Source organism: Acipenser ruthenus, chromosome 31 (assembly GCF_902713425.1).
Source record: "Acipenser ruthenus chromosome 31, fAciRut3.2 maternal haplotype, whole genome shotgun sequence".
NCBI classification, from domain to species: Eukaryota; Metazoa; Chordata; class Actinopteri; order Acipenseriformes; family Acipenseridae; genus Acipenser; species Acipenser ruthenus.
This window is the reverse complement of record NC_081219.1, coordinates 2,316,197-2,604,554: the sequence shown is the minus strand read 5'-3', so window position 1 is coordinate 2,604,554 and position 288,358 is coordinate 2,316,197. Positions and strand designations below refer to the sequence as shown.

The 288,358-nt window shown below is 39.1% G+C and overlaps 1 protein-coding gene across 2 annotated transcripts; it reads left to right on the top strand.

Moving 5' to 3' along the window:
• Window positions 1–58,801: 58,801 nt before the first annotated feature.
• On the top strand, window positions 58,802–197,097 carry LOC117964677 (BMP/retinoic acid-inducible neural-specific protein 1). Of its 2 annotated transcripts, none has more exons than XM_059005454.1 (8): window positions 58,802–59,184; window positions 96,638–96,905; window positions 119,819–120,009; window positions 127,787–127,956; window positions 141,252–141,357; window positions 171,315–171,551; window positions 172,955–173,177; window positions 194,448–197,097. In XM_059005454.1, exons 2-8 carry the CDS (start codon window positions 96,688–96,690, stop codon window positions 195,586–195,588), a joined length of 2,286 nt encoding a protein of 761 aa, XP_058861437.1. In that variant the 5' UTR covers window positions 58,802–59,184; window positions 96,638–96,687; the 3' UTR covers window positions 195,589–197,097. The 2 variants fall into 2 exon arrangements, with proteins under 2 accessions (XP_058861437.1, XP_058861438.1); XM_059005455.1 differs by lacking the exon at window positions 58,802–59,184 and adding an exon at window positions 81,371–81,391.
• Window positions 197,098–288,358: the final 91,261 nt, after the last annotated feature.

The window sequence follows — 288,358 nt, the reverse complement described above, 5'->3', positions numbered from 1 at the left end:
AAGGCTAGCGTACAGTGTATTCCACCTTAGTGCTAAAGGACAGAACAATCTCAGTAAAGAAATCGGCTATCCAAACACCAACAACCAATATAACAAATGTGTAAAAGGATGAACAAAAATATCTGTGTTTGCAAAGGGCTTCATTATTTATTTAATTATTTGTTTATGTACTGCACCAGCAACTCTCTGATAATAAAGGATTGCTTGGTGGTACTATAAAGATGTGCGACGCAGGACCAGCACTAGGGCCTATGTGGGCCCTGGGCAATGGACCTCCAGTACTCCCCAGCCCTATTAAAAAGGCTTTCATTATCAGTAGTCCCTCACTAAAGCAGACATGTCTGGAGTTAGGACATGGTCCGATTTAATAAAAGAAAAAAATAATAATAATTAGGACAGTTCAGGCTTTTCAACTCGCATTGCAATGCATTCTAGTACATTTTACCTGTCTCAGGTACCTTTCACAGCAAGACTACACTTACCAGAATGCATTGCGATGTGAGTTGAAAAGCCTGAACGGTTCCAAACTGTCCTAGTGTACAAGAAGTCATATGGTAACCCTGTGTATGACATTAGGTTAAAAAGGTTCTGAAAGAATACCCTTATTCTTAGGCATATGTTACACTTGCACCTCCATGGTCATTCCACCTCAGCTATGTCTTCTGGGTGAAAAGGCCAGAAAGTGCAACATTATCTGAAAGCATAGCTCACAAACAGATTTCTTAAACCAACTGTAGTCAGTTTTGGCCAATAGGATCAACTGCTAGCATAATATAGTATAGAAAAAAACAGAACTAACAACCTAGATTCAATATGCCCTTGCTCTAAACTAGTATTTTAATTGCAAAGGAGATGGGCCACCTCAATGGAGACTCTAAGGGTGTCTCGGTGTATGTAGATCCTTTTTTTTTTTTGTAAGTCTGCACAGTCAACTCCACCAGCCATTACTGTGTTCTATTTTTAGCAGAAAACATTAATCTTGCATGTCTCCTAATTTGCCATAAGTGCACCATTGAAAAAATTACTTCAGACTTCTGAGACAACTAACAATTCTATAAATTCTCAATCACTGCAGTGAATGATTATGACTAGGCCATGTCACTGTTTTTAAAAGACACAAAGGCAATTAATTACTCACAAATTAAATACAATGGCTTTGTTCAAGGCTCAGTCCTGGGACCCCTCCTGTTTTCTCTCCACACCGGCTCCCTGGGTCCCCTTATCTCCTCCCATGGCTTCTCGAATCACCTCTATGCTGATGATGCCCAGATCTTCCTCTCCTCTCCCCCCTCTGACCCTGACATTTCCTCCCGTATCTCTAGCTGCCTCTCAGCCATCTCCTACTGGATGCACTCGCATCATCTCAAACTCAGGACTGCACAGTCCCTGACCACCTTCCAGTGCCTCCTCAAGACACATTAGAACTTGACTTGCACTGAACTGCTCCATACCTTGCCGTATTCTACTACTGCTCTTAATTATAACTACTTCCTGTATCTTGTATTTGTCTTTACGCTTATAGGTATCCGTATTCACGTTTTTTTTGTAATTGCTCTTATTGAAATCATTGCCATCCATTCATCGTACTTAGTACGTGATCATACTGGACTTTAGTCATGTAAGCAAATATTTGTAATATAAGTTAACTGCTCTTAGTCGAACCTGCTCTTACATGTAATTATTTACTGTGTTCTCTATTTTTTGCTCTTATTTGAATTTGATCTTTTGCTACTGAATTTATTTTACTTTACAACTGCTCTTATCTGTAATGTGATATTTTGTACCAATTGTAAGTCGTCCTGGATAAGGGAGTCTGCTAAGAAATAAATAAATAATTAATAATAATAATAATAATAATAATAATAATAATAATAATAATAATAATAATAATAGAAAGAACAGATGGCTGTCATATATTGAGCTGAAATTAGATTTGATTGTGTTATTTCAAGACACAACTACTCTTTTCTCTTAAAAGTTGGTAAGAGTGCAGTTTTAATTATACTAGACGTCACACTTGCACCACTGTATGCAGGACTGTGAGGTGGTGCCTGAAAAATGCCCTGCAGAGTATAAAGTCTAAACGTATTATTACATTGTTACTTTACTATAACTGGTTTCTTTTATAGGGAATATCAGTTTGGATTGAAACTGATATAAAGAGCTAAGGAAAATAAAAATGAAAACTGACATTTGCTGCTGGATGTAAGGTCTTGCCTTAACTAAAGAGAAAAACTGCCAATGTTACTCCCGGTACCTAAACTGTGAAAACCTTGGTTAGAGCATGTGTGACCTGCCTTCAGGGAACTTCAGCTCAATTTTGTCATTCATGCTCATGTCAATTGGCACAATGTCAGGGTTGCTGTTACTATACCTGGGCTAGCTAGTGGTGTTGGGCCAGTTGTTCCTCAAACATTCTGCCTGGAACTTGTCACTGACAGAGATTGTTCCAGCCTCACTGATGACAGCAGAGAGCAGGCTTTCAGCTTTATAGAATTGTGTGATAGTGTTAAACTACACTACCAAGTGTTACAGGAACCACTGACTGCCCAATTGAATAGTCCAGTGCTGAACATGAATGTGTGGAAACCTTGCACAAATAGGATGAACAGTTTAACCCTAATAAGATAGCACAATGGTGTCCAGTGGCAATGGCTGTGCCATGGTTCTGTATTAAGTGCTAATGGCATCTACAATGCTTTGTGCCATTGATAGAGGGAATATTTTTGTATTTTGACAGTGGTATGTACTAATGTATACACACTGGTAATTCTTTGGGTGTCATGGTATTGTTTCAGTACTCCATTCTGTTGCCATTACTGGTAATGCTGTCTGTTCATGGTTCTTTTATGGTTCCTTCAGGCTAATACAGTGGTTATAATGGAATTGAAACAGTAGAGGCCTGTGCATGTAACAAAGAAATGCATTGTCCACAAACCAGATTTAAACCAAACTGCATCTTTTTTAGCAAGCAGACAAAAGTTGAACTTCAGTAATCAAAAAAAAAAAAAAAAGTAGCCTAACACAGGCTTATAAAATATAATCAGGATTTATGAATAAATGTAAACCAAAATTGGCTTCTGTGCTCAAGCTTTTTTCAGCACTAATGAGGATCAATTAGGAATCCTGTACGCAATACTCAGCCAGTTCAGCACCACGGAGAGCAGCTGAGGAGGACACTTGCTTGCACAGCTTCAGCACCACTTAACATCTTGGTGGAGTGCACAGCATGTTGGTCTGTATCACACTGCCTGCTTGTTGAAAGAAAAGAGCTTAAACATGGCGCCCCGAAACCACCTGTAAGAATCTAGCTTCTAACAGGGTTCTTACTCTTCTGTATCACTCCTGTAGAGTAAAAATTAGTCCTACATGAGGCTTTAAGAAGGACAGATTTATAGACTGCTATATCTCAAGCCATTGCCAGGAGACAGCTTGGTACAGAAAACCAATAGCAAAACTGACTGCTCTTCCTTTTTTCTAAACAGAAGTTATCCAATCATATCTTAGTATCACTCACATACTGTATTTTAGTAATCTTAATGTCACTCACTAATGACTGATTATGATTACATTGGTAGAATAGTGATTCTTACTGAAGAAAACACAGTGGAATGTGGTGAACTAGCTGCAAGGACACCCCGATGAAACAGACAGCATAACACCATGAGACAGCTGCATAACAGGCATTCATTCTTTTCAAACTGTATCTGTAAGAGAATCACTGAAATGGTTGTTTGAGGTTTAAATTAAATGAGTTTAGGACAGAGGCCCGCATATCTGTAGTCACTGTTAATAGAATTGTGTCTTCAATTCTAGTTTGTTCTGTTTCCCCGGTGAAGTAAAAACACAAGGAGGGATTTTTAAAAGATACACCAAGACCTTAACAAATTAACCATTAACGCATTCTGGAACAGCACATCAGACAGTCTCCCTCTGCATACAGTTGAAAGAAATGTGCCAAAAAAAAAACCCTGAGGCTGTTAAACACATATTAATGCTGCAGATTTTCATTTTAATTGTTAATGCTTTTTACATGAACAGATAGCCTTCCAACTGTGAGACCAAAAATACACCTTTTAACATATTCACTTTCTCATCAAGATGTAATTAGTACCGTACTATGCAAGTTGATGCATATTTAACTCCGTTCTGCAGTATCAGGTGATAACTCAGCAGTGTGGAGTAGTGGTTAGGGCTCTAGACACTTGACCGGAGGGTCGCGGGTTCAATCCCTGGTGGGGACACTGCTGCTGTACCCTTGAGCAAGGTACTTTATCTAGATTGCTCCAGTAAAAACCCAACTGTATAAATGGGTAATTGTACGTAAAAATAGTGTGATATCTTTAACAATTGTAAGTCGCCCTGGATAAGGGCGTCAGCTAAGAAATAAATAATAATAATAATAACTCACAGAGCATGATCTATGTGTTTGAATAAATGACTACAAGCAAAGAAATTCAATTTTTTTAAAGTGTTTCTTATCTTTTCTAAGAATAACATCCTTACTTATTATCACCCACTGGGGATACAAATACTTGGTGACATCATCTGTATGCATGAACCACTTGTCCAATTGCGATTCGTAAAGGACCTTCTTCAGCACAGTGTGGAGTAGTGGTTAGGGCTCTGGACTCTTGACCGGAGGGTTGTGGGTTCAATCCCAGGTGGGGGACATTGCAGCTGTACCCTTGAGCAAGGTACTTTACCAAGATTGCGCCAGTAAAAACCCAACTGTATAAATGGGTAATCGTATGTAAAAATAATGTGATATCTTGTAACAATTGTAAGTCGCCCTGGATAAGGGCATCTGTTAATAAATAAATAATAATAATAACTGGGCCTATCATAATATGTGGTATATGAAGGGTGCCTGTGTGTAATGTCAAAGCAATTTGTATCATGCTGACAAGGTGGGTTAACACTAGAAGCCCCGCATTTTGGTGGTTTTTGGTTTTAAAATGTAATTTTCTCCAGTCGTATAACACATATGGGGCTGTGCATTCATGTACCTTTCTGTCCGTATGTATTAAATATTCTCACAAAGTATGAAACACGGGAGTGCAGAAATAAAGGAGATATATTACATTATACCTAAAAGCCCCGGGAGCAGTCACATTGATGGCCACACATAAAACAATTGTATTTTCACTATACTGAACGGTATTCTATGTTATTATTTTTATTTAGCAGTCCGCAATGTGTTTAGCTGTAATTAGATTAGTCTCTTCTCTCTGCCTGAGTGAATGACTGACAGTCTATTGTTTTCAATCAGCCTTTTGAAAGACTGGTGCTTGCTTGCCAGCTGCGCTGCTTTGGTCAGTCAATTAGCATTGGGACTAGTAAAAATAAATACCAGAGACCGTGGAGTTTTACAACACAACAAAATATGAAATTGATGTTTGGATCAGATGGCACGGAAGTATTCCGTGAAAGCTGGCTCCTGACGATGGCCTGTTCAGGTGTTTTACAATGTATTGGACCTAGCAGCCATCAACTCCTGGGTACTTTACAAAGAATGCATGGAGCAGGCTTTACCAAGGAGAGAATATATTTTACAGTTGGCACAGGAACTTCACAAGAAGCATTTGGAACAGAGAGAAACTGCCAAGCGTGTACCCAAAGCTGAAGCTGGCAACCCCGCTGAGATCCGCACGAGATGGCAAGACCAGGTTGGCAAGTGCAATAAAAATAAAACTTCGAACAACTGTGCCCTGTGCAGAAAGGCGGAGTGGAGAAGCGCATTATCTGTGTTGATTGTGAACAGCCTTAGACTCAAGGTAAAGGAATACCATTTTGTTGAAAAAAAGAAAAATAAATTACTTTTTTATAACTTCTTGTGCTGTGCGCTTCTGTAAAACGTTTTCTTCTAAGTTTATTTATCTACTTTGTTCAGTTGCTTTTGCACATCTGATAATAAACCGATTGCTGTTGAAAAGTTAAAAAATGTATTGCTGTTGTTTCAGTTTTATAAATATGTATGTTATAAACTGATGTCTGTTCAGATGTTTATTTACTTACATTTTCTTGTTTTGATTTGTAAAATAAATGTTCATGTGTGTATATATATATATATATATATATATATATATATATATATATATATATATATATATATATATATATATATATACATACAGGTAGTGGACAAAAAATGGAAACACCAATGTAAAGTCACTTACCCATTTGCGGTCCTATGTCAGACCTGGTCCGACATTGCAATTTTCCCTTTCTGGTCCAATGTCAGACCCTGTCCGACATCATCAAAAAGACAGGTCTCTAGTCGCTTTTTCTCCGAAAAAAGCAGAGAAAACCATTGAGTGGTCGAGTGAGACCGATAGGAACCGAGAGAAGCTGAAAAAAAGGGCCGTATCTCATGAATACAGATAGCCCCAGCACCACGTAGATAACACGGACATAAACAAACAAGATAGCTTCTGCATCCAGCGCTCAAAAAATATCACAAACATTTACAGAGCTTTTTTAGATGTTCTAGTAATAAAATAATGACTTGGATCGCATTATTGAGGAGTTTGGTGATAAAACGAGTGCTCAGGAGATGATTTATCGGTATGCACTACTATGAAGAGGTATGTGAAAAAACAGTGAACAAGGGGTGGGGCGGGGCTGGAGATGCAGTACTGAGTGTCCTGTCTATATGCAGTGCTTTTTAAACCTGTTTTACTGTGAAAAAAATACTTTTAAACAGCGCATCTAAAATAAACTGTGCGTGTGAAAATAAATTGGACCTGACGCGCCTGAGACACACTGAATAAATGGACCGCTAAGGGTTAATAGGGCGTTGGGCCACTATGGTATCCCGCTCTGTGGAGTTCTCGGCGGACCATTTTTGATGAAACTGGCTGCTCGCGCCCAAGGTTGAAATTTGCAGTGAATTGATCTGCAGTTGCTCGCCTGTTTTGCCTTGCACTTCGAATTAATGCACAGATATCACGATCCTGGAGTATGCGCTTCCACCCACTGCTGCCCTTTGCTGATGATGTCCTTCCCTCGGAGTTCCATGCCGACATCACCTTAGACACCGTTGCTTGTGAATCATCAGCAAGTTGAGCTGTCTTGGTCACTGAAGCTCCTGCCAAATGTGCCCCAACAATCACCCCTCTTTCAAAGTCACTGAGGTCTCCTCTTGCAGCCATGCTAGCCATAATTATAGGCAACCAGGCCTGTCCAGCATTTTTATACATGATCCTAAGCATTCTGGAATGTTATTTGCCTAATTAACGCATGAGCCACAACTGTGTGGAAGCCCTTGCTTTCAATATACTTGGTGTCCCTCATTTACCCAGGTGTTTCCATTTTTTAGTCCACTACCTGTATATATATTATATACCTGGATATATTAAAAAATAGATTACATCCGACTGTTTCTCCGTTTGTTATACTATTAACAGTGTTTTGAATACAGCCGTCAGAAAAACTGCTTCTATGTATGAGTATATCTCCGGTCCTTCTACTGTTAATTGAAATGTAACACTTCAAAACAGTATGACAACAACTTGCTCTTGTATGTGAACATAGTCACAGTGGTGACTGGAAGAAGCCTGATGTCAAGTGTCCTGGTGTGTATGCACTCCAACGCTGTTTTCTTTACCTGTCAAGGCAGAATTGATGTGAGACTTAGCAGGTGTGGGTCATATATTAGCCAGAAATCCACTAGTCTTAATGTGCTTGTATAATGAGTTAGCACTCTAATACTTTTTCACTGAGGTAAGCTCATATGCTCTGCGGGAGAATTCCCAGTTAATAAAGGTTAGCTCGTGTACATGAAAGGTATCAGGCTGTCTTTTCAAATTTAGTTAACCCTTTGCACTGACACAGAATTTAGTTAACCCAAAAATGCACTGCCGGTCCTACGAGAGTGAGGTTTTTTTTTCTGTCCTCTGCATGAGCTTGATTATTACGAGTACAGTGTACAAACAAGCTGAAAGTTATATGTTTGTATGTATGTAATGAATACTGACGAAATACAGAAAAATAATTTTTACCGTAAATAAATAAAACAAATAAATATATTTTTTAATTTAGTTATAGGGAAAGGTTTTGACTAAAAAATAACAGGTAGACAATAAATAATAAACAACGGGGTGGAACAACCACAACAACACGTTCTAACAAAACAAAGGGCTGAACTAGAGAGAGAGAGACATGAATAAATCATATCCGGGTGAATAGGTTGTGGGTGTAGAGGGAGTGAGAGTGTCTAATGCTTTAGTGTATGATGCTCCTTGAAGCATGGAGCAACGCACAGAGCTTGGAGCCGCCTCTTCGCTGGACGCCTGTCACTTAATGTTGATGGTAAATATTCTTCACTTATGTCTTCATTGACACACTCGCTGACATCCGATTCAGTGAAATGAATTGCATGTATTTGAATTTAAATCGGAATCTAAATTCAGTATTATTTCTAATACTTCTGTCTCATTGAGCAATTTTCACCAATTCTGAGACATTGATGATTTTTTTGTGATGGTTTATTGTATGTAATTTAGTCAATATCTTGCAGAGGGTGCAAGAGACCAATAAAAGGTGTTACAGAAATCTGTTACAATATCTTGTTATCAGGAGTTTTTGTAGGCACAGCAATTTCAAGTTTAAAGTTGCAGAATGTATCGGTATGTCCATACTCCCTGGGGACCGGACAGCAGTGAACGTACCGGTACGTCCGTACTCCCTGGGGACCGGACAGCAGTGAACGTACCGGTACGTCCGTACTCCCTGGGGACCGGACAGCAGTGAACGTACCGGTACGTCCGTACTCCCTGGGGACCGGACAGCAGTGAACGTACCGGTACGTCCGTACTCCCTGGGGACCGGACAGCAGTGAACGTACCGGTACGTCCGTACTCCCTGGGGACCGGACAGCAGTGAACGTACTGGTATGTTAGTACTACTCAAAGGGTTAAGTATGGAGAATATGGTAACACTTTACATATAATTATTATTATTTACACAGTAGTTGCTTGGTAAATACATGCAAACTTACACAAAACTAAAATGTTATTATGCTTAGTTACAATGTACACAATGCGTATTTTTTTGCATGCTATAACCCAAATCCTAACCTTAACTCTAACCCTATCCGTACTCTAAACCTAACCCTTTTCTGATACAATTGTGTACTTACATATATCATGCAATAAGTACATTGTAACTATGCATGATAACATTGTAATTATTTGTAAGTACACATATATATATACTATGTAACTACTATGTACATACACAGTAATCAGAGACACTTAATGTAAAGTGTTACCTAGAATATGTAGTAAATACGAATGGGTAAATTGCTACAAACACTGTTTTAACAGGTTGTACACCTGTACAGATAGCATCAGGAATGAGACTCAGAGTCAGGAATAGCTGCAGTTTAAGCACAGGTGCACACCTTTAATTAAACAAACAGCAAAGACAAACAAACAGGAAGGATTTTCACTTCCTCAATTAACCAATAATCATCCAATTAAGGCTCCAGCTACATTCTCACATGTATTATGGCAGGGATTTTAACCCCCCCTCCCTGCCAGCCCAACACCAAACCCACTGTTATAGAAATCATGAGACAAACTCTTAAAAATCAAGTGCTAAAAGTAACCAATACAACAAGTTGGTTTTAAAACCTAGTTAACAACAGCATGTATTGCGTCTTTTATTACTGCATCTCAAAATGCTTAACTAAAGTACACAATCTGAAAATAATAATGCAAACCTCCTTGTTGCTGCAAACATCATTACTCTCATCCACCATTAAAGTGTCAATGTCCGTTTTGACAAATGTCTTCAGACTAGACAAGACAGAATGCATATTCATCTGAAAGTCTACTTTCAGTTTACTGGAAAGTAACTGCTCCAGTCTGTGTTGTATTTGTACCTGTAATCGTGGCATTTCTTAGGATTATCCGACATAACTATTTCATAAAGATAAAAATCACGAGATCTCACAGTACTGCCACGAGATCGCAAGCAGGACTTCATTTAACTTAAAAACCGTGTTTCTTGCGATGAATTTACGAGAGTTGGCAATACTTCCTATATTTCCAACAGACACAAACACTATTTACATTTAGGACTTTTAAAATTGCTTGGGAACCCTTTAGTTTCACTGATGCAGACCATCGTGGGTCAGCAATGTTATTCCGACATTGTCGGTATTTTAGGATAAGCTGTACAAGTTTGTATGTTATTGACAATGTAAGGAAACACAGGGGTTCCCGAGTGGCACATCCGGTAAAGGCGCTCCGCGTGGAGTGCAGGATGCGCCCTATAGCCTGGAGGTTGCCGGTTCGAGTCCAGATTATTCCACTGTCGACCATGGACGGCAGTTCCCAGGGTGCGGCGACCGGGGAGGGGGGAGGACCTAGGTCGACCAGGATGTCCTCGGCTCACCGCGCACCAGCAACCCCTGTAGACTGACCGGGTGCTTGCAAGCTTGCCTGTAAGCTGCCCAGAGCTGCGTTGTACTCCAATGCTGTAGCTCTGGGTTGGCTGCATGGCAGGCCTGCAGAGTGAAAAGAAGCGGTCGGCACATGTTTCAGAAGACAACGGGTGGTAGCTGTGAGGTGAGTCTAAAAATACAATTGGCTATTTCAAATTGGGAGAAAAACGGGGTAAAATCAATTGCCGACTACTAAATAAAAAATAAAAAAAATAAAACACACACCACTAATGAGTAAAGGTTGCAGCGAGCTCCAGTCTTAGTAGGATGTGCCTGAGCCCCAGACACTAACCCAAACCCAAACCCTAACTAGTTTAATTTTTACATGCATAGCTCTCAGAAATATGCTATTATTAAGCAGATATTTACTGTGAGAATGGAAGACAGGACAGCATGACTCCAGTTGTTTTTGTCCTTGCACAATAAGTTTTCGCCGGTGTTGTGGGTTTCTGTGATATTCTGTGAGATTCTGTCTCTGTTTATCTTATGCCCCTGAAGTAAGCTCAGAATAGACACTGTCAAACCTGCACTCACTCCTGACACACAAGAATAAGAAAAGACAGAAATGGATATAAAAATCCTACATCCCACATTTATATAAACCCTTTATTGTACAGTATACGCTTATTATAAAATAATCTTACAACAGCTGTATCTAGCTCTACTATAATATGTTTTACTGACAAAAGAATAAATACATAAAAACTTTGGCCCCACCTGCATCTGGTGAGATAGAATTATTTGAAATGTTTCTACTATTAATGCAGTTGGTTCCTCAGAAGCTACAATATTCAGGACACTGTACAGTAATACATTTACTGGGCATCTAATATTCTAAATCATCTTTGTTGAAAGAGAGTGCCGTGCTAATCAATGTAACAGTGGTAACACATTTGAAGAGTTGACCCAGTTTATTCGATTAACTTGTTATACTAACACTAGCTCTTCTTCAGGTGAAGGTGGTAACCTGAAGAAACAGATGTTATTGCATATCAGGTCAGATTTTTGTAACAATGCAAAATAACAGTAATATAAACTGTGCTATGTTGTTTAAGATAGGAACATTCAGACAGCTTACATAACATACATGTAGTGGGACAGAAAGCCCTTTAGTCCACAATTAATGGAATCAAATTGGTGGATTAGTTCCTACATTTTGTCTGCCCTAGATAGATCTGAAATTCCTTATCAAGACTGTAAAAGTAGGATACCCTAATCTGATTGTGTAATGTGATCTTTATTGTAACTCAGAGGTTGCTGTCCTCAATAAGCATACCTTATATGCAGAGAGAAAACTTTAACAAATACATGCATGTTTTAGATATTACCAGGACAGCAAAAACAACAGCCAGAGAGTGAGCTTAATGAGAATCTGTGTGTGTAGAAGAATCCACGTTACTGCAGCCCCAAGGCTCATTTAAAAAGAGAAAAGCTATACCAGTCAACATCTTAAATAACATTTTTTTCAGTAAACAGTATCACAAATGCTACACCTGTCACAGGAAATAAATTAGCTGGGAAATAAGTGAGCATTTGCCTTTTTGAGCCTTTCTACGCATGCGCGAATCTTAGACCTTAAAGGCAAGGTTCTCTGTGGAGATTCATTCAAAATTACAGGATGACATTTGTATTTTTTTGAGAAACGAAAACAGTATTGCATTGCAGACAGTCATTTTTGTTCAAATATGTTGTCATCTTATTTATCGAAGTGTATTGCAGACAGTATTTTTTTGTTTAAAAAGGTGACATTTATCGTAATGTATATTTACGTTTATTTTTTATTATAAATACATTTTATCTTCAGGAAATTGCTCGCTGTATTTTAGTTTTTTTTTTTGTTTTTTTTTTAACATACCGTAGATAACTATTTTAAAAACATTATTCTGTCGGTATAATTTATGTATATGCGCAGTTAAAATCACTAATTGCCAAATGTGTATTTCCTTTCAGAAATGTCGTTCGTGGACATGTAGCGTATGCAAATAAGTATTTAATAAGTGTTTATGTAGGCTCACTTTAACAAAGTTATATTATTTTCACAGTAAATTGCTCGGTGACACTGACATTTTTCAATAAATTGAGTGGGAAAGCGGGTACAAACACTTTTCTTCATGTAGAGACTACTGTTTTTGACGTTTTAATCAAGTCTATGTGGGATATCTAAACCTGTTTTAATGAAAACGTACACGTTTTTAGTGTAAGATGGTGTTTTAAGGTGTATATATAATTTGAGAAACGCACAAAACGATTGGCTTCCTATACATACCGTCCTAAAGTGCAGTTAAATTATTTATATGAACATCTGTAATCCTAGTTGACATGGTGGATGTACTCGCACAGCATCAAATTCTGTACTAATAATTCAGATAGCTCTCCAGTTTAATGCAGTACACTGTGCAACTCTCTGAGCCTCACTTCTACAGTAAAAGTCCCCACTCACCAGTCGTTGTATTTCAGGAAAGATAAAACGTCATATCACAGGTTATACTTTTTACTTGTAGATTATTGTGTGAAGCTCCATGTGAGAACTTGCTTTTAACGTTATCTGATTTGTTTTAATTATTATGTTTTACACTAGATTTCATGAATCAAATATAAAGATATCATGAATATACTATAAAGATATCATACAGCATTCATTGCATACAGTAATACTTATGTCTATATACATTTCTCAATAACAAAGATATTTTAAAAATACACTTTTATTAAAGCAAAACAAAATACACAATTGTGGCAGGATGGCTGCAGTGGTGACGTCAGACCCAGAAGAAGACACAAACAAACAGCAGCTGTGGGAAAAACCGAGACGCGAACGTGCTTGGTTTCTTTATTAAATAATAATTCAAATAAAAGAGTTGAACAAAACACACACAAAACAAACGGGCACAAGGGCCAAACAAAACAGTAAACAAACACAAATAGGACGAAACAGACAAACAAGTACTGTGCTGGTTCTCCAGCACGTAGTAGCAATTGTTATTTAGCACACGCTCCTTTCTCTCTCACCAGTTCTCCACTCTCGAACACACCCAACCCCGAGTGGGTGAAAACATGCTGCTTTTATGCAGTTGTACCGAGACTCGATTGCTAATCAATCATTCAATTGGAATCTCGGTACAACTGAACATGAATTAATTAAGTGCAATCCCGTGACACACAGTATACACATTTTATCTGCACGTGAAGTGATGTGCAATCCTCATGCCTAAATACAAATCTACATTTGAAATCACTTGTGTTACACAGACCCATTTATATCCCATGTACCAATGACTATACACCAACATTTAACACACTACATGCAACATATAAACAAACAATACACACAAGGCGGGGTCACACTGCCACAACAATACATCTGCACAATTCAAAATATACACTACAAAACAATATTCATATGGACACCACCCCCCCCCTAAAAAGCCCAACCTGATCATATTTAATTTCGGGGTGCCGAACTGAACCCCCCCCAAACCCCTTACAAAATCCAAAATTACATTGCTCACCCAGTGACGTGCTTTGTTCATTTTTGGAGATGCCTTTACATTTTTCCAAAGACGTCGCTGGGTGATGCATGAGAAAATGATTTATTATTACATTTTAAACACAAATATAATTGCACATATAAATAAATCGCGTGACAAACGATGCTTTCACTGTGATTTATTGCACTTTGCTATACTTTTACTATGGAGAGCTTTTATAAGGGCTTATTACTCTAGAGATCTGAGGAACCGTTACAATTAAACATCGATTGACCACTGCTTACTTTAGGTAACAAGCGTCACATGCAACCACCAGCAGATAATCCTAGCAGTGCTTACACAAGCAGACAGGGTCGTGAGGTGGCTGCAATCAGGAATTACAACTGCAATATCCACATTTTGCCCATACTCAATTAAAAAATGTGATAAAAAATGTGTTTCACAGCTGAAGAGAATAAGAAATCCATATTGACATTTTAATCAAGCCATTTGAAAATGAAACAGGGTTGCCATGAAATAGACAACATCTAAACACATATGGTAATTGCAGTAATTTAGACTTTCATCACAAACAAAGCACACCACAATATCATACAGTATAAAGGCATATTAATAAAACATTTGTAGGGGTATCTAAAAATGCAATTAATTTGTATTTAAATATTTCGGTTCTGCCTTTCATTTCAGAGTCTTTTGGTTGGGATCAAAATCATTCGATTTCACACTAGCAGCATTTTACTTACATAATGACATTTCCATTCTCACAATGTGCATTAACAGTAACACTCATACATTACATTCAGGGTCCGCTATGTTGCTATAAGATCGAACAAGATGATCGTCCAGGAAAGGAATACATGGTTGTAAACCCAAGGGATGTGTTTTGAATAATCTAATAGCAAGCTGTGAGAGATATTACTGATGTTATCTGTCCCTGGCCTGGCACAAGGTTTTGGCTGCTGTTTTGTGTGTCTTTTATTTGCATATAATATCGGAATGACTGGACTGCATTCAGTTTGATGTGTCCTCAGTGTTACCCAGGCCAGATCAACCAAAGAGCCAGTGCAATACAATGCACGGCCGTGTATTGCCAACTATAGAAAACCTAAATTGATCCTTAATACGTGTTCAGTGGCCTGTGTTGGCACGGACTTCCGCCTTGACTGCCCTGGTCTGGGTTACATATGTCTAGGGAAGGACACTAGAACTGGGGAGCAACGGCTAAGCTCAAATATCAAAAAGCACAAAAAAGAAATACATTCAAACCATTGCAACATAAAGCAAGGGAAAGAAAAAACTGGGAAAAAGTGAAGTGATGCTAACTAAAGTAAGATGTAAGATGTAAGAAAATGCACGTGTTACTATTCCTTTCGCATGCACTGTACTATAGTAATCTAAGCAAAAACAAACGTAAATACCTGTTATAGTTTGTAGTATAATGTGTCTGTTTCTGGTCCCATCCTTGTGATGGCCCCCCATTGCAAACACTTGGGAACCACTGCCCAATAGCAACACCTATCCAAAGCATGATTTATTGATGGTCTGTTTCCTTAAGAGCCTCATGGTCACCATTGATTAACCTTGAAATGTTCTGTACCAGCCTCAGTCACACAACAGCTGCATTGATTGCAGTCAAGTCTCTTCAGTTTGAAATGCATTGTGTGTGTGTTTTCAGGGAAAATAAGCAGCTGGTATTACCTATTAAATAAGGTATTTTTAAATGTGTGGCTTATATAATTATTATCCTAACAAGCCTGGAAAAGGAAATATTGAATGCTTTAGTATTACATCATATATTGTCTGTTAATGAATGTGTACCAAGTTGGCCTTGGGGTTCAAGTGTATTCAAATCTTTATTTTTTGCATGGTACCAAACATCAATCTGTTCTAATCTAATCTAACATTAATTAATACAGCTGCAAGCGCCATAGGCTATAGAACAGCAATGAACAGGTTTTTTGTTATTTACAAAAGGTTTGTTTTAAATAGAAATTTGACTTCCATGTGGTTTCAGATTATCAGTATTTCAATGACTTAAAGAGCAAGGAGCCTTGAATGCTATTTTAATTATTTTATTTAACATTTTACTATTTCATAGGTCGCAAGTTTTTAGTGCCCCCAAGTTCAGATCGAGTGCCCTCCCAGTTTAGATCTAGTGCCCCCCCAGTTTAGATCTAGTGCCTCCCAGTTCAGATCTAGTGACCCCCAGTTCAGATCTAGTGCCCCCCAGTTCAGATCTAGTGCCCCCCAGTTTAGATCTAGTGACCCCCCAGTTCAGATCTAGTGACCCCCCAGTTCAGATCTAGTGACCCCCAGTTCAGATCTAGTGCCCCCCAGTTCAGATCTAGTGCCCCCCCAGTTTAGATCTAGTGACCCCCCAGTTCAGATCTAGTGACCCCCCAGTTCAGATCTAGTGCCCCCCAGTTCAGATCTAGGGCCTCATTTATGAAAATGTGGCGTTCACGTGCACGTAAAGCAGTGAGTCTAACAGCAGTCCAGGCGTATCTTTTGGTCAATAGCTTATTGTGAAGGTGGAGGTGGCTTACATTGACTGAAAATGAGGGATCAACAGACACAGCACTCAGCAGGGGACAGGCAGAGGCAACGTAAAATGAAACTGCACTGCTTACCATTTAATTTTAACATGTATTCCTTGTATGATTTAAAAAATATTAAACACATTCCTGTTTCCTTTCTCCTTTAATGCATATACAATAAGTCATATTGTGCAATGGCATGTTTTTCTTTTTGTTCTGCTTATTCTAGAAATATTGTTGATGAGCCGTACCCCCAATTCTCTTCCTTGTTGGCATTGCCACCCTGCAGAGCAGGCTCCATGGATCGGGGTGACCCACTTTCTCGTCCTGTAAACCTGTGAGCTTTAGCAGGGCATATGAGTAGTTACAGCTTTTAATGTCAGGGAGTGTGTGAATCCAACTTACATAGGTGTGCAGTTACAGCAGTGAAAACTGCTATTTTATTTTAACTCCTTTTTGTTTCAATGGATCTTTTTGCGCTCTTTTCTTATCTCTTTCTCTCTCGCTCTCTCATACTATACTCCCAAGGAGAAAGGGAGAGCGACACAACAGCACGCAAACATCACACCAACACAGCAGATTCCCAGCCCCGTCCCCAGTCCATTATTAAGTCCATACTTTCACCGGTTACTTGAGTTGCGGCTGCCCTGCCGTTACAATATGAATACAAGGTAGATAGAAATGGATCGGAACCCTGGAAGCCTCGCTTGCTCCCCGACAGACGCATACAAAAAAATCTTTATGTACTTAATTGCAACTGGCAGAATAAATAACACATATTATTGCTATGTGCGATCCTCTCTGTATAATCCTGTATAAAAAGGAAAGTAAGAAATTGACTATTACTTCTTAATTTCAATATACAGTACTATGGCTGGTACTTTTTGTGGTGTAATTTGCAGGTTACTGTAAGTCACCCTGGATAAGGGTGTCTGCTAAGAAATAAATAATAATAATAACAATTTCTACGTGACCAGACAAAGAGAGGAGGAGGAGACGTCCCCAAATATTTAAATGTCATCTGTCTTTTCTGAGCATGTCTGATACATAATGTATGCAGCAATTTCACCTCAACAGACAAACAATCACTGAGATCTGCCAGCTGCCTCAGACTGACCTGGAAGGAGACATGTGGAGAGCACACTGTTTGTCTGTAGCACTAAGGTATGCACTAACACAGAATAGGCACTTCTACATAAATCATAAGGGGACCTATTCTGTCAAGGTGCAAGTAGTGTGTGATCTGTGATGCCAACAACTACATTAGAAATGTTGTATGCAAACTATTGTTGCTCCGCTCATGACTTGTTTATCCTCGTTAATTCGCAGGTGGTAGCTGCATTCCAGCGGTATGACAGTCTGACAGGCTGGTTGATAGGGGACAGCGGGTATCCTCTGAAGCGGTGGCTACTGACACTGCTGCTCAACCCCACGACCCCTGTGAAACAGAGGTATAACCGTACCTTTAAATGTGCTCGTACTGAACAAACATTTGGAATCCTCTCAATGTCATTCCGATGTCTGGATGTCTGTGGGGGAACACTACAGTACACTCCTCAGAAGGTTAACAATATCATCCTGGCTTGTTGTGTTTTTCACAACATAGCTCTCTGTAATGGATGTTGAACTTACAGAGGAAAGAATACAGGGTTTGAGGGAAGCAGATGCTGAACTTGAAGCCCCAGTGATGGAGGTTGCAGAGTGCCAGGCAGGTTAGACAAAACCTTATAGACAGGGGTTCACATACTGTAACTGGCACGCAGGTACGCATGCGCACCAACAAAAAAAAAATGGTCCGTGATAGCGTCTGTGCACATATTTGCTAAATAGGGCCCATTGTGTCTAAGGGAATCTGAGTTATTTACGAGAAATTATAAATTACATTTATATATGCAAGATTATCCAGTCAGTTGAAAATGTGCATTAAGTGTACATTAGTTATTTTACAGTAGTTTGGTGTGTCGATATTTATTTGTTGCACTCCCATTGGCCCTGCGCACTGTATTCATTTCAACTTGTAGCTCAGAAGTAAGAGTTGATAGTATGTTGATAAGAAAAAATATTCCAGAAACAAACATAGCCATCACTATAGTGTGGCACTTAGGGCCTCATTTACAAAGCTAAACTTTATGGTGCACAATAATTGCAATTACTGTGCACATTAATGATTTCCGTATTTACTACTGCAATTGTATTAATTATCGCGTGAATAGTGGGCATATTATGGTGCACACTCATTTTATTGTGCCTGTAACAGAGCCAGGAGCCCTGTACATGGAAAAGAGGAGGGGCAAAGCCCTGCCTTAAATGTATTGTTTATTTTAGAACGGGGTACCCCTCTGCCCCTGTGCAATTTTGTGTTCGGAGGAGTGAACGAGAGCGAGAGAGAGAGAAGAGGGTAAAAATCAAAGATAAAAAAATAAGCAGATCAGTGAAGGCTACTGCCCAGCCTGATCGTATTATTTTGTGTTCGTGATTTTGTTTTGTTTACATCTTTTGTTTCGCTCTGTGAGCGAGTGTTTTTGTTTAAATATTTTATTTGTTTTTGTTATTTAAATAAACGGCACACTGCGCGTCTTTTGCCCTGCAGTCCTGCCTGTGTTTTTCTTCCTGCTGCTGGCCTGGCCACTACAGCCATCCCTGCCACAGTGCCATACTATGGTAATCATAATGAATATGTGATTTGTATGGTAATGCATGATATTGTAGTTAAATGAGCTACCCGCCCTGAAGATTTCCATCACTCTCCATCCTCGCTGTTCCGCTTCAGCAGGCAGTTGAGTGTACCGAAGTTTCTTCCTTTCATATGCCTCATCCACAGCATCCTCCCCTGGCACTGTTAACTCTACCAGATGAACAAGACATGCTGATCCAGACCACAAGACAATATCAGGTCAAAGGTTAGTGGTGGCAATCTCAGGTGGGAAAATAAGCTGTTGTCCAACATCTGCCAACATTTTCCAGTCTCTAGCAGCTTCCAGTTGTCCTAGACGAGTTTTGGTTTTAATACCTTTCCTTGGGGGTTGCTCCCCTGGACAGAGGAATGTTGTTCTTTGTGTGTCATTGTGGCCGAGCTGTTGCTGCGATGATGTCACGGACCAGGAAGGGGTAACAGTAAACAATGGATGGTGGTGGTGAAACTGCAGCACTACAGCACTCAATGTTTTTATTAAATAATAAATAAACTAAAAGATTTAAACAAACACAAAACCAAAAGGCGCGTTGGCCAAACAAATAAGTATCTTGCTGGTGTAAACCAGCACGCTTAGCAGTTGTATTTAATAGTTGTGCTCGCTCGCTCTCCCATACTCTCCTCTCTACATTCTCCCCTCTAGCATGGACAGCTGGAGGCTTTTATATTCTGGCCGAGGGGTTAACTAGCCATTAATTAATTATTACCCCTCGGCCATAGTCTGCACGAGTTTAGTAAGGATGCGTGACTGTCAGCTAGTTAAATAAATTTCTAGCTGATCAGTCACGCATCCTCACGAGGTTTTTAAACACAAAAACAATAACAAATAAGCGGCGCTTTGCCGTAATATAAGCATAAATCATAATATAAAATAAACAATAAACAAAGGGGCGGGACACTCCGCCACAGTCATATATTGCTGGCATAATGCTAAGGCCAAACATCACAGCATTTGGTCATGACGCCAAGTAAACCATCCTTGGCTAAGAGCCACCTTACATCCTGTCAGTGTAGCTGGCGATTAACACAAAGGACACCACGGATCCTCTCCTATGCATAGAATAAGGTTCTGTGGTGATGAGAGAACATCATGTGTTGACATGAAGAGGAAACTGATCCTGCTCTATTCCACTGTCCATGGATCTCGCCAGCCGATCTTGCATTGTTCCACACTCTCCCATCTTGTCCATCCTCCCTGCTTGGCCTGGGAAACTGCCATTACACACCTCATCCTCGCCTCCTGCTTTTGCACCTCGTTGACTACCAGCTTCCTCCGTTGAGCTGGAGCTGCTTTGTGCCATGTAGGAGGAGCTGAACTGAGACCAAGGCCTCCTCTTCCATGCTGTACTTGCCCCATGATATCACTGATACGAAGGACAGCCTTTGCATCTTCCACAGCTTCCTTTGCCACCCACTTTCTTCCAGTTTTCAACACAGGTGCTGACTCCCTCACGCATTCGTCGTGTGACTCTACCAATGTCATTTCCAATCGAACCTTAGCGCACTTAAATTCCTCGGTCAGAGCTGAGACTGGCAGTTGCAGTATCTCTTTACCATACAGACCTACTATAAATTTAATCATTTCCAATTATTTTTATTTTCTCCCAATCTGATATATCCAATTATTTTTAGGCTCAGCTCACCGCTACCACCCCTGTGCTGACTCGGGAGGGTGAAGACGAACACACACTGTCCTCTGAAGTGTGTGCCATCAGCAGACCGCTTTTTTTCACACTGTGGACTCACCATGCAGCCACCCAAGAGCTACAGCGTCGGAGGACAATGCAGCTTACAGGCAAGCCTGAAGGCGCTGTCTGTCCAGACTACAGAAAACACATGAACTAGAAGCAGCTTTCCTAGAACACTGACAAAAAAACTCAATATCACAAATGTAATATAATGGAGGAAACAGAAGAGTATTTTACTTTCAATGGAAATTACAAACAGTAAAAAAAAAGATGTCAGAGTATATAATGCTAAGTCTCAATAGTTAACTTATATTCCAAAATATAACATTTTTAACAGCACTGATAAAAAGATTCTGACAAGCTGTGAAAATGCGAAATAGTAAACAGTTTGAAATGTACGTTTTTATGACTTCTGTCAGGACACAGGACTTCTTTCTTGGCACATTTGATAACAACGCTCATTAAGTATTCTAATTCTGCTCTTTTCCACATAATGCCTGTTGATGCAGAATCCAGTGTAAGAAAATGGGTACTTCTGCATTTCTTTCTTTCATTTTTTCCAGCACTCAGCTACTAGCCAATCCACTCTTTTGCTCAGTCATATATATAGGCCAAGCAGGGAGAATGGATGAAATGGGTGAGTGTGGAACAACACAAGATTGGCTGGCAAGACTTATGGTCAATGGAACAGAGCAGGATCAGTTTCCTCATCAGGTCAACATATGATGTTCTCCCATCACCACAGAACCTAAACCTCTGGGTAGGAGAGGATCCCTCATGTCCTTTGTGTTCATCACCTGCAACATTAAGGCACATTTTGACAGGATGTAAGGTGGCTCTTAGCCAAGGACGGTTTACTTGGCGCCATGACCAGGTGCTGCAATGTTTGGCCTTAGCATTGGAAGACAAGCGTAACATGACCAACAAGTTGCCACCTGTTCCATCAAAACATTACACACAAAAGACAACATTTCTCTGCCCAGTAGAGCAACCACCAAGAAAAGGTGTTAAAATAAATCCTCGCCCAGGACAACTGGAAGCTGCTAGAGACTGGAAAATGCTGGCAGATGTTGGTCAACGGCTTATTTTTCCACCTGAGATTGCCACCACTAACCTTCGACCAGATATTGTCTTGTGGTCTGGATCAGCACGCCTTGTTCACCTGGTAGAGTTAACAGTGCCATGGGAGGATGCTGTAGATGAGGCATATGAGAGGAAGAAACTGCGGTATGCTCAACTAGCCACTGAAGCAGAACAGCGAGTATGGAGAGTCTGGGTTTACACAGTGGAGGTGGGTTGTCGAGGATTTGTGGCACACACTACAACCCGGTTTCTCAGAGATGTCAGATTCAGTGGCCAAGAGTTGCGTCGCACAGTGAAGAACTTATCTGAAGTAGCAGAGAGGAGCAGCAACTGGCTGTTGTTGAGACGGAAAGATTATGGCTGGGGATCTCAAGCACAATAGAAAGAAACGCTGATGTACGGGTGAGTATGCTGGGCTGAGTTGAGTGGGGGACGGAGGGGGGTGATGCTGGGATGCCAGAATCACCGTCAAGCCCTCTTGAGGTGTTGTGGGCTAGTCGATGAAACACAGAGGATGGAAGGTGCCCACTTGAAGACCCCAGAGATGTACCCTACTTAGCTCAGTCCAGACGGTTGTCATACTGATGCGCTGGGGAGACCGCACTGTGGTTGATCCCTGGAGCCAGCATCGCAGCCGTTGTGTGTACTGATGCACTGGGGAGGCAATAAGCTGATCCCTGGAGCCAGCATTGCACTTCAGCCATCAACACCAGACAGAAGGATATCTACATCATCATATGGAAGGTAGCACAAATGGATGGAGACACAGCTGGATCACATTAGTTTACTGTAAAGCTACGTCTTAGTTGGTGCTTATCTTGGCGAGAGCCGAGTTCAAATCAGCATGAAGTTTTAACATCTACTCTCGTGTAATGGAAATCATGGTGCACCCTCTGTTGTAATCCCACCAGTTAGTTTCTTCCAAGGTAATTCTGCACTTTCCATGGCTTCTTGAAGTTAAAAAAAGTTCCACCTCCACCTTTCTCTTCTGTGATATCTCCAATTACTTTTCCACTACTGATTTTAAATTTTACACAAAGTAAAATAAATAGTTTAAACAAGCCTTTGCTTCGCTATCCTAATCAAAATTATGTGCGTGAGGAAATGGATCCTGTGTGCTATTTGATTGGCTATTTTACTACCTCTGAGAGCTGTGATTGGCTTAATGGGAATGTCACTCATACAATGCAGAATGCACATGTTGTATACGCATGTTATATTAGAGGCGGGTTGTTTTAAAGAATTCCAAAACGATACAGTACATCAGTGCAATTTTATAAAGTAATGGGCAGGCCCCCAAAAATTGACCATTAAGGTTAAAAGTATGAACCATTTATTTGAAACTATGTCATTCAGCTTTAACTGCGACCTATTTAATAAACTGTGATTTACACATATAATTCCCCTCCTGAATCTCACTGGGAATTATATTAAATTTCCCACAGGACAGGTTTACAGGACGTGTGATATTGATTGTACTCGCATAGCAATGAGCAATGTCACCCTGATCCTGTATATGCATTAAAGGATAAAGGAAAATGGCTTTTTTTTATATCAGGCAAGGAATATGTTAGAATTAAAAGCTAAGCAGTGCAGTTTCACTTTATGTTGCCTCTGCCTGTCCCCTGCAGAGTGCTGTGTCTGTTGATCGCTCATTTTCGGTCAATGTAAGCCACCTCCATCTTTCACAATAAGCTACTGACCAAGATATACGCCTGGACTGCTGGGGCTTTTGATATCACGGTGGTCACGGGTAAGTCTCTGAGATTCTTGTGCACATTAAATTACAGGTACATGAAGCATGCACGGTATGGTATGTAAATTAGCCAAATACTGTGCATGTAAATTAATGCGTTCTCTGTTAGTAAATGGGGCACTAAATTTAGATTTGTGGCACACGTTAGGGTCACTACTTTACTCCAAATGTAGTACCCTTTCGTAAATGAGGCTCTTAGAGTAATTAGTGCTGTGTGGGTGTTTCATAGTATGGTGAGGTAATAGTATGTATTTATTTATTTGCAGTCATAGTGAAGTGTAACATGTAATAGTGGTAAATGGGAGTTATTTGACTTGGGTGACCCTTTCCATAATTTGCCCCTCCCCCATAGCACACACTCTTCTGCCCGGCCTGGCTAGGTTTGGCAATGCTGGAACTTACAGATAAAACTTTTTCTTTACTTCTTCAGTATACTGATTGTAAGTTTTGAAGTGAATCACATTTGAAACATAGAATATTTAAACAAATTTAAATAAGCAAGGCATTTTTGTAAATGATTGCCTAGCCCTTTCCTCTACAAATTTTGAAAGCAGTGTAACACCAGTGCAAAATCGGTGTATTACCCTGGAGATACCAGAACCATTTGCAGACCACACATTTCATAGTGGTCCTAATACCCACACAGGCTTTCATTTGGTTGTATTCCTAGTATTGTAATGTTAATCACCCACAACATGCATCTTTCACAGAACTCCAAGAAGTGAGTTATTAATCCAGACTCAGAATAATAGCTCACAATGCTTGATCTTGGGTACTTTTAATTCTGCACTGTACCCAAGAGGGGCAGATGAATGTGAATGATTTCACATCAGATGGTTCGTTGTGCGATTGTCAGGGGTACATCAATATGTGATTTTAAACACTTGTCAGCTCCCATGTATGCAAGTTGTCTTCAGCTACAGTTGAGTGCTGACTGTGCTAGTTGCATTTATAAAGTACCCTCCACTTGAGTGTTATCAGTTGGTGGTAAAACTCAAAGGAAATGCTGATGCTCTTAAACTCCAGGGGTCAAGGTAAGCAGTATATATGTGACGGTCCTCTTTATGTTGTAGAAAGCTATTATTCCAACACGATTACTGATGATACTCAATTGTTTTTGCTTTCGTCCTTCTAAAAGTTGCCCATAGTAAATTTGCACAGTAATTTTGCAGTGTTCCCTTTCATTTTCCTGGGTTATACTGTGCATTTACTACAGTTTGCCATGGTTTGCCATGTTTTTAATGCACTTTACCATACCTTGCCAGGTTTTTCGAGGTCAGAACTGTAGTTTTACTAGTAATTAATTGTATGTGTGTGGGAGCGCTCTTGTAAAGCACAGAAATACAGTCAGTCAGCCAAGACAAATGTTTTTTGGCAAACCCAATGTGGAGTGCCTCACCCTAGATGTCTTTGTTATAATAACTGAACTTCCTCATTCAAATACAATTGACTCAGGAGATCCATTATGTACAGCAATGCCTATCTTAACCAAGGGATGTGTCATCTGTTTATCCAGTGTACATCATACTGTACCTATGACATGAATAAACAACTACAGCTCCAGTCTTGTGCGTTTATCGTGTCACCAGACATGCTTGATAACATGTCAGCCTTATTATACACAGTTGGATTTACATTATTCCTAGTATAATCATTTTAATAATTATTATTAGTAGTAGTAGTTGTAGCACTAATAGTAGTTGAAGTAGTAATAGTTATAGTCATAGTAGTATACATAGTATTATACAGGGGTACACAAAAATCCCTGACGTGTATTTTGCAATAAGTTTGTTATCAGTGTAAATTTCAGGCAATACGGGTAAGGCAGCAGATGTGACAGACGTTGACAGAAAGTTAAACAGCAGGTGCTCGGTTGAACAGACTTATATTTCACAAGGAATGGAGTAAAATGTGATATTCCTGGTCTCCTGTGTGCTAATATACACCCCCGACCAATCAATGGTAATGCAGAAGCGTTGACAGACAAGTGCAGCCATGTGAGGAAACAGCAGAAGATTAGGAGCACTTTAACCTGGCCTTCTCAGGTCGAGTTTAATGGGTCCTTTGGTAGATGCTAGAAATATGACCACTTTCCTGAAGCCAAACAAGTACAAGGACAAGAGCTTTGCAGTAATACAACACAGCGATGCTGAAAGAGCAGTACACACAGCAGTGGACACAGTACAATTAGCAGACAGGTGCAAAGGCTTTTTTAACACTTCAAATATCTCCCTTAATGCTCTGTGTCTCAAATAGTCTCCTCATTAATTAGTGGGCCATTTTTATTTGCAGCTTTCCCTGTGAACTTTCAGTTTTCAAGCGTCCCAAATGGGTTTTTAATTGTGCTGTATTTATAGTGGTGTGCCACATTGGTTTTGAATGTTAAACTGCCGGGTCATTGTGCTGCTTAGAGATTTGTGTCCTGTAATAATCTGAGGGCACACAGCACTGGTCAGGTTCCATCAGTAACTTCGAACCTCAACTCAGCCGACTGGTATTCTCTCTGCCACTCTGTACTCTCTTCTGGCATTATCAGGGGCGACCACATGCCAAAGGGGTGCCGCTTTTCAGAATGTCGGGGGCCTGCACAACAGTGGGTGTTATGTAAAAACATTTTAACATTTACAAATATTAAAAAGGTTTTTACTAAGCCCTCCGTGTTTCTCTTTAATTGGTCATTTTTAGATAAGGCGCTATATAACTATGGGAAAAGCATGGGGGGGAAACTACAAAATGGCTGTGCAAATTTACTGTGGCAAATGTTTATAAGGGAGCACAGGGAAGCAAAACAAAAATGTAAAAACTGGAACCGAAACACTGACATTTTTGGAAGGAAGAGAAGCAACACTGGAGCCCAAACAATAAATACATTGAAGAGAAGCAGAAGGAAACAAAATGGCACAACTAAAATGAAGTGAAGACTCACAGAAAAGAAAGTTAAGTACTCTTTGCATTGGTGAGAATACTGTTTCACAACGGACTGCGAGTATAACTTGTGTTGTTTATGTAAGGGTCCCGTTTGATGAATGCTAGTGTTCTAGTTATTGTTAACTTTTACATGACTCCAGTACATAGGGACTGTGAATGGAACAAGTATACTGTTGGACTGTTGGACAAGTATACTGTTGGACATTATTTTACTAGGAGTGCTGACTCATTGTAGTTCTGCCTTCTCTCAACCTCCATTCCAGAAGAAGGATTGCAGAGAAGATGGACTGCTGTATCACCCGCAGACACCCTGATAAGCGAGGCTCTCACCTACTAGAGTGAAGTATCAGTGGCCGGGTCGTCAGACTAATGCTCTTGTAGGGTGGGGCCGAATGCGGGTGTGAATTAGCCCCGCTCAGAGAGTGAGACGGGGAGAGCGAGTATTAAGGATGGATTGTTTTGGTAAGGAGCCAGTTGGCCTTTTGTGGACAAATTAAAGTGCCTGCATTATGGTGAAGACCACTTTTGAGAAGATTGCTTATTTTGTCCTTTGAGGAATTAAGCACTTTGTGGCCATTTGAAGGTCAGGTAACACTATAATGGTATTGTGGACATAATTAATCTACCTTCTAACAGTGTGGGACATTTTGAAATCCTCTGGTGGGATTGAACTATACTGTTTACTAACTGTGTGGATATTAAATTATAGCATCCCTGGAAAAACCATTGTTATTTTAGGGGGTGTAACTATTTTTGTTATTGACATTTTTTTGTTAAAGCTGTGTTGTGTTGATTTCTTTTGTTGTTGTTTGACATACTGTAGTAAAGATCATCCATTTCACGCAGCTTTCTGTGTGGTTCCTGTGCGCTCCTGGGGTGGGTATAGAAGAGAAGGTTATTATAACAAGTATACTTGTTATAAGAAATGGAAGAGAACCAAACTCCCTGCTGCCCTAGACCTTTACCGCACTCTTCTCTCCTCCTTCTCCTCTACTCTCTCCTCTGCTAAATGTGCTTATTTCCAATCTGTAATCCAAGCCTCCACTAACAACCCACGTAAACTATTCTCTACCTTCTCCTCCCTCCTAAACCCTCCCCCCCCTCCTCCTCCCTCCTCTATCTCCCCTGACGACTTTGCCTCCTTCTTCTCTTCTAAAATCTCAGATATCCGCAAACTCTTTAACACCTCTCCCTCCCCCGCACCCCCTCCTGCTCCAACCCCTACACCCACTACATCCCCTACTAACTCGCCCTCCCTCTCCACCTTCTTGCCCCTCTCAGACTCTGACCTCTCCTCCCTGCTCCAGGGTCACAAACCCACCACGTGTGCCTTGGACCCCCTCCCCACTCACCTCTTTCAAGCTGCTGCTCCTGCTCTACTCCCCTTCATCTCCTCCCTCCTCAACACCTCTCTACTTTCTGGCATCTTCCCCTCTGCCTTCAAAAAAGCCTCGATCACTCCCCTCCTCAAAAAACCTACCCTCGACCCCACCTCCCTCCAGAGCTACCGTCCTGTCTCCCTCCTACCCTTCCTCTCCAAAACCCTCGAGCGGACTGTACACCGCCAGCTCTCTGCTTTCCTGTCCAACCACTCTCTGCTTGACCCTCTCCAATCTGGCTTCCGCTCTGCTCACTCCACTGAAACCGCCCTTCTGTCTGTCACCAACTCACTTAAGTGTGCCCGAGCTGCCTCTCTCTCCTCTGTCCTAATTCTCCTCGACCTCTCTGCTGCCTTTGACACTGTTGATCACTCTATTCTACTATCATCTCTTGCTGACCTGGGGATCTCTGGCACTGCTCTGGCCTGGTTCTCCTCCTACCTCTCCAACCGCACTTACCAGGTAACCTGGCGTGGAGCAACCTCCACACCTCACCCTCTCTTGACTGGAGTCCCCCAAGGGTCAGTCTTGGGTCCTCTCCTGTTCTCTCTCTACACCCGCTCCCTGGGCCCCCTCATCGCATCCTATGGTTTCTCATACCATTTCTATGCTGATGATGCTCAGATTTTCCTCTCCTTCCCCACCTCTGACTCCACCATCTCCTCCCGTATCTCTACCTGTCTGTCTGCTATTTCCTCCTGGATGCACTCGCATCACCTCAAACTCAACCTCTCTAAATCTGACCTCCTTTTCTTTCCCTCCTCCTCCCCCTCCTCTGATCTCTCTATCTCTGTTCCTCTGGAATCTACCACACTCTCTCCCTCTTCCTCAGCTAAGAACCTTGGAGTCACCCTGGACCCCTGCCTCTCTTATTCCCAGCACATCTCCACTCTGGCACGCACTTGCAGATTCTTCCTGAGCAACATCCGAAGAATCCGACCCTTCCTCACCAACTATGCTACCCAGCTCCTGGTCCAGGCCCTGGTACTCTCCCGCCTAGACTACTGCAACTCCCTCCTGGCTGGCCTCCCTGCGTCCGCCACCCGTCCGCTCCAGCTCATCCAGAACTCTGCTGCTCGCCTGGTGTTCTCTCTACCTCGCTTCGCCCACGCTACTCCACTACTCCGCTCGCTCCACTGGCTCCCGATCACCGCTCGCATCCAGTTCAAGACTCTTGTACTAGCCTACAGATGCCTTGATCAGACTGCACCCAGCTACCTCCAGACCCTCATCTCTCCCTACACCCCCACTCGACCTCTCCGCTCCGCCTGCACTAGAAGACTGGCTCTACCTCCGCTACGCTCCCCTGCCTCCCGAGCCCGCTCCTTCTCCACCCTTGCTCCGCAGTGGTGGAACGACCTTCCTACAGATGTCAGGACTGCCCAGTCCCTGACCACATTCCGGCGCCTCCTTAAGACTCACCTCTTCAAACAGCACCTGTAGAACTCCTCTGTTGTATCCTGGGACACTATCACCCTTCATTTAAATATGCTTTATTTTGCTCTTATCTGCCCCCTATTTTACTGCATTTAATCCTGTACCTCAGAATATTGTAATCTGCCAAGTGTTTAATCTGTAGTATTTTGTACTTAATCATATCCTGATGTAACTATCACTACTTAATCATATCCTGATGTAACTTTCACTATTATCTGCTGTATTATTGAATTGTGGTTTGTCACACTTGAGAATTATTGTATTTCTTGTTCTTATTGTATGACTTATATTGTAACACTTGAATGTATTTGTATTTGCTTGCGATTGTAAGTCGCCCTGGATAAGGGCGTCTGCTAAGAAATAAATAATAATAATAATAATACTTACCTGTAAAGTCACGCAAACTTAACATCTGACACTTTCTAAACTGTAAGTTTGTTATACTGATACAAAAATACAGAAAATGTGTGTTTTTTTTAATTTAACAAACTTCTAAATATAAACACCATTTTTGGGACACAAACTAAATGTTTTTAATGTTGACAATTCAGACTTGATTGATGGAAACACGTTGACGGCAACAGTTTTTAACCAGCTAGTGAACTTTCACCTCTGTCTCAGACCTGTCTCAAACTGATAAGGATGTGGGTCCCCACTGTAATGTGTTGCTTGTTAGCTGTGCAAATTCCAGACCCTGTGTGAAATGCCCTCTGAGTCTGACAGAAACAGGTGGTTATTTAACCTGAGTGTCATTGTTAGCTTTAGGGAAAACTACCTTCCACACACAATGCCTGTTAAACAGCGCTCCACAAACATCAATTCCAGTTGAAATTCCCTTGGACAGTTCTGTTATTTAACCAAACGTCTTTATCCATTTCCTAGCGCTTTGAATGTACTCACCACCTTCGCTTTCATCCATGCTTTGTGAATGACAATAGATTCTTAACAGGCTCTATACATTGTTACTGCTTATTTAAATAAGATGCCTGTTCGTCTGAAGCACTTCAGAATTTCAAGAGGGAAATCCTGTGTTATGTTTCTTTACAGATCAGTGGTATACATGTTACTCAAACACACTAGGAATGATGTCATTAAACAACAAGCCTTTATAACAATATGTTAAATAATTATTTTATAATATGTCCTTACATATACATTGCCTGGTCACTTTGTTAGGACCTATATACCCAGTTTGATTTGGCGTCGTTTTCCAGGTATAGCTAGAGTGCCTTGATTACTCTGGAAGGCCGGACTGATGTCATGTCTTGAGCTTCACATTGCACTTGTACCCTGATGGCGATGGCTGTTTTCAAGACAATAATGCACCCATCCACCATGTCACAATTGTGAATGAATGGGTCAAGGAGCAGGACAGGCATCTTTGGGAGGTATATTTATAATTCAACTTTAAGTGACATGGGCAGGTCCAATCAAAACACAGATATGAGTATGTATATTCATTCTTGTATCTTAAAAAGAAAATGACCAAACTTTTACCATTTTAAATAAATTCAATTAAAATACAAAAATTAACTTAATAATTCAATATACCTTTTGTACGAATTCCGATATTTTTTGGAAAACTAATTTCGATATCAAAAGTCATGTAAACACAGTTTTGGAAAATGTATCGGAATATTCTGAAAGTCACTTTTCGGAAAACAGCACCTAGAAGTTTTCAGAATTTAGTCGGAAATTAACTAAATGTATATCATGTAATTAAACACACTTTTCGGAAAACTTATTGAAATCGCACACTGCGCCTGTGCACACTTTGACCCTTTTCTCCTGCATGTGGTTTTAGAAAACAGAGAAAATAATAATAATCTGTAGTGAGTCTGCATGCATCCATTTGTCTAGTTAGGGATAAAGTAATACATTTGTTAAAGTCCGTATGTATTTGTTAATAGCCCATACTGAAGCAGCAAATGTTTTCCAGTTTTAAAATGGCGTGATGATAATTTAAAATGATGTCTGCATAAGAAACTGGTAATATAGAACAGGATGAGCTGTTGGAAAGGCTGATTGCACATTTTGGGGAATCTGAATAGAGGTATAGGATAGTAATCTTTGAATTTAAGACCTGACACTTCGATAAAGCACTTGAGTTATTGGATTGGTCTCCGTTCTGTCACAGAAATGTCCGGTCTGTTCAAATCGTACTTAGTACTACAGCTACTACAGTACTTTGCATGTGAAAATATCCTGCATTTTCCGAAAACTTCAATCCATGTTACTCATGTAAACACAGAAAAGTGACATTTTATGAAAACGTTTTCTGATTCAGTTTTCTGATTCAGTTTTCTGAAAACATTAGTTTTCGGACAACGCTTTGTCATGTTAATGTGCTGAATGATGCCTAGAATGCCTGGCTTATGGGACAAATTGTATATTAAACACACTTGAAGGACGGCGTCTGGCTGTCTGTCCCAGTAAAAACAACAACAACAAAAATAAATGTAGTTAGTTCCTTAATGCATTTATCCAAAAAGAACGCCCACCTGCAAATGTAGCGGTGATGTCTGTACACCTCCAATAGTGTGCCCTTAGTTACCCATTAATTTCTTGATCAGGGTAGTAGAATGTCACAGACTGCAAACCTTCATTACAGATGGACGGGGGTTGTAAAGAGGATATCTTACTAGACAGGGGTTGTAAAGAGGATATCTTACTAGACAGGGGTTGTAAAGAGGATATCTTAGACAGGGGTTGTAAAGAGGATATATTGGACAGGGGTTGTAAGGAGGATATCTTACTAGACAGGGGTTGTAAAGAGGAGATCTTCAACAGGGGTTGTAAAGAGGAGATCTTAGACAGGGGTTGCAAAGAGGAGATCTTAGACAGGGGCTGTAAAGAGGAGATCTTAGACAGGGGTTGCAAAGAGGAGATCTTAGACAGGGGCTGTAAAGAGGAGATCTTAGACAGGGGCTGTAAAGAGGAGATCTTAGACAGGGGCTGTAAAGAGGAGATCTTAGACAGGGGTTGCAAAGAGGAGATCTTAGACAGGGGCTGTAAAGAGGATATATTGGACAGGGGTTGTAAGGAGGATATCTTACTAGACAGGGGTTGTAAAGAGGAGATCTTCGACGGGTTGTAAAGAGGATATCTTACTAGACAGGGGTTGTAAAGAGGAGATCTTAGACAGGGGTTGCAAAGAGGAGATCTTAGACAGGGGCTGTAAAGAGGAGATCTTAGACAGGGGCTGTAAAGAGGAGATCTTAGACAGGGGCTGTAAAGAGGAGATCTTAGACAGGGGTTGCAAAGAGGAGATCTTAGACAGGGGTTGCAAAGAGGAGATCTTAGACAGGGGTTGTAAAGAGGATATATTGGACAGGGGTTGTAAGGAGGATATCTTACTAGACAGGGGTTGTAAAGAGGAGATCTTCAACAGGGGTTGTAAAGAGGAGATCTTCAACAGGGGTTGTAAAGAGGAGATCTTAGACAGGGGTTGCAAAGAGGAGATCTTAGACAGGGGCTGTAAAGAGGAGATCTTAGACAGGGGTTGCAAAGAGGAGATCTTAGACAGGGGTCTTTCAGCTCTAGTCATACAAGCACCAAAACACTCAGAGAACGCTAAAGCCCACCACGCACAGCCAGACTTAAGCCGTCCCGACTCATCTTATCTCAACTGGCCGTACAGAGTCGGGATGAATCATAGAATTGTGCGTGCCTTTAAAACCAAGATTATGCAGATTTCAGTCGGGATGTCTTCAGATTTAAAGATTGAATATGCTGAATCTTTTTCAGACGCAGTTTCGTTCAGATGTGATCAGTCTGTCTGTGTGTGGCGTTTGCCGACCAAGACTGACCAAGACCGATTAGTCATAAGAGTGTCAACCAATGGTGAAGCAGGTTTAAGTGACGTAGCTTGTCATGTAACTTGTCATACAAGATAGCGGAATATTGACAGCTTTAGCTCCACGGGTAAAAATACATTAGTCTTGAATTGCTCCGAGTGTCCCGAATTCAAAAATATCAGATATGTGCACATTTGAATCGTTTTTTAGGTGTTTACTAATCAAAGGTAAATTATCAATTTACCTTTTTCTTATCAATCTACTGGCAGCCTATATTTTCTTACTGCACTAAAACAGAAGTAACCGGAGCGTTGATCTCCAATAGGTCACAAATCACAAGCCCCTAGATCCACACGCTAAGAAAAAAACAGCAAAGTCAAATAAAAATCAACAGCTTGGATTTTATTTACCACAGGCTAAAGTGTAGTAGACAAACTATACAAAAAGTCAAACACTGTCTGAAACGTTTGCACGGTGTAAATGGTCAATAGCTAAATGAATAGGCTAAGCGCTTCTTTTGGTTGCCTCACGGCACTGTCTCTGCCGTCTAATCAGCATACGATGCCATGCATAATATGAGGGTCGCTATGTTGAGCTAAATTAATACAAAAATGTGTACAGGGCAGTATTAATTAAATTTGCATACATAGTAATCACCAGTATCTAGTTGTCGTCAGTAATTCAGTCTTAGCACAGTGTGCTACACCCAGTCAGGAAAAACTCAATTGTGACGTCAAAGCAAAACTGAGCACAACTGTGCAAACTCAGATGAGATGAGTCGGGACGAGTCCATTCCCACATTGTCACCAGCTTTTTGAAGCAACATTGCATTGTGTCCTGACTGACAAAGTTCCAAGCATGCTTTAGCAATCGCACAGCATCTAACAGAGACATTTTATTAACACTGAATTTTCATGCTGATGCTCATCGCTTTTCTCTTTACAGCCATGCTTGCTTGCTGTTGCAGTCAGTGCTGATTTTTCAAACTGTAAATAAAACTGGCACTGCACACAGGGATTAAATAGCCAAAGTACAGTCCAGGGGTAATTGCTCAGTAACGAGGTGCAAACAGCTGATTGATCGATCTGTCAAGCTTTTTTACTACAGTAAAGTGTTGTCTTTTTTATTGAATAATCTTCGGAGCCAGACCAAATCCTTCTGTGCGAACATTCTGCATCCCTGTTCTTGATTTTAACCTCATTTAGAGGTGGATGGAGAACAAAGGCATGACTCGTCATATAAAACGAACACTCAGACACTAGCCAGCAAACCCTTATCCGAGCTTCCCTTCACTGAAAAAATGTTTGCCCGTGTCAGAGTCAATAAACCTGAAACTGTGTGCTTGCAGTTTTACTAGATTAATTAATTTCAACTGATCTGCATTCTAGGGAGCCTTGAGCATTTACCTTTAATTGACTGATAAGATGGATCCAAGCATGTTGTATGTGATGAATTATACATCTTTGGAACAAGACTGAATAGTCAGGCTTGCGCCAAGATGGAGACTGCCTGGAGGTTACTCAAGTGTATATTAACTTTGATCTGCTGCATTCAGAGCTCATAAACTTTCATAATCATCTGCAGTTGCAACATCTTGACTGCTTCAGACAGCATTAAGACAGCACAGTGGAAAATCCCCGTTATTAACACAGTCTGCATGTACAATTACATTGAAAGCTCCCTGTAACATCTCATTCCAGCTGGCACGAATCTTTTCTGTTGAAATTATTCAGAGGGTTCAATGTGGTCCCAGTGGCTATATTTATAATGAATTTTGGCAGAATGGAGCATTCTTTTTTTAGAACAGTCATCATAGTAGATTTTAGATATGCAAGTTTAAAGCATGGTACATGCAGCAGGGGTGGGCCAAAAAGACACTGCAATCTGACTGGCAATCAATAAAGACACTGCAGTCTCACCAGCAATCAATAAAGACACTGCAATCTCACTAGCAATCAATAAAGACACTGTAGTCTCACTAGCAATCAATAAAGACACTGCAGTCTCACTAGCAATCAATAAAGACACTGCAGTCTCACTAGCAATCAATAAAGACACTGCAGTCTCACTAGCATCAGTAAAGACACTGCAATCTCACTATCAATCAATAAAGACACTGCAATCTCACTAGCAATCAATAAAGACACTGCAATCTCACGAGCAATCAATAAAGACACTGCAATCTCACTAGCAATCAATAAAGACACTGCAATCTCACTAGCAATAAGTAAAGACACTGCAATCTCACTAGCAATAAGTAAAGACACTGCAGTCTCACTAGCAATCAATAAAGACACTGCAGTCTCACTAGCAATCAATAAAGACACTGCAGTCTCACTAGCAATCAATAAAGACACTGCAATCTCACTAGCAATCAATAAAGACACCTCAATCTCACTAGCAATCAATAAATACACTGCAATCTCACTAGCAATCAATAAAGACACTGCAAGCTCACTAGCAATCAATAAAGACACTGCAATCTCACTAGCAATCAATAAAGACACTGCAGTCTCACTAGCAATCAATGAAGACACTGCAATCTCACTAGCAATAAGTAAAGACACTGCAATCTCACTAGCAATAAGTAAAGACACTGCAGTCTCACTAGCAATCAATAAAGACACTGCAGTCTCACTAGCAATCAATAAAGACACTGCAGTCTCACTAGCAATCAATAAAGACACTGCAATCTCACTAGCAATCAATAAAGACACCTCAATCTCACTAGCAATCAATAAAGACACTGCAATCTCACTAGCAATCAATAAAGACACTGCAGTCTCACTAGCAATCAATGAAGACACTGCAATCTCACTAGCAATAAGTAAAGACACTGCAATCTCACTAGCAATAAGTAAAGACACTGCAGTCTCACTAGCAATCAATAAAGACACTGCAGTCTCACTAGCAATCAATAAAGACACTGCAGTCTCACTAGCAATCAATAAAGACACTGCAATCTCACTAGCAATCAATAAAGACACCTCAATCTCACTAGCAATCAATAAAGACACTGCAATCTCACTAGCAATCAATAAAGACACTGCAGTCTCACTAGCAATCAATAAAGACACTGCAATCTCACTGGTAATCAATAAATACACTGCAATATCACTGGTAATCAATAAAGACACTGCAATCTCACTAGCAATAAGACACTGCAGTTTCACTAGCAATCAATAAAGACACTGCAGTCTCACTAGCAAACACTAAAGACACTGCAATCTCACTGGAAATTAATAAAGACACTGCAATCTCACTAGCAATCAATAAAGACACTGCAGTCTCACTATCAATCAATCAAGACACTGCAGTCTCACTAGCAATCAATAAAGACACCTCAATCTCACTAGCAATCAATAAAGACACTGCAATCTCACTGGTAATCAATAAATACACTGCAATATCACTGGCAATCAATAAATACACTGCAATCTCACTAGCAATCAATAAAGACACTGCAGTCTCACTAGCAATCAATAAAGACACTGCAATCTCACTGGTAATCAATAAATACACTGCAATATCACTGGTAATCAATAAAGACACTGCAATCTCACTAGCAATAAGACACTGCAGTTTCACTAGCAATCAATAAAGACACTGCAGTCTCACTAGCAAACACTAAAGACACTGCAATCTCACTGGAAATTAATAAAGACACTGCAATCTCACTAGCAATCAATAAAGACACTGCAATCTCACTGGTAATCAATAAATACACTGCAATATCACTGGTAATCAATAAAGACACTGCAATCTCACTAGCAATAAGACACTGCAGTCTCACTATCAATCAATCAAGACACTGCAGTCTCACTAGCAATCAATAAAGACACTGCATTCTCACTAGCAATCAATAAAGACACTGCAATCTCACTAGCAATCAATAAAGACACTGCATTCTCACTAGCAAACACTAAAGACACTGCAATCTCACTGGAAATTAATAAAGACACTGCAATCTCACTAGCAATCAATAAAGACACTGCAGTCTCACTATCAATCAATCAAGACACTGCAGTCTCACTAGCAATCAATAAAGACACCTCAATCTCACTAGCAATCAATAAAGACACTGCAATCTCACTGGTAATCAATAAATACACTGCAATATCACTGGCAATCAATAAATACACTGCAATCTCACTAGCAATCAATAAAGACACTGCAGTCTCACTAGCAATCAATAAAGACACTGCAATCTCACTGGTAATCAATAAATACACTGCAATATCACTGGTAATCAATAAAGACACTGCAATCTCACTAGCAATAAGACACTGCAGTTTCACTAGCAATCAATAAAGACACTGCAGTCTCACTAGCAAACACTAAAGACACTGCAATCTCACTGGAAATTAATAAAGACACTGCAATCTCACTAGCAATCAATAAAGACACTGCAGTCTCACTATCAATCAATCAAGACACTGCAGTCTCACTAGCAATCAATAAAGACACCTCAATCTCACTAGCAATCAATAAAGACACTGCAATCTCACTGGTAATCAATAAATACACTGCAATATCACTGGCAATCAATAAATACACTGCAATCTCACTAGCAATCAATAAAGACACTGCAGTCTCACTAGCAATCAATAAAGACACTGCAATCTCACTGGTAATCAATAAATACACTGCAATATCACTGGTAATCAATAAAGACACTGCAATCTCACTAGCAATAAGACACTGCAGTTTCACTAGCAATCAATAAAGACACTGCAATCTCACTAGCAAACACTAAAGACACTGCAATCTCACTGGAAATTAATAAAGACACTGCAATCTCACTAGCAATCAATAAAGACACTGCAATCTCACTGGTAATCAATAAATACACTGCAATATCACTGGTAATCAATAAAGACACTGCAATCTCACTAGCAATAAGACACTGCAGTCTCACTATCAATCAATCAAGACACTGCAGTCTCACTAGCAATCAATAAAGACACTGCATTCTCACTAGCAATCAATAAAGACACTGCAATCTCACTAGCAATCAATAAAGACACTGCATTCTCACTAGCAATCAATAAAGACACTGCAGTCTCACTGGCAATCAATAAAGACACTGCAGTCTCACTGGCAATCAATAAAGGCACTGCAGTCTCACTGGCAATCAATAAAGACACTGCAGTCTCACTGGCAATCAATAAAGACACTGCAGTCTCACTAGCAATCAATAAAGACACTGCAGTCTCACTAGCAATCAATAAAGACACTGCAGTCTCACTAGCAATCAGTAAAGCTTGCTTATGATTGCTAAGCTGATAACATACAATTATACATATTTAAATACAAAGATTACTTTTTTTACATTACATTACATTACATAGCACTACTGTCATAGCGTGTTACTTCTTTTTTTGTTAATTGTTTCATTTTTGTGGAACCAGACTGAAATATGTTTATTTTTAGAACTGCCATAGAGGGTGAGTGGGTGGCACCAGCAAAGTTGTGAAAGGCCATTTGGTCACATGATTTGAAAGTAATAATAGTAGTCTGTTCAGTCCTAGGTCATTAAAATTAGGCAGACTAGCTCATAAACGGGTAAAAAAAGGAAAAAATGGTTAAACTCAAAATGGATCAACAAAACCACGTCTGTAAAATTGAAAAGAGTTGCAGAGAAAATGCTGAGGAAATTAACACATTAAATGAATCTAAAATTTTAAAATCAGTTAACACTAGTTTCACCGAAGAAAATATTACCCAAATCACTACAAACATTTACAAATACACGTTTCTCCAGCTATACCAGATTATTTGTGTGATTTATAATAAGCTAATACGTTATCTGTATGGTGTCTCTTACTGCCCAAACTGCACAAGATGACAGCTCTTATACAATAAGAGACACCTCATACATGACTATTAACTTATATTACAAATCACATATCAGAAATCAGCCAATCACAGTGAAGGATAGTAGATCATCATAGCTCATAGGATAAAAAGACACACATTAAAATTGAAGTTGAAAAAAATGACCAAACCTTTCAGTCGGTTTTTAGTGTTTACTTGCTTGGATTGTTGAACGAGGTAACATGATTTTTTGTTTTTATGGTACATCATTCTAGGTAATGGTTATTGTATCTTTCACGTGTTTATTTAATGAAGCGGAGACAGATAGAAATTGTTCCTGTTCATGGTCACCATTGTAGATGTGATACCCCATCACTCAGCCTTGCATTAAGCAAAGCTCTTGACCACAGAAACACCACTCAGAGGCCTCTTATCCTGGTGTCCAAGTACTGAAAACCCTAGTATCTGTGACACATAAACAGTACATTTTCAGAAAGGTCTATATCTGATCCTTTTAATATGCTTTTATGCAGTAACAGCACTTTCCCATTCACTCACAATCTGTCGAGTAAATGTCAGTAAATGTCACTTTTAAATGTAATTTATTTATTTACCTTTGTAGTTCAATGAAAGAGTTAACTTTATGAGAGCAGAGAGTGTCCGTGTGAAGTGTTTCATCAGTAAGCAGTGGTTTTAGAACCAGTGTTATTAATTAGTCTTACCACCATTGAAAATGTGAGAGCAGGTTGTTGTTACCTGTAATTATCTCTGTTGCACAGTAATTACTGTTAATAGTTAACCTAGTGTTAGGGTTGAAGCTAGGACTAGGGTAACACAACATTACATTTTATTACAAACCTTGTTCCAGGCAATCAGGCTTTTTAACGGTCATTATCCTACAACAGATCACTAACTAGAATCTCGCTTCAAACAGCGACAGAAATATGAAGCAGCCTAAAGCGATCCAATTCAAAATATAGCTTAAAAACACATTTTAAAAATGTCATTATCTGTAGGCAATTGACCTTGTATTTCCCCTGTCTCGGCGGTCAATTATGTAGCAGGTAATGTCAGCAGCGTTGCACATTAATGCTAGTGCTTAGAATGGAAATTACTGGAGCGTTCAGAGAGGGTTCAGGAAGGACTGCTTCTCTTCATTGTGCTACAGTGGACTCAACTGACCAGATGCCCAGTGAGCTCAAAGCTGACACACAGGGCTGATCTGTGACCTCCAGGGCCTGCAAGATGCTTTTTGGCACACTTCCTGTACTGCAGCCATCCCGCCTCTCTCTGATAGACTCTGATGTTTACATGGGAGTAAGCACAAGCTGGTGGAATTAAGAAAAAACACAAGAAAGCTGTGCTGACTCATGGCATGACACTAGGGATAATTTAAGATCAAAACATTTCAAATGCAATTGTTAGTGATCCTTGCCCTTGAATATAATGCTGTCTTCCAATAAGCTGGAATCTGGAACAATCGCACGTTATTTAAATATGTGGATTAGCTCAGTCCCCAGCGTGCTGGTAAAGTCTGCTCACAGTTGTGTTCAGTTGGCTTTGCATTGCCCCAACAGCCTTGCAGAGACTGCTGTCATCCACAGAGCAATGCAGGACCCCACTGTGCGCAGCTGTGCACTGATTCTGACACAGACCTCAGTTTCACTAAACTGTCACTGCCACTTCGTTCACAGACACTTGTGTCTTCAGTGACAATATTAGTGTCACTGGTCTAAGGATTCTGGGTAGTCCAGCTGACCTACATTGAGAACAGAAAAGCTGTTGATAGAATTATTCCAATCTTAATTGTATGTAATTTCATTTTACTACAATGAGGAAGGCAGAAAGCCAGCATATCTTTCTACTGGACTACATTTAGATTCATTTAGATAGAGATGAATAATCTGTAATTACAATCTAAAAAGCAGCCATTCCCATTATGAAGCAATATGTAAACGTACAGTAGATGAGGTCTACTGTCACTTTAAATATCAACCAAAATGGTTTTCCGCAGATGGGATTAAATGATAATAGTGCAATTACAAGCTTTACAAGTACAGTGAAGAAGGCACTAGCCGTCACGTTTGTCTTTAGCTACTGGAAGATGGCATGTGCTACGTACTGTAATAATCCCATTACAAGCAAAAGTGAACGATAATTACTTTTCTTGTTTTTGTATGTGGCACAGGGTAAAATGAGTTGGAACGAGTGTAAATGAGGTAATGCACACAAAGGAAATATAGCAGGTCTTGCGAGAGCCCTGGCATTTGTTCGAACCTGGTGTTGAAGAGTGAGGGATACTGTGTTAGTGCCTGTGTATTGGGTAGAGAGGTGCTGTGTATTGGGTAGAGAGGTACTGTGTTAGTGCCTGTGTATTGGGTAGAGAGGTGCTGTGTATTGGGTAGAGAGGTGCTGTGTATTGGGTAGAGAGGTACTGTGTATTGGGTTGAGAGGTGCTGTGTATTGGGTAGAGAGGTGCTGTGTATTGGGTAGAGAGGTGCTGTGTATTGGGTAGAGAGGTACTGTGTATTGGGTAGAGAGGTACTGTGTATTGGGTAGAGAGGTGCTGTGTATTGGGTTGAGAGGTGCTGTGTATTGGGTTGAGAGGTACTGTGTATTGGGTAGAGAGGTGCTGTGTATTGGGTAGAGAGGTGCTGTGTATTGGGTAGAGAGGTGCTGTGTATTGGGTAGAGAGGTGCTGTGTATTGGGTAGAGAGGTGCTGTGTTAGTGCCTGTGTATTGGGTAGAGAGGTACTGTGTATTGGGTTGAGAGGTGCTGTGTATTGGGTAGAGAGGTACTGTGTATTGGGTAGAGAGGTGCTGTGTATTGGGTTGAGAGGTGCTATGTATTGGGTAGAGAGGTACTGTGTATTGGGTAGAGAGGTGCTGTGTATTGGGTAGAGAGGTGCTGTGTATTGGGTAGAGAGGTACTGTGTATTGGGTTGAGAGGTGCTGTGTATTGGGTAGAGAGGTGCTGTGTATTGGGTAGAGAGGTGCTGTGTATTGGGTAGAGAGGTGCTGTGTATTGGGTAGAGAGGTGCTGTGTATTGGGTAGAGAGGTGCTGTGTATTGGGTAGAGAGGTGCTGTGTATTGGGTAGAGAGGTGCTGTGTATTGGGTAGAGAGGTACTGTGTATTGGGTAGAGAGGTGCTGTGTATTGGGTAGAGAGGTACTGTGTATTGGGTAGAGAGGTACTGTGTATTCGGTAGAGAGGTGCTGTGTATTCGGTAGAGAGGTGCTGTGTATTGGGTAGAGAGGTGCTGTGTATTGGGTAGAGAGGTGCTGTGTATTGGGTAGAGAGGTGCTGTGTTAGTTCCTGTGTATTGGGTAGAGAGGTACTCTGTATTGGGTTGTGAGCTACTGTGTTTTGGATAGAGAGGTGCTGTGTATTGGGTAGAGAGGTGCTGTGTATTGGGTTGAGAGGTACTGTGTTAGTGTCGACCTGTTCCTATCCAGTTTTAAATAACTTTAGCATAAAAGTGTTAAAGGGTCTAGGAGCTCTTCAAATAAACAAATCCCCTGGGCCAGATGAGATCCTCCCAATAGTACTCAAATAAATGAAGTAAGTTATTTACAAACCACTAACCAAGATCATGCAACAGTCTCTTGACACAGGGGTTGTACCGACAGACTGGAAAATTGCAAACGTAATACCGATCAACAAAAAGGCAGACAAAATCGAACCAGGTAACTACAGACCAATAAGCTTACTGTATGTAAACTTATGGAAACTATAATAATATCCAAAATGGAAAATTACCTATATGGTAACAGTATCATAGGAGACAGTCAGCATGGCTTCAGGAAAGGGAGATCATGTCTAACTAACCTACTTGATTTTTTTGAGAATGCAACATCGACAATGGATAACTGCAAATTACATGGTTTATTTAGATTTCCAGAAAGCTTTTGACAATAAAAGATTAATTCTCAAACTGAACGCAGTAGGGATTCAAGGAAATGCATGCACATGGATTAGGGAGTGGTTAACATGTAGAAAAGAGAAAATACTGATTAATGGAGCGAGGTAACCAGTGGAGTACCACAGGGATCAGTTTTAGGTCCTCTGCTATTCCTAATCTACATTAATGATTTAGATTCCAGTATAGTAAGCAAACTTGTTAAATTTGTAGACAACACAAAAATAGGAGGAGTGGCAAACACCGTTGCAGCAGCAAAGGTCATTCAAAATGATCTAGACAGCATTCAGAACTGGGCAGACACATGGCAAATTACATTTAATAGAGAAAAATGTAAGTTACTGCACACAGACAATAAAAATGTGCTTATCATATGAGAGATAAAAGCCCAACAAGATGCTCAGACACAGCAGTGTGGAGTAGTGGTTAGGGCTCTGGACTCTTGACCGGAGGGTCGTGGGTTCAATCCCAGGTGGGGGACACTGCTGCTGTACCCTTGAGCAAGGTACTTTACCTAGATTGCTCCAGTAAAAACCCAACTGTATAGATGGGTAATTGTATATAAAAATAATGTGTAAAAAAAAAAAAGAAATTGTATGTAAAAATAATGTGATGCTAATTGTGAATTGTAAGTCACCCTGGATAAGGGCGTCCGCTAATAAATAAATAATAATAATATATAGTGAAAAGTGTAAAAATAATGAAATTGTATGTAAAAATAATGTGATGCTAATTGTGAATTGTAAGTTGCCCTGGATAAGGGAGTCTGCTAATAAATAAATAATAATAATATATAGTGAAAAGTGTTGAATTTAAATCAATGGAAGTAATGTTAAAACTTTACAATGCATTAGTGAGACCTCATCTAGAATATTGTGTTCAGTTCTGGTCACCTCACTACAAAAAGGATATTGCTGCTCTAGAAAGAGTGCAAAGAAGAGCAACCAGAATTATTCCGGGATTAAAAGCCATGTCATACAGACAGGCTTAAAGAATTTAATCTATTCGGTCTTGAACAAAGAAGACTACACAACGATCTGACTCAAGCATTCAAAATTCTAAAAGCTATTGACAATGCCGACCCAAGGGACTTTTTTGACCCAAAAAAAGAAACAAGGACCAAGGGTCACAAATGGAGATTAGATAAAGGGGCATTCAGACCAGAAAATAGGAGGCACTTTTTTACACAGAATTGTGAGGGTTTCGAACCAACTCCCCAGTAATTTTGTTGAATAATTTGATCAATAAGCTACTAACAACCAAACGAGCAAGATGGGACGAATGGCCTCCTCTCTTTTGTAAACTTTCTTACGTTCTTATGTGTCATTAACAATTCCGTTGCTGTGTGTGTGTGCCTCCAGTATCCCCAGCAAGGGCTAAAAAGGGATATGACCTTTCTTTTTATAATTTTCTACAGGAGAATTGGGGGTGGAAATCTGTAGAGTCATCTCTTTTCCAGATTAGCCTATGTTCATGTCTATATACCTTACACACATACCTTAACCTGCAACAGGGAGGTGCAGCTTATAAATATTACAGAATACATCACAGATGTCATTGTAAATTATTATAGACTAATCTGGATCTTTCAGCCAATTAGAGCGCACGTTTTGCCTTCTGTTTTCAGTGGTACATCATGGAGAAACCCTATTCATGACATCAGCCGTGCCACTTTCAGTTTTTACGGCGCTGTGTTCTCCATATCAGCACGGTGACATCCCCTGCTTTAAAAACTCATATCTGAGGCAAGTCTCGTAATTGCATTCAGTTGTAGTCCATTCAAAAGAGTGACATCACAACTGGCCACGTACCTCAGCCACTTAATGGTATTCTCTTCAACAACCTTTCCCCTCTTTTCAATGAACTATAGACTAAATGAACAATAGACTAAATAAAGGTTGGTAATAATTAGGAATCAAATATAGCTGACTTTCTAACTTTTCTATGAATAATACAGCAGTATATATAGCAGACGTATAGGTCTATATCGGCACTGGTAAACAGATCTGTCCCTTCACTTCTGCTAGCGCCGATATTACCCACATTCACAGACGTTCTCCCTGCTATAACCCTATCATCAGTCACAGCCTCTGTCCCTTCAGTTCTACCAGCGTTGATATTATCCACATTCACAGACGTTCTCCCTGCTATAACCCTATCATCAGTCACAGCCTCTGTCCCTTCAGTTCTGCCAGCGCCGATATTACCCACATTCACAGACGTTCTCCCTGCTATAACCCTATCATCAGTCACATCCTCTGTCCCTTCACTTCTGCCAGTGCCGATATTACCCACATTCACAGACGTTCTCCCTGCTATAACCCTATCATCAGTCACATCCTCTGTCCCTTCACTTCTGCCAGCGCCGATATTACCCACATACACAGACGTTCTCCCTGCTATAACCCTATCATCAGTCACATCCTCTGTCCCTTCACTTCTGCCAGTGCCGATATTACCCACATTCACAGACGTTCTCCCTGCTATAACCCTATCATCAGTCACATCCTCTGTCCCTTCACTTCTGCCAGCGCCGATATTACCCACATACACAGACGTTCTCCCTGCTATAACCCTATCATCAGTCACATCCTCTGTCCCTTCACTTCTGCCAGCGCCGATATTACCCACATACACAGACGTTCTCCCTGCTATAACCCTATCATCAGTCACAGCCTCTGTCCCTCCAGTTCTACCAGCGTTGATATTACCCACATTCACAGACGTTCTCCCTGCTATAACCCTATCATCAGTCACAGCCTCTGTCCCTCCAGTTCTACCAGCACTGATATTACCCACATTCACAGACGTTCTCCCTGCTATAACCCTAACATCAGTCACAGCCTCTGTCCCTCCAGTTCTACCAGCGCTGATATTACCCACATTCACAGACGTTCTCCCTGCTATAACCCTATCATCAGTCACAGCCTCTGTCCCTTCAGTTCTACCAGCGTTGATATTACCCACATTCACAGACGTTCTCCCTGCTATAACCCTATCATCAGTCACAGCCTCTGTCCCTCCAGTTCTACCAGCGTTGATATTACCCACATTCACAGACGTTCTCCCTGCTATAACCCTATCATCAGTCACAGCCTCTGTCCCTCCAGTTCTACCAGCACTGATATTACCCACATTCACAGACGTTCTCCCTGCTATAACCCTATCATCAGTCACAGCCTCTGTCCCTTCACTTCTGCCAGCGCCGATATTACCCACATTCACAGACGTTCTCCCTGCTATAACCCTATCATCAGTCACAGCCTCTGTCCCTTCAGTTCTACCAGCGCTGATATTACCCACATTCACAGACGTTCTCCCTGCTATAACCCTAACATCAGTCACAGCCTCTGTCCCTCCAGTTCTACCAGCGCTGATATTACCCACATTCACAGACGTTCTCCCTGCTATAACCCTATCATCAGTCACAGCCTCTGTCCCTTCGGTTCTACCAGCGCTGATATTACCCACATTCACAGACGTTCTCCCTGCTATAACCCTATCATCAATCATGTTAGTGAGTATTTACACAAACACTTGTACTACATATTGCAGGTTCAGTCATTCGTTAGTCTTCTGTCTCCTAGAATTGTGTGGTTTATATCTGGATTTGTTCTGCTGTGTTTACTAAAGACTGTTAATTTGATTATTTGTCATGTAGCTGGGAAGTATTCTTTGTTAAGCATTTTCTGTTGAAGTGACAGCTATGCAATCTAGAATTTACAGGGCGTCTCAAATACTGACACTTTTTGGCACAGCTGTTGACATTTTGACCACATCTGTCTGCATTTTCACAAATATCATATGTGGAGACATTCTAATGTTATCTGCAAATTGTTGACATATTCATAATGTCAACAAATGTCAACAACTATCTCCTTCTTGTACTTTGAGTGGTAAGAAGCCACATTTGTATTAATTCTAGTTTCTTTGCCAATGCAGTCATCGGACAGCCACATTCATAGATTTAAATAGAAATAAGTGAGTGTAGTTACCATGACATCAAAAGCCTACAAGTACCTCCACTGTTTTTTTTCAAACACATGTTAAACATACCGAAATGTCAGATCTTTTGAGCAAAAACATATATATATATATATATATATATATATATATATATATATATATATATATATATATTCAAATATTTTATAAGGTTGTGACCATATATTTTCAAACTGCAGTACTGTTCACAGACGGTACACTTAAGTAGTAGTTGGTGTGGCAGGGTAAAGTATTCTCCCGTGTTCAGGGGTGAAGTGTGGCCCCCTCAACCAGGGGCGGCGCTGTGTGAGCTCTCCCACCCTCTCCAAGATGGCACAGGACCTTAAGTGTACTGTCCGGTTGGGGCGGCCATCTCGGGAGAGGTAAAACCGCACATGTGCTTCAAACACCATGTTGATGAGCCATTGTCTTATTAGCTACACCTGTTCTCTAGGGATCGGTGCAGAACTGATTCAATGGGTGAGGTTTGTTGTATATAAGGGGAATGCGTGGTGGGAGGTAGTCGTGCTGGGGAGGTCAGGCTAGGGGAGAGGGGAGGGGAGGAGAGGAGAGGAGATGAGAGGAGCCGAGCCGAGCCAATACGAGACTGATAGCTGTTACGAGGCTACCTGCACCTGGTTTCCTTCTCAAGTACAGGACGGCTCACGCAGATCCTAGAAGGATATCGATAGAGGCTGTATAGAAGATACAGAGACAAGTGAACTTTTTGTTGGTTATATTTGAGTTTGGCCTTTCCCTGTAAATACCCCTGGTTTAAACGGTCACAGATCAGGAATAAAGAAAAGCTGCTCAAACAGCATTTATTCCTGTTTGGACTTCCAGTTTGTGTATGTTGTCTCCATCACCCACAGGTGCTGTCTCCTACACTAGGCATTTGTTTACAGGTGTTAACTGGCCAGTTTGTTTACATTTTCCAAATGTTGTGAAAGCTTTATATGAGCACAAGTCAGTCTGCCTGCCTTGCTTTCACTCTGTGATCTGAATTTAATACTTAAAGCAGTAATAGGTTATACAGAACATTGTCAAACTATGCTATAGCTCATGAAGAATCATTAAAAAGGGGGGGGGGGGGGTTACAGGGACCGCCTACATAGACATTTCAACATGGGCTAACTTCTACTTAAATACATTCTCTGACTACTTTATTAGGACCGCTACCTAAAACCGGGCTGTGTCACTGTTTGCCCTGATCAAGGTGGTGGAAGGTGTCTACAGGGAAGTTAATCCACCAGTCATTAATATTTCATACAATTGGTGAAGAGAGGTAGGCAGGGGATTGTGATGACAAATGCGTTGATCAAATTTATTCCAAACATCTTCAATTGAATTGAGATCTGGGAATTGTGGCGGCAATGTAAGTTGCCAAGTTATTTGCACACAATTCTGGGGGAATAGCAGGAAACAGATCCTAATAAACTGACGGGGGCTCTATATATATATATATATATATACACAGATGTGCTCAAATTTGTTGGTACCCTTACAGCTCATTGAAATAATGCTTCATTCCTCCTGAAAAGTGATGAAATTAAAAGCTATTTTATCATGTATACTTGCATGCCTTTGGTATGTCATAGAATAAAGCAAAGAAGCTGTGAAAAGAGATTAATTATTGCTTATTCTACAAAGATATTCTAAAATGGCCTGGGCACATTTGTTGGTACCCCTTAGAAAAGATAATAAATAATTGGATTATAGTGATATTTCAAACTAATTAGTTTCTTTAATTAGTATCACACATGTCTCCAATCTTGTAATCAGTCATTCAGCCTATTTAAATGGAGAAAAGTAGTCACTGTGCTGTTTGGTATCATTGTGTGCACCACACTGCACATGGACCAGAGAAAGCAAAGGAGAGAGTTGTCTGAGGAGATCAGAAAGAAAATAATAGACAAGCATGGTAAAGGTAAAGGCTACAAGACCATCTCCAAGCAGCTTGATGTTCCTGTGACAACAGTTGCAAATATTATTAAGAAGTTTAAGGTCCATGGAACTGTAGCCAACCTCCCTGGGCACGGCCACAAGAGGAAAATCGACCTCAGATTGAACAGAAGGATAGTGTGAATGGTAGAAAAAGAACCAAGGATAACTGCCAAAGAGATACAAGCTGAACTCCAAGGTGAAGGTATGTCAGTTTCTGATCGCACCATCCGTCGCTTTTTGAGCGAACGTGGGCTCCATGGAAGAAGACCCAGGAGGACTCCACTTTTGACAGAAAAACATAAAAAAGCCAGACTAGAATTTGCTAAAATGCATATTGACAAGCCACAATCCTTCTGGGAGAATGTCCTTTGGACAGATGAGTCAAAACTGGAGCTTTTTGGCAAGTCACATCAGCTCTATGTTCACAGACGAAAAAATGAAGCTTTCAAAGAAAAGAACACCATACCTACAGTGAAACATGGAGGAGGCTTGGTTATGTTTTGGGGCTGCTTTGCTGCGCCTGGCACAGGGTGCCTTGAATCTGTGCAGGGCACAATGAAATCTCAAGACTATCAAGGCATTCTGGAGCGAAACGTACTGCCCAGTGCCAGAAAGCTCTGTCTCCGTCGCAGGTCATGGGTCCTCCAACAGGATAATGACCCAAAACACACAGCTAAAAGCACCCAAGAATGGATAAGAACAAAACATTGGACTATTCTGAAGTGGCCTTCTATGAGTCCTGATCTGAATCCTATCGAACATCTATGGAAAGAGCTGAAACTTGCAGTCTGGAGAAGGCACCCATCAATCCTGAGACAGCTGGAGCAGTTTGCTCAGGAGGAGTGGGCCAAACTACCTGTTAACAGGTGCAGAAGTCTCATTGAGAGCTACAGAAAACGTTTGATTGCAATGATTGCCTCTAAAGGTTGTGCAACAAAATATTAGGTTAGGGGTCCCATCATTTTTGTCCATGCCATTTTCATTTGTTTTATTATTTACAATATTAGTTGAATAAAAAATCAAAAGCAAAGTCTGATTTCTATTAAATATGGAATAAACAATGGTGGATGCCAATTAACTTGAAACTGACAAAAGTATTTCAGAGAAAATTGTGCATTCTTCGTTTTTTGTGGAGGGGTACCAACAAATTTGAGCACGTCTGTATATGTATATATATATATAATATACTGTGCCACTATAGTTAGGGTTGAGTAGGCAGTTTAATGTTAAACCCCAATTTCTGTACTTTAATAACTTTCACCCTATTCAATGGATTTGCATGAAAATTTGGATGTGTGGTACCTTTGTTTAGATCTCTTGGGCCATTTCGTTCTGCTCGAGATCCAGATAGCTGTTTTTTTGCTGTTTCTTTGTCAGTCTCCAGCTCCAGAGACCGAGGGGTTTAACTAGCTCATAATTATTCTATTACCATTCGGCCACAATCTGCACGAGTTTACTAATTACTACTGGCAGAAAACGAGCACCAACCTCGCCTCTGCCAGAACTCATTTTAAATGAAAACAAAACAATAACAAAACAAACACACGGCTACACCGTCATATTTAAATACAATAAATAAATACAAAAACAATACCCACAACGCTTCACCGTCATATAAATATCATAAAACAAACAAATACAAAACAATAACCTGCACAGGGGCGGAGGGGGAGACTCCATTCTAAAAATAAATAAACAAATCCATGTACAGGGCTCCTCGCCCTGTTACACTGCCTGAAAATCATTTATCGTTAGTAAACCATGACATGTCTGTATATAACTGGGACTCTGTAAGATTGACTGTAACATTGTCTTTTCATTTTGTGAGTGGGGAAAAAAGCAGCTGTTCTGGCGAAAATAAAAGTATTCTGTCAAAAATAATTTAGAATTTCATTTATTTTATCTTGAGGGGGATCTTCTTTCGTGAGGTTTTTTCGTTCTCGCGAATAAATAAGTATTCTGGTGAAAAAAGACTGTGGACAGCCATCGCCAACTCCTCGGGAGAGGTTTGCCCGAGACAGACAGCACTTCCTGGGGCAGCAGTGTGAGGTACCTCCCTTACATTTGAAATGATGATATCTCAGCCTCTGTTCGAGTTAGACATACAAGATACCCCTCATTTTGTTCCTCTGATCTCTACTGGAATATTTTCCAATGAAAGCCGAAAGAACAACCATTAACCACCGCCTGGTCATTGGCTAATAATAAGAGGCGGGCCTGAAGCCGGAGCCTGCAGTGTAGAGGTTAGCGCATTTCTGGAGCCTGCAGTGTAGAGGTTAGCACGTTTTTGGAGCCTGCAGTGTAGAGGTTAGAGCGTTTCTGGAGCCTGCAGTGTAGAGGTTAGCGCGTTTCTGGAGCCTGCAGTGTAGAGGTTAGAGCGTTTCTGGAGCCTGCAGTGTAGAGGTTAGCGCGTTTCTGGAGCCTGCAGTGTAGAGGTTAGCGCGTTTCTGGAGCCTGCAGTGTAGAGGTTAGCGCGTTTCTGGAGCCTGCAGTGTAGAGGTTAGCACGTTTGCCTAGCACACCAAAGATCAGTGATCGAAAACTGGTGAAAACTTTTTTTTTATATATTAATTATACTTTTATACTAACATAATTTATTAGTTTTTGTTCATGAGTGCGAACATCCAACATGCTAACACTGTATTACATTTGATATATTAAATATTTTAATGGTTATAGTAAAATCAAACGTCCTCACTTGAAAATTATCAACTATTATGTTTTAACATCATGTAATCAAAGAAACTACAGAACAATATCACAAAAGTCTACCGGAAGCCATAATAGTTGTATTTAAGGCATGTTGGATATTGAAATGTCACATTAAATGTCACAGTTTTTTGTAATTCAGTATGTTAACATAGCATTATTTCACAGGCTTCATTCAACTCTGTGAAGCAAAATGATTTAATTATAAAAAACTTTTGGCCATATCTGTACACTGTATTCTAATAGATAAATTATAACTGTACATGTAATACTGGCAAAACACAATAAACCTGTGCCTTCTGCCAGTTCTGTTGTCAATTCAATTCACTTGTCTTCTTTCTTTTCCTTAAGGATATTATCAAGTATTGCTCATCCTTGTTAGACAGCTTTTTGGGTCTTCCAGTCCTGGGTTTGTCAATTACAGATGATGTTTCTCTGCACTTGTTGATTATGCTTCGGATACCACACCTTGAAAATCGAGTGATGTGAGCTATTTCACTCAATGTTTTTCCTTCTTTATGCAAGTCAAAGTTGTTATAATAATAGAAAACACTAGTGATGGTTTTGAGGAAATTGTTGATGCTCATAATGCACCAGAGTAGAAAAATGCAACATGTCTAAAGCCGGCCGGACACAGCCCGACTCAAGCCGTCCTGACTCATCTCATCTGAGTTTGCACAGGTTCTGCGATCAGTTGTGCTCAGTTTTGGTTTGACGTCACAGCTGAAGTTTTTCCCGACTGGGTGTTGCACACTGCTAAGACTGAATTACTGACCACAACTAGATCCTGACGATTACTATGTATGCAAATTGAATTAATACTGCCCTGTACATATTTTTGTATTAACTTAGCCCAACATAGTGACCCTCATATTATGCATGGCATCGTATGCTGATTAGACGGCGGAGACAGCGCCGCGAGGAAACCAAAAGAAGCGCTTAGCCTATTCATTTAGCTATTGACCATTTACACCGTGCAAACGTTTCAGGCAGTGTTTGACTTTTTGTATAGTTTGTCTACTACACTTTAGCCTGTGGTAAATAAAATCCAAGCTGTTGATTTTTATTTGACTTTGGCGGTTTTTTTCTCAGCGTGTGGATCTAGGGGCTTGTGATTTGTGACCTATTGGAGATCAACGCACCGGTTACTTCTGTTTTGCGCAGTAAGAAAATATAGGCTGCCAGTAGATTGATAATAAAAAGGTAAATTGATAATTTACCTTTGATTAGTAAACACCTAAAAACACTATTCAAATGTGCACATATCTGGTATTTTTGAATTCGGGACACTCAGAGCAATTCAAGACTAATGTATTTTCACCCGTGGAGCTAAAGCTGTCAATATTCCGCCATCTTGTATGACAAGTTACATAACAAGCTACATCACTTAAACCTGCTTCATCATTGGTTGACACTCTTATGACGAATCGGTCTCAGTCAGTCTTGGTCGGCAACCGCCGCACACAGACAGACTGAACAGATCTGAACGAAACTGCATCTGAAAAAGATTCAACATGTTCAATCTTCAAATCTGAAGACATCCCGACTGAAATCTGCATAATCTTGGTTTTAAGGGCACGCATACTGATACGATTCATCCCGACTCTGTACGGCCAGATGAGATGAGTCGGGATGGCTTGAGTCGGGCTGTGTGCGGCAGGCTAAAGACTTTTGCACAGCAGTGTGTGTGTGTGTGTGTGTATACACAGTATATCGCTTGCTTTAAATCAACTCTCAAGACCCACCTCTTCTCTCTTTCTTTCCATGCTCTTTAAGCCTGATATCTGCTATTAGCTGCTGTGTTGCTGCTACTATTTCATGTATTATGTTACTATCATATATTCCACTGTATTTAATGTATTATAGATGGTTACTGCATCTTGTACAGCGCTTTGTGATGGTGGTCCACTATGAAAGGCACTATATAAAATAAAGATTGATATATGCACTCCATTGTTTTATTAAATGCTTAATAATGGATCAGGTGGCTACAGGCCACATCAGATCCTAACTCATAGACAATCTGGGCACTGCAGTGTCTGTACAGGCTAAAAGCCTCAATTTATATAGCAAAATTGGTTACAAATAGATTTTTGAGTTTATAGCACCCACAGCTAAATCCTAAGTCATATTCCTATTATACACTCCAGTATATGAGAGATATAAAAGCAAATACATGCTTACCAAGTGTTTATTAAGTTGAAGTTATCTAAGATCAGTCAGTCAGGTTTCTCAAGACTGTGCTGCAGAAAGTGGATCAGTTTTGAACCGATACCATACTGACATTCTGTCTGCTCTTTTATAGCAATTTTTCCCTGCTGCGTGCGTCATAAGGCTTAATTAAACTTAAAACAGCTGGCTTTTTAGACAGCCCTTATCGCTAAAATTAATAATATAGTTATGCTGTCTGGTTTACTCCTTAAGATTAATATTATATGATCTCATGCTCTCCTGTTTTTCTAATCCCAACATATGTGAGGTAATTAAAACTAATCTTTTTTGTGTATCATGCAGTTCCTTATACTGATTAAGATAAGAGTGTATAAAGACGAGGGGCCCCAGAATTAAAGCACCTGTTCTAAGCAATTAGTTCTTCCTTGGGTTAAAATATACTCCCCTCTTTGCAGATAAACACCAGCAACCATTGCTTTTCAATTTTAAGTAGCTAGGCCTCAGTGAACTTGACCTCGCTAGCCAAAATCCCTCTTCCTAGCATTTTACAGCTACGAATCTGTGAGGCCCTACATTCAAACTGAAGCTACTTCTTCTGTAAGCACATTTCCCAAATCAATTACATTAGATCATAGTTTTGCTAAATTCAAGAGACTGCTCGTATCTCTACAGATAAGAAGGGGACCATTTCTGTCCGACTATTTCCAAGGACTAATATGCATTCTATTAATAGAGGCACACAGACTGGCTTTTTAACATTAGATCATTGCCTGCTCAATATCAACCCACTCTGATGCATTAACTAAGTTTTTTGCATAATTTAGTAAATATGGACGGGAGAGGAGGCTCATAGTGGGAAACTATGGCCCCCAAGGGAAGAACTATAGTTATAGTTACCGACAGGGGAGTATAATGCCAGAAGCCGAGTTCTTCCTGAGGGGTCTTTAGTTTCTCACTATGAGCCGAGGTCTGCAGTCCATATTTGTTTTATGAATTAGTCAAGAAAGTAAGTAAGGCAAGGTTATGTACTAAATATGATTTTATAGATTTTGTTTAAATATAGCTGTTACAGAACAAATAAATAAATAACTGTCTCACTGCGGTGTAGAATTCTCGGAGGAGTGTGCTGAGTTTGTGAACATTGCAGTTACCGTATTCCTTCGAATTTCCCACCCTCAATTTGAGGTTAAAAATCAAAAATCAAATAAAGATGCATTTACAAAGGTGCATTTACTCATATAAGAAAACGACGTATGGAGGCAGTTTGCAGCCGTCTGCTGTCACTCAGCATTACAATGCACTGCTTCATATTTCCAGTCTGCTGTCACACACGGCATTACAGTTATGAGCTGCTTCTCATTACTTGCACATGCTTTTCTCCCATTTTGTGAACCGTGGTATTGCTTGGCAAGTAGAAAAATACATGGTCTGATTAGAACTGAGCCTAATAATGAAACACTGAAATTGTAAATGCTTCTCTTGGAATTCCTCAGGAAGCTAATGATGCTTTGTGACAGGGAGGACCCTGTCGCTGGTTCAGCTGTGCTGCTGCTGTGGTAAACAGGAAGGCTTGCCTGGAGCTCAGCTGATTGGGAGGTCCTGATTGTCGGGATAGATTCCACTATTTCAGACCTTTCCACACAGATCCTGACTGTCTGTGTAGCCTGTTATACAGGCTACCTACAGGGCCGATGTAACGTCAATTGTTGCTACTTCGTCAACATTTGCTACTGGTAGCAAAATATGACATGTATAAGTATCACATGTTGCTACCTTGTCAAAATCTAATACCTGTACCAAAATTTAATCTGTAGCTATAAAAGTCATTTTTTTTGGTCTAGTTAGAACAATCCAACAATTCATCTTGGTGGTTATATAGAGAACAGTTTAAAAAGATTCTAAAAATGACATAACATAACTAAAATAATGTAATATAATTAACATTATACTTATTTTCAAACTAATATTAACAACATCACAGATAGTATTGGAACTCACACCAGGCAAACAGCTGCACTACTACTACGACTACTATGACTACTAATACTACTACTACGACTACTACTACTACTAATAATAATACATCTAAATCAATACAGTTACCATATATACCCAATCCTGCTTGGTTTGAAAATGTAATACAGTATTTTGTAATTGTTCTAGGTCTAAAATATATCAGACTTTGATAATGATAACGTTCTTTATTGAAGGTAGCAAAATTTGATGGGTGCAGATCAGCCGTCAAATGTTCATACCTTGGCAATTCTCTATTGAAGGTAGCAAAATGTTATCGTTGTGTGTGTACTGTCAAAATGTCATACCATGGCAATTCTCTATTGAAGGCAGCAACATTTGATGGCTGCTTCTATGATGTCAAAATATCATACATATCCAAAGACTTGGGTATTGTTTTTTGATGGGCGTCCTCGGTCTGCAAAGAAAAAAAATTTGGGCATGCGCAGTGCAAGGGGAAAACAGTCTGGGCATGCTCAGTAAGGAAAATTTGATAGGTAGTATAAATTTCCGTGACACCAGTGCTCGGCAATTTGCTGCCCTACGCAAAGCCTAGCATGGCACCCTTCTATCAGCCAGGTAATGATTATTTTATCGATTTTTTTTAAATCAGCAGGTTTTTGATTCAGCTGTATCGTGCAATCGCTCGGTGTGCTTATATACCTGGTTTCGGGTTTGTATGGACCATGTAGATTTTATATGGGGTTTTCAATGGGATATGGGTTTTTGAAATGACTGTTTCTTAACTTTAATAATGGCATAATTTAAAACTGTAATATGAAACAAAATGTACTGGTTAAGAATAAGTGTTTTGGCAAAAGCATTAATGTTTCTTTGATATTGCAAATTAGCTTTTTCATGCTTAACATCTATCCTGCAAAAGTACAAATATCCAACCACTTTAAAACGATAGGTTGTGGGGCAAGAAGCATTTTTTTTTTATTTAAAATGTATACGTGACATGACGTTCTGTAGATGGGGCGTGTTGATTCTATGGTAGTATTAAAGCAGGTTGATTCTATGGTAGTGTAACCCCCTCCCAGCAGTGTGTGTATGTATATACTGTATATATATATATATATATATATATATATATATATATATATATATATATATATATATATATATATATATAAATTCAAATGTGATTTTTGTAATGAACTAACACATGAATAGTTCTCTTTATCACAGTTGTAATTAGCTTTCATATGTCTTTATCAGTGTCATAATTTAAATGTAATACTAGGGTATATTCCAAAGTGAACATTTATGCTAAACTCCAAAATATTGAAAGCTTGTTTCACAGACCTTGATTATTCGCACTGATCTTGAACCATACATGTTATCTCAGGTAAGGTAGTCCCAGATTAGTGCTAATCAGGGTCTGTGAAACTAACCCTTACTCATCAGGAACAATGCTTTAAGTGCAACTTTCTGTATATAATGTTTTTACAAGCTAGTTTCAAAAGCCCATAGTTGCATAGTACTGTGTGTATGTCTTATATGCTGTGCCTTGGGCTGGATACGTGCAAACGCTGCCATATTCTCCAAGGGAAAATACAGCTGGATATTACTGGGTTAAGAGTGCAAGAGATGAGTATTTCAGCACAGTCTGGAGCGGCTTACATGTAATAAATAACAATACGCTTATTATTATACTAATATCATATTTACCTCGGTGTAAAAAAACGGGTCTACATCTTTAACAGCTTTTCTGTCTGACTTTAGTAACCCAGATAACGTGTTAAACCCTAACACTATCCCACGTTGAAGTATCAACACCACCATTTGAATGTTGCTTGAATGCATGTATTATTTTGCCGCAGATCGTGTTGTTCGGTGCAGCACGTTTGTGTGCTGGACTGCGTGTCACTGTTGTCCCAAAGGAATCGCATTCTAAAGTCTGCCGAAGAGGCAGGGGGCTGGGCAGGACGCTGTAGCTAGCCAGCTCACAATCAGCAGCACATCTAGCTATGTTCAAGGACGTAGCATCAGCACTGGGCACGACTCAGTTTGCAAAACGGGAAAAATATAAAGAGAAAGACTGCACTGGATTTACTGAACCCATTTTCAGCGTTTGGAGGATTCATCTTTTTCTTTAAAGCAGACCACTATTAATGTAAGAACAATTTGATTGTAGGATACATTCCCGGATTCGGTTAAATATAATAAAACAAGAACGATGAAGATGCTTTAATTGTTGAAATGCTCGAAAATCTCAAAGGTTCGAAGAATGGAAACGAACAATTTGTTATACTGGTACTGAAGGAACTGTTCTTTCACTCTGTCGTGTGCAGCTTCACTGCATGTTCTATCAAGTTGTCCCATTTCTTTTCAGATTCCCCCGTTGGACTGATCCTCTGTATTGGCACCTGGTCACTTTGATGTATTCCCCTATGGAACTGAAGCAGTTTGAACCGCCCCGATCGATTTCTTGACTGAAAGCTTTGCCTAATCAATTGTGCAAGTAGAAACACACTTGAAATCAATCTGACTACCTGCAGACTTTTTTTTGTTCCGTGCTGTGAATGGTTACATTAATCTAACTGCCACTGAGACCCTTTCTCACCTATTATTATTACTTTTTATACAGTGCATTCGTCACAAATCAGTACGTCCAGATATTCCCACACAACACAACTCGCTAATTAAGGTGCACAGATTGGTCCTACCGACCGTGTTCAGTGTTTTGGTGCACTGTTCGGAGCAACACATTCATTCGCCTAGACCTCATTACGCCGTGTTTGTTAACGTTCGCTAGGGAGTTTAATAGAATCCCCATTTTGCAATGCACTTTTAATATAAACGCTGTTCAATACCAAAGCCCCAACGCTATTTTCTTACAAGACAGTCCCTCCTTCCTCGTTTAGTTCCCTATCCTATTCAGTTGTATCAAGTTCTGTGATCGAGTCCCTCCCCCTCGTGTCTGGCACAACCATCCTCTAATAAAACAAAACTGAAGGTTCAGCCCCTCCCCCTTTCTCTATCTCCCCTTTCACGTTGCTTACAATCACTGGCAGTCTGCTACAGTCTACAGATCCTGCCTTCTCCACGCACCTGATCTGTACAGCACTATCCCGCCTCACCTGCGCCTTTGCTCCCGGTCGCATTAAAACAAATAGGATTCTTTTTTCTCCAATCGCTCGCTCTCTTTCTCTCTCGTCTCCCACCCTCTCTCTCTACTGATGTCTGCAACCTGATCAGTCAGAAACGGATTTTTCTCTCCTGAGCATGCGAAGGTCTGCCAAATCATCCGCAATTCAGCATCAAAGCCCCGGCTATCAGCATGAACAGTGGATACACGGGTTTCAGCAGCAGAAGTTTTCCTCTAACAGAATAAAACGCAGGGGACTTTAGATCCCAGCCATAGGGGAGAATCAATTTTAGGTAAGGTATCTATCTGTACATATATAGTATAGATTGCACGCATTGAAAACATAATGTAACAGATAAACTAATAGAATTTAACCGTATAGTCATCTACAAGGTGTTCCCTGCACATTCTGTACGTAAAGGTACATGCTTACAACAACTAAAATAGTTGTTGTGAAGCACGTTCGTTTAATTCAATTTTGTGTCATTATGCTATAAAGCGAGTATATTAATCCTTGTTGATTTCTGAAAACTGAATCAATTCAGAAAATAAATTCTGAACATTAAAATACATATTTGGTGTGTCGCGTCTCACGTGTGTGGGATTACAGTGGACATTGGATTATGTTCATGTGAAACTGCAGGTTTTAAACCTGGTTGACCGCGATGCGCCGGATGATTTGTGCATAGTGAAGCCGGGGAGAGAGATTGGAGCTAGATCTGGTATCAGTCCACGCACTGTTTCAGTTTATTTACCACTCTGAACAGATCTTGCCTAATAGCTAACACAAACTTGCATTTTAACAATGGCACGCATAAGGGGGTATTATCCAAACACGCTTAAATCAAAATGTTAAGTATTTTTGTCATGCATTGTTTCTGTGAACAGGTCTGACTGTTTTAACATTAGCAGTTTTTTTTTTCTTCCCTGAACAAAACCCATTTTTGCATTAAATCAATAGAGATGCCGTCTCTCCTTGCAAACAACACAGGGAAAGGTTGCACAGAATCTGCTGACACAAGTCGAAATCTGTATCCCTGTTCTGATGGAATTATAACAGTAGAACGTCACTGCAATCCGTCCTAATCATTTATCAAGGCGACTGTTAAACAAACGACTCTTCTTATTTTAATGTTGAATAAGGCGGTCTGAATGAGTCTCTCGTTTGTCGGCATCACGGAAAGCTTCTGACAGCTTCTGTAGCCAGCACTTTTTAAAAACTGAACTCGGTCAGGTCTTGACAACTAAATTTGCAAATGTTGTTTTAATCCTGCAGCTATGCAAAGTACATCAGATGTGATTGAGTTGTTTATAATAACACACCAGACGCCAGTGTAGTTTGAGATCTCGTTAGCGCATTTATGTGCATCATTTAAAAACCTATAGCCTAATTCATATGACCCGTGGCAGTTTAAATGGTAGTGTTCAATAGTCGCCACTCTATAAATCAAAGGGATAATTCAGTTGTTAGTATATGTCGTTTATCTGCTTGGGTAGTTTAAGATTTTTTTTTTTTTTTACGGTGTGATGTCATAATTACTGCATATCAGTTCGATTGCATTTCTATTCAGTAGGTTAAGCAATGGAAGGGCTAGCTGCTGCTCGCTGTGCTGTTGCATTAATGTGTGTGAGTCATCGTATTTTGGCTTTATATTGGTTAAAGGTTAACCTTTTCTTGTGCACTGTACCGTACATGACTTGCACAACACCTACACTACAGATGGTATGTGCAACTTGAACAGTTTCTATGTATAGGTTTATTAAATCGCTAAACAATATGCTGTGCATTGTTTTATAACGTCCTTTTGAAATGAACAGTCGGTATCCAGAATTGTGTTGGTTCATTTTCCCCAGAATTGTGTTGGTTCATTTTCTCCAGCAGCAAGCCGCTTTCTGTGGAATTTGTGTCGTGTTCTAAAAGTTTGTCAAGTTATTCTGAAAGCTGCCAGTAGGGGGAGATCTTACTCTTTTATACCACACTCCCACTGCTTTTAACAGGTGCGTTTGAAGGCAAGTTCACCAAGACAGAACAATGTTATTGTTAGATAAGCAGTTTATATGCGTGCAGAATAATTGTTGATTAAACATCAAAGCTACCCGTGAAGATGTAGTTATAATAATTACAATATAATAATTAAAATATAATAATTTTTCCTTTTAAAAAATAAAAACATAATATCAGAAGGAGCTATCAGAAACACCTGTAGTATTATCATACTATATATTCATATTCTGCAATATTTGTATACATTGTTTCATAGGATTTTGTAGAATCTATGTAAAGCTATGTTGTACCTATGTTATAGTAGTTTATATTATAGTGAATCGATGTGATCTCAGTAGGAATCCTGTCTAAATTGTTTAGGAATTATGTATTGTAGGAGTCATCAGGTTTTTTTAGCTTTGCATCTTTTATTGTATACAGTCATAGTTATTTTTGAAGAGTAAGTCGCTTCAAGTTACATTTTCATTTTTTTACTGTTCCCTTAATCATAATCATAGTAGCTCTTATTGCAATTACATGTCCATTGATCCTTTCTCATGTGTTTATTGCTCTTGTTGCCTGCCCCAGACTAATCAGAAGTAGCAAGCAGAACACCTATAATGGGATATTCAACATCTAATATTAGGGAAATGTAGATGAAGTAAAGCCTTCCTTTAAGGACAGGTTTCAGCCAACACCTTTCTGGTGAACAGTGACACTAAAGCCACCACACCATGTGGAAAGATGAGCTCACTCAAAGAGTTTTGGCTCGTTACTAAAGCATTTGAACGTCACAGTAGCACTTCTACTGTCAGCCTTGTTTCAAAGGTTACATTATATTGAAGTTGTGCTGCCAGCATTGGTGTGTTCATCCTGGATCGTTGACAGAGTGCTGTGGCTGGAATTAAGTTTCTTGAGTGATGTGAGGACAGGAGTGCAGCAATCGACACATCTTTATCAGTTTGATGAAACATACCATTGACATTTTCATATTTCATTTCTTACCTATTTATGCACTTGTGTGTGTTTTTATATAATTCTCCTATTGCTATTTTTATCATTCTCAGGCTTACTAACTAATGACTCTTTTCACCCACTGGGCCTGCTTCTGAAAAGACTCCTAAAATACGGTCTGAAAAATGACTCTGTATATATGTAACGGTAGAAGTCAGAATCTGGTCAATCTTAAGTTTCACCGGTAAATGTCAAGATTTACCAAATAAGATGTTAAATGTCCAAAATTCTGAAGACATTTACTGGTTAATCTTATGATTTACCAAACCATATTAGTAAATGCAGGCATGTCATTGAAGAATGAATTTATTCCAGGATATACATTGTCAATTAACAAAATAATCATTAATGTTGAAGAATATATTTTGTTTCTTCATACACATGTTCCATTAACAAAAAACATTGATGTTGAACAATATATTTATTCCTGCATATACATTTTCTATTAACAAAATAATTATTAATGAGCTTGCAGTAATGCACAATTGAGCAATTTAAACTTGTTCAACATGGTACTGAACAATATTGTGATCCATTTATATAGAACAACCAACATTCTGGTAAATTTGCATATAAAACCATTCACAATAGTGTTGAAGGATATTGTACTCCAAATACATAATAGTTTGATGAAAAATAACTTTCTGTAAATGCAAATTAAATTAATGACACTAAAAGCCACAAAGACAGCCAGTGATTAGATATATTTACTAGTTACTTATTGCAGCATGGTAGACTCTTGTGGCACTTGGAGTTACACAGGACTCCTGAAGCCTTACAACGCGAGGACGCGAGTCATTCGGTCATTAGCCAAAGGCACTTGGTTATTCTTGATTTACCGGTAAATGTCTGAAGTTAAGCGTTCTCATGTTTATTTTGCACTAAAATCATCTTTTATTATTTCCACATTGTACAGAATGCAACAGAATCTTTTTACTGCAGATATTCTTTTTTTTTTACCGGTAGCCTATGCTAAAGTGAAGAGAAAGTGCTCTAGCTATTCATTTGATTTTACTACTGTGCTGTGTAGGCTTACTGTAAAGATGCATATTTTTTCATAACGGATTGTGTACAGAGAACACATTGGTGTTATTTCAGCACAATGATTTATACAGTTAGAATAAATGAAGCACTATATAAATGTGTGTGTGTGAGATTTATTTTTTATTATTTATTTATCTTAAACTGGGCACCTCATTATTTCGGACAACCTGTCTGCCTTCGGTTTAGCGAGGGACTGCTGTACAAAGAAGCCAGGTCAATCATTTACCCGCTCCATCCTCCAACTAAACTGTTTCTTGCTAGTTTCATGTGGTTACAATTGTTCCTCTCCTCTCAATAATTGCCTTTGCACTTGCTTCAAACCAGGGCCCGGTCTCTTATTGTTGGATTTCACAGTCAGTGTGTGTGATGGTTCTGTCAAGGGTGAAGGAAGCAGTGAGACTGTCAAATAAGGGTCAGCCTTTTCATAAAAGGATCATTTTTGTTTTGTTTCCTGGTACTAGATCATGATGGCGCTGATAAAACACTTGTTATTTTCAATAACAAGTTCGAGGAGGGTTTGACCCAGTGCAGTGACATTTCTAATGTCTAAAGGTACACACAATTAGTGTGGAGCCATTTAATAAGAGTGACATGTTGGCTACTATGTTGGTTACTGTGTTTGCCCTCCTCACACTGGACGCATGGCCAGCACATGCCTTCGCTTGCAGTACTGGCTCCTGACTGGTCAGTTCCAAAGCGACTGGGCTAAGAGATTGAGGCGAGAGGCTGCACCAGAGCCACTGTTCCTATCCATATCAATATGAGCACCAGGGATCCTAGTTTCCTGCAATATAAAAAACCTAAATTCTCAGATAAAATAAACATGTGCGTTATACCGCAATTAAAATAAAAATCTACAATAGAGTCCCCCTCATTATAAGATGCGCGAACAGTACTATTGAATAACTTAACACAGGAAGTATTTATTGGTACACAAATACTTCTATGTAGTAATAATAAAAAACAAAACATGCCACAGTACTCCGTCACATATCCACCCTAACCGTTTATCCACCATTATCAGCCTCTTCAGCAACGTTATTTTATTATTGAACAGAGAAGATTAGTTCAGCTATTGTAGATCCTACCAAAGTTTTCATACACTGTGTTGTATGTGGTCCATACCCAACCATTGCTGGTAGTGTCACATGAGCTGTGGTGGGGTGACTTGATATGTAAATAAATCCTGTTCGCCCTGCAGGGTGTATCAACTTTAACCTCCGTCTAGATCTCCTGCCTGTCTCTCAGCAACGAATGCACGCACCCACACGACAGACTGCAATATAGAGTTTAAACATTCATAAAAATGTACCAAAATGCACATCCCTGGAGTTTATTTGCCTTTGTGTTAACCACTGATTGTTTGTTTAGTATCTGATGGATGGGACGCAAAATTTTGGGCATGTGCGTTTCAGGAACGCATGAACAGAAAAGCTAGTGTGACCTTAAGGCTGCTACCCACCAGACGTGATGCGGCAAGCGGAACTGTGCAGTGATGCGTCAAAATGAATAGAACCTATATACAGACGTGCTCAAATTTGTTGGTACCCTTACAGCTCATTGAAATAATGCTTCATTCCTCCTGAAAAGTGATGAAATTAAAAGCTATTTTATCATGTATACTTGCATGCCTTTGGTATGTCATAGAATAAAGCAAAGAAGCTGTGAAAAGAGATTGCTTATTCTACAAAGATATTCTAAAATGGCCTGGACACATTTGTTGGTACCCCTTAGAAAAGATAAATAATTGGATTATAGTGATATTTCAAACTAATTAGTTTCTTTAATTAGTATCACACATGTCTCCAATCTTGTAATCAGTCATTCAGCCTATTTAAATGGAGAAAAGTAGTCACTGTGCTGTTTGGTATCATTGTGTGCACCACACTGAACATGAACCAGAGAAAGCAAAGGAGAGAGTTGTCTGAGGAGATCAGACAGAAACTAATAGACAAGCATGGTAAAGGTAAAGGCTACAAGACCATCTCCAAGCAGCTTGATGTTCCTGTGACAACAGTTGCAAATATTATTAAGAAGTTTAAGGTCCATGGAACTGTAACCAACCTCCCTGGGCGCGGCCACAAGAGGAAAATCGACCTCAGATTGAACAGAATGATAGTGCGAATGGTAGAAAAAGAACCAAGGATAACTGCCAAAGAGATGCAAGCTGAACTCCAAGGTGAAGGTATGTTAGTTTCTGATCGCACCATCCGTCGCTTTTTGAGTGAAAGTGGGCTCCATGGAAGAAGACCCAGGAGGACTCCACTTTTGACAGAAAAACATAAAAAAGCCAGACTGGAATTTGTTAAAATGCATATTGACAAGCCACAATCCTTCTGGGAGAATGTCCTTTGGACAGATGAGTCAAAACTGGAGCTTTTTGGCAAGTCACATCAGCTCTATGTTCACAGACGAAAAAATGAAGCTTTCAAAGAAAAGAACACCATACCTACAGTGAAACATGGAGGAGGCTCGGTTATGTTTTGGGGCTGCTTTGCTGCGCCTGGCACAGGGTGCCTTGAATCTGTGCAGGGCACAATGAAATCTCAAGACTATCAAGGCATTCTGGAGCGAAACGTCCTGCCCAGTGTCAGAAAGCTGTGTCTCAGTCGCAGGTCATGGGTCCTCCAACAGGATAATGACCCAAAACACACAGCTAAAAGCACCCAAGAATGGATAAGAACAAAACATTGGACTATTCTGAAGTGGCCTTCTATGAGTCCTGATCTGAATCCTATCGAACATCTATGGAAAGAGCTGAAACTTGCAGTCTGGAGAAGGCACCCATCAAACCTGAGACAGCTGGAGCAGTTTGCTCAGGAAGAGTGGGCCAAACTACCTGTTAACAGGTGCAGAAGTCTCATTGAGAGCTACAGAAAACATTTGATTGCAGTGATTGCCTCTAAAGGTTGTGCAACAAAATATTAGGTTAGCGGTCCCATCATTTTTGTCCATGCCATTTTCATTTGTTTTATTATTTACAATATTATGTTGAATAAAAAATCAAAAGCAAAGTCTGATTTCTATTAAATATGGAATAAACAATGGTGGATGCCAATTACTTTTGTCAGTTTCAAGTTATTTCAGAGAAAATTGTGCATTCTTCGTTTTTTGTGGAGGGGTACCAACAAATTTGAGCACGTCTGTATATATATATTTTTTTATAAATTGAGTCGTTGCCAAATATTTTTTCTTATTTTCTCCCAATTTGGAGTGGCCAGTTATTTTTTTTTTATTATGCTCAGCTCACCGCTACCACTCCTGCGCTGGCTCGGGAGGGCGAAGAAGATCACACGCTGTCCTCCGAAGCGTGTGCCGTCAGCCGACCGCTTTTTTTTCACACTGTGGACTCACCGTGCAGCCACCCAAGAGCTACAGCGTCGGAGGACAACGCAGCTCTCGGGCAGCTTACAGGCAAGCCTGCAGGCACCCGGCCAGACTACAGGGGTCGCTGATGTGCGGTGAGCCGAGGACACCCTGGCCGACCTGGAAGCTCCCGTCCTCGGTTGGCAAATGAATAGCCTGGACTCGAACTCGTGACGCCCAGACTATAGAGTGCATTCTGCACTCCACGTGGAGCGCCTTTACTGGCTGCGCCACTTGGGAGCCCCAGAACCTATACTTTTGATACGTATCTTTCACACCACAGGATTTGCGACAGGCAACGTGGGAGTGGCACCAGGGCGGCACTGGAGTGACGCAAAATAAATAGGATTGAATCCGATTTTTTGTGATTTTTTTCGGGCGTCAACTAGGGCATTGAGCAATCGGAGAACAGCTTCAATGCACGTGGTCCACCAGGGTGAAGCAGTATCCAGAATGACAGAGAAAACAATAATAGTTGTCGTTGAGAAAATACCCAGAACTTATGACAAAGGCCATCACAATTATAAAGATATAGATTTGAAAGACGATATATAGGAGTCTATTTTGAGTGAACTGGATTGTATGATTTATTGTCATATATGTTGAAATACCACCAGAGAAGACACTCATAATTTCCACATCACGTTGACGAATATGTACCAGTCTTGATCATAGTTTTTTTGAACAGTTGTATAGATCTGGCAGTCTTCAAACCTGTTGCATCGCCTCTGTGTCACTTCTGGTGTGTGTGGTCATGTCGCTGCGAAAGTGTCTCGTCGCAATTAAAAAAACGCATGGCATCTGGTCTGTGGAGCCCCTTACTCAGGTCCCACTGCAGTCGGATACAAAGCGGATTACTGTATTCATTTTAGTTTATCTCGAGTTAGTCTTTGTCACCTGGATGGCTATTGCCAAACTCATTGACCCGATCTTTAGGGGTGATTTTTTTTGTTTTGTTTTTTGCATCTTTAAACAGCTTGTTGAGTAGTAATATTGCACTGGATAGTGAAGTAATCCTGTAGCTACATTTCAGCATGAATGTGACACTGACAGTGCTCCTCGCTCAACCTTGACCTCTGTACACCAGAAGCAGTTTTATTGAACAAGTATGTTTACATAAATTTAAAGCAGAATTGCCTGTGTTGATGATTATATGATAAGTGTATTGATTTAGTTATCAAACAAACACAAAAAGCTTGCATGTTTTTTGCCCTGCCCCAAGTGTAAAACTAAAATTTTCAGACAGCATAGAAAATCCGTATTTTTCCACGTTCTTCCGCAGCAAACAAATCAGTAATATCCCTGATTATCACTTATTACATGCTCATGCTGTTGCCGTGCATTTCCTAAAGGTGTTTGTGGAAAAGTTGCTTTTTTCAGAGGAATAACCATATTAAACGTGTGCATTATTCTCAGGGGCGCTTTTTGTTTGTCTTAACTGCAAACTACTAGTTTACAAACCTGTTAACAAATGTTGTGTTAAGTAAACATATTAGTTTGAAATCTAATAAAAAGGTACCATAATATAAAACCCGGTCTCAATTTCTAATCAGATAGAGAGATGTAAAAAGTAAAGCCCTTTTAATACATATTCTGCACCCTGTTTCATACAGACTGTATGGCGGAGGATGTGAATAATTGTGTACATTGGCATGTTGCTCAGACAGAGTGTGTAGTTTCTGTTTGTATCTGTTTCAAAGAGACTGTATGGCGGAGGATGTGAATAATTGTGTACATTGGCATGTTGCTCAGACACATTGTGTAGTTTCTGTTTGTATCTGTTTTTCACACAGAGCTGTCCTGAGACTCAGTAACTCATTAGAATTTGAAAGAAAACCTTGATGCAGTAAGCTACAGTGCATCCAGAAAGATCGATCGTCTTTTCTTGTTGAGTTCCAGATGAACAAAATCAGAAATTCTGATTTAAAAACGTTGCCCCCTTTTCCCCTTGTGGTCGGACAGAGGAACTACTGCAACTAGCTATTTAATAAACATGTCTTTGAAAAACATTATCTTACCTCTTATTAGAATAAACTTTCTTGCACACGCTTCTCATTCTGGCGGAGACCATTTAGTTTTCTCTTGTCTGTTAACCCTGTCACCACTCTTAGTACACCAGTGTTCTGCACTTAGAAATACATCATAAGAGAAATGTGGTATTTCTTACATCCACTGGGGGCAGAGTGTTGCAGGGGAACTGTGGAATAGTCGCACTCTTGTTTACCAGCTGTACTTAGATAAAATATCTATAGAGTAAGATGGTACCCAAATACCAGCTACACAGAGAGTGAAGTGGCAGGAAAAATGGGATTCAGCCAAACCCAGTACATTTTTTAACCCTTTGCAGTCCATTTATTAAGTGCGCGTCAGGTCCAATTTATTTTCACATGCGCAGTTAATTTTAGATGCGCTGTTTAAAATGTATTTTTTTCCACAGTCAAACGGGTTTAAATGGCCCTGCATATCAACAAAGCACTCACTAGGCTTCTCCAGCTCCGCCACACCCTTTCGTTCGCTATCGCTTTTATCTATGTAAGAAATAAATAATAATAAAAATAATAGTCGTACATACCGATCAATCATCTCTGGATCACTCGTTTTATCACCAAACTCCTCAATATTGCGATCAAAGTCATTATTTTATTACTATAACATCTGAAAAAAGCTCTGCAAATGTCCGTGATAGTCTCTGTGCACTGATGCAGTATCAGCCAGCTTGTTTACTATGACCGCTCCGTTATCTGATACCAGGGCCATATGTATGACTAATCATGAGATACGCCTTTTTTTTTTTTTTTTTCCCGACTTGTCTCGGCTCCTGTCGCTACCACTCGGCAATTGAATGGTTTTCTCGGCTTTTTCCGGAGAAAAAACGATAGAAACCCGTTTTTTGCGTTGCTATAATGATGTCGGACCCAGTCCGACAAAGGACCTGAGAGGAATAATTGCAATGTCGGACCCAGTCCGACAATGGACTGCAAAGGGTTAATGACGTTAGCATAATTGCAGGTTATTTGGTATTTGTTTTGATAACTGCCAGGAGGTTATGATTGTTAATTATAGGGTATCTTGCTTTGAAAAATGCATTGCCAAATCACATTAGATAAACGCTGGGAGCTAAGCAGCTCAGCAGCCTAATTCACTAGCCCTTTGAATTCGTCTACTGAAGTCAGAGATGGTCTTGGTCTCTAGGTCATATTTTGAGGTCTTGGTCTTGATCTCGATCTCGGCGAGTCTGGTCTGGTCTTGATCTCAGTCTCGAAGCGTCTGGTCTTGGTCTTGATCTCGGTCTTGGCGCGTCTGGTCTTGCTATTGAAGCGTCTGGTCTTGGTCTTGATCTCGGTCTTGGCGCGTCTGGTCTTGGTCTCGGTCTTGGCGTGTCTGGTCTTGATCTCGGTCTTGGCGCATCTGGTCTTGGCGCATCTGGTATTGGTCTTGACCTCGGTCTTGGTGCGTCTTGTCTTGGTCTTGATTTGGTCTTGGCGCGTCTGGTCTTGCTCTTGAAGCATCTTGTCTCGGTCTTGATTCGGTCTTGGCGCGTCTGGTCTTGCTCTTGAAGCGTCTGGTCTTGGTTTTGATCTCGAAGCATCTGGTCTTGGTCTCGGTCTTGGCGCGTCTTGTCTTGGTCTTGATCTCGGTCTTGGCACGTCTGGCCTTGGTCTTGACTCTCAGTCTTGGCGCGTCTGGTCTTGGTCTTGATCTTGGTCTTGGCGCGTCTGGTCTTGATCTTGAAGCGTCTGGCCTTGGTCTTGGTCTTGGTCTCGAAGCATCTCGTCTTGGTCTTGATCTCGGTCTTGGCGTCTGGTCTTGGTCTTGATCTCGGTCTTGGCGTCTGGTCTTGGTCTTGATCTCGGTCTTGGCGCGTCTGGTCTTGGTCTTGGTCTTGGTCTCTGTCTCGGCGCGTCTAGTCTTGGTCTTGATCTCGGTCTTGGCGTGTCTGATCTTGATCTTGGTCTCGATCTTGATCTTGGTCTCGGCACGTCGGTCTTGACAATAAATACACTTGATTATCTTATCCTCATTTTCACCCAAATTCACACGCACTTATAGACATACAGTTATTAATGGCAAAAATATGGTTTAATTACAAAAAATATGTAAAATACACTCTAGTAGCATTTAACAACCTCTCAACATAGACCACACACTTTACCATGGGTAAAACCATAGCAACGAGCCAGTGATTGGCTAGAGAGATGAGAGAGTAGTAGGGGTGGGTTAGAGTACTCGAGTACTTGAAATAATTATAATTACTCAAGCACTCATTTATTACCCGAGTACTCTAAAAAAATTTAATATATCGCCATGAATGTAAGTTCAGTATATTGTAGCAGTCTTGCTCTCGATCTCAACATATCCGGTATTTCACTGTTACTGTGGCTGCACTGAAAAAATGAGTGGATTTTCTTCTGCAACATTTTAAAGTATTGGCTAACAGTTTTGTTTTTATATTCGCGCGCACAAGTTTACCGCTTTCACTGCGGATGCAAAGGTTTGAGCAGAACTCTCTGTAGTCGTGAAAGCGCAGCAGCAGAAGCTGTCAGATTGCAAAGAATAATGTGAGGCTGAAAGCTACAGCAGCACCGAGCACAGCCTCATAAAGCGATCTGGGTTACCATGGTAACTGACACGCAACATGAAACTGAGGCGCTGAATGGCTGACTGCATTTACGTCACCTACCCCGCCATAAGAATGTTGCAGAGTCAATGAATCGATGAAGCTGTGGCGCTGATCTGATCAGCAGCAGTGACTCTATGGTTTAGCGATCCCTTCTTTTGAAGAACGAGACGTTGTGTGTGACTTTAACAAAAGGGATTTTTTTTCTAGTACAAGCAGCAATGATCATCACTAGTGACGATTCCATATTTATTTATTTTTGTCGTCAATTTAAAAAAACATTCGCAAATTACGAGAGTGACGAGCGACAGCGAAACCCCTGAACATAACCCAACCACCACACACTAACCCTAGCCAATAGAAACCAGTGGTGACGGTATGAAATGACTTGCCTAACTATGTTGTAGCTTGCAAATCATTGGGGTCCTTTTAAGACCCGACTTGACACCCAAATATATATATATTGAGCAAGAAGGACTGAATGTCTGGGGTGATCAGGTCAGGATTGAGGTGCGCTCGCATAGATATAAATAAAAGATTACATTAAACCTACAAAAGAGAAAAAAAGAAGAGCACTTTTTCCTAGTCTTGTTTAGTTTACAGGGGTGATGCAAGTTTGTTATTGGAAGCAGAGCCAGCCCACACTTGCTGTGAAGCTGGTATTTAAAAGCCCAATGAAGTTTTACAAACCTCCCCTGAATACGATGGAACGACAGGTTGTAAAATGACACAGTTGACACAGTAGAGCAGTCTTGTGTAACAACCTCAGTAAAAGGTAGAACTGAAAAGGGATTTGCTGACTCTCCCTCACAGGACTAGTATATGCCCTTTAATTAAGTGGTAAGGTCTTTTTGTCTATGCAGACACATTCAATGACTTTATCAAACACATTTCACAGAAGATAAAAATATCCTTTAAGGAGCCAATAGTAATTCTTATAATCTATTCTACATGAGTTTTATAGGAACATGATTCCAGGGTCCTGACGCAGATACTCTTGTGTTTTAATACATGGCTGCTTAATACAGGCCCTTTTTGGATAATAGTTCAATTGTCAAGACAGACACAGGGACACACAATACCTTTTGACAGGAACGTTTTTCTACTGCAGTCTTTATAACCATAATTCAATCATATGAATGACTCGCATACAGTAGCTATAGCAGCGCAATACAATTAGATTGAATTGCAGGCCCCTCAAGGTGTTATTGGCAGACACATCCAGTAGATAGATCATCTGTGCTGAATATCAATCTCTGATGTGTCCTGTTGCTGAAATAAACAAATCCATACATTTTACAACCAAGTAAAGCAGAAAAACTAGAGAATTACAACTAAGAGGTTTAAATGTTCTATTCTTTGGGCATCTTCTCTGGTTGAATCTTGCATATAATGTGTATAATGGAAGATAAAATAACTAGTTTTCTTAATGAAACACGTGGCATGCACATCACAGTGTTTTCAATACATAAAGGAGTTATTACATTTCAAAGCGGTTTCCTTCATATTAAAAGCAATGATACGTGGCTAAGAGAGTCATCACTGTGCTGGTAAACTTCCAAGGATGGGTTCAAGAGTTCACCCTGGAATTTCAGTGCAGCTTTAGGATTCCTTTAATTATCTATACAGATGTCCAACAACATTCTGACCGCTAGCCCATGGTTTGCAATCAGTCACACTTATATATGACTTAGACACTCTGTTATGTGTGTGTTGCCTAGCAACCCAAGGCTCCATACCATCTGGTTTTGGAGTATCAGTGCTCCCATACTAACTCTTTCCTGCAGCAGAATGTACTGAACTGAATTAAGCATATTACTCTAGAAATAATTCACGACCAAAGCCAGTAATACAAAAAACGAACCACACTATCACAGTGAGGACAAAGCATAGACTCCCATTACATTAGAATCCTAACTCCAACTGCCAAAACCACAAAAGGGTAAAATAACTTTTGGAAGGTTTTTCTTAATCAAAGCATATTTTTTAGGAAATAGTACAAAGTGAGCACTATCATCTTTTCCCTTACTTTACCTATACAAAAACTGATCTCTCGTCTATATAGCACGATAAGGAACATGTGCACACACGTCTGCCCACTCAAATATATTTCCAAGAATGGTTACATTCAGTAGTTCTAAACATCTGTTTACATATCTTGAATTGAATTATCTTGATATTCTATTAAATACCGTATTCCTTACAATTTAAGATGCACTTTTTCAATTTTTTGCTTCTCAAAAATAGCCTGTGTCTTAAATTAGAACAAAAAACACAGTACAGTATAATACAGTAGTACAGTATAGTGATGCGTTTATTAAAATCGCCAACAAAAGACATGACTATCCTAGTACACAAACAGCAATGTGACTTGATGCCGAGAAAAGACGAAGAAAGACGTCACTGCCCGAATACACAAGCAGCAACATGACTGACTGCTGAGAAAAGACAAACCAAAACGTTACTGCCCGGTCTCGAATCACAGGCAGCCATTTTCAAAGAAGAGTCATTCGCTTCATGTGGAATTCAAAGAGAAGCTTTTATAATGTCAGCATTTCTAACAAACAGTACCAGCTTGGACAGATCGGAAATGCTCATCAGACCCCCATATTTTTGGACATAACATGCAATACCACAGTTCACAGTTCACAAATTGGGAGAAAAACAGGTGTGAGTAGGTGTGAGAATGGCCGCAAACTGCCTCCACATGCGCAGTTGAGGTTGTATCTTTGTGAATGCATGTTTATTGGATTTTTTCCTCAAATTAAGGGTGGAAAATTTGGACGGCGTCTTAAATTTGAAGGAATACAGTAGTCAAGCTTGTATTGATAGTAGCATCATCCATCTGTAAAACGAATGGCTGTCAGTTCCTCCAATTATATTTTTCAGGCCTGCAGTTTGATTAGGGATCCGTTCACTGTGGATCTCTAGCCAATAATAAACTAGTTGAAATGAGTTGAAACAATGATTTTTTTAAACGTCGTTCGGATTTTGATTTGAAGTGTTTTATATGACATTATGAAGCCATTTCTATGGTGTGATTCTTTAAGCAATTTGTTGAAATGAGAAAGACCTTAATGAATGCTGGCAAATGGTGCAATCTACTGTTTTGCCCAGTGTAGTGGCTTTCATGGAAATTAACACTATCCATTTTAGTAAATACAATAGTGCTTGTTAATCTAGGGTCCTCGTTCAAAATGTGTCCTGTTGTCACACTGTACATGGTGGTCAGATGCCTTAAATCTTCTCCAGACTTATAAAACACACTCCTAGCCTTACATAGACCTTTGAGATACAGTCTTCTAAGCAGTCTGTTATAGATTTAACGTAGTCCGAGATTATTGGAATCCTCTGTATGTGCGTGTACTTTAACCCAACACACCGAAACAGCAGCCACACAAACATCACTTTTTACCGAAGCTAGACTAATTCTTTTGATTTCAAGTAAAAGGTAGACCTTTAGACAATAACATAGCTTGGTCTCAAGGATTTAGCATAACTATAAATAGATACCCCCCCTGGAAATATTTTAAATATCTTCTGTCTAAAAAAACTATTCTTTTGATTTCATGTAAATCTCATATCAGTCAGCTCCTGGAGTTAAGGTAACCTGGGATCCATTCGGACCCCACGGTGCTTTAGTATCAGTTATTATACGGATCTAGTGACTTGATTTTTGTTTCCTTTTAGGTAGTTGTTAGGCACCCATCCTGTTACACTATGCAAAGGATAATTCTAGACCAGGTAGCCTGGTTGAATTTCTCAAATTGTTTTAGGTTTGGGGTCCGTATGTACCCCAGACGTAGTCTATCGGCAGGCCCGACCTTCTATCTCAGGCACTGTAATAGAACCATTATTCCTGGTTCAATGCTTGTTTGAAAGTACAGAATTAGAGATTTCCAATGATGTATCGTATGTCCTGAACAGACGTTCCTAAGCGAAGCTACAGCAAACCAAAACTAAGGCTTGAGTCATGTGACACGAGTTTCATTTGTTGCCTATTACTCGGTCGCTTCAACAGATAGCGTTCCGGTTTCAACGTCATTTTATAAGCGCAGGCTTTGCACTTTCCATTGATGTCAGGCATGCCCGTATGCATACTTTCTACCACCCATTCAGTGCTCCAGTGCTGTGACGCACAGCAAATCGGCAGGTGTGTTCAAGTGCCTGTAACTCGAGGAGCACAGTCCATATACCAAATGAAAGAGGAGGCTTGGGGCTTTCCAATGATATATCACGTGCCTGTGACATGTTCCTAGAATAAAATACGGTGTCCAGAATACAATGGTGCCTTCAATTGCTAGGAGATAACTGTGTGCATTGGGCGTCTTATCCATTTTGGATAGCATAAACAACACAATAATGGCTAGAAGTAAAGAAAAAGCAAAATAGTGTTCATATACACATTTCCATGCATTCCTTTACTCCAGTTGTTAGTTATATGCTGTTTTATTGTTGGGGTCCAGTTGGACCCTAGGTTACCAGGAAAGTCTGTTTTCCAACGTGGCCTTATGAGGGTTAAATATTGCTTGTCGCCAGAGCTACACAATTCAGAACAGAGCTGAATTTCGAAACGATGGTGCTGCAGTAAGAAAATGCAGCCTTTCATGTGCTGCTGAATTTAAACGTGTGTCTGATCTGAATTGCAATTAGACTCAGGCAGGCCTAGGTTTAAGTTGCTTGGGTGTCTGAACAGCAATTAACAGGCTAAACAGAGCAATCCGTCACTCTTTTCCAGCTGTCTTTTATTAAACTGAACACATTTCTTTAATCTCATCACAACATGATTGTCACAGAGCCCTGTCGGTTTTAACAACGGAATGCAAGATAACTGAATCATTCCTTCAGGGGGAGGGGCGTTGACAGTTCACACTCCAGAGAGGGAGTGGCTTCGTAGCGGCTCCTCTTCCAAGGGGACAGGCCTAAAAGATTTGTAAAAAGCTATTTGTTTGTTCTGTGACAGTGATGACAAAGTTTACCTATAATGAGAAAGCAATTTTATGAGAACAGGTTCAGATATTGGAGTACATTTGCAGTTTTATTGAGGATGGCCATGGTAGGCTTTGTGGATACTGTGAAGTTGCGTCTTAGGACATTGTGTTATCTGTAACGGTCCAGTGATTTTTTTATTGCAAGCCGTTTAAGGTACACAATGTTTCTTTTTTTTTTAACCAGCTATTTGGGACTAGAAGACTGATTCATCATAACAAATTTCTACTAAAAGAAACCTAGTAAATACACTTTTAGACTATACGTAGTCTTCCCCCGTGTATTCAATCTTGGTGTTTTAATTCATATAGTAATATAGTATACCAAGATTTACCAGAAACCTTTACCGCTAATGTTAATACTCCCTAATTCAGAAATAAGGGTTATCCCATGTCATGACTTGATTCTTTTCTTTGTTTTCCTATATTTTTCTACGAAAAACAGTTTCTCTTAATAAGCAACCATTCCAAAGTGTCAATTACATTTATATACCACCCTTCATCTACACACATCCCAGGACACTTAAAAAAAACAAAATCTGCTGTACAGTGCCTACTAAACAAAAGCATGATCAAACAAAGTCACAATTTCACTGGGAATTCTCAAGCCGTGTAGAATGACTGCTGAATGTCCTGCCATCACAGGTCTTTAATCTAGGTACGACTGTGAGGCTGGCATTTCTGATCTCACAAAAGCAGAAAGGGGCTCGCCCGGAAAGTCAGGACGAGAGGACGTGTACATCTTAATCAACAAGGCAAAACCAGTGCAAAACTTAGACAAAACAGTCAATGCAGAGTTCATTCCTGGAGTACATAATCAAGGCTTGCATTTCAGTGTGGGATTGCGGGAACGTGCGTTTTCCAAGTTGCTCCCGCATATCTGCAACTTTCAGTGCAGGAAAATCCTGCAGAGATATTTTAAGACACCAAGCTACTGTATTTTACACCCAATTTAGAATGCCTGAAACACTACAACAATGTATAAGGAAGTGGGTGTCTGTGACGAAAGCACTATAAGCCACATTTTGAGCAGTTCTGGTTAACATAAATAAAAGTAGTGCTAAATATTTTAAATGCCGCGAGACTTTGTTCTCTTGTACGTGACACTCAGCCGCTATCTTTAAGGATTTTAGAAACTCAGTACACTGCAGTAAGTAAACAGTTTTGAAAAAAAGATGATACTAAGTCTTTCTAGGTGTTGTTTTGCAAGCGGTGACTTTCGCTTTAACTCTTAAAACTCTGCCCCATTCATTTTGGGGCGCCAGCGCTCCTAAGATTACACGCATATTACTCAGGCACCGTAAAAGCCACCTACCTGGTTCATGGCTTGTTTAAAAGTACAGACTCGGGGCTTTCCAAAGACGTATTCAGTGTGTGTACTGCTAGCGCCTGAAGTTAAACCTCTTATCATGTGACAGAGTTCACAGCCTAGGTTTCGTTTTGAGTCTCTTGCTCCGTCATTGTAACAGCTAGAATGAAAGGGGGCGGTATCTTTGGGAAGCTTAGAAGCTATAAATAAAAAAAATGGAGCGCTGGTTTAACACTAGAACCGTCATGCAGGTCCATTTGGCCCATTTTGGATTTAAAATTTTAATTACTCTTCCGTTGTAAATCGTATGTGTGTCCGTTTTGGACTTTTCCTAAATATTTGAATTGACTATCCAGACGGCGTTTGATAGCCAGAATCACAAAAATTATAAAGTTATAAACGGTTCTACCTAGAACCGCCACGTGGCTCAATGTGACCCATGTATTACAATACATGTCTTTTTTTTAATATAACGTAAGATATAGTCTTTTTTTGTAAATGCAGCAAACAAGACATGCCCCCTCCTCCTAGCACACGTGTTTTTTTAAAAAAATTTTTTTTTTATTTCAAACCTTTCTTTGTTTGTAGGCTGATTACGAGACAGAGATTGCTATGATTGTGGATTTGTCAAGCTGCAAACTCAGTGAAAGCCTAGTTGCTTATTTTTCAATGTACCTGGAGACAACAATCCTTTGTTTTGTTCCACAAATGCAACTGGGAATATATCAGAAGGAAATATTTAATCTTGAAAGTAGTCATTTTGATTGGAGTACGGCAAGCTGCACTCAGATGCATGCAGTAAACTGAAATGACAGGTAGGATAACAACTTATGTGCCTAATATGAAACATATGTTATATATTCTTTTTTTATATTACCATTAGAAAAATACCTCACCGGGGGCTGCTTGATGCAGTGTTGAGGGTGGAATCTCCTGAATCGAGTAGCCCTGGCACGGTACTGTGAAGTGCCCTGTCACAGGGGGGCTGCTTGATGCAGTGTTGAGGGTGGAATCTCCTGAATCGAGTAGCCCTGTCACGGTACTGTGAAGTGTCCTGTCACAGGGGGGCTGCTTGATGCAGTGTTGAGGGTGGAATCTCCTGAATCGAGTAGCCCTGTCACGGTACTGTGAAGTGCCCTGTCACAGGGGGGCTGCTTGATGCAGTGTTGAGGGTGGAATCTCCTGAATCGAGTAGCCCTGGCACGGTACTGTGAAGTGTCCTGTCACAGGGGGGCTGCTTGATGCAGTGTTGAGGGTGGAATCTCCTGAATCGAGTAGCCCTGGCACGGTACTGTGAAGTGTCCTGTCACAGGGGGCTGCTTGCAGTGTTGAGGGTGGAATCTCCTGAATCGAGTAGCCCTGGCACGGTACTGTGAAGTGTCCTGTCACAGGGGGGCTGCTTGATGCAGTGTTGAGGGTGGAATCTCCTGAATCGAGTAGCCCTGGCACGGTACTGTGAAGTGTCCTGTCACAGGGGGGCTGCTTGATGCAGTGTTGAGGGTGGAATCTCCTGAATCGAGTAGCCCTGGCACGGTACTGTGAAGTGTCCTGTCACAGGGGGGCTGCTTGCAGTGTTGAGGGTGGAATCTCCTGAATCGAGTAGCCCTGGCACGGTACTGTGAAGTGTCCTGTCACAGGGGGGCTGCTTGCAGTGTTGAGGGTGGAATCTCCTGAATCGAGTAGCCCTGGCACGGTACTGTGAAGTGTCCTGTCACAGGGGGCTGCTTGATGCAGTGTTGAGGGTGGAATCTCCTGAATCGAGTTTTCAAAACCCTATCTTTCAAACTTCACTTGTTTCACCACATCAAATGTATTGAAGCCTGGATGGAAATAATTATTTTGTGGATCTGGTGGAAAGAAAAGGAGTAATTTCATAACAGGACTGACCAGGGGGTCGTGTTTGAAGGTGAAAAGCACAGGAGAGTGATAATAACTCATCTGAAGTTTCTTAAGTAAATTACACACAAGAAGGTTTGACTTCTAGAACACTCTGCCTAATTTAGTGTCTATAAATGTAAAGAGCATGTAGGACCTTTTTATGAGTGGTTCTGGGTTCTAAAGCTCCAATACTAAGCCACATGGTCACCCCAACTATAACTTATTTAGCATGTCAAAATGTAACAATATGAAAAATAAAATAAAATAACTGGCGATAACAACCTCAGGGATGTCCCTGAATAAATCCAGAGCCATGGTCAGGGAAGCTGTTTATTAACTGTATTACCAAGAGATGAGAAAGGCCTAGTCCCGACACACTTACACAATCTTATTGTGTAAATGAAACGTATTCGATGGGGAAGGCCAATCCAGCACAATGTACTGTATCTATGGGGTTCCCAAACTGTGAGAGCAATGCTATTCTGTGTCGTTTATTCTATTAATAGCGAAAAGCAGGCTCTGGCGGCAGCTGTAACTGTAGAAAAATAAAGTGTAGCAAGGCAGTATTGGCAAACTGTCAATCAAAGCAAAAATTCACAGATCAGAGCTAAGACTGCCTACCTGTAGGCGGGATGTAGAGCGAGAGCTCTGACAATAGGGCAGTGTTAAGGTCATGTGATTGCTCTGCTGGCTGATGTAAAAAGTGTGTTCAGTATTAATAAAATGTTGAATCCGCTACCGAAGAATACGTTTTGCAAAGCATAAAGAACAAAAAACACAGCTACAGGAGTTTGAATGCATTTGTACCGTGGGCTCAGTTTTGAGGTTCTGGAATGGGTTTTCTCTTTTGTAGAAACGTTTTCATACTAACTTTTGTACTTGATATGAATTTCAATATGAACAAAATCAAGTTATTAGTCAAACTGATAAATCTTGTTACATACCTGTAATTGATTTATTAATGTTTGGATATACTGCTATTTTATTGATCACTGGCTCGTTTACAGTCATCTTAAAATACCACTAGAATATATTTTGTTGGAAAATAATAATAATAATAAAAAAAAGTTTTTTGACTTATTCAAATTTCACTGCAGATGGATTTATTTTCATAAGTTTTCTTTTGGTTAAGTGGCGCAGCTGTGCTCCGATATTTATTTATTTATTTTTTTTTTATTTTTTTGGGGGGTGGAGGGATGTTGCAAGACAACTGAATGTAATTTTGCAAGTTGTATTTGGTTGTACAGAGTATTGGCGAAAAAAGCAACTTATGCAAGGCTCTCATTTCCCTCTGTATTGTGCGCATTTGTCTTTTTTGTGCATGACAGGTCAGCGTAAGAGGTAACGGCTGGACATTTTAGTTAGTATTCAGAAATTAGGATTTAAGATGTTTTTGTGCATATTGTACTGGTTTTACTCAAAAGTGATTCCTGTTCAGGTATTTATGAAAGGGAATAATAAGAGACATGCACTTCTTTCTTGTTTGATGACCAAGAAAAATAACTGCATTTCTAAAATTTTCAATTATACAAAGGTACCTAATTTAAAGGTCTGATAAAAACGTCTGTTTTAGTTTTTGTAATTTTATTTTGTTTACTAAAATTAAAGTGTTTCAATTTTTTTTTTCATTCAGTGCATGTTCTATGTGATTTCCATCTTTCACAATATTTATTCAAATGAATAACGGACAGTTTAGATTAGGTTTATTAGGTTACAGGTTTAAACATATATAATGTTTTTAATTTGTGCTAACAGTGGGCTGCAGTGCCTAATGCAGCTGAACAGGTGGGCCTCAGGTAAAAAAGCTTGGGAACCCCTGCAGTAGACAACACAGATGTCCATCATTTAACAGGGGAAGATTATTACACTGGAGAATCACCAGGTTATAAATCACTTGTGTAATCATGTGTTTAATAACATTGGTCATACAGCTGTGCTGTATTTTTCTTTTATTGAATCTGCACTTTGGTCTCTCCCCCCCGAACTCTTTGAATAGGAAACTTGCCATTATTCTGCTGTTTCATTATAATAATGCAGCTGCTATGGAATACACACATTTCTGAAGACCAAAGTGCTGCCAAAGGTTCATTGCAGAAGATCCCTGTTAATTCCAAAAGAAGCATCTCTGTTTACATTCAAACACATTGATCTTACTTCTGCCTGAGACGTTATTTATCTTCACTCTTGTGGAATCATTTTCATATGTTTCAGGACTTTGTAGTACTTGCTGGAATCAGCACCAAAGAGAGTGAAAATTCTTGATGAGGTGTACAAAACAGATGTCTCCAAACAAATTGCCGTAAGCCTTGTTTTTAATTATGCGTTAAACATCTCTCGTTGTTGTTTCTCCCTGTTGAGTGTGGGCCTAGGGTTTCAAATACTACAGCCATCTTTAACGGGAGAGGCAAGGGAATATTACCCTTGGTCATATTTGCTGCCTACTACTTATTTTATGTGATAATTGAGGGCAAGCGACTCAAAAGACTCTTTGAGGTCTTTTTTATCGATATCATTTCTCTCTGTCGCAGTGAGATTGCTGTGCTTGGATAATTTAAAAGCTTAGTGCTTAAAGAGTCACTGTGCCGGCATTTCTTTATTACATTTACCTTTGGAGCAATTCATTGTGAAGCTTGAATCTTACATTTTTTTTATACACGTCACACTTCTGAGTTTCCATCTCTCCAGTTTTAGTGTGGCGTGATTTTGGGCTTAAGTTGATAAATCGTAGTGATTAATTACACTAATCCCAATGTGCTTGACTATATCCTATGCAGTATGCATGCCCTGGTGTTATCCAGTTGAAAATACATTCCAAAGTGAGTTATTACTCAATTAACTGTGGTAAATGAGGACCTAATCATGGTTGACTATGTTAGCAGTTGATGGTGTATCGTTAGACAGTATGAACGTGTTCTAAGTATAATACACATATTTGGTGGTACTGATACAGTACTATGCAGCTGCAATTCATAACCAGTGTGTATTGGCTTATATCAATGGAATACAATTTTATAATAAGCCAGCAGGCTAATCCCAGGGCTTAAAGGAATGTTATGAAGGTAGGTAGAGGGAACTCTAGTTATTTAGCCTAGAACAAAGAAGGATTAGAGGAGACTTTGATTGAAGTTTTTAAAATCTTAAAAGACAAAGTTAACTCTAGCCAATACTTTAAACACAGCACCGAGACCAGGACCTGAGGGCACAATTTGAAAATCAGTGGAAATAAATTAGGGAGACGCATGTTTGTACAGGGAGTGGTGAAGCTAGGGAATGGGTTCCCAAGCCACATTATCAGTGCTGAATCATTGCAATCCCAACATTCAACACTGTTTTGGGATCAATCGGCTGCTAGAAACTGGACAATATAATTGTATTACCAATGGATTGGAAGACATGTTGCACACTGGTCTTGGTGCTTCAGACCTAACTCTGAAATGTCAATACGTAGGTAAAGTGGACGTTTTAGTACAGGCTGCAGATTTTGAATTAATGTTATCTTGTACCAAATAGTCTGTTTACAGTTGACAAACTTAACACACGTCCTTCTGTAAGTAACCTATTAAATGAGGATGAAAGGCATAATTGCAAGTTGTCAGAGGAGTTGGTTTTTCAGATACCTGTTCAGACACATCAGAGGAAGCATCCTGTCTCTGTTCAGCTAACACGTGGGAGATTCCCTGGGTACTGTGCACGTCTGTTTCTGTCAGATACACATACTAGTCACAAGAACAGGACAGGCTCAACATTCTCAGATGTTTGTGTGGACATCGTGTGTGACCAACTGACTTCACAGACACAAACTAAACTGATTTATATGGAAACATGACATCAAGATTTCTGGCTTTCAAAAATGTTTTCCCATCCATAGTTTTATGTACATATTTTCAGAACATTTACTAAAATATTTCACTCCTATTTTTTGAAAGTAGAAAAATAAATTCACAAAACTGGAACCAAACACCTAAGTGACATAAATCAAGGTTTCTTCATCACCCGAGATTTTTGTTAACACGAATTTGAATTATAAATTATAATGCTTTGAAAACATGACTTTGTTTATTATTATTATTATTATTATTGTATATTTGCTATTCACTTTGCATACACTATAATGTGTTTATCTGTTTGTGTGCAATTAAAAAAATAATGTTTTTCCTGCTGCATCGTCTAGGTTACTTCTATTTTATGGTCTTTTTCTTTAATATAAATGTTGTCTGTACACCAAATGACTTCCCCAATTAATATTTGTTGCAGTAATGCAATAAGTCAATCTCAATAAAGAGTAAATAATATAGAAAGACAGTAATGTGGATTTGTACTCTATTTGTGAGAGGCGCATCCTCCTTTAATCACACCAATTTGTGTTCTGTCAATGATAATTATCCTGTTACAGACGATATATCAAACTTAGGCCCTTGGACTTGAGATCAATCGTGATGCATGGTCTACACGGTCAAGGCCTTTGAAAGGTTAACGCAGACAGCTAATGTCAGCTGCACTCTGTCGATATCCATGTACGGATCAAAGGTTGCATTTAGTAGAGCTCTTATGTTACAGTATGATGTCATTCAGATTGCCATTGGCTTTTTAATTTTTTTTAGAGCATGGCTGTCCTTTGTGTGGCCTGTGCTACAGGCATTCACTCAGCTTCCTATTAAATATTGAGCTTGAGCCCAGCATGGGACCCCAGGAGATCACTTCCTGGATTTAGGCGATTGTGGTGCCTCTTTGAGCGGATAGTATTACTTTATTGAATATTCATACATAAAGTGCTTGCCATTTTATAACTCCAAACACATTTATTTGTTCGCTTTCCCTTGCTTGTCAGCTTCTTGCCATTTTCGCTGCTGCTGTGAGTGGGGGGTATGACCAGCATTCTCGTGAGTGTTGCTGTTTGCTAAATAAAAGAGCTATCTATTTTGGAAGATAAAAGTTGTATGCTTGGATTCTTACTGCCATGACTAATCTATATGTCTCTGTCTGTCTCTATCTATCTATCTATCTATCTATCTATCTATCTATCTATCTATCTATCTATCTATAAGAAGGGAGTCAATCAGTCACGATCTAACTACTGTATTACTTTCTTTGTTTTGTAGTTAATACACAAGGATAGTAAGGCCTTTCTTACTTCTGGGATATTTTTCAACTTTATACAGTGTTACATATAATGGCTTTTGATAACGTTTTTAAAATGAATGAATATCCAAATCTTGGAAATCTTGGAACGAAGATCCAAACGTGAAAATTCCATGCTCATCCCATAATATATATGAGCTTGACTACAGCTTCTGCCATTGCCCCTCACCTTTCTTCAGCTGAGGGAACACGAAGCTCCTTTGTGGCTTGGAACTGGGTTTCAGGTCCCAGCATGGCACACCAGTGGAGACTTGGGTTTTGATACAGCAAAATTGCCTCAAATTAGGTTTCTCGTTCTCCTGGAACCATATTTCAAGTCACTGTTCCTGAAAAAGTGGCTTTGTGTTCACTCAGCTTAAGAACCAAGTGACAAGCACCCCCCCAAAAATAGAAAAGGTGTGATGTATTGGGAATAACCGTAATCAGTTATGGAATGCTAATGCTAGGAATCTAAACGTTTAAGAAGCTTTTGCAATGTTGTATCTAATGCACATCAGAATCGATCACGTCCACATTTTCCACCTGTACGCATGCGCGATTTCCATTGAGTGGATTTCCACTCTGATGTACAGGTGAAGCAGACGTCTGGCGATTGTGTCTGTGGGGAGACGCTCTGTGCTGCTCATGATCTTTGCTGTTTTCAGAAATGTTTCTGCATTTTTTAGAACTACAAATGCTCCGGTAAACATAATTAGTAATCACAATACTCCATACGTTGACGGTTTTTGTTTTATTTTTTACCGCGGCTGCATTTTATTAACAGCAGTATTGTTTGAAATGGATGCATTTCTTGCAAATGAAAAAAAACGAAAGGGGAAGTAAATGGTAACGTGATAAACATTTACAGTGCAGACTATTTTGTGTTATTTATAATGACTTTGCAGAATAGAAACCAAATGTGTGTTTTCAAAGAGATTCCTAAATACTGTCTTTTAATTCTGTGCATCCAGACATGTAATTCAGTTTTAAGAATGAAGCCTGCTGTTTGGTATTTAGTCTTAAACCAGCAGTTTGTCAGTCCCAGACTGTTGTGAAAAATTTGATATTAAATAAACGGGGGAAACAATTATAATACTCTGCCTTTTATTGCTACTGTGTTATCATTCAGTGAGTGAAAATTGTAAAGGGTACTTTAGCTGAAACCTCCAGACAGAAGGGGTACATTTTCAAAAAAAGGTTGAAAACCCCTGAACTAGAAGATACCAAAAAAAATGCTTTGTCACTTTAAAATAATATAGTTTTAGCGGTTTGTAACCGCTACGGGAAAAAAAACAAAAAGACACTTCTGCACATTATCCATCACCCTTGAAAAATGACTGAAATCCGAGATGTCGTTGTATTTATTTTTAATTCTCCCGTCTGTTCTGCTCAAACAGTGTGTCTGCAGTGACAGGGAAAAAAAATAACTTGGTGCCATCTCAACTCCACCCCCTGGTGTATCTTTTCAATGGCAATGTCCACAATATCAAAAATACAAATGCACTTTCTTTTGCATGTTTTAATTAAATTAATTTACTCAGCTTAACTTAGTGTGTAGTTCAAAGTTATAAATGGGACCACTTTATTGGCGTGATGATATTTAATAAAAACACTTTATTGTTTTGCCCTAAACATGATTTATGTGGTTTTTTTTCTTCAAATCCACTGTTTGACCTGGATTATGAATGCAATAAGGCCCTTCAGGACGTCTGTATACGTTGAATATACGGCCTTCCTGAGTCGTCCGTATATTGGAATATATGGACGGCCTGTGGGGCCGTACCAGGTCAAACATCATTAAACAGCTAACACTGCCAGCTGTCTTTGCTTTAGTGGAGCTCAAGCAAAAGCTTTTTCTATGTTAAGATTCCTAGCAATAAGCTTTCCATGATAATCCTTCCGATGACAATCGACAAGGTTATTCCACTTTTGATCTCTTCATTTTGTCTTTGGCTAAGATAGCAATCAGGAGGGATATGGTCATTTCCATCACTGATGTAAAAATTGATGACACTTGTCAAAGGTAGCCCAGACGTACTGAAAAATGAAAAGGATTAAAAAGGTGACGGCCAAGACATTGCAGCTCTCCATCCAGAGACCCTGAATATATATATATTTACTATTTCCTGCTGAGAGAACATGAAGGCAATTTTTCAGGAACAGTGGCTTGAAACCTCATTCCAGCAGACCTAGTTTAAGGCAGCTTTGCTGTATCAAACCCCAAGTCTCTCCTGGAGGTCCATACAGTGACCTGAAGCCTAGACTCCTGAAAACCAGTTCCAAGCCACACAGCGGCTTTGTGTTCCCTCAGCTTATGAAAGGTGAGGGGTAATGGCAGTGGTTGCAGTCATGCTCTTAAGAGCTTCCCTTCACAGTTGTGAAAGCAAGAGCTCCTGACCTGAACACCATCTGCCTGCCATTCAGTCCTGGGCCTCTTTTGAGCACAGGCTCCCAAGCGTGTTGAATTGAGGGGTGGTTTAAGTGTACATTGCAAATATATACATGTACAATCTCAATGGCACTTGTCAATAGGATGTCAATCTTTTTATGGCATTACTGCTTGTTTATAAATTAAGGATGTGTCGAATCATTTGCTGGTCCTTATTTTTGGCCCTATGCCTTGGAAATTAGTGATATATGATTCTCTTAATTATATATTATAATTGGGAAGTGTTTGCCATGGTTTGTCTATTAGTCGAATTACTTTTGAATTGCAACCAGAGCGTTAAATCAGGTCACTTCTAATACAAGTGTTGCTTTAAATAACAATGCTTACACATTTTGTTTCGCAGACGTCTTCAAGCTCGGATTCATTGTGACGAGTTACCATCTCTTAATGATACCTTCAGGGAAGTGAGGGGGTGAAGATCTGCAGCATAGTCTGGTCCGTTGAGTCATCACATTCTATTCTATTCCACATGAAACACCTGCCATCCAGGCAACGATGGCACCAAGTTGCCAAAAAATTGAAGAATGAAAAATGAGGAATTGATTATGCAAACGGCACCCGGGATTATGTCCGTACAACACATGATTCAGTCATATGAGATCACTTGCACAATGTGTGTGCTGCAGAATAAAGTAGTCCAACTTCGGTATGCATTGGAAAAACAAGGTAAATGTGGTCTGTAGTTGATCATAATCCCTTCAGGTTGTTTGTTTTAGCGGTTCTGTCACACTGCAGTTTTATAACCTTAATTTACGAATCGCCTAATGAGGATATTTCCTCTTGTTAATGTCACTGACCATCAACACTTTATTACCATCGGTCAATAGAATAAATCAAAACGCACTGTGCATTCCAAGTCGGTGATTATTTCCAGAGCTAATAGAATACGAGCCTTGCTGATTTCATTGAAGATCTTGAATTGATTCTCTTCCTAACTGATGATGCTCACGAGACATTAAATCAATGCATTCAGGTAAACTGGCATTATAACTCAATCCATTAGTGCACCAGTGTGTATTTTAAACCTTGCATTGATTTAATTCCTGATTGGTACTGTACACAGGATGGCATTTCATCTTGTAATGTAATGACTAGTATGCTGAACTTCACAGAGAATCCTAACACAACAGGGCAATGAAATGAGCAGAGGGTAATTGCTTTATTTCTACTGTCTGCTGTGTCATACCCAGTGCTTGGTTTCAGAATGAGTCTGTATTTAAATTGTCAGGAGCCAGGGTTTGAGCAGTAAGGCCCCTGTTAAACACATAGCTCATGAACAGCTCCTAACACTCATGCATGTGTTTATTATTAGACATAGTAATAGATTATACATTTGATGAAAAAGAAACACTCCATGTTACTGGCTACGTGAGGCTGCAAATAGAACACCATGCCGATTAATCCATTAATGAATGTTTGATTGAGCCTCGCAAAATAAATAAAATCACTAAAGATCATTTGATTAATTGTTGCATCTGCCAACAACTGCTTTGTAAAGATTCTGTACAGGTCTAAACAGATTTGGAACCCCACCAACTTTTGTAACAGCATCAACTGTAGAGTACAAGAAAGCATTGGGTTCTCACTGGAATATCACAATTCAAATATTAGTAGGGTTTGGAAGTCAGCTGTGACACATTGCAAATTGGGCCCAAGGCATTTTCCACTCTGAATGGTCTTTGAATTATACATATGCACTAGTTGTATGTACAGAATACAATTAAAAGATACACATCTCAATATACTAGGAGAAGTAAGGTTCAAAACAACATTGTTCAGTGAAGCATTAGGACTACATATACAGTCCATTAATTAAAATTGATATGCTAACTAGGCTACTGATATCGGGCCCTATTCGTAAGTGTAAAAACTGTTTTAAGGAATGTTTTTTTTCTCTTTGGTTAAACTAAGAACCCTTCTCTAAATCAGTTGTGAATGGTTGTAGTTGATTTATAGGTGATGTATTGTCCCGTGAGTGATGTATTGACCCACTATTAAAACCAATACATGCATATAGCAACTTTTAGCACTAATACCTTTTGGACAGAGGTATTACAATCCCCCATACTGATGATATGAGCTTATGTAGGTATGGTACAGTTGTTAAATTTGCTGGCAGTTCATATTTTGTATCCTGTGTTTACAGCACCTATATACAGTTTGTTGTGTATGTTTGCAGAGTGATTTATAAAAAAGAAGCTAATGAGACATGTAGAATGATAGATGTCTTGTCAACACGTTTGCCTATTCCCTGAGAGAACATTCCAGCAATGACCATCACTGGTGTATTCTGGTCAGAGCTGGTGGTTTGCAGGTTCCCAGCTGGTCGTGCTGGTTCACAAGACATGATGCTGGTTTAGGACCTGGTTAAGATTGCCCAAGATAAGAGAGGTCCAGTCAAAATCCTGTTTCGGTTCTAAAGTCCTAAAGTGTGTGTTGTCTGTAATCCTATATGTATATGCTTGCTGTAAATCTTTATTCAGAGATATAGATATAGTTAACCATATATACTGTATGTAGAACAAAGATTTCTGGTTAAAGCAGTGACTGTCCAGTGATAGCGCAACCACCCACAGAGCAGAGAACTGTGTTCCCAGAATGACCTCTGGGGCTCCAATGCTGATGATATTTATGACAATGGCCCTGTCGTAGTTCTGTGTAGACACTGCTTTTTAACTATTTTGCACATTCTACATTAGCTACATGTAATTTCCCCCCAAGAAATAGTGCAGGAGGGCCAGCTGTGAATGCTGTATAATGATTATATATTGCTCTCCTTTAAGTCCGTACAAAAACACTGATAATAGTCTTTTGCTCCGTTCTTCTTCTAAAACATATTTAGATTCCCAATCTTCTAACAGTAGTGGGTACATTTTAGAATATAATTGTGATCTTCTGAGCAATTTTCAGAGTGATGTATAAATAATTGAGTGTTCCAGACCTCTTATTGCCTAGCCATCTCTCTTTGTGTCCTTCAGAAACTGGAGGGAGGTGTATTCGGAGAACTGAAGATTGCCTGTGGTATTAGTAACTCTTGTTCAGGGAACTTGCATCATCACTTGCCTTATGATTATATTTTTATCCAACAGGCTAGCCTTCTATAGGGAATGTAACATTATTCAGTACTTCTTTACTAGAGCAAACTTCAGTATTAAACTGTAGATATGCACACTAGTTTTGCAGTTAAGCATGCTTTTATAATATTGTACAATACATTTACAGCTTCATTATACTTAACATACAGTCAAGTAAACTCTTAGGCCTTATCAGTGAAACTTCACGAATCACAAACTTCCATGTAAGTTGATACCAAGAGAAGAACATTTGTATTTCACTATCTTTCCAAATTAAACAAGCATACAAGGGAAAGCAAACTTAGACTAAACAGGTTCTATTTTACTGACCTAAACTATTAAAACAGCCCCCTAAAATATTTAAACAGATTTTTTGCTGCCATTTGATTATTTTAATTGTATTAATAATGTTCAGAAGTGAGTCTAGATGGAGTAATAGAGTTCAAGTATTTAGACCCCATTATCTTAATTGTATGTAATACTGTTCAGAAGTGAGTCCTCACCCCTAGGGAAAACACCAGATGGATTAATAAAGAGTTCAAGTGTTTAGACACCATTATTGTTTATTTTACGCACCCCTTGAAACACTTTGAGTTACGCCTGTGCAAATAGAAGCTGTGTCTGGCAGTCTTAAGCCGTTGTCTTTCCTCTTCTGTTAAAACAAGCCATTGCATTCTAGTCACAGGGATTGCAGTTTACGCAGCCCATAGCTGAAATAAAGTGGCAGCGCTTTTAGTCTAAAGGGATAATCATCCTCTTAGAGGCAACATGCTGGTCCCAGTTTATTTCTTCTCTGCCCCATGCTATACTCAATTTGTCAAGGGGCTCTTGACCAATGATGACTAACAATAACATACTGGCTCACTGTCCCGCTGGCTCAAAACTTAGATTAAAAGTAATTACAGTACCAGTATACAGCAGAAGATATAAACAGTCCTTTTTTATGTTTGATTTAATTACAAAATCATTATTATTAAATGTTTCCCTGGTTTGTTTTCTTTAGGCCTCTTTTCTTGACTTGCTATCAATTCCATTGGCTAAATCGTACCCAAACTTACTTTGACTCACCCACGTTGCTGTTGAGGTCTTTCTCCTTCGTCCCCGTCACCTGGAGGCTGAGATCCTGGGAAACATCATTCAGTGCTGCCTAAATATATTCATATTCACCAATGAAATTGTGCCTTGATCCTTGAATGGAGGAATCGAAAGAAAGGACAGTAAATTATTCATGATTATTTACGTAATACAAAACAATCAAAAGAATGATACAATTATGGACTTCAAGTCATACTTCAGCTGCTGTAAACTGGGCCAAATCACAAAGAAGTACAATCTAGGGAGTTCCCCACGAAAGGTGTCCTGTATTTGTTTGTTACTAGAAAAAAGTTAATCATTAGCAAATGTTTTGTTTTACTTAAGATTAAAATGTTCATGTACTTATCAATAGTAACCCATGTGTGGTTTATTGGTAATATATTGTTTATCATGTGATCACTTCTAGTGATCTGCTTTAATTTACTGGGAAGCATTGCGTTAGATTACCAAATACTGCTGGTACAGATTCTGTCGGTGAGATGAGATGAGGTTAAAAGCTCTGTAAGTATGAAATCAGATGAGCCTGGCGCTTTAGCATAGTGGTTAAGATGCTCGCTTGCGTTGTGTGGGGTCATCAGTTCGTACCCAGCCGCCTCCATGTTACACACGCAGGAAACTTGGTTTGGGGGAGATGAAACGTAATTACATTGGGCAGAAAAGGATTTTCATTCAGCCCCCCTCAATTGTGGGAGAGAACAGTGCTAAGACGCTTTTATTTTCAAGCACAAAGGAGAGGAAGTCACATTTAATAGGAGTTGAAACATAATATAAGATAATCAGAATATTGTGAACTTTTTTTTTAGCCTAGAAACACTTTAGCCATTAAAAATAGTCATTACTGTCCAACCCTATACCCTATTAATATAAAGTGACCCCAATGGTATTTTGGTCATTTAGGGAACATCTGTGTTTGTGTATTTACAGCTACCTGCTCTTACCAACAAGAGCAGGTTGTTATTAAATACAAGTGAATGTGTGACATCTAGAATCATTAGAAACCTGCCTTAAAGAGTAAGTAGTGGGGTTCCGAAAAAAAATAGCATTACATGTCCCCATGTGTTGCTACAACTGTTTAAATAATGGAGCTGTTATTTTTCTTTTCATTGTTAACATCCTGACAACTTTTTGCACATAACTTTAAAGTCTGTTTCAAAGCTCTTTTCAAAATGTCCGCTCTAGTGCACTGATAGTGTAAGAATTATTGCCCACACTGTCAAACAGATAACACATCAATAACAATCCATGATGTGGTACGGAACAGAAAAGTCAGAGCACTTATGTTTTTTTTATCGCTCTTCCTGCATGATTTAGAGGACAGATCTCAAACTCCGGTGCACAAGAGCGGCCATTTTAAAGTTTTAAGTGTAAAAAGTTGTCAGGATGTTAACAATAAAAATACAGTTATTTAAACAGTTGTAGCAACACATGAGGACGTGTAATGCTATATTTTTCGGAAACCCACTCTTTTAAGAAACCAGAAAGATTCGGTGTTGTTGGCGAGCACTTAATTAATCAGGTTTCACAGCAATGATAAGCATACACAAGGCACACTGCCACTTCTTTCTTTATAGGTACTGTTCCACATTTTCAGTTCTTATCTTTAAACATTTCCGGGAATTTTATTTTACAAATATTAAAATAGGGATACAATCGGTAAAACTATTGTTTTTAATCTCAGTACACACACTTTACATGTGGAATATGATGCATAGCAGTTCTGGTTTCTGATTAAATGTCCCTGGCATGTATGATGAAGCAGAATCTGTGCAAGTCGAGGCCACATTTTCCCAAGTTACCTGGTACTTTGAGAACGTTTGGGCAATCGCTGTGCTGACAGAACTAGTATCTGCAGAAGGTATGAACATGACATCAGCACAAAACAAGCCAGGTTTATTCACCTTGAAATCATAAAAAGAAAAGAAAATTGACAGAACTGGGTGGTGCAAGCCATCGGGAGACACGTCAAAAATCACACTGGACATTTCCATCAATGAGTTCCATAACTTTACCAACTAAAGCATCACAATTTTCTGTCAAATATTTATGATTAAGATTGTTGGCATTAGGCAGTGTTTTAGCTGATGGTCAGTACTGTCACATGAAGTCATCAATACATATCTCTCTGCAATAAACAGTGGCTGTCCAGCAAAGCACAGCGCTCTGACAAACTCATTAACACAGTCATTCTGCGCTCTCTTTTTATTAAAGCGTCTGTAATAGCTGCATAAATGGATTGCTTGTCTCTCAGTTCACTTTATTGTTTTAGTTTAATGTGTCGCTTATTTTTCAGTAGTACAGTGGAACGTCGCATATCTGACCGTCACATAACCACCCTGATCAATTAACCGCCTCTAAATAAATAAATACACATTAAAATTAGGCTATGAGAGTAATGGTATTGACAACAAGTGCAGCGTCCACGATGGAAACAGAAAGTGTTCTAGCAATGTATTGTAGCCTCATTAATCTTTTTCATGTTTGCTTACTTTTAAAGCAAAGAATTTCCCCGTGTTCAAAGCAGTTTGAGTGTTGTTTTTGTTCACAAACCTATTTATGCATGTGTAAATGTCATTTCTATAGATGTTCGTAAATCCGACTTTTTCACATATCCGCCTATACCCCAGTCCACAGGAGGTCGGATATGCCAAATTGTACTGTGCCTATGTTCTTTTATTGTCAATGCAAACATGTACCTCAATGCAGCAGTGTTTGCAACGCTATGCATCCTCTGCCTCATCTGACCCACTTCTGCTATTTTTGCGTTTTGTATACTTCGAAACATTCGTTTTCTTTTGAATATTCATAAACTGATTTATGTTTTCTCCCCATTCCTCATCCATTAAAAATATTATATTTTCGTGTAAGTATTTCATCGTTTTTGATCAAGCAAGTAGTTACTACGCCCAGAACTTGTCACAATAATCAGACTTTGATTGGCCAACATAATCAGGTGATAATGTGTTTGTGAAGTGACAGAGAACCACGTTTTGAACGTTGTAATATTGAATAATAGCCAAGAATCGGGTATAAATCAGTAAAAACACTACTTCTAGGATATGAAACACTGGAGATGGTAAGTGTGTTCTAGCTCATTAGTGAAATCACTTCACAGCCTGTTATTTCTTGCATATCACTATTTATTTGATCATAGTACTGTCACGGCAACCCATTGATTCCACCTGTGTTTATGTTTGACATATTAAAGGGGCTAAATGCCATTTGAATGTTCATTAACAAAGGCTTGGATCTGCTAGTACTTGCTGTTCCGTGGAAGATCACAGGCGGCATGGTGTGAAATATGGCAAATACATCGTGAATCTGTTAGTACTTGCTGTTCCACGAAAGATCACAGGCAGCATGGTATAAAGATGGCAAATACATCATGCGGATCTGATGGAACTGTACAACTTTGCTGTGTTCAGATCTCTGATTTAATTGTCTAAAACACTAGTGCGATTCATTTGTTCAGTAAATCACAACGATTCTGAAGCGTGCTAACCAATGTTTTTAAAATCACAATCTTACCTTTTATTAACACCAGTGAATATTCGTTTTATATACAGCCTTGTATCTGAAAAACGAGCAAAGAGCATAAAGTTGACAATGTTAATAGGCAAATGTATTATTAGCACCCTTGATTAGCACCCTTGACTTGATTAGCATCCGTATATGTGCCTTTTCTAGTCGCAGTACATCTGGATATTTTACTCTCTGGAATGGTAGAGTACAATGTGACTAACAACAAAACTAACCCCTCAAAAATATGCTAACTTTGAATCTCTAATACAGGAACTTCTAAAGTAAAACCATCATGATTTTAGGTACTCATAATAGGTGTTATTGCATTTGAGAAGGTCTATATAAAGAGAGATTCAAAATTCCCACATCATTATCAGAGCATCACTGAAATTGGAGGGTACGTGGAGGATGATATGCCAGAGACATTTTGTTACGCACGGTTTGGCCACTGGAGGGTTGTTTTTAATAACGTCAGCATTTAAGTAGAATTGAAAACTGCAAAACAACAATGCGGTGCAAATTATGAATCTCCCTGCATAACCATAATCATGCATTGGTTCAGGGCATTTTATTTGATTTGAAATTGTAAAAATATAACTAGAAAGTGTAATAAGCATATGGTATAAAAGACTGCAATTTGTGGGTTGACCCACATTGTTATGTGTTAATTTCTCCTGGCCTGCTGTCCTGAGATTTGTGAGTTTCATACACATTTTATGAACCAATTTATTTTTGAAAACTAATGCAGTTAGACAGCATTAGTAATGTTTCATAACTGCTAATGAAACATGATGCAATTTTGGCATGACACATCCCTCTTTTCAATCTATAAGCGTTGTCCCCGGTGGAGCATGTGATTCTATCCCTGTGTTATTCAGAACTAGTCTATTCCTTTTAACTGATTTCTTGCTCTTTCCAAGATGTGTGACTCCTGATTTAAAGATGCAGGTGAGCATTTCATCCACTGATCAAGCGATCCTCGGGGTGCTTCTGGAGTAGTTTCATTAACAAATGTACGGGAGTATCTGGAATGTCTTCTGTTTTAAATATGTCCTAAACCTAATTTCCTTAACGCAAGGCTGATTTTAAAATACATTTTTTAGATTTCTTCAGCCCAGTTAATCAATAAATCTCGAGCTAAACTAAGAATTTCTTATTTAATTTTAAACTCCGTTTTGCTCAAAAAGTAATTCAAATTGAAAAGCAAAATAAACTGTACAACAGCATATTCCCACAGTGGAAGCTCAGAACCCGCTGGGTTTCATTCACTTTATTTGTGGACACTTCTGGCATTGTGGCAGTTCCTGGAACCTTGGCAATTGGGATAACCTTCAATAAAGACTACAACTCCCATAGTCCTGTTTAGTCTTGTAGTCCTTTTGCCAATTCACATGGTCGGTGCCGCGTCACTTCCGCTTAGCCAACCAGCGGCTGGAGTGGACATAGTGGGTGTTCTTACATTATAGCCTGTGGGAGTTTTGCTGATGTACTGCTATGTCATGTTGCAAAAGAACGATATGCAGCTAAATTATCAGCTGCAAACATCGATTACTGCCCCTACAAGCTCCCAGCCGATGTTTGGATCAACCCCCCCCCCCCCCCCCTCCCCATATACAGTATATTCATCCTGTAAAGATGTAAAGGATGGATTATTATTATTATTATTATTATTATTGCAGACATTTGTCAGTAATAGTCAGTCCATCAGTGTATCTCTGCACACATAAATTATGATGATGATGATGATTATAAGAAATATATGTAAACTTGTCCTGAAAGGCCTACTTAATAATACCTAGTCTAGTTCATACTAGCAAAAGAGTGATTCATCCTATGTTTCCTAGGTAATAAATGATAGCGATAGTGCCAATAGGTATGTATCCTAGATCTATAGAAATTATCATTTTTATAATAGAAATCCTGGATTCTGCAAATGGCTGCCATTTGGACCCGTCTCTCCTGAGCTTCTTTAAGGTATCATCCGCTTTTTCTTTCGTAGTTTGTCCTTTGGAAAACGGTGTAATAAATTGTTTCCCTTCATCAGATTGTGGTTAGTACAACCAACTGCTTCACATTGTTTGGGCAATTTATTGCACAAATATGCTGAACACAGCACAGTTTCCCATTGTAAACATAGCAACAACAGGCGTATTTTCACCCCAGCCTCGGTTTGGAGTGCATATTTCTCGGATGTCCGACCAATGCAAATGTGATTAATTATTAATCATTCCTTGCTTCTAGCAGAATAAGGAGACTCCACTGACTCATGTTTTCCCTTTCCCTTGTGCAGGTCTCCACAGAATGGAGCAAGAATGAACAGAGAGCGGCTGAAAGAAAAGCATGAACTGGAGGTTTATTGAGGTCATCTACTTCCTGTTTATATGGGACCATATAACAGTACAGTGTTCCCGCCAGGACCCATCCACTGCCGAGCACCATGTCTCCAAGCAATTTGATTGGCTCATTTCCGACCGGGGGCCTTTCCACCACTCTCGGGGTTATTTATCCTTTGTGGAAAGATTTCGTCAAGGATTTACGACCAGATATAAAATTTACAGGTAAATGTATTTTATTTGAACATTTTAATGATAAGGGGTCTATTTAGTTTATCTAAATACAGCCACTGTTTAAATGTTAAAATAGGGCTTCCAATGATACAATTTCATGTTGACTACCTTCTTTCATTGTTTTAAACAATGGCAGTGTTTCGGTCCTCCGCTGTTTGGATACTTTTGATCAATCTTATTTAACCAGGTGACACCTAGAAGGTTTAAGATTGAGAAGAAAGTGAAAAAGAAAGAAAAGGGTACCCCCCCAAAAAAGACTATGTGTTCAAGTAAGTTCTTTAAGTGACATGCGAACACTCGCCTTATCACAAAGAAGGTATTGAACTCCCCAATAGGCAACCGTGAAACACACTGCATGAAGGGAAAATTCAGACCCATTCTCACAGGCAAACACTGAGATTCTTAGTCGTCGTGACTACCTGCTGCACTGGCAACTGACAACTGGCAGCTCATTTACATATGTTTGATTGATTTGATCCTCAAGATTTTCAGAGCAGCACTCAGGCTGACGTCATAGTGTGCAAAGAGGATGTGGAGTGTGCCAGGGCTGCTCTAGTTAAGAGACCGGTACCTGTTAGAGCACGTCAATATATACATATACAGCATTGACATCAGTCTACCTTGCTATTTCTAACATGCTATCTGAAGACAGAAAACGTTACAGCTAATTATTAAAATAGTGAGTTATCAGTTCAGATCAATTACTTTTCTTCTTTATCAATCATTAACCAATTTGGGGAATGGCAACATTTCAAACATGTTTTTGCAGGGATGGGATTTTAACTTAAATTTAAATAAACCAAACTATTTATATACTTTAATACTGTGTGTGTGTGTGTGTGTGTGTGTGTGTGTGTGTGTCTGTCTATATATATATATATATATATATATATTGCACACTGTCACAAAGACGGCCGGAGTGGGTGGCGCCAGACCAGAAGCAGGAAATAAACAGACAGAGAGGTGTGGTTTGGTGGAGCTGAGCGAATGCTTTCGCTCAGCATTTAATAAATAAACAGAACAGAAAATAAAAGGTTTTAACACAAAACACGGCACACGGCACTATACGCCAAAATAAAAAGACAAACAAAACGTACTACACTTAAACAGACAGACGAACAAACACGGTGAGTGAAAACACTTCTATCTAATTACGTTACTTTGTTTTATTTTCTCCTTCTCTCTCTCCCGTTCTCCACTCACCGAACACCCAACCCCAAGTGAAAGAAATGTGCATCTATATATACTGTTGTGCTGGGATTCAATTACTAATTAATTATTCACTTGAATCGCAGCATGTGAATTAATTCTGTGCAACCCCGTGCTCACATATTACATTTAACCAGCATGTGAAGTGATTTGTGCCCTCCTCGTGCCTAAATACAAATCTACATTTTAAATCACACGTGAAACACAGACCCGTTTATATCCCGTGTACCAATGACTATACACCGACATTTACACACGCAACACGCAACACACAACACACAAATGCACACAGGGGCGGGGCACATTGCCACATATACCCCCCCTTGTGCGCAGCACACATGGCCTCAACAGCCACCTCCCCCCTTAAAAACCCAGCAGTCCAGGACAAAGTCTCGGGCTGGGAAGGGAGGCTTCAGTGGGCCCATGGCTGGCCATGCTGTCAGCACCCCTGCCGGTAGTGGCACGGCTGACAGCCTGCTGGTCCACGCCTGCAGCGAAATTGCTGCGGGGGATGCTGGTCTCCTGACTTCTCCCCCTTTCTTCGTAGCTGGTAGCTCCCTCCTGTGGGGCTCCGGCCACAAGAACGCCTGCAGCGAAACTGCTGCAGTGGGAGCAGGTCTCCTGACCTCCCCCACGATCTTTATTATTATTATTATTTATTTCTTAGCAGACGCCCTTATCCAGGGCGACTTACAATTGTTACAAGGTATCACATTATACATTATTTCACATTATGCAGATATCACATTATTTTACATACAATTACACATTTATACAGTTGGGTTTATACTGGAGCAATCTAGGTAAAGTACCTTGCTCAAGGGTACAACAGCAGTGTCCACCACTGGGGATTGAACCCACAACCCTCCGGTCACGAGTCCAGAGCCCTAACCACTACTCTACACTGCTGCCCTCCGGCAGCGAAACTGCTGCTGGGGTTGGTGGTCTCCAGACCTCCTCCCCCGTCTTCGTGGCCGGCAGCTCCCCTTGGTGGGGTTCCGGCCACAGTACTTCCTGCTGCGATGCGGAGCAACAGACAGCCCCAGGTGATGCAGAGCAACATGCAGCCCCAGGCGATGCGGAGCACCAGGCAGCCTCAGGCGATGCAAGGCAAGCATCCTTGGGCAAAGCGAGGCTGGCATCCTTGGGCGGTGCGAAACTCAGCTGCAGCTCCTCTTGTGGTGGAGGTGGAAGCAGCAAGCAGTCCTCCCATGTTGGGGAAGGCGGAACCAGCAGGCATTCACCCTCTGCTGGTGGAGGTGGGAGGGGCAAGCAGTCCTCCCACGACAATGAAGGCAGAACCAGCAGGTATTCACCCTCTGCTGGTGGAGGTGACGGAGACAGAGGCAGCTCCTGCTCTTCTGCTCCGGGCGGTGGCGGAGGCAGAGGCAGCTCCTGCTGCTCTGCTCCTGGCGGTGGCTGAGGCAGAGGCAGCTCCTGCTCCTCTGCTCCTGGCAGTGGTGGAGGCAGAGGCAGCCCCTGCTGCTCTGCTCCTAGTGGCGGAAGCGGTGGAGGTGGGAGCAGCGTGTAGTCTCCTGGCGATGGAGGTGGGAGCAGCGTGTAGTCTCCTACTGTTGCAGGGGACTGGTGCAGCTCTGCCTCTCTTGCAGGGGACTGGTGTGGCTCTCCCGCTCTTGCAGGGGACTGTGGTGGAGGCAGTGGCGATGGGGCTGATGCTGGCCACTCAGAGGGAGGCTGTGGCGGTGCTGGCTCCCTCTGCTGTGGCGGCTGGGCTGGTGTGCGCCGTGCTCCCTTCAGCAGCATAAATAGAGGCTGCTGGGGGACACCAGCATCCTGCCCTTCTCCCCCCCAGAAAAATTCAGGGGGTTGAGCCTGTAACTCCTCCCCTTCTGGCTCTTGGGACGGCAGCAGCAGGTGAACCAACAGGCATGCTTCCTCTGCTGGTGGACACTGGGACAGCAGGCCTTGTTCCTCTGCTGGTGTAGATGGGGACAGCAGGCATTGTTCTTCTGCTGGTGGAGGTGGAACCAGCAGGTATTCTCCCTCTGCTGGCAGCTTGGGTCCTAGGGCTGTGGAAGCCCCGACTTCCCTCTCTTCGGGCTGTGGACGCACCGACTCCTCCCTTTTGGGCTGTGGACGCACCGACTCCTCCCTTTTGGGCTGTGGATGCACCGACTCCTCCCTTTTGGGCTGTGGACGCACCGACTCCCCCCGCTCAGGCGTAGGACGCACCGACTCCCCCCACTCAGGCGTAGGACGCTCGGGCTCCTCCCACTCAGGCGTAGGACGTTCGGGCTCCTCCCACTCAGGCGTAGGACGTTCGGGCTCCTCCCACTCAGGCGTAGGACGTTCGGGCTCCTCCCACTCAGGCGTAGGACGTTCGGGCTCCTCCCACTCAGGCGTAGGACGTTCGGGCTCCTCCCACTCAGGCGTAGGACGTTCGGGCTCCTCCCACTCAGGCGTAGGACGTTCGGGCTCCTCCCACTTGGGCTGTGGACGCTCTGGCTCCTCCCACTTGGGCTGTGGAGGCAAAACCAGCAGGCATTCTTCCTCTGCTGGTGGAGACGGGGACAGCAGGCATTCTTCCTCTGCTGGTGGACCTGCTACCTGGGCTGCTGTTGTGGTTACAGCTGCCTCTAGGTAGCTGAGGACCCTCCAAACCTTCCTCCAAGGTGTTTGGGGTGTGTTTCCTCTCATACGCCTCCCATCTCTCCTTGTCCATCAGCCACAGGATCCGGATGGCTATGGGTATAGACTGGCCCTCCAGCCCAGCATTTTCCAGGACCCAGTCCCGCAGTTTGATGGTGTCTTCTGCCATTTTTTTTTTTTTTTTTTTTTTTTAATCCAAAAATGCGGTTCCTGCTCTGGCCTGAGTCCTGGAGGCGCTGTAGATCCCACGCAGGACACCACGTGTCACAAAGACGGCCGGAGTGGGTGGCGTCAGACCAGAAGCAGGAAATAAACAGACAGAGAGGTGTGGTTTGGTGGAGCTGAGCGAATGCTTTCGCTCAGCATTTAATAAATAAACAGAACAGAAAATAAAAGGTTTTAACACAAAACACGGGACACGGCACTATACGCCAAAATAAAAAGACAAACAAAACGTACTACACTTAAACAGACAGACGAACAAACACGGTGAGTGAAAACACTTCTATCTAATTACGTTACTTTGTTTTATTTTCTCCTTCTCTCTCTCCCGTTCTCCACTCTCCGAACACCCAACCCCGATTGAAAGAAATGTGCATCTATATATACTGTTGTGCTGGGATTCAATTACTAATTAATTATTCACTTGAATCCCAGCACGTGAATTAATTCTGTGCAACCCCGTGCTCACATATTACATTTAACCAGCACGTGAAGTGATTTGTGCCTTCCTCGTGCCTAAATACAAATCTACATTTTAAATCACACGTGAAACACAGACCCGTTTTATATCCCGTGTACCAATGACTATACACCGACATTTACACACGCAACACGCAACACATAACACACAAATGCACACAGGGGCGGGGCACATTGCCACAACACTCACACACTGCGTTCTCTGCTTGCTTACTAAATATCTTGGTAATATTTTTAATTTCATAAATAAGCATTTAACTGATATCCAATTCCCCATGTATTGAAGTTCAATTACATTTTAATAAATAGTCAATAAATATGCAATAGTGTAACCATATGAAAATGACAAATAGTGTTTTATTTTAAATATTACCAACATGCATATGGAATAAGGGCATACAATTTAGCAATCATTGGCAGTTTTATTTTCATTTCACACAAATTGGTGCACTTCATTGCATAAAGAAGTTAAGCCTGTAATCATATTATTTGTATTATTATGGTTTTATAACTTAACCGACCAAAGGGTAAAGCAGACGATTCTCTATATCCTTTTTTTGATTTTGCTTCTCATGTTGCTATGAAGTTTAAAAAACAGATTTGGGATGTGAAAACTCACACCTGGTGATTTCTGTACTTGAAGCTAAGCAGCAATTAATCTTCTGGTCATTAATATCCTGGAAGTGCCAAGCTGATAGACTTGAATTGGTTTTGGTCTGTCAGGCTTGGTATGCCACTTTGATATAGACATATTCTAAGGAGCAATTAATTGATTGATAATTAAACATGTCTGCTGATGTTGGTTAAGGTTGTTCAATTGGAGCAAAAGCTGTGAAAGTGTAAATGTAGCAAAGCTTGTGCATTTAATTACGTGGCAGATCAATGGTAACCACAGTAGATTTTTGTAGTGCCAGAGATACATACTAGACTTTAAAGCAAAAGCAGTACAGCGGCATGTCTACTGCTAGTCGGGGCGTTACCCTGTTCTTCTTTTTAAATCGTTTTTTATATGTTAAAGAGAATGTATCATTGCTATGTTTTGACATAGCAATGATAGCACACGAGTGCCCATGTCGTATCAGAACCACTGTGCAGTATTTGTTCCCAATCAGTTGAGTTGCATTGCTGGCAATGCCATGGTCTGCTCATGATTCTACTGGGGTAATACGCTGGGAATATAAACGTATCCAAAGGTATTCCCCTAATCTTTCAGTAAGGTTGTAGTGTGGAGAGCTCAGTGCATTTTGGATACTGCACTGAGTAGTGTAATAATAAAGGTAGCAAGGAAAGAAAAGCAAACCCATTAATCCTCAGTGCCACAGAGATCATCCGAAACAGAGGGATGCTTATGAATATTTTAAATAGCTGGCAAAGCCACCGATTCATCTCCAGGATAACTGTTGGTGAACTGTAATGGCCTGACCTGTATAAGGTACGATTGCCAATGTAATGTTTAGGTAATTGACACAAATGGAAGAATGTTAGATGACTTCTGGCTTGGGGTTTAGTAACCAATGATATTATAACTGCAGTGTTCTATAATTTACATTGCAAATGCTGCATAATTGTTTTAGCTCAGTGCCAGCTGCCATTGTTGAAAATATTTGCTTAGCTTTGTGATAAATTGCACTGTGCATTATAGGGATGTGCTTTTGGTTAAACACTTTGCCAGGGTTCGACATTAACCATGGCCCGGTGGCCTGGGGCTGGTAGAGATCGCAGTGTGGCTGGTAGCACCACAGGCCTGACTGGGCTGGTAACATTTAACTAGTATAATATATATATATATATATACCACCAAATAATGCTGCCTTATTATCCTGTACGGTTTTGAACTGAATACTTTTACTGTTCGTTCAGTTCTCGGACTTCCAGTTCTTCAGTTCATCCCTGTCTTTTTTTATTCTGTTACCATGTATTATATCAAATAATATTCAGTGTATATATAAGACTACCATTTCATTTCAGGGTTCTTGGGACTTATTTCTCACAATTAAATACTATGTTGTTGTTGTTGTTGTTATTAATGATAATACTAATGCCATTATTATTTATACCCAATACTACTAGTATGACTAGTACTATTATTATTATTGTTGTTGTTATTATTATTATTATTATTATTATTATTAACAATTAAATATTATTATTATTATTATTATTATTATTATTATTATTATTATTGTTATTAATATTAATTTATGATTCTTTGATGATAGTTGTTGATTCCTTTTGAAAGGTAGGATTTATAAAAAGGATGCTAGGACCACCAGAAATGTACTGTAGCTGTCCCAGAGAAATCCATCTGCATGCCTGGTTTCTCATCCAAACATCCACAGGGAAGCAGGACAATCTGCTGTGGCAAAAGGAAAAAAAAAACAGCAGAATTTACAGATATGCAAAGGAAATTATGGATTTAAAAAATACAGAACTTTGCACAATCAGCAGGAGCTTCCACCCTGGCAAATAGACATAATTGCATTCCCTTAGGTGTAACATCTGCTGCTACAGTGCTACTGTATGTAACCCATTATGTCCTTACTTAACCTTGCTTGTGATAACATAGTTCTGTCCACATTCCGTTTCCATTGATGATCATTCGTCCTGTTCACAGGACTCGCACACCGTCTGTCTGGAACAGTGGCTCTTCAAGGGTAGTTCTGATAGTGACACAAGCAAATACGGGCATTAGATGCACTTACAGAAATGAATATATATGTGAACAGAATCAAATTAAATCAACCGATCACAAAAACAAAGTCACATCTTTTAAGTTTTATTTAGCTGGCCTCTTAAACAAAGGCCAGGGAAATGGTTATTTTATATTTTAAAGTTTAGTGTGTAGGTGGTGTTTTTTTTCTCCCCTCTTTCAGTCATTGCAGATTGCAATAGCTAATGATTACAAGTGTGAAACCAGCACAAGCAGTAATCTTTAGTGTAATTCAGTTTGTTAGGCTGCTTAGCAAAAGGGAATCATTCTTCATGCAATACCATGGGAAATTGCAAATCAACTGAGCTGTAAAATGTCTTACACCAGATAATACTGGCAATGACTACTCAAAGACAGGTACTATCCCTCAGCGAATACATTTTAATGAAACTGAAACCTTGTTGTCTACATCCTTCAGTGTTATAATGGCCCTCCAGGCCATTTTGACAAAATTAATGAGACCTGCTACCAGAGCGCACTTTCAATCCTCATGCAGATGTACTGCAGTCAACCAGAAACTGATATTTAGTTCACAACACATGAAATATTTGAGTGAACCGAAGCAGTGTGAATCAGCGTCTTTTTCACTCCAGATGTCATCCCGTAGCTTTTTCTAGACACAGACATCTCATTGTTCCACGGGAGAAAAGTAAAAATAGCTGTGCTATCCAAACAAAGTAAGATTCAGTAGAAAGTGTTTTAATAGCTGCTTCCTACTTTGATCTCCTGCCATCAGCTGAAGCGTGACCGGTCCCGACTTGTTATCTCCAGTTGGGAGTTAAAGGGGTTGTTAACACTCCAGACAAAGACTGTGCTTTTGTCCCATGCAGCTGCTTTTGAAGCCTTAATGTGACTGAAATATACTCATCTGCAGTTTTAATAGGAGCGGTGGTGAAGGTTTCTATCCAAACCCGGAGGCTCGAACAATCTGAAAACATTAGAAATGATGTGCCAAAAACGACTTGCCAAAGTAATTCTTTTTACTTCCTGACGCTTGGCAGGTGTCTTAGATGAGCGTTCTGTCTGTCAGTTGTACTTCACACAGGGCATGTTTGTTTGTAGAGAAGTCAGTGGAGAATGACAACAGGAGGACTTTAAGTAACTACACTGTTACCTGGCTCCGCTGCGCAGGTAATACTGCGGAACTGCTTTGTGATGTCAGCTGGTGCAGTGATCGGCACACCTGATGGGCATTCCCTAGGTGGAATTTGTGACTTCTTAAATTGTTACAACAACCCCATATTCTACAGTTCACACAGCTTCATGTAATGCTGGCTATATTCTGATAAACTCTTGATTTTATATGAATATTTAACCTGGATATTTTACCTTCAAGCTGCTGTTGTGACTCATGTGGGATGTCAATCATATTTCACGACCCACCTTAGCAGAGCAATCGTCCAATCAGGACCTACAGCTTTACACTGTTGATCTCAAAGGGTTAGAACAAGCTGACCCATTCTACTTCTTTTTCTTCCTGAACAGTTTAAATACACCACTGTGGCATTTGCGTAGCTGGTTGTAAACACATCTATATTTCCCTTGAAGAAGCATAGCTACTTGGTGAAGAATTGCCTGCTGGTATCTCAGCTGCTTTAGAAGATCCAAACTCCCCGGTGTTCCTTCTTTTGAATGAAGACTCTTGTTTCAAGTGCTTACAGCTGTTTCTTGTGAAATAATTTGTTATTAGTGGTTTAGCGGTTTTGTTTTTTTATGAAAAAAGCGCTATAAAAGTGGAATGTTTTCTGTACATTTTTTTAAAGAAATAGTCAAATGAAGAAGTGTCAATACTAATCCGTGTCACGGGTCCATGGGACAGTACAACTGGAATTGACATATAAAGCCACCATAGTGTGTGTAGCAACAAGTAAGCTTGCTGGTTTGGTAAAGAGAGACACCAATTACAACAATGCTTCAAGAAAATGAGGAACATTGATTTCCTGACAGCGTAGTGCCACAATATTGAATTAATATTTATTTTATTATTTGTTTACAGGGTTCAATGGCTTGCAATCTTCTCAATTCAATTTTCTATGTGCAGGCTTGATTTATGGCTGTACTTTAGCTGTGTGTTGAATACAAATGCGAAGTGTCAATGCATTCCACTAGGATCAGCACTGGAATGCAGTAAGGCTGTGTGTGCACTGCTTGCATAAAATAAGGACAATCAGATGAACCCTAATAATAATACAGGGTGTTTCTGTGTGAATCCTACACTATAATAATATAATAATACAGGGTGTTTGTGTGTGTATCCTACACTATAATGATACAGGGTGTTTCTGTGTGAATCCTACACTATAATGATACAGGGTGTTTGTGTGTGTATCCTACACTATAATGATACAGGGTGTTCCTGTGCGAATCATACACTATATAATAATAAGGGGTGTATGTATGTGTATCCTACACTATAACAATAATATAATAATACAGGGTGTTTCTGTGTGAATCCTACACTATAATAATATAATAATACAGGGTGTTTGTGTGTGTATCCTACACTATAATGATACAGGGTGTTTCTGTGTGAATCCTACACTATAATGATACAGGGTGTTTGTGTGTGTATCCTACACTATAATGATACAGGGTGTTCCTGTGCAAATCATACACTATATAATAATAAGGGGTGTATGTATGTGTATCCTACACTATAACAATAATATAATAATACAGGGTGTTTCTGTGCGAGTTGTACACTATTGTTTGTGTTTAAACCTGGTTTAAAACATGGCATACATTCCTGTGCTTTTGCCATGGCTATACTATGCATTTACCACAGTTCATCATGGTTTACTATGTTTTTTAATATGCTTTTCCATACCTCTCCTGGGCTTTTCAATGCTTGCCTATGCTTTACCAGGCCTCTCTCGGCTTTCCAATGCTTGCCTATGCTTTACCATACTTCTCTGGGCTTTCCAATGTGTGCCTATGCTTTACCAGGCCTCTCTGGGCTTTCCAGTGCTTGCCTATGCTTTACCATGCTTTCCATATGCTTTAATTCATGTTGCTATGCTTTTACTATGGGAGAATAACAGGAGGGTGGTGGCATGAGAGCTTCCCCTCACAGCTCGGCACCTCAATCCTGACCTGAGTACCCCTGCCATTCAATCTAAAACAGCCCGTTTAGAGGTGGTTTTGTGGACTACGTTGAGACCACCAAAATAATTTCACTTGGGACCGGACTGTGAGGCTAGTAAATGATGCTGCTGTGCCACCTAGTCCACTAAATGACCACTATTTATTCAATTCAGAGTATCAAGCCACACTCGGCTCAGCACCAAGATAACATGAGAGAGAGCTGAAGTGTTTTCCTCTAGCAGTTCATTTTAGTTCACTGCTTAGAGGTCTAATTACGTGAATATTGCAGCTGACATTTATGTGAGCTGGGATGCTTGTTAATTGCAGAGCATACATGCAGAATATAGCTTCTGTTATTTGGCGGTTCTGACTGGAATAAGAATGTAAAGAGAATGAAGCTCTGAGGCTTTCTCATTAAGAATGGAATCCCTGGTGTCACAGTCTCGTTCAAACCTGAAGAATTCAGAAGCTGATTGCTCTTTATTATATTACGCTCTGCCTGAGCTTTTTGGGGTTGGACCAATTTAACTGACTAAATCGCTCGAGCTTAGTAAAATCTAGTGCAAGTGTTGCATAATTGCATGTAGAGGTCTACAGGTGTTAAGGGGGAGGGAGGTAGTCTTGTCAGATTAGTACATTGGGGGATATAACAAGCCGAATATAAAGTCACTGAAGCCCTTCTCAACAACCCTTCAGTGCCTGAGTTCTGCATGAATGCCCTAAGGTACTGTAGTATGTTTCATGTCTGAAGTGATCATAATCTTAGTACATGTATTTAAAAGGTCAAATCTGTGAAAGGCGATCCAGCATAATATATATCATTGGTTGAAAATGTGAATAGAAATCATTGAATTAGAAATTGATGAAGTGCGTGGTTGAGTGTGAAATTAAAAATTAACGAGACATCTCTTCAGTTCCACTTTAATGTACTGTGGTACCATTAGTGAGTCAAAATAGGACAATTATAGTACTGTGGTACCATTGGTGTGTCAAAATAGGACAGTTATACTACGGTGGTACCATTCTACCAATGACCTTTACTGTTGTAGCTGACCTTTTGTAGTAGCCTAACATTCTGTACAGAATCATTGTATGTGTCTTTATTGCCAGTGGAATTTCCTTTACTAAGGACATAGTGTATTCCTATAACTTTTATAAAGTTGCCTTAGTTGTTAGACAGTTTTTGAATGGTAAATGAATCTGTGCTGATTTTACTTACTTAATAATTATTCTCCCATCTGCTCCACAAATAAAAATCCATCTCTAAGTTAAGTGCTGCACTAGCATGCTCTACAAACAAGAATACACCAACAGCAGCAGCAAAAATCAACTAGCAAACCACTTCTTCTGTCAGCTTCTGTTAACTGCCTTTGGGCTTTTAGTTAATCTAAAGTACAGTGCCGCTAGTTTGTAACAGGGAAAGAGTGGACAATGTGGACATAGGAGTTTCCTTTACACAGTGTTCTAGCATGAGCCTGTGACGAGACGCATGGAAGAGGAATACAATGCAATATATTTCAGAGCACTACGAATATATTTCAAATATATTGCAATGTATTCTATTCCTTTTCTAAAATATCATTTTACATGACAATGCAGTCAGTAAATATTAGCATATATTTCAGCATCTTTTCACATTATTTGTCAATATATTCCTTCAAGAATACAAAACATATTTGAAATATTTCAGCATGTAAAATATATTTAGGGAATTCATCAAAATATATAGACATATATTTCAATGCAGACTTAAAATACTTTATAATAAATATTTGGAATATATTGTATAAATTATATGTAGGAATATATTGTGTTTTATACATTTCTCCTCCATATGGCCAACCGAAACCAGCACACCAGAGGTTGTGTTTGTCTGACATTGACGACAGCAGGCAATGCGGTGCCTGATATTAGGTGTTTGTTTACATCAGGGATTTATTTCAATAAAAGCTGTCTTGAAACACATGAAGGAAGGGTTGCTGATAAGCTGTGTGTAAGATCAGAGAGTGTGCTTGACAATAGGGTACGTGTTGCTATGATACAGTGTGCAAGACTTCAAGAGGCTAGGCTGCTGTCAGTAATGCCAATATTATATAAATCCCTCCTATGATGGCTTTTCTTAGACCAGGACCCTATTCACAAAGCTTTCAAGCTGTGCTAGCAAGGCTTTTCTACAGTAATCACTAGCCTCCCTTTAATGGATTTGTTTCTTTGATTGTTTTTTAAACAGTACTTTAATTTAGAAATGTTAGAAATAATGTACCGTCATTCAGAAACAGTACCAGTAATCCACTCCTGTGCAGTACAGTCAGTCATCTGATTGCAGCTAGACCATTGGTGGTGCTAATAGGTCTGCTTGTGCTTCATCAGTGTTGGTATTCTAATGCTATTGCAATGATATTCTGCATGGGTAACCAGCGATGATTTAACTGGGGTGGTTGTAAGGTTAGAAAGGAAGACCCACTGAAAAGCAGCACAGTCGAGGCCAAAGCCAGCTTCATATCTTAATATACATGTTGTTTAGTGCCACTGGCATAGGATGTATTGCAGTGCGAGTCCTTCCGCTGACTGACACACTGGAGAAAGGTCACAGTCACCCGGCAGTGGTCAGATTCCTCGAGGTGAGTCACTTAATGTGACTCAGTAAATCAAGCATGGGCTGTATATAGGGCCCTGCGTTTTACATGACCTGCTTTCTTAGGCTGCACTTCATTCCTCCCACCGCAAGGTGGTCGTGTGGTCTGCTTAATTAATCCACTTATTGATTAATAATCTCCTGATTCCTTTAATCATCTCAATTAGTCATTCTATTAACGCACATTTGCGCGTTGATTAGGCAGCAGCAGCAGCTACGGACATTTATTTAGTCATGCATCCCTTTATTACTAATACGTCTTATTCAATATTATTTCTTAATGTGTAAATAAATAATTTAAATCTTTCAGTTTACTAGTAGGAACACATCATTTTTCAACAAAATTAAAAAAAAAAAAAAAAACAGCACTGATTCCCGGAACAATTTATATAAAATACTGAAATCATAACATCAATGCTGTAACATATGTATTACACACATATAACATAATAATAATAATAATAATAATAATAAATAATAATAATAATAATAATAATAATAATAATAATAATAATGCAATGTTCTTCGCAAACAGCACATTAATTGCCACTTACAGTTTCATGAAAGAAAATGTCCCATGCATTAAATGTTGCTATTAAACTTAAGCATTGTCAGTTGGTTAACCCTGCCTTCTTTCATAGATTGACGTTGTTCTGTAAAAACTTACCATAAGAAGAAACACTTCTTTCAGCATCTACAGAATTGATAACAACTGACAAATATATTTTAGCCTCTTGTGTTAAATTGGGAAATAATTCTTCAGCTTTAATCCAAAATTCATTGTCATTCTACTGCAGTTTTCTTTTGCATATGGAGGTATTTGTCCATTTCTGATTTACAGTCGGCATCAAATCCTGGAATAGAATATAATGGGAGGGCTTCCAGATCCAAACTACACGCTTGTTGTGGGTCGAATATCCTTACTGCCATCAAAGTTATGAGCTGGTTGAAAAAAACATGGTTTATTTTTGCATTGATCCGGGTTGTAGTAATTAGTCAGTTTTTCAGAAAAGTCATGGAAGGTTTTTACGCAGTTTATTTTTTGCGGTGTCTGTGCTGTGTACCTCTTGTGCCATTGCTCGGTATGTATTTATTAATTCTGCAACTTTATTATATGTTTGATGGACTCTCACTTAACGGCTTTCAAACCACTGAATCAGATCCACCAGTCCCTTGGCATGTGTCGCAATTAGTGAGAGTTGAGATTTTAAACTTTGCACATCTTTAAGCAATTTCTGGAGGTCCTTTAACACTACAGTGTTTGGTGAAATGTGCATTTCCTTTTCAACAAAGCTTGCATAAAAAGGGATGCATTTGGAATGATATTCAGCAGCAGAATACCCACAAGTTGCCACCTGAGCCATGCATAACACGATGGGGCACTTGGTAAAGTACAGCCTTCTTGTTGGATTGCTTCTGTCAGGTGGTCTTTTTTAAACATAGTTTTCTGCTTGGGCAATGTTTAAACAATTTTTAAAGGTTGCAACCAGATTGTCTGCTTTCGGAAAATTATTTGCCCAGATATTGCTGGCAAGGGCTATGATGTGGGCATTACAAGTCAAATGTACTGAATTTGGCAGTAAACCTCGAAGAATGTCATTTGTATGCCTTGATCATGTAACTGGCATTATCAGAGACAAATCCAGTCACATTGGTAAAATTAACTTCAAATGCGTTTAAACATTTCACAACACCCTGTGCCACCGATGAGTAATTCACAGAGTACAGATTAACTGTATCGGCTAATATTACTTTCAGTTCAAAGGTATTCGATAGTCCTTGGAGAATAAACAAAATGTGCAAAACATACTGATCATTTGCATTTGTAGACTCGTCTCTAACTACAGATACACTGTCAGACATCTTTGCCAGTTGTACAACTTTCATCTTGTGCAACTCGGCAATTTGGGGTAGATATTCCCTTCTCAGTTGACCTGCTGTAGGAATTGCTCCCGCATTTATTACATGTTTGTTCAGAAATGCACGTAGTTTGGGATTATCATTTTTTTCCAGGGGAATATTAGCACAAACAAATGCCTCTGTCAAATCAAAAATAACATCTCGTCGGCGTTCAGAATTTTCGTTCCCCTTACGTTTTTTACTGGAGGACATCGTCTCATAGCTGTCAATAGCCTTTTGTTTTCTGTGTTTTTCTGATGATAAATGTCTGTCTATTGTTGACTTTCAAGTGTAGTCCAAAGATAAATTGCAAGTTGTGCAAAATAAATTATACACATCGGTGTACAGAACACCAGGTGGATATTGATGTGTGCGTTCTCGCAATGAAATGCTTTTTGATTGCAATGTCTTTGACTAAATTTTTAGGTCTCTCGATTTTTTCTTTTAACGCATCAATTTATTCAATTACCATATATACTCATCATAATTAGCTTTTATTTTTCTAATTAGTCAAAGCGTAATGTGTTGATTTCTTAATTGTGAATTCGATTACTATAACTGGAGTGGCTGCAGGGACATCTAGGGGATAGCAGTTGAATTACAATTGAAAAAAACAGGTTTCGTAAAACGCAGGACCCTAGCTGTATAAAATGAGTTGCTCCTTATGACAATATTGCAGTTGGAATTGAGGGGAAGGTGACAATGTGTTTTATGTAAAGTAATATGCACAGTTTATCCCAGTACCAGTGTGCGAGCAAGCTGGTATTATACCATGTGGTTTGAACTAGTTGAGTCAAGTTTTCATTTGTTTTCATTTATTGACCTGCTTAAGGTTATTGATGGTGATCTTCACGTAAGTACAAGTCAAACCCCCTCAAATAAAGAATAAATAATAATGCATTGAGGTTATTCAATATCAAATGTGTAGGCTCTTCACAAATGCTTTCAAGTAGAACAAATACATGTTAAACATATATGTTGTAATATATGCATTGAGAAAATGTTATTATTAAAAATGCAAGAAGTACAATTAATGTCCTCTTCATGAAAACCTTCACATACAACTGACAGCATGCCTGTGCTGGTGGTATACATGCAAGGCTCCAAATAAGGAAGCAGGGTGATTAATCCCATTAATGAATACTTATTCATGGGGGAAGAGATTATTGGTACACGCCCCTAGTGGTCATTTTTATACTGGCCCGATTTACAGAAATTCTACCTTGCTCAGGCTTACTCAGAGACTGACCCACAAGTCAGTGCTTGCCACATGAGACACAGTATGTAGCGGGGTGATGGTCCGAGTTTACCCCCACCCACACTCACATTATTCTCTCAGGAGCACAGAGGTCTTTAAAACGCAGGAAACTTGATACTTAACTCAGATTACAAATGTCTAACAGGTTGTACATACAATGCCTGACATTCACAAGACAAGCTCATGACTGACCACCTATACCATTTCCCCCAAGGAAAGGCACTGCATTCAATAATCCCCAGCCCTGTCTACTCCTACCAGGATTCATTATTCCACAAACTCTTACACCTGGATGATTTTATACACACAAACTCTTATTTAACATTCATCCCATTTACAATAAACATTCATATATTCTACTTTAAACGTGTTTCTTCTCCTTTATACATATTTGTTTAACCTGTATGAAATACCATCTTCATTTACAAAAACAACCTTTAAACCTTTAAACTTCCATTGTTTACTCATTATTATTATCATTGTCATTATTATTGTCTAGTCCCTAACTATTACCAGTAAAGACTTAACATTACCCCTTATCTTGGAAAATTACCAAACATATGGCTATAACAAAACCCTTGTCCCACATGTATAAGGGAAGCGTCCTAATCTAAATACAGAAATACACCGTCGTATATCAAATACAATTGCTCAGCAACATGCACGATACATAATAAACCACGGCTCTATCGCCAGCAGAATAACAAGCACAATCCTAAACACAAGAACATACATTTAAATATTACAGTGATATTAAATATTACCTCACACAGTAATACAGTGATAATTAAAAACACATGCAATGGGATTTTGAACATCTAAAAAAAATATATTATGTAAGATCAGAAGGTATAAACTATTCCTTTAAAACTAATAAACTGTCGCTGAATGGACTATGCATTAGTGAAGTCCCTGTAATAAGAGGAACCAATAAATCACCCTCTAGGGAAAAATGATGATATGAAAAAAGGATAGAATTCTATAGTAATTATCATTAGAAAACGATTGAGTGTGAACAGCCAATCGGCTTCCAGATCTAGCGAGCTTCTATTTTGCATAATCAGGTTTGTAATTACTCAATAAAGAGTCTAGTAGTTTGTGTGTAGTCAGCACAGTTGGAAGAGGATATTGTAATTTGTAGGGTTCTGTATGGATTTGGATTTGTGAGAGCTGGAATTGTGCCTTGTATTTTGCAGTGTTGGTTCCAAGGTTGGCAGTATTGCCCTGAAAGTCTGCACACTACCTTTGCAGGGTCTTTGGATAGCTAAAGGAGGCTTGTTACTGCTGTTGAGTAATTCAAGTGCATTGCTCAGATATCTGCAGCACATGTGCTGGGATTGCATTTTTAATTTGCAGTGCTCTTTATTGTTTTTACACTGCTCTTGTATTTGACTACCTTGCATGGATCGGGTGTACATGCACAGTTATTGGGTTGCTTTTTTTCAGCGCTTATTTTACAGGGGCTTCCAAAATACTGTAAGAAGTCACTTGCATGATGCAACTGGTGTTGCCAATCTCAGTTTGTGACCAGCTGAGCTGACGACACGCAGTGATTGAGTGGGGCGGAGATACTGGCACTCGGAATCAGCAGTAGGAAAGCGGCCAGTATGACTGGCACCTGCTTCATTAGCTTTGAGTTTCCTTAGCTTGAAAGAATCGAAAATAGTGATGTTTTTAAAAGTAACAAAGAAAATGACACTCTGTGCAATAATTACACTTGAACACTCTCTATGACCCTAACATCAGCTAGCTTTATCACTGTAGCTGTTTGGTTTGTTTTATTTTATTTTTTATTTAGTACTATTTCAAAACTTATTTTAAGGATAGAGACAAATTCTCATCTGAAATTTCAAATAAAGAAGGAGCTAAATTGGAGGCATTCATTAGAAGCCAAAAACAGACTTACAGTATTAGTTGGAATTACCTTTTCAAAAAAGATCCTATACGCTTATTGGTCTAGAAGACACTTAGTTGATTAGGACTGAGTTCTGGATGACACAGACAGGTACTGTAGTAGGACTACATCACAGTGCAGTGCAGTATTGGAAACATAGGAAACCTATTGCTAATGTAAGTTAATACGTGTTGTGTAGCGTGTCCTTTATTGTATAAGAGAGGTCGGGCCATGTTTTCAAAGTGTTTCCTCTAGTCTTTAACTCCTATTTTTAGAAAGGAGAGAAAGTAATGCTCATGTTACAAAATGAGAACTTGGCTTATGTTCTTAAGAGAACTTGGATTATGTTACTTTAATTGTTTGGGTCAAGTTTAGTAAAATGAATATCCAGGAAGAAGCGCTTTGAAAATACTTGTGCAGTACTTGGACTTGGACCAGACACACGACATTAACATGTTTTAAATCACAAAAATGAAGACTGTACTCGGACTACCATTCAAAATAAAATATATTTTTTTATATTGATAAATAATTTTAGTGATAACTTTTTTCATTGATCGTGATACTAAAATTCGGTTTGACGCCATGTCTGATGCATTTATAAAGAACGAGAGCATGTACAGTATAATGGGTAGCCCTTTGCTGCACTTCATCCAGTATACTGGACAAGTTCTCCAGACAATGTGTTTTTATTTTAGTCTTTAAAGTGTTAATAGTAAGATGGGCTTCAATACTTTGACGATTTTTGATAAGGTTTGCTGTTTTAGTTTTGAAGTATGCAACCCAGATTATCTTCGCGGTAATATACAGCTATGGTCAAAGGTTTTGCATCATTGTAGGATTGAGACATAATAAAAAAAGAAAAAGCTATATGAACATAATTTTGATCTTTTATTTCCCATCAGGTCATAAAAAGAAACTACAAAATGACATTGCAAAAGTCTGTTTCATGTTAGATTTCGAAATGTCAAATTTTTCAGTGTGTCTTTTGTTAAGTATATGGGAAAACTACAAAGCTCTATGCAATTCAATATGTTAACGTTACATTATTCAGCAGGTTTCATTCGATTTTATGAAGCAAAATTAGTTAATTCTATAGGATGCAAAACGTTTGGCCAGAATGACAGTTTAAAACTTAAAATGAACAGGCCAGGCTTCCATCATTTTACATGTATCTTCACACCACTTAGGCATTGTTATCTAGTCTCTTTACAGCAGCATAATATCATTCGATGTGCTGAACTGACTGGCTGTGTACAGAAAATAAAGGGTTAGGGAATCCATTTCTGCATGCCCACATGGCTTGGTGAATCAGGTCCATTGTTTTTCATGCTGGCTGTTAACAGGCCTTTCTAATGGATGAAACACAGCATCCCCAGTTCATCCGGCTGTGTGGGGAGAACTCAGAACTCAGCCTGCTGCAGCTGCCAAGAAACTGTACAAGCTGTTCCTGTGTTACAGAGGGGTGCTTCATAGACAGATAGATCACTTTGTTTACAATTTAACAGGGACATTGCAATTAAAGTCAGCACATTGGTCAGCAAATTAAAGGATGCTTTATATCATCTAAAGTTCTACACATGCATAGTATTACATCTCTTCCATGTTTAATGTCCTATTATGTGTGTCCTGTATCAGTCTCTTTATTTGCCATTGAGTCTGCCTCTGGGCTGCTTCTGAAAAGACTCCTAACTCCTTATGACAAAGATACTGGCTGACATGCTGTAATGTTTTGATTCAGTTTGCCTGGTGAAACAGGTGAAACTCTGCTGCTGGATAGTTTTTTTTTTTATGTGATTTTTTTCTCACATGCTGTCCATCAATCTGTGGAAAGCTTGTTTTATTATTATTTGGAACAAGCGCAGGATAAAGAAAGTAGGTCAAACAAATTTTCAATCAGCACCAACCAGAGCTTAACATATACCATCAACTGAAAGCGTCAATCATTCTAGAGTGCATTGGCCCCTATAGATTTAGATAGATGGATAGAGAGATATAGACATGGATATTTTCTTATGTTTAGAAGGAAGCAGTGAACAGATTAATATTACAGTGCTGTAAGTGAGAATGCATTCCATTTCTCCCAGGCTCTCATGCTAAACCCTCGAGGATGACAAATGTTGAATTTTATATTCATCCTTGATGACATGCCAAACAAAATCAGAAAGAGTAAGTCAGCAACACAGTGCGTAGTTGGGGAAACACTCTCTGTCTTGATGGCTTGCTGACCAAGAAGATTGGAACCTCAAAGCAATAGGCGAGGTTTGAAGCCCAAAGTGGCAATTTTGCTGTGGCTAACTGATTTTTATGTATAGCATCCCACGCTCACAATCGAATAAAAAGGTTTGAGGCATTCATACTTTGATTTCCATGATTGATACTAGAGCTATTTTATAACCAAAGTGGTTTTTCCTCTTGCATGTTTACAGGACGGTGACATTTAGCTTCCTATATAATGAGTTACCTTTAGGTGGTGAAGCTGGGATTTTTTTTTAAAGGAGTGCTAACCAAGGCAATCAATGCTCCTCTTTTTGTATCTAGCAGCATGTATTTTGATATACAGCAGGGTAGATTCAGTCGTTTTCTGTGCAGTAGGTCAGATTCACTCTAGTGGTCTAACTGCAATCAGGCTACAGGCTTGATTCTGAAGATTATTTTCTCAAAATCGCCATCTTTGTTCTGAATGAAAAAAAAAAAAATACCAATTACAATTTTAAGACTACTTGGTGTACAAGTTCATCTCATTTGGTCACTTTATTGGGTGAACTTTCTGGGGAAAAAAAAAAGTGTGGGTGATGATTTTGATTTAAGAGCTTTGAGAATATGCCCCTGTGTACCCTGCAGCACAGGCAGTGATCCCATACAGTAGTGTAAACTTGTATTCGTTGTATTTTAGATGTCTTATGGCATCATATATTGTTCAGTAACTTCCAATACAGTTGCCGTGTTTTATATAGAAGGTCACAATATCATTTGGCAGTTTTGAATGAGGAAAGGTAGGACCTCCGTTAGCAAGCCTGCAATGAAATGAGCTTAAAGCTTGTTTAGAGTCGACTACAGCATTGAGGTATCAAACCTCAGAAGCACTCCGAATGTGTGGAAACATCAGAAACAGGTAGAGGAAAGGATACAACACCATGCAATTGGCTTTGAAGCAGTTTACTCTCTGAGGAAACTGAATCCAATGTAAAACCTCAGAAGAAAACTGTGAGCCAAGAGAAAAACAAACATTCGTTCCAAATACTGTTGGATAGAGCTACAAAACCATCCACCTGCCACCATGCCTTACTTAATGCTTTTCATGCACAGCCTTGATATGCCTCATTATATGCTGTAGTGTACCTTGAGGTTTGTTGTTAGAAACTAGAACAAAAAGCAATTTGCATAGTGTACATGTGTTCCTGTTCCCTTGAAGTACAATAATTTAGATATACTCAACCCATTTAAAAAAATAAAATAAAAAAAAAATCCATCATCTATGGATGATGGATTCGCCTGTCTTGTATGACTGCTGTACACAGGCTGTACAAAATAAAAACAAGCCAGCCTTTCTGAAGTTCACGTGATAAAGGAACCAGTTGGGGAAGCTTGTTTCTTAAAGGCACTATAGTTTTTATGATTTTGTATATCATTGTAATGAATTGCTTTTTATATGTAAGCTCAGAATTGAGAGCCCACAAGCTAAGGATCTGTTTATTTATTTTTGTATAGAAGGGTGTAGCATTTTTTTGGCTTAGTGTCCAGCCAGGATAAGAACTCATATTAGAAAGAGGCTTTTGATTGTTCTAGGATTACAATTCAAGGATTGTCAGATGTTTTGAATATGTAAGACAGCACTACTCACTTATGGCTCCTTCAAGCCATTCCAGTCTATGACCTTGTTCCAGCCATGTCCTTAATTATTCATTCAAACTGTCCAGAGTCTAACCAGGTGTTCCATTGCTAAATGGAATCTAGGAGTTGTTTGGAACAACTTAATGAACTGAAAGCGCCACAAGTGTGTACTGCTGATGTCGGATTCCATTTGTATTTCTACTTTGCAATGATTCTTTTTTTTGTACAGAAAAGCCTACATATCTTATCTTTAGCTACATACATTTAAGCAACAGGCACAAGAGTGGGGATTTTTATACAATGAATGGACAAAAAATGGAGAATGCATATGTCCCAGTGCATTGTCTAGTGTTGGAGGTTTCAGTGCTTTGTGTCATTTCTGCGTGTCTTCATGTCTTAGTTGGCTTGTATTTGAACCCTGGTTGACCAAGATTGGGTCTGGCATTAATTTCATCATTAAACATCTGGTAGATTACAAGGCATGCATAACTATGTAATAACATCATATTAACTGGGTAACTACAATGTTGCCTATTCTTACATAGTAAGAACCATGGACTGTGGTGTTACCATGCAGTTTATATGAATGGATGCACTGGCTTTTTGCAATTTAAGGGTTTAAAGCTGCTTTACGATCAGTGTTATTTATGTATGCAATGGTGCTTTTCAATCATATTTCTAGCCATAGAAGCACCAACTGGAATTTATTTGATGTTACCAATGCACAGAATTTTTGTTTTTTCATATCCTGGTCTACCCTTTCTCCTATTGACATTTAATTCTTTATTCAATACAGTATCTTGCCACCAGAAATGTTCCCTCGGAATTTGCAGACCAATCTCTCCGTCTACCACCAGTTGTGTAATTGTGTACCTGTCAAAGGCTGGTTTGTAACCATCCATCACTGGGGTTTCATACATCTGGCCATTACCATGTGTCTCTTGAAAGCACAGCTTATCTTAAATCTATCTTCATTAAAGTGTCGCTTTTATTGTGCAGCATCATCAGAAGTGAAACCTGATGGGAGTTCCTCTTCTTATTGCTTTTGGTTTTCCTTATCTCCCTGCAGAGAGTTTGCCCGTTGGAAGGTGAGGAACACTGCCATTGAAAGGAGGGATTTACTCCGCAATCCTGCCCCTTTAATGCCAGAGTTCCAAAAGAGCATCCGGCTGCTGGGAAGGAGACCCTCCACGCAGCAGTTCATCGACACCATCATCAAGAAGTACGGGACCCATATACTGATATCCGCCACACTTGGAGGTAACTATCTCAGTGCACTGAGCTCACTCCCATTTCAGAAACTGAACTGTAAAATACAGTTCTCCAGCGTTATACTCTACCACCAAGCGCAGGCTATACATATTCTAGATCGGCAAGTGGCCACAATACTATGTGTAGTCCATTACTAAACACCACATTGATCTAAAAACGTGTCCTCTACCTTAAAAAGCAACGGAGAGTGTGGGGAACACAGACAATAGGATATTAAACCTAGGAATAAAATATTAGGAAAATGTAGTGCTCTTCTAAACAGTGTAAAAACTGTGCTGGAAAAGCACAATAAATGCATTGTGTAGACCTGTGAAAAGCAGGATAAATTGCAGAAAACACTAAACATGTAAAACAAATTTTCTTCATCACAAATGATGAAGAAAAACGTAAAGGAAAACACAAATGCTTTCTGTATAAAACTCCTATTATAAAAAGTGCCCTCTTCCTCTTGTTAAATACATACTTACAATTAGTAGACACAATATTGTATAATATAACACTTAAACCAAGGTTGATATCGTTGGGAAGCAGAGGGTAAGTTTCAGATAATGCTGTCAAGGAATTATCAACTATGTTGGGGGAAAACAAACAGTGGCAGCTGGCTTCAAATGAGAGGATTATTTAATAAACAGTAACATATACTGCCTGCAAGATGTTTAAACTTAATACACTAATTTATGCTCATGAAATATATACAGGTATTTAAAACAGAAACCTCAACATGTACAGATCTCTGAATTCGGTTTTAAGACGTTATTTGAAAATGGACCAGTTCAAGTAGAAGTACACTGACGTTAAAAACAGCATAAAGATAAGCATGTATTTCCTGACAACAGCATGCAACTCGATCCACTAACTATGGAATAATAGCCACCGCGAAACCCACACAGAGAAGCAGTGATTCTGAGCCCGTCCATTTAAATTAAAAAAAAGAAAAATGGTTCTTCACCTTATTCTGTCCAGTCTAAGCCCCTAAGGATGATACGTTAGAAGAAACTATTTTAAAATGATGTGTCCCATGCTCTGCACTCTGAAGTATGTTGATACTGTGGAACGATCAATCATTTTGGCTGTAAACACCATATGCTGTTCTTATGGCTCTGTTTCTGTTGGTTTTGGACTCAGGGCAATGGACATGTGTAACTGTCCATGGAGTCCAGGGGATGAGGTATGTGGAATTAAGCCAGGATTTTAATGTGCTGTCATAGGCGTGTGTTTGTGTCAGGGGAAGATGAAGGGTATGTATTTGAAGTTCTAGTGTTACATGACTTGGTTTTATTAAACCTGGATCAGATTCATTGTTGTGTCAACCCTTTCTATACCACTATGTATTAAAGGGGTAATTAAACATGAAATAACTATACATCTTGCTTGTCGTGCAGGTTTCACATGTCCAGTTTTGAGAGAAAAGCATGTTCTATTAAACCATGAATTTTCATTTTTAAAAAGGAATCAGAAAATGACTGCATTTGCATTAGAGAAGGTCATTTTAAGGTTTGATTACAGATTGCTTTGTGTGTCTTGGAACTCTTAGCAAAGAGTTTGCAATGCAGTAGAATCTTGAGATCAAGGATTCCAGCCCCACCTATTCCACAGATCACTTTGTCATGTGGTTTGTTCACTCAACACTTAGGATTCTCCTCCAAGCGGCTCAAAGACAGGTAAAGAAAAACGACAACATCTCAGAACCCAGAGCCACTTACAATGATAGCAAACATTGTAAAATAGTAAGTGTTCAATTACATCTGAAGCTATATATAAAATACATGTTCTATAAATGTGGATGTGTCTGATGGAAAGAGAGCATTCCTTGATTTGTTTAAATGCATATTCACTATTGTAGATTTAAGCCTTAAGTGTGAATCTACAATTCTTGCTGGTTCCAAGCAAGCCAGTTGGCATCATTGCACCTTCCCTGAAGTCTTTTTACTGCTATCATTCAGTCTGTCTGTCCGTGTGTTATAGTACTTCAGTGTAGATTGCCTGGTAATTTAATACAAGTTGATAATAATTAAGAGTCATAAATATTCATGTGACTTGGTGTAATCAATGACTCTTGAAGTAATGAACTAGTATACCTATAAAATATGTTGCACACCACCGAGTGATAGATGTATAATTGAAAAAAAGATGAAACCCAGCAGATTACAGTCAGATGGTACAGTAGAGTGGCCGCATGAGCTCACCTGCTTCAAAGAGCCCAGGGGGCTCTGAACACTCCTCACAGCCTTGCCCAATGAGGCTTGCAGGCTTGGGAATGACTTTAGCTTGGGGCAAGAGTGCAGAGTGCACTAAGCAAGTACTGTAAAAAAGCTTGGTTGAGTGATTTAACCCGATTGTTGCACTGTATCCAGCAGGCAGGATTTTAGTGGTTCATTTGTTAAAAGTATAAATTAGAAATACAGCCTGGTTGAAAAGGGCCAGGAAAGAAATGTAAAGACCTAACATAGTTAAGCAGAAGGATCTTATTTACTTAGTCTCCATGTACTGTATCAATAATGTATTATGGAAGACGTGCAAACTTGTGTGAGCAGCGCTACAGATATGCTGCGTACTAGGTGTTTTACATATTGAAAAAAGATGACTTGCGCATTATATTTAAATTCAATGTGTAAAGATACACATAGCAATTTTGCTGCATAGCTTGAGCTAGCATGTTACCAGGCTTCTGGTTCCCAGCGTCTCAGTTGTCAATTGTGAATATATTTGAGGTAGTAGTTAGAGAATGGATCATAGAAATGCTGGGACAGCTACAGGTAATTATAGCCTGCTTGGGAATTGCCAGAAACACGTGACCAATAATCAGATTTTCAATAATAAAAAATAATAATAAATCCATTCACTTACAATGCGTGTTTCTGGCTGGTGAATAAGCAACTGGATTCTTGATCTTCTGTTCTTCTTAAGGCTGCCACACACCAGACGCGATGCGATTTCTTAATGGGGCGACAAAAACGTTTGCTGCAACATGACCATACACACCAGAAGCGACACAAAGGCGATGCGACAGGTCTGAAAACTGCCCTATCTATACAACAACAAAAACTGCTATTGACGAAACTATGATCAAGACTGGTATATATTTGTCAACATGACGTGGAAATTGTGGACGTGGAAATTGTCTTCTCTGACGGTATTTCAACACATATGGCAATAAATCGTACACATCTGGAATAGCCACTTCCTTCGAAATGGACTCCCATATATTGTCTTTCATCTCTGTATCTTTGTAATTGCAATGACCTTCGTCATAAAGCTCTGGGTATTTCTCTACAGCAAGTATGATTTTTTTCTGCCATCATTTTGGAAATTGCTTCACTGACCTGGTGGACCACATGCATTGAAGCTGTTCTCTGATTGCTCAATGCCCTAGTTGACGCCCGACAAATCGCAAAAAATCAGATTCAATTCTATTTATTTTGTGTCACTCCAGTGCAGCCCTGGCGCCGCTCCCACGTCGCCTGTCACATCACCTATAGTGTAAAAGTATAAGTTCTATTCATTTTGTCGCATCGCTGCAGTTTCGCTTGCCACATTGCGTCTGGTGGGAAGCAGCCTTTAGTCCTCCTCAATTTACCTCTGACACCTGAATTCAGTCTATACAATATTCTGTGTTTGGAGAGAGTCGGGATGCTTTACAGTGGCTCTCAAAAGTATTCACCCCCCTTGGACTTTTCCACATTTTATTGTTACAACATGGAATCAAAATTGATTTAATTAGGAGTTTTTGCCACTGATTAACACAAAAATCTCCATAATGTCAAAGTGAAAAATAAAATCTACAAATTGCTCTAAATTAATTACAAATATAAAACAGAAAATAATTGATTGCGTAAATATTCACCCCCTTTGCTATGACACACCTAAAATAAGCTCTGGTGCAACCAGTTGCCTTTAGAAGTCACATAATTAGTTGATTGGAGTCCACCTGTGTGCAATTAAGGTGTTTCACATGATTTCAGGTTAAATACACCTGCCTCTGGGAGGTCCCACAGTTGGTTAGTACATATCCTAACAAAAACTACATCATGAAGACGAAGGAACATTCAAAGCAAATCCGGAATAAGGTTCTTCAAAAGCACCAATCAGGGGTAGGATATAAGAACATTTCCAAGGCATTGACTATCCGCCGGAGCACAGTAAAGTCCATTATTACATTATTAAGAAATGGGGAGAATATGACACAACTGTGAATCTGTCTAGAACAGGCAGTCCTCAAAAACTGAGTATCCGGGCGAGAAGGGCACCAGTCAGGGAGGCCACCAAGAGGCCTATGGCAACTCTAAAGGAGTTACAGTCTTCCACGGCTGAGCTGGGAGACACTGTGCATATGTATGGCAACAATAGCCCGGGTGCTTCACAAAACTGGTCTTTATGGGAGAGTGGCAAAAAGAAAGCCATTGTTGAAAAAAACATCAAATCTTGGCTAGAGTTTGCCAGAAGGCATGTGGGAGACTCTGAGACCAAGTGGAAGAAGATTCTATGGTCTTTTTGGCCTCAACGCTAAGTGCTATGTTTGGTGCAAGCCAAACACCGCACATCATCCTGAGAACACCATCCCTACCGTGAAGCATGGTGGTGGCAGCATCATGCCATGGGGATGCTTCTCTGCGTCAGGGCCTGGAAAGCTTGTGAAGATAGAGGGCAAAATGGATGCAGCAAAGTACGGAGAAATCCTGGAGGAAAACCTGCTGAAGTCTGCAAGAGACCTGGGACTTGGGAGAAGATTCATCTTCCAGCAGGACAATGACCCCAAACATACAGCCAAAGCCACACTGGAGTGGCTAAAAAACAAAAAGGTCAATGTCCTGGAGTGGCCCAGTCAATGCCCGGACCTCAATCCAATTGAGAATATGTGGAAAAAGTTGAAAATTGCTGTTCACCAAAGGTCCCCATCCAACTTGACGGAGCTTGAGCAATTTTGCAAAGAAGAATGGTCAAAAATTGCAGTGTCCAGATGTGCAAAGCAGGTAGAGACTTATCCAAATAGACTCATGGCTGTAATTGCTGCCAAATGTGCCTCTACCAAATATTGACTCAAGGGGGTGAATACTTATGCAATCAATTATTTTCTGTTTTGTATTTGTAATTAATTTAGAACAGTTTGTAGATTTTTTTCACTTTGACATTATGGACTTTTTTGTGTTGATCAGTGGCAAAAACTCCTAATTAAATCCATTTTGATTCCATGTTGTAACACAATAAAATGTGGAAAAGTCCAAGGGGTGTGAATACATTTGAGAGCCACTGTATATTGCTATAGCAAGGCGATCAATAAGGAATGCAGTATTATTGTTTCTTAATAAATATGTACTATGTGCACGTAGGTTTGGAATTAACAAAAAATATGTTGTTTGTGTATTTCCTTCAGTCATATTGTTTGTGGTGAATAAAGCAAATGAGAATAATTGTTGTTTTTATTGTAAGACCAAGTTTTTGTACAGTAGTTCAACGTAACAGTACAGCTGTAGTTAATGTATACCCCATAAGTTATTATTATTATTATTATTATTAGTTTATTTAGCAGATGCCTTTATCCAAGGCGACTTACAGAGACTAGGGTGTGTGAACTATGCATCAGCTGCAGAGTCACTTACAACTACGTCTCACCCGAAAGACGGAGCACAAGGAGGTTAAGTGACTTGCTCAGGATCACACAATGAGTCAGTGGTTGAGGTGGGATTTGAACCAGGGACCTCCTGGTTACAAGCCCTTTTCTTTAACCACTGGACCACACCGCACCAAAGTATGTACAGTATTTATTGAAAGAACTCATGACTTCAAGGTAATGTTGCATTTTACTCACTCAAAACACATTTCACTCACATCGGGCCGTATTTAGCAAATATGCGCGCAGCCGCTATCGCTAGGGCAAAAATGACAGCGTTAGGAAACCGTTGTGATAGCGCACGAAAACATGATTTAGAAGTCAGGTCTCATGCGTGGGCTAACACACATCAAATAGCGAATCATGTGCCCAGCCAATTAAAGCATAGTGGGGGGGGGGGGGGGGGGGGGGGAGTAAGGTTACAACCAATAAGGATTCAACATTCCCTTTAAGAGCACCTGTGCATCTGCGATATTGAAACCAAAAAAGAAGGAAGACAAAAGCGCAATTTTTTTTAATGTCCAGCAGCCCAAGTGAAGAGGATGACCAAGGCCCTCAAGCAAGGCTACACGTTTTATTAGCAGCCTGGAGGGGGAGTGATCTATAAGTAAAATTTACAATTTTGCTTACAAGTTACATAAAAAAAATTCTGTTAGACTTGCTGAGTGAGCGAGTGACGGGGGAGGGGCGAAAAATGTAGAATCAGGAGTTTTCCTTAAGTTAGGCATGTATAGCTCACCTTCGAACGGTGAGCCCCGTCACTACCTTTATTATAAATGCTTTGCTGTTCAAAATATATACTGATTGTACGCATTTTTGTCTTAAATAACAATAACCAAGTCAGTTTTTTTTTTTTTATTGGTCCGCTTGAGTACCTGCGTACCAGTTTTGTGAACCCTTGTCTATAATGCTTTCTCTGACCTGCCTGGCACTTGCAGCATCTGCAACCAACACTGATGCTTCAAGTTCAGCATCAAACCCTGTAATCTTTCCTCTGTAAATTCAACATCCATTATGGAGAGCTATGTTTTGTAAAACGCAAGAAGCCAGGATGATATAGTTAACCTTCTGAGGAGTGTACTGTAGTGTAACCCCCGGAGACAGCCAAACATCGGAATCGCATTTTGAGGATTCCAAATGTTCGTTCAGTACGAGCACATTTAAAGGTACAGTTATACCTCTGTTCGACAGGGGTCGTGGGGTTGAGCAGCAGTGTCAGTAGCCACTGCTTCAGTGGATACCCGTTGTCCCCTATCAACCAGCCTCTCAGACTGTCATCCCACTGAAACGCAGCTGCCACCTGCGAATTAATGAGGATAAACAAGTCTTGAGCGGAGCAACGATAGTTTGCATACACATTTGTGATGTAGTTGTTGGCATCAGAGATAACGCACTACTTGCACATTGACAGAATAGGTCCACTTACGCTGTCTGTTCTGTGTTGGTGTGCATACCTTAGTGCTACAGGCAAACAGTGTGCTCTCCGCATGTCTCCTTCCAGGTCAGCCTGTAGCAGTTGGCAGATGTCGGTGATTGTTTGTCTGAGGTGAAATTGCTGCATACATTGTGTGTCAGCCAGGCTCAGAAAAGACAGATGACATCTAAATATCTGGGAACGTCTCCACCTCCACTCTTTGTCTGCCCACGTAGAAATTATTATTATTATTTATTTATTAGCAGACGCCCTTATCCAGAGTGACTTACAAAAATCACATTACAAAGTATCACATTAATCCAATGCACACTCCATATTTCTTTTATTTCTCTTTTTTCTCTCTTTTCTTGACCTGCTTCCCTGGTAGTTTCAGCTGTATTTATAGTCGACCATGTAATCTGCGCACAGTTTAGACCTGGTTTTCACATATCAATTGAAACGCAAACGCTAACACTGTTGATGGTTTACTAAATGGCTACATATCAGGCCACACGTGCGCCTGATTCTGGTGCGCTAACTGTTCACAAAAGTGTTTTCCGATTGCCTTAGGGGTTTGCAAACGTTGCTAAATAGGGCCCATAGTGTTTATATTTAGTCACATAGTGTCACATTTTACTCGCATAGTGTCTTATCTGTGTGAGGATTCCTCAGTTACTCTTCTGACTGGCTATGGGCTGATAAGTACAAACACAGGGTTATAAATGTGGTTTTACTTTTCCTAGGTGAGGAGGCGCTGACCATGTATATGGACAAGAGCAAACTGGACAGAAAGATGGTGAACGCAACGCAGAGTGTGGAGGCCCTTCACCAGCTGGCATCGTCCTACTTCATAGACCGAGACGGGACGATGAGACGGCTACATGAGATTCAGATTTCATCCAACGCCATCAAGGTTCTTTTTAATGTACTTTCTTAATAATTGTGACTGGCAGATCAGTGCACCATTTTGTCAGATTGAGCTCTCAGTAATGGAAAGTCAAGTGCAATGGAATTAAACCAAAAATGACATGGCTGTTGACTCAGCTCCTCAGAAAGGAAGCCTAGACAGCACATTTGCTCACTGCTTGTTTCTGAAATAATGCACTGTATCTTGTATTGTACAATTGATCTCAGAGTCAACCCATAAAGTACTCAATGCTTTGCTAGTAAAAGACCAAGCAGAATCACTTTAGTAATCATCGTATTTTTACTTCTTAATTTTTCAATGCTCTGCAAGAATTCAAAAGCAGGAGATGCATGGTTAAGTAAAATTAATTCATTTTTTTGTGTGCGCTTTTTTTATTCTATAAAAAACACTTTACATTTCTCGCTCTGTTGGTTGTTGCTAACAGTGCTGTAAATCTGCCCTAAATGCTCTTAGCTCAAAGATCCTCAACATTTCTTGACCACAGGCTTGTATTTGTCACAAGGTCATAAGTATTCACCCCCTTGGACTTTTCCACATTTTGCAGTGTTACAACCTGGAATTAAAATGGATTTAATTGGGATTTTTACCATTTGATTTACACAACATACTTAACACTCTGAAGGTGCAAAATATTTTTTATTGTGACACAAAAGTTAATTAAACAAAAAAAAAAGACATTTGTTGGTTGCATAAGTATTTACCCCCTGAGTCAATACTTGGTAGAAGCACCTTTGGCAGCAATTACAGCGAGTCTTTTTGGGTAAGTCTCTACCAGCTTTGCACATCTGGATCCTGCAATTTTTGCCCATTCTTCTTGGCAAAATTGCTCAAGCTCTGTCAAGTTGGATGGGGCTGTTGGTGAACAGCAATTTTCAAGTCTTGCCACAGATTATCAATCGGATTGAGGTCTGGGCTTTGACTGGGCCATTCTAAGACATTCAAGTTCTTGTTTTTAAACCACTCCAGTGTATCTTTGGCTGTGTGTTTAGGGTCATTGTCCTGCTGGAAGGCGAACCTCCGCCCCAGTCCCAGGTCTCTTGCAGACTGAATCAGGTTTTCCTCTAGAATTTCCCTGTATTTGGCTCCATCCATCTTGCCCTCAATCCTGACCAGTTTCCCAGTCCCTGCCGATGAAAAGCATCCCCATAACATGATGCTGCCACCACCATGCTTCACCGTGGGGATGATGTCCTCAGGGTGATGAGCAGTGTTGGCTTTGCGCCACACATAACGTTTTGCGCTAAGGCCAAAAAGTTCAATTTTGGTCTCATCAGACCAGAGAACCTTTTTCCACATATTTGCTGTGTCTCCCACATGCCTTTTGGCAAAGTCCAAACAGGATTTGATATGGGTTTTTTTCAGCAATGGCTTTCTTCTTGCCACTCTTCCAAAAAGCCCAGGTTTGTGGAGTGTCCGGGTTATAGTTGTCCCATGGACGGTTTCTCCCATCTCAGCTGTGGATCTCTCCAGCTCCTTCAGAGTTACCATTGGCCTCTTGGTTGCTTCTCTGACTAATGCCCTCCTTACCTGGTCACTGAGTTTTGGTGGACAGCCTTCTCTAGGCAGAGTCGCGGTTGTGCCATATTCTTTCCATTTTTTTTAATAATGGATTTAACGGTGCTCCGGGAGATGTTCAAAGTTTAGGATATTTTTTTATAACCCAACCCTGATTGGTGCTTCTCCAGAACTTTATCCTGGACTTGTTTTGATAGCTCCTTGGTCTTCATGATGCTGTTTGTTTAGATATGCTCTTTAACAAACTCTGGGGCCTTCCAGAAACAGGTGTATTTAATCTGAGATCATGTGACACTTTAATTGCACACAGATGGACTCCATTCAACTAATTATGTGACTTCTGAAGGCAATTGGTTGCACCATAACTTATTTAGGGGTGTCACAGCAAAGGGGGTGAATACTTATGCAATCAAGACTTTTCAGTTTTTTATTTGTAAATAATTTTGAAAACATATGTAGATTTTTTTTCCCCACTTCGACATTATGAACTATTTTGTGTAGATCAGTAACAAAAAATCCTAATTAAATCCATTTTAATTCCAGGTTGTAACACTACACTATGGAAAAGTCCAAGGGGGGTGAATACTTATGCAAGGCACTGTAACTAGTACTTATTCCAAAGTCTGAAATAAAAGGACATTTAAATACAGATGGATTTAGCACATACTGTAATGAGTTATGTTCCCCACCCAGAGCATCAGCATAGCAGTGTTCCAGATTATGACCGCTGCTGTCATGAGCACCATACTCTGGTATTGCAAGTACAAATGGGCCCATGGGCACAGCTTTGTGTGGACCACTGGCATAGGGAAAGCAGTTTATACTTATACTTTTTTGTTTGTATTTATTTATTTTTATTTTGTACTGTGTTCAGGTTACCTCATGAAGGATACTAGAAGTAGTGCCTACTAATGTCGTTCTGCATTATTCTGGTGTATAACTTCTGTAGTAAAACATCGTATAATACCATATTACAATGTAAACGTCTCCAATCCAAATGGCTTTAGGATTCACAGATTTACTTTTGAAGTCATACACCAAAACACTATTCAATCCAAAATCAATCAATCAATCAATCAATCAATCAATCAATTTTTATTTTATATAGCGCCTTTCATAGTGAACCACCATCACAAAGCGCTTTACAAGATGCAGTAAGAAAATCCATAATACTTTAAATACAGAGAAATGCATAATACATGCTATACAGTGAAAAAAGCATAATACGTGTTAGTAGCATAATACCTGAAATAGTAGCAGCAACACAGCAGCTAATAGCAGATATCAGGCTTAAAGAGCATGGAAAGCAAGAGAGAACAGGTGGGTCTTGAGAGTTGATTTAAAGCGAGCGACGGTGGGAGCGTCATGCACCAAAGCTGGGAGAGAGTTCCAAAGAATTAGAGTTCCAAAGAGTCCAAAGAATTAGTGGTTTTGTATGGCCTGTGAAAGTTTCTCATATCCCAGCTCTTCTGCTAAGCATGCAATGCCTCCCAAGACACTTGAGCACATTTCGCTTCTAGTCTGAAATAGATTCAAGGAAATGAGCAGCACAAATGTACTAGAACCAATCCCCAGAAGCACTCAATAAATGAATGTAGCACAGACCTGACTATATTTATCAAACTGATTCTCCATTCTCAAACCCCCTAGCATTACGAAGCATAAAAGGTTGCAGCAAACTAATACAGTTAATCACAATAAAGAGATTTTCTTTTTTTGCGGTTACACCCAAGGCAGTAATGATTCTTGTTGCCTGAATCCCTGCAGCAGTTTTTCTTCTTGGTTGACTAAAGTACAGTTTTCAGTGGGCTCAACATCTTTCAGGGATTGGGCGTATGTTTTGCTGCGTTGTCATTCTGGAAGATTAATCCCAGTCTTGGAAACATCATCTTCTTCCCGCACCAGCACTTTTGTCCTGGTATTTATCATGTTTTTGCAGAATATGTTTTTGGTACGATGACATCATTTTTAATTTCTAGGTGCATAAAATGTTATATTACAACTCATGCGTCCAAGGAATCATTCATTACTGCAGGATCTATTTGTCATTTCTGTTACCCAGTATTATAAGTCCCCCAGTATGCTTTTTTTATCTCAACTGTTTTGTTTGGCACCAAACAGGTTGCTTTAAATGCACATGCAACTAATTCCTACAGGCACAAAAGTGTGCACCCAAAAATGTATTTAAAAAATTGTCATTTTCAGGTATGAAATCTCTCAATTATTTGAACTATTCTTCTAGTCATGAATGAATTAGTATATCATTTTCTGTTGCACTCATCACATCCTAGTGACTTTATTTGAAAGCAGCCCTGTGGTCTGAACACAGCTCTCAAACATGATCTCCAAGTACAGCCTCCACACCAGAGTGTAGCCGTTAACCTGTCCCCCTGCAACACGCTCCCCTCAGTGGATGTAGGAAACACCACATTTGGATTTTGTGGTATTTCCTACAGATGTATTTCTTACATTCATTGGGGGGAGTGCTGCAAAGAGAAGATTACTGAGTAAAAAACAGTTTCTTTTAGTATTTCTAAATGCAGCACTATTCAGTGCTTAATAGTAATGGATGGTGGGAACGGTTGATGGTTACACTGTGGTGTACCAGCTGTACAGAGAATAATATACCAAGTGAATCGAAAGAGGAGGAGGAGGAATGCATTAGTTAAGGTAACTGTGGTCTTCAACACGTACCAAGGAAGAGCTTTTTATATGATTTCAAAAGCACTAGCCAAAAAACGAAGAAAAAAAAAACTGGAAAGAAAACTATGTCCTGTTTTTGTCGTAAACCGTCACCCAGGAATCATATTAAGATATAGAACTGAACATGACTGTGGGGCATGGCAGTTTTAAGTTGACTCATCTTTTTTTGCAATGGTTTTCTCCTACTACCATCTTGCAGCTGTGCTATGGTCTCTGTGTTCATTATTCAAGCGAATTCTCAAAATAGACATTTAAATAAAAGCAATCTCTGTGCAGAGGGCCTTCAGCAGCACCGGTATGGGCTCCCAGTCCTTATTTGTGGTGAGACCTCCTTGCTAAATTGAAAACCGCTGAAGCCTTTTTATCTGGACACACTGCAAGAGTCTAAGAGATATGTAATTTATACCATGGGCCGTGTTCAGTTCTATTTTTCTATTTATTTATTCTTTTGATGTATTGAATATTGTTTGATATTCATGAAACCTTTCTAGATGGATCTTGAAGAGTTACATGAATATCAAAATGATTTAATGATTGAAAATGGAATTAAGAAAAAAACACTTTGTAAATAGTCTTTAGCTCTAAAAGTACACTTTTATATCAAAATCTTTATAAATCGCGTATGTGAAATCAACCACTAACCATTAAAGATTTATAAAAAATCAAGTACATCTAATCCTGTGTACAGATGTCAACCCTTGAATATAACATTTAGCAACATTCTACACAACAAAAAAAACAATTGTTAAGATTAATTGAAATCCCTGAGTACAGTCTTGTTTTTGTGATTTTTAGTAAGTTCATACTTTGTGTGTATTGTTTCGAGCACAAACTGCAGTAAGAGACACCCTACACACAACATATTAACTTACATCAAAATCCAATTTGATAATAGACCCCTAGGTATCCTAGATTACAAATGTTATATTCTGTGCATTATCGTCTTTAGCTATTCCAGGTCCACTATTTGACAAATGTCTTTGCAGTCTGATTCCACACCTTCCCATTGACAGGCCCTGTCATCCATCCAATCCCTGAGATAGTCATCTAGTCAGCAGGCCTCACAAGTTCAAGCCTTCAGCTCATGGAACAGAGAGAAGGGGCTGGTTGTTCTCTACAGAGGGCAGCAAGAAACACTTAGATATTCAGTGAAGTTGGTTGTTGGCATAAACCCAACATACAGCAGATGCCTGGTTATGCATTCAGAAAGGGCAGCATCAAAACTGTCAGACTGACTGCAAGTGAAGCTCGGACCTGGCTTCAGTTTCAACAGCTCTTTGAAATGGGAAGACAAATGAAGCATTCAGATTTTAGTGGACTGAAGGGAAGGATTGAGTAAAGCTGAAGGAAATCATTCCAAAGGACTGAAGATGTGGCAGACGACATATTATTTTATAATCCTACCAATCTGACTTCCAAGATCCGGAGTCATTGCCTCACTCCCATAGTCAGGTTGATCTAATTCAGAGGAAGTGTTTCTGGTGCTAATAATGCTAATTAGAGGTGACGAAATGAAACCTAAAACATCTGGTTGATTGCCAGTGTACCAGGTTCACCCAGTTGATTTCTATCATGAAAACACCAGTAACAAGATAACCCACTCAATAGAAATAAAATGAGACCAGACAGTTTTTATTGCAGGCTGCAATTGCAGTCCCAGTGGTCTCCACACTATAAGGTACACACTACCTGAGGGGATGCCGAGATAAGAATCCGTAGCTCCTAGACACCCCGGGCTAAACCTTAATGAAACAGCGTTTCCATATGTGTTCTGCAGATCTGCTTTGCCATGACTGGATCACATCACTGTCATTCCAAATTGCTTTTCCAAATGGTTCTGCTATCGGCTGATCATCGGAAGTTTATCATAGGATCCAATATAAAATATCAAAATCATTAGAGAGAAATGTGAGAATACTGTATTTTGTTAAATGATCTGCCGATGTAGAAATATCTCCAACAGTGCTCAGTGAGCATTGCTATGTTAAGGACCTGTAACTAGCTTCTCAAGTCATCAAGTTTCCATTTGCATTGCAATACTGGGCAGGGAAGGAAGGTCTCGTCTCATTTCAATATCAATCTGCTGGTTCTGCTGTTCCCTGTTATTAGGTGGAAATAAATATATTCTTGGTATTGACAAGGTCATTCATTATTTCTACCATTTTAGGAGAACCACCCCTAATCATTTGTGTATGGACTCTGTAGATGGGTCACTTCTGTGATTTAGAGTCCCAGATTCAATAAACAATATTAATATTTTTCTGCTGCAACCAGGCTGCAGTTTCAGATGGAGTCATTCAAATTGAAAAGCTGCATCTGCATCCTAAAGTAGTCCCAGACCTCCCGGCAGTAATATTACATGTTTCGACATAATTGTATCCCCGGCATACCTGTTGTACTGTTATGTAAAGAGCTGCCCTTAATCTGCCTATCAAATGCCCCTGACACCTATTCTGTAATATATAAAAGCTGTATCTCTCTGTTGTTTTCAGTCACAGTACGTTAAGACTGCAGAACCAACTTTGACAGAGAGCTAGTAATAAGGGCAGGATCTTACTCCTGTTTCACAAGGACTTATTCAGGCCATGGTGACTTCACACTGTTATCATAAGTGATTCATTTTTTGTATTTATTTTTTTTCTTTTGTACCTGAAATTGGCGAGGTGTATTAATCCTCATCTTTAGAAGATGCTGCTGTCCAACAAGGAGTTTCGGAGATCTATTGTTTTTTAATCACTTTCAAGTAGAAAATTAAAAATGACCAGATCCCATTCTGTATCTTCCTGTGCCCAATACATTATTCAAATAAATGAGATTACCATGATGACAAATGACAGACACACTAAGGAAATTATATATTATCACTCCCATAATGTTGGCCCAATGAGGCTATTTATCTGAATAGCACATTCATAGGCAGGCATGAATGTACAAACAGAATAATGTCTCTAAACACTTGTGCAAACCATTAAAGGGATTGCTACCAGAGAAAGACAATTGCTTGTATAATGGCCACTCGAGTTTCTCATTGAAGATCAATGATAAACATGAACCCATTTCAAAGATATTAGCTCCCTTTAATTATGTGCTATGACAGACAGCAAATGAATCCTAGTCAACAATCTCCCTCCTGACCTGTGAGGGCGCTGTTTAACAGAAACAGTACTAGAAGTCAGCGCCTTACTGCGGTAGGCAATGTGTCAGTCATGGATTGGAGGAGACGTGATTGCACTTGCTACCAAAGTGGGCGTGACTGAAGGTATATCAGGGGATGTGGCCGAGCGATCTGTTCCTTTTGTTATGGTTACGAAAGACCTGTAAAGGATGGTAAAAGCCGAAAGTAACTGAGTTTTTGTCGTGTTGTATCTGTTTGTCTATTAACTGTCACCCTTATCATTCATGGTAGACTAAATCTGGGAGCTGTTGCTATTCAGCCAGCATCAACCCCGGACTACACTGCACTACTGTTTTACTGTTACTGTATCTGTATCACTGTCACCACTGGTTGATTATGCACACCTTGCTTTTTTAAATTGGAAGGTTTGTATTTATATATTTACTGTAAAATGTAACATTGTTGTATTTATTGTAGATTTATATTGATATTTAAACAGTTGGCATTGTGGTTTGCAGAACAGATGTTATTTGCCACATTCTGTCTGTAAAAGTTCATCACACAGAAGTTTGCTTACTAGTTTAATAACAGTAGTTTATATGACAGCCAGTTATACATTTTTGGTAAAAACTGTTAACATTTTATGAATGCTTAATAGATTGCATTAAAAAAGGTAGTATAGAGTGAGTTATAATAATAACAGTATTGTAATGTGCCCTTTCTGCCACCCATCTCTTCACCTTAAGAAAAGTAAACTTTCTATATACAAGCTCTTTTGTATGACTGCATGGCTTTTTTGCATAGTGTTTAAACGCTTGCTTGTGGTGTGCGTAGTTGCCAATGCATTCCAACCTCAACCCTGTTACACAAGCAAAAAGAAAATACATGAAATCTCTGTAGTTTTGGGCTGATTTGACCGGTACCTGCTTTGCACTAGTATAATATAATATATATATATATATATATACAGCTCTGGAAAAAATTAAGAGACCACTGCAAAATTATCAGTTTCTCTGGTTTTACTATTTATAGGTATGTGTTTGGGTAAAATTTACATTTTTGTTTTATTCTATAAACTACTGACAACATTTCTTCCAAATTCCAAATAAAAATATTGTCATTTAGAGCATTTATTTGCAGAAAATGACAACTGGTCAAAATAACAAAAAAGATGCAGTGTTGTCAGACCTCGAATAATGCAAAGAAAATAAGTTCATATTCATTTTTAAACAACACAATACTAATGTTTTAACTTAGGAAGAGAAATCAATATTTGGTGGAATAACCCTGATTTTCAAGCACAGCTTTCATGCGTCTTGGCATGCTCTCCACCAGTCTTTCACATTGATGTTGGGTGACTTTATGCCACTCCTGGCGCAAAAATTCAAGCAGCTCGGCTTTGTTTGATGGCTTGTGACCATCCATCTTCCTCTTGATCACATTCCAGAGGTTTTCAATGGGGTTCAGGTCTGGAGATTGGGCTGGCCATGACAGGGTCTTGATCTGGTGGTCCTCCATCCAGACCTTGAGTGACCTGGCTGTGTGGCATGGAGCATTGTCCTGCTGGAAAAAACAATCCTCAGAGTTGGGGAACATTGTCAGAGCAGAAGGAAGCAAGTTTTCTTCCAGGACAACCTTGTACTTGGCTTGATTCATGCGTCCTTCACAAAGACAAATCTGCCCGATTCCAGCCTTGCTGAAGCACCCCCAGATGAGTCCAATTTTCAGCTTTGCCCAACACCTGGTCGTCTAATGGTTAGACGGAGACCTGGAGAGGCCTACAAGCCACAGTGTCTCGCACCCACTGTGAAATGTGGTGGAGGATCGGTGATGATCTGGGAGTGCTTCAGCAAGGCTGGAATCGGGCAGCTTTGGCATGAATCAAGCCAAGTACAAGGTTGTCCTGGAAGAAAACTTGCTTAAAACATTAGTATTGTGTTGTTTAAAAATCAATATGAACTTATTTCCTTTGCATTATTCGAGGTCTGACAACACTGCATCTTTTTTGTTATTTTGACCAGTTGTCATTTTCTGCAAATAAATGCTCTAAATGACAATATTTTTATTTGGAATTTGGGAGAAATGTTGTCAGTAGTTTATAGAATAAAACAAAAATGTTAATTTTACCCAAACACATACCTATAAATAGTAAAACCAGAGGAACTGATAATTTTGCAGTGGTCTCTTAATTTTTTCCAGAGCTGTATATGTATGTGTGTGTATGTGTGTGTGTGTGTGTGTGTATGTATATATATATATATATATATATATATATATATATATATATATATATATATATATATATATATATATAACCTTAACACTAGGCTTCAATGAGGAAAAGACACTGACAGTTGAGACCTTGGAGATTCAGAGATGCTTACTGTTGAATTAATCCAAATCCTTATTTTTTTTCTTTGTACAGAATGAGGAGAGACCTCCCACTGTGCTTTTCTTTCACTTCAAAGTAGATTTTAATAATCTGATATACTAAATCTTTTCCAGCCTGTAATCCTTCATATTAAAACTGGGTTTTGTGTACAGCTTGTTGTGTAGGATATCATTCATTACATGACACTGGACCACTTGGATTACTAAGGGCACATGGCAGATTGCTCTTTTGAAAACCACTGCTTATAAACAGAGCAATCTGTGTATGTTATACAACTGGGTCATGTTTTGAAGTGACATGTTGGTCTAGATTCTCAGTTTTTTTTGTCCAAATGCTCAGCACATTTTTTATTTAGAAAGCCACTTGTAAAAGGGTTGCAGGTTGTGCTGACATTGACAGCAATTGACATTGCTTCTTTTTTTACTGTCCCCTCACTATTGTATTATCATTCCAAGTATGCAATCATTCTGCCAGAACAAAAGTTTCAATCTCCAATGAAATGTCAAAGAGAAAGAATTGGGGAAAAATGATTTGACTAATTAACACACCAGGAAGGAATTGGTCTGTTTAAATTTCTGATTTTTATTTTTACTCTCCAGCATGGGCTGTGTGATTTTATCTGCTTGACTTTATTGTTCTGACAAAATCATTTAGCGTAGGTCAGAACATCAGCTGTTTTACTTGTCATACAGATTGTTGTGAAAGAACAGGCTCCAGTTCTATTGAAGCAGACGAGACAGGGGTTAGAGTTAATGAAGTATGTGGCGCAGATGAGATGATTCAGCTCATCTGATTGAGAAACTAGATTCCGCAAGCTCGCGGCTCTCCTGGATAAGTAAGCCAGATTCACACTTGTCAAAGCCACTGTCCTTGTTATTAAACCCAAACTTTTTGAACTATTTCAGACATTACAGTGGTAATAATCTAAAATAAGTGTAAAAAAAATGCATAATACAATTTTTGAAATACTGAAAGAAACGTTATGAATTCAGTGGGAAACATTTAGACTGGAAAAGCCTTCTAGTCGAAACGTTTGTCATTGAATTTATTAGGGCTGTATTAGATGGCTCGAAGGTTCGATCTTTTGATTTGTATAATGCATATTACAAAAGTTGTTGTATTAAAATCCAAACAAATCATATACGTAGCAACTCTATAGCAGGGTATATTATCCAAAGCACTGGGGGGTACCTATAGTGGTTGTAGTGCTTCAGTAAAATATGTACCGAATACCTAGTGTACAAGACAAGAGAAGTGCCATGGTAGAATATGTTTGAAACATACAAAATATACCCTAACACTAATAATTTTAATTTTGAAAAAAACTGAGCACCGTCCACCCCTGTATCATGTATCATGGAGGCACAAACAATCTCCGCGGTCACTTGACAAGCGTAAGTTCATATTATTATTATTATTATTATTATTATTATTATTATTATTAATAAAATGTGACTGTGACTGATAACCTGCTTGGAACGGTGACTGTTAAATTAAGTTTGTTTTGACTAAGTCCGTTGCAGTTAGTGCTGCTGCAATGCAAGCTTGCTCGCAAGCAGCATCAATTACGTGTAAATAAACAATGTGTATTTTTATTAAAATTATAAAAACATGATTACTGTTCTATATAATTTTTTAAACTACATATGAATGTTTTATTCTATTTATATGGCTTACCTGTAAAATAATAGGATTTTCAATCAAATATAAGCAAGTAGCTATGGTGACGTCACCAGTAAATTATGCAAATTAGTACCATCGAAGGTTCAAACCTTCCTTCGGTAATGTGTTCCGAACCTTCGAAGGTCAAAATGTACCCTTCGTTGCAGCCCTAGAATTTATTACGTTTCTTATAGTATTTCTAAATTCAGCACTATTGAGTATTTAATAGTCATGGATCATTATATCATTTTGACCTACATCGAATTAATGTGGATGCAGTGTATTTATTGTTGAATTTGCTGGAGTTGTTTGTGTGTAATCGGTTATAGGTGATGGAAATTGAAGGAGGAACAAACTATTGTTTTAAATCTTTTGATATAACTTGAATTAAATCAAGCTAAGAATATGTTGGTGGGGAAGTAGAGGGTTAGGGATGGAAGCAGGGAGATGCAACTTTTATACAGGGATTCCATAGGCATACCGTCCCCTGATGTTTATGTGAACAAGTCAGGTGACTTTTATACCTCCTTAGTTATTCTAAACCAGGAGTGCACAGTTCTGCTCCTCAAGGTCTTGCTCAGATCATTACTTAATGATCGCTGTACAACTTGGAAGCAGACCTTGGTCAATTTATAATTATAATCACAGCAGAATTGTTTGCTGAAATTGCAATTACAATTGCAATGCTGTTGTGTTCAATTACATTTAGTTACAATTATGCTGCTGTCATTGCAATTATAAGAACAGTTATATTAAAAAGTAACAGAACTAGCTACACACATTAACATGCTTATTGTACCAAGCAGTAATCACAGGTACAAATACAGAAACATACTATATGTTTAATGGTTTTTATTTTCCATCTCTCTCCCTCCCTTTAAACCTTAATTAATAGTTGTTAAGCCTTAACTGAATGCCAGATTGTTTTAAGTTAGCGATGCACTACTAGAAACTAACGCAGTGGAAATGAATAAGATGAATTCGGCTATAGAGCCAGAATGAAATGCAGGTTCCAATAAGAGGTCAATGCACATCGATTTGTGAACTCAATCAAGATATGAGGGTAAAAAGAAACAACTTCCCTTGGTAATTAGTGTTTGATTTAAGAAAGCGAATCGGCTCAAAATATGTTTAAAGGGACATCACGTGATCAAAAATAAAATCTGGAAACTAGCAGCCCTATTTATAACGTTTTTTCAAACAAATGGAGTCACTAGAAGTGGTTGAAAATACGAGAAGAATGTGCGCTCAATATAAAACACTACGTGGGACTGTGAATGACTAAGCTTGGGAAGATGTGTAATTGAACTTGATCAGTTGTAATTTAGCCCATGTCTGCTTGGAAGACTCTGAACCTCAAGGACCGGGTTTGTGCACTTCGTTCTAAATTGCTGAATCTGTATGCTGGATTTCACACGGCTGCTGCAGACAGTTTCTTTAAAAAAAAAAAATACTCAAACATCCCAGCAGTTATAAAGGCCTGTGTTGAGATGCGTTAGAGTATTTGTATTGCAGTTCACTGTAGTCTGGGTGTACAACATGTCCTGCAGCCTGTATATTAATTGCTTCTTCAGTAGACCTCTTGAGATAGATACGGTACAGCATTGTTTTATAATACTGAGAACAGTTGGCTTGCACTTGTTAAATGTGTTCAAATGAATACTGTCTGTTTACATTTGTCAGAGGCTTCAAACAACTTACCAGTGAGCTATGTTTCATTATGTCCCAATATTTAATACAGTATTTTTTCAGACCCCCCAAACATGGTTGTAAATAGGTTAAACCCTGACGTTGTTCTCATCTCCTCTCATTGATCTATTGATGATTGTAAATAGGTTAAACCCTGGCACTGTTCTCTGGTGTGTCTCATCTTCTCTCATTGATCTATTGCAGGTAACAGAGACTCGGACAGGACCCCTGGGTTGCAGCAGCTATGATAACCTGGACTCGGTGAGTTCAGTGCTCCTGGAAAGCCCTGAGAGCAAGCTTCATTTACAAGGTAAGCACTGAAACACCTTGCATATGCTAGGGGGTTTGAGCACTGTCTTGTGGCAGTCCATTTCGTATTCCATTTACTATTCAAAATAAAGCAGAAACACCTGCCATAACACTGTCACAAAGGCAGCCAGGACTGACTTTTCCTTATTAATTACGTTAATGAAGCTAATTTAAGGTAATGTTCTGGTAAACGTCTGGTAATGTTCCACTAGAAATGGATTTCATGATCTTTTCCAGGCAGATTTGTTAGCTAATGACATCTATAAGAACTGAGACGACGAGTTACATTATCCAGGAAATCCTTGCTTTTTATTCCGCATTAGCTTTCAAAGAATGGTCTGCAGTTCTTATCTGATAACATAAACAAGGCACTATAAAAGTGTTTTCGTGGGAAACATGAACCCGATTCTCTCATTGTGGCCGTTCAGCAGTTAATAATTGGAAAACTTGTTTGAGATTCTCCACCCAGGTAGAGTAGAAGGTATAAGGAGACCATGGCGATGGTGAGAGGGTCAGCACTGTCATACATCATACTGTTCTACTTCTCACTTTCTCTGACAGTCATGTTTGCCTAGTTAAGTATTTTACATCGTTCTAACTGTTTTTGTGATGAACAACCCCTACAAAAAAATTCCAAGCGTCATTGTAAAGACATTGAAAAATATTTCTTGTCAAGACGTTTGTCTAAAGTTTCTTTTTAGTCCTCCTATAGATGGTGTGTTTGAAGAGTACTGCAGTTACTGCATTCCTCACCTTCATCTTCCAGTTCATTCTCATTCTCATTTCCATTCCTCAATTAATGACATGTGGTAAACTGGCACAAGAGATCTACCTTGTAGTCAAAGAAGAACATTTCTTATTCAACCAATTTTAAAGGCAGTCTCTATATTAAAAACTAGAAGACCCTTTAACCTCTGGGTTTGTTTTTTAAATAAGTTGCATTACTTTGCGGAAGCCACTTATTTAAGTCATGATAAGTTGTGAATTGAGTACCTGTCAATGAAGGCATGTACAGGAATAATGAAATAACATTCTTTAGCAAGTTTAGCAGTGTGACAGGGTTGGCTGAGTGCTGACGTGAGGCCAGAGTGCAGGAAGAAAACTAAAAGTACTACAGGGCAAGAGACGCTGCAGCGCCGTTTAATTACCTTAAACAACAAATATAAAATAAACAGTTTTAACAAACAAAAACACAGCAAAATACACAAATATAAACAAATCACGAACACCAAAATGCAGGTCAGGCTGGGCAGATTGCTTTCACTGATCCTATGTTTGTTTTAATCTTCATTTCTTTCTCCTCTCGTTCGCTCTGTTCCTCCTCTCGGACACCCACACAGATTGCAGAGAGCTACAGGTTTTTATGCAACAATTAATCACCTTCTTCACAAGGTTTTTAATTACTATTACTGTTTCAATTACTATTGGCAGAGGAAGAGCTGCCGGCCTCGCCTCTGACAGAACACTAAATAAAAATAACAAAACAAACATGGCTACGTCGTCATTTAAATACACAAATACAATAAATAAATCATAATACAAAATAATAAAATGTACAGGGGCGGAGGGGTACCTGTTCTAAAAATAAACACATACATTAAATAACTAAACTAAACTAAACTAAACCAATACATATATGGCAGGACTTTGCCCTGCCCCCTTTTCATGCACAGGGCTCCTGGCCCTGTTACAAGCATGTGGCAATGTGCCCCGCCCCTGTGTGTATTTTTGTGTTTTATGTTGTATGTCGCGTGTGTTAATGTTGGTGTATTGTAGTTGGTACACGGGATATAATGTGGGTAATGAGCACGAGTGTGTAAAATGTATAATTGTATTTAGGCACGGGGATTGCACTTCACTTCAGGTGCATTTAAAGTATTTAATAATATGTGAGCACGGGGTTGCACAGATTTAGTTCACGTGCTGGGATTCAAGTGAATAATTAATTGGTAATTGAATCCCGGCACAATTGTATATATAGATGCACATTTCACTCACTCGGGGTTGTGTGTTCGGTGAGTGGAGAACGGGTGTGGAGAGGAGGTAAAAGAAACTAAAATAAAAAGTTGTTTAGACTCACCGTGTTTGTTTGTCTGTTTGTCCAGTTTGTTTAGTGTTAATCTGTTTTGTTTGTCTGTTTATTTTGGCCTCAAGTGCCATGTCCTGTTTTCTGTTTAAGCCTTTTATTTTACAATAAAACACTGAGCGCCGCAGCGTCTCAGATTCACTGCAACTACCGTCTGTCTGTGTACTCCTTTCTGTTCTGACGTCATCACTGCAGCTAGCGTGTCACAAAGCACCAACAGACAGCTTTTATTAAACTGCTTGAGAAAGAATCCTCTAACCCAGAGCGCTTTTATAAAGAGTTGAGATTAAAGAGAAAAAAAATACCAGCTTGGACAGACAAACCCTGGAACCTAAAAGAAACAGACCTGCTTTAAATAAATGCAGTTTTTCTCTTAAATAGCAGACCTGTCTTTAAAAACAGGGTGTGAAATAACAGGCCTGCTTTAAATACTGGATGTGAAATAACAGACCTGCTTTAAAAACTGGGTGTGAAATAACACAGTCCAGCTAAGAATGGTATAGGAGCAGTTGCTTATAGTTATTATCATTATCATTACCATTTAACAGTGACATTTAAACTAATTTGCAATTCAAAAAAGGGTTATGATAATGTCTGAATATTTTAAACACAGGTGTCTTGTGATTCAGCAGTGTCTCTTATTCAGAAGCACTACATTTAAGGTCAGTAAAAAACTATAAAACATATTCCGCTTCAGTACTACTCTGTTATAAATCAAAACCTTTTTTTTTTTTTTATTTCTGCTGTCATATTTTCCGAAGATTGAGTTTAAATTTGCTATAGGAATGCAAGCTGTCAGGATGGTATGGTAGGAGGGGAATGCAGAAAGCTCAAATGCTTTTTAAAGCAATTTTATTTTTCAAGTGCTACAAAAACACTGATAATAACAAAAAAAAAAAAGAGGTTGCTTTTAGTCTGGCAGCCGAAGATGCAGCTACTAATGAGAAACGCACAAGTGTCGCAATTGGCGGTCATTATCTTACATTGGACATGCACACAAAGAATGGCTTTCCTACTTGCCTAAGCAGACCTGCCACAAGACACTACTGGGAGAAGACTGGGCACTTGGTTAAACTAAGAATTAACCAGCAAACGACACAGTACATAAACACCGTGTGCAATCCAGGTTTTACTTACTCTGGCTGAGTCGTGTGGAGTCTATATATCCTGGCACATTGGGGGGGGGGGGGGGGGGGGAAGCACTTTAAAATGTCATCTCATCTTAAATAAAGAGTTATTGGGTCACGCATGTTGAAAGTGAACATCTGGTGGGCATAATGAGAATAAATAGAATACATTTTGTCAGACCGTCTTACCAATTGCAGCCTTCTCTTATAACAATCAGGACAAAAAATACAGTTTTGATAGTATTATCAAGTCCTGTAAGATGCAATACCTTCTATTCAATGTTGGTGCGTGCTTCATTGACATAAGCCTCAACTATGCAGATGGCAAATGCTTAATGTACAGATTTTAACTGACCAGCCAATTCCACTCTGTCCATCTAGAAGCTAAAGCACTAGTAAAGAAGGGTGCACAATAATTGCAGTTTTGCTTTTTACGTTAGCCGTCACTTCCCCCAAATGAAGTCACCCTACTACATTGAAATTAGGTTTTCTTTCAGTGAAAGGAAAGAAAAGCTCAAACTGTCTTAACTATACAAAAGGGAGCGTATTATTATAAAAAATGAATACATGTCTGTCACAATCTCATGTCTCTCGCTTAATAAATGCTGTTTTTTTTTATAAAAGTGACATTGAGTGAAATGTTGAATTTGTTAAATACACCACTTTGGTGCTTGACAGTCACTGTACTGTGACACAGAGACATACACTGTAGGCCAGTTAGTTAGTATTGATTTTAACATTTTAAAACGTCTCTATGTATGTGTGGCCTCTTAGGGTGTCGTTCTGTCTGCCCTTGGGGTTGGACTTTATTGGCAATTTTGCTGCAAACTTGATCAAGCATACCGATATCAAATGCACTATGTAAGAAGGAATGAATCTTATAAAAGTGCATTAACAGTAGTCAGTATGTGTTAAAGATTGAGTGTTTTGTTTGATTCATTCACTGAAAGCAAACATCACCTTTTTTTTTTTTTTTTTTGCACTTTGGGCAAATCGTCCGCGTCAAATAGTATATTTACTGTAGAGTGAATCATTTGATGTCAGTTGCCAACAGTGCAAAATTTAGGCCCACTGATAATCAGGCTCATTATAGTTATAATTTTAACACTAGATCTTCCGGACGTACATATATACCTAGAACTACCGGAGCGGTCTTTTAAACCGCTATATTAAAATGTGTGAAAAACTACTGCAGCTTTGCACGCTACGAAACTGTTCTGTGTTAAACAAAATCAGAAGTACAGATAGAAATACCAATTGCAATCATTTCCATGCATCCCGATGTTGTTGTTGTTTTTTTTTTATTTAAATTTTTTTTTTTTTAAATACAGTAAATGCAGATGTAATGTCAGACAGCACAGACAGTTTTACATTATAGTCAAAACAGTGTGTTTATTTTAACATACCAAACATTGTGCTTACCTGGAATTCCGATTTTCACACTTATATATTCCCATAATTTCTTTGTATTCTTTATCAAGATATTTGGAGCGCAAATGAACATGAAGAACCGGGTTGCAAAAAACTTTTTGTTTAAATTATTGTTTGTTTTCATCCTGGATTGTGTTTGCAGCCTGCTTGGTACACGTGATGGACACCAGGCTTGGGGTCCAGTGGTTAAAGAAACGGGCTTGTAACCAGGAGGTCCCCGGTTCAAATCCCACCTCAGCCACTGACTCATTGTGTGACCCTGAGCAAGTCACTTAACCTCCTTGTGCTCCGTCTTTCGGGTGAGATGTATTTGTAAGTGACTCTGCATCTGATGCATAGTTCACACACCCTAGTCTCTGTAAGTCGCCTTGGATAAAGGCGTCTGCTAAATAAACACATAATAATAATAATAATGTTGGAAAGAGAGTTCTGATTGGTTGCATTGTGTAAAATATGGGGGGGGGGGTTAGCAGCTTAGAGATGACTTTTTTGAGATGTAGTTTGAAATTATAGTGCCAACATTTATTTGTTTGTTTTATTTTATACAAGTGTTTCCTGTTTACCCATCTTGTTTTATTTTGTGCCGGAGTTTGACTCTGTTCGCTATTCAATGGTAATTTCTGTCTCAGTCTTGCAATAGCTGGTTTGCTACTCTATTATTCCATAACTTTGTTTTTGTTTTATAATATAATCATGCACAACAAGACTACATTAAAAGAAAAGTGTTCAAAAGCGCAAATGATGGAACTTACAACTCTTCAAAGGATGGAATTTTCAACTGTTCGTCGATCGAATTCTATCAGAGGCCCTTTCCACACTATGCCTTTAAACTGTATTAGTTGCATTTAAACCGGCTTAAAAAGTGCTAAATACGGTTTGCGTCCACACTACGCAGCGTTTAATACCGTACTCGAGAACCGGACTCGAGACCACCACAGGGGTAGTCTTGAGTCTGGATCTCAAGAAGTTTATCAGAAGTGTGGACACTGTAATACCAAACTAATTTTTTTTGTGTATCCTCCAATATCCTAAAATACTTTGTGGTATGTTTGGCGAAATACTCTGCTATTATGTCCTAAACATTACGTTAGTAACAAGTAGAACATATAAAGAGAGAGGCTTCGTCCATCAAAGGCCCTACACATATAAAGGGGGGTTCCGTCATTGAGGAGACCCGACAAACAGGAGGGGGGGTCACCGTCTCTGAGATAACCCGACATACGAAGAAGCTCACGAACCAGAAAGAAAACACATTGATTAGTACTATTAATATGTAAAAGTAGTTATGGCTGTTCATTGGGCTACCATATACAGGAGGGGGGCCACCGTCTTTGAGGTGACCCAACATACAAAGAGGGGGCATCGTCTTTGAGGTTACCCAACATACGAAGAGTCTCGCGAACCAGAAAGAAAACAAAGTTAATAGAAGTTAGAACATATAGAGCAGGGTGTTCCGCCTCTTCAAAAGCCCAACATTATAGAAGGGGGATTCCATCGCTGAGGAGACCCTACAAACAGGAGAGGGACCACCGTCTTTGAGGAGACCCAACAAACAAGAGGGGTTCCACCGCTTGGGGCCCTCACATAAATAGAGGCATCAGAACCTGAAAGAGAAGACAAGGAATCATACATGCTAAAGAAGGGGTTTGGCCAGGGGTCCCCTCTGACTAACGGAGAACCCTCCTCTATGAGGTAAATGAAGCGATGCTTAACAAAGGGTTGGAGAAAGTGCAATCACTAACCCCCCAGAGGAGACCGATGCAAAGTGCAAAGGCGGTTGAGATTCTAGAGGAGGAGGAGGAAACGAAAAAATGCAGGACAACCACTGGAATAATTAAACCGGTTTTGAGTACGGTTCTCGAGTTTGGTAATGTAGAGTGGACAGGCCTTAAGGTAGGTAACTGCTGCCTTCCGGGTAGTGACAAAAATCTAAGTTGAGTATGCAGCTGTGGCTGTGTTTGTCTGTCCCAAAATTTCTGCTACTTCGTTATCACTTTCACTGTTACTATCAGTAACATCATTGTGATCACAGTAAATTTCATCACTGTCTGTTGGTCTGGCGCATTTTTGTGTCCAGATTCGTCTTTCAGTAACTCCTGAAAGGCCTGCAAGATTTGCTGTTTAGTCCTATGTTGTGTTTGTCTATTTTTTTTTTCACTAGTCAATACATATTTTTACAGTTGTTGATAAATAAATCACTTGTCTGAAAAAGTATCCTGTTGTAGCTATTCAAAATAAATGCGAAGCTTTCAAGTTCAGAAGCTCGATCACGCGCACTAAACCAAACCCACTGATTTTACTATGACGGGCAAAATGACAGCTCCAGTAGTTCTAGGTATAAAGTAATATATCTCCATAAGTTTCTGCAACACTGGATCTACTGATGCTTTGAGATGTTTAATACGTACAGTATAGGAAAAGTCAAAAAAGCACAGGCGCCTAGTTGCCAAATCAGTGGAGAAAAAGGCTTTTAAAAACCGCGACCAGTCAAAAAGAGCGCTGCGGTAGTTCTTGTGTTCAGAGATTATTTGAAAATCAAACTCAGGTTTCCAATTAAACACTTTTTACTATAACCATGGTTTCAGAAATAGTAAATAAATGTACCAAATCTATACAAGGGCACATACTGTACATAGAGTTGTGTATAGAAGTTGAGTTTATAAGAGCCAACTCATCTCTAGTGAAATGTGAGCAGTGATCATGCTTGAGATCCTATACCAATGCGTATGGGACTTTAATAGGCTTACAGAGGTGAAGCAATTGTTTTATTCATTAGAGTGGTGGATATGGCATCATTCCAAGGCAACCTAGTGACTTTTACTTTTATTTTTAATTTAATAAAGGTTACTTTGAAGGAGTCTTTTCTGCCAGTAATGCAATGCCGCCAATTATTTCCAGTTTTTGTATATCTGAGGTGATGCAATTAATGAAAGGGTGAAATGTAATAATTTTTTAACTATGAAACAGAACTGAGGCGAATGCATCCCATAAGCACTGTAAGGGCTGCATGATCACATCTTCAAAAGCTGCAAAAGTAGTGAGACAGACCAGAAAGACACTCTGAACTGGATTTGGGTGCAAAATGGGCAGCAAAATTCACAGCTACATCTGATTTTTTTAGTACATTTTCAGTTGTCTTTTTCTAATTTGAAAAGCCTTTCATACTAAATGTTTCCTCTGCACCCACTGCCACCAAGTACTGTATTAACTAATCAACAGTGACAGACCTGCTACTAGTATTAATTCCAACTAGAGTTTCACTATTTAATTAGGCAGCTACATTTAAACTGCTGAATTTTGAAACAATCATTATACCACTTTGGTAGTAAATCTGATGAGGGGTTCTGGCTTGAACGTTCAAAACACTTAAAAAATTAAGCTGTAATAAAAAGCATGCTTACAATGCATCACTAGGTTACACAAACAGTTTTATTGCTGTTGGAAAACTGATGCAGACCTAACCTAACATTACTGCCTTAAATTAAGTGCAAACAACAAATACAACATACTCACTGTAACAATCAAATGCAGTACAATTAACTCAGTAAAGTTACAGTACCTATGAAAATGCATACCGTTGTTCAGAATCAATTCAGAGAGCAAAGCATTCAGCTGTAAACCTCCGTCATCTGACATATCTTCAGCTAGTTTTTGCTTTGCACAGTATTATTGTATTATTCGACAGCGGGATACATTGGATTTTTTGTGCAGCCTCCTTACTTGGCATTATCTTCAATGAAGTCCACACTGAGACGGGTAATAACATCAGCTTCTCACAGATTGAACTGATTCTAGTGTGTTTTATAAAATACAAAAATAAAGTTTTGCCATTTTTTCAATTACAATACGATAAGGCTTACATCTTGATTAGTACCACATATAAACACAGCCACCTGTGGCTGTAACCCACTTATCGATCAATGGGCAAACTCCATAACAGCTGTCTATCCAATCACCACCTCCACCAAACCGTGTAACTGATGTCTTTAAAAAATGGGAAAATGATTTTGATTTTCAAACTCTGTCGTTCTAGCTCTAATTGAACTGACTGGAGAATTAATGGAATAAGGCTCTCAGCTCATTTGTTAATGTTTATGGGGCAATGGCAAAACAAGACTTAATGACACAGTGGTTTTGTACAATTAGCCAAGTGTTTCTCTGTCACCGTATTTCAAAATAACCTTTCTTCATCCCTGAAGGACGCATCTTCAAATATGGCTCAGGGATTCAAGTTTGAAGCCGGGTTGGGAATTGTTAAACACATTTGCTAGTTTGTCACTGGGTACCCATCTGGTTTATAAATCTCTGTACACCAATTAGATTCATTTAAGAGAAGACAACAATCACTTGGATTCCACAGTAAAGTGAACAAGAAAAACAAAACTACAGACTATAGTAGCCTTGTGACAGGGTAGCCGAGCAGTGATGACTTTCCCAGAAAGCTGACAGAGACCCACAGACAGGTACTACAGGTGAAAAGCGCTCTTGTGTGCCATTTTTATTGAAACAAAAATAAAATAAATATTTTAAGACAAACACAGCTCACAGAGCCAAAATAAAAGGTTTAAACAAAAACAGGTCACAAACACCTAAATCGCCTGACATTCAAAACAAGCACCGAGCTTCCTGCATGTGTAGCAATTGTTTTACCTTTTTTACTTTTTTCTCTTTCGTCCTCTTTCTCTCTCTCTCTTGCACACGTTCCTCCTTCCTGAACACACACCCGGAAAAACAAAAGCTGTAAGCTTTTATACCTCTGACATCTCCGAATTAACACTAAATTATTGAATACGGAGATGGTCAGATTCTGCACGAGTTTTAGTTTGCGTGGCCGGCAGTCAATAATCACAGACTGCCGACCATGCATTCACACGAGCTGTCTGTCAGAGACGAGATGCTAACACCACCTCTGCCAGACCTCATTCAAACCAAACAATAACAAAACACTTGTTTGAAATCAACACAAAATATGTTTCCTTTTAAATCATAATACATCGTTTTTAAATAGACAAAATACCTGTTTAAAATAAACAAAACAATACAGTATTTACAATACATTTACAAGCAGGGCTTTGCCCTGCCCCCTCTAATTATGTTCAGGGCTCATCTTCCCTGCCACAAGCCTATATTCTTCTAAACTTTGCAGATGTGCATATAAGCCCCTGCACGCTATTCCCACAGGAGTGACCAATTTGGACTCGCTTGCGCTCCATGTGGAAATTGAAAGATAAGCAGGTGGGTGGTTAATATTCTATACTATACCGATATAACACTCCATTAATAAAGTTGTCTAGTTATGCCTCATTTCCGCTGCGTGCCGGGACTGCTGCTGGCGTTTCTGTGTTTTTTCCTAACGTGGCTAAATTGGGAAGTCCTTGTCCTGCATCATCAGGTCACTGGGGGAGTGTGGGAATGTATTGTGCTGCGTTTTAAAGAAACATTGGCTCAATGCAAATAAAATATTCTAAAAAAGGGAAGAAAGCAGCGAAAACAAACAGCTAGGTTTGTCGTTGTTGCGTTTAGCCTGGGCAAAAAGTTATCATGATCTCTCCTGTAAATCTGTAACAACCCCCAAGACATATTTTACTCTAAAATCACTGTAGTGCTTTTAATGTGCTGTGTCTATTTATTTATTCATAAAAAATAAAAATAAAAAACCAGATGGTTCCCACTCCGTTTGTTGCTGTATTTAATTTCTCTGTAGTCAGCCCTCAGTTTTTTTTGTTTTTATTTGGTCCCTGCGCTGTTGTGGTGTTCGTGTGAATCCGTTATCTGCAAGGATTTTTGCTATTTTTTCATAGACTCTATTCCGCACAGTGCCCATTAGTTGTTTTTGTATTTCCGAGTCAGCCCATACAGACAACAAATATATTGTCTCCTTTTCCCACATGCCACCACAGTTTTGTTCGACGGCAGCCATTGTAAAGGGTTCGATGTGTTTCTGTTCCCCTGCTCTTCCTGTTCAAGGACACGCCTCCCTGTTACATGATGATGTAGTTCCTGTGTCAGCAATCTGGCCACATTGGATACGATAAAGCAAAGCAGGACAGAAAAACCGGCCGCGGCTAGCCAGGGCTGTTGTGGCCAGCAGTGGAAACACCTCTTTTACGGCTGTGGCTGGGTTAGGGTTAGGGTTAGGGTTAGAATGACGCAAGCTTGTTCATATCCTCCATGGTTTTGTATAATCATGTGGCAGCTTGAATATACAAAACACAATGAATCCAGATCAACTTTAAAATGATACCATTTGTGATTTGGCTGGCATTTTAAATCACTGCTTCTATATTTAAAAGATACATATTTTTTGAATAGTTCATTTTCCTCAAATGCAATTCAGCGCATCTCATTAAGTATCTTATTTAATATTGAAAATGTGATTACTGATATGAGGAAAACTGAACAAAAAATGCAATTAAGTCTGCTCATGAATCTTAACTTTCCACTGACAGAGGGATCCGTATTTGTGAAGAGTTTAACAAGTTTCAGAGATTAGATTTAATACCCAGCAGTTTATCTATGTTGGCAATAGTGGCAAATGAATCAAGTTTGATATGCACTGAACATTGAAAGGATTTTGAATGTGAAAGAGGATCAGATGTAGTGCTGCTGACGAGCACATCAGACTTCAAGGTCATACAGCAAGAGGAAACAACAAGGAAACAAAGCTCACTGCTCTGCCCATCTTTCATTCTCCAATAAATGGATATACAGTGCCTATAGAAAGTCTACACCCCCTTGAACTTTTTCACATTTTGTTGTGTCAGTACCTCAGAGTTTCATGCATTTAAATTAGGATTTTTTTCCACTTATCTACACAACATACTCCACACTGTTAAGGGGAAAAACGTTTTTATTGAGAAAAAATTATATATTAAAAATACAAAACTGAAACATCATAATTGGATAAGTCTCTACCCCCCTGAGTTAATACTTGGTGGAAGCACCTTTGGCAGCAGTTACAGCTGTGAGTCTGTTGGGATAGGTCTCTACCAACTTTGCACACCATGATTTGGCAACATTTGACCATTATTTACAAAACTGTTCAACCTCTATCAAGTTCCTTGGGGAGCGTTGATGGACAGCAATCTTCAAGTCATGCCACAAATTTCCGATTGGATTTAGGTCAGGGCTCTGACTGGGCCACTCAAGGACATTTACACTCCAGTGTAGCTTTGGCTGTGTGCTTTGGGTCGTTGTCATGCTGAAAGGTGAACTTCCGTTCCAGTTTCAGCTTTCTTGCAGAGGGCAGCAGGTTTTCCTCAAGGACTTCTCTGTACTTTGCTCCATTCATTTTCCCTTCTATCCTGACAAGTGCCCCGGTCCCTGCCGATGAGAAACATGACCATAACATGATGCTGCTACCACCATGCTTCACAGTAGGGATGGTGTTCTTTGGGTGATGCACTGTGTTGGATTTGGGCTGAATTTATCCTGAAATCACGTGAATCTCTACAATTTAGCACAGGTGGAGGACTCTTAACTTGGTGTGTGATTTTGAAGGCGATTGGTTACACCTGAGCTAACTTAGGATTGCTATTACAAGGGGGGTGGACACTTATCCAACCAAGCTATTTCAGTTTTTATTTTTAATTAATTTTCTACAAATTTCTAGAATATTTTTTTCACTTGGAAGTTGTGGGGTATGATGTGTAGATAAATTAAAAAAATAACTATTTTAATGCATTTTAATTCCAGGCTATAAGGCAACAAAAGGTGAACATTTTGAAAGGGGGTGTAGACTTTCTATAGGCACTGTAGCCACAATACAGTAGTGGAGCACTGTCTGCTTTAGTTTAAACTTACCAGTTTAATCATAAAACCTAGAACCCACGTAGAAGATTTGGTTGTCATTTATCTCTTAAAAAGCACTAAACATTTATTTCTGAGAACATTCCCCTCGTCCTTGTCTTAAGAAAAGCTTTAATGTCTCGTCCCTCTGAAAAACTTTCCCCTCTTGTATTTGATTCCATTTTAAAAGCAATTTAAACTGATTGGAAAGCAATGTCCATGACTGACCCAGTCTTAGTCTACTGCCTGCCCGTGCTATTTACAGTTAAGATAATTGTCTGTAGATGGGTGCACGTGACTGATAATGACTAACCTATGCACCTATAAGCATCGTGTGTTGTAACTGGGTAGAACTCTTGAGAGGGCTGAAATTAAAAAAATCTAAGAGGTTTCATTATTAACAATCTGAAATACCAATGAACAGAAGAGGTTTCATTATTAACAATCTGAAATACCAATGAACAGAAGAGGTTTCATTATTAACAATCTGAAATACCAATGAACAGAAGAGGTTTCATTATTAACAATCTGAAATACCAATGAACAGAAGAGGTTTCATTATTAACAATCTGAAATACCAATGAACAGAAGAGGTTTCATTATTAACAATCTGAAATACCAATGAACAGAAGAGGTTTCATTATTAACTATTTGAAATACCAATGAACAGAAGAGGTTTCATTATTAACTATTTGAAATACCAATGAACAGAAGAGGTTTCATTATTAACAATCTGAAATACCAATGAACAGAAGAGGTTTCATTATTAACTATTTGAAATACCAATGAACAGAAGAGGTTTCATTATTAACAATCTGAAATACCAATGAACAGAAGAGGTTTCATTATTAACAATCTGAAATACCAATGAACAGAAGAGGTTTCATTATTAACTATTTGAAATACCAATGAACAGAAGAGGTTTCATTATTAACTATTTGAAATACCAATGAACAGAAGAGGTTTCATTATTAACAATCTGAAATACCAATGAACAGAAGAGGTTTCATTATTAACAATCTGAAATACCAATGAACAGAAGAGGTTTCATTATTAACAATTTGAAATACCAATGAACAGAAGAGGTTTCATTATTAACAATCTGAAATACCAATGAACAGAAGAGGTTTCATTATTAACAATCTGAAATACCAATGAACAGAAGAGGTTTCATTATTAACAATCTGAAATACCAGTGAACAGAAGAGGTTTCATTATTAACAATCTGAAATACCAATGAACAGAAGAGGTTTCATTATTAACAATCTGAAATACCAATGAACAGAAGAGGTTTCATTATTAACTATTTGAAATACCAATGAACAGAAGAGGTTTCATTATTAACAATCTGAAATACCAATGAACAGAAGAGGTTTCATTATTAACAATCTGAAATACCAATGAACAGAAGAGGTTTCATTATTAACTATTTGAAATACCAATGAACAGAAGAGGTTTCATTATTAACTATCTGAAATACCAATGAACAGAAGAGGTTTCATTATTAACAATTTGAAATACCAATGAACAGAAGAGGTTTCATTATTAACAATCTGAAATACCAATGAACAGAAGAGGTTTCATTATTAACAATTTGAAATACCAATGAACAGAAGAGGTTTCATTATTAACAATCTGAAATACCAATGAACAGAAGAGGTTTCATTATTAACAATCTGAAATACCAATGAACAGAAGAGGTTTCATTATTAACAATCTGAAATACCAATGAACAGAAGAGGTTTCATTATTAACAATCTGAAATACCAATGAACAGAAGAGGTTTCATTATTAACAATCTGAAATACCAGTGAACAGAAGAGGTTTCATTATTAACAATCTGAAATACCAATGAACAGAAGAGGTTTCATTATTTTGAACTTTGGACAAAAGTCCCTTTTAACAATACAATGAAAGAAAATGATTGATATTAAATAGCAAGCAGTAGCAAGGCCTTGTTGTCAATTAGCATTATCCTTTGGGCTGATAGCCTAATTAAAACTGGATTAACATTAAGACCAGTGGGCCATTTACATTTCCTGACAGTTTGCCACATACGTGTTTATGGGTGACTGGTGATACAAAGTGACACAGATAAAATATAGCAAGTAAATTATTTCATACAATTCCATGTAAGAAATAACAAAATGCAAGCAAACACATTCCAGAGTGTGTGCTGATCTGTTAGTCAATAGTTTGAAATGAAAAGTGACTTCTGGTAGCTCATGTGACTAGATTAATGAAAAGCCCTCTCTGTTCTAGCTATTGATGAGCACTTTGAAATGTTAATCAGAAACTCTGTGAGACTTACTAACACAGCACTGATTACAATGACATGGTTTCACCAGAGCCCTGCTGTAGAGACACTGGCACAGGCTGATTAAGATTCAGTTACCTGGTTACACACATCCTATTTCTTCTTATCTCTTTTTATTGAGCCTTTTGTGACATTTTAATAATGCTTAATTTTTCATTTCACTGATGACAGACTGGTAGAGGGTAGACTTTTCCTTTTATCAAGCTGTGGTGCTTTGGTCAGAATCTGTTCTGAACAGCTGGTTTTAGCAGAGTGACTCATATTCCAATGGTTCATATCTCTGGGGTTAGTTTTACAGACTCGGCAAAACATCGTCGTTATTTAGCTGTGTGAACGATGAGGCGAGTACATAACAAAGACAAGTCCAGACAACATTGAATGTGGCAAAACAAAGAAGGTTTATTTAGAAAAATAAAAGGAAACCGTGAAGGGATTTTTACTCTGCCGAAGTGTCAGCATTCGCACAAAAACACAAATTCCTCCTCCTCCTCCTCCTCCTCCTCCTCCTCCTCCTGGCTTGGCATGGCTAGTGGATGGAAAAATCCACGTTTTTATCTACAGTTTGCAGGAAATAAAAAAGATGTTCAACGGCAATCTAAAGTATTTTGTTTAGCAATGTTTAGTTTTAGTGAAAGTGAGTATTTATTTTCAACAGACTACTTGGGTACACGAGCTACATTGTATGAAAAAAAGTTTCAAGAAATTTCATTAATATTTTTTGAAGATGCAAGCCCACTTTTTTTGTTTAAAAAAAAATGAATTAACAAGCGCTGTATGTATGTGAAGGTCACAACCGAGAGTTTACAGTAACATACGCTCTGTTCGCTCAGCTACAAAATACAAATCTCATTCGCTGACCTACATAGCTACACAGAAATGCTGTGTGCATACACAACTGAACAATTTACAGACACTCGCATATTTGTATTTTCAGTGCATGACATACTGCATTTTAAAGGAAATAAAGGCAGTGCCTAACCAAATGCGTTTTTACATCCATTTCCAAGATTTCACTGACTTTTGTTCAAATTTATGATTTTCACGATTTCCGTGGCCTCCGTGACAAAATCGTATCCTTATTCATCGTAAATACCAAATAAGTTAACTGTATTTAATGTGGTTGCATTATGGTGTACTAGCAATCATTTGAATCCCTTTTTCAGAGTTTGTAGCACGCAAAACAACAACAGAAAATATTGGATGTACTATCCTATACTGAAAAAAATAATAATCTTGTAGCACACATAATAATAATAATAATAATAATAATAATAATAATAATAATAATAATAATAATAACGTGTTGGACTAATATACTGTCACTGTATTAAAATTAAAACTTCATCGGTTAACATACTCACAATTTGATTGCATTTGTTCAGCAATTGATACCCACGCATTCTCCTTTTTCATCTGGTCTTTATAATCAGCTCTATCGCCTGCATATACACAGGGATAAACACTGAGCAGCTTCTGCACAAACCAATCGGTTGTAATAACCATAGCAACGAGGTCAGCGACGATGTTAGTGTACAAAAATGAGCGATGTTAGTGTACAAAAATGAGCGATGTTAGTGTACAAAAATGTTCCGGCCACTGTGGCATATAAGTATGTGAAATGAACCCGCCACAGACCAAATTAACATGCATTGTTAATGTCCTCTTTTTAAGGTAGGCGTGTGCTGACGATATAATATAAACGTGAGGAGACAGAGAGGGCACCAGGGTGATTAATCCTAAAATTACTAAAATAGTAAGAATGCAGTTTTCACTAGTTCCAGTTTACATATCCATTATTTGTTTTTCTTAAAATGGCTTCCCTGTATGTGGTGAGATACACACAATAAAGACTTCCCATTCCTTACAGATAATACAATGTTTAAATTAGAGGTCTCAGCCTTGATTGAACAGTACACGTAGCTATACTGGAAAACAGCTAGAAAATACTCAAGATCTTCCTGCTTTGATACCAATACCCAAATGTGTTATAGGAGTTAAACAAAACATTCATTTGATCAAGGCCATTTTTACTAAACTAGTTATTGTGTTGTGTAAATTCTCTCAACAGATACATGCATGGACATTTTTAAATGTGTGTAACCTTCAACTTCTGTCTTTTCTGGTTGGAATACAGGTCATCTCAGTGACAGCACACCTTTCTGACCTCTGCACAATTTCACTGCTAGAAATAATGTTTGTGTCCTAACAAGGCTAAATAACCTGTCAGTCATGATAATTTAGTTTACCACCGACTGCAATAAAAATGTATGGATGACTGGCCCTCGAGTAGAGATAGATGTTTATGGTTCATCAAGGGTGAGGTCATATTCTCCTTGATTTGAGACTATTTGAGATACCGTTGCTGTATAGAGAAATAGAAACAGACTTAAACTCAGTGAAATGAGGCCTTATAGTGATAGTATTGTTTGTTTGTCTGCTAAATAAACAAACAAACAATACTATCACTATAAGACTGGTCTTCAAAAGTGAAATGCATTTCTTTTCTGAGCTTATTTGCTTATGCATTTTCTATCAATGGTTGTGACAGATGCATATAACGAAGTGCTCTTTCTCTACACACACACACACACACACATATATATATATATATATATATATATATATATATATATATATATATATATATACAGTGCCTTGCAAAAATATTCAGACCCCTGACCAATTCTCTCATATTACTGAATTACAAATGGTACATTGAAATTTCGTTCTGTTTGATATTTTATTTTAAAACACTGAAACTCAAAATCAATTATTGTAAGGTGACACTGGTTTTATGTTGGGAAATATTTTTAAGAAAAATAAAAAAACTGAAATATCTTGCTTGCAAAAGTATTCAACCCCTGTGCTGTGGAAGCTCCCAGTTTACACTGATGAAAGAAATTGCCCTAACGAGGACACAATTACCTTACCATTGGCCTCCACCTGTAAACCATTAAAGTTGCTGTCACATTTTCTGGATAAAAACCCCACTGTTGAAGGGTCAGGCTGTGAATCTGAAGGAAAATGAAGACCAAAGACCAAAGAGATAAAGTAATACAAATGCATTGATTAGGGAAAGGGTACAAAATAATATCCAGTGTTTGGATATCCCAGTGATCACAGTTGGATCAATAATCAGGAAGTGGAAGCTGCATCACACCACCCAGGCACTGCCAAGAAAAGGCCATCCCTCAAAACTCGGCGCTCAAACAAGAAGGAGACTTGTGAGAGAAGCCACAGAGAGGCCAACAATCACTTTGAAGGAGCTACAGAGTTCAGTGGCTGGGAGTGGAGTAATGGTGCACCAGTCAGCCATATCAAGAGCTCTGCATAACACTGGCCTGTATGGGAGGGTGGCAAGAAAGAAGCCGTTACTCAAAAAGTACCATCTGAAAGCACGTCTGGAGTTTGCCAGAAAGCATGAGAGTGATCCAGCTGCGATGTGGGAAAAGGTTTTGTGGTCAGATGAGACCAAGATAGAGCTTTTTGGCCAAAAGTCAAAGTGCTATGTGTGGCGCAGACCTAACACTGCCCATGCCTCAAGACACACCATCCCTACAGTGAAGTATGGTGGTGGCAGCATCATGCTGTGGGGATGCTTCTCGTCAGCAGGGACTGGGTATCTTGTTAAAATTGAAGGAAGAATGGGTGGAGCAAAATACAGGGAAATACTGCAAGAGAACCTGCTTCAGTCCACTAAAAAACTGAAGCTTGGGAGGAAATTCACCTTTCAGCAGGACAATGATCCCAAGCACAAGGCCAAAGCAACATTGGAGTGGCTCAAGAACAAAAAGGTGAATGTCCTACAGTGGCCCAGTCAAAGTCCTGATCTCAATCCCATTGAGCATCTGTGGCACTATTTGAAAATTATGGTCCACAAGTGTCATCCAACCAACCTGAACAACCTGGAGCAAATCTGCCAAGAAGAATGGGCCAAAATCACTCCGACACTGTGTGCAAAGCTGGTACATACTTACCCCAAAAGACTTAAAGCTGTTATTGCAGCAAAAGGTGGCTCTACCAAATATTAATGTGTGGGGGTTGAATACTTATGCAAGCAAGATATTTCAGTTTTTTATTTCTTAAAAATACTTCCCAACATAAAACCAATGTCACCTTACAATAATTGATTTTGAGTTTCGGTGTTTTAAAATAAAATATCAAACAGACCAAAATTTCAATGTACCATTTGTAATTCAGTAATATGAGAGAATTGGTCAGGGGTCTGAATACTTTTGCAAGGCAGTATAGATATATATATATATATATATATATATATATATATGTCCAAACCCACACACCCACACAGACATGCATGATTTAGCCCTTGAGCAATCTCTGGCACTGTATTGTCTGATCCCCATATGAAAGGGATGTTTCCACCCTTTGTGACTGAGTGTAATTTAACATGCTAAGGTTTAATAATGAGATAAGCTGCTGCGCTTTTCATGCACTGATAGTGGATCACGCAGACTGAACCTGAGACTTTATTTTCGGTTTTTTGCTTCTTACAGAAATGCTTTCAGAGTAACCAGTAAGGAACCATTTACAGCTTTTTAAGTAGTCTAGAATCTAGTAGACACCTTGCTTTTAATTTAATTTCACTCGCATTTTATTTAGAGAGTGTTTATACCTTTTTTTATCCATGGTTAAAACTCTAACCCTTTTTTTACCCCAGAAAAAGTAGCATTCCCACAGATTACAAAAAGTATTAGATTATATCCTGCACTGGGATTACATATTGGGCTAGATTCTCTAAACTATTTACTCAAAGGACAAATAAAACATTTACAATTCTAAAATGAATAAGAACTTCACAAGAATTAAATGTTGTTGGTTTTCTTTTGAATGCATTTTTACTATCTGACGATTTGGAGTCAATAGCTGATAATATCTTCTCTGACATCCTCGTCCTACCGAAGACACATTGTATGCCTTATAGAACACTAGAACACCAGTGCACTGCCTACCTTCTCTGCAACAGAAACCTTTACACAACACACTGCCATTCTCCAACAATTACAGGAGTGTGTGTTGCACTCTGAGAATTACAGTACTGGGAGAGCTGAGGCTTCCCATACTCTGTTGTTTGTATTGCTTGCCTTAGCTTTACTGCAGCACACCTCCATTGTGCTTTCAGCAACATCTACCATTTCAAACTGAGACTCCACACAGGATTCTGTTTTATTTATTTATTTTATGCTCATGTTAAATATTTACACAGGACAAGGCAGCTGAGAGTCAGATATTTTCTCAGCAGTGGCATCTCATTGCCAGAGCAGCCGTTACTTATGATATACTGGCCTTAAATTAGCCGTGAAACAAAAGCAAAGTAATTTGTTTTCCCCAAGTGCCAGCAGCCCTTCTTAAAGGATTTCTGGAAATGTTTGCGTACCCTGAGCCAATTGGTTTCAAGGCAGGGAAGTGAACATTAATTTGTGTTGGCTCAATTGTAAATATGAGGCTTGATTCTATACAAGTTCCTGTTTGGAATCCTAATGCAACTCAGTAAGATTGGATTTCATATTGGGTTATAAGTATGGCTGATAAAGGGATGTAGTGTAGAAATGAGTTTTCAATTGTCATCAAACTGTAATGACATTCTTTACCACACATTATTATGAGCCTCATAATCTGGGTGTACAAGGAGAGCCTAGTCTAAATGTGTGTGTGTGTGTGTGTGTGTCTGTCACAACATATTAAGAAAGGTTACTGTTTTACGAGGTAGACTGTCAGTGTATTAGTCCTCAGTTAAAATAGTTTGTACCCTTTAGCATTGCCATTTTGTTGTCTGTTTGTTTTTGCTCTTGTCAAGTGCTTGCTGTTGCTCTGCTTTGAAGAGTCATGTACTGTACCTTTGTTTTGAAAGAGTGCCACCCCTTATAAAAGTTTGCCCCAGTAAAAGCATAGCAACATGTAATAAAGTATTTTAAAAGCATGGTAGAGCATTGTAAACGATGGTAAATGCATAGTATAACCATGGGAAACGCATGGGGATACTGCAACATTATTGCACAGATTTACTGTGGTCAACTTGCATTGCAAGGGATTATTTAAACAACCTTTATTTAGATGGTTGGCACTTTCAGTATGATCTACTATTCTTTAATCTGTTTAGTTCTAGTAACAAAGATTGTAAGAAAAAACAAAGGTGCACATAGGGTTTCCACCACACAGTGTATCCGTGGAAGCAGGGTTTTTTTATCCAGAGAATCATTTCTCCAATTGTGAACACTTCCTAAGGTCCTTCCTGTTTGTCTGTCCATGTTTCTGTATGTCATTTTAGAGTTTTGCATATATCTAGAGAAACTCGTGTCCAATTTTGATTAAACTGACTGTCTTTAGGGCATATGGAGCCTTTCTGTCTGTCCTTTCCACTCTCTGTATGCTTACATTTTTACATATTACAGAACCTCTTCCCTGTTTTGATGAGACTTGCAAAGAATGCTCTTTTAGCTTTGGTTATTCAGCTGGTTTCACAGACCCTGACTGGATAAACAGATGTTAACAGGTAAAGCAGTCCAAGAGGTTTGTGACTGAGTGTGCCATAGTCTGGGGGTATGTGGGCTCTGTCTGTCAGTCGGTTTGACTGTCTCTATATGTCACACTTACATTTTTATATACCTAAAGAACTGCTTATCCAATTCTGATGAAACTTGAAAAGGTCTAGTTTAGTTTTGCAACAACAGCAAGGATGCTAAATCATTAAAAAAAAAAAAACCTTAACAAAAGTATATTTAGAAACCTGGTGCCCAGAGTAACTTGTGCAGTTTTTCATCTTATTAAATGATGACAGATGTTCGATATCATTTTCAATATTGATTTAATGCAGACCTCACAAGGTAGCAATGCTAACACATTCCCCCTTCATTATAAGGCTCACTACCTCTGATGAAAGGCTTCACTACCTTGGCTTGCAGCTGCAATGGAGTCCAAGCAAATTACCATTATAAGACACATCTCATTACAAGATGACTTCCAAGGACATTTGAGGTGAAATACAGTACATGACTTGCTTAGTTTCAGAAGAATAACTATCCCATCTACCTTGGCATATTTAGCATGTTAAAGCGATTACCATTTACATCAGAACGTTTCCATAACCCACTTTTTCCTACAAAGGAAAGCCCATCCTGTATAACTAGCAGATGACTTGCTGCCTGTTTGCTCCTCCCATTAAGGATGGCTTTTGTTAATCCGTTGCCTTGGCTCGCCCTCATCATTTTTCTTCTTCCTTGCAATGCCAATCAGTCAGAATCTGTATACAGGATGCGTTTTTTGTAGTAGCTTCTGAGGGCCCTCACGGCACCCTCATGGAAACAGGTCTCCAATTAACCAAGCAACACAACAGATACCTAGAGTCAGTGTCCAAACGTTAGAGACAGCCCTGACAATCCTCCTGGAAAAGTAGTAGCTGACTGCCAGGCAGTGTGTCCAAAATGACTAAGATATTACAGTAGAAACTCAAAGTTATGAACTGACCGGTCAACCAAACACATCATTTAAAAACCAGAAACTCCTGGTTCAGTCAGGAAACTCATGCAACAGACTATTAACGGACTGGACAACACGACTACAATATACAGATTTTACACTGCCTTCTTTGGCCTTTGGCCTTGCCTTTCGAGGTACCCCTGCCCATAAATTAGCTTGCAGATAAGTGGAGAGGCTGGCTGTAGGGAAGCCATGGGCAGGATAGGTGCCCTCCCCGTTAGACAAAGCCAAAAAAAACAGATGGAGGCTGGGGTGAAGGAGATGAACTCTGGCGCACATTGTTTTGTCGAGGGACAAATAAAAAATGGGCTATTCGGTTGACAATTGTCTAATATTAGAAGCGCCTAAAATATGCTTAATATTTACATGATTTGATCTAAGTGGGTTCCCTGCCAGATGGCTTTGAGTTATTTTGGTGCAAAAAAAACTCGAACTAATTTGTCAAAAATATTTTTTTCGTAACTTAAAAATTACTGCATGTATTTTCAAGAAACAATTCTCCATTACACGGACATGGAGCATATGAAATGCCGTCCCTATCCGTTTTGAAACGGCTGATAAAACATACCCCTCTAAAACATACCCGCTCTATACCGACTCACTGTGCATTGTTTGAGTGGGAGCATGTCTTGTCTAGTGATGCAGGTTTCTAGATTTGGGCCTGTAGCACATTTGGTGCTTGTCACAATACGTTGCACGTCTCCAGGTTTGATCAGTCACACACCTCTTGGGACTGCAGTTTCTGTAAATGTAACGAATCCCCAGTGTCAATGCAGCCACAATGCTGAGGGACAAGCCAATTGTACAGGCACCACCTTTTATGCCCCTTGCAAAGTCTATGAGATCTTTATGCCCCTTGAAAAGTCTATGAGATCTTTTATGCTTTCCAATGACTGTTTATGAATAGTTGCACACTCCTCTCAAAGCTTATTCCAGTAGATCTCATGGCACACTGAATGACTGAATCAATTTACATACAGTGTTGACCAGGAGATTTTCTCATTTTACTTAAAATCACTAATTGTTTGGCCAGTCATTGTGTTTCACTGGGGGTATGTGTGGGACTCTGGGTGAAGGTGGGAGGGAGGTGAGTGTAGGGTAAGGAAGGCATACATGGGTTCAAGACTGGTATGACAACTAAGGAGGGGCACTGGTTCTGTGCTAATATGAGAGATATTATTTGCACAAACCAAGGTGCCAAAGCCGCTCTTTCTCTCATTGTTTACACGACACATCACTAAACGTAGCCATTTTGTACATAATAATACTGGCAATACCGGAACCCAGTGTTTGTAACAATACATATACAATGATTTCACACGTTTACATGCATACAATCATCCAGCTACCATTGAAAGAAATACTCTGCATTTCTGAGTGCTTATGCCAGTAGTACTAGCAGATGTATCTATGGCCAGTCATGTTATGCTATCAACATGGTCTCTTTTCTCATCTTGTTTTTGTTTAATTCAAAACACAAAATGTTTTAAGGGATCGTGGTTTGCTGAGATCTTGAGAAACCAATTGAAACGCCTAGTTAGGTAATTTTTTGCATGGATAATTGAAATAATGACTCTGTGATTGCCCCACTTAAGACGTGTGTGTGCTGTTGAGTTAATTGTGCATTAACTGTGTAACCCCTGTGATTATGTATGTTTACTGTAGAGCAGTCCTAGCTGCCATGACGGCAGATTGCTTTTTCACAGTACAATTCTTTTATTTTGCTATATGAGAGGGATTGGGTCCTTGCCGTGATTTAATGCAGCACACAAAAAATGTCTATTTAAGTGCTCTATTGCATCAGTAGGTTAAATAATTAGTCAGTGAATTGTGTGCTTGCAATAGACAGTTAATTGGTAATGGAAGTAAAGCATATCAGCCATGTCCCGGGGGTAGTTGTTGTAAACACATTTAAGGAGGAGAGGACAAAGTTTCACGAGGTTCTAAGAGGCAGACTCATCAGCATCGACAAACTGTAAGCTGCTACGCAAGGTTTTAGTCTGACATTCAGTTCCATTCTTGTTTATGTAACCAGGATAAGAACCCCATGTCATTTTCAAGGGTGTTTTGGACGATAGCATCAGCACACAACCAAACTAAGTCAGCTACAAATAAAGGACAATCACGTTTTTAAAATGACAGAGACAAAAATAATATCACCAGCACTATCTAAAGTTACAATGTAGTTGTAATTACTTAAAACTGGTCTGTATCAGAAACGGTAGAAAGTACTATACATATGTTAATGTATACAACTGACCCTGTCTCTTAGGATCTCAAAGCGAAGCAGAAAGAGACACTTTGTACCAGAGGTGCCAAACTGCAGCTCCGGGCAGTTCAAGAGCAGCTCCCGGTGAAATGCTGTGTGACTCACACTTTTGGGCTCGAATGAACTGAAGAAAGAATATTAAACAAAAATGAAAAGAAAAGAGAGAAAGTTTAAATAAACAAAACGAGTTTATTCTTTTTGTTCTCTGTATTCATTTGTGGTTATTATTCTTTGTTCTCTCCCCTTTGTCTTCAGTTTCTTTGAGCCTGCATGTTCACTGCAAGGACATTTCATCAGTGATGACCTTCGACACCGCTCGCTGGTGCATGAGTATTTCGATCACATCGAGTGAAAGTCGGATGTGCAGTTGAAAGTGAATTTCATAATTTTGAATTAAGTGCTTGTTCGTTTCGTGGAGACAATGGCATTGAGCAAACTCTCCACAAGTAATACACAAATGTATGAGGCTTTAAGCCAGAATGGGAGGAAGAGTTTGCTTTCACTGAAAACAGTGGTAAACCTCTGTGTCTCATCTGCAACAAATTGCTTACACACTTACATGACGTCATGAGCAGGTACTGAAATCACTTTTAAAATAAATTGTGCATTTTTTTTTTAAACCGAGCATTTAGATCTTCAAGGGAAGAACTTGTCATGTCATGTCATGTCATGTCTTTTTATGTGGTGTTTTTGGTGAAATCAGGGCTGTTATTGTATTTCTCTTTACATTAACTGAATACATTTTATTTAAAGTGCATAATACATACAGTTTAAACAAATAATGGAAAAACTCCATAGTGTTACATTTAAAGTTTAATACACTGTAGAGCTACTGTACAATAAAAATGACATAAGCTGCAAGGCTCTGCAATGTTCTTGCTTGTTCTTGTGTATTTTGCTGCCATCAAGCGATAACTACTGTACTGCACAGAGTAAGTGCAAGACTCCGTTATAATGCTTGAGAGAATTCAAAACATGTTTTAAAACAATGCTAGTATTTAAAATGTCTTGCTCGCAGACATTTCATGTTTTACAGTATGTGTCTTGTGGCTCTTCGCCATATGAACATGTTAGTATGCGGCTCCTGCCACCCCTGCTATATACTATAAGTAGTGTTCCGCGTTTGCGGTTTATTCCGAATTTTACCGAAAAATTACAGGATTTTTTTTTTTTAACCGATTTTTGTCTCTTATTCAATATTTTCCCGGTACTATTTCTAGGAAATACACAATACTTTGATTAAAAGTTTTATTTTGACTCTGACATTGTAATAAGCAGCCCCACACTGTATCCTAGGATACAGCAGACGTTTAGACGTCAGGGGATCAAAACAACGTTCAAACGTGGTTCTCTGTCACTTCACAAACACATTATCACCTGATCACATTGGCCAATCAAAGTCTGATTATTTTAGCAATTGCTGGGCATGGTAACTACTGTCTTGATCAAAAACTAAATTAAAATACTTTCACAAAAATATAATATTTTTAGTGGATGAGGAATGGGGAGAAAACAAAAATCAGTTTTATGAATATTAAAAAAAAAAAAATGTTTTCAAGTATACAAAAAGCAAAAATAGCAGAAGTGGGTCAGATGAGGCAGAGGATGCATAGCGCTGCAAATACTGCTGCATTGACGTACATGTTCACGCTGACAATAAAAGAACATACTGAAAAATAAGCGACACAAACTAAAACAATAAAGTGAACTGAGAGACAAGCAATCCATTTATAGAGCTTTTACACATGCTTTAATAAAAGAGAGCGCAGATTGACTGTGTTAATGAGTTTGTCAGAGCGCTGTGCTGGACAGACACTGTTTGTTGCAGAAAGCGATGTATTGCTGACTTCCTGCGACAGTACTGTCTGTCCATCAACTAAAACACTGCCTAAGGCCAACAATCTTAATCGTAATTATTTGACAGAAAATGGTAATGCTTTAGTTGGTAAACTTATATCGACTCTGATACTGTAGTGTCAATCAGATTCTGAATACTGCCAGCATGTTTTCCACAAATGATAACTACATTGTACCAATTAAAACCTACAACAACAAAAGTAGCATCATTCATAGTCACCACTTACTTTACATTTACCTTTGGTTAATTCATAGTCACTGCAGAGTACTTTACATTTACCGTTGGTTAATTCTCATATGTTTTTTGGTTCCAGCTGGGATTCCTAATTAAAACAGAAATAAACCTGTTAATTGCTCAAAGGGACCCTTCTTTCATTTACCCTGTTCACACTACCTAAATATTGGTGTAGTGAATGTCAACCATGTTGTTTCAATGCGTGTTGATTGCACATTATTTAGCTAGTGTGATTCGGGTATGAATGAGTTCCTTTCGAAGTAGTTTGTGACAGGCTGTCTTTGGGATGGAGCTAACTGGAACATATGAGAGGCAGAGAGAGTATGATAATGCAGTTCTGGCAGAGTGATTTAAATTGCTGACAGACCTAATAGCCTGCCATCCACTCTATTCTAGCTAAAGGAGCAATATCCGGCATTTTAAAATATGTTCATCTCCTCTTGCTGGGAATGTATTCATTTCCTGTACTCTGACTGCTGACCCATGGTCTAGCTAAAATCAAACCATGTGACCTTCAGTACAGGAAGTGAATAAATACCAGGAAGTAACAGACATTTTTGATGTGTAAAACCACACCTCCTATGTAACTCACCCTTTTTACACAAGATTTGCATGTTCTATCCTAGTGGGTGGGCAAGGGTTCAAACTTGATAAAAAGTTAGAATGCTAATATAAGGTATTAAACATTATCCTACTTTCAAATATAAGAAAATAGAAAATATTTATAACACAAAAATAGCTATGTTATACTGAATACTGTAAACGTGAATGCAGTGTGTATGAAATAGTTTAAAGGATACTCTTTTCGTGCACTAGATCTTTTTGATCTAATTACATTATGTGTATAAATGTGTATAAATAAAAACAGATACTTATTAGGAGAATAATACATTTCAGAGGAGAAGACATACATTATTATTATTATTATTATTATTATTATTATTATTATTATTAGTTATGCAGTGAAAATGAAAGTGAAAATGGTGGTGCCAGGTCAAATTATGGGAGGCATTAATTAAGTTTCTGAAAATGTAGATCAGGGGTCTCCAACTCTGGTGCTGGAGAGCTACTGTGGCTGCTGGTTTTCGTTTCAACCAATCGCTGTTACTTAATTCAACCAATTATTGGCTTAATTAGTCAAGATTAACAGGTGTTCCAGGTCTTTAGCCACTGATGATGTAAAGACACCTATAAAACCTGCTGGATAGGAGCTCTCCAGGACCAGGGTTGGAGACCCCTGATGCAGATCAACCAACGACAGAAGAGGTTTTTCATGCTTTTAAAAGAAATGTTAATTTTGGATCTCTATAGTTTCAAAGCATTTCAACACTGATTTTAAATCAGATACATCTGTGAGCTTGTGGCATATGAGCTCTAAAAACTAACTTAAAAGTAAAAGTGGGCCTGCCTTTGTGGTTTTGATCAGCATGGACATTAAGAATACAGATGCCCTCGAGAGAGATGCTGAACTTTAAGTATAAGAGCAGCAGTTCCAGGTAGAGTGGGAAATGTATTTCTGGTTAATGACATTTTGAACTTTTCAGCACACAATATTACTGTCAGTGAATTGTGAACTTCCTAGCCTTGCCATCTGGATTGCCTTACATGCTGCATTAAACTTTAATGTTAAGGATTAAATTAAACTCAATGAAGACTGGAAGCAGTGCACTAGACAGTGTGCCGGAATAGTTGTCCTGTAGACTTTTCAAATTCACTTATTTGTCGTCTGACTGCGGCCCAGTGTATTAATTCTATTTCACTTATGAATATATCGTAAATATTTTTTTTAACTTTGTTGACTTGCTTTTTCAAATTTTTCGCATAAAAAGCAGTACACCATTTTAATTCGTACTGCGGAGGGTAATTGCTTCTCATCAGCTTGTCTCCTGCCCTTTCTCAAATACACAAACCCACTGCACTGAAAGAACCCATTCCCAACATAGGAGGCTTGTTGCTAGGGAAGTGACGTCGCTGCCCTGTGACTTTTGCTACATTGCTGCCTGCTACAACTGAATAACTCGTCTGCTTCTATAAAAACCGCTTCAGCAAGTAGATATTTAATTTGCTTTGTATTATTGTGCAATGCGTGTGTATATGGTATAACAGTACGATATTAATGCTTTGTTTAATTGTTTTGTATACTTTTGTTTGTGTGTCGTGCAGTACGAAATAAAATTAACAGTAATCCTAATGGGAAATGTAATCCTATGGGCAGATTACTTTCACACACTTTAAAATTATTATTTGGTAAAACTATTCAGCCCATCTGAGCTTGTCAAGTTCCTAGTACGGTAGCAGATTGATCTCAAAACTTTAAGGTGGGGCTTAAAGGGTCCAAGTGACTCTGCCTCAAGAAAATTACTACAAGGCAACCCATTCCATAACCTCACCACTCACTGTGTGAGCAAATGTCTCCTTCCCTCTAACCTAAGCCTAAATCTCCACTTAATATCCAGTTGGATCCGCTGGTCCTGGTTTCTGTACTACACTTAAAGTTCTGAAGTGTAGGCCAGTGCACAGCAAGGGTCGTTCAAGCCCATATATTTGTTACAGCCATATCCATAATTACTTAACTGAACCAATTACACCTCTGTTAAGGTTTTAATACTTTTATTGTTTTATTTATCATTTTAAAACCGGGGACCAGAGTGTGCACCCCAGGTTCTCGCTTGAGGTTGTATTACTGGTTCTTATTCCTCTGTAACTTAACAAAATAATTGATTTATTTGTTGCCATTATATGGGGCTTTTCATGCATATTCATAAACCTGTTTCCACCCCTCTGAACCTGTGCCGGAGCAAGCAGGTAGAATCCTGACAAAGGTGACCGACAGATGAACCAATGAAAATGCTGAACCTTTTTCGGGAACCAATGAAATGTTTCTTATTAAACATCAGAACATCTTGGATTTAAGCAGCCGATGTTATGAATTAATTTTGATGGAAAGACCAAATGGATAACTGATGTAAGACTAAAATAACTAGTCAAAACTGACCTATGACCAAGGATATGTTAATAAAAAATATCAAAACAATCGCAATTATGTTGAAAAAGGTATTGCAGGAATACGTACAACAAAGCAGCCATCTTGAGAACGTAATGCATTTTGCTTTAAACCCTAAAGCTTGTTCAGTAACCCTTCAAAACAAGAAGCACAGAACCAATCCAGCACAACAAAGGGGGAGCCAGTGAAAACGCTGCTTCTGTAAACACAGAAATGTTTTTGTTTTTTAAACCTTTACAATAACTGTGCTTGACGTCTACCTTTTATAATATTTGTTGATCACAATCAGGCACCCAATAAAATTTGATTAGTATTATTGAACAACTTCTTATGTCTTTCTTCCTCTGCAGGTCTGCAAGTCATTTTCCCTGAATACCTCCAGGAAAAGTTTGTCCAGTCGGCACTCAGTTACATCATGTGCAATGGAGAAGGGGAGTACCTGTGTCGAAACAGCCAGTGCATCTGTCAGTGTGGTGAAGAGTTCCCACAATGCAACTGCCCAGTCACTGACATCCAAATAATGGAGAATACACTGGCAGGCATGACCGAGTCCTGCGCCACAGCCTACAAAGACTTTGAAAATTCAGGTAAAGAACAAATCTATAAGCATTATAAAGGGGCTTGCAGTAATTCACTTGACATTATTGTGATTTTCAAGTCTATTGCCCCTAGTGGATCGCTCACAGTCAACTGCATACCACTGTGCAGAAGAGATCCAAAAGGGAGTAAAAAAAAAAAAGAAATCAATGCATTCCAGTTTCATAATCTCCCCTTTCTATAATTCTTGAAAGAAGCCGGTACAATTGTGCCTTTCATGAGCAAGAACAAAAGTAGTACTAGTACTAAGAGCTAACAAAATAATTCCATACCTGATATGTATTGCCAACATTTCTTATGTTTCATATTTTCCTATGTAAAACACAAACACATTTTGTGATGCGTTGATTTTATTGATCCCTCCATTCTATCTGAGAGGTCGTCTGAAGGAGCACAGCAGAGGGATGAGAGAGCCAAAGTGTGAGGCTTCTGAAAGCTTGTTTTTACTGTTTTATAGGAAACTCGTGATAAACCATTCGGGACACATGTCACATTCTGCAGGTTGGATTTCCAAAACAGCATACAATGGTCAAAATGTGTTATTGATGGCCATTTTCTTTTATCCAGTGAAGTAATGTTTTATCAAAATGGAAGATAGCTTTTACCTCTTTCAACACTGCATTCCTTTGTTAAGGTCTAGGAAAAATAACTTTGCTCAAACTTAACATTTTTACTTGCAAACCAGAATTTTTTTTTTTAATCCTGATAATTAATTATATTTAGTTATCCTAGGGTTATCGTTCTTTAGAGTTAATGAGGACAATAAAAATGAGGACAATAAAAAATAAATCTATATATTGTATCTTCTTATAAAATTGCTTTTTAGAATGATTTATTTTTCTTGGTCTGATCATCTCTATAATAAGGCAGGAGTGCACATGTAGCATTGTAGACTCTAGCACCAGGGTACCACAATTTGCACCCCTGTAAGGTGTTTCAAGTAGGTGAAAGCCATTGAAAATGTAATGTTGCTAGGAAACAAAAAGGAGGCACTAACACTTAATAAACAGACTTGTTGTATTTCTTGCACAATTGCACAATATTACTTTAACCACTTGAATAGGTATTCATATAAATAACTTCCAGTGATTGCATAGTCTAAAGCTAAGAGCTTCGTACTGGCACTGATTGCATAGCCTAAAGCTAAGAGCTTCGTACTGGGAGCTTACAATTTGGTCTTGGGCAGTTACTTTACTTTCTAACATGAAATATCAAGACTCATTGGGGTTTACTCACTTCATCTTAACAATGGCAGATACAACATATAGCCACAAAAGGGCAAAGTATTGAATTGTCTTCCAAACAGAGGCAATGGTATGTTTAGCATTCTCTGAGTGTTTAATCTAAATTGTAATATTCCTGTTCCCCTTGTTGTGGTGTTTTTATTTTCCAGATGAATTTAAATCCTTTCTCAAGAGGCTTCCTTCGACTCACTTCTTGCCCGTCAGCAGTGTTCACCAGCTCTGGGGGAATGACTGGGATCTGCAGGCCCGCTACAGACTCCTGCAAAGCTCCATGGAGGCCCATAAACTGAAAATGCAACGCACAGCTCGGAAACTGTTTGGCCTTAGTATCCGCTGCCATCACAATCCTAACCACCAGATGCCTAGAGAAAGGTAAAGCTCTACATTCCATACAGTGCCCATAAAGGCCTGTATTAGTGCTTGCTTATTTGTGGTACACTATTCTTCATGTGTTGTTTTTAGTATTCTTTTGGTGAATTCCAGTTTTGCATCATGGTTACTCCTTTAGCTCTACGCAGCAGTGTGGTTTGATTAGACTGTTTGTTTGATAACACAAAAAAAACTGCAGGAAGAATTTGATTTTATAAATCTTGTTTTTGATGCATATATCTATAAAGACACAAATGCAATATCACAAAATCATTAATTCAAAACAAACAAGGCAGCTTGTCATGTCGTGGCAAGAAACTGACAGTTGTACGTCCATTAAAAGAGATGAAACTTTGCCTTATTCAGTTGAAAGAAGGAAATATGGCCAACAGTAGTTTGTTCACAGCGCTGCCTGCCATTTTATTGACTCCCTGCCGCGTTAGTTTACCATCCTTCTTCAAAGTTTCCAGTGGCTAGAAACCAGGCTAAACACGTCACACACTGTAACTAGTGTAATACAGGGGCAGGCGCTACGTTCTGCCTTGTGAAATTGGGCTTGCTGGTTTGAGGAATCCATTTTTATTTTGTTTTCCCGCGGACCCCCTACCATCGCTGGGGGTCTGCGGACCACAGGTTGAGAACCACTGCAGTAATACATTTGTTCAATATATTCTGATTTCAGTATGTTGTCAGAATGTTTTGCCAAGGGCACATACTGTTAGTGCCAGCTGTGATATTAAACCATGTATGGTACAGTGCGCCAAAAGATTATTTGTGTGGATGTATTGTTAGCAACACCCCAGTGTTGTTGTTGTTTTACATGGAAAATGCTCATCATATAAATCCAACAAAATTACAGATTTTAAAAAATCCTTCACAGATAATGCCTAAATGTCTTTGCAGCAGTGTTTCTAAGCCAAGATGTTTAGCACAAGCAGTCTATGTAGAAAACAGCATTACACATGCATTTAGTTGTCCTGTGAAATGTATTTGGATAGTAGTAGTCTAAATAACACTGGTGAATTCTTGTTGTTCATATATTTTTTATAAACCTGCACTGTGGTTTGCTGTAAATGCATAGCAAGGTGTAGAAAGGATTAGTACACCACAGGGTAAATCACATACTATACAGGAATAGTAAAGCATGAAAACACTGAGGTCAATTCGGACAAGCTGTGTTTAATGTGTCGTACTGTATAAACATGGGGTAAACTATTATACACATCACAGAAATAAGAACTAGCAGTATATGCTGTTAACACATGCCAGGTAACCCTATTGTTTATTTTGTCACCTCTCGCTCATGGTTAATGAAGCCTGATATCATTTAAAGGATTTCAATTACAGACAATGGACCGTGCTTTCTGTACTGAATACCACTTTCACAGAAAATGTACTGCTCACACCTCATCATAATAATAAACACATTAGAGCCTGACCATTGTACACTGCTGCTCACACCTCATCGTCATAATAAACACATTAGATACAGGAGCCTGACACAAATAAAGTGCTACTTTCTCAAATCTTTTAACTCAAATAAACAATGCAACACAGTTACTTAAGCAGACATGAATAACTCAGGCATGTACTTTAGGATATGTGTCACATTGTTAATTAGTTTATCTTGTTTTGGTGTAAGGAATAACACGATTTAGGTATTTAGCCCATAATGTCTGAGTGTCAGAAATACAGGCTATTTATTATAACAAAGCACCCAGGAGTGATAATTTACAGCAACATTTTAAAAAGTATGCACACATATACGTCTTTAGAAAGTACTGAAACAACTGAAGATAACATTTGCAAGGAATGTGTTAATGAGAGTCATTTAACATAGGTAGGGAAGAAAATTAAACGGCTTCTAAGATGTAGTTCTCCTGCCAGTTTTGCTGTAACGCTGTCCCCGAATAAAAGAAATGAAGACACAGAGGTATATGAGAGCCGTAAGTCCCTGTTACAGAGCCTGATCAAAGATGCGTACAGTGCTGCTGGCCATTCATTGTGCTTGCTTACCCATGAGTACAGGGTCCACCTCTGAGGTGTAAGTAAAAAGAATTGCCTGCTGTGGAAACTGAATGGACCTCTTTCAGCGACACAAAGAAGGTCCACTAATTGGAAAGAGCAGCAGTCTTTTCCCAGAAGAACCCCATGGGGACTGAGAAAGCTGGTGACTGTGGAAGCAACTCACCGCTAACTCCCCAAAGTGCTTGGAATGTCATAGAGCCCCGTGAAATTATTTGGATTTTTTATAATGTTTTGTTTTATTTTTCCAAAAATTTGTTTTATTTTGTTTTATTACAGATACACATTAACAACAACAACTCAAATAGAAATCAATAATAGTATACATCATGTTTTAACTACATACATCATTTTTATTAAACATTTTCTGTTTTTTTTGTTTTTATAACATTATGACATAAACAGACCTCGCACAGAAAAATAATTTAGTTATCATAATTTCTCATTAGTGGCAGTAACGGTAAGGTACAGTCCCCCACTCTAATGAACTGCCTATTTACAGTGAATACTGCCCATGCCCTCTATAAAAATACAAAAAGATCAAATTAAAAAAAAAGATATATATTTACACTGCCCTACTATTGTGGGGCTGTCATAATAATTGCACATACAGCAGTTTACCCATTAAAAAAACAGATATGAATTTGTGACATCAGACCTGGAAGACAGATGACACAGACAGCAGTGCTGGGATATAAATAAATGCGCTGATGCACAGGTTTATTGTAAACTAAAAAGGTTTAAATAAAACAGAACACTTACTAAAAATAAATGGCACATTGGCCAAAACAGACAAACAAAACAAACATGAAACAAAGCCAAAGAAGTATGGTGCTGGTGTATAACCAGCACGCGTAGCAATTGTTTATATACATGTGACCATCTCCAAATGAATAATAAATTAATCAATCAATCTGGAGATGGTCACATTCTGCACAGGGTTAGCATGGATGGGGAAGTTTAACCCCGTCCATGCTGTAAAAACAATAACAACAAAACATTGTGTTTTACCAATTAAACAATAAGTTTTAAATAATAATAGGAATACAAAATAATACAAAACATAATATACACAGGGGCGAGACCCCCCCCCCCCCTTAAAATCATAAAAGTATTGGAGGTAGTCCGGGGCCAGAAACGGAGGCACCAAGGGGCCCCCGGGGTGTTAATGTTGTCAGCGCACATGCTTACATCAGGGCAAGGTACTCCTCCAGTGGCCCCGCTTGCAGAGGAAAGGATGACAGCAGTGTGGCACATTCCAGCAGCGGAAATGCTGCTACCTCCAGATGTGCAGCCTGCAAGAGCAAGGCTGACAGCACATTGCTCCCAGCCTGCAGGGCACTCCAGATATGTGGCCTGCACAGACAAGGCTGGCAGCTTCAAGGCTGATGGTGCCAATGCCACCAGCCCGACAGCGCCAATGCCGCCAGCGACACAGGGCACTCCAGCAGCGGAAAAGCTGCTCCTGGTGAACCGGCATCCCCAGGCGATGGCGAGCAGGCCTCCCTAGGCGATGCAGGCCAGGCTTAGCAGCCCTAGGCATTGCAGGCGTGGCATCCCTAGGCATTGCAGGCGTGGCATCCCTAGGCATTGCAGGCGTGGCATCCCTAGGCATTGCAGGCGTGGCAATCCTAGGCGGTGCAGGCGTGGCATCCCTAGGCGGTACAGGCGTGGTATCCCTAGGCGGTGCAGGCGTGGCATCCCTATGCTTTGTAGGCGTGGCATCCCTAGGCGGTGCAGGCGTGGCATCCCTAGGCGGTGCAGGCGTGGCATCCCTAGGCATTGCAGGCGTGGCATCCCTATGCTTTGCAGGCGTGGCATCCCTATGCTTTGCAGGCGTGGCATCCCTAGGCGGTGCAGGCGTGGCATCCCTAGGCGGTGCAGGCGTGGCATCCCTAGGCGGTGCAGGCGTGGCATCCCTAGGCGGTGCAGGCGTGGCATCCCTAGGCGGTGCAGGCGTGGCATCCCTAGGCGGTGCAGGCGTGGCATCCCTAGGCGGTGCAGGCGTGGCATCCCTAGGCGTTGCAGGCGTGGCATCCCTAGGCATTGCAGGCGTGGCATTCCTAGGCATTGCAGGCGTGGCATTCCTAGGCATTGCAGGCGTGGCATCCCTAGGTGGTGCAGGCGTGGCATCGCTAGGCGGTGCAGGAGTGGCATCGCTAGGCGGTGCAGGAGTGGCATCCGTAGGCATTGCAGGCTTAGCAGCCCTAGGCGGTGCAGGCTCCGTATCCGTAGGCGGTGCAGGCTCGGGCAGGAGTTGGGAGGCGATGAGAGCAACAGGTAGTCTTCCTCTTCCGTTGGAGGTGGGAGCTGCAGGCAGTCTTCCTGCGACGGTGGAGGCGAGAGCAACCATTGGTCTCCCTCTGGTGGTGGAGGCGGGAGCAGCAGGTAGTCTCCTATCTCTGGGAACCGCTGCGGCTCTCCCTCGGTTGCAGGGAAATTGCTGTTGGTGGTGGTGTTGTTGTTGGTCTTGTAACCTCAGTAGCTGATAGAGCTGTGGTCTATGTGTGTGAGAGAAAGGTTGCATTTTGTTTTATTTTGTGCTATTTGTTATTTGCGAATCATTAGCATTGATGGCTAGCTTGCTTGCTTTTCTTTCCATGTTAAAGTGTAGTAAGTGTATTGAGCAGAATGGAATGAATTAGTGACATAAAAAAGCCTGAATAAAATGACTATAATAACTAAAATGCTGTATACTTAAGAGCGTGCATTGCAGTGTTCATTCTTCAGCGCACTACACAGTTACTTAATTTGCACAACCTCACAATTGAGGCCACTTTTCTACACTCCCACTTCGATTGACGGCAATGTACATTCCCCTTCAATATTAAGACCACCCCTGTATTCATTATGAGGCCACCATCTGCAGTCCCAGATTCACCAAACAAACCACTGTTACATTACTTCTCTAGTAAGACCAACAAGCTATAAACTACAAACTGTCTTTAAAAAAAGGCAAACTTTAAATTAGAATAGTTCATAAACAACATCTCTTCAACAAAGTGTTGACCAGGTGAATAAAATGGCTAAACTAAACACTTTTTTGTAAATAAAACTATGGTTTTAATGTGTTATCTTACTTCAACAGTTAGGGTACTCTCATATTAAGACCCCATTTTATTGGCCGCTTGCCATGATAACAAGGTTTCAATGCAGTTTTAAAAAGTAAAACTGCAGAGAACACTGTCAAATAAAGTGAACGCAATATAGATGATTATTAATCACACTTGACAGCATAATGTAATGCCATTTTAATAACAGTGTGATATTAGCACATATTTATTTTCTTTATAGACCAAAAATATCAGTGATAGACAGAAAAGAAAACCTTCGCTACGGTGCATGTAGTCTAGTCCTGTTTCCATAGTTACAGTGCTGCTGACAGGAAGGAATAATGTAAGGAATAGAATTGTTTTAAGTCTAGTAACACATACTGTACACTTCACTTATGGTTGTGCACTGTACTTAAAGAAAAATACAATGTTAAATATTTCTACTAAACCCCGCATGCTAAGCATTCAGGGAATGCTAATCCTACACACAACGTTTCCTCCTGGGTTTATACAGCCACACCAACACTGGTCAGCTGCTGGACACATTCATTTTGTGATGCGTGGCTGGACTCTTAACCATCCCATTGGAAATATACAGTATTGGATGTGCACTCAAACGTTTGGCTCCCAACGGTCTGCAAGGCAGTTTATAGCATTGTCACAAGGTGAGTGGTGTGGGTAAGCAGGTGAATGTCCAAACAAGCGCTTTCAGTATCCAAAACGTCTATTTATCAAATAATAAATCCGCCCCTCTACCAGCAATGGCACCGGGGGATATACCCCGGGTTTTCAGTCTCAAACTAAATAAACACACGGTGCATGAAACTGTGCTCTTCAATCGGGAGGTTTGCTGTGCTGTGCAGCGAGGGTGGTGCTCAGGGGTGTGTTCTGGCACCGTGGCTGCAGCTCCCGTCTCCTAGTCCTCTGCAACACAAGCACAAAAGCAAAACATAGCGCTTTGGTGCGTTAGTAACTCCAGCGTGAGGGGCTGTACTCATGTAACTGCGTCCCCTTGCACTACCAGACTCCTCCCTGTGATCAGCCCGGCACCGCGGTCTATCAAATCACTGCCTGCCCCGCAGCTGATCACAATGGACTTGTTTAGCAAACTCGCAGCTACACGCTTCCTCTAAAATGGCCGACTCCCAGTTCCCACCTGCCATGGAGTCACCCCGTCTATTGGAAAGCATACCACCAACCTTACATAGCACCCTTTCTGGTCAGGAGGGAGATTTGCAGCTCAGATTCCTTCCTTTTCAGGCCATCTAATACTGTACATAACACAAAAAACCATCCCACTGCACCCTGATACATACAGTGACTCAAAGTATTCAACCAACCTAGCTGGTTTGTTTTGTGTTGGGTGGGACTTAGTTGCTGCTTGCTTACAAGCCATCTCACAAGAACAGTGGCTCCAAGATGTTATCCCTTTTGTTAAGTCTGGCATGGGAGAAGTATTTCCCATTTAACCCTTGTTTACTAAATACCTTCTTCAAAAATAGGCAAAATATCTGAATGTGGATGATGTTCCCTAAATGCAACCCACATGTCATCCATGTACAATGCTGAATCATTAGGTGGGTGTGTTTGTTCCTAACTCAGCCTCATCGCTGAAACACATTTTTAGGGGTAAAATGAAGAACAAACTTGTTTTTATAACACTAGCATGAAGTGGCCAAATTGCTTTTTCCTCTGCTTTAGTATGTATGTGATTGTAGCACTTCCTTTCTCTATATTGTTCTCAAATGTGCGGAAATGAAAGAAACATGTATTTATTTTTAAAACATAAAATCTAGTACTACACTAGGTTCAATGTGTGCATGTTATGCTTTGGGATAGTGTTGCATTTCCTTTGTCATTTTACCTGGAGTGTTAAATTGTGTTCACACCTTTAAAGATTCCTTCCTGTCATCAACCACCCAGTTGCTTCCCCTGCAAGTGCAACCCATTTCCTGAGAGTAAGCCACAGAAACAGAGAGCTTTCTTTAAACTAGTGTAGTACCAGATATGTTTTAAACTGAAACTATAGCATGTGTGTTATTCAAAACTGCAATAAAATGTGTTGCAAATAAAAGTACAAAACAGGAAAGAGTTGTGGAATTATTTTGTTAGCTACAACCCCTTTAGAAACTCCCGTAGGATACTTACAGGCACATAGTGCTATTAAATGTAACACAAAGAGTTGTTTATTGCTGGGATGGAAACACTCAAATGTATCTTTAACTCTATCCAAACCATACTCTGACTGGAGCTAAAGCTGCTGCTTTATGTTTTGATTCTTACATATGTTGACCAGTTGCAAGGATCCGGTCACAAGAAAGAAGCTTGCTGTCTGAACACTGCTAGCCCCTTGAGGGGAGGCTGGGGCTGGAATGTCAGCAGGGTTATCATGCCTGCTCCAGCCTGTCTGCTTCTGGTCTGCACACTGCAGTGAACCGTGCAGGATTCGATCATAGAGGCAAACTGCATTCCTGGAACAAACAACAGCAAAGAGCATTGTGCATTCTTAAGGGATACACTGGGCTATTTGTGATGGTTTCTGATGTGTTTTTTTTTTTAATGCCAAGACTTGTGCATTAAAAAAAAGACAAGAACAGACCATCTCTGGACCAAGGAGATACTAGACTGGATCCCAAGAGATAAAGCGACCAAGAAGACCTCCAGGAAGATTGCAAGATGAAATTAGGAAACACGCCGGAGCAACATGGATGAGAGATGCAGCAGACAGGCTTTTGTGGAAGAATCTTCAGCCTTTTTCAATCGTGGGATATATATAATTAGCCCACGGACTGGAAGTTAGGAAATTGAAATATATTGTTTATTTAGCACTCCTGAAGGGGTTATTATTATTTTTGGTTTGATTTGTATTTTATTTGTGTTCTAAAAGACGCAGTGCGCTATTTGTCAAAGTGCCCTGCTGAACAAGCAAACACCCAGGTATCCCCTGTTAAACTCTACGTCTGTTGTCAATGTGACCTATATCCACCACCAGCAATAGCAAGAACCCAGAAATTGAGAGAAGTTGCCCTGTACCAGAAGGAACGAGCCTCACTTTGTCACAATATACACTCAATTCTTATTAAGACAAACTTGAATTAAATGAATTTCCTCATGCTACGGCTGTTCTACTAGGTATGGCCAAATTTTGCAGTTGCTTATTGTAAATTAATACAAATTAACTTTACACAAATGTACTGTTGGTGCTAATTATTTTGCTCCCCCAGGAAAAAAAAAATGAATAAAACAAACTGCCCTAATTCGAACAGCTGAGTGTAAAGAATTATATTAGGAAATGTATTCAATTAAATTGCAACCAGATTTTAGTGCTGTTTTGGGACTGCTGATTTTATGATGCATTTTGAGTTGCCGTAGTGCACCTGCATCAATGCCATTTCCATAATGCAGAGAAATGAGTGACCAGCACAAACAATCTTATATTACCCCTGCAAAAGTGGAGGTGTTGATAATGCACCACCGTACACGAAAAAGAAAGATTTTAACATTCCTGCGAACGCTTTGTCAACCATTCTGAAACACTGGGATACAATAATACAGGCCTGTGAACTGCAGGTGCAGGTCGTCAGCGTTTCCGATTTGCTCAATACCCTGATGTTGAGGAGGCCTTACTTTCGTAGTTTAAAAATGACCCGTGATCAGAACGGGACGTGCAGGTTTCAAGTCACAATGTACACTTTTGAAAAGTTCACTTACAACAGTATTTTCAATAATGTACAGCACTTTTCCATTTACATTACTTTTCATTGTACTGCAATTGAAAATTGATTTCAGTGTTAGTGTAACTTCGATAAAAACTGACAGTATGCATTTGGCTTAGACTCCTGATAAGACCATTTTGGGTCATAGTCTCACAAATACTGTTGCATTTACTTTGAATTGAGTATACCGTTCTAGGATTGGAGAGAGTAATCTCACGGCTTAAAGGAATTCGTTATGAACAGAGGTTGGGGTAACTGAATCTGGTTAGCCTAGTTAGCCTTTTCAGTTTGTTTTTATAAGAAACATGAACTTCACCATTAAAGTTTGAATAATGAATAGAGCCACACCATTCTTGTATTCCCACTGTGTAGCCTCGTCTATTACCTGCTTATAACACACTGACGTGGAAAGGTGACAGAAATCTGTGCTGCATGGGAAATTAAGATGTGTGGTTTCAGTTGAGGGCCTAAGCCTGTAAAGGTTATTCAGCTACACTGTGTATTAATCTAGACAAAAGGAAGCTCACCCTTGCATGTCTTATTCCTCTTGTCAGAATTAGTATGAAGAAATGCCATTCGTGTATTAAGTGTGTCTAATTGGATTACAGAGTAACTGACAGGTATGCTCTGTGCTGGTGGACTTTTCATTTTTTTAATGCAATAAAGGTCAGTATTATCAGACCTGCCATAACACTGTCGATAGGGTGTAGGGCACTGATGTGATGTGACAAGTGAGGTGTTTAAATTGCATTGTAATGAGGGGCAACTACATCTCAAGAGCTCTTCCTGAATTCAAGTCAAAGCACCTTAACACAGACTACATCAAAAAGTGAATTAAATGCAATATTTGAGTAATTGCAATGAAAACTATTCAGAACAATTAAAAAGGTCAAAGGACAGTAACAAACTGAAATGTAATTTTAAACTATCTGATATTTTTTATGACACTGATTGCAGTACCATAGCACCTAAACCAGTGCCAGACACTGCGATAGTGTATCAGGATTTTGCATGACACTGATTGCAGTACCATAGTACCTAAACTGATGTACAATATCTGTTCCGAATCCAGTGTTTTGCCACTGCTGATATTGTTTCTGGTAGGGTTAGAGCACTCTCTGGGATTCTGGGATGGAAATAAGACTCCTATTGCATAGCAGCTTCACCCATTCCAGGTTTAAATACAAGCTTGATTAGGCACAGTGTATAGGTAACAAGTTCAGGGGTGTCCTATTAAACTCAAGTTAATGGTTGCTCTTATTTAAAAAGCACCCTAAAGTATCATGTAATTAACCGCCAAAAGAATTTATGACACAAAAAGCCAAAGGAAATGTTTTAGTAAACAGGTCTTTGAAAACCCAAGGACTTTTCAATTACAGTATGTCTCGTCTATTTCTTTGCTTCGCCTCCCACTTTGTCTAGACAGTGGCGTTTTAGTCATTCATTTACCCAGTAACTTCCACACACTCTCTTTATTAAATGCAGCCTTGGCTTCTATTGTTTATGTGGCGTAGGAAACAAAGTAAATATATGTGTTACGGTCCATGTGTAAAATCAGTAAATCTATAGATTAATCAGTAAATGTGTAGATTTACCAGCTCAGCAGTCAATGTATAAAATAAGGATATGGTAGTGAATTCTCTCTCTTACTTTCATCCATGATCACTTTCTGGCAACAATTCACAATATAAAAGAATGTTTTGCTGGCAAAATGATACTCGCTGAAATGCAAAACCTGCATGCACTTAGGTTATGCTTTTTTCTAAATGAGAAACTGAATAATACTAAATCACATTTAGTAGAGGCATGAGTTTTGCTGAAGAGGTGTCATTATTACCATACCTAATGTGTGCCCTATGGTTATTTTTTATTTGAAATAAAATCGGGAAAGTGATTTTTTTTTTTTTTTTTACATAAAGCGAAAGACAAGGAGGTAAAATCATTAAATATAATACCAGAACTCTGTCTCTAATCATGTATGAATATATTACTACATAGTCTCTGCTAAATGCATACGTTGTTATTATTATTATTATTATTTAATATTATAATAATAATAATAATAATAATAATAATAATAATAATAATAATAATAATAATAATAATAATAATTATTATTATTATTATTATTATTATTATTATTATTATTATTATTATTATTAATAAATAATAATAATATTATTGCAAGAAGGGATGCAGTGAAGTTTAAATTGCCATTAAGCTCCCTGACATTACTTTATTTCAGAATTCAACTCAAATGCTGTAGCATTATAACTATCATCTCCTTAGTTATTTTATACTGAGCTGGTAATTCTACACATATACCAGTTATTTTCTAGAGTGACTTCTATTGCCCGGTGGTGTAAGGATGTTAGGGCAATAGATTAATCTATTTTTGCATCTATGATGAGGTCTTAACCAATCAGAGGTCAGAATTTACAACCACTGATTCATATATTAGGGATGGGTTTATTTGAAATATGTTGTCTACATCTTTTCCCTTGGCTGTATTGAACTGACGTGTCCCTTATACTCAGCTTCAGCACAGTACAATTCAACAGTAAGTTTTCATTAATTTCCTGTGCATGAAGAGATGAGAATTATTTGGCTGAAAAATATTCCATGAGATAAATTCACAGTAACAAAACACACTAAAGTGTGTGTGTGTGTCTATATGTATATATATATATATATATATATATATATATATATATATATATATATATATATATATATATATATATATGTGTGTATATATATAATATTGTAAGAGAATCGCACCACTCCGCAGTTCGTTGCCCCTTTAAAACAGACCCAGGACACAGGAAATTGAGGTTTTCAGCGCTTACACGCTATTTTTAATAACCAAATGAACAAAAACAAAACAAACACCTAGCTCTTTCTTGAGCACTAAACTAAAACACAAACAGGAACCTAAACTATATAACAGGACAGCTAAGCTGTTCACCTGCAAAAACCAAAACCAAACAAAAACAAAACACACCGTTTTTAAACAAACAAACCTTCACTCTCTTGGTACGCCTGCACACACTTGCAAGCGGGCTCTACACACAGCAGCCCTGTGCAGACTGACTGCACTTCTTATATACCCTGCACCTAGTCCTAATTTACAATTATTACCCAGGTGCAGGGGATAATTAACAATAAAACAATTAAACTATTAACAAAAATGTGCCTGCGCACACCTGTTTTACGCAGGGAGGATTTTAACCCCCCTCCCTGCTGTGTTACAATATATATATATATATATATATATATATATATATATATATATATATATATATATATATATATATATATATATAATATCACACACACACACACAAAAGAAAGTACCAGCTATAAAATTAAGAATAGTCGATAATACTTTCCTTGTTAGGATTATACAGAGAGGGGTCGCACATATAGCAATAATAGTGTTATTTATTTTGCCAGTTGCAATTAAGAACATAAAGATTTTTTTGTATGTGTCTATCGCGGGAGCAAACGAGACTTCCAGAGTTCCGATCCATTTCTAACTACCTTGTATTCATATTGTAACGGCAGGGCAGCCGCAACTCAAGCGACCGGTGAAAGTATGGACTTAATAATGGACTGGGGACGGGGCTGGGAATCTGCTGTGTTGGTGTGATGTCTGCGTGCTGTTGTGTCGCTCTCCCTCTTTCCTTGAGCAGCCTGTCTGCCTGTCCGTTTATGTGTGTTTGTCTGTGTGTGAATGCGAGGGGATACCGATGGGCCAATGGGTGATGAGTGGGCGGAGTCTGTGTCCTTCAAAAGGAGTGCTTCGTGTAATAGACTGATGCGTGGGTTAGTGTAGGGAAATAAGTTCACAGAGACCGTGTTACTGAAACATAACTCAACCAGTTTATTCTGTAGCTTACTTTTTAATGCTTCGCCAAAACAGTGCGCACATCCGGTCATAACCTTCACGTTTTTCCACTTGAGGGCGCTACACAGTAAGTTACACTATACAACACTTTGCGCCAATTGAGGAAAGTTGAGTTGGGAGTATAGTATGAGAGAGAGAGAAAGAGATAAGAAAAGTGTGTGAAAAGATCCAGTGAGACAAAAAGGAGTTAAATAAAAATAGCAGTTTTCACTGCTGTAACTGCATACCTATGTAAGTTGGATTCACACGCTCCCTGCCATTAAAAGCTGTAGCTACTCCTATATATAATACAACATGCCCTGCTAAAGCTCACAGGGAATTATATTACATTTCCCACACAGAGGACAGGTTTACAGGACGAGAAAGTGGGCTTCTATCAGGGTGCTACTGATTGTATTCAAATAGCACTGTCACCCCGATCCATGGAGCCTGCTCTGCAGGGTGGCAATGCCGACAAGGAAGAGAATTGGGGGTACGGCTCATCAATCAATATTTCTAGAGTAAGCAGAACAAAAAGAAAAATATGCCATTGCACAACATGACGTTAGGCTCACTACGTTACATGCGCGCTAACTCCAAATGCAGTGCCCTTTAGTAAATGAGGAGAACTTGAACTCTGAACTTTACATGTTACTCTTAAACTATGTGGCTTCTCATTCTTCTTCAAGGATCTCAAACAGCGGCCTTTATGCTGATTTCTGCTTTCACCGTGATTTTATTTAACACTACAAACACATAGCAGAAAATTGGATTAGTTTGGAGAGTACTTTTATAAACTGACTATGCACTAATGTAATTACAATGACACACGAACAGTATATGCTAACTGAAACAGTTCAGTAGAGCAATGCTGAAACTAATTGCACATATTTAAAAACATAAGTACAATTTAAATAAATCAATCGGTAACGTAATAACTCCCCTTCATGTCATGGTCAGGGAGGTAGCTATGTTATTTGCATGCTGCATAAGCACCGTTGCCCATCTGTTTTGAATTTTAAGATATGCACATGCTTCAGCGGTTCATTACTTACACTATTATTTTAAAATGTGAACTTTCAGTATTATAAATGAGATGTACTTTTAAAACATCAAAACATAGCTCAAAATGATGCAAAATTCGGCATGACACCTTACTTAATACTTTTCGAGGTTTACACAAGGTTTACATGCAAAGCAGCTGACGATTCAATTACTGTAAAGTCTGTGCGCAGTGAAGTATAGAAATATTTTGTTTTTGAGGTGGCTGATGATGGAATAGTAAAACAATGTAAAAAGACCTTGCTTTTCTCCATGGATATTGTGAAGCAAAGCACCACTAAGTTAAAGAAAGTTATTGCTTTTCATATGTAAATATCAGTTAACGTCTATATATGTTTGATATTGCAATTGTGTTATTATATTTCTGTGTTTTGGAAGACTTCGATATTATCTATTGAAATATGTGCATGATACAGATATACAATTTTCATATCGTTGCCCACCCCTAGTATATATAATACACCCACCCACCCACCCCTTGTTATATTGCCCCTTGATATAATGCAGGTTCGGATATATCGCGGTCCTGGAGATGGCTGCCCATTTTCACCGTCTAACTGCGTATGCCTAGCTGCAATATACATAGGCACTTAGAATTACTGTTTGTTTTATTTTGTACTGCACATCACAAACCAATTAAAAACAAAGCATTATTATCATACTGTTACCATATACACATGTATTGCACAATAACACAAAGCAAATTAAATATCTACTTGCTGAAGCGGTTTTTATTTTAGCCAACAAGGTGTTTACGTGTGGCAGCAATGCACTAGCAAAAGTCACAAGATAGTGACGTCAACTCCCTAGCAACAAGCCTCCTATGCTGGGAATGGATTCTTTCAATGCAGCGGGTTTGTACATTTGAGAAAGGAGAGGAAGACTCATTAAATTAATTGGAGACTGAAGTTGATGAGAAGCAATTACCCTCCGCAGTACAAATTAAAATGGTGTGCTGCTTTTTAAATGAAAAATGAGAAAAAGCAGGTTGCGTTGAGGATTTATACTGGATATATAGGGGTGGGCAACGATATGAAAATTGTATATCGATATTGTGCGCATATTTCGATATTGATAATATCGAAGTCGTCACATGGAAATTCTCTCTCCAATCTGCATCTGTAAATTTCGTAAGTACAGTTATGTACCACCAATCCCTGCCTCTTTATTTTACCCATACAGTAAGACTGGGCTCACTGAAAGCAACAGCTGTACGTAACAGAATTGGGGTGTAATCGTCAGTATGGCCCTGTCTGTCTTGCTCTAGAGCTAAACGCCGACAATGGAAAAGCATGAGCATTCCAAGGTTCATGTTAATTTTTAATTGCATCTACATCATAAATGTTTTAAATGCACATTAGGAAAAATGTGTAATCGATCTGCATCCTGACTGGAAAGAAGTTCTGAAATAAAATAGAGAGGAGAATAGCTGCAGCCTCGGAGGCTTACCTGTGGCGGCTTGACTGTGGCTCTGCGCCTGCAGCTTCTAAAAAACGCCATCATTATTATTATTAGCAGATGGCATTATCCAGGGCGACTTACAATTGTTACAAGATATCACATTATTTTTTACATACAATTACATTTTTTTTTTTTTACACATTATTTTTTTTTTTATACAATTACCCATTTATACAGTTGGGTTTTTACTGGAGCAATCTAGGTAAAGTACCTTGCTCAAGGGTACAGTGTCCCCACCTGGGATTGAACCCACAACCCTCCGGTCAAGAGTCCAGAGCCCTAACCACTACTCCACACTGCCATCGGTAGCATTTAACCCCTATCAGGTAAGAAAATGAATCAAGAAAATATAGATTTATTTAAGTAATTTATTTTATGTATATAAACAAATATAACAATAGGATGACGTATCTCTAAATTCGGCAATTTGTAAGTAGGGAAATCCGATTACATCAACGCCATGTATACCGAGATAACTATCGCATTGGCTTATCCAACTGCCATGTAAACTCTGTATTCCGAATGCAAAATCCGATTCCGTGGAATCCGACTGCAGAGAAATCTGATTACTTCATGCCATGTAAACATAGTGAATGAGTAGGCTACACAACAAGCTTCAATGTGAAAGCTGAACATTAATTTTAATAAAGAACAACAAGTTTTCAATGAAAAAAAAAAAACATTTCTAAAGTAAAAACGGGATTGTGTTATTTTTCAATACCACTGCTTCAGATTATTACCAGTGCTTAATAAATAGCAGTAACATTTTATTTTGAGTTGCTGTTGAACTTAAACCCATTCATGGCCCAGCAGCAACATTAACCTACTACTAAAAAAAAAAATACATACATAACCGTCTGAATATAATTTAATTAATAGAGAGTAAAACAAATTAAACTAACAATTACAGCCTGTTTAAATAATCATTTTTTGTAGTATCCAAACTGCCCAGCACCTTCTGTTGCAGTCACACCACTGCATTAGCTGTTGTAAACAGTGCAGAGTGGACTAATGTTCATGTAGGGGCTGTTTTAATGTGTGTTTTTATTTATTTATTTATCTTTAGTGTTGGACTTATGGCGTTTTATGAATGACTTTATTTATTTATTTACATTTGAAACCGTTTATAGGCAATAGTGTGTTTACACAGAGAGAAAATATAGTTTGCCTCCCCTGTGCTCAAGGGGTTAGTGCCTATGGACTCAATCAAGTTATAGTTAAACAGGAGAAACATATACTAAAAGGTCAAGTCCTTGGGGGGGTTTAGAATGAAATAGAGTACAGTTGTTTTTTTGTTTTTTTTTTCATTTCAATGATGAATAGTGGTAAGATGTCTCAGGTCTGTTTCCCACACAGTTAAAAAAAGCAGACACATTTTCTTTTTCTTAACAGCTGCCACACTTTTAAAATCCCTCTTTTATTCCCCGACAGAGGGCATATTTTAGGGGCAGGCACACATCACATTTTGGAAAACCACTTGCACACCTGTGATGAAACGTGGTATTAACATTACTTAGCACAGGTTATTGAGAGTATTAAGGGGGATTCAGGGGGGTTATGGAGACGTCTCTCTATCAGTACATCCATCCATCTGGATGCCACACTTACAGTTTTATATGTTTCTTGAAAACACAAGAACTTACTCCACATACTGTAAAGCATCCATTATCACATACTTTACCATCATACTAACAACTGTAAATCATCAATTCTAATATACTTTATCATGATACTAACACCTTGTTTGCTTACCTAATGATATTTAGGTATTAAATAGCACTTATCCAGTTTACAGTACATGCTCCACAGTGGGCGCGTTAAGTAAATGAGCTGCTCAGAGCAGCTCGGTGAGAGAACGCACTTGATGGCATGCTCTGTTCAGCTCCTACTGAGCAGCTCAAAGCGCTGCAGAGCAGATTTCATTTTTAATTCGGGACACAACAGCCAGACTTTCAGACTGTCATTTCACCCCAAGCATATTGCTACCATTGCTTTATTCATATGTAGTTGGTTTATTCCTTTGTCAGTGGCATTTAATATCTGTTCTCGGGTGACTTCTTTAGCTTTTGTCACTTCATGAGTGTTATCTTCTAAAAGGTGTAAAATCCTTATGCATTTAAGAGGGAGTTTTGCAATGAACTATTATTAAAATACCTTTGCCTGAATCAAACCTCACATATCTTTCAAGCTGTATTCTTTCTGTACTGGCTGACTTCAAGCAAATGAAAAAGGAAAATGATACTGAAAATGAATTCGTTCTTGCTCAGTGTTGCAGAATAACGTGAAACTGCAGAAGTGGTTGTTTATCTCACTTACTTAGGGCCTCATTCATTAAATGGCGGTAAATGACCAGAATTACCGCATGGCAGGGGGAAGCCACACGGCACGCAAAAATAAACCAGCGATAGCTCTATTCACTAAGCTAATTATATGCATAAATAAAGCAAGCTAAATGATTAATTTGCAAGTTGTCAGAACGTGCAGAATTATGCATGAGGTTTACACACATTGTATTATAGTGTGTGTGTATATATGTGTGTATAATATATATATATATATAAGGGCGCTCAAAAGAAAAGGTAAGTACGGTTCTATGTCACAGTGACAGCGACCAAGGAGGACAGAGTGAGGAATCTAAAGTTTACATACCAGGAGTTAAAGGTATTAGCAGAAGGAGTGGTGTGGAATTATGAAAGGCTTTTTGGTGCTGTGTCAGCGAGAACATTAACTTCAATGAAACATTAAGGACAAAATAAATGCACTGAGTAGGAGGTCGGGGGTCTAGCCTATTTAAATATCACAAGTACATGGTGACTATATAAATATATTAACATAGCTGAAAGTGTTGCATAAACACCTGCCTCGTAATCTTCATATACCCCTGACTGTGAGGATGTATGAGTACACTGTAACATTGGAACTCAAGTCGCTATTGAAACAATATTTAAAAATGAAACAATATTTAAAAATGAAACAAAATTTTGCTGGAAACAAGAGTCATTTAAAATGGTCTATGGTGGCTGCAAAAAAAAGTTTTTAAGCAGGCAAAACAGATTTTTAAAAAACAGCATTGAATGACATATTCAGCAACATTCTCGAGTTTTGTAAAACGTATGTTGACACAATTACAAACACTGTGTAATTCCCATAGACTATTTTGCTGTATTTAATCCCACAATATTAAACACGGGAGAAACGTTAACTGCAGACCTGAAATGAGAAAACCAAAGCTTTGTGTTTTTCTTTATAAAAACAGAAAATCTTTTTTATGGTGTTTTAAAACCACAAATACCATCAAATTATTAGTAAATTATATAACATACAGTATATGCCACTGGACCCTATCAACCTAATAATAATAATGATAATAATAATAATGATAATGATAATAATAATAATAATAATAATAATAATAATAATAATAATAAGCATGGTATACTACTAAGCATAGACGTAAACAGCTAGTGTTTCTTCCTCTGTTACATTGTCTATTATTACAAAGGCAGACGCACAGTTGAAATCAATGTCATTCTCCACAAGCGTCTTAATGATATCCTGACCTACTACTGTCATGTGGTCAGAGTCAAGATGCAGTGTATCTACTAAGTAAGCAGTAAGTTCCTCTGACTTATCAGTTGTAAAGCTCTGTGGGATGCAAATAATGTACAAAACACAGCTGCCTTGATCATCAGTGTCCTCGTCACATGCAACGCAAACAGACTCGGAATCGTTCATTTTTCCATGTAGATATTCTTGGTGTGCTGGATACACTTTAGGGAAATGCTCTCATCTGAGTGTGTCGCTGTTAGGCACAATTCTGGATTTTTTTTATTAAAAAACTTTTCATTGACCAGCCGTTACATCGGTATGTTCGCTGCACTAAAGGCTTCCACTAATTCAAGCGTGTTGACATTACGAGTCTCTCCTCTTTCTGTGCTCTTTTTAAACAATCCTGTGATTGTGTGCGGCTTGTTCAGTAATTGTTTAGCCTGACCTGCAAGTTTGATTTTCTTGTTTTTGTGTACTGCGCTGTCAAGATGCTTGTCAATAGTACCTTTTCTTAGATGATCCAAAGACACATTACAAGCTGAGCAAAGCAGAATCCCACCATCTGCTTGCAAAGTCTTTTTGTAGCTCTGAACGTGATCTTCTGTTGAAGTGAATTTAGCTTTTTTTTATTTGATCTACATTTTTAATGTTAATCATGCACTGCAACCTAATAAATCAACAATATCTAAACAACCATTTTAAACTTCCCGACTTGCGTGTTACATCATTGTACAGTATGAGGAATTCACCAGTCATGAAGCCGGTATTTGTTTGACCCCCGTTGCCATAGTAACCAACGCCGGCAATGAAACCGGACCGTGTACAGCAACTGTAGTGCTGCTAAAGTGAACAGGGAAGGTGAGGAGTAATGGAAAATACTGTAAGGAAAATGAAATGCATATTTTTCACGGTAGGCAGTCAAATTTAGGCTATTAAGGCTAGTATGATCTGTGTTCAGTCTGTAACAATCTAATAATGTCTGCCTGGTCCGAAATACTCTCTACCTGACTCCTCTTCTTGCTCTCCTGTGCAGCTCATATCAGATACCTCCCTCGTGGTATTTTGTGACATGATTTGCATACATTTCCACACATTAACATTATTCATTTTATTTACATGACTCGAACACGTTACTTTTTCCACATGCCAGGTTGTCTGCCACTGGTTAGTGAGTACAGCAGGTGTACAGAGCACACAGTAAAGGGGCTTACTGCGTGCAGAACACTTTACCGCTGTTTAGGGAATGAGGCCCTTAGAGGGCTGCGCTCCTCTGATGACGTGAAGTGCAGCCAGATTATTTAAACCAGAATGTTTGTGAACAGTTCTGGAACATTATTCCAGTAATAACACTAATATAGATACAAGCTAGAAGATGATGACTGGCCAAATTGGAGTTACCTTCTACCAAAACAAGGAAAAAAAGCTGTATTGTGTCCAGTGCTGAAGGGTTCTGGGGTTTGGGCACCTGCAGTACAACTGTGGCTTGCCACTCTACATTGCACATGTCTGCTGGCTTGATCTGTAATAAACAATGTGGTGATTTTATACATTCTCTGCCATTCCAGCAACCCCCTGGGAGACTGTGTCTTACTGAACATGCTGGTCAGTGCAGCCTCTGATAGTTGCACAAGTTCTCACTAGTATGCCTGTTTGTAAAGACACAAAATCCTTTTACTTTCTAATGATTGTTGCTGAATACATTTCCACCATTGCAAACTAACATTCTGTATTTTTGGGCAGTCAATGTAGCTTGCTATGTATTGTATTTGTTTGGATAGTCAATAGGGATGGGAATTTTAAACGTATAAACCGGTCACATGACAAATTTCACCAAACGCATATTTTTTTATGTATTCATTTTAATAATATAACATCATGTACAGCAGTCCGTCGCGTATCCAAATGCTGTGGAGCCACAGTAAGGGCATGTATATATATATTGCATTTTTAAATTGCTTCTCTAAACAAAGGAACAAGGCAAAGTCACTTTGGATTTATTTTGAGGAACTAGACGAGAAAACCGTGGTATGTAAATTATGCCAAAGAATTGCCGTACCACAAAAACACAAGCTCAATGCTTCAGCATTTGAAATGAAAACACTCAGAAGTACTGTGGATGGAGTTACTAAATGCAGTAAAAAGCAAACATCCATAATAAACTGAAGGCTGTAATGCGACTGTGAATACGTAGAACGCAATTTTAACAGGACGTTTTTAAAACAGAGAAAGCATAAGTGTAAATTTAATTGTTTTCTTGTTTTTTTTGTCAAAAAAATGCCCTTGATATCTATGTAATTTGTCAACAGAAGGGGATATTTAAATACTAACCAGGGCTGTCAGTATACATCAGAATGTAATATGAAGAGTGTGTGTATGTAGATATGGTTTAAACACTGACACCTGTATAGCATTTAAACGTTCATAAAAATGTACCAAAAGCGTATCCCTAATAGGCAATAAGTTGTGTGATATTTTGGTAAATTAATATATCTCTTTTTTTGTTGTTTTGTTTTTGCAGATCTGTAATGCAGTGGCTTAACCGGGTCCAGTCCTTTTTGTACTGCAATGAAAATGGGTTTTGGGGGACCTTCCTGGAAAGCCAGAGGACCTGCGTCTGTCACACAGGGGCCAACCTGTGCCAAAGACCCATCCCCTGCATCATCGGAGGTAACAACAGTTGTGCCATGTGCAGTCTGGCCAACATCTCTCTGTGTGGCTCCTGCAACAAGGGCTTTAAGCTGTACCGGGGCCGCTGCGAGCCCCAGAATGTGGACTCGGAGCGCAGCGAGCAGTTCATCAGCTTCGAGACCGACTTGGATTTCCAGGACCTTGAGCTCAAGTACCTCCTGCAGAAGATGGACTCCCGTCTCTACGTCCACACCACCTTCATCAGCAATGAGATCCGCCTGGACACCTTCTTCGATCCCCGGTGGCGCAAGCGGATGTCGCTCACCCTCAAAAGCAACAAGAACCGGATGGACTACCTCCACATGGTCATCGGGCTCTCCATGAAGATCTGCCAGATGAGGAACAGCAGCATCGAGCCCATGTTTTTTGTTTACATTAACCCTTTCAGCGGCAGCCACTCGGAAGGATGGAACATGCCCTTCGGGGAGCACGGTTACCCCCGTTGGGAGAGGGTCAGGCTCCAGAACACACAGTGCTACAACTGGACACTCTTGCTGGGGAACAGGTGGAAGACCTTTTTCGAGACTGTGCACATTTACTTGCGGAGTCGGGCCAAGCTGCCCACGACGTTACGCAATGAAACGGCTCAAGGGCCCGTGGATCTCTCGGACCCAGCTAAGCGGCAGATCTACATCAAGATCTCAGACGTGCAGGTGTATGGGTACAGCTTGCGTTTCAATGCAGACCTGTTGCGGAGTGCTGTGCAGCAAGTCAACCAGTCCTACACTCAGGGGACGCAGTTCTACTCCTCCTCCTCCGTGATGCTGCTGTTGCTGGACATCAGGGACAGAATTAATCGTCTCGCCCCTCCAGAGGCTCCCGGGAAACCCCAGCTGGACCTCTTTTCCTGTATGCTGAAGCACCGTCTGAAACTCAATAACAGCGAGGTCATTCGGGTCAACCATGCACTGGATATGTACAACACAGAGATCTTAAAACAATCAGACCATCTGACTGCCAAACTGTGTTGAACTGTTTCTTTTGTCTTTTTTCTTTAGCTTTTTTGATGTAAAATTAGAATTTGTAAATGTAATTATAAGATAAAAAGAGAAATCTCCACCATTTAACTAGAAATGGAACCCATTTAACAGACTACCATATTTGTCTGAGCATGTTTGTTGTTTCCTTTAACAGACAAAAAGAAAAGAAAAACGATGGTTATCATGAGGCCTTGAATTTATTCAGAAAAAAACTGAACAAGCTCTCAAATACTGCCATTCTTAAATCGGTTCAAACTTTTTAAGTCTTATTAATAAAATCAATGACAGATGAGAGCAATCAAAAAATTAATCTCTTTAATTTAGCAACACATTTTGTGAAATAACAAAAGGTAATGTTTAATATGAACTCATTAAATGATATTACAAAAGAAAAAACTGTTGCTGCTTAGATGTCAACATTATTTTATCTACATGTACGTTAGTATGAGCAGAAAACCATAGCACACTCTTAAAGGGATACTGCTCTTTGTTACATCTTAAACACAGTACAAACCTGCACTTTTCTTTTTCTGTTTAAAGAGAAGTTTGAATACTATAATACAATGTTGTCCTTTTAATAAAGACAGTCAGGATGAGTGTGATTTTTTTTTTTTTCCCCCCCAAATACAGCACAGGTCTTAAAATGCTCTTGTTTGCGCTGTATGTAACTTGGACACCAAAATATCAGTGTTTTTGTGTGTGTTTGTCTGTGTGCATACATAAACCTGTCAATGTTTGCAAAAAAAAAGAAGAGGGCACCTTATGACCAGATTCACGCAAACATGCTCTACTGTACAATTGAGGAATCAGCATTACAAAGTAGATGACTGTTCCACTAGCAGTCCTAAGGAAGCATTTTCTACATCGTGATATGATTTCCATTGTAGCTGCATGTGTCTCCTGCTTGCAGTTGTGCCAGGAATTAAGGATGTTCTCATAGAGAGGCATAATTGAAGCACTGATTATAGCCCTGGCCACTATTCATCTTACTGCTGTATTAAGAAAGCCTTAACTATGTTGGAGACGGAGAATGTTTGGGCTTCACTAGTTTTCCACTGTCTGGATTGTAGCTGGGTAAATGTCTCTTTTGGGGCTTGATACAGTATAGGAAATATATACTATGGAGTGTCAAAATCTTAATTGTCTAATTGTCCAGTTTTGTTTCTTTGTTACCATGTTTTATTACCTACCTTCAAATGAATGTGACAAAAATTAAATCATATTTATATTAAAAAAAGGTTATATTTAATATTAACGGTGTATGTGTAAAAAAAACAAATGAAGCATTATTATTTTCAGTAGTTCATTTTTGAAATATGTAAAATCTTTGATATAGGTTCCTTTGGCTTCTTAGTAAAAGACCCTATTATTACTGATGTAACATAGTTCGAGATGGGACATGGTTGACCCAAAGGACAAGTCGTACACAAATTGCCCTAAGTATGAAACAGTATCCAAGGTAACTGATTAATAAATGACTGATTGCTTCTACAAAAGCCACCTTGGCAAATGAAAGTGGTGTCCTTTTATATCTGCTCTGCTGGTGGTTTGTGCAGGCCTTGTGAGTACAGCACTCTGTTTCAGACCATGCTGGTCTACACTAGTGGTGCGCAGACTTTTTATAAGCTGCGCCCTTTTCTTCGCATACATGTCCATGGTCGGCAGTGGCATAGCTTGGATTCAAACCGGCGAATTTCTAAACAGAATAAACAGAAACCTTCACGCAGGCGTGGCTGTTTGCTATTTTGTCGGCATACAAACGGCCGTCATGTATTTTGTCTCGCTCAACCCAGGTGAAAGCGTGTCGACCCACAGCCTGAGGTGGGTCACTGGGACCCTGGTTAACCGGGGTATGAACTAGGTACTTCGTTCAACACTACATGGGATTGTGACGTGGGTAGCCAGAACCCGGGTCGGGACCCGGGTAGGAGTAGGGGTGTGTTTTTGGTACATTTTCATGAACGTTTAAATGCTACGCAGGTGTCAGCATTTAAACATTGAAACTATATCTACATACACATAGAATCATTATATTACATTCTGATGTATACTGACAGCCCTGGTTAGTATTTTCTAAGCAAAGAAACCCTAAATAAGCAAATAACATTTTAACATCGTAAAGACTTAACTACAAACAAAAAAAACTAACAAAAAAGGAAATCTGGTCTTTTTCAAAGCATTTGTATTATTATTTTTTATCTTGGTAAATGTCTCTCTTTGTATTTGTACTGCACTATTGAGATGTGCCTGTGCTGGCCGTGTGGGCACAAAGTGAAAAAACAAAACAACACTACTTTTTTTTCCAAAAGACCAAAAGGAAAACCAAAATAGGCTACAGCTTACATGTGTTACAGAATCTCAAACATTGTTATATTAACGCTACTGTTCAGGGATCGGCCCCACAAACAGGAAATCCATTTTTTAAATATCCCCTTCCGTTGACAAAACGATTTACGTAAAAGTGTACTGGTAAATTAAAGCCTATACATACTTTATTTACACTTATGCGTTCTCTGAATTAAAATTGAAAAAAAAAAAAACCTTCCTTTTAAAATTGTGTTATACATATTCACAGGGATTTAAGGGCTAAATAAATGTCAGTCGCCATCTGGAGGGTTCTGTTTATAATGTATGTTTGCCTGTAAGCTGCCCAGAGCTGCGTTGTCCTCCGACGCTGTAGCTCTGAGGTGGCTGCATGGTGAGCCTGCAGTGTGAAAAAAAGCGGTCGGCTGACGGCACACGCTGGATATGCCAAATTGGGAGAAAATAATAAAATAATTGGCGATTTTATTAAATTATGGAAAAAAAGTATGCTAGTACTGTTGAGTTACTGTACATGATGTGCCAGAAAAAATAAAAAACACCCAAGAATTTTGGAAAGTAACAGAAACAATTGTTTTGGTGCCGTATATAAAAAGCGAAAGCCCCCCCAAAAAACAATTTGGGGGTATCTACATAAAACTCAAATAGCTAAAAATAAACACTGAAAATTAAATTAATAAACACAGAAAAAACAAGCCCTAAGAATAATATAATCATAGCACATGTTCTGCCCTTCACATCTCTGCAGTGTGAGATTTAAACCTGCCCTTCACATCTCTGCAGTGTGAGATTTAAACCTGTCCTTCACATCTCTGAAGTCTGATTTAAACCTGCCCTTCACATCTCTGAAGTCTGATTTAAACCTGCCCTTCACATCTCTGCAGTGTGAGATATAAACCTGCCCTTCACATCTCTGCAGTGTGAGATTTAAACCTGCCCTTCATATCTCTACAGGGTGAGATTTAAACCTGCCCTTCACATCTCTGCAGTGTGAGATTTAAACCTGCCCTTCACATCTCTGAAGTCTGATTTAAACCTGCCCTTCACATCTCTGCAGTGTGAGATATAAACCTGTCCTTCACATCTCTGCAATGGACGCTCATTACGTAACCTCCACCATCAGTGGGAGTTGGAGAGAGGGTTCTGCCAGCCCTGCAATCCTATCTGGAGCTGACAGAGTCCCAATTGAAATTAATTCGATATGGATCTACTGCTGATGGAAATGAATGAGTCTGATTTCAAACCAATTTCAAGTCAGATGGAAATATGGTAATACCAGGTCAGTCAGCAAAGGGATTAGCAGTCTAATTTGTATTTATTAATTTACTATTTGAAGGATTAGCCCTTGGGTTGTAAACATCTCATATGCATGTCCTGAGGGACAGCATCTTTACATTCACATGCTCCAAGATTGCACATTGCATTCTTTAAACTAATAGATACATTCACAATTTACATAGTTCCTACAAGTTCTAAGAACCCTATAGAACATATAAACGTAGCATCAGAATAAATGGGTACACTTAGTTGGTTTCATAAAAGCCCTGTCAATGTAGCACAATTAGAAGGAGACAGCTGGAGGTTATGTAATAGACCACCATTATATGACTGAATTCAACTGGTGCAGATTTCATAAAATTATCAGGTATGTTTCACCTTTCAAGAAAATTGAGTAAATTACAGGCTAGAGCGGAATTTAACCCAAGTGTCAGGGAATTCAGGATTGAGAGAGAGAGAGAGAGAGACTGTCAGTGGTTGGAAATTCTGACCAGTGACTGGTTAAAACCTCATCATAGGAAGAAAAATAGATTGAACTATTGCCCTAACATCCTTACACCACCGGGCAATAGTCTCCATTTGTCATGTGATTGGTTCACATCACTGTCAGTCCCACCCCTTTTTAAAAGGAATGCCCTCCATCTCCTAACAACAAGATAAAATGGCTGAATGAAAAAACTGCTGTATGGCGATTCTGTGACTTAACAGAAAATGAATTACAAAACATACTACAAAAGAAAAAAAAAACTTGTGGTCTGAACTTCAAAAACATTTTCTATTATTTATGTTATTTAGTTTTTTTCATATGTGAAAAAAGCATAATAAAAGGCTTGCACATATTTATGTCTTTACAGTATATAAAGTCATCTTTACTATCCAACCTTGCCTCTCTTATTATTTTGACTGATTCATGTATTAAATATGTACTGCAGACTCAGCTCACAGTGGAAAATTAAATGTCCCTCGGGATGACTATTGTTACCTCCAGGGTGCTTCGGGCATTATAGCCCCCTGTAGGTATCAGTAGTCTTCCCTCGGGTCCAGTCCATATTTACTATAGGCTATATATACAGTAGATGCCGGTTATTAGCAACCCTGATAAAGACAACTTTCAGTTATTAACAACATTTTCCCAGGAGCCAATCCCACCCCCATAAACTTTAATGTTTATGGAATTCTGATATTAGCAACTGCACGCTGCTTACTGACAGCTTTATTACTAGTTGCCAGTGCTACAGAGCGCACTTGCATGATTTATGTGCATACTTCATGCAGCTTTTATAACACACTGACTTCACAACTGCGTATTTCTGGAGGAATGAGGCAGAATCGTGGCTTTGAAACTGGCTACGAAGCACCACGCAAAAATAAGATGGATTCACAGCGGGAGGCGGTACATTGTAAAAGCAGACAACATTGGACAATTTCTTATTTTAAAATGGTGTTCTTTAGAATTGATTGTAAGTACAACACATATTTTTTTTTATTTTTGCTTTACTCGTAAGGACAATTGTAGTACATCGTTGTGTAGTACGATTTCAGCCTACTCCCTTTTTTTGTTTTACACACGAGTGAAGTAAGCAGTTCTATGTTTGGGTATTTTGTGTTTGTCATGTTAATTTTTTAACACTAACATTTCAAACACATGTATTTCACTGCCATATTTGTACAACTACAGTATATATCGTTCCATATAAATACACTTGAAAACGGGGGCTTTTCACTTATTCGCAACTTTCGGTTAATGACTTTTTGCTGGGAACCAAGAGGTTGTTGTTAATCTACATATATATATATATATATATATATATATATATATATATATATATATATATTGTGACTGGCCGGCACTCAGTCGTTCGTTTGCCCCTATAGTACACAGACCCAGGACATAGAAATGGATTTTTCAAGCGCTGAAGCTCTATTTTTAATAACAAAAACAAAAACGAAAATGAAAACAAACACCTAGCTCTTACGAGCCCTAACTAAACATGTGCAGGAACCTAGTCTATATAAGCCGGACAGCTGAGCTGTTTACCGGCTGAAAACAAAACACACAGTTTTCTTTATCTACACAAAAGTAACACACAGTACCTCTCTGTGACGGCTCGGCAGCAGGGTACACCCCCTGCTTCCTTCTACTCAGCCATCCTTAAATACCCTGCACCTGGTTCTAATTTACAATTACTTCCAGGTGCAGGGGATAATTAAAAATAAAATAAATTAAACAATTAAACAAAATGTGCATATGCACATGTTTTATGCAGGGAGGATATTAACCCCCTCCCTGCTGTGTTACAATATATATATATAATTTACAAATGTTGTCTGCAAAACATGATTTTAGTTTTGATCTTAGCGGCTTGAATTAGTATACTTAGGAATTAACACTCAACACAGCTGACATTATCAGATACACAGAAAGAGTATTTAGAGCATTTTTTAATTGTTAAAAAATTATAATTTGTTTAATTTTGTACTGGATTGTACGGAGTTGAAAAAAAAGCTTCACAGCATAAAATGTTATAATGTGAAAAAGATCACATAATCACATGTTAGCACCTAACACTAACACTAACAGATCCTCTAATTTCAATTTGAAGATCAGTACTATAAAAACAAAACTTATATTGGGTTGGGTCACCGTCTGCCCCGATTACAACCTTGACACAAATGTGACAGACTCCAAAAAGGGCTTGTGTCTTCAGGGATCCATTCACTCAGTAATACGACCAAGTTCAACCCAAACATGCTCGAGTGCATTGAGAAGCAAGAGGAGATGCTAGCAGACTCACACTCTGCACAGTGCTGGGTGTGTTATGGAGATGCTGGCAGTCTCACACTCTGCACAGTGCTGGGTGCGCGTGATGGAGATGCTGGCAGTCTCACACTGCACAGCGCTGGGTGTGTTATGGAGATGCTGGCAGTCTCACACTCTGCACAGTGCTGGGTGTGCGTGATGGAGATGCTGGCAGTCTCACACTCTGCACAGTGCTGGGTGTGCGTGATGGAGATGCTGGCAGTCTCACACTCTGCACAGTGCTGGGTGTGTGATGGAGATGCTGGCAGTCTCACACTCTGCACAGTGCTGGGTGTGTGTGATGGAGATGCTGGCAGTCTCACACGCTGCACAGTGCTGGGTGTGTTATGGAGATGCTGGCAGTCTCACACGCTGCACAGTGCTGGGTGCGCGTGATGGAGATGCTGGCAGTCTCACACTCTGCACAGTGCTGGGTGCGCGTGATGGAGATGCTGGCAGTCTCACACGCTGCACAGTGCTGGGTGTGTTATGGAGATGCTGGCAGTCTCACACTCTGCACAGTGCTGGGTGTGCGTGATGGAGATGCTGGCAGTCTCACACTCTGCACAGTGCTGGGTGTGCGTGATGGAGATGCTGGCAGTCTCACACTCTGCACAGTGCTGGGTGTGCGTGATGGAGATGCTGGCAGTCTCACACTCTGCACAGTGCTGGGTGCGCGTGATGGAGATGCTGGCAGACTCACACGCTGCACAGTGCTGGGTGCGCGTGATGGAGATGCTGGCAGTCTCACACTCTACACAGTGCTGGGTGTGTGATGGAGATGCTGGCAGTCTCACACTCTGCACAGTGCTGGGTGCGTGTGATGGAGATGCTGGCAGTCTCACACTCTGCACAGTGCTGGGTGTGTGATGGAGATGCTGGCAGTCTCACACTCTGCACAGTGCTGGGTGTGTGATGGAGATGCTGGCAGTCTCACACTCTGCACAGTGCTGGGTGTGTGATGGAGATGCTGGCAGTCTCACACTCTGCACAGTGCTGGGTGTGTGATGGAGATGCTGGCAGTCTCGCACAGTGCTGGGTGTCTTATCATCTTTAAAGTACAGTAGCTATCACTTGATGTGAGACTTGATCTGCAACAATGCTTAAGGAAATTACAACATTATATTTCCGGCATTATATAACAAAATGTTTTTTACATAATTATGTGCTACTAACATGGAAGAATGTGATTTTTTCAGGTATTTAAGTTTCTTCAAACTTTAAGCAATGCACCTCCATGGTATTGCATGGTAAGCTTGGAACCAAATTGCTATTCGTGACAGAACTAAGAATTTAAGCTTAAAGGGCATCTACTGTGGTATATCTATAAACTGCACCCAATGACTGAAAAGATACATTAAATTAAAAGGGACAACGGCAGGGTTGCTGATATACTGGGGAAAAAACAGAATCTTTTCCAGTGAAGACTGCAGAAAGACAACCAGTATATAACAGAAACACTCAATTCTGTTCAACAAGTTACAGACATTCTTTAAGGTCAAACACTTTTTCAGTTTCCATCTGATCTCAACAAGTTGTTAAGAGAGTAATGAGCTCTCCAATGTCTATTTTTAATGAGGCATTTTTGATCTTCATGTATTATTAAGCCTATTATATTTGAGTCAAACCAAACAGATATTAATTAAAAAGGAGCTATCACTTTAAAGAAGGGTTATGAGATTGCAATTATACACTCCCATAAATCTTGACATGGTTTAGGGTTTATTGAGTTCAATCTTAGCTAATTATATAGAGATTGATGGGAAAATGTATTGTTCAGGACTTCAATGATAACCGTAGGACGCAGTGAGTGTAAGAGGAGATAACATTTTTCTGAATGTTTTCTCCAAGTACACTCGATGTATAGTTATGGATATTTTGTTAGTACTATCAACTTTTAACTTTCACGCTTTTATTTTTACATGTCCTGTTTTTATTTTTTTAAATGGATTTAGCAGCCTCGACAGTGAATATATAAAGTTCTCCCTCGCTATAAGGCTCTCTGTTATAACGCGCCTCGGATATAACGCTCCTACAGTATCTGGAGACATGTTTCACCCTGTTTGGGGCTCATCAGTGCTGTGCAACTGTACTTTGACCCATTGTTCTCTATTCATTGCTTTCATTCCTCTTAACTCGAAAGCTACGTGTTTTTACTTACTCTCCTGAGCTTTTCAGAAGTCAAAGTACAGTTGCGCTGCACCGATGAGCCCCAAACAGGGCGAAACATGTCTGCAGATACTGTGCTTTGACTTGTAAAACGCTGTGAATGTAGAAGCTTTTAGGAATTTGCATATTTCCCGATTACCCATTGTTCTCTCTGTCTCTATATATATATTGATAGATAGAAAGATATTCCTCCCAAAGTCCAACTTCCACTGCCTCAAAGTGGCAGGAGGGTGACAACAGGGTCCCCTGGCTCTGGCAGTTTCAACCATGCTGTGAAAGCTTGAGTAACATACTTGGCCAAAGTGGAAGGGGCACTCACCAACCCGTCTGGCCAGCGTGGTGAATTATGGCCAACCCACCCGAGTGGGTGAAGTTCTTTTACACTATAATCTACAAAATGTTTACCAAGATACTCACCAACAGACTTCAAGATCAATTTGACTCTGCACTATCAAATGAGCAAGCAGGATTCAGGAGTAGATTTAGCACAATGGATTATCTTCAAGTTTTATGGCAAGTGATTCAAACCAGCAACGAGTACGAACTAACACTTTGCTTGGGATTCATCCACTATGAAAAACCCTTTGACTCTATTTACACAAGATCTGTATTAAGCTCTCTGAAAAAACAAAGAATTGAGAAAACGTACAGAGACTTGATGAGCACCATATACAAGAATGCAACATCAACAGTAAGACATAAAAACAGCGACAAAATCAAGACTGAAAAAGGAGTTTGTCAAGGAGATACAATTCCCTCAAAGCTCTTCACGGCCACCCTAGAAGACATTTTCAAAACACTGGATTGGGAAAATAAGGGGCTGAAGATCAATGGAGCCTACTTGAATCACCTATTTGCTGATGACATCCTCATATTTACAACGTGCCCAGAAGAATTACAAACAAGAATACAAGAACTACACGATGTTAGCATCAAAACAGGTTTGAAAATGATTCATGTTCAATAAATATACCACTCCACAGGCAATTGAAGTCAATGGGAGACCAATACGTGCTGCCAGTGCTAACACTTAGGGATGCGAAACCTGGACCCTCAATGCAAAAATGACTCAAAAATGACAAATGACTCAATGGAGTATGGAAAGATGCGTGTTGGGAATAAAAAGAAAAAACTGAAATGGCAGTGGGGCGGACATGTAGCAAGAAGATCAGACCATCGCTGGACCAAGGATATACTAGACTGGATTCCAAGAGATATAAAGAAGACCTCCAGGAAGATGGCAAGATGAAATTAGGAAACATGTCGGAGAAACATGGATGAGAGATGCATGTTTCATCCAGCAGTGGATTGAAAAAGGCTGAAGATATATATATATATACAGATGTGCTCAAATTTGTTGGTACCCTTACAGCTCATTGAAATAATGCTTCATTCCTCCTGAAAAGTGATGAAATTAAAAGCTATTTTATCATGTATACTTGCATGCCTTTGGTATGTCATAGAATAAAGCTAAGAAGCTGTGAAAAGAGATGAATTATTGCTTATTCTACAAAGATATTCTAAAATGGCCTGGACACATTTGTTGGTACCCCTTAGAAAAGATAATAAATAATTGGATTATAGTGATATTTCAAACTAATTAGTTTCTATAATTAGTATCACACATATCTCCAATCTTGTAATCAGTCATTCAGCCTATTTAAATGGAGAAAAGTAGTCACTGTGCTGTTTGGTATCATTGTGTGCACCACACTGAACATGGACCAGAGAAAGCAAAGGAGAGAGTTGTCTGAGGAGATCAGAAAGAAAATAATAGACAAGCATGGTAAAGGTAAAGGCTACAAAACCATCTCCAAGCAGCTTGATGTTCCTGTGACAACAGTTGCAAATATTATTAAGAAGTTTAAGGTCCATGGAACTGTAGCCAACCTCCCTGGGCGCGGCCGCAAGAGGAAAATCGACCCCAGATTGAACAGAAGGATAGTGCGAATGGTAGAAAAAGAACCAAGGATAACTGCCAAAGAGATACAAGCTGAACTCCAAGGTGAAGGTACGTCAGTTTCTGATCGCACCATCCGTCGCTTTTTGAGCGAAAGTGGGCGCCATGAAAGAAGACCCAGAGAGAACTCCTCTTTTGACAGAAAAACATTAAAAAGCCAGACTGGAATTTGCTAAAATGCATATTGACAAGCCACAATCCTTCTGGGAGAATGTTCTTTGGACAGATGAGTCAAAACTGGAGCTGTTTGGCAAGTCACATCAGCTCTATGTTCACAGACGAAAAAATGAAGCTTTCAAAGAAAAGAACACCATACCTACAGTGAAACATGGAGGAGGCTCGGTTATGTTTTGGGGCTGCTTTGCTGCGCCTGGCACAGGGTGCCTTGAATCTGTGCAGGGCACAATGAAATCTCAAGACTATCAAGGCATTCTGGAGCAAAACGTACTGCCCAGTGTCAGAAAGCTCTGTCTCAGTCGCAGGTCGTGGGTCCTCCAACAGGATAATGACCCAAAACACACAGCTAAAAGCACCCAAGAATGGATAAGAACAAAACATTGGACTATTCTGAAGTGGCCTTCTATGAGTCCTGATCTGAATCCTATCGAACATCTATGGAAAGAGCTGAAACTTGCAGTCTGGAGAAGGCACCCATCAATCCTGAGATAGCTGGAGCAGTTTGCTCAGGAAGAGTGGGCCAAACTACCTGTTAACAGGTGCAGAAGTCTCATTGAGAGCTACAGAAAACGTTTGATTGCAGTGATTGCCTCTAAAGGTTGTGCAACAAAATATTAGGTTAGCGGTCCCATCATTTTTGTCCATGCCATTTTCATTTGTTTTATTATTTACAATATTATGTTGAATAAAAAATCAAAAGCAAAGTCTGATTTCTATTAAATATGGAATAAACAATGGTGGATGCCAATTACTTTTGTCAGTTTCAAGTTATTTCAGAGAAAATTGTGCATTCTTCGTTTTTTGTGGAGGGGTACCAACAAATTTGAGCACGTCTGTATATATATATATATATATATATATATATATATCTTCAGCCTTTTTCAATATATATGTGTGTGTGTGTATGTATGTATGTATGTATGTATGTATGTATGTATGTACGTATTTATTAGTAAGCCTTTGTGATATATTATTGAGCTTTTGGATTGTCATTGCTGGTAAAACGGTGGCCTGCTAATGGCTTGTCCACAGTTTCTTTTTGATAAAATACTGCAACTATAACAGTATCTATGACAAAACAGCTGAAAGTCAGGCAAATAAATAAATAAATAAATAAATAAATAAATAAATAATCAGGAGTCACACAAACAAATTTAAAATGGAAAACACCTGTACAGCCGAAGCCATATACAGTATACTGGCACTTCCATCAGTGCTCGCACATCTCACAATGCAAACTGTACCTACACCCTACCGGCCATTCTGCAGTCTTTTATATCCACCTGGACTAATTTAATAATTGATTAACTTATTGGCCAACCATTGTGCCCGTTTTCCCCATTCCAGGCACATTCTCACTAGGCTGGAATGAAGGGAATCAGGGACTGATTTACTTGCTGGGATAGGGAATTTAAAACCAGTCCCTACCAAACTACAATAAAATAAAATAAATCAGTAGTAATGCAACCTCACAGGATTCCAATGGGTTATATGGTACTGTGGCAGAGCAAGGCTCTGCCCTTAAAAATCTGGCAGGGAAGGAGTTAAATTCTCCTCCCTGCCCAGATTGATTGTGTCAGGTGGGAGCAATCAACTAATTAATTATTCAATTAAGGACTCAGTCACCTGGCATAAAATGAGGCCTCAGCCTCCCAGTTGAGAGAGAGTTCTAGAGGAGAAGAAGCAATTGTGTTTGTCTGAGTGTGCTGTTTTTGTAAGTTTTTGAAACCAGTGAAGGCAACGCCCAGCCTAGAAGCTTTATTTGTAAGTTTTGTTTTGTGTGTATTTTCTGTTTAAAACCTTTTTGTTTGGCCCTTGTGCCTGTTTATTTTGTATTTTTGTTTATTAAAAAGCTTTATTTTTGAACTTTTCAAACTGTCTCTGAGTCTCAACCTCTGTCAGCCTTGTCACATTTGGTGTCAGTAGTGGGATAGCACCACCTGGAGGCTCAGGGCAGTATTTTTTTTGTTTTTGAGTTTTTGTGAGTTTTTTTTTTTTTTTGAAAAAAATGGGCAGAAGAAGCAGGCAGCGGCAGCAGCGACAGCAGCATCAAAAGCTGCTGCCACCCCAGCTGGAGGACCCAGCCAGCCTTTTCCCCTGGTGCTCCTGGTGTGGGAAGGAGGACCACTGTTGGAGATCCTGCCCAGAAGTGCCACCAGCGGACTGGTGTGGGCACTGTGAGGTCTACGGCCACAACTGGGCAGGATGCCCCTACGCCCTGGCCCAGGAGGAGGCAGATGACGACGGGGAGTTTTTAAAAAGTCTCGCGGCAGAGTTGTGCACTGGCTGTGGGGCATATGGGCACACAGTGGCCATCTGCCCCACCCAAACAGAGGGGAGCAGAAGGAGGCAGAGAAGAAGGAAGACACAGGAGAAGGCAGCAGCAGACAGTTTCCAAGGTTCAGGGCAGCTATATTGAGATTCTTAAGTTGAGTTTTAGATCCTACTAGGAGTAGTTCAGATTTGCTAGTGTTCAGCTGAAGAAAATTGATGTCTTGAATGCAAGCCGAGAGCTGGGCCATGGCAGAGGGGCTTCCAGGGTCGAGTTTTAAGTAGAGCTGGGTGTTGTCAGCATAGGAGTGAAACATGAAGCAGTGTTGGCGGATGCGGTGACCCAAGGGAAGCATGTAGCTATTGAAGAGAAGGGGCCCTAGAACAGTTCCTTGGGGGACACCACAAGTGACTGGGTTTGCAACACCACTGCATCCAACATTAAAAACAGACTGCATGCATCCGGATAGGTAAAAAGACATCCAGAAGAGACTTCCAGCATACTTCTGAAGGCGGTCAAGAAGAATGCCATGATCTATGGTGTCAAAAGCGGTTGCTAGGTCAAGGAGGACAAGCACAGAGGGAGCACCAGCATCAGCATTAAGCAGGAGGTCATTCACAATCCGGAAGAGCAGTTTCAGTACTGTGATGCTGCCGGAAGCCAGAGATTCAAGCAGATTGTTATCTGTGAGATGTTTCATCAGCTTACTGGCTACAGCCCTTTCGAGAAATTGCGGAAATTAGATAGGTCAGCCAGGTCAAGGGAGGGATTTTGGAGTACCGGCATAACGGGCAAGCCTAAGGGCAGCAGGAACCGAGCCAGAGTCCAGGGATAGGTTGAGAGTGTGCACAATGGAGGGAGCAACATCAGAAGCACAGAGATGGACAAGGTTAGTCGGCCAGGGGTCCAGGGGGCACGTGGCATTAGTTGATTTCAACAGTAAGCCGGAAACATCAGCAATGGAGAGAGTAGAGAAGGAGGAGAGGGCAGGAGGGGCAACAGGAGGAGTGTCAAGGTGGTCAAGTAGTAGACTGGGTTTGTGGTGGGAGAGCGTAGAATAGATGTTGTCGATTCTGTTCTGAAAGAAAGAGGAGAAATCATGACAGGTAAGAGAGGAGGATAAACAGGAGATGGATCTGTCGGTGGCTGGATTAAGCATTTGGTCAATGGTCTTAAAGAGAGCATTGGGTTTACCGTGTCCCATAGTTATGATTTCAGAGAAGTACTTCATCCTGGCCGTGGCGAGCGCACACCTGTAGCTCTCGAGATGGTCAGTCCAGATCTCTCTGTGAACCGTTAGTCCAGATGACCTCCACTTGCACTCAAGCTTGCGGCAGGCAGACTTAAGCACTTGAAGTTCGAGGGTGTACCATGGGCAGTTTCGATCTTACTTGGCGGTTCTGATTGTAAATGGGGCAACAGTGTCGATGATATGAGTATGGGTGGCGTTGTAGAGGGTCACCGCATCATCAACTGAGAACAGGAGAGTACCAGTTAGAGGGGATGCAGAGACACATTCCAAGAGTTTCAGAGAGAGAGAAATATCTGAGACTGAGAGATTGGAGATATCAAGGTCCCTGGTGAAGAGCAGATCCAGGGTATGTCCTCGGGTGTAAGTGGGGACGTTGACAGATTCAGAGAGTCCAAGACAGTCCAGAAGCTTGTTGAAGTCGGTCACTAGGGGAGAGGAAGACAAGTCAACATGAATGTTGAAGTCACCTAGGAGTAGGATTGTCAGTAGAAGTGCAGACGAGGGAATTCTGAAAACTCGGCAATAAAAGCAGAGTTGCTCTTAGGTGGACGGTAGATAACAGCAAGGGTGAGGGACATGGGAGAGGGGAGCTTGATGGTGAGATGCTCAAATGAAGAAAAGGCAGGCAAAGAAAGAACTGAGGAAGCAAGCACAGAATTTGCAATAACAGCAGTGCTTCCATGTCGGCCTTTGGGGTGGTTAGATGCAGCGAGTGCATGTCGTTTACAGAGTGCCAGGTTTGAAGGAGTTAGTAAGGGTATGTGCAGCAGGTACTTACCAGTGTTCATTCTGGGATTGGAGAATGAGTGAGCACGCTTTGTCCATGGGATCCAGACATTAGGTATCAAAGTAGGAATGAGGCCTCTGTAGCCATTGGGAGGGATTTGAAAAAGGTCCTCGCTCCACCTGTCCTCGCTCTGACTGCCACAGCTCAGACTGCCACAGCTCTTGGACGTGTGGCCCATAGACTGCCACAGCTCAGACTGCCCTTGGACATGCGGCCCTTAGACTGCCACAGCTCAGACTGCCCTTGGACGTGCGGCCCTTAGACTGCCACAGCTCAGACTGCCCTTGGTCATGTGGTCCTTAGACTGCCACAGCTCAGACTGCCCTTGGATGTGTGGCCCTCATACTGCCACAGCTCAGACTGCCCTTGGATGTGTGGCCCTCAGACTGCCACAGCTCATACTGCCCTTGGACGTGCGGCCCTTAGACGACTGGCGCTTAGAACGGCTGGTGTTCTAAGACACTGATTGCAAATTTATAGTATCCTGTAGTCATATATCCATATATCCTGGAGACTTATACTTAACACACATTTCTAATCACCCTCCCAATTCAATACAGCCCAGCACACAAATTAAATCTAAATTACTATTTTTAAGTGCAGTCTGGTTACCTTAGCCATCAACGATTTAAACTATTAAATTAAATGTAATTCACTTACCTATTTCAATGTTGTTTTCACCAGTGGCTGGAAACACACGCGACTCTGCAGTTACACTCACAAACTGTATAAACAACCAATAAGCATATTTGCAGGAAGGAGCCGTTAGATGCTTTACTGAGTAGTTTCTTAATATATTTGTGCTGTTGAAAGTCTTGTATTCCACTGTAAAAAAATACTTCTCATCTTAGGGCATCTTTACTTAAAACATCCTCAATTCAAGGTTGAATTTATTGTCTGAGTCTCAGAAATCTCTATGGGGAACAATACAATATCACAAACAACAAAGTGGAAGATAAACCCAACAGAAAGGTGGTTAATGTAAAAATAAGTGAGCGTTTGTCTTCCCTAACTTTTGATTATTTTTGTATAACCCATTAAGACATCACATTTTCTGTTTATACCACATGTACCTAACCATTTACTTATGGTGATATATTTAATTAAGTCATTTAGTTTTGTTTTACAGATTAAACTGCCATTGTAATATTAGAAATACTAAAAGAAACGTAATCAATCCAATGACTGTTGACATTGGAAAAGACTTAGTATTATAAAGGATTGTCATTGAATTATTATGTTTCTTTTCTTTATTTTTTTAATAAAACGTCCACTATTGGGTGTTTAATAGTTATGGGTGATCCATCCAAGGCCACTGAAATATGAAAAGTAAATACACTTTGGACCATTCACACGCTCAGTATTACAGTACATTGCTTATCAAACAGAAAACATACAGTGGGAAAAATGTACATTAAAACAAACTTATTTGAACAAAAAACCCTCTTCAGTTTTGTTCACAATTGTCCAAGGTGGTTCTGCTGCTTTTTATATCGGGCAACTACTGTACTGTAAGTTAGATTAACATTTTAAAAATATATTTTTACTTTGTCAGTATGATATGCTTTTGGGTTATTTCTGTGGGTTATCATCTTCAGATATATTGGCATTTCCATATAAAACATAATTAAACAAAAAGGGCAAGATTGCATTTTTAATCTCTCAAAAATTACATTTCAAGCAAAGAAAGTGTAGGTGACCCATAAATAAGCAACATCTTTGGAGTTTAGTATTAATTGATGATTTATACTGTTTACATTGTGCTGAGGCAAGTTCATAAAAGAAATGACTGCATTTGTTCAAAGACACAGCATTCATTGAACGACATAAATCTTCATAAACAGCTCCACCACTATTTGGAAGTGTAAGCCATTGTGCTGAGGCTGGCAAATGCTAAAGGGAAACTATGCAAATGCAGATCTCAAATTGGGACAATAAATCAGTGCTGTGATGTGTGAGCATGCTGTCACAACGGGCAAATGAATGGGGCTACATGGAAAGGTTTAACAATAGCTAGACAAATATTAGTTATTTTCATCAATATAAAACATTTTCCAGTTTTCATCAGTTTTCTGCAAAATATGAGGAATATTTTATTTACAATAACTAGAAATGCTAAAACATTATATAGTCCAAATGCCTTTAATTAATACATTTGTTTTCATAGCCCATATTCAAGAAAAAAAGAAAAAAACATGTTTTACAGGATACCGGAAGTGATAAAGGGCCCTGTTCAAGCATTTACAAAGAATTTTGATCAAAACATTTTTCAACAGTTTTTGTGAGGGTTAGAAGTTTATTTAAACTTATTTAAGAGAATGCTTAGAAACACCTTTTTTCTGACTAAGGCCCAATATATGTATTGTCACAGTGTATATATATATATATATATATATATATATATATATATATATAAATGACAATTTTTAGAAAGTCATTCGTGCACAAAGTTTAACGTGACGAGGTGCTTACCACAAAGGAATAGATAATTAAATATACTTGTCCCCAGTATGGCAGCACACTCCTGTAGAGCCTTTACATCTTGAACAGTTCAATAAGGTACAATACTCGGCATCTCATTAAAACCACTTTATTGATATCCATTTGTTTTAAAAAGCATAGAACAACGTGTTTCAACACATCAGTGTCTTCATCAGGTTACAAACTATCAATGTTAGCAACACCACAATTCATTGTGCTATATATTCTTTGTCAATTAGCAATTGCATTACATCATCGATTGCATGATCATTAATTAGCTAACATTTAAGTTAACAATCAAAAACTTTTTAGTGTCAAACTTTAAAAACATACATCTCAGCTTCTATACAATTCGATATTAAGCACGGAGGCAGGATGGTCCAGTGGTTAAAGTCCAGGGCTTGTAACCAGAAGGTCACTGGTTCAAATCCCACCTCTGCTACTGACTGATATATTATTATTATTTTATTATTATTTATTTCTTAGCAGACGCCCTTATCCAGGGCGACTTACAATTGTTACAAGATATCACATTATACATTATTTCACATTATACAGATATCACATTATTTTACATACAATTACCCATTTATACAGTTGGGTTTTTACTGGAGCAATCTAGGTAAAGTACCTTGCTCAAGGGTACAACAGCAGTGTCCCCCACTGGGGATTGAACCCACAACCCTCCGGTCAAGAGTCCAGAGCCCTAACCACTACTCCACACTGCTGCCCTGATATACTGTGTGACCCTGAGCAAGTCACTTGTGCTCCATCCTCCAGATGAGATGTTAAATCAATATCCTATTGTAAGTGACTCTGCATATAATGCACAGTTCACAGCATACCTGTAAAGGGCTTTGTGATGGTGGTCCACTATGAAAGGCACTACATAAAAATAAAGATATTATTATTATTATTATTATTATTATTATTAATACTCCTAGTTCATAAATAAGATAAATTAGGTTCAACCGTATTTAACGTGTGTATCCAGAAGGCTTCTCTTTTTTAATAACTGGTTAACAATATTACCACCTCTTACTGATACCGTCACCTTTTCCATCCCTATAAACTTCAGGCTCGCTGAAGATCCATGATTGAGTGCTTTATAATGTCTGGCTATTGCATAATCCATATTATTATTCCTTGAAGCCGCTTTATGTTCTGCAATTCTGAATTTAAGATTACGTTTCATTTGTCCCACATAAATAAGACCACAAGGGTATTTCAGCATATAAACAATATGTGTAGAGTTACAATTAATAACATTTTGTATTGGAAACTTACACCCAGAATGCGGATGCGTGAACTATTTAATATTATAAGTGCTAGAATAATGGACACCCACTGACATATATATATATATATATATATATATATATATACACACACACACACACACACACACACACATTATATATATATATATATATATATATATATATATATGTGTGTGTGTGTGTGTAAAGGGAACAGAGTGCTCTGGACTGGATGGACCGACAATTCTCAGGGTTAGGCGGAAGTCGGCCATCTAGAAAGGGGGAGGAGCTACGGTACACTAAATCAGCGGACGTGGAAGGGAATCCATGTGGCAGCCGCGGAATGGAGGAGCGGTTGCAATTGTTAACCAAGTATATACTGTAAGGGGACATAGCGAGATCTGTTCCTTAGTATGGTTACGTTAAACCGGAAGGACTTGTGAAATTGCAAAAGAACAGTGTTTTGTTTGTTTTGTTTGTCTGTCTAAAACCCTGTTATTTGTTCATTAGACTAGATGGCTAACACGATCTGGAGCTGTCGCTTACGGCCAGAACTAAACCCGGACAACAACAACAACAACAGCAGCAGCACTATTGTTGACATATTTAATTGTATTTCACCACTTGCACCGAAACCATGCGCTTGGGACTTGCGACCGTGTGTGTATTTGTGTGTGTAATTGACTGTGTTATTATGTGGGACTGCAACCCATTATTTAGAACAGTGTAATACACATTGCTGTGTGTTGTCTGGGATTATTATTTGTGATCACCAGAACAGGATTATTAATCAACAGCGTTGCACTTTGGATTATCATTGACTGTCTTTCATTGATCACTGCATCACTCCTGCACCTGCGCACTGCAAACCACTTTGGCACAAATACATAAACAAATAAGAAAAAAAATGATACAGTAATTCAGGAAACATTTATACATACATGGAAAACGTCACAGTTAAAATATTTTAAATATGTCAAAAACATAACTATAGAGTGTAACAAAGAATGAACACCTATATGATGCTGCAAAGTAACAACTTCTAATGTATATTGTGGTGGTTTGCTACATTGTACATAGTTAAAACTAATACGATGTTAACACAGTGAAGACTAGCAGCTTCACACAGCCAGGACACTGTCCTGACTGAACGACTCCCCCATCACACAGCCGTGCCTTTACCAGGTGAGACTCACATTGTATTCATTTGAACTCTGTACAGTGTCAAACAGTTCGCAAAGAAACAGGCTCAACTCAAACCTTAATGACTGCTCTGTGGATGCTGAAACTCAAAGAACGTAAAAAAGTAGAAAGAAGCCAGCACTCCTCATAGAATAACTTTTTTTATTTAAAGAAAAATAATAATGGCAGAAACATAGCAAACGCGTTGCACTGATGAAGGCTTGTTTGCTGCAACGCGTTTGCTGTGTTTCTGCCATTATTATTTTTCTTTAAATAAAAAAAGTTATTCTATGAGGAGTGCTGACTTCTTTCTACTTTTTTAAACTCTGTACAATGTAACATGTTTCTGCCACTGTTAAGATCAATTGATACAATCACATTGTGCCATATTGACTAACAATTCCTAACTTACTGTTTTTCAGTGGTCTGTGGTCAAAAGACTGCCAATTGGGCATAAATAAACCACGTCTTTCAGTTGTAAACCTGTAACAAATGTAACAGTGTTATTAATTGCAAATGAGTGAAGGAACAGGGAATGTGATTTTATTTTATAGGATCATTAATTCCACATGTGTTCCTTTCCTGGCTGAGATAGATTAAAGCTCCTATTATATTAAATGCAATGCACAGAATTACAATCAATGCAAAGCCTAAATTGACTACTGAATGCTTACTTCAGTGAAACTGTAGCTTTGACATCTGTATAAAATGTGGAGGCTAAAATCCCATGGCATGACTAAACTGGTTCAAGCACAAACTGTCTTTGCATATGCTCACAAGTTAACTTTCTGATTACAGGTTCTCTGGATTGCTCTCTAAAACGGCTGAAAGGCAAATTGCCGACACAAAGTGGTTTAGCTTGCCTTGTCATGTAAAATGGGGTTGTTTTCTCTCTTTTTTAATTTGTTTTTGCTCTTTTTTAATTTGTTTAATTTGACAACACTGACAATAAGTGTCACATTTCTTAGCAGAAGGACAAATATTTTCTATGATGTTTTGAGTGGTTCTGCGTCAGGGTTTTAATCCTTTTTCTTTATTGCTGTCTCTAACTGACTTTCATTGCCTTATTCTAGGAAAGTAATTTGAGACTGTTATCATTCAATCTGCCCACCTGCTCCATACTCAATGTGATTTAACCAGACATAATAGAATAACACCTCCAATATCTCGGGATCCACATAACCAGCACAGCTCCCCTGTAACAGATGATAGAGCAGGAAAAGTCCAGACTGGATCACAAGGAATAGCGTTAAGACAAGTGACAAGTAAAAACCACGGGCACTCTTAGCAATCCAGTTAGAAGCATAGTGTTGATTGGTTTGCTAAATCATTTAACTGATGTAAATCCACCCTGGATAATGCAAACTTGGTGTCTATGATATTCTGAAAGCATGCTTCAGATGGTAAACATTAGTCCTTTAAATAAGAGATACTTTTGTGTTGTATACTGCAGTATCGTGACAGTCTCTTATTCTTGTCTAGACAGGTTCATTATTGCATTGCATTTTAAGCCTTTTTCAATAGTTACAACACAGTGCTCTGGAGTTTCATACAGCCATATCAAGAAATAATGCTGGAAAAAAACATAACAAATTAAAGGAGCAAATATTAAATATGGCACAATAGCAGCATGAACATACAGTCAAAACTAGACGTCCTGGACAAGGTTGTGCGAGGTCAACCACGCCCTACAATCTGCACAATATGGCACTGATGCATCGCCAGTCCATTGTACATGGGCTAACTATCCACTGGAGTCACCATGTGACCAAACTGTGAGAAACAGCTTGCAAGTCTGGTGTGAGGTCAAGAAGAGCAGCTGTAGTGCCTCAGCTAACCCCCAAACACCAAAGAGACCGCTGATCACTGCCGTGTTCACAGAACAGTCAGCTCTGTCACTGGGCACCTGTTTTGCTCACAGATGATTCAAGATTTTATCTGTCCACTAATTTACATGTTCGAGAATGAAGAGCCCAAGGAGAATGATTTGCTCAATTCAACATCTTCAATATGACCATTTTTGGAGGGGATTTACTTATGGCGTGGGGAGGCATCTGCATTGGAGGTCGCACATTGTGTGTAATTTCAGTGTGTAAAGAGTGCACCCTTGATATACTTAATTAGATTCTTGTTAATAGTTTTGGCAGAAAGGAACAGGCAAGATTTTCGGTAGTTTGGCAAAGTACCAGCCCTTTTACTAACCTAGCTGTTGTTGCCAACATTAAGTGCCATCAGCCTTTCACAATAACAAAATTCAACATAGACAGACTCATTTGGCTATGCTTAAACTGGTAACATTATTAGCGGCTCTGCTTACCATGTCATATATTGATATCTTCCCATGTGTAAGCAAATGAGCAGCATCTTTTTACATCTATTTAAATATTCTGCATTTGTCTTTCCACCTCGCTTCTGGGGGACTGTGATGGGGTGCCCTGCCCCTGTGCGTATTTTTGTGTTTTATGTGGTGTGTTATTGTTGGTGTGTATGTATTGGTGCATGGGGTATAATGTGGGCTATGTAACACAAGTGTTTTAAAATATATATTAGTATGTGGGAGTGCACAAAGTAGTTCACATGCTGAGAATCAACTGAACGATTGATTAGCAATCGAGATTTGGTACAGCTGCATACGAGTCAGTTTTTCACACACACACAGGGTTTGGGTGTCCGCAGTGGAGAACAGGAGACAGACAGACAGACAGAGAATTAAAATCGAAGGAAATGAACAATTGCTTCTTGTGCTGGAAGGACCAGCATGATACTTGTTTGGGGTTTGTCCACTGTTTGTTTGTCTGTTTGTTTTGGCCAGTGTTTTGTTTTGTTTTGGCCAGCGCATTCACTGCACCATTCTGTGTCCATCACTTCTTGGCTTGACGTCACTACACGAGCCATCGTGTCATATATGATGTCAGAGAAGTGGGAATTAGTGCCTTCAATACGCAGGCTAGGAACAGTACTGCAGGTGACATTTTTAAACAAAAATAAAAACATTTTGTGTGTGATTTTTTTTATTTTAAAGAAAGGAGAAGATGGAGAGAAAGAAAAGGGGGCCTGATCACAGTGTGGAAGAGCAGCAGCGCCGGTTGGAGGTAGAAGGGGCTCCGACATGTAAGGAGTGTTGCGACTTTTGGCACATTTATGGAGCGTGCCCATGGGCAGACCCCCTCTTCAAAAACGGCCTACTTTGCACAAGAGGTGGTCATGTGAAGAAGTGCTCTGCCCACAGCCAACAAAGGAGGATTCCCTACCTTCTCAGTGTCTCCTTCATCCGCCTACTTCTGGAGATCCCTGTTCGGGATTAGAGGGAAGTACGATCTGCCCAAAGAAAGAAGACCTTCCTGTCTCGCACCTCCTGGGGTTGCCTGTCCCACACCGCCTGGGGCTGCCTGTCCCGCACCGCCTGGGGCTGCTGAGCCTGTATCGCTTGGGGAGGCCTGTTGACCATTACTTGGGGATGCCTGTTCGCCATCACCAGGAGATCTTTGCCCTGGTTGTTTGCTGCTGACCTCTGGGGATTTGCTGTGGTTGGAGGAGCTAGCCTTGGCGCTACCAGCACGTCTGCTTACACTCTCGCCGTTAGCAGCCTTTCCGCTGCTGGAGTGTGCTACCCCACTGTCAGCCTTTCCACTGCAAGCAGGGCCACAGGAGGAAGCAGCTTTTCTGCTGCCGGAGTACTCTGTGCCGTGCCCTTATGGGCTACACGACTGGAGAGAGAAGCCTTTCCGCTGCCAGGATTACCAGCCATGGATCCTTTGAAGTCCCTGTACTTAGCCCGAGACTTTGTGCAAAACTTTGGGGATTTTAAGGGGGGAGGTGGCCGTTGAGGCCATGTGTGCTGCGCACAAAGTGGGGCGTATGTGGCAGGGTGTCCCGCCCCTTTGTGTATATTTTTGTTTATTATTATTATTGTTATGATTTATGTATATATGAAAAGCCAGTGTTTATTTAGGCTTCCAAGCCGTAGGCTGGGGAAGCCTATTGTTTTTGTTAGAATTATTATTATTATTATTTTTCTGCCAAAACATGCTCAAAAACTCACAAAATTCGGTACACTGGTAGATGCCTATGGGGGATAGTCGGTGATATTCAGCAAATTTGCGCAAGTCACATGGTTCGGCAGCCATATTGGATTTTGCGGAATTTGTTTAAACACCTATGTATCGGAAACCGCTTACTGCAGAGTTCTGAAAATTGCTATACTTGTTGAGGGATAGTCCATGATTAACTGCTGTTAATATGAAGCTGATTGGTTCTGTGGTTTGGCAACCACATTGATTAATGTCATAAATTACCATAAAAATATAAAATCATCAAAATTCAAACATCTTCTTCTGTGAAACCGCTTATCTGTTTGAAACAAAAATTGGAATAAACCATCTCAGTATGGTCATCTGTTACGCTTGTTCAAGGGAAGTTGCTACTGTGAAAATCATGGCGTCCACGTTGCATGACATCATCAACATACGCAACTGGCTATAAAACTGCGTATAACTTCTTATCGGCTGCACCAAAATGCACAAAATTTGACAAGGATGTAGAGCACTATGGGATGTTGTGTCGTGGTCAATATGGCAGCCTTTGGTCACATGGTGTGGCAGCCATCTTGGATTTAATGAAAAGTTTGAACAATATTCAAAAGTCTTCTTCTCGTGAACGGTAAATAGTACAGCTGTGAAAATGTTTGTACATAGTGCGCTCATGTCCACAACTGATTCTACTTCAGGAAAAATGGATTGGTCAGCTGGTGTGGCAGTTATGTTGGATTTTGCGTAAAACGCTTAAACGACAACTCCTCATGAACCCTTTGGCCGATTGACGTGAATCTTGGGTATACGTTACAACTGTGATGATAACGTTTCATCTATAATAACCAATGCGCTTAAATTTCACTATAACAGCTTGGAAGCTGTAAAGTTGCTTGCAACTCTAGTTGTCTTTTATTATTGTGTGGCAGGACGAGCCAGGTGCCGTCTGCCATGTTATTGTTTATATTTTAAATACCTGGTGGGAATGCTTGACTGATCAGCTGCTAAGTATATCATTAGCTGACAGTCATGCATCTATACTAAACCCGTGCAAAAGGTGACCGAGGGATAATACAATAATTGATAGTTAGTTGATCCCTCAGTCACTAAAATAAAAGAGCCGCAGTTTGGCTGCTCGAGGAAGTGTTCAGAGTGGAGAACGAGAGTGGAGACAGGAGGTACTAAATAATAAACAATAACATGGTGGATGGCACCTTGCTCGTCCTCCTGCCACACAATAATAAAACACAAATAAACACTGGCTTTTCATATATACATAAATCATAACAACAATAATAATAATAATAAACAAATATATACACAAAGGGACAGGACACCCTGCCACACATGCTTACAAATCTGTAATAACTAATGGCAAGGTCTCTAATAACTGTGTATTTACGTTATAGTTACTTAGTAAATCCATGTGTACTTACACATACTTACAATGTTATTATGCATAGTTACAGTATTTTCCATGATATATGCAAATACACAATTGTATCAGAAAAAGGTTAGGCTTAGGTACATGGAAAGGGTTTGGTTTACGGATAGGGTTACTTAGGGTTATATCAGTGTGGCGTAGTGGTTAGGGCTCTGGACTCTTGACTGGAGGGTTGTGGGTTCAATTCCTGGTAGGGGACACTGCTGCTGTACCCTTGAGCAAGGTACTTTACCTAAATTGCTCCAGTAAAAAAAAAAAAAAAAAAAAAAAAACCCAACTGTATAAATGGGTAATTGTATGTAAAAATAATGTGATATCTTGTAACAATTGTAAGTCGCCCTGGATAAGGGCGTCTGCTAAGAAATAAATAATAATAATAATAATAATAATAATATATCATGCACAACAATTTACACATTAAGTACATTGTAACTATGCATAATAACATTGTAATTATGTGTAAGTACACACGTATTTACTAAGTAACTACTCTGTAAATTCACAGTAATTAGACTCTTAATATAAAGTGTTACTGTGACAGACAGCGATGGAATTCGAGCTGTAAATCTCCCTCCCAACCAGAAAGGGCGCTGTGTAAGACTGGTTGTATGCTTCCTCCTAGATGGGCAGCCTCGATGGTAGGCAGAAACCGGAAGGTGACCACATTAGGGGGAATGCGTAGCTGCACGTACCCGGAAGGACTCCCTTGCAATCAGCTACGGGGCAGACAGCGATTGGAGAAACCATGGTGCCGGGTTGATTGCAAGGAGGAGTTTTGTGGTACAACTGTGGTTTAGGAGTGTTGTTTGTGGTTGGTATATGGGACACTGAATTATTATTTGCTTGTTTTATTAAATACGGACATTTTTTCATTGGAAATACTGTCTGGACATTCCATTTGTACACCGCACCACTCATATCTTGTTCACAGTTACTTAAGTAACACAGAGAGTGGTACAAGATCTCATCTGCTGTTGTGGAGAATGCCTTCCTTTCTGAAACACACATGCCTCTGCTCTTATAAGCCCTGTATTTCATAGTTTTATGTCTCCTCTAAGAATTCTTCAGGGATATTTGAATTTGAAAAGAAGGATTAAAGGTTACTGTATTCTGTTGTATTTTTCCTCTAGATAACTATTGATCAGAAAGGATGAGAAAAGCAATTAAAGACATTTTATTAATGGCTTGACGGACATTTGATTTATTAAAAAGCACTAGCTCTAGGATGCACAATGAAATGGTAATTAGATCCTGTCTTTTGAAATGTAAATGTCTCAGATGTGATGGAATAAGATGTGGCACAAAGGAATTAGATAATCTAATCCAATACAATAAAAGGTAAGCTTTTTACAATGCAAATGAGGCAAATGTCAACATGTACAAATCTGTTTCACCTTGAGCTCGGATACGGCTTAGGAAATAAAGTCCTCTGATAACACTGATAATACAGCTTGACATCCTGACAACAAAGCAACCAATACAATGATGATTACATTTCCACTGCCACCTTGCAAGCAAACTCCTGTATGGCATATGCTTATTAGCATTGGGGGTGTTTAAGATGCTTGTTCAGCAATCTATACTAGGAAGCGGGCGCTTAGTAAAAAAAAAGAAAAGTGACCATATACAGTGGTTTGCAGAAGTATTCACCCCCTACCAATAATGTCACATTTTGTTGAATTACAAATAACACCGTGTAACAATTTTTTTTTTTTTGGTTCCTGGGTAGTAAGTGTTATTTCCTAATTGCTTATGCCTCAAAAGTATAGAAAATGGCTATTATTCCCCACAAACTTTGCTTTTGTGACCAGGACAGTGATTTTTTGAAATTTACCTATTTCCAATGAGAAAACGGGCGAATTTTTGTCTTTTCGTTCACATAAAGTCAGAAAAAAACAACATATGAATCCAAATTAACATGTATTTATACTAAAGTAATACAAAAATGACTACAAAAGATTTAGAAGTGAGTAGTTTTTCAAGATTTACGATTATACTGTAAATCACTTTCACGAATCAACCCCCAAATGTAGTCTCCCATCATGTTCTCGTTATACTGTCCTTGGTAGCGGCATTCAAAGTCCAGTATATCCTGGTGGAAGCGCTCGCCTTGCTCCTCCGAGTACGCTCCCATGTTCTCCTTGAATTTATCAAGATGAGCATCAAGGATATGGACTTTGAGGGACATCCTACAGCCCATTGTGCCGTAGTCCTTATGAATCTGTTTTTCCCTGTAAATCTTACTTATTTTTATTCTATATGCATTTTTTTTAACTTTGTCAACGTGGAGTAGTTTGTGTAGATTCTACATGTAAAGTCTCATTTGAAAGCGTCGTGGAGTACGCGCAGTTGCCAACAAAATGTGAAAACTTTGCAGGGGGGGTGAGTACTTCTGCAAACCACTGTAACTCCCATGCTGGCTATTCTACACTGGCTTCCAGTATGATTTAGTTGATTATAAGATCCTACTTTTGACTTACAAAACTCTTCATGGCCTGGCACCTGATTATCTAAAATAGTTTTTGTCCCTCTATGTACCTGGTCGTGCTTTAAGTTCGGCTCATTCTGCTCTTCTGTCCCTCCCAAAGATTAAGACAAAAAGGAAAGGAGACAGAGCTTTCAGTTACAAATCTCCCAGATTATGGAATAAACTACCATCGGATATTAGAGATGCAGTCACTTAATATTTTAAAATCAAGACTAGCATTGTATACAAAATGTTAAGTGTTCTTCCTTCTCTTTTTATTTCTCTACTGATATTGATGTTTTTTTTGTTGCTTTGTTTTATTTTACTGTAACTTTTTCATGTTCATGTTTTTTTTTTTTTTAATTTAATTCATTTTATTGTAGTTTGTTTGTATTCACTTGTAAAGCAGTTTTAAATACTGAAAGGTGAAACATGAAACATGAAAAAACACTGCTGGTTCCACGAATTTGTTCAGATAGACAGGCTTAACATTAGTTTGCTGCAAGACATAATGCAGTTGCAGAAAGTCCACTGTCCCTGTGGAATTCGGACTCAGGTATTTATTATTATTATTATTATTATTATTATTATTATTATTATTATTATTATTATTATTATTATTATTATTATTAAGAGTAGGCATAGTAGGATGGGCAAACAGAGCGTGATCAGGTTCATCCCCTATGAGAAGGACAGCGTGTGCGTATAATCAATTCAGCAGTTTTGAAATCGATGTAAGATTATCCCAGTAATCTATAAAAAAAAATATATATATATAAACATACTTCTTACATAATTGGAAAAACAGTTCAGTGACAGTAAGGTGCATTAAAAATCCCACTTCAGAGTGCTGGAAATGAGGTAGTAATGTAATGACAACAGATGGGCTACATAGGTCTTACTTATTGAGGTGCTAGGATTGAAATTGGGTGTGAGTAAATGCTTTGAAATCATTGCTCCTCTACCCCTTCCACACTACCTGAATAGTGGGTGAAAGAAACCACATGAGGATCTCGCATTAATGAAGTAGTGTCAATCGGTTAATAATTTTCTTAGTTTACGATTGAGAAATTATGGATGAATCAAAATCACTTGACATTCTAATACTTGCAAATTTTAAATCACTCCCCAAATTAGCCAGAAGTCACATCAGAAGCTGGAATGGACATGCTACTGCAAGCATGTCTAATAGACTAAACACAACTGCAGGGGTCATCGAAACCTCCCACAATGCCAATTTACAATGCAAGTCCTTTCCTGAACACCCTGCAGCCAAATTCACTGCCATGCTGCTTCTCCCAATGTTAAAGCGCTATTCGTGGTCTCACAAATAACCTGGATATCTGGATCTGTGGGGACACTTCTTTTATATGTCAAGTGGACAAATGTTCAGGCTAACAATCTTCAGTGCCCTAAGTTATTCAATGTGAAATAAGACTGCTCAAAAAACATCACTGGATATTTATACCTGACAGGACCTACCTATTTTTATATATTATTATTAGCAGACGCTTTTATCCAAAGCGACTTACAGAGACTAGGGGGTGAACTATGGATCTGAACTGCTGCTGCAAAGTCACTTACAATAGGACTTCGGTTTGACGTCTCATCTAAAATGACTTGCTCAGGGTCACACACAGTGGGTAAGTGGCTGAGCTGGGACTGAACCAGGAAACAAGCCCCTTTCTTTAACCACTGGACCACCAAGCCTCATTAGAGGATACATCATGAAAGAGTACTGTAGCTAATCCACGAATGAGGATGCCAAATAACACACAAGCCTTGAACTATGAGTGAAATAACCACAGCACTTAATGAGCGTTCATGGAGTAATATGTATCTGAAAATAAATGTTCAAATCTAAATTAAACAGCTGAGTTCAGAGAATAACGTTCCTTATATGAACAGCTTTTGTGTTTCAGTACATAAACACACAGTAAAATGTAAAACCCCAAGGAATGCATATCGTACTATTCTATTCTATTTCATGATGGTCTCAGAATGTGAACAGATTTCCTTAGGAAGACGTATTGACCATTTTCGTCAAAGCGCATTTATGTAACCTTTTATAAAGGCCTCATGCAAAAGAAGCAGCAGCTGGTGCCTGCATCGTTTGGAGGAATTGCAATCTATTGCAGCAATATATTTAGGCTTAATCATAAGCAGTGCTTTCAAGTGGCATTCATTCCTTTGGGTGGATGACAAGTTCAACAACAGATAAAGGTTTAAAACACCCCATGTAACATAATTGCACACAACCTGTCAAAACAGTGCTAATATTGTAGCATTTGAGCAGCACAGAGCTTAAATTAATGGTCCAGGACAACTTCTTTGTTAACAAGCTGACGCATAGTAATGAGCGTTTTTGCCTCGTAAATTTGATTTCTATATTTTCTCACCCAGCTGCTCTTCCTCATTATGTGCTTGTATTGACTGGGTGAAGGATTGCAAACTTCAGCAGCCAGGTTTAAATTGCTTACTCTTTTACTCTGCTGCTGTATTAATATCACAGAAAAAGCCAATATGCAATTTGTGGTTGTTTCACAGGTACTACTCAGCAGGTAGCAAAAAGATTCTCTAGCTGCGGTGAGCATATGCTGCCAACGGCATTTCCCATTCAGTTCACATAATGTACTTAGTCTAACTTTCTTCACAAAACTTGAGTTCTGAGGCAAGAAATAATAATAATAAAAAACTTGTTTTAGATAATATAATGCAGTGGACAGCAGTCAAGCCGGATGTACAAATTGCATATTGCTAATTAACATATATATTGTTTAGCCTGGTTTAAATCTGTGTTAAAGTACATTAGTTTTACACTTCAATAAAGATATCAAAATTGCTTGAGCTTTAATAAATGTCATGCATTATGAGCTCAGATCAATTATACATATTCTGCTGGCGAGGAATGCGACAGGCATTATGCACTTCCAGAATCAAGCTTTAATGTCTCAGAATAATCTTGCAAGCTTTTGGCAGAAAGAAAAGGAATAGCCTTTTCAGATCATGGCTACATACAGAAACTTCAGGTTAGGTCTTTCAGGTTAGATAAGCTGTTGGTCATTTACATAAATCCTTACTAAGAAGTTCTATTAATACCTTAGGTTAAACCTTCAGAAACCATGGAATGCAAAGTATGTTTTCTGGATTTCTCATATTAAGCTGTGTTAATTGAAAGTTGTGAAGAACAGAGTTGCCTGACTTCATATTTATAAGTTAGTAGCTATCTTTACACTGTCGCCCATGCAAATAAAAAAAAAGTTGTTTTGCACTTTTGTGACGTCAAAAAGTCATATTACATGGTGTCAATCAAGATTAGCTCAAGCAAAAAATGTTTGTCTCCCAAACAGGGGCAGCTCCAGAAATAATTCAGAGGGGTGTAGGGGCTTAGCCTGTGAGGAATGGAGCCGAGCTTATTAACCCATCTGGGGTTAATAAGCTGTGACAAAACAGAGCAACCTCATTTCTGCTAACAGTTGTTATCTCTGAAGTCATTATCATGACTGTGCTTTAATATAAATACTGCCTTGTGGCCAACAACTAATGCTTCAGCATTTTCAATCGAGATGCAATGAACTGCTACCACAAAAAAAAAAAAAAGTATTACAGTACTAGAATAGCTTTGCATGATTTGCCAAGATAGTTATACATGGTTATCTACCACTGGTACACAACGTCAAATAAGGTGTTTCACTTAAATAAGTACAATGCATTACACACATATTGGATACAAATCTGATTAGCTACGTAGTTAAACAAATATATATATATATATATATATATATATATATATATATATATATATATATATATATATATATACATACAGACGTGCTCAAATTTGTTGGTACCCTTACAGCTCATTGAAATAATGCTTCATTCCTCCTGAAAAGTGATGAAATTAAAAGCTATTTTATCATGTATACTTGCATGCCTTTGGTATGTCATAGAATAAAGCAAAGAAGCTGTGAAAAGAGATGAATTATTGCTTATTCTACAAAGATATTCTAAAATGGCCTGGACACATTTGTTGGTACCCCTTAGAAAAGATAATAAATAATTGGATTATAGTGATATTTCAAACTAATTAGTTTCTTTAATTAGTATCACACATGTCTCCAATCTTGTAATCAGTCATTCAGCCTATTTAAATGGAGAAAAGTAGTCACTGTGCTGTTTGGTATCATTGTGTGCACCACACTGAACATGGACCAGAGAAAGCAAAGGAGAGAGTTGTCTGAGGAGATCAGAAAGAAAATAATAGACAAGCATGGTAAAGGTAAAGGCTACAAGACCATCTCCAAGCAGCTTGATGTTCCTGTGACAACAGTTGCAAATATTATTAAGAAGTTTAAGGTCCATGGACCTGTAGCCAACCTCCCTGGGCGTGGCTGTAAGAGGAAAATCGACCCCAGAGTGAACAGAAGGATAGTGCGAATGGTAGAAAAAGAACCAAGGATAACTGCCAAAGAGATACAAGCTGAACTCCAAGGTGAAGGTACGTCAGTTTCTGATCGCACCATCCCTCGCTTTTTGAGCGAAAGTGGGCTCCATGGAAGAAGACCCAGGAGGACTCCACTTTTGAAAGAAAAACATAAAAAAGCCAGACTGGAATTTGTTAAAATGCATATTGACAAGCCACAATCCTTCTGGGAGAATGTCCTTTGGACAGATGAGTCAAAACTGGAGCTTTTTGGCAAGTCACATCAGCTCTATGTTCACAGACTAAAAAATGAAGCTTTCAAAGAAAAGAACACCATACCTACAGTGAAACATGGAGGAGGCTTGGTCATGTTTTGGGGCTGCTTTGCTGCGCCTGGCACAGGGTGCCTTGAATCTGTGCAGGGCACAATAAAATCTCAAGACTATCAAGGCATTCTGGAGCGAAATGTACTGCCCAGTGTCAGAAAGCTCTGTCTCAGTCGCAGGTCATGGGTCCTCCAACAGGATAATGACCCAAAACACACAGCTAAAAGCACCCAAGAGTGGATAAGAACAAAACATTGGACTATTCTGAAGTGGCCTTCTATGAGTCCTGATCTGAATCCTATCGAACATCTATGGAAAGAGCTGAAACTTGCAGTCTGGAGAAGGCACCCATCAAACCTGAGACAGCTGGAGCAGTTTGCTCAGGAAGAGTGGGCCAAACTACCTGTTAACAGGTGCAGAAGTCTCATTGAGAGCTACAGAAAACGTTTGATTGCAATGATTGCCTCTAAAGGTTGTGCAACAAAATATTAGGTTAGCGGTCCCATCATTTTTGTCCATGCCATTTTCATTTGTTTTCTTATCTACAATCTTATGTTGAATAAAAAATCAAAAGCAAAGTCTGATTTCTATTAAATATGGAATAAACAATGGTGGATGCCAATTACTTTTGTCAGTTTCAAGTTATTTCAGAGAAAATTGTGCATTGTTCGTTTTTTGTGGAGGGGTACCAACAAATTTGAGCACGTCTGTATATAAAAACCCCACCAGAACACAAAGCTGATAAAATCAAATTCATAAAAGTAAACTGATTCATTATTTATCTGCATCCCTAAGACGTTACTCTCTGGAAATTTAAACATGTGTACATGTAAGTGTAATTCGGAGTGCTCTCTTTGGTTACTAGTGATGATGTTGGAACATTTGCAATGGTTACAAATTACCAGAGAGAGAGAGAAAAAAAGACTGGTATATCTCTTGCTAACCTGTAACCATAAGTGTCAAGTTAGCGGGGCAAAGAATATTTATTCTGAGGGGGCTGATCCTTCACCAGCAGTAGGTTGTAACCCTACTATTGCTGAGCATGGTTCCCAGTTAACTGAAGTTCAGAGGGTTGTGGTGGAGCACATTGTTAAAGGCAGAGAGGTGGCCTCTCGCTTCCATACTTCCAGTAAGCTCCAGACTTTTTCAGGCCGACATCCCACTCCACAACATGAAGCTGATTATGAAACATGGCACACTTACGTGGAGCTTTCTATTCAGGACTCCAGTGTAGTTAATGTATACAAAGTGAAGCAACTACTGTCTGGGTGCAGACACTACACCAGGAGCTTATTTATCTGTTAGATTCAGCCTTTGGGACAGTTGAAGATGGAGGCAAACTATTTGCAAAGTTTCTCCATTCCCATCAAGATAGCGCAGATAAACCCTCAGAATATTTGCAGAAGCTGTAAACCTTGTTAAATGCAGTAGTAAAGCAAGATGGTATGGCTTCAGATGAGTCTCACTTCCCTTTTGATGCCTATCACTGCCTTTTAAGAGAAAATATCCATATGCGTTATGGCAAGATAAGCGATGTTAGGCTGCTGGGGAAGAAGCTGCAGATTATTCCTGCAGGTCAGAAGCTGATTGTAGAAGGCATTTCAAATTTGAGTTATTTCGTACAATTACAGTAGCTCTTGTTGATGGTCACAGTTATCGGTGCTCTTGAAAAATGAAAGCAGTCATGATGTAGTCCTCCCTGTAAATTGTGTAGTTGCTGAGCTTTACATTCCTCACACCTCATTCCGATGGGGCATGGAACCTGTAGCCCAAAAGTTGCAAAGAAAGAATGGGTGGTCAGTCAGTGCACTGCCTCTGCTGTTAGGGAAGTAGAAATTAATAAACCAGATTTAATCCTTGATTTTGGAACATCACCGTTGCCTGAAGAGTAGAAGCAGCATGTAACTGAGAAGTTAAGCAGCATATCCTGAGGTCTTTGTGATGATCGATTTGGATTTTGGCTACACTGCAAAGGTCAGACATTGCATAAAACTATATGACCAGACCCACTTTAAATAATGACCTAGACCAATCCATCCTTTCGACCGCAAAGCCGTCAGAGAACACCTACAGCAATTACTTGAGGGTGGGATCAATCAAGAGTCCAAGTCCCTATTCACATCTCTGTTTGCGTGTGGACTACCAGAAACTCAACTATCCGCGATGCCTATATCCTACCTAGTGCAGAAGAGACTTTCAGTGCCTTAACGGGTTCTAAGTGGTTCTCTATCATGGACCTAAAATTAGGGTTCTATCAGATTGGGCTTGAGGAGGAGGACAAAAGAAAGACAGCCTTTGTGTGCCCTCTGGGATTCTGGGAGTTCAACAGAATGCCCCAGGGGGTAATGAATGCCTCAAGTATGTTTCAGTAGTGCATGGAAAAGTGCATGGGAGACATGAACCTGAGAGGTCCTTGTGCTCTTGGATGATATCACAGTGTTCTCCAAAACGCGTGTGCAGAACTTAGTTAAGGCAAGTCGAAGACGACAAGGTCAGTTATACTTTTCTTCGGTTCTGTTAAAATTGAAATCTTTCTTTTGCCTGACTTAACAATGGTCATAAAATATATTCTTAAAATGTAACTTATTGCCATTATATTTTAGTGCTGCGGCAAATATCCAAACAAATATTTTTGACATGTTTTACTAGTTAAAGTAAAAAACAGTATTCGCCAGAAATTTCAAATCAGACATCCTAATAAAAATGCTTAATGTGGCTAAATGTGCTTAGATTTAATTCATACCTTTAGAAGCTTTGGAAATAGCAAGCCTAGTACTCCAATGCTATTCTAAAAGATTATTACTTTATGTTTACTTTTTATTATTAACATAGGCAGTATAATAATCATGTTAAGCCCCCCATTTAATGTTTTTTTCCCAGTACTAAAAATGGTTAGTGTCGAGAATATTTTTTTTTATTATTATTATTAGTGTGTGCTCTTTACTAAGCTTGTAGGTGTATTTCAGTATTTTGTCAAGACTGTCATGAAGTGGGGATACCTGATACGAAACATACCCCCAGCCCCAGCCCCAGCCCCAGCGCCCCCCGGATCCGCCCATGCATAGGTGTGTGCAGTATGAGCAATAACACAAGAACACAAATTATATTGCGTACAAACATACCTTTTTAGCGAAACGTATCTTACACACAGTACAGTAAGACTTTTGATAGGGTTATCTAGTTTTCTTAGTTTTTCAAATGATTGTGACAATACTGCAGTATTCCCTTTAAGAACTTTCTGTCGCGTGCAGAGGCCCTAGATTTAAAAAATAAATACTGCTCGAGCTCTCTGGGTGGTTGTGACGGAGCAGTGGACTGGTTTGGACTTTAATTAAATACTGTAACAAATATATGACTGCACCCACAACAAAAGAGAAAAAAAAAGAATGTGTTTCTTACCTGTTGTGTGTAATTTAATGTCCTGCAACAGAGAGGTTTCTGGAAAGAAGGAAAAGGGGTTAATGGGTTTTGCCACTTTTGAGGCACTAACACACTGGAAAGGTGCACATTTTCAGTGTGTTGCATGGGTTTAGTTGTTGGAAACCTTCAAACCTTTCTTTGTTACTGTGTATATATGCTGTAAAATTGTTTAACTTGCCTGAGTTGCATAGAGTAGTGCTGTCCTTCATTTTGTGGGAGGAAGTGAAAAACCGCCATCTTAGGTGAGGGGTATTTTTATACTTACCTCTGTGCTGACTTCCTGTCGTCAGGGCAGCACCACTGGGTAAAAACAAAGGGGAAGTATTTTTTGAATTCTTTATCTTGTTCTTGCTTAAAGAACATTAAGAACCATTGCTTTAAAATATCTTAACTGACTGTATTTTTAGGATTTCCAAAACAATATTCAGTTTAGCAGCACTGATTTGAAAGGAATCAAAGCATTGCTTTTAAGCTTTTCATTAGAATTCACTTTGAGTTGCCAATGTAAGGTCAGTGTCATGTTCAGACCCATAAGTCAAACAGTTTGGACAGCAGCAATAGTTGCATTACATTCTACATAACCTTTCCACAGAAAATCCATAATTTACTAAAGTATTCTAAGACATTTTCAGTTCAAATTTCAACTCTGGAACTCAAGACTAAATAGGATTCTGTTGTACTGCAGAATACTCACACACACACACACATTGCAATTATTCAGGTCACAGTGGTAGTTATTTAGCAGACATTCTAATACATTACATTGCAGGATTTGGGCCCAACTAGCTGTATAATTGTTTGATTAGTTGATGATTACTGTAATGATTTAATTAAGCAGCTGGTTAGACCAGAGACCTGCGCTGGAGTGAATTGGGAGGTCTGGTTACTGACAACCAGTGCAAGGTATTGTAGTGATGTTTGCTTCATATATTTTTGTTACATTAATGTGTATGCCCTTGATGGCATTTCAGCTCATTGCTGCAAACAATATATATTTCCTCTGAAGTTAAAATGGTTGTTAAAACTGAGGGTCTTTTAAGGATAAAATGCTTTCTTGTTGCAGGGCTACAAGAACTAGTTGACTTAATTAGCAGCTATTTGATCAGTGGTGTAGTAGGCTCCATTTACTTTTATAATTATGGTTCATTTCTTAAGTTGGCAACGACTAAATTAAAAAAAAAACAACAAAAAAAAAAAAACACCTGCTGTGAGGTTTCCAACCACAAAAACTAAAATTAAACATAAATTCTTCTTTCTGAGAATTAGACAAACACTTCTAATGGAATCAAACATCTGTAAAAGACTATATAAACCAAGGCCAAAAAGAGCACGGTGCTCTCAAGGTCCTGCTCGTTGATTGAAGAAAACCATGAAGCAAACCTCAGCTGCAGATGGTATACGAGGAAGAAGTGGTGACAGCCTAGAAAACCAAGGGCCGTTATGAAGAAGAGGACAATGCATGAAGACTATGCTGAGCCCGTAGGGGGATTGAAGAATCATCGCAGAGAGGACATCATAGGACAATTCAACGAGCCAAGGGAGCCGAGGAATAGGTTAGTTTAGGGGATGTGGATCCCAAACTGTGTATAGAGAGTTCCTTTTAGTGGGACTAACACTCAGCATTTGTGTGGAAAAATTGTATTTCTTAGCTTTGTTTTGTTTTCTTTATTAAATGTGACACTAGGGCTACCATTGCTGGTACCTTAATGTCGGCACTTGTGTTGAAATTAAATCTGCACGCCTGTACAGCATGTCAACACCCAATGCTCTGTGTCTGCCTCAGTATTGTTCAGTGATGACCCACAACACACCTGCTACAAATTCATATTAGGTACTGACTGACAATGAATTGTGAAATTCACAAAAAAGGTCAAATGTGCAAAGCAAACTGCCAAAGTATTTTTTACAAATACTAAATGATCTTTATAAAACAGTGATGAAGAACGAATTTGATTAGCTAGCAACATTTTTTTCAGTATGAATGTATAGTGGGGCCTGTAAAGGCATTGTCCAAGTGTCCATACAGATTCTTCAATGGTTAAAGGCCTAGAGTCTCATAACTCATTTAAAGTAGAACAATTACTCTTTTATACTCTGAACCAAGAGATCAAAACAATCCTCTATAAAGGTTTAGTCCCAGGGTGTTGCTATATAACAGCAGGAAATGATTAGGCACATTTCCACAGAACCAAAAATGACCAGATATTGTTTTTAATTGGATGTTTTCATTTTTTAAATTCAAGCACAGTCAATCAATTTTCAATTATAAATGCCTGTAGGAAGAACTGTGTTGTAACTAGATAGTTGTGCAAATTAGTGAATTATAAAACCAAGGATGCTAATGCATTTAAAAAACTTAAATTATGTTTTTTGTTAATTTGTTCCAAGATTCCTGTTCTTCCAATATTATCATTTCAAGGCATAGTCCTAATAATTAGTTATTTGAACAAATAAATAAATGAATAATAGATAAGTATGGCTCAATTTTAATCATTTGCTGCAAACACATCAAAGAATTGCAATCCAGTGTGTAAATATCAGCAGGCAAATCAGTAAACAAAGAGCTTAATTCACTAGCTGAAGCTACACTACGAGACGCACAAAGTAACGCACGTCAGTCCCTCTCAAACCAAATAGCTGATTCCCAGCAAATCCATTACTCTCACAAAACTGACACAGCAGGCTGGCATTTAATGAAGTACTTACTTAGCAATACACAGCTGGCTTTTTCACCTGGAAGTTAAACAAAGTCAGAGTCAGTCGGAGCTCCTCGCTGTGATACAGGTAGATTGCAGTTTCCACTGAATACAAATGTGTTTCATTTTGACATACTGTTACAAACACAGTCCCCACTGACCCCCTCTTGGGATGCTGTGGGAGAGCAAACAATAAATGTGGAAGGAATTAAGTAGATTAAGAAATTATAATAGCACAGAAAAGGTCAAACTGTTTGGTCAGCATCTGTAGCTATTAGAAGTTAAAAATGTTTAATTGCATATTTTTAATGTATACAAAGTGTCATTGAAATGTTATTGAAATAATTAAATTTCACAGTTGCTAGATCTGAGTGACCTCTGATATGTAAAGTTTTTCAATAGATCGGTGAAACATGAAATCTGTGTATTACATTCTTAAGCCATTTTTAATGTACCTTTAGTTCCCTAATACATTTGTTAAAACAATTATCAGCATTGTTTCCTGCATTTTTTCAAAGGGAACAGTTACGCCAAATGTCAAAACACCATGTGGTGTTACTGGCAACGTAAGTAAGGAAAGGGCTTGCAGGACAATGCAAACCTTGCCACTGAACATGCAAACTTAAGATCTGAAAAGCACTTTATTACTTTGGTATTTAAATATATATATATATATATATATATATATATATATATATATATATATATATATATATATATATATATATATATTCAAAGAATCATGATAAGTATGACTGGGTATGACCTCCCTGAGCATTAACACAATCCTGGCAGCATTGACGCATAGACTTGATCAGCCTCTGGATAGACTGCTGTGGGATGTTCCACCACTCTTCCTGTGCAGCTGCAGCCAGCTGGTGAAGGTTGGCTGGTCGCGGTTGTCTCATGTGAATGGCACTGGCGATTTGGTCCCACAGATATTCTATTGGACTCGGGTTCGGAGAAAAAGCTGGCCACGGCAAGACCTTGACATTGTTTTCTTGAAGTCGTGCAATTGTAATCCTCGGACTGTGTGGTCTTGCATTGTCCTGCTGGAAAATCAACATTTCCAGTCACTCTTGAAATCAGGACTTAAAGGGTGTGTTGCAGTAAGAATAGTAGTGCACCCAGGCCCGCTCATCTGGCTGGAAGTCACGCCCCCTGCTCCGGAGATTGTAAGCTCGTTTCTGCCTAGGTCCAGTGCCCGCTAGCCGCTCCTGAGCAAATTGGTGGGCCTGGTCCAGCCGGAATTGCAGGTCGTGCACATGGCCCGCCAGGATGGGGTGCGCAGCTCCCTCCCGAACATCAAAGCTGCCGGGGGTAAGTGGCGGCCCCAGTCCTGTTGGTCTTGGCCGGTCCAGATGGCCAGTTGCACGACCAGGGTATGGTTGAACCGCTCAACTAGCCCGTCGCCCTGGGGGTGGAGGGGGGTGGTGCACGTCTTCAATATCCCCATCGGCTTGCATACCTCAGTGAAGACCCTGGACTAGAAATTGTGACCCTGATCGCTGTGGCGCTTCTCAGGCACCCCAAAGCGGCTGAACATGCCCCACAGGAGGACATCGGCAATGATGGGGCGCGCGCCGGTCTGGTAGAGTGTACGCCTCAGGCCATTTGGTGAAATAGTCCATTGCCACTAGTACAAACTGGTAGCCACTGTGCAGGTCGAGGGAGCTGAACCAACAGGAGTCCGCGATTTCATCCAGGGCCTCATCGATGCAGGGAAGTGCATAGGTGTCCTTCTTCACGACACAAAACCGGAGGCTTCTGTCTTTCTTAGGTGAGAGCACTATGGGAGCCGCCCAGGGGCTGTCGGCTGGCAGTCTTTGGAGTTCAAGGCAAAACAGGCCTCATACTCCCCCAGGAGCCTTCCCACTATGTGGCGCTGCTTACCGTCGAGCCCCTCCATGCTGCGCCGATGGAAGTCCTCCATAGCTTCAGTCCACAGCTGTTGGACCGGCACGTGGGTGGGTGGCCGGGCAGTGGTACTGGTGAGTTGTTGGACCCCAAAATGCACTGTTCCCCGGTGTCTGCGACCAAGGTTCTGCACTGTACCCCACTGACCATGCAGGGAACATGCATGTGACTACCCTGGCCGACCAGCCCTACCATCACGGTGTCTTAGTCGCGGGAGTAAGCTGCATATTGTGGGCCGGCCTTCACTCCCCTAGGCCGTGGTCTTTTGCTGCTGGCGGAACGTGAGGCCCCTGGGTCCGGGGTGACTGGGGGCAGCGGGCTTTCAAGTGGCCCTGTGCCCCGCAGTTCCAGCACACGCGGTGGTCAAACAGGTCCCTGACTTCAGGCCTGTTGGTCGGCCCTGGCAAGCTGCCACACTGTCTACTCCTGTGGGCACTTCGGGGGTGGCTCGAGGGGTTCGTTAGAGCGAAAGGACAATCAAAGTGAAGGATAAACTGTTGGAGTGAGTTAATGAGATGAGATTGTGAATAAAAGTAGAATTACACATACCTGCTCTTTTCATGCATGCAGTATTCTGCCTTTACTTTATCGTATTCGTTTAACTATTAACACGCTGTACAAAAAGCAAAAATCCAGAACTGAAGCTGAATTTTTATTCAACCCAATCTTCAAGTTTTTTTGTTGTTGTTGTCGCTATTTTTTCTTTAATAAATTTTGCTTTCCCACATGGTTGCTGACCAAGCCAATGAACACTATTGGCTTGGTTGCCACTCGTGTGACAAAAAAGGAATTGTTATCACGAAAAAAGCAGCTGTTCTGGTGGTAATTCTGTATTCTTCAGTGTTTTAGGACTATGCTGGCAGATAGCACACACATGCGTTCTGTAAATATCCATCCTTATGCAGTGCAGATGGATGTCTCTTGTGTTATCTACAGAGAGTTGTATGTTGTTCGTCTTAACTGATGATGGCTGTCTATGGTTGCCCCGCCCCTTCCATTGCTTGTAAGGAGGTGGGAGGGAATGCAGATTAAAAACCCTAACATTGCGATTCCCTACTTTTGTCGTTTTAATATCAACTGATGCATCAACAAAGTTTTTTGCAAAGAACATCTACATATATATGAAAAATAAAGTGAATTGATTTGAAGTGATTTAAAAATATGTATGCATTCACAGTATGTAAGTTTATAAAACAATTTACTAAATATTATAGAAGCAGCCAAGTATACATAACTAAGGCTGAGTTTGTTAAAAAGAAATAAATACATAAACCTACAATAATATAATCACATTTAAACTTAATCAAAGTATAACTTGGTGTTCACCTGCTTTTATACATTCTAGAGTATACAAACACTGATTAAAAGGTTAAATATTATTTATACTTTTTATTTTATTAAGATAGATTCAAACCAATTGTCCTTCCAAATCTCAAGAAACCCTGTTTTTGTTTTTGTCTATCTCCTAAAGGCTGGCAGCTGTGAGTTATAGTTCTTAAAGATACATTAACTTCAGATAATTAGTGGTGAATGTTACCCAGGAAGAAACACTGTCCGGGTAATATGAAACCTTTCTCTGGTGTGAGCACATCAATTGTTATGGATATGTAACATTGCTATGGATGCTTGCTATGCATATTTACCGTTTCTATCAATATGTATCCTTGTTAAAGACTTCTGAGGTTATAGTGCAAACCTAAATCTGTCACGTGATGGTGTTTTAATGACAGATTTTAAAATCAAGGTTTAATAAAGAAATGTATGTAGTCCTGTTGTTTATTGTATCATAATGGTAGTATCATCATTTCTTGATGGGAAAGAACTTTGCAAAGCCTCCTTAGAGCTAATTTAAAGAAGATTGCATTCCTAATTTGTGCCAAACCCTCTTTACTCACAGGTTCTGTCTTTGTAACTAATCATTCATTGAATCACCAAAGCAATATTTAATCCAAGGCAATAAATAATGTACGACTCACTTATTTTCAGCCAGTTAACCCAACCTATAATTTAAACCGCAAAAAGGTTTTCCCAAATAAAAAATGTATGACTGGTGAGAGCTATTGCACTGTTTTTTTTTTTGTTTTTTTTTTGCTGGAGATGGAAGCCATGCCCTGAGAAAGTGTTGGATCAATGGTTGGCGCCAGTGTGGTGAACACTGGACTCTGGAGAACTGCTAGGATTGTAGTGGCTGCACAACTTAGCCAATATGAAAACGAGGGTGCAGTTTGGAAGACCATGTGTATGTGCTGTTTTTTTTTTAATCTTAAGTACATATGTTAATTAATTAGCACTTTTATTGTTCTAATTTAGTCATTCCTCCCCAATTCAGAATGTCCAATTACATCTCTTACCACAGCAATCCCCCACTCAACAACTGAAGGTCAGTGGGGGTCCTTCGATCCCACGACCAAGTCAATTGCCTCTTTACACCAAGAAGCATGGGAGCGGATGTTGTGATTTATCAGCCTCTAAAAGACACAGACCAGCCCTGCAGTTGTCTGCTTGAGCTCACTGGACGCCTGGCCAGCAGGGGATACTGTGAGGAGAAATAGTCCCTATCATTTTTGCCTCCGTAATCTGAAGAAGCATCCAGAGCCAATGCAATGCTCCCTGGGAATTCCCAACAAAAACGAGCAATGTGGACATTATTATTATTATTATTATTATTATTATTATTATTATTATTATTATTATTATTATTATTTATTTCTTAGCAGACGCCCTTATCCAGAGCGACTTACAATTGTTACAAGATATCACATTATTTTTACATACAATTACCCATTTAAACAGTTGGGTTTTTACTGGAGCAATCTAGGTAAAGTACCTTGCTCAGGGGTACAGCAGGGCATGCCTTTATTATTATTATTACTATTATTATTTATTTCTCAGCAGACACCCTTTACCAGGTGAGCCACTCAGGAACCCCCTTGAGAATCATTTTTGAACAATCACTAGCTTGCAGTTTTTAACAGTTAATAGCATGCATTTAAACTGTTTAAAGATGATCTCTACAATTTCCATCATGCATGTGGTACAGTACAGTACATACATGGATTTATTCAGGAAGGAAGAGACCAGTGGTTTAATTTACAAGGTAGTGCCAAAGGGGTAGGTCTGAATTTAAGAAGGCGAACTGCAACCAGATCAAATTAAAAGGAACTGATGGGTACTGCAATCTGTAGTAGCAGCATAATAATTTCGATGGGCTTGCTGAGAAACTGGATTGGCTGTTTTTGTCAATTGTAAAATATGTACAAATGGTTAGGTTCTGAAAAAAAGAAAACCATTATTGTATGGCGGGTTTTGAAAGAATGCCAATACATGCATTCAAAAATCCATCATGTTAAAGAGTCTACTGTTATGAATTTTTTTTTTTAAATATCACTAGGTCATTTTTATCCCCAGGCTGCCAATTCTTTTGTTATTGAAAGGTTAGCAAAACTTGAGCAATATTCTGAAAAGTCATTAGTCAGCACATAGTGATTAACATGCAGCACAGGCACAAGTGCCACTTTCTGATTCACAACAGAGAATCCCAGTGAAAGGGTTGGGTCAATACTTTAATGCATGATTTTTTTCTAATATATTTTATTCATTTCCAGAACTCTGGGGATGAAACGAAGCCATAAACAATGTCTGTCTTAAACGAGCCAGGGCGGCCCTATACTTTACAAGCCTGTGTTTCATCTGATCTTTGATTTGATCATAAATAAACAGCAAAGTGCAGACTGAGGCTTAATCAGAGAAACAAGCACAAAAATCAGACTTACGAGTTAGGATTCATTCATTTATTTAGTTGTTTTTTTGGTTGTGTTACTGTGCTAGGTGAGCCACTGGGGATCCTTTCAATAGTGTTTAATGCATTACATGTGTCATTGTACTGCCTCTCCTAATGTGCCAATGGCAGCAGGTCTTGTCAGAATTGCATTGTTAAACATACAGATTGTAATGGAGTGCAGACTACAAAACAATAAGTGCCATTGTCACATGGGGTCCTGTTTGGATCTTGCAGGGGAGTTGAAATCACATAAGATGTCAGAGCCAACCAGGTTTGAAATACAGATGTGCAAGGATACTGCAGTGGCTTATCTGAGGATTATTTCACGAAATCTATTTAGCAAAGCGGTGGTTCAGGCAGAGTACTCACTTTGAAGACAGATTAAAATCCTAAACATCAAGCATATTAGGCAACCTCCAAAACCAGAACATTTGTCAGTCACATGGCTAGCATCACATTCGTCATTCGCTAAAACAGCACCTCCAATGATCAACTAGAAATGTCTTTATATATTACCTCAATCCATTCATCCCCTTCCACCTACTTTTTGGCTTCCTCTGATGAGGAGGGCAGCTATCCTGCCCCCCCTGCCCATGGCTTCCCTATAGTCAGCCTCTCCACTATCAGCAAACTAAATTCAGCGGTACGTTGAAGGACGAGGCCAAGGGCCAAAGATGGAATGAAAATATGTATAACGTAGTATTTGTTGTCTAAGACTTAATAAATATTGTTAATGTAAATTAATTAGCACTTTTACTGTACTAATTTAAGGCATTCTTCCCCAATTTAGAATGTTCAATTACATCTCTTACCACAGCAATCGCCCACTCAACAACTCAGGAGAACTGAAGGTCAGTGGGGGTCCTCCGATCCCACGACCAAGTCAATTGTCTCTTTACACCAAGAAGCATGGGAGCGGATGTCGTGAGTTATCAGCCTTTGAAAGACACACCAGTCCTACAGTTGTCAAAGGCCAAAGATGGAATGAAAATATGTATAACGTAGTATTTGTTGTCTAAGAATTAATCAATATTGTTCTCTATCGCATGAGTTTTCCTGACTGAAATTTAAGAAAACACGAAGGGGTAGATGTACTAAAGTGCTGCGTCTGTCGCAAACCAGTTAAAAACGAGTCGGAAGTCTCGGGTGAAATGTATGAAACATACACAATGCTGTTAGTGACTTTTTAGGGAATGCTTTGCTGCAGTAGTTTTTCTTTGCGATTCAACCTTAGATGAATATGTAATTATGGGCTTTCCTGCATAAATTTGCAAAAAGGGGGCGGAGATAGTGCAAATGAGGGTTCACAAATATTATAATGAGATGTACCAAAACTGCAGACAATTGCGACACTTACAATTGTATCAATTTGTTAAAACTTTTGAAAGCATGTTTTAACCAGTCGCAATTGTTGCTGGCATTTCCCAGTCTGCTTTTTCTCGTGCATTGTCAGTACTCAATGCATTTTTGAGTATCTAATTTTCACTAAAGTCAGGGTGTAACTACAAACCTTGAAAACAATGCCAATGACATTTCTGGTTTTCTCAGCATGTTGGGAGCAATAGACTGCACACATGTACCACTAACCCCTCCAGCTCATTCTGTGCATTAATTGTCTAGGCTACTAAGTAGGCCAAGTTAAAAATAATAATAGTTAAAATAAAATAAAAAACCCTAAAATCATTTAGTTTAAATTTAAAATAATCTTGTATTCGCATTGCACCAATGTGTACAATGCAGCAGCATGATTTATTTTGTGTTACCAGTAGGCTAAAGTAAAAAGAAAGTGTGCTAGGTATTCATTTGATTTTACTACTGTACTGTATACTGTATAGACCTACTGTACAGATTCATATTTTTACATAATGTAATGTGTAGCCTACACAAAACACATTAGTGTTATTTCAGCGCAATGATTTATGCATATAAAATACATTGAGCACTAAAATGTATGTGTGTGCGATTTTATGGTATTGTTTTTAAACCCAACACCTCCTTATGTCGGACAGACATGTCCGATTTAGCGAGGGGCTACTGTATGGGGGCCCCACTATACAATCTGATGGGATTAAACTGCCTTTCATTTATATATATATATATATATAAACAGTATTCAAATAGGTAAAATGGATATGGAACAGAATGCATTGTATAGATGACGTTTACATTTTAATTCTTGCACCCTTGCATGTATAGACGCTATCCTTCGGGCACCCTCTGCTGCAACAAACCACCCTCTGCTGCAACAACTCAGCTCCCGCTATTTATTTAAACAATGTCGCACGACTCTCGCAATGTATGCTAGAGATCTTGCTAAGAAGATGCAACAAATATTTTAATTAGTATATTGCAGCTCTTTTCATTGACATATTCTTTCTTGGTAGATACGACAAAATGTATACTTTGCGAATTGTCGCAACGAAAATGCAAATTGCGGTATGTTTGTGCTGCGACTGACCCATCTTAGTACATCTACTCCTAAGTATAATGTATAAAACACACACTAGAAATCACATGACATCGTTTTAAGCAGCTTCTGAATCTGATAAACTGATGCAGTGATAAATGTACAGGTTTAATATGATGTGTGTTTTAAAATGCTTAGAACAATGTAAAAGGGACATCTGTCTATGGCACAGCAGCAGCAGCAATGTTCTTTTTGCGCTGCAGTCAAAAGGTTAAATAAACCAACAAAATGAATATCAACTTAAAGCCTTGTGAATAGGGAGTGTGACTGTATAAAACACTCCTGAGCAATGTTTAAAGGTGATGGCTGACCTTACTGTAGTGCTCTTGGAAGGATTCCAGACACAGACTGAACATAAATTTGCCCCAAAACAATAGACTCACCATACTGTACATGATTGGCCAGGAGTAAATGTTTCAATATTGATGACCTATCATCTTGGCTCTCGCCCTCAACTATGAATAAATGCAGATTTGTTACTGGCTTTACACAACCCAGCAAAGCCATTATCTAGAACCTCTATGAATGAGTTTTACATATTCTTATCTTACATTTCATGCACGTTAGCAAGTACACTTACTCTATCAAAAGCCCATCTAAGTCACCAGTCAGGGTGATTGATGGCTGCAGCCTCAATTCTGTAATTCAGCACTGTTACAATTCCCTTCTGACGGGACTCTAGAAACTGCTTATAGTAAATCTCGTCAGGTGCTTCAATTCATCTCTGTCGGAAACAGGCACCCTTGCAGCTGTAACAAGATGCAGTGCACCACACCTTTAGAGTACAATAGCATCATTTATAACACCACAACCTCCAGGGACTACAAACAGAAAGATTTACTGAAGCTGCAGTTATCATGTAATATAACTATTTACTTTTCTGTGTTACCCAATTGTTTTTTCTCCCACATTATGGCCCCTTCAGGAGGACTGAAGGTCAGTGGTTGTCCTCTGATGCCACAACTAACCCAATTGCCTCTTTATACCTGGCAGCACTACAGCAGATGTCGATGAGCTATTGCCCCCTGTAGGACAAAGGCTGCATTGTTCTCACTGGGGCGGTAAGGAGAAACAGTCCATTCCTGTTTTGTCTCCCTAATTCGCGGGAGCCAATGCCATGCTTCTTGTGGAATAGCCAGCAAAGACTGGCAATGCAGCCCTGCTTTTACCAGGCGAGTCACTCAGCTTCAGTGTTTCAGTGCATTTCTATACCCTATCTCTTTAGAAGACTCAAGTCTTCTGAATGCTGGATTTAGTGGGCATTTCTCTTTGCCTTTCAAAGTGTTAAAAACGATCTGCATGTCTTTATTAGTTGGCCTAATTTTGTGATGTTAACTGATTCAGCTGATGCGTTATTAATCCTCTACTAATTAGCATTTCATTGGGGCAACTCAGGCAAGAGTAGTTCAGGAAATCCCCTCAAACTGAGCAACTATCTCATGCAATAGGTGGATAATTGACAGCTGTAACTTTTTTAGATTGCTGAGATATTGTGTGTTAGCTTTTATGAAGACTATCAACCTAATTGCTGTATTAATTTTTAGTGTGTCATTAATTATTTTAATTGCTGGTTTTGGAAACATTATATTTACATGGTACTGATTGAACATCCTGATGACTGTGGTGCAGGGCTCACTGGTGGTTATCTCTGCATTGCTCTTTTGTACCATCTACTGTATACTGTGAATTCAATGCTATGGCAGCAGCAGCAGAAATTCAAATACCATATCCAGAAAAAATATACTCTTTTACAATCATTAGGAGAATTTGTGTGTGCACAGTATGTTCTACGAAACATGCAATGGTGTTTTTACTAGGGTAGTATGCAAGAGTTTTGCATTATACTGTACAAAGGAAGTCATCTGAGGATGCTCTGGTGTGCTCATTACACAGGGGGTACAGTAATTTATATAATGAAATAATTACAGTAACTGAAAAGTTGAAAAATGTTGTTTGCCTTTATTGATTAGCCGGCACCACTGTAGACTATATGATAACAACTAGAATAAAATCTGAATTTCTTCATTTCATCCTTGTCTCTGCTGCTTCCCATTGGATTTCAGCAACAGAAGAGCACAGACACTTACTTAGATAGGCAAGTCCCTGCCAATGAAAAACCTGGCTACATTCTCCAGATTTCTTCAGTCCTGAAACTGGAGTCTGTGGGACTCAGACTAGGTTACAGGGCTTTTAACAGCTCTACTACCATACTTTGGAATACTTAGGGAATTATTAGGGATTCAGAGATTGGGACCGTTTTACATCTTAAGACTTTTTTTTTTTTTTTTACCATAAATTAAAATATTTGTAAATATTGTTCTGTATCTCAATATCACAGGGTTTATTTTCAGTATAGGGTATAAGGGGACATAGCTCTAAATGTATAATACAGGCCATAGCCTGTGGGATCTAGTATACCTTTAGATTTCTCAGCGGCACTAGCCGGTCTGTTTATTGCAGAAGCAGCAGGTCAAATTCATTTATTTAAAAATATACAGATTTATTAAATACAGGTGCAGCATTTTTCTAACAGTACAGGGGAAAGCCATCAAGATTTAGCAAGGTTACAATAAAATATTTACTTACACAGAGCACCTGCAGTACCAGCACAGTGCATTTTTGTTCAGCAGAAAGGTACAGTACACCAGTTTGTTATTTCACCTCGTATTTTAACCTCCATCGAATGCAAAACAATGCTCCAGCATTTCTTTTACATCTCAGGAGCCCGTTCCTCTGCATTCATTACTGCAACTTGAACAAAACCTCCTCTAAATGTCATAAACAATTTCCTTGGCAACCTGCTAGGCAAGGTCATTGCAGATTTGTGTGCATAGTTTCTGATGTCTCTTGATGAGAATTGCTTTGGAAAGCCAACGGCTGAACCTCTGGTCGATGCTCTCTCTCTGGACCATCACTGTAACTACAGGAGCATTGCCGGCTCCCTCCTCTCCATCTGTTCCACAACGTTTCTGTCAGAATGTCACAATTTACTACCTTTTCGGCTAATAAGAAGTAATGAAGGATGTCATCAAGGTTACTGAGCTTGGAATCCAGCCTATTTAAGAGATTGTCCTGTAAACTATTTGCTATACTCCATCTTGCATACTTTTTGGTACTTTGTTCTGTATGCTGTCAAAGCAGTATGCATAGGAATGTGTCTCTAAGAGTCCCTCAAATTCTCCTTATTTTCCATTCATTTTGAAATAAAAATAACCTCAAATTTAAATTAAGGACACATGATAAATGTGCTCCTACAGAATGGTAATCCTTTAATTTAATTTAAGGACACATTTAAGGTATTTGATTTCATAGTGCATACTGCACTTCCTTGGTAAACACAGAACATTTTGAAGTAATGTTTTCCCTATTAGTTTCTGATATCAGTGGTAGCATAACACTTGCATCTTAAGTCCCTTTCACACTGGCATGCTGTACCCGGGTCGGAACCTACCCGGGTCAGGATCCAGTGTCATGCAAGTCAGCGACATGAATTCTCACTGCGTTTGATAAAGCAGGGTTGACCTGGGTGACAGATGCAAGCAAACAATACGCGTATCAATGCCCTGGAAGCAGCCTACTACAGACGCTTCCATCCAAGTTTCTCTGGATTGAACCGTCGGCCCAAATGTTTATTAGAGCAAATATTTCTTCATCCCTGCTGCAATCTGGCTCATGGTGTGTCTCAATCAACAAAAATATGGCTGAACAAAATAAACAGAAGTGAAACCTTCACGCAGGCGTGGCTGTTTGTTATGTCGTCAACTTCCGAATGGCCATCATGCATTTTGTCTTGCTCAGCCTGGGTCAAAGCATGTCAACCCAGGTTTGTGGTTTCAAACTACGTGGGATTGTAACCTGGGTAGCCAGAACCCAGGAAGGAATGCCAGTATGAAACGGGCTTTAGTTGCTAGTAGGAATAGTTTAAAAAAAATATATATATATTTTTTTGGAGCAAACTTTTTTTTAAAATGTCAGGCTCAGGGGGTATACAATTGTTTCAGTGCAGCCCTTACCAACTTCACAGTAGTTGGGTGTCACAGTGTATTTCTGCCCTCCAGCAGAAACCCTTCACATACAGAAAAACAGTTTCATATCCATCCCTCCCAATAATCTATTCAGTGCTACCAGATATTGTGTGAGAAAGGGGACTGAGCGGGATCCATGTGCATTAAATGGCCCGTCCCCACTTGTTCTGAAAATCATTTGTTGCTTTGAAACTTTTGAGGTAGTGCAGGTGTGGGCTGATGATGTTTGAAAGTATAGAGCAGGGGTTCTCAAACGTTATTTGCTGAGACCCCCTTTTGAAATGTTTCAGGCTGTGACAGTATTTTGTGATCACGTGACCCCCCTACAATAGCCATGCGACCCCCTTTTGGGTAGGGACCCCCAGTTTGAGAAATGCTGGTATACACTGCTAAATTACACAAGGAAGGATAATCTATAGATGATCTATTTATTTTATCTAGTGTTAGATATGACCATTTTAATATTTTATCTTGCTTAATTGATTTAGTTTGTTCTGGAGTATAATACAAGTTATAAAATGGATTGGATAAATTAAGTGCTGCAATTGGCTTAACAAGATCACATGACCATGTGACATCATAGACCAACTTACTTACTTGATCTATTAATATTACTACACCTTAATAGTAACAATCATCTAAACAGTGTTTCTGTAGGTAAAAAATTCACCATACAACAGAAACAGCATTTAAATCACCCAACAATCTGTTTTTTGTTTTCATCTCTGTAACTAAGAATTAAAGAAAAGTTGGCAAATATACTGTGTTATTTAGTCAGAGAACAGAACAAAGAAAACTGAGGTAAGCAGTAACACTTTATTCAAAAGCCATCTGAGAAATGAGCAAGTCTCACTCAGCATGTTATATATATATATATATATATATATATATATATATATATATATATATATATATATATATATATATATGCAGCAGCGACATTAAACTAAATATCACCTTATAAAACTGACTAGTGAGTTTGCAATGTTTAAATTAAACACAACAGATGCATCTCACCCACTACCCTCTGATTTCAGAAACATATTTAAAACAAAATTAAAATCTCTCCTGCTCTCTTCTGACACAACCGTTAGGCTTTTAAACAAGGTTGGGTTCGGCATAGAATTCTATTGTGCTCGCCGCGGACGGGAAGGACTGCGGCACTGCGCAGACTGACAAGGAAGTCGTTCAGTCCACATATCATCCAATGCTTGTTTACAATCTAGGGAAATTATGCCAGTTACCGGCCATTGTGTGAAAACAGCCTCAGAAATTATTGGTCAGCTTCTCTTGAACACCGCAAAACCTAAGTAGGATAATTTCCTACAAAAAAAAGACACTCGGAAGCTCCTCCCTTGATGTCAAGTGCCAGTGCAGTGTTTGGCTGTTCCGTGAATCCTCCCTCAGATGTGGGAAATCAGTCTGCTTTCAATTCACAAATGCCATTCTTCTCAGTGGAAGTCACCGTTTCTTGTTTCTGTGCAAGTAATGCAGTCGCAGTATTGCTCTGGATTTCTCTTTTGGTGAATATTTGAATCTTAATGCCTGTCAACAGCCGATTCTCGGTAGTGATCTACAGTAACGTTGCAGGAAGTACAGAAGAGCTTACCTCCATTGCTGTGTAAAACTCCTGCTAGATACTGTTTTACGTGATCTGCTGCAGACACATTTTTAGCCTTTTTAGAGACATCCGTTTTCTTGTTTACAGTGTGCAGTGTCCAGGGCTCACATTTCTTTTTTGGAGCGTTCAATATGAGAAAAGGCCCAGGGCCGCCTTAAATCGCAAGTGTGAACAGGGTCTAAGTAACGTCATTAATTTGCAGAGTCAGTGTGATACCTCGAAAAATATGCACTGAGCCAATAAAGAACCTTGTAGAACACATGCGTGGTTGTACAGTAGTTCAAAGTAACATTGGAGTTAAAATGGAAGGCTCTTTTTTAATGCCTATCCCATTACCATTAAAGATTGTACAGTATTTATCGAGATACCTCATGACTTCAAGCTGTACAGTTCCCATTTAAAATTACTTTACTTCAAAACTCACCAATCGTTGCCAGGTTTAAAATTAAATTAATAGAATTTTTACAAATGAACAAAGATTCAGTGGAGGACCCTGTGCCACTGTGTGGGAAGCCACAGTACTGCTTTTGCTTCTCCCCTAAATAAATCATGGCTTAAACAAATTAATGGTTTAAAAAAGCGCTGTCAGATACTGGAGCGTGCACACAAAGCCACTTACAGACAGTTAGGAGAAAACAACCTATGAATAACTAGAGCAGAACTTAATGATTTATTGCGACATAGAGCAGAATTTATTATGCACAGGGTTCGTCAGAAATATTATTTCCATGGCAAATATTATTTCCATGGCAGTAGACCAAGTCCTTTATTAGCGCATAAATTAAAGAAATTAGTGCAGCCTTTCGTATGTTTTATTCTGACTTATATATCTCTGCTTTCTCCCTAGACACAGAGACTTTATCTTGCTTAAAACAGAGCCTAGATCTTCCTAAATTGTCCATTGAAGAAAATGCAGAATTGGGCAAACCCATCTCTCTTGATGAATTAAAAACTGCACTTCAGAGTGTAAAGAAAGGCAAAGCGCCCGGCATAGATGGTATTCCTCCTGAATTATTACTAGCAATTGGGGATTTATTAGGACCAGTTTTGCTTGAAGCATTGCACTCAGCAATTATAAAAGATGCATTTCACTGTGACCTCAATACAACTACTGCTCTGATCTCCCGCCTTCAAAAAAAGGGGAAAAACCCCACTCACTGAGTGCTCTAATTTCCATCCTATTTCTTTGAAAAGTTTATGGAAATCCAAATCAAACAGTCTTTATGAAGGGACGTCTTGCTTCAGGTGATGTGAGCTGTTTATTGCATGTAATTCATGAAGCTACAAACTTGAATACTCCCTCCACTGTATTATCTTTCGACACAGAGGAAGCATTTGATCAGCTTGAAAGGGACTTTTATGACTTTTATTAGATTGCTTTGGTCTAGGGACAGATTTTATTAATATGTTACGTATTCTGCATGCCAATCCCCCTGCCTTGGTATCGACTGGTATATATCACTCCAAACCCTTTAATATTCATAGAGGCACCAGACAAGGCTGCCTGCTTTCTCCCCTTTTGTTTGCTCTCTCACTTGAACCCTTAGCACAGAATATTCATCAGAATACAATAGCGCCCCCTATTGAATTTAAGTTGTCAAAACATGCCATTTCCCTGTATGTAGATGATATTCTGCTCTATATTACAGATATTCAACACTCTCTCCCCACAGTCCTGTCAGCTTTCAATGAATTCAGTGCTTGGTCTGGTTATAAAATTAATTGGTCTAAATCTGCCCTGATGCCCCTCAATGCTGCCGCTGGTAGGGTTCCCTTACCATCCATTATCCCTGTTATAAAGCAGTTTACTTATCTGGGTATCGATATTTATCCCACCCTGCAAACAACTGTTTGAAAAGTTTACAGGGAGTTTGTGAAGACATGCGCAGATGGACACTAAGACCTCCTCTTTATTATTATTTGTTTATTTAGCATACACCTTTATCCAAGGCGACTTACAGAAGCTAGGGTGTGTGAACTATGCATCAGCTGCAGAGTCACTTACAAATACGTCTCACCTGAAAGACGGAGCACAAGGAGGTTAAGTGACTTGCTCAGGGTCACACAATGAGTCAGTGGCTGAGATGGGATTTGAACCGGGGACCTCCTGGTTACAAGCCCTTTCTTTTAACCACTGGACCACACAGCCTCCTGCCAGATCTCTAGTGTTAAAATGAAAATCCTCCCCTGTGTTAACTCCATCATTATTATTATTATTTATTTCTTAGCAGACGCCCTTATCCAGGGTGACTTACAATTGTTACAAGATATCAAATTATTTTTTACATTCAATTACATTATTTTTTACACATTATTTTTACTCATTTATACAGCTGGGTTTTTACTGGAGCAATCTGGGTAAAGTACCTTGCTCAAGGGTACAGCAGCAGTGTCCTCCACGGGGATTGAACCCACGACCCTCCGGTCAAGAGTCCAGAGCCCTAACCACTACTCCACACTGCTGCCCCGTACCACTGTCATCATCATACCACTGCCTCCCCCTTCATGCTTACAACATGCTAAATCGGCTGGGGGTTTAGCAGTCCCAAATTTCAAATTGTATCACTGGGCCTTTCAATTACGCTCTCTGAAGGTTTGGCTGGATCCGCTGTCTACTGCGTCTTGGCAAGCAATTGAGGAAGCTTTAGTCTTACCAAACGGACTACAAGATTTTATTTGTGGGGCTTACGCTTAAACAATCCGCTTTACATTATAGCGGACACAAAATGATATGGCATCTACACTCCAACCCTAACCCTAACCCTTACCCTATCTGGCATAACAAAGCTCTTCACTCCAGTGCCCAGCCCTGTTTTTTTTGCACCCTGGTTTAGAAAAGGTATTAACATTCTTAATGATATATTTAATAGAGATGGTCTCCTCAGATTCTAAGAATTATGTTCACATTTTGATTTACCTGGTTCTTTTTTTTCTACCTCAGACTTCGCTCTGCCCTATGGGCTTATGGGGTGCCCTGGGAGTCAGAACTGCAGCTGCAGCCTATGATAAACTGGGTCACCACAAGGGTCTCTTCCGAGGGAATGGTCTCTGAGATCTATTTACACTTATTCAAAGCCTCCTATAAACCACTACCTCTAACCACTGTATGGGAAAGAGACCTGGCAATAACTGACAGACAAACTGATGATTGGGAAACAGTTTGGGATAATATATTTGGAGCTTCTAAAAACCCTAACCACCAATTAATCCTACTTAAGGTCTGTCATAGATCATATTTTCCCCCCCGTAGAAGCTTCCTTATGGGTATTACCTCGAACCCACACTGCGGATTCTGCTCCCTGGGTGTTCCTGGCACTTTATTACACATTTTATGGGAATGCCTGGATGTCCTCGTCTTCTGGGGCCATGTGGCCTCTACTTTGTCCAATTTGCTTGACAAGGATTTGCTGCTGGAACCCTTATTTTTATTGCTTAATGATGACTCTAATCTGGAATAACAGCAGCACAAAAAATGATAGTTCAGCGTTGGCTCCCTCCTCACCAGTTATCCTGGCAGCAATGGCTATTTAATTTTAAAGACATCATTCTGTTATACCTCTCCAATGCCAGGATAAACATAGCAAAATCATCCACCTTGGAGACATGGAAGGAACCTGCTGCAGAGATATCCCTGTTATGAAGCTCTAAAAAACAAGGTACAGACTGATTTAGGCGCTTATACACCCATGATTTAATTGGCCCCTGGTTAAAAAATCAAAAGTACATTTGAGTACATGTACTCAGTTATATAATTACTGTTTTTTTCTTTTTTTTCTTCTTTTATATAGACACTGACTCCTGGATGGGGAGGGTGACAGGTCATCTAGAGGGGGAGGGGTGTATCTCTCTCTCTCTCTCTCTCTCTCTCTCTATATATATATATATATATGATTACACCGTTTCTGTTGTATGAATATGACATTCTGTATATTCTGATTTCATAAACTAATAAACAATTGATCCAATACAGCCTTAATGATGGTGTAGAACAGCGCAAGGTATTTTTTTAACCACCCTGAATACGAAACAGAATAATGTCACATGCATGATTTGTGGCCCCATCCAATTACTTCCAGGACAACACTAAACTATTCTAGTCTAGTTTGATCTGTTTTTTATTTGTCCTGGAGAAGATGGAGTGTGCAATTTCATAAATTGAGTCAGCATTCTTCTAACCCTCCCAACCCCTGATTACAAACAGCAGTTGGCAATTCCCTGAGTAGGCTTATTCAAGCTTCTGAGCCGTCACACAGGCCCACACACACTTCAAACCACCACAAACGGAAAGGGGAACATGTAGAAATGAGAGATCAAACCATCTGAAAAGTAAATTAAATCTGAGCGTGAGAGACTAATATGTTGCATGATTATCTATACAGTTAAAAAGTTCACCATATTTCAAAACCTGGGAAAGTGAATTCTGAGAAGTGGTTAATGAATCCCAATGATCCTTCTCATTCAAGCAAGGAATTAGAATTCCTGTTTTACTGTGCAGGGTCAAGTCCAAGGTCACAAACCCCAATTAGCTTCCTTATATTGAAAGTCAACAATATTACTGGAAGAACATCACTCTTCCCATGCTGCTGCGTTAATGTCCTTGGTATCCTGAATTCATTGCTTCTGTGTTATCATATCTTTCATTTACAAGAGCAGGTGGATTACAAGTTGGAGTCAGGAATTTCTGAATCAGATTACAAATGGTTATGTGGTGCTACGAAATTAAAGTCAAAGCTTTTTTAAATGTACTGCAACAATACAAGTTGTTGATTTTATCAGCATTTACTAATAAAGTAGAACTACGCACATCGCACTTGTGAACTGACAAACCAGAAACGTGGCTAATATAAAAGATGTGTAGATCTGATGCTGGCCATTTTAACAGGTTACCAGGCACCTTCTGTTTCCTCTGTTTCTAATCCACTGCATGCTCCTAATGCCTTACAGTTTTCTCATTGCATGTTGCCTTGCTGTTTTTTTTTTAATTGCCTCACTGTTTTCTTATTGCACGTTTTCTCTGTTTCATTTTTCTGTAAAGACAATTTACTTTAAATAGTTTACAGATCATTATCTTATATACAATGTTATAAAATATACAATACATTACATTTTACAGTAATTTTGTGGGAGGTGTAGCTCATATGAAAAAATATAACAGATCCCCCAACAAAATAAATGATATCACTGGAAAGATCTAGTTAATCCCAAATGTATTGGGGTTTAATTTCTGATTTAAGGTTCCAAAACCAGAAGCGCTTAAACACAAAGGGGTAGATGTACTAAGATGGGCCAGTCGCAGCGCAAACATACTGCATTTTCGTTACGACAATTCGCAAAGTGCACATTTTGTCATATGTACTAAGAAATAATATGTTATTATTTGCGTCATATTAGCGAGATCTCTAGCGAGAGTTATGCGACATTTTTTCAAATAAAATAGTGGCAGTTGAGTTGTGGTTTGCTGCAGCAGAGGGTGCCCGAAGGATAACGTGTATATATGCAAGGGTCAAAATAACATTGTTTTTGTTAAATGTAAACGTCATCTGTACAATGCATTCTGTTCCGTCTTCATTGTACCTATTTTAATACTGTTATATATAATACTGTTATATATATAAAAAAAATTGAAGGCAGTTTAATCCCATCAGATTCTATAGTGGGGCACCAACCTTGACCCCCCAAAAGCTTTTCATAATCATACAGTACCCCCTCGCTAAACCGGACATGTTTGTCCGGCATAAGAAGGTGTTGTGTTTAAAAACAATACAATAAAATCACACACACATACATTTACAGTCCTAGATGAATATAAATCATTGCGCTGAAATAACACCAATGTGTTTTGGGTAGGTTACACATTACATTATGTAAAAATATAAATCTGTACAGTAGGCCAATACAGTATACAGTACAGTAGTAAAATCAAATGAACTTGGGTGTTTGCCTGAAAAATACATTAAGCACAACTGGCAACGCACGAGAAAAAGCGGACTGGGAAATGCCAGCAACAATTGCGACTGTTTAAAACGTGTTTTAAAAAATTCTTAACAAATTGATGCAATCGCAATTGCCCGTAGCTTTAGCACATCTCATTACAATGTTTTTGTTCCCTCATTTGCACTACCTCCACCCTGTTTTTGTGAATTTCTGCAGGAACGCCCAGAATTACATATTCATTTAAGGCTAAAGCGCAAATAAGAACTGCAGCTGCAAAGCATTCGTTAAAATGATACTAAAAGCGTTGCGTTTGTTTAGAACATTTCACGCTACACTTCTGACTGGTTTGCAATGATTGTGACAGACGCAACATTTTAGTACATTATTATTATTAATATTTATTTCTTAGCAGATGCCCTTATCCAGAGTGCCTTACAATTGTTACAAGATATCACATTATTTTTACATACAGTTACCCATTTATACAGTTGGGGTTTTACTGGAGCAATCTAAGTAAAGTACCCTGCTCAAGGGTACAGCAGCAGTGTCCCCCCACCTGGGATTGAACCCACGACCCTCCAGTCAAGAGGCCAGAGCCTTAACCGCTACTCCACACTGCTGCCCGCTACCCCAAAGTGTTCAAATATGGTCATTCTGCATAGGCAGCAAAGGGTTAATAATGTGAGCTATTTAGATTACCATTCAGCTAATTCAAATAAAGTCATGTCAGATTTTCTAGTAATGTTAATTAGAAAATAGTAGAAATGCCTCAGCTAGTCTGCAGTGGTGAATGCTGAAATGCCACTGTGCGGGCATTGTTTGATTGTGGCTGTGAATGAATTACAACAATGCCTAGCGGGTGCTATTTATTTTCAAAGAAGAATGTTCAGAGCAAATAGTCATTTTTCTTTCAGGCAGTTTTGATAACTATTGACAAAAATGGTAAGTATATGCAAATGCACCGAGTAAACAAAATATAAATTTCAAGCCCAAGCAATAGTCAGACTGGTATAAAATGAAAAAAATAAAAAAACAAATGTATACACAACATATGACTCAGCGGACAAAGATTATATTAAAAAAGATACCTTGCTAATTAAAGTATTTATAAGGGATCTTTTTAATGTCAGATTAGGTCAAATATTTTTTACACACTGAAATAATTGGCACTCAGTAGATCTGTCAAGTTGAGTGGTGACTTGCATCAGGCTATACTGGTGTATTTGTAAAAGGAAAGGCATTGCTTCTTTGAAAGAAGCTAATACCATCTCATAAAGCACCCAAAGACACAGACTAATTTAATAGCGGTATAAGCACTATAGCAGATGGTTGTTATATCTCTAGCTATCATCCACAGCGCACAACAAAACATACATTAACCCGTTGACCTTGAAACTGTTTTTTTTTTTTTTTTAAACAATCTCCTTAGCAAGAAACTGATAATCAGTCCCCCTGCTGAAAAACTATACACAATTTTCCAAAGTCATCATATCTTTGGCCATATATATTCCTGCTCTGTCTTCATATCTGTGTACTCTTTTATTAATGCATGTCCTCCTTTCTTCTTTTCTCTTTTACTCAGTGAATGACCTTTGGAAATGGAAACAAACTGGGAACACTGTTTAGGCTGTTGTTATGTTATTATTATTATTTATTTCTTAGCAGACGCCCTTATCCAGGGCGACTTACAATTGTTACAAGATATCACATTATACATTATTTCACATTATACAGATATCACATTATTTTTTTACATACAATTACCCATTTATACAGTTGGGTTTTTACTGGAGCAATCTAGGTAAAGTACCTTGCTCAAGGGTACAACAGCAGTGTCCGGCAGTGACAAATTGAGGCAGTGACAAATTGTTTAAGGTTTTTTGAGCAGATAAAACAAATGCTTTTGCTAGCAAGTTGCATCCCAATGCCGACTGATCATTTTTTAAAGTTTGGAATTCAAGGTTAATTTTCTGCTAAAAAAAATGTCCAAAGCTTCTAGACCTCATTAAAGTTCAGTCAGGAAACATTCGATAGATTATATATTAAAACATAGACTAGACAACACTACTACATTCGATATATTCACACTACATTCATTGGCCTTTGGCTTCGACTTTCAAGGGACCCTGGCCCACAAATGGTCTTGCAGATAAGTGGAGAGGCTGACCGTAAGGAAGCCATAGGCAAAGGCAGGATAGCTGTCCTCCCCCATTAGATGAAGCCAAAAAGAGGGTGGAGGCTGGGGAGGAGGAGGCGAAAGTAATTACATTGTAAATACACAACCGCATGTGTAGTATACTTACAAAATATGCTAGCAATTTTCATTTTGTAAATAAGCATGTTGTTGCATTGTAACTATATCACTATATGTGTAATTACTGTGCTATTACAGTGTAGTTTACACTGTGCTATTACAGTGTAGGGGCAGCAGTGTGGAGTAGTGGTTAGGGCTCTGGACTCTTGACCGGAGGGTTGTGGGTTCAATCCCCAGTGGGGGACACTGCTGTTGTACCCTTGAGCAAGGTACTTTACCTAGATTGCTCCAGTAAAAACCCAACTGTATAAAAGGGTAATTGTATGTAAAATAATGTGATATCTGTATAATGTAAAATAATGTATAATGTGATACCTTGTAACAATTGTAAGTCGCCCTGGATAAGGGCGTCTGCTAAGAAATAAATAATAATAATAATAATAATAGTTTAGGACAATGAATCTTTTTCCTCTGATTTGCAAATTTCCTCTTACAGAGGCCTTAACTGAATTATAAACGTGCGTTCTTAAATGAAGAAAAACAAAACAAATACATTCTGATTAATTCCTATTCATTTTTTGTGTCAGTACAGTTTAAGGGCTTGTGGCAAAGTGGTTAGTTGGGTACAGGTCTAGGTGTGATGTGGTGTGCAATGAAGAGACAGACAGTGATATTCCAATCAGAAAATAGATTTAATTTGTAATCCAGGTCTGATGACCAAACAATAATCCCAGGCAATACACAGCAATGTGTATTGCACTGTTCAATACAAAGGGTATGCAGTCCCAAACAATAAACACAGTCCCATTACAAACACAATACACTAACACGGTCACCAGTCCTGGGTGCGTGCTGTAGTGCTCGTGGTGCTACTACAATTATTGATTGTGACACAGGTGGAGTGCTGTTCGGGTTTGTGCTGGCCTCTGGCAACAGCTCCAGACGTGTTAGCTGTCTACTAATAATAATAATACACAATTAGAGGCAAAACAAAAAAAACACTCACGATACGATTCCACAATTCACAGGTCCTTCCGGGTTCTTTCTTTAATCAAAACGAAGGAACAGATTACATCGCTTCGTCTCCTTTTTGTACCGTCACTCATGACCCCTTGGTAAATGATTGTAGCCGCTCCTCCAATCCGCGGCTGCCACATCGTTTCCCTTCCGGGTCGACGCATTAGTGCACCCTTTCTAGATGACTGACTTCCTTTTAACCAAACAGTCCAGGGTACTCTGTTCCTGTTACTTAGCGCCCTCACAGGTCGGGAGGGAGATTTACCACCAAGAATCATTATCTTTCTGTCACAGGGCTCTATATATCACTGATTTTTCTTTCGTATCTTGACTTTTTCTTAGGTTTTTGTGACTTCATAAACCTACCCACAATGTACTAAAGTCATTTTCACTTCCGTAACTCATCCCTGCTATGGTAGTTTAGTTATGACTGTTTGTTCCAAACTACTTTCATATGTAAATGAATGAGTCTCATTATAATATCGAAGTTTCGTGCATACCCTTGATGTATTATCATTTTTTCCTGATTTACGACTTCAGTTTGTGCCTGTTATTGTAGATTCAACTAGTTGTTCGTATGTGAAACTTCCTGTTTATATGTTTCCGGGCTTTTAGTTACTTTAAAATAAAGCACCTTAAAATATCAAAGAAACCACAATATATATATATATATATATATATATACAGTGCCTTGCGAAAGTCTTCGGCCCCCTTGAACTTTGCGACCTTTTGCCACATTTCAGGCTTCAAACATAAAGATATGAAACTGTAATTTTTTGTGAAGAATCAACAACAAGTGGGACACAATCATGAAGTGGAACGAAATTTATTGGATATTTCAAACTTTTTTAACAAATAAAAAACTGAAAAATTGGGCGTGCAAAATTATTCAGCCCCTTTACTTTCAGTGCAGCAAACTCTCTCCAGAAGGTCAGTGAGGGTCTCTGAATGATCCAATGTTGACCTAAATGACTAATGATGATAAATAGAATCCACCTGTGTGTAATCAAGTCTCCGTATAAATGCACCTGCACTGTGATAGTCTCAGAGGTCCGTTTAAAGCGCAGAGAGCATCATGAAGAACAAGGAACACACCAGGCAGGTCCGAGATACTGTTGTGGAGAAGTTTAAAGCTGGATTTGGATACAAAAAGATTTCCCAAGCTTTAAACATCCCAAGGAGCACTGTGCAAGCGATAATATTGAAATGGAAGGAGTATCAGACCACTGCAAATCTACCAAGACCTGGCCGTCCCTCTAAACTTTCAGCTCATACAAGGAGAAGACTGATCAGAGATGCAGCCAAGAGGCCCATGATCACTCTGGATGAACTGCAGAGATCTACAGCTGAGGTGGGAGACTCTGTCCATAGGACAACAATCAGTCGTATACTGCACAAATCTGGCCTTTATGGAAGAGTGGCAAGAAGAAAGCCATTTCTTAAAGATATCCATAAAAAGTGTCGTTTACAGTTTGCCACAAGCCACCTGGGAGACACACCAAACATGTGGAAGAAGGTGCTCTGGTCAGATGAAACCAAAATCAAACTTTTTGGCAACAATGCAAAACGTTATGTTTGGCGTAAAAGCAACACAGCTCATCACCCTGAACACACCATCCCCACTGTCAAACATGGTGGTGGCAGCATCATGATTTGGGCCTGCTTTTCTTCAGCAGGGACAGGGAAGATGGTTAAAATTGATGGGAAGATGGATGGAGCCAAATACAGGACCATTCTGGAAGAAAACCTGATGGAGTCTGCAAAAGACCTGAGACTGGGACGGAGATTTGTCTTCCAACAAGACAATGATCCAAAACATAAAGCAAAATCTACAATGGAATGGTTCACAAATAAACATATCCAGGTGTTAGAATGGCCAAGTCAAAGTCCAGACCTGAATCCAATCAAGAATCTGTGGAAAGAACTGAAAACTGCTGTTCACAAATGCTCTCCATCCAACCTCACTGAGCTCGAGCTGTTTTGCAAGGAGGACTGGGCAAAAATTTCAGTCTCTCGATGTGCAAAACTGATAGAGACATACCCCAAGCGACTTACAGCTGTAATCGCAGCAAAAGGTGGCGCTACAAAGTATTAACTTAAGGGGGCTGAATAATTTTGCACGCCCAATTTTTCAGTTTTTTATTTGTTAAAAAAGTTTGAAATATCCAATAAATTTCGTTCCACTTCATGATTGTGTCCCACTTGTTGTTGATTCTTCACAAAAAATTACAGTTTCATATCTTTATGTTTGAAGCCTGAAATGTGGCAAAAGGTCGCAAAGTTCAAGGGGGCCGAAGACTTTCGCAAGGCACTGTATATATAGATTAAATAACAATGGCAATAAATACATTTTGGTTTATTTTATATGTTAAGGTACTTTATGAAGGGAAGCAGGGAAATAAATAATTGCAGAGTTATTTAATTAAACACAAACTGAAATCTTTTCTGATCAGTAATTAATTATGTAGTGCATAGACAACTGAAATACACTGAAAAGTATGTTGTTGTGTAGCCTACTGTATGTACTGTACGTTTTTCCTTTACACATCTAAAATATACATAGACTCAAACAAAAGAGTCTGTGATACTCTTAAATTAACATGCTTTAACAATATTAATTTGTTAAGTGTTCATGAATGATGTTTTCGCTTTTGAGTTGTAATGAATGCATTTGTAATGCAGGCTAGGTTTTGAGAAGCACATGTGTTTTTTTATATAAAAGTTTTCATACTAACTTTTGTACTTGATAACATTAATTTAAAAATCCAATTGATGCCTATGATTGATAGGTTCTGTGACTACTTTGACGATATTAATGTTTTAATATTAACTAAATCGAGTTATTAATCAAATTGATTGATCTTGCGACATAATTGAGTTATTAAAATGTTTGGATATACTGTTACTTGATTAATTACTGTCTTGTTAGAATATGTTTTGTTGAAGAAAAAGTTTTTGACAGATTCAGATTTTGCTGCTGATGTATTTATTTTCAAAAGTTTTTCTTTAGGTTGTGCTGCAGCAGTGCTCCGTATTTGTTTCTTTTCATTTTTTGGGGGTGAGGGCGTAGGTGTGTTTACTTTACAGTAAATCCTAGCGCAGGTGTAGTATCGAATTTGCTTCTCCATAGAATTCAGTGTCCCCTGCTCATTGTGCGCATGTGCCCAGCTATATTTTTCCAGTCACTACGTGTTCTGCATATTTTGTCAAAGTGGGTTCATGGCGATTCAGCAGCTCCTGTGGTAACGTGCAGCGGCTGCCATCGATCAGCAGCTCCTGAGATAAACATGCAGCGAACTCCATACTTTTTTAATAATGCACCAAAAATACACAACATAACATTGAAAGAGTAAGTTGAAAAGCACGGAAGTTGAAACATTATGGCATTAAATTGACAAGACATCAATGCAAATTATTATTATTATTATTATTATTATTATTATTATTATTATTATTATTATTATTAATAATTGTAATATCTGCACTTTCTCAATAAACGCCCAGGGCTGGTAATCCTATAAAACATGCTTATATAAATACATGCTCTTTCATGATGAGTTCACATATCTTTGTAAATTTGGCATGTTTGTAATGATGTGATTATCTAATTGATTAATGTTTGAATTGTTTGTATTTAAGGTATTTTTTCTGCAGTTGCTTGTACTCTCTGATAAATACAAGCTGTCCGAAATGTCAGAGTACTCTCTTTTTTATGTAACAATTAATAAAAGTGTTCTTTACATCGTGAGTGTTGCGCTTTTCTTCTGTTTTATATGCTTTTCCAGCTGGCATTTATAAACATTATTTATTTATTTATTCATTTATTTTATAGTAATATCTGCGCTTTCTAAATAAATGCCCAGAGCTGGCAAGCCTGTGCTTATGTATGCAATAAGGCCCGACACGTATATGTCCAGCCCCCGAGAAGTCAGTATATTCAAAGTATACAGATGCCCTGAAGGGCTTTATTTGTGATTTTCTGCAGGAAATCGGTCACTCAGTTTCATAGTTACAGCTGTACATCTGTAACTGTAAAAGCAAGATGGCTACCGTCCCAGCGCAGTGATTTAGAATATGTGACAAGGCTCCAACTGGACAGCTGAAACCTTGATCAACCAATCACATTGCCAGCCCTGGATTATAAATGCTTATACATGCTCTTTCATGATGAGCACACTTATCTTTGTACATTTAGTCAAAGAGAAACATGTTTATGTATCTATATTTCCAGCAGGTATTCATAAACACTGCATAGCTTATAATATGACTCTTGTACTGAAAAAACAAGGGGAAACCATATCTCATGGCTGGATATGCTGTGTATTGCAGCTGTGAAAAATATATCTTACACTTATATGTGGATTGGTTATAAAATTGGCCCGATTTTTATAGTATTTTTCATAGAAGGATTTTATGTGTTAGTATATGTAACATACAGTGCTCTCCATGTGTTTCTTATAATCTAAATACATATTTTGTATAATCTAAATGTGTTTTTTTATAATCTAAATGTTTTAAAAACAGTAATTCAAAAGCAGGCGTTGGATGTGTATGTGTAGTTATGTTGTGCAGATTATTATACATGGGATACTTAAACTTTTTTTAATAAAGAAAACACATTCTTGTAATTTCTTATTCTCTATTTTTATATTTTGAATCAGTGCATTTACTCACATCTTGTATATAAATGTGCCCAACTATTTTGTGTACATTTTATTAACTTATTCCTTATTTAGTGCATCTATCTATCTAATATACAGTTGTAGTGAAAAGTTTGCATACCCCAGTGGAAATTTATAATTTCTAGAAATTTCTCAAACAAAGAATTTTAGGAAAACTCTTTTGTAGCAAAAGTTTAGTTTTTGTGGATGAGGGAAAAAAAATACAAGAAATAGGTGTCTACAATTATTTATTTCAGCAATTTTTTTGCAAAACTCCAAAAACGCTTATTCAAAAGTATTCATACCATTTGATGCTATTATAGTATTGTCTACAAGGTGCTAGGAATTTCAATATGATAATGCAGAACTGAATTCCAGGAAAGTCTAGAAAATGCTGGATTGTAGGTGAACATTCTTAGAGAGTATAAAAGAGTTAGGCATAGGATGACTGCTGTCATTACCAATAAGTCAATCTGGGCTGTTTTCTTCTCTAATGTTACAGGAAAGTTAGTTTCAATACATGGTAAAATGGATTACATAGCATACCAAAAGATATTGGCCAATCACTTGAAACCCCCCGCGTACAAAACGTGGTTTAAAGCGCAACTGGACGTTGCAACACAACAACGATCCAAAACCCACATCAAAATCTACTTCAGAATGGATAAAGAAGAATACAATCAAGGTTCTGGAATGGCCTAGTCAAAGTCCTGATCTAAATCCGATTGAGACTCTTTGGTATGAGTTGAAGAAGGCTGTGCAGGTGAGAAGTCCTATGAATTTGAATGAACTGGAATAATTTTGCGTTGAATGGTCAAAAAAATCACTAAAGAATCATGCCAAAATCTCATTGACAAATATCCTAATCATTTGAAAGAGGTTATTATTGCTGAAGGTGCCTCAACTAGCTATTAATTTCATTTTCCTTGTCAGGGTATGAATATTTTTGAATTAGCATTTTTGGAGTTTAGCAAAAGAACTGCTGAAATAAATAATTGTAGACATCTATTTCTTGTACTTTTTTTCCCCTCATCCACTAAAGCAAAAACTTTTGCTTCAAAAGATTTTTCCTATAATTATTTGTTTTCAAGAAATTTCTAGAAATTATAAATGTAAACTTTTGACTGCAACTGTAAATATATATATATATATATATATATATATATTTATTTATATACATTCATCTATCTTTATATGGCATTGTGATAGAGAGAGAAAGGATCGATGTTGTAAATCTCCCTCCAGGTCGGAAAGGACGCTGTGTAAGGACGGTGGTATGCTGCCTCCTCCTTGATGGTAGGTGGAAACCGGAAGGTGACCATATTAGGAGGGGTGCGTAGTTGCAAGTGCTCGGAACAACTCCATTGCAAGCAGCTGCGGGGCGGCCTTCTATTGGAGAAACCATGGCGACGGGTTCTGTGGGTACAAAGGGGAAGCAGCTGCATCAGTACCTCGCCTTGCGCTGAAAAGCTGAGCGATCAGCCGGAGCTCTGTGTTTGTATTACGTGCTGTCTTGTTTTGTGTTTATAGAGGAGGAGTAGGAGCGAGGGGCTGCAGCCACAGAACCAGCCTGAATCACCGGAGCACTACCTTCTCTTCACAAACATCGGCACACATCCCCCAGCCCCACCCCGGAAATTAAGGAGCACACTTTCGTGCACAGGGCGTGTGGGGATTATTGTGGATTGTTTTGGTTTCTTTTGTTTGTTTTTGTTTGGCCTGCAAGCCAGTGTTCCCCCCGATACCATAGTTGGTAGTGGGGTGGTTCCTGTTGCTTTTAAATAAATAAAACACGGACATTATTGGGAAGCATTGGTTCGGGACTGTTTATTTATTCATTACACCACTCGCACTTATCACAGGCATACTAATCATTGTACGATATCATTCATTTTGGTCATGCATGTTCCTATTTTGCTTATATTTAAAAACATATGAAGAGTATCTGTACACCACTATATGGATATGTGATGCATATATGTAATACATTGCATATATATATTATGTACTGAAATATGTGTTCTGTCCGTATGGGTGTAGCTATAGGATTTATGATAATATGGATAGATTACAGAGAAACTGAGCTTAGATACAATATTACTGTCTAGAAAAAAAATTAAAAAAAATTAGCAATGCAAATTCCCTTTATATTAATTACAAGTCAATGAAATCTTATAGTCTACAAAATACAAAGTACATGCCCCGATAAGACATATTAATCACCCAAAAACACATATTAGCAAGTGCATCCATTATGAACCGAAAGTATAGCTAGGTGCACATGCACTGGCTGCTGATGGAATCAGGACGTCTATTGTAATAGCAGGCTCCAGTTAGATGAAGCAGAGTATTAGAAGGATCTCTTATCTTCATATGTTCTTATCTGGCTTACCAGCAGACAGGAACCTCACGCACAGCTGGTTGTCCTAGGAATGGGTTAGTCAGATCAATAGGTATCAATTTTAACATGTGCAGTTTAATGGAGCACAGAGATTTAATGTTGAGATGTTGTACCTCCAAATTGCAGAAACGAATCCATCTTACCATAGCGTATAATGATTTGCTATGTACTGTGTTAGACTTGTATTTTCTTGAAGTTTCTGATAGTAGGTTGTAACCTTTTTCTTTTCAATATTGTTTTAAAACAAACACACACATATTTAACCAACTGACAGATTAATAACAGTAACCAAGCTTGAATATGATTGCTCAATACCTATTAGACGCTAACAAAATAAGGCTTTGGGTGTTGTCTAGACCTTCACAAGGCCTGAATAAAAGTTCCTTCCCACTTCTACAGGTTTTTTTTTCTGATGGTACTGAATAAAAGAAAAATATATAATTGTATGGCCATGATTATTAGACATTTCGCTTTAGAATCAATGGGACCCTGTTACGTGGAGGAAAGTAAAATAAAAAGAAGGTAAATCAAGGTTCTGTGGTCGACATGGTAACTCACAAAACATTCTGCAGAGCATCTCTCTCCAGGGGCTGTTATTGGAGTCACTGGCAGAGATGCACAACAACCAGGCCAACCTGACTAACTCTCCTGACCCTGTTTTATCTCATAATATTAAACACCTTACTGAAGACTGAAGCTGTTTGAAGATGGCACTCATATTAAAATAAGTATGTAAAAGACAGTGTTAAACAAACACAAACAGTAAAACCATATTCAATGAGCTATGCAAAAGAAAACTGTCAATCCATCGGAATAAACAATTGACATTCTTATCGATGCCTGTTGTGTGGACACAAGTGCTATTAGGATAGTGGTCACTGCATTTATACATAAACAATGAACTCATATACTTCTCTTGTGGCTGAGCAAGCCATTACACTTCTAGCAGCACACTGTAATTTTAACATATAGGACTGCTTAATACGTACTTGGGTTAATTAAACCTGTCTGGTTTTATCACTGTGTACATCAAGTTGTGGAATCATCATGTAAGTTAATGTACAGTATATGACAGGCAATGAGAGATAACTGGCATGTGCTTTGCACAAGGACTAAATCCTTTGCAAGAGGATGTGATTGTCTTTGATTGATGGCAGAATTGGTTAAAATGTCCCTCATGCAAGTGAATTACTGTAATCTTAGACAAACAGAAATGTCAATTCTATATGCCACTTTCTGTATATATAAAAATAACACAATTCCTACGACAAGAACACATTTTCTGGAAGCAATCTTTACATCCCACTGTATGCTTTTACATTTTATTAACCACTTTTGAACTTTTGAAGTGTTGTGGTTGGAAAATGGGATAGTTAACAAGTGCTCAGTACATTTACAATGTGTTTTACAGCCAGTTAGCTTATCTGTGATTCATCATGTTTGTAGCTGTCTATAGCAGATTCTCAAAACTCTGGGTACAACCCAGACTCCATCTGATCGAAACCAGTTAGAACTGGACCCTGTTCAGATTAGTGACTACTGATTGTAATCCGGGTCATATTAAAAAAAAATCCTTTGTTTTTGGTACTTTACAAATTTAGATGTCATCAAAAATAAAAGTTTTTAAAAAATCAAATAGACACAGCTGGTACTTTTTACACATTATCATTGAAGCTTGCTTTCTACAGATGCTATAAGCATGCATTTCATTCTGATTGCATGGTTGAGATTTCAGATCAGGGACAGTGCTTGTATTGCTGAGTATATTGTAATATATTATTGAATTCAGGGGAGTCTCAACATAAAATCCTGGCTCAAAGCATCTGTCAAACAAGAAAAAAAAAAACTCATATGAATGAATCTCTTCTTTTAGTTTCTTTTTTGGTAGCAATGATGTTAACATCTCTTGCCTCTGATAAAACTTTTTTTTATTTTAAAGCAGGTCTTTGTATCCTGTCAACTCGTGTTTACAGTGGCGCATGGTTGTGTGTGTGCTGTTGCCTTTGGGCTTGAATTGAAACTCAGGATTAATAACATCTTGTTCTTAGTAATAATGCACAGAAGGGGTTCACTCAGATCGCTGCCAACTGGATACCGACCAGCAGTTGTCACAAATGTGCTATTTCAGTCCTGTCTCTGCAAATGACACTACAGATTGCTTTCCCAGGTAATGGGACTGCAACTTATTGAAACAACCTCTGATGCAACTACTTCTGAAGAGAGGTTGGTTCAGTGAAAAAATACAGCACTCTTTTGGACCATCGTTTCAACCAATCCAAAATGTCAAGTCACCAAAAGCTAGCCGGCCTGTGTAAAGAAAAGGAGGACTTCTGTCCATTTTAAATGCCTGCACAGTTTATACACTGATACACTTCATTAGATTGAGGTCCAATGCTGGGAAATATAATTATAGAGATACAATATGTGTAGTTTAACTAAACAGGCTTTAAGCTAGTTTTAAATTTAAGGAGGCTGTGTGGTCCAGTGGTTAAAGAAAAGGGCTTCTAACCAGGAGGTCCCCGGTTCAAATCCCACCTCAGCCACTGACTCATTGTGTGACCCTGAGCAAGTCACTTAACCTCCTTGTGCTCCGTCTTTTGGGTGAGACGTAATTGTAAGTGACTCTGCAGCAGATGCATAGTTCACACACCCTAGTCTCTGTAAATCGCCTTGGATAAAGGCATCTGCTAAATAAACAAATAATAATAATAATTTTCCAGTGTGACAGAAAAAGTACACTGGGTACAGGGAATCCCATTTTGCAATGGACATGAATACCAAAATATCTTAAGGAAATTCTAGTCAAGGCTTCAAAATAAATGGTCTTACTCTACTATTGCTTCCTGGTAAGAATAAGAATTTACTAAGTATTTTGTTTCTTATTAATAAATGCAGTTTGTATGTGTTGCTAACTGGAAAAATGTGCTTGACTAAAGAGAGAGAGTTCAGTCTACTTATAATGGAAGGTGGAGCACTATCCTTTGATGTTACTATGAACGGGTCATGTGAGCTGGCAGTATATATTGGTGGCCATTTTGAATTGGTCTTTGAGCCAGGTCTCTCTTTGTTTCCATCTGAAACCAATGCATGTAAAAAATGCCTTTCGTACTGATATATTTCATTATATAAGTAGAGGTGGTTATGTATGTATATATGGTTATTCTTAAGGTCAACAGAAGCAACACAGGAGGTAGGGCTTTTTCTTGTAGAGCTCCTAAATTATGGAATGCTCTGCCTTCGTTTGTCAGGTAAGCTGGGACCGTTACAATTTTCAAGTCAAGACTAAAAATGCACCTTTATAAAATAGCTTTCTTATCTTAGTGGGTTTGGTTTTAATTTAACTTTAAAATTGCTGCTTTTGTATTATGTGTATAATGTTATTTAAATATGTTATTTAAATGGTCTGATTGTATGTGTGACATGCTATACAAACGTATTGTGGTTTGTTCTTTTTTTCTGCTATGTACTGCACAGTGCTTTGCAATACTTTTGTATAAAAAGCGCTATATAAATGCAATTAATAAATACAACAAATATATATTGTAATGTGCAGGACACAGGTATGCAGCAAAACAGCAGGGTCTTTATTTGCAGTACAGACACTAAACAGGTTGAGACGATTGTCAGCACGGCACCCATCCTGAGCAGCTTGCAGGCTCTCCTTAAATAGCCCCACAGATGTACACAGTTGAAACACTGTAAATGCTGTACCAGAAGCCCAGCCCGGTTACCTCCCCCAGCCTCTGACAGGTCCACCTTTCCCATGCTGGTGAGAGGTCATCGCTGGTGCAAGGTCACATCATTAGTTTAGGCGAGCTGTTTTGCAAAGTCCTGTGCATTGTCCTCTCGTGTAGGTCCCATGTGCCAGCAATGAATTACTAGCACCAAACAGTCTTGAGTAAGTCTCTGCAAGCTGCATGCTCTGGACGCCAGCTTGCAGAGCATGGTCCAACTCGCATACAGTCCTGAACAACAATCCGGCCACAGACACACGGTTCCGCCTGCACTCGTTGTTACAATATATAAATATATACACACACACACACACACACACACACACTTCACAAAAAGTGTCTTTTCTTTTAGAAGCAGCCATAACCTGTGTTTGTTTTATTTACGCACAATGTGTGCACACTGCATCATTTATTTATTTTGTGGAAACTACATCACTCAATAACTATATTTACTCAGAACACTGAATTACTGATTACTTGCTGCTGTTTGACTCTAGGCAGTTTTAGGAATGTACATAACTTGATTGGCCATATTCAGAGTTGCCAAAGTTAGAATATCCAAATGAGTTTAAAAATATATATAAAAATTTGTGGTAATACTTTACTAAAATGCTTTGTCATTTCCTTTTGAGACTCCTAAAATAGATGCCACAAATGTTATGAAAATAAAACTGTACAGTGGATGCTTAGGTCCCCATGGGTGAGCATTGCCACTGTAATCAGGAATCCTGGGTCGGTGACACACCAGTACTGATATGAATTGCCAGTGTGTCCTGGTTTGTAACACTGTAATGCCATCGGTACTGGTACTGTTATTTTCCTTCAGTACAGAGCCAGTACATTGCTATTGATAATCTGTTAAGAGTGGGTTATAGGTCTTTTTAATTACATCTTAATTGATCTAAATGGCATAAGATCTAAGTCCTGTTCTCTAAATCATTCAAATAGCATGGTAAGCACCATACTGTCTCAGTTTAATTATCTAATTATCTAACCAGAGACAGTATTTCGACCTGCCCTAGTTTGGATCAATTGGATAGACCCTATGGTCTGGTGGGCAATATTAGCAATGTGATGAAGGAAACAGCAGCTCTTAACTTCATACCAATAAGGCACGCACACATGCATACGCCTGGAAAGTGCAGAAATATAGTACTTTCACACTTACTCTTAAAACATGCATTAGAAAATCTTGAAATGAAAAAAATATCATCTTTTGTAGTAAAGGTGGTTAATATCAGTTTGCAATTCTCTGAGATTTAAAATACTGATGTAGGAAATATCAGACACATTTATCAAGATGTTGAAAGGAGTTTGATTAGTTATTAAAATGATTTATCCCAGTTTCCTGTCTTAGACTGATGAAATCAGTGGAGGCTCTTCAGATTGGAGGAAAATAAATATTGAAAATGGTGGTAGGATGCAAAACGGTTGTTAAAAAAAAAAGTTAGAAGTATTGGAAAGGTTTCAATTTATTCCATTTTTTGTTGTCATGTTATTTACTTCAGCGGGAGGCGCCCTGGCTGGCGAGACAATCGAGGCGTGATTACACTTACAGGGAAGGTGTTTTTTTTCCTTTTAATTGATGAAGATATGTTGTATATTTTTTAATGAACCGGTAGAAGTAACTGTCTCTGCAAGATGAAGCAGGAGAGTACAGCGCGTGTTTTCTCTTTTTTTTCTGGGCTTTCGTTTTTGATATACTGCATGAAATTAGTGTTTTCGTTTTCTTTCCAAAATGCTTGAGCATTTTTTTTCTGTCAAAATATGTCTAGTAACTTGACAGTACTTGCACACTTTGTACCTTCTTTCCTTTGCTGTCTTCCACAGTGAAATCCCTATGGTCACGGGGACATTCTTCTGGGGTTTTTGTGTGTAGGCATATTTTTTGCATTTCGCCACAATTCTGTTTTAAATCCTCAGAATCTTAACTTTTATACAGCTTTAAATCCCGCTAACAAGCCTCCATTCCTGATTGTAATCTCATTTTAAATCTCGCAAGCGGAGTCTCCAATAAAAATGTAGGAATGTGCTGTCACTCAGATGTAATGATTTTGGTCAGGAAGCCAAAATCATTAGATAGACTTCTACACGACTCCATTTTGCAAGCATACTTTCAAACTGTCAATGATGATGTTAACCGTTTCAACTCTGAATTTTTCTGGACCACACAAATCTGCATTTGGTGTATTGGTTTCACTTGCCTGCTGTTTACGTCTTGGCTCACGATGTGTTTCACTGTAGTAAGCCTACGATACAGGTGTTGCTTTGGACTTTGCACATGCTTCCATTCCATCAAACTGATCCCTGAGGTGTGATACAAAACCACCCAGTGACTCCAGGAGCTGCACAGCTGAACCAAGGTCAATCTCGACTTTTTGAAGTGTGGCGCTTGTTGACTGAAATCTCTGAAGGATACGATTCCATAGCTCTGCCATGAATGTAGTTTCAAAAAGGTCCATTTTCGCTCGCAGGAACTGAGCTTCTGTTCATTTCGCACCATATTCAGTGGTGTCTTCACTGACTTTATCCAGAGCTTCTTGTATATTTTTATAACAGAGGGCTTTTGTGGGTTCAGCGTGGTAGGACCAACAAGTGCAAGAAAGAGATTTGAGCACCAAAATATGATTATTTTCATTTTCTTTAAGTCCCTCTGTAAGGATATTCCAGCGGTGCGCTGAGCCAGCAGAGTCGTTGGAGGAAGCCAAAAAAATTCACTGCTTGCAGGCAGCACTGGACACTGTGGTTGCCGACGAGATTCAGAGAATGCGCAGCACAAGGCACATAATCTGCTAAATAATTAATCTGTTTAATACATGCCTGAAGACCAGAATATTTTCTAGACATATTGGCAGCATTGTCATAGGTCTGACCACAGCAATCAAAAATATTAATATCCAGCTCGTTTAGAGTAGAAAGCTCACTTTCTGCAAGACTTTCACCGCTGTGACTGGAAATGGGCACAAATTTCAGAAAGCGTTCAATGGGCTTTCCGCTTTCATTAACAAAACAAACAGTGAATGCCAACTGTTCAATATGAGACACATCAGGGGTGCTGTCAACTGATAGGGAGTAATATTTTGCAGTGTGGATTTCATTCTGGATTACTGACTGAACTTTCTTGCCCATCAACTGCACAAACTCGTCGCACACAGTGGAGGAAATATATGATGGATTCCCACGCCCTCCATTACCAAACTTCTCAATATGACTTGCGAGGAAGTTATTGAATTTGGAAATCAGCTCTAAAGTTCCCCAAAAATTCCTGTTATGAACAGATCCAATTATTCCCTCATCACCACGAAACGGGAGCCCTCTTTTGGCAAGAAATATAATTACCTCCACAACTCGCTTTAGCACCTTCTCACTTTGAAACTGAAGTGACAGTTGAGTATCAATACTCTGATTAACTTGACATCGATTAACATAAGTGACCAAGGCAGATCTGTGGTGAATGCTATTCTCGTGCTCTGTAATCCGGGACGTAGAATGGGCCCAATCACTGAATCCATTGCAAAAAGCATGCTTCTTGACTGAAAAAAAGTTTGCACACGAAACAGAACACCGCACCAGTTGAAGGGGAATACAAAAGCCACTCTTGTGTAACTGTTTCTACATTTATTAACTTTTGACTGAAAATATCTTTTGACACATAATGACTGTAAGACTGATTGCCCCGTGTGTACTGCCGTTCAGATGCTTTTAAATCTACGCTGTGGTTCTGGCAGAGGGCAGGGCCCTTATCAATCCAGTACTTTCTGACATTTTCATTAATTACTTGCCATTTCGCTGGATCTGCCGACGAGTTTTGTAAACTCATTAAAAATGTTTTTTTTTCATTTATCGTTCTGGTTCCATTTCGAATCCCTGCTCTAGAGTGAACATTCCTATATTAACAGCAGTCCTGGAGCTAGAGGGGTTTTTTTTTTCCTCAGGGGAGGCAAGTCTCAGTTATAAACTCCTATCTGCTATTAACCACAGTACTAGCAATAGCATACCACTTGATCTTGTTGTTGACATGCATGGATGACAGGAGTTGTAGTTTTTCTCTACATTTCTTCTGATTGGAAAAACCTTTCTGCATGTACCAGATAAACTACTATTCCCAGAATACACTGCGCACCCATATGCCTATTGTATTGTGACACCGGTAGCATCAGTAAAGAGAGATACATTTTCAAAGTTTCATATTATGATACCATTTCCTCCTCTGAGAACAAATATAGTTGTTGGTATTGTTTTTTTTCTCTGTTAGTGTTTGTTGGAAGTCGTATTTATATTATTTTAGCTCTTCCCCAGTAGTGTTTGTTTATTTTCCCCAGCGCAGATAAACTTTTACTTTCTTTTCACCTTTATGGTGTTCATTATTTTGCAGTTTATTTATTTAAGTTTAGCAAATGAAATCTATAGTATAGGATGTGCTTGATTTTTCTCTGCCTTTCTCCTGCCGTAACAACTTTATTTAGAAAATATTTTATGCAAAGTATGTTAGTGACATGGTCTTGAAATCTAAATGGTGTATCAATGTTGTATACAGTGTGTAACAGTTAAGTATATTGGAATGAACTATGATGGGCTACTGTTTTCTTTTCTCTGTTGGCTAGTGGAGAAAATGCGTTAAACAGCCTAATTGGGGTAAAACCTGTTTAGACTGCACTTGTAGATCTCTTAATCTAACCCTCCTAATATCCACTGGACTTCCCTGACCTCAGCACCACGTTACTGGATCCTCAGCTAATGCACTATCCTGCCACTATTGCACTACTATTATGTCACTGTAGATATATAACGTATTGCATCCAATTTCATATTGTATTCAAGTAGTATTATTTGCACTTACTGTAAACTATACAGTATTTAAATATTAATCTTGCATTGTAACCCTTTACTGCCCTGTTTTTCTGCCCCCATTTCTTTTGGCCACCAGACCCCACTGGATGAAACTGTGTGAATTAAAAAGTCCATTAGAATCAGAGGTTTAAAATGTAGGCTTCACTCACTTCACCCTTTAAAATAGACACTCATACATGCCTTGCTTGTTAATAACATGACCTGTATCTAAAGTCATGTTCTTAAACTCTCTAGAATTATCTAACAAGATTTTTACTGTGAACACCAGAATATATGACAATTAGATGCCAGTAGTTACCCTTTCCTGGATTGCATGACTATAATAACATGTTACTGTATAATACTATGAAAATATAGTTTTGCATAAAAAGGCCATTGCTGGTAGAACTAGTCTAGGGTAACAATGATACATGTAATCACCAGAAAGCAGCTTTCTGGGATCAGTATTCTCATGATGTGAGAGCCATGTGAGGTGCTCCAAAGACTACTAGAAAACTGTAAGATCTGAGCTCAGTATGCTGAACACAAACCCTGCAATCAGGCACATTGCATAGTTTCAGTTGAATTAGCTAATTCTTTAATTACTCTCAGTGTTTTGTTCCAGTGGAACTGACAGGAAAGAATACTGTGTCTCTTTTTGTTTTAATGTTTTTAATTAGAGATGTTTTAATTACTGCCAGGTGCGGTATTCTGTACAAATAATGCTTAGCTTTTCTTGAATAAAAGTTGAAATCATGTGAAGTAAACTAGATAAAAGCCCTAACAAAAAAAGTTGGAAAAATACCATTGATTACCATTCTAATGTGAGTCAATCACAAGAGTATTACTAACAATGGCAACATTGAATGAGCTTTGGACAAATATAAAGCCGTCATTAGCAGCGCCACTTTTAAGTCAAACAAGCAGTGTTTTGGGGCCCCTGCAGCTCAAAAGAAAACTTATTTGGGCCTATTGAGTATTCATTTCTGCCCACAGGCACTCCATTAATTGGAATTGACGTGTTTGGTGCCATTGATAACAAACATGTTACTGGGTAAAGGTTGCTAATGCTTTAGATTTCTTTATTTCTGTAGTTTGACACACTAAAAACTTTTTTACAAATTTAAAATGGTCTTTTAAGAAGCATACATAAGTATGTTTTGTGGTGTAATTTTTAGTTTGTTGTGAATAAAAGTAGTTTGCATTAACGTCCTTCCCTGAATCAGACACAAGTCGCCGAGCAATTTGGCATTTTCCGTTCTGGCGAGTTGCTTCACCATTCTGTTAAATAATTTTGTACATGTCTTAAATATTGCTCCTGTATATATATTCACAATTAATCTAGAGCTGCTGCTGCATTTTGTAACGTGTGTTGGGGTGCTGTGTTAATTTAGTTTGACAGTTAGTTTATTAACGTTAGTTTGTCTGTTACTTTATTATTATAGTTTATTAACGTACACTTGCCTATTGCTTTTCTCTTACTTATTCTATTCATTTCACGTGTTGATACACGTGCGTCATGACCAGTAATAAATATTTATCATTGATTCATATTGTCTCTGGTGGTCAACTCCATCTTAGAACACTTGGGCTAAGAGAACACTTTGCTTGCTTCCCGGGGGGTGTTCTCTTAGCCGGAGGCGACTGTACCTGGAATCCATCTCGATTGGATCCACCACTTATGTAAACAGGTAATCTCTTGAGAACCAAGGACAGATGAATTGACGCAATGCAAGGTAAAAGTACGGTAAGAACTGTTTTTGGAATGCTGTTTTGTAAATTGCCAGATACTGTATTACAGTGATTTTTGTTTTTAACACTGCACTTTTTTGCAATCATTTATACTGATTTTCTTTGTATAGTATATGTGCAGTACTGCACTTGCTGTACCTGAATTTGTTAATGTATAATGCCCCAAGATTATAATATCTTTATTTTTATATAGCGCCTTTCATAGTGGACCACCATCACAAAGCGCTTTACAGAGGTAGGCTGTGAACTGTGAACATTATATGCAGAGTCACTTACAATAGGACATTGATTAAACATTTCATCCGCAGGATAGAGCACAAGGGGGTCAGTGGCAGCCGTGGGATTTGAACCGGTGACCTTCTGGTTACAAGCCCTGGACTTTAACCACTGGACCACTGTGTTAATAAAGCAACTACAATGTATATAACAACTCCCTCTAAGATCCGATATTTGCACATGTCTATTGAACCCCTGGAAACAATTAAATCACATATGACAGAGCCTACTGTATTTTATTTTTAAAAGATTTAGGGGGGGGGGGTCAAAACATTTTGTGGTGTGTTTGCGCCTCCGCCGCCCCCACACTGAAGGCGTTTCTGAATTGTATCTCTCTGGCACCTACGGGATCTTTTTTTCTTACTGAAGTGCAAACATAGCTCTAACAGTCGCCTCCAGTGCTTATCCACAAACACTGGAAGTCTGTTTTTACTCCTTGGTTCTTTTGACACCCACTAGAGATTAGACAATGTATCTCTAGTAAATATAAATGCTTAAAAAGCCACTTTCAGTCCATTTCACTTTCTCCATCTTCTGAAATAACTTGACACGCACCACGCTTCAGATCATTAACCCTTTGCTGACCAGTGTCCAATATATTTGACATTGAGAAAATAGCCATTAAATAGGTATAGGAACATACCCAGGGCAGTAACAGGTCCAGATATCAGGACCGTTTTATTTTACCATGGTTTTGAAAAACAATATATCCTAAGCATATGACAGGATTTCAATCTACTCATATTTACATCATTCAAATAAACCCCGGAATACCGTCGCCTTCTAGTATTCTGCGTGTCAGGATTTGTACATTTCTGACAGTCCTGCTAAGATGCAGCTAGTTTCTGTTACTCTTACTGCAATATTCATACCATACTTAGAATGTAAGTGTCCATTAGTCTGGTAACAATAGGTTAGTTACACTGGGGTCTATACAATTGATCTTAATGGTGGCAGATCCAATTACTGCCATTGTTCAATAAAGTAATATAGGACACTTCCTAGTGCCCTTTCTTCAGATGCACAGAAAAGATACTGGCATACAGTGCAAGATATTTGATTTTCATTCGGTACACAACTGGCAGTTTATCCAAACAGAGGCTGTATTTAGATTGCATGAAAAAGCTAGTTATTCCACCCAGGAGTAGACAAGTATTTTCCATCCTCTGTAGGGACAAAGTATATCTGTGGTTGGATTCAGCAGTGTGAGTCCTTTATATAACGGGTTTAGTAGTTTATGTTAGACAGAATACTGATAATGGACTTGAGTTGTTTCCCTGTCTCTCAGTAAGTCTGAGTGCTACTGGCTTTTATTGTAATGTATTTGTGGTAGTTGCTTACATTTTCAATTTCCCTGAAGCTGCAAATGATACTGGATCAGAGAAAGTGTATTTCCCAGAAGTTCGCTGTCAATCTCCATCAATGTTTTATTCGTGGGTACAATTGCACATTATTATTATTTTGTCTTTTTTTTTTTTTACCTTCAGCAGGCAATATGCTTAAATGTAATTCCTCACCAAAATGACTAGGTATGTTAAAGTAAAAAACAAAAGGTCTGTTAATAGGGTTCTATATATTGCATAATGCTTTGAAGAGGTCCAGGTATTGCTCTTTAATCTGTGTGATGATCATTTTAATAGAATTACTAATTACATGATGTAATTCAATGGTAACACCATTGCACATGTTCACCTCATTACACTCGTAGTACACTGGTTCCCTAGTTATAACAGTGCTATTACATGGTTATGCATGCCCTGTAACTTTGTTTGTATTGTATTTAAAGCTAAGGGTGACTTTATGTGCTGTACAGGATGTCTAGCAGATTCACAGGATACTAAAAACAGCCTCCTCTTCACTCTAATTCTCAATTCTGTTCGGTTTCTTTTACTTTCAGTAAGGTCAGCCCTCCAGTTGAAGGACATGCATCCACAGAAGCAGAGAAAATAAGATCTGACCTGGTTTGGTGTTCTGGCTTCGTACACATCTCTGCTTTAAACAACTATTAGAATGTAACATCCCGGCTATTAAAAACATACACTCTCCAGCAACACCTCCAATTCAAATCCAGGCTCAAATATAGCAAAATAAATATACAACCCTTTTGCAATAAATTGTGTCACACAACTGAAAATGTACAAAAGGCTTTTGGTTTGATAAGACAGGCTTCCCACCAGCGTGTGTTGTGAATAGGAGCTTAGTGGATCATTGCAGTGGTAATGGCTTTTACTGCATTTTACGTTGGGGTCATCAGTTCTAATTTAGCCCAGGTCAGTGTTGATGGAAAACCTCTTTTGGCTCATGGAGGACTAAGTGGAAGTGTTCTGCTGTTTTAAACCCTAGTCCTGTGGGACACATGTCCAGTTAAGGTCCTGTGCTATGTGTCCAGCCTGTTTAAGTCACTACTTATAGGGACTTCAGATATTTTGTGGTCCTGGTTGAAAGTGCTATGAGATGCCTGCACAGAAAAGCCATTATAGAAGAATTTAATTATATGGTATACATTGACTGTTGAGAATAGGAGTAGGCAAAGCATGTGGTCATACCTGTCTATCCTGTGATAGAAGGTGAAGCACTTTGGTAAGGCAGGTTGGGGAGGCTCGCTGTGTAGCTGTGTCAAGACTGTATTCACACTGTGGTTAAAGTATGCTGTATTAAAAATCTGAAATGACAAGGAGTGTAGTGTAATTCCTCTTGAGGTTCTCATCAGATCCTCTGGAATTGCAAAGTTATAATATATTGCTTGTCATCTATCTATCTATCTCTATCTATCTATCTATCTATATAGGGTATTGTGTTATGCAAACGGGAAAATTGAAAAATACAATAACAATTAATTTGTACATAGCGCTGTAAACAAGTATTTTATATATATATATATATATATATATATATATATATAAATATATATATATATATATATATATATATATACATACAGCTCTGGAAAAAATTAAGAGACCACTGCAAAATTATCAGTTTCCCTGGTTTTACTATTTATAGGTATGTGTTTGGGTAAAATGAACATTTTTGTTTTATTCTATAAACTACTGACAACATTTCTCCCAAATTCTAAATAAAAATATTGTCATTTAGAGCATTTATTTGCAGAAAATGACAACTGGTCAAAATAACAAAAAAGATGCAGTGTTGTCAGACCTCGAATAATGCAAAGAAAATAAGTTCATATTCATTTTTAAACAACACAATACTAATGTTTTAACTTAGGAAGAGTTCAGAAATCAATATTTGGTGGAATAACCCTGATTTTCAAGCACAGCTTTCATGCGTCTTGGCATGCTCTCCACCAGTCTTTCACATTGATGTTTGGTGACTTTATGCCACTCCTGTCAGAGCAGAAGGAAGCAAGTTTTCTTCCAGGACAACCTTGTACTTGGCTAGATTCATGCCAAAGCTGCCCGATTCCAGCCTCGCTGAAGCACCCCCAGATCATCACCGATCCTCCACCACATTTCACAGTGGGTGCGAGACACTGTGGCTTGTAGGCCTCTCCAGGTCTCCGTCTAACCATTAGACGACCAGGTGTTGGGCAAAGCTGAAAATTGGACTCATCTGGGGGTGCTTCAGCAAGGCTGGAATCGGGCAGATTTGTCTTTGTGAAGGACGCATGAATCAAGCCAAGTACAAGGTTGTCCTGGAAGAAAACTTGCTTCCTTCTGCTCTGACAATGTTCCCCAACTCTGATGATTGGTTTTTCCAGCAGGACAATGCTCCATGCCACACAGCCAGGTCAATCAAGGTGTGGATGGAGGACCACCAGATCTAGACCCTGTCATGGCCAGCCCAATCTCCAGACCTGAACCCCAATTGATAATTTTGTAGTGGTCTCTTAATTTTTTCCAGAGCTGTATATCAATCCAATGTTTCAACCTGCCTAATGGTAGCCGGAATAGAGTTCCACACTGAGTCCACACATGGTCCACACATGGTCCTAATCAATGAAGGTAACCAATGTAAGGAACTACGCACTGTGACATGTATAAACTGCATCTCCCTACATCAGTTTCAGTCACAATAAGCTTGACAGTCTGAAAGAGGTAGTTAGCTTCTGCATTCAGGACTGCACAAATGACTGACATTTCACAAGGATCAAAAGTTATGATACCAGAACAGGAGAACAGGCTTTGATGCAGATTTCCGGCCCTGATACCCCTGAAGGAAGTAGAAATACACAGGAAAGGTCATATATCCTTCTAGAACAATTTAAAATCCTTGAACTCTATGTGTGATTACTGCTGCCTTGGCTCTCCATTGAAGCCCTATGCCCCATTGACAGTGTGTTCCAATGTTTTTTTTTTTTTAATCTATCCACAGAACCTATATTTTTTTAATAAAAATGGTTAATATGCCCCACCCACACACATAAAACAGATGTTTATAGGTCAAAGACAACTATTAAAAAGCACTTAGAAGATGTTGCCAAGCAACAACAGATGAATATACTTTCTTTTCTGTGTTGTGGCTGTTTTGCAACAATCGAATGCTTAAGCTATGCCTGATCTGCCAGATGGAACAGGCACTGTAATGCACTCACCAGTCTCTGAGGTCTCACCAAGTATAAATTGGAAGACAAATAGCAACTGATGCATTTGCAGAATTGAACTGGACTACATCCACTTCTCTTACCTACACAGAAAAAAGACGACTTCTATTAAGGAAATGTCAGAGTATGCAAAGCTCAGCAGTTCAGGCTGACCTTTGAAAGAACAAAACCGAACTGACTTTGTTAACCCCTTTAGTTTGAAGTTAACTGTGTAATCACACAATTTTCAGCTGTAATTCATTGTCCCGACTTTTTTATTTTTATGAATGACCATGCATCGTTTTGCATTAGATCTACTGGCCATAGCACTGTTAGTTTAAAATTGAGTCATTAGAATATGTCACAATTCTTCCTCATCTCTAGGATAAGGTTACTGTAGATGTTGTTATGCATTACCTGTTTCATATTCCTACAGTCTTGCCCAGTACTGTAGTGCAGCTGGCTTTAATCCATAAATAGGATAGTGCAGCTGGCTTTAATCCATAAATAGGATGTACTTATTGAACTGTATGTATTTCCCTACACACAGAGCAGCCCTTGTGTTATAACATCAGAAGGTAAAGTATCACAGTCCACATGCTGTATTTAGGTAAGTGGTAGCATATGGTCTGATAAAGGATTATTTATGTCTTGACTGAAGTTGTAAAGATACAGTTTTCAAAGTTGTAAATATATAGTTTTCGAAGTTATAGAGAAAAATTTGTCAGAAACTTCACAGCTTCACTATTATTTTAGGAAAACAGAGCCAGATTTGAATTTATTTTTATGGACAGTACATTTTTCTCTTCCGCCAAGATTGAGAAGTTTGCACAGCCAGGATGTGAATCTGTACTCCCTGACTGTCTCACTCTGATACTCCGTGGCAATGCGCATTAGGAACAGAAACAGTGAAAAAGGACATACATTGTTTCTAGTTCTGAAGCCATTATTGTAAATAAAAAATAATGGGGGTTTCTAGGAGCACTGGAAGGTATCCAAACACAGAGCTTTTTTAAGTATCTCCACACACCATCAGTTTAGACTGCTGAAGTGTTTTTCACTTTATCTCCTTTTATTGGTAACATAGTCCACTTTGATGGCTCTTAAGTCCTTTTTTTATCAAAAGCAGCTGCTGTAAGAGGTTGTCAGTGGTAATATTTCTCTCTGGGATGCAGAGAAGTTGGATATCGTTGGTAACAGAATGGTGATGTACCCAACACACACCAGTGCTGCCTGTGTCTTGGGAGAAAGCAAATACGTACGGAAGAGGTTTGGTCACACCAGGGACTCACATTTCACACAGGGGCGGAGGGGTTTGGAAAAGATTCTTAAGAGCCAAGGTTTACTGCAGGCTCTAAATCAAAAGAATTCTATAAGATGAAGATGATAGTTATTTATGCATGTATTTGTTAATTTATTATATTATCATTTATAGAAAGAAATCTACAAAATTGACAAATGGAAAAATACAGTTGTGTGCTCAATCATTAGAACACCTCGAGAGTTGTCATTGAAAATCTCTGGGTGTGGGGATTTCAATTTTCGATCAGTAATCAGTGATGTACAAACAATAGGCATTAATTTGTGAACATATTGGACCACTTTGTGCTTTAAAATTATGAATTTTACCATTTTATGGTGATGTGTTCCATTTCTCTTATTATTTAAATTACTTGCATGAGTGACCTGTTAAAGTAAATTTAATTAAATTAGATAATCACTAATTTTCCTATTTTCACAATTTTCCAAGATTTTCAGTGGTTTGATTTCATATGCACAACAAATCAAAACAGAAGCAATGGGGTGTTCTAATAAATATGTATAATCTAATCTAACTGCAGTGAATCTCAATACCCTTGCTCTATTCCTCTGCATATCTGTTTCTGTCACAGGTACTTACAAAAAGATACATCATAATGTAACTAAATAATACATGTAGTAGCTCAGATAATAATACGCTTTCCAGCCAATAGACAGAAAAATGAACTATAGGTCAACAGTCCTTTACCTAGAAATTCTGGATAATTCCAATAATGTTCTAGAACCGATAAAAGAAAGTAATACTTAATTCAGCACATTAAAGTAAGACCCTAGTGCCCACAACGTCATATGATTTACAAAACAACTGAATAGAAAGGATCTGAACACCTATTACATTATGAACATGACTCTTTGACTTTGGATGAATTTCATAGTTGTAATAGCTGTTCTTTCCAGGGTTCACAAACCTGCATGGATTTGGACACAGTTCTGAGTGTGGTTAATACATGAGAACTGGACCTGACTTCAGGAGTCTTTTCTTTACAAGAGATCAGTCGAAAGCAAGTCTTTCATGTGTTAAAGATAATCATGAATGTCATTGTTGAAGTTGATTTATGTTTTTATTCAATCAAAGCTTGTGTGTTCAAAGTGATGCAGCTATGGTATAGGACCGTGTAAAGTGAATGGGACTTCCTGTTCCAATAAGTAAGTATAATTAAATGTTGGGTATTGTGCAGCTTTCTTTTGAGTCATATCTAATGCAACAGTGACCTTGTCCTTTTCTTTCATGTGCTTTCATGCAAAGCAGCCACACAAGCCTGCCATGCAGTACAGTGTTGGGTTTGCTTATCATTGTTACTGCCTCTGCAGGGATTTATAATGTTTAATTATTCTCAGGGACACATTTTGCTAACAGAAGCTCTGTTATCTGAACAGCCTGTTGGTAACCTGCCCTGTGTGCTTTGCAGTTGGGTCCTTGTCATAGAACATGGCCTGTATATAGCACTGCATGTTATATATTTACAGGTAAAGGATGCATTAGATTTTTTAGAAAGATTCTTTTTAGATTGGGAAATAATTCAATTATCCAAACACCCCCTGATCTGAATAATGCTGTCCAAGGGTTGATAAATATTTGTTCTGATCTGTTAAGATTAGGCACTAGCAACCATCTAAAATGGAATTTGATTTCATGCTTCACAAATCTGTAATCAGATAACTTATTTTACCTGAAAATTGCTTTTTGGCTCCTTTAAATCTAAACTGGAAATTTATAATAAAAAAAACAACAACATTTAAATACAGACCCTTATGGATGTGATAACACTGTATCCATTCATAGAATCATACTTACAAAGTAAAAAGCACTGTCAAAGTTTCAGGTGAATCATTTGGATAATGATTATCTTCACAGTACTGAAAATGCATTCTTGTCTAAGTCTTACTTATCTGCTGAACAATGAAAAAGGGGCAAAAGTAATTTTTACAACTGATTGTCTAAAAGCATTTAATAAAAAGTACAAAGGAAAAATAAATGCTGTCATTATTCCTAGAGGTTCCTAGCTCCCATAGTTATTATCTCGGCTAAAATAACAAAAACTGTAGGGAATTCAGGTATGGAAGTGGTCAAAGGTAGCATAAAATTAATTGTTCCTAAGCCTCCAGTGTGAAGCACAAGGCATAAAGACAAATTAGCGTTTGCTTTTGAAATTGACCTCTACTCAGCTTGACTTTGTCACCACTGTACACCTACTCCAATCCATAAGCTCACTTGATTTATTACCGGATCTCATGTTAAATAGGATTTACTCATAGTGAGTCCAAGAAATGCAATGGGAGCTAAATGTAACGCAATGTCATTAATCCAGTTTCTGTCATTAGGCAGGCCAATGCGGTAGAAACGCCATCTGTAACTTCCCTTAGGATCGCAAACATTTAAGGGATTTCTGATTCACAACAAGGACAACTTACATGTGAGTTACATGTGGCCGTATTTCACAAAATACAGAGCCTGAGAGGTCCCCAAGTCGCTCCCCTTGGCATGAATCGTGCTGTGACTGGCACATTCGCTGGGGGTTCCACAGGGTGCGACGAATTGGCTCTGGCGCTACTGCAGGTTAGCTTCAGGGGCTGATTTTCCTCGCCACGCAATAGTAGACCCTACTGGCCAGGTGCCTGGTGAGCTCAAAGCGGACACATGCAGGGCAGGCCTTTGTCCTCCAGGGGCCAGTAGTTCGATTGGAATCTGCTGTAGAGCTTATGGGTATAAAGAGGCAATTGCCTTGGCCTTGGGATCGAAGGAGCCCCATTAACATACAGTTCTCCTGAGCAGCTGTTGTAAGGATAAATACCGTGAGTGAACTTAAATCAACATTTTAATTAGGGAGAAAAACAGGGTAAATAATTAGGAACAATGGAAAATAACAACTTTCTCTTTCACATCTCGGCACGCCTGCTGTAATGGTCTTTTTGCAGGTAAATGGCATGTTCTGACACTTGGCATAACTGTGTAGTCTCTGGTTGATAAATGCTGAAACAAGAGAGAGCACTGAAGAGGTTGAAGATCTTTTATCTCCTCTTTGGAGCACTTCCATAATTGTGGATGGGAACCTCCTGCTAATTATTGACATCCTGATCTAAAGCACGAAGATCAGTGCTTCTTCTATAGTGCAAACACCAGCTTTGTTCCTTGAACCAGTGGCAGCTGGCACCTAGCAGGTTTCCATAAAATTATACTTTAACAGCACTGTAAACTGTCTGATTTGTTATCTGTTGAATAATGCCAATACACTTGAATGCATCTTTTATGAAGGATAAAATGTGGTATCTTCAGAGTAGTTGCATTGATTAATGAAACATTAAGGTACGACAGGGAATGAATTAACATGCTGTGTCAGAGTGGATCATAATATCATTCTGTGTATGAAATTAACAGAATTGAAACATATAGAGGGGGGTCCTAAGCCATTCTCTGTGTCTACTTGGTTTCTGTTCACAAACTTCTCCACTGACAAAGAATGCTTTTAAAAAGAGTCATAAACTAACTGCTGGACAAGTGTTTTATCTTCCCCATTGCTGAATGAATCATTTGGTGCCGGCAATATCTTGCACAAGGCAAGCCAGACAGTTTTGGGTGCTTTGAAACCTCGGACAGAAAACAGCCCATCTCATAAATCCAGCCAACAGGGGGTGAAACAGCGGACCAATTGAGAACAAGGGGCCATCTAGGAACGAGAACAACCAATGAGAAACACCCCACGTGGACTCGGGCACAGCTCAAAATAAACAAACTAACCAATCACAGGGTGGAAGTGGGAATCACAAAAGCAGCCGCGCGACTTTCAAAGGACGTGCTTCCCATACGACGCTTCCCACACTAAGCGAGCTCCCCACAGGAGAAACAAGGCTCCAGGCAAGAGAAAGAATGCTCCCAACATGAGACCTAAGGCTCCACACACAGAAACAAGTCTGTGAAGTGAGTCTTATAAACGGACTGCATTGTATAAAAAAAATTATAATAGAATATTGTAGGTTATATTCAAAATAAAAACATGTATTGTAAAAGGAGGTTCTAGTGTTAATGAAATTTAACTTTCAGATGTTCCACAAACACACACACAAATATAAATTCTAAGTAGTAAAACTTATACTTAGTAGAAATTATATTTTATATAATTTTGTGTGTGTGTGTGTGTGTGTGTGTGTGTGTGTGTGTGTGTTGAAAAGGTAACCAGACAAACAAGTAGCTAATGCGCGGCGTAATTCAGAATGTGCGCGACAACACGTGAATTAATTTCTCTTGTTAAATGTTTTTATCTTCATGGCAACACATGAAGCTCTCCTCAGAGTCGTTCTTTTCCTACTTAATAAGCAGACACAGACATTTAAATATCCCCTCCCCTAAATGACTGTGAATTGAGTAATCTGCATTGGTACGGCCGATTTTTTTTCCTAAATCAGAACTGCATAGCAACGCATTTCCTGAAAAGCACGGCAAACACGTTGTGAGGAAAACTGTCATGACTTGTGCATGTAAACACTGCCATTGTTAGCTGTTTTAAATGCAGCATCTTTTGCTAAATTAACTTTTCTGCTATACGGCGGATCATTCACAGAGCGATTGATACCGGCTCGCTGACTGATATAGCTGGAAATGCTGTACTGCTCTCCATCTTTATTTCTTACGGAAGCATAAAAGTCCTGAGAAAATAAATGAAAGGTAACAGGTTTACCTTTTTCTTGAAACCAGTTTTGTATGAAGTTCACAGCCCATTTGGAAGCTTTTATTGTGTTTTTTTTTTTCGTTACGTTCAAGTTTGAGTTGATTTAGTTCTGTTTCTGTTATTCCACTGTGCCGTTATTCTTTTAAAGTAAAATTAATTACTGGTACCGGTCAGATTCGGGAAATCAATCTTCATACCATTCGTCAAATGTTTTTCCATTAAAAAGATCAACATTTGATTGTGGGTCTGTGTGACAGAGGAGCGAATGAATCCTAGTCCACAATCTCCCTCCCGACCTGTGAGGGCGCTGTATAACAGGAACAATGTGCCTCGTACTGGATGGCTCGGCAATTCATTCCAGGGTCAGTCGGAAGCCGGCCATCCTGGAAGGAGGTGGAGTCACAATACCAGAAGTCATCGCCCTAGTACGGTAAGCGATGTGTCAGTCATGGCTTGGAGACATGATTGAACTAGCTATCAGAGGGGGCGTGACTAAGGGTATTTTAGGAAATGTGATGATGCAATCTGTTCCTTTGTTATGGTTGCAAACAGATTTGTAAAGGACGGACAAAAAGTATAAACCGTGAGTGTTTTGTATTTGTGTTTTTGTTACAAACTGTTTATTTATAATTATTAGACGGTTAACAAACTGGGAGCTGTCCCTGTCAAGCCAGCATCCCACCCGGATTACAAATACTGCACCAGTCACAATAATAGTGCATTCACCAGACTGGGTGGTTCAACAGTTCATTCCAGGGTCAGTCAGAAGTCGGCCATCCAAAAAGGGGGCGACGCCACAATACCAGAAGTCAGCGCCTTACCTTTGCCACAATTGCTTACAACCCCGTTAGCACTGAAGTGGTTAGAAACATATGCAGGGCATCCTTCAGTGCAACTATAAACACTTCTAATTGCACATGACAACATTTAACTCATTTGAATAAATCAGTTACTATTGTCAGTATATTAACATGTACAGTATATGCTATTATTATTCTGCATATCGGAGTATGCTGGGTGGGGGGGTCTGGTGAAATTCACGCAAAACAGTCAAGCACAATCCTTTTCATGCTGGTTGAAGAGAAAGAAACAAATCGTATACAGTGCCTTGCGAAAGTATTCGGCCCCCTTAAACTTTGCGACCTTTTGCCACATTTCAGGCTTCAAACATAAAGATATGAAACTGTAATTTTTTGTGAAGAATCAACAACAAGTGGGACACAATCATGAAGTGGAACGAAATTTATTGGATATTTCAAACTTTTTTAACAAATAAAAAACTGAAAAATTGGGCGTGCAAAATTATTCAGCCCCCTTAGGTATGGGGTATGTCTCTATCAGTTTTGCACATCGAGAGACTGAAATTTTGGCCCATTCCTCCTTGCAAAACAGCTCGAGCTCAGTGAGGTTGGATGGAGAGCATTTGTGAACAGCAGTTTTCAGTTCTTTCCACAGATTCTCGATTGGATTCAGGTCTGGACTTTGACTTGGCCATTCTAACACCTGGATATGTTTATTTGTGAACCATTCCATTGTAGATTTTGTTGGAAGACAAATCTCCGTCCCAGTCTCAGGTCTTTTGCAGACTCCATCAGGTTTTCTTCCAGAATGGACCTGTATTTGGCTCCATCCATCTTCCCATCAATTTTAACCATCTTCCCTGTCCCTGCTGAAGAAAAGCAGGCCCAAACCATGATGCTGCCACCACCATGTTTGACAGTGGGGATGGTGTGTTCAGGGTGATGAGCTGTGTTGCTTTTACGCCAAACATAACGTTTTGCATTGTTGCCAAAAAGTTCGATTTTGGTTTCATCTGACCAGAGCACCTTCTTCCACATGTTTGGTGTGTCTCCCAGGTGGCTTGTGGCAAACTGTAAACGACACTTTTTATGGATATCTTTAAGAAATGGCTTTCTTCTTGCCACTCTTCCATAAAGGCCAGATTTGTGCAGTATACGACTGATTGTTGTCCTATGGACAGAGTCTCCCACCTCAGCTGTAGATCTCTGCAGTTCATCCAGAGTGATCATGGGCCTCTTGGCTGCATCTCTGATCAGTCTTCTCCTTGTATGAGCTGAAAGTTTAGAGGGACGGCCAGGTCTTGGTAGATTTGCAGTGGTCTGATACTCCTTCCATTTCAATATTATCGCTTGCACAGTGCTCCTTGGGATGTTTAAAGCTTGGGAAATCTTTTTGTATCCAAATCCGGCTTTAAACTTCTCCACAACAGTATCTCGGACCTGCCTGGTGTGTTCCTTGTTCTTCATGATGCTCTCTGCGCTTTAAACGGACCCCTGAGACTATCACAGTGCAGGTGCATTTATACGGAGACTTGATTACACACAGGTGGATTCTATTTATCATCATTAGTCATTTAGGTCAACATTGGATCATTCAGAGATCCTCACTGAACTTCTGGAGAGAGTTTGCTGCACTGAAAGTAAAGGGGCTGAATGATTTTGCACGCCCAATTTTTCAGTTTTTTATTTGTTAAAAAAGTTTGAAATATCCAATAAATTTCGTTCCACTTCATGATTGTGTCCCACTTGTTGTTGATTCTTCACAAAAAATTACAGTTTCATATCTTTATGTTTGAAGCCTGAAATGTGGCAAAAGGTCGCAAAGTTCAAGGGGGCCGAATACTTTCGCAAGGCACTGTATATTGGAGTTCAGCCCTGAGACAGAGTTAATTCAAAGTAATACGGTATTTGTTTATTTTCCCCAGCACAGATAAACTCTTTCACTTTCTTTTTGCCTGTACATTATATAATTATATTGTTGGCCATTTATCATTTAGCAAATTAAGTCTATAAGATGTGCT

Coding starts and splice junctions, on each gene's coding strand:
- LOC117964677 (XM_059005454.1), top strand. CDS start 96,688: ATGAACTGGAGGTTTATTGAGGTCATCTACTTCCTGTTTATATGGGAC. Junction 127,957..141,251: donor TTTCATCCAACGCCATCAAG/GTTCTTTTTAAT, acceptor GATCTATTGCAG/GTAACAGAGACTCGGACAGG. Junction 141,358..171,314: donor GAGCAAGCTTCATTTACAAG/GTAAGCACTGAA, acceptor CTTCCTCTGCAG/GTCTGCAAGTCATTTTCCCT.